The 288,358-nt window shown below is 40.3% G+C and overlaps 1 protein-coding gene across 1 annotated transcript; it reads right to left on the reverse strand.

Moving 5' to 3' along the window:
• Positions 1-99,017: 99,017 nt before the first annotated feature.
• On the reverse strand, positions 99,018-230,760 carry LOC308143993 (cadherin-18). Its single transcript, XM_080514966.1, has 12 exons — positions 230,546-230,760; positions 202,512-203,068; positions 182,069-182,363; positions 172,053-172,172; positions 152,752-152,919; positions 151,146-151,333; positions 147,925-148,178; positions 134,288-134,424; positions 126,619-126,740; positions 123,980-124,097; positions 109,200-109,451; positions 99,018-99,712 (listed from the first exon to the last, which is right to left on the reverse strand). The coding sequence occupies exons 2-12, from the start codon at positions 202,740-202,742 to the stop codon at positions 99,207-99,209; spliced, it is 2,391 nt and encodes a 796-aa protein (XP_080371092.1). The 5' UTR covers positions 202,743-203,068; positions 230,546-230,760; the 3' UTR covers positions 99,018-99,206.
• Between the last annotated feature and the right edge of the window lie 57,598 nt (positions 230,761-288,358).

The following is a 288,358-nucleotide window of genomic DNA, read 5'->3' on the forward strand; positions in this document are numbered from 1 at the left end:
TAGCGCTTCGCTCAAAGAACACATGGCCCGCACGCAAGGCCTTTTTTTAAAAGCCATAATTTCATAAGGTCAGTCGGCAGCAGGATTTCACACGTTGTTAATTTGTATTCATTGTGAAGCTGTGAGACACAGAGCAGCGCAGGAATTTCTTGCTGAAATATTCATCAGAATTCCGCAGGGCTTGTACCGCGAAGACACTGGCATAACAGGGAAGGCAAAAAACACCCAAGCTAAATTCATTCAGGGTAAACATTTTGCCCCTCCAAAACAAGTCACAATAACGCGACTTAAGAGCTACTTTCTCTCGGTGCTGATTTCCCACAAGCAGGGGAACGATGGAAAGAGACAGTCAGAAATCTTTTTCAATTTGAAATCAGTCTTTTTTTTTTATGACAGCCTGGCATGATGAAATGCATGCTAATGCTCACTCCGAATGCAAATGCATACTGATAGACTCGAACCACTTAAAAAAAAAATCAGGATTGAGTGCTTTATTTTCATCTCAGCCAAGGTGCATTAACTGACAGAAAAAACAGATGTGACTCCATGTTTGCATTGGATTGGATGTAACGAGAGAAGTAACACTCACCCCAGGTCTGAAAAAGCCACTGACATGTGGTCCATATGTTTTTATTTACAATGTTTGAGGACGGGACAGGTTCAGGGGAGAGTCAATTCCACCACTGTGATCCTTTCTTTTATAAAAAATGAAACATGATAGGAATGTTTGGCGTATAAAATGATTAATTATTTTATGAAAACACAAATTCTGAAGCTAAATTAATTATAAATGTTTAACAGAGATGAATGATAATAAGCAAATGTGCAAAACCATGAAATTGTTTTACTGCCACTTTCTGCCTGTTTAAATGATACAAAGCAGTTCTTCAAGTAACAGAATGCTGGTCAGACTTTTACTGCATCTATTTTAATATACCGGTAGTTAGCATGTTCTACAGGATGTATACTAATTACTAAAGCGACACAGGTGGGGGAAAAAAACAAATGTAAATAATGGATCAGAGCACAAACAGATTTGTCCATTGTAGGCACTAAAGTATATTTTATTATGTAAAGTGCTCACTTTAAAGCCATTTCAAACCACATGAAGTACATTTTACTCTCAGACACCCATGATGAACACACTGTGTGGGAGGAGTTTCTTCTTTCCACATCATCTGTATCAGATGTCTGACAGGGATGTATATGCTGAAGCTTTAAGGTAGGCGTGTCCAATCCTGATCCTGGTTGAGCATGTTTTAGGTGTTTCCCAAATCCAACACACCCAATTATAATGGGGACTCCTTTTTGGATTGACGTGTGCTGAATACATCTAAAACGTACAGGATGGTGGCTCTCCAGGACCAGAATTGCTCAGCACTGCTTTAGATTAATAACTAGGGATCCTGGAATGACGGCGCTGCTACAGATTTCGTTTACACAACAAAACTCTGTGAAGTGAAAACAGAATACTTTCATTGTGTTTTAAGGCTCTGTTCACATGACAACGATACTTGGAGCCACTGACTGAACACGCACCTTCTGACTCAAAGCACAACGTCTTTGAAACGCTGCTACTGCGCTTCTGCAACACATCCTAGTAAACATATTCTGCACATATGACAAGAACAACAATGGTGGTTTCCAGAGTGGCATGACCCCACAGTCCATACTCTCCTGGCACTTGGTAGTTTTATGACAGTCACCGTAATAACAACTTGGTCGTCTGTCCGTATGATGGTCTATGTACTATCTATTGTTAATATTTATCGTTGTATTGTTCCCTGTGTGCATGTGTGTGGTTTTATTACAAAAACAGTTGACGGAACCAACTCTTGGTGCTGCTATCTACATTGTTTTCAGTGTTTCATGCTGTTTCTGTGTAAATAGATATCGTTTTCACAACATAATTGTGAAATGCTTCTCAAACAAAAATGCAAAAATTTAAAATTTTTCACTTAAAACACTAAACAGATCCTGAAATATGGCACTTTGCAATGTCTGCACTCAGGCAGACAATCAATGAGGATTCTGGGCTTCACTTTACCTCTTGCAGGCAATCTATTTTACATGGGGTAGGTCAAGCCTATCGTTAGCTTCATTCAATCTTTGGGTTTAGTGAGGTGTATCCTGAGCGTCAATGGTGTCTGAAAGTAAAGTATTTGAGCTGTTTCTCACTCTAAGTAGGTCTCCATGAACATGCTGACAGAGCTCATCTGTGCAGGGCAGCTGGTGCTCTGTTTATCACTGTGTCTTTGGAGTTGTGCCGCCTCTGGGTGTTCTGGTCCTCGCTGAGCTGGGACCTTCCATTGCTTGAAGACAGGCAGTCTCCAAGTGGCCTCACTGTTTTCGGCTCGCACCGAAAAAAATAAAATAAAAATGGATGAATGCATCTATGAATACAGATGGGTTTAGTCTGTATGTTTTGCCTCTGACAGTGTAAACTAATGTAGCCGTGCCCACTTATTCATGCTGCAATTGAAAGGGTCCCAATTCTGATGTGCATCGTCACCTGCGGCACAGATCTGATGCAGGAGAAAAGAATAAAGATGCATGGGGATGCATTTGTTTTCCATTCTGATGTTCGCGTTTGCTGCAAAAATTGGATCCTGAGGCATGCAAATCTGCCGGTGTCTCCATGACAGTGCATAAATCTTGGATAATTAACCTGAGAGGAATGTCATGATTTTTGCACCCTTGGCAGCTTTGGCTGCTGTAGCGTTAGCGCAGACGCCCAGAAGACAAACAATGGAAGGAGACCAAAAAAAAAGCTGAAATAATTGGTATTTTGGGAGATGCCTCAGTTCACAACTCAAACACACAGACACAAAGCACAAACTAACAAGTGTGTTCAAAACAAATAGGCTAATATTGCCTGTTGGAAATTAGATTTATGTATACAGCTATCCTTTCCTCACTCTCTTATGCCTTAGTGTAACATCATTATGAGCTCCTGGATATGTCATTTTGTTTAGGATTCTTATTTATAATGTGTTTATGATAAGGTGATGGCATTCCTTCAGCCTGCTGGAAAACTCTACCCGAGTAACTGAGGGCATCCAAAAGTTCTGGAATGAATAAAACTCTTCTTAATCATTTAGATTTTTCTTTTAGTGACTTTATCTTCTGCGGTTTTATTAGCTCCTTCACTGACTTTATTTCTTCTATGTTTCATTTCTTTTTTATCCATATACTTTGGAAACCTATTAGACCCTTATGCGGTTAAAAAAAACATCACTCAAAACTTTGTAGCTTATAATCATATCACATGTTTCTGCTCTCCGGTGCTTCTCTTCTGAACTAAAACTCAATCAAAGGTGTAAATCTAAGATGGCTTCCTTTGATTAACCTCCGGATGAAGTGTCGAGGAAAAGGAAAATGTGCTATTTTTGATTACATTACTTTCCATCAGATACTGATTGATACTTTAAAATGAGCTCCAGCTTACCTGAAGTATCTGAATATTACAAATATGATCATATTGAACTGGATACACCAGGAGGTTCATGTCAGAACATTCTTCGCATGTATTCATCATGGACATCACTGTGAAATTAAGAAAATATATTCTGAATTGCAAATTTAGATCCAATTTATGTGTCAACATTTCGAGTGAAAACAGAGTTTTGTGTTTCCATTTCAGAAACGTTTCATATTTACACGGCAATGATGTCCGTTTCCATGGGAAAAGAATAAACACTGAAAAGGATGGAGTTAGCATACCAGGCCACAGGTTGGCCCTGAATTTGACTTGGAGTCATGAGTCAAGAATTTGGACTTGGAGTGATGACACTCTTGAGGCCGCCATTGTTGTTATTGTCCATTTCCACATAGGCAGAGTCGGAGTATTTTTTGAAAAGTTCCACCTTGGCAGCTGTTCTCAAAAAAGTTTCCTTTTCAGTGGCTCTTAGTCGTTTAAATGGACACCCACAATACAAAGTTTTACAATTTTACTTGAAAAGGTTTTGTTCATTCAGTTATAAAATTAGGACAATTTCTCTGGAGTTTATATATATAAAATTAAACCACTGAAATCAATAGCAGCTTGTAGATGCAGTTAATGAGGGTGTCAGATCAGACAGGTGAGGGGGAGGAGGTGGACATCTGGAAGGTGGGAATATGCGACTTGGACTGGAACTGCAACAAGAAGGATTTTGATGTAAAAATAGCCAATTATCAAGCAAACACGGAGTGGCATGGTGGGGCAGTGCTGCCTCCTCACAGCAATATGGTTCAATCCTGCTGGTTGTTTCTGCATGTTCTCCCTGCGCCTGCATGGCATGTGTGTGTTTATCTCTCGACAAAGTGTATATGTCAGAGGAATAGATGGTTTCATGGGATGAAAGGTGCATTTTGGTGTTCTTTAAATTAAAACGATAAGTAAGGCCAAGAATGATTCAGGCGGGCCAAACAACACCACAGCGAAAGCTCTATTTCTGTGTAAGTGTTTAGTTTAGCAACATCTACTGAACAAAGTGACACGAGGAGTGATGAACATCTCGCTGCAAGGGATTCCCACGCAGTATAATGACGTGTTTATAATGAATGCTTCAATGTAATCAATGACCAGCCCCATTGTGGGTGGGCGGTGCAGCCCTCAAGGCCCCACGGCGCTGAAAAATGATCCCAGACATGACAGTAAATCTCCATATGGAATCTCATTTGTTTACTGTTCTAATAATGGGGAAACCTGTGTTGTGGCTGTGTTGAGATAAGCTCTCCCTAAACTAATGCATAATTCGTGGAGGTGAATTTTGCCCGCTCTTCAGCTCAGTAGATTGCTCAGCAGGTTTCTGGCAGCGCGTGAAGGAGTGTGAAACAGCACTGCTGGCTAACATTAGCTCAGGCTGGCAAGCTCTCCCACATTCATGCTGTTAAAGCTCTCGTCTGCACTTCCTGGCAGAGCAGCTTTTATAGAGACGGCAAGTTGCTGTTTTGCAAGATATTAATACAAAGAAGGGCCTTATTTTCCATTTAAAAAGTTCAGGAACACTTTAGTATGGTGGTAGTCATTAGAACCTCACATGATAAGCAGACTGGAGCTAAACAATTTTCATGATGTCATGTCAAACAGGATTTTCTGATTTGCTGCAGGTAAATGTGCAAATAAAGTCCAAACAGTACAGACACAAAGAGGAACGGAAAATCAAATGATGACTGAAATTTTACATAGTGCGCCTTTAAAGCAATCAGTTTTCCAACAATAGCTTAAAGTTTTGTGTTCGTCAAGTCTTTGATAGCGTCGAGGCTTTGTCCGTCCAGGCAGAACGTCTGTATGATAGCGACAAACGATACGAATGATAGATACTGTCGATGACGTGACAAAGCTGCCATACGGCAGATTATTAAAGTGGTGTCAGTGCACAAGATATTGATCTATTGAGCAAAAAATAAGCTTCTTCTTTGCTTTATACTATAGACAGCAATAAAAATGAAGGCTGGCGGGTCTGTACACAATGAAAAGGGCAGAAGAGATGATAGATAGAGCTGGAATATTGTGAAATAAAAGAAATTTAGATGACGTTTGACAAAATATCTATGAACCAACTTTGGCACTGTTGATTGATAAAGGAACCGATTGTAGAGACTTTATATAAACCTCTGTGTCAGACATGGACACTCCTGGTTTTACACTCCGGCATGTTTTGAATACGTCTTGCTTCATTGCATTCACACCTGAATGCAGTGAATGTCTGTTGATCAGGCTTTCTGTGGAGGTACACCATGACCCGGTCTATGTCACGCTCTTGACTCATTGTGCAACTTAGATTGCGTTAACTTCAGTATGATGTTGAAACACAATGACGCTGCAATGTCACAATGTTTTTCTTTAGAATCCTGCAAACTTAACTGTAAGAAACTGCAGTGTCGCAGCTCATCTTGTTGGGTTTCTACGTCAATGTTCTACGCCAATGGGTGGTGAGTTGCATTGCGATGTCGGTGACAAGGTTCAGATCAAGAAAACAATGAGTTTCACAGTCAGGACACGAAGACAGAGGTACAGGCCGGGGAATCCAAAAGATGTGTCAGAGAGCAGGCAAATTGAAGAAACCAAAATGCGGAAACAAACACTGGAACAAGATTTGGATGATGTGGCTGACAACCGAGATGAGACTTAAAGCTGAAAACAATTGAGGATTGAGAGGAGCCATCCATCCATCAATCTGAAATGTCTGAAATGTCTGTTCCACTTATTCTACTTCTAATTCAAATTTTCTAGCCTATATTTTATGCGTGTACGATATATTATTGCCCTTACCTCATAACAAGAACAAGGTCATGGGTTCAAATACTCCTTGGGCTTTTCTTTGTGGCATATTCTTCACATGTGTGGGTTTCCACCTATAGTAGAAATAAAATGCATGGGAAGATTTCTGTCAAGAACATACCTGTTAAAACCTCAAGGTGACAAATACACGGGAATCAGACTAAAAGTAAGTAAAAAGTTGAACTTGGAATCTTGCAGCAAGAGAGACAAATCACATCACAATCCGATTGAAAGGCTGTTCAGGAGTTGTCAAAATTTGTCTTCCACAAATAAACTTTTTACAGAGAGAAATAAACAAGAGCTGAGCAGGTGCAAGTCTGCACTTCAGATAGCGAAGGGCAGGCAGTCGCAGGACAGAGGGTACTGGGAAAACAGCAGGTGAAAATCATACAAACTTCATGTTTGATAAGATACAAAACAATTTTTTTTAATAACTGGTGAGTCTGAAATGGTCCATAAGCGTGATTATATGTAGTTGTCTCTCTGTGATGGACTGACAACCTGCATCATGCCCTCGCATATATAATAAGCTGGGATCGGTTTGTGAAGAACCACAATACAGCATAAGAAAGAAACTATGTTTCAAATAGTTATTCGTGAATAATGATGAATCTTTAAGTCGATTTATGTTTTCAAAACTCAAAGCCTTTCGAGAAACAATAGGTTTAATATCCATACCGGAACATGATAGTCAACATCTGCTTGACTATTTAAGGCAATACAAAAAAAAAGTTCTATTTCACACTGAAAGTATTGTGATAGAGAGAAAAACAAGTCAATTAGTTTCCCATAATTATATCACAATGCTGGAAATCATCGCAGATGGCTGGCCTGATGGTCACTGCAGCTATTCGGTCTGCAGAGACCGAAGAAGGTCTGTTTGAGTGAACCGTTGCTTTTTCATAGCGTCAATTAAAAAAGCATCACAATATTATTGAAACGGTTGCAAAACTGGCGGTTCTAATCAGTAGTCTGTGTAGTTGTCATTATAAACAGACATCAGATGTACATCCCGAGCCGGTTCTCTGTCCCTGTATCTTTACGTGTGTTGTTCTCGTTTAATTAGCCAGACAGATGGGATGATGCGTTTCAGCTGATTTTCTTTTTTCCCTTAATCATTGACGTACTTGAGGAAGTTTTTTTTAGTTTTTTTTTTTATCCTTGAGAAGCAGTCCTCAACAACACCTCCGTTTTCACCTCTTCCTTTAGCACGTCTGTGTCTTGCAGAGTTACCACATTCTAAAGCTCAATCTGAAACGTACAACCGGGGCACATCTCAGGTTAAGTGTCATTCCCGATTTTCCCGGGATCCACCGGATCTACAGGCACTCTCACTTTCTGCTGCTCACTGCTGTCACATGCACTTTCTACAGCACCTGTGAGTCAACGTCAGCCCCAACACCTGGGGAGGAGAAAACTCCATCTTTCAACACAGACAAAAGTCTGTCTCTGCTTTTTTATTCATTGTGCATGGAGGATTTTTTTTTTCTATGTTGTGTTTGAAAATGTGCAACTCCTGTTCTCCCAGGTGCAAATCTGGCTCGAGAAACCCCCCCCCCTCTTGAGTCATTTTGGTGAGATGTCTCACATGTTGTGTGTTTTCAAATCACACCAGTGCTGGCCTGTTCGTGCTTGTACCTTGCCAGCGTTTGATGATGGACTTATTAACGCGGGACCAGTGTTATGCAGGGAGCTCATTTGATTAATGAATTACTCCCCAACCTCTTGTGTTTTGTAAAACACTAGCAATAGTGTAGTCCACTGCAGTTCCTCAAGTGTTTCCATTTATAAAAGCCACAGAGGGATGAATCATTGTGGGATTTTTTTTTTTTTCTTTAAGTGAATTGTTTTGGCTCTGGTTGGCATGTTCTTTCCCTAGTTTGCTGTGTTCTTGACTTGTCCTTGTGTTTCATGTTTCATTTCTAGTTATAATTGATGCCTCGTTTCATATTTGTGCTCCTCTCATTGAGTGACTTGTTCCGTCCTTGGTTTCCTTGTCTGTTTTCTCCTCACCCCGAATTGCCCTTGATTGTTGTCAGCTGTGCCACATTGTCTTTGATTCTTGTATGTTCTCTCTGTTTCTTAAAGATGATCCCCCATCACTGTCAGGGACAAACTGAAGAAAATCAAACCGTGTCCAAATCATCAACCACCCCATTTCAGTCCAAACAGAACTCAACACAACATAAACTCTGATCACACCCTCAACCAACACTTCATACGTCCTCATTCAGGCTGTATGAAGTGTCAAAGTACGTTTGGCCATCATCATGTGAGAGTGGTAATGTATGTATTTTTGGGGATCATAGGAGAATGTGTGTTTTATCTTATAAGGATGTTTGTCTTTTCTGTCACAAGCCGTGTTTACATGGTCACTTTTTGGACCTCATATATACAACGTTTCAAGTGAAAATGCATCATTTTTATATTTCTGTTATTGTATAAATGGGCCCCCAAAATACAACCAAATGTTTGCGTTTTCAACGGTGATATGTCTTTGGGTTTGGGCCTTGTCACAACAAATGATGATTCCTGAAAACTCTGGCCACAAGTGAAGATTTAGAAAAAACGTTACATTTAAAGAGGGGTAGGCGGAGATTTATGTCACAATTCATGATGTTTTTTCCATGATTCTGATTAGCTATCATGGCTTCATGTGTCTTGCTTTACAATCACATTATCCTGTTTACCTGAACACTGAGTAAAGTGATCAACCCAATGTCCCGGTTTATATGCACCAAAAAATATCCTCAGATTCAGTCAGTAGATCAATTACGTAATGCTTTATGCTGTTACATTAGTCTTTTGTGACATGCACACGTGAGCCAATATCCAGTCATACAGTTGGATATTCTCGCTCCAGACTATATTAGCTTTTCATGAACCTGGTTAAACCTTTATCCTTCAACTGACCGTGTTTAATAAATTCCCGATTATTACAAAATCACTACAATAATTTTATGTCATGTAAATAATTCATTATTAAATGTTTGTACTACAAATTAAAATAGATGCTGCTTACTCCAAGTCTATGAATTTGGTGGATGAATTTCATCTGATTTGTCTTTTGATCCGTATTTAGAGGAAATTTTAACATGTACCTGATCAAAATGTGTTTTTCTTTCATTTTTGATTTTCAAATGGTTGACTAAGTTTAAAAAGTCTCCCAACAACGTTGTGCTCAGCAAAACTGCTGGGGTAATATTGAACACTTCCAGGTATTTCAATGAATGCCCTAAAAGGATTAAACAAGTTGTGAACATCAAAAGTCTTTTGATGTGTTTGAGAGTGTTGGCTCTTCATCTTAATTCTGCTTCCATCAAAACCCCGCCATCCATCAAGCCTATCAATCACATATGATTTTCTTTATCCTCAGGAGACATCTATCATCATGAATATACCGTTGTAACCTTGGCTGGGTTTGCAGGCGTCGCTGTTTTGTAGTGGATTAATACCTCCAACAACGATTAGAGCTTATGCCAAATAAGCCTACAGTAGCTGAAGTCTCCAAATATTCCTGCTGCCAACTCCTGGATTCGGTTGCTCACTTCCTTGATGTGACCAAATACCCGCTGAGCTGCAGAGTTGGCCCCGGCTTTCAATGTCAACAAGTTCTTTACCGGGATAAGCAAGAGAATTTTCCACAGCGGGCGAGCTAAAGCAACTGGGAAGGAAAGAAAAATGACTTCAAGAGAGGATAATTTCTGATTCATCTTTGCAAACTCACTAAGCTCCACTACACAAGGATCTTTTTTTCCTGTTTATTTTCTTTTGGGGGAAAAAAAGATAAGCAGACACGAGTGTGTGTGTGTGGGGGGGGGGGGGGGGGGTACGATCATATCACAGAAAATCCTCTGGTAATTATGTGGAAAAAGAAAATCCACTGAAATCCAACAATCTAATAAGAAACCACGATGGTATTTCAATTCCCCGATTGGAGCAATTATGACAAGCTGAATAGAATAAAAGCTGTTAACTGATTTCACAAGAGCATCGATGCTTTGTTTTATCTGTACACATCCCAAAGACGTGTTGAGAATCATCCAGTCTTTGTGTGAATAATCAAATCTCTGCATGTTCAGAAAAGTCAAGGCACAGGTGAAGCATGTTTGAGAAGCTTTGCTGTGACGGGTCTCACCAAAGCCAGAGTCCATGTCAATGTCCAGACCGAAGCTAATAAGGACGGTCGACTCGTCCTGCTCGTTAACTGCAGCCTTGGTTGGTGAAGACAGGCAGAGAGAGAGAGAGAGAGAGAGAGAGAGAGAGAGAGAGAGAGAGAGAGAGAGAGAGAGAGAGAGAGAGAGAGAGAGAGAGAGACAGAGAGAGAAAAAGGCGAGATAACGATAGACAAGAAGCCTTGCTCGCTGACCTGTCAGTGTCTCATATGTCTGTAGAGGAGAAGACGAGAAAGAATGTTTGAACATCATCTGCTACATTTACATGTACTACATTTACTTTCCATAAAGACATTTTAGCAGGTGTTTCAGTGTCTCAATGATAAATTATGGCACACAGACACATTGTCGCCTCCATCTTGGGAGTATTTTTTTTATCATTAGAGTGACAATTAACTCTCAACACACTTTTTTTTTTATATATAGGTGATAATTTTTGTGTAATTTTCATAGATGAGATAAATGGCACTTAGTCAGTTGGAGCCTGCGTCTTAGTTTTGATGCGTGTCCATGATGAAGCACTCACAGTTAGTTGATCTCTATATCCTGTTTATTGGAGTCCACACGAAATCCACGAGTTGTTCTACGAAACTATAACAATTTGAACAATCTAATTTCTTCAGAACATATTCTGAAATGCTTAATTCCTGTCACACATTTGGTGTGGCTCACCCTCTGACTCCTACGCAAACAGCAAAATCACTCCATTACTTACTCCACCCGCAAAGGACACACCACCAGAAATATACTTTAAGGACCCAAATCTGAAATTTCTTCCAAAATATATCAGTTCACGTGAATATTTCTATGAGATATGATTTCATGTCATTTTGATGAACCAATTTCACTTACATCAAATCTTCACAAAAGACCTGAAAGGCACAAAATGCATTCTCCAATAATATTAATAATGAACAAAGAACATTACAATAAAAAAAATCATTTTTTAACATGTGTATCTGGCGTTCCCATTCGCACACACCCACACTCGCAATAATCAGTGCAACATGGCGGAACATCTCAGACGTTTCCTGGTTACAAACAGCTTTATTCAGTCTCTGAGTGTTTCCCTGGCACGGTTCTCCAGCTTCAGTGGTTTTACTCTCAGGCTCTGGTTCCACCTGCCCGTCCCGTCGTCCATCTCATTGCCGTCCGGGGCATTTTAAAGACTTTGAGTAGCTCGTTAACACCATCCAGTACCTGTAACTGCTTCTCAGGAAGCCACCATTCATTATGTGCACATGGTGTTTGACCAGCTCTGCCCCCTGCAGCTCACATCCAGTGTGTTCCTCTTGTTTCTCAGGCCTCTGTACTGTTGTGATGCAGGAATGGGTATGGCACGGGTATGGGTACTCCTGCTACTGAATATTTGAAGACAATCCCACGATTTTCTAAAATGAGAGCAGTTGTTCATGCTTTCGCCTCATGGCAAGAAGGTTTGACTACCGGCTGGGCTTTATTGTGTGGAGTTTGCATGTTTTCCCTGTTTCTGTCCACAGTCCAAGAAGTGATGTGCTCTTGCATATGGGTTCTAGTTTTCCGTTACCATGAACAGGATACAGGAGTATTGAAGAGGGATGGGATATAATGTTTTGCTTATTGTAATTTTCGGATGTTCCTATCTGATGAGAACCCCATCCCCAACCATCCATGTTGATGTTGTACTGAGCCTACGACCTACGACCTACAACATCTATTCTTTTTCTCCTCTTCTTGTCATGTTTTCAACTCAATTAGCTGACAGAGAGACTTCACTCTTTTCATTTCAGCCAATCAGGCTTTACCGGGACTCACTGAGCCGATCATCTTGTTGCTGTCAAAACTCTCAAATCAGTCCTTTTCTCCGCTGCTGTCAGCTGTCATCTCAGAGTGTGATTGATGAAGCCAACACCCGCTCCTCTCGCCACTCCAAATCCTCTGATGTTGTATTTCATCTTATTGTTTTGTCCTCTCTTCTGAGGTGTAAAAGGAGGAAAAACCCGCCAGTGTCGAAACACACCCCTTTGTTTTTCTGCACAAAGTCCGAATGTCCAAAAGTGTCGAGTTTTAATGCCTCATTTAGCAAACCAATTTCCAGAGTCCTGACTATGCAGCGACTCAGCTTTCTTTACTTTTTTTCTTTTCTTCAACTTGGACGGGCATGGAAAACAACGCGAGCAGACCGAACAGCAGCATGTTGCCACAGCATGGTTCCATCTAGGAAAGGAACTGTTGAAAGCACTGTTGCCCTCATTCTGTTATGAGCAGTGAAGGATACGCGCGGCTGGCATTTCCACGTGAATTCAAATCCGACGAGCGCGGGTCTCTTTCTCATGTCGGCTCCCACCCGCCGCCCCTTTGATGGTTATCATTTGCATCTTTTTTTTTTTTTTTGTTTTTTAAACTTTGATTTTTGTCGTGAGCTGTAATTGCCGGCGCCGGGAAACATCTGTGCGCTGGATGAAACCCTGTGAATGCAGATCGGGCAACGGCACGTAAAATGTCACCGTCGACTCTCCGATGGATCCGAACGTGCCGGCGCCGGGGCAGCGCGCCGTCGCTGTCATACATGGCACATCGGACAAATGACGCCATTTATGAAATGGCGGCAGTGATAGAAAGATCCAGAGACATTTAAAGGGTACTCTATCAGAGAGTTACTGACCTGGGGCCATTGTAATGTTCTTGTCTTTTCCTACTTCCTGCGTGGAGATGACAATAAGATCATGTTAATGAATTCCTCCTATGTGCCGCTGTAATGTGGTGTCATCTGTTCACTGATATTGCCTTTCTGACAACGGCAGCTATCAGGCCGTGGACAAATCTCTCCGACGTACGACGAGGAACTAATGATGTTCCTCCTTCGTAGCAGCTGTCATATTCAATTCTCTTGCTCAACACATGACTGATTTTTATCTTTTCCTGCAGGTTCAATTGAGTATTTAAAGGTCAAATTGTATTTTCAGTAGAATAGAAATAGCAGAAATCATTGTTAAATGTCAAAGTCGAGCTATCAGACCTTCTAATCAACCGATATTGAGCTTGATGGTGCAACACATTTTTAGGGGGCATAATGAAATAGTTTTGTCCAAACTCTGGTGTCAATCTGTCCTGGTTATAAGCTCAACTAACGAACAAATGTACATGTTGTAACTCATTGGGGAAAATGAGTACATGAGTACAGTATGATAAGTACAAGAAAAGAACTAATGTATTAGCTGATTTTCTCAGCATTGTGTGTGTCTTTTTAATGACTGATTCACTTATTATAAGGAGGAAGATGCTCTGTAAACGCACTGTAAGTGGTTTTTGACAAAAGAAAAGATTCATGATAGTGCTAATTGCAGTCATGCTGGCACATGATGGCAAAAATATGTGTTGTGTTCTTTATTATTAATCTGTATCACATTACATTTACCTCAGAAAATCAGAATACATTATTTGTGAATGCATCCACACATCCTTTACAAAATGGTAATTATAGAAACAATTACAAAATGAACAAAATGAATATTAATTAAAAAAAACTTGCAAACATAATAACATTAAGAGCCTATTATTCTGAGATTCTGCATAAAGTCTGTTAAATCTCATGCTTGTTCTTTCAGCTTGTCAACGTTTTGTGGGTAAATAACACCATGAGTGACTGCACATGCACAGTGAAGCATTGAAATCAGTGTTTTACACACTTGAGATCCGTTTTACATGACAACGGTCTGCAGGATAATGGCTCTGCTTCCATGTTCATTTTCTTGCATTTGCCATAGAGTGATTTGATGAAGCGCTTAGCCCCCACAAACACAAAATTGTAAAATGTGATACCATGGAGTTCACACTTGATGCCAAGTCTGTTCTGCAGCTTGAGTCCCTTCATTCAGTTGGGACTGGTTTTTGTTTGTGAAACATGCTTGATCTTAGCAACACCTTATTTAAAATCTGTCAAAAAACATGCAAAGTGGGCTTTGCATCGAAAACAACTCTGCAGCAGTGACTCACAGGCTCTTGGTGGGCTCAATTTATTTTGAGTGTGTAAACAACTACTAGTTCCAAAATGGTTTTCTTCCCCCCCCAAGAACAGTTAACAATTGAAAACAAAAAAAAGGAAAAGAAAAATGTCACTTAAAACCATGGTTTTACAGAGGTCACTGTAATGTTGCAATCAAAGTAATTTTGGGGTGTCTGTTTATATGACAATTGTGCTTGGACCGACTAAAAACGCTGCTTTTTGAAAACAACACCCGAGGTGGAATATTTTGAAAACTCCATCTCCGTGGACATGGGGTAAATGCAAGTCTTTAAATCTGCGCTGACCCCATCTCAGTGGAAACAGGACAAAACTCAACTTGTCTGTGCAATTATGCATGTGCACCATGTAGCCATAGTAAATAGGTCTTCTGCACATGCATGAGTGTATGAACAATAACGACAGTGTTTGACTCCATTGTGTAATGACTTCATCCATATTCCCCTTGGACTTGAACGTTTTATAGTTGAGAGTAACAGAAATCAGGAATGTTTATAGCGTATTGTTCTCCACAAGAATGTGTGTGTGGTGTCATTATAAAAACAAACAACAGCACCAACTCGTTTTCTGAAAAGAAAACATACAATTTTGGCATTTTCACTTGAAAAATTGTCTTGTAAACCTGCCTAAATGCTCATATCATACTTTGTTATCCACATTAGTCTACTTTAAATAAACTTGCTAGCTTCTGATGTAACCCTTAATATACCAGTATGTGTTTTGTACATAAATCCATTAAAATACCACTCAAATTACACAAATCTGTGTATATATTATCTATTATACATTTTTAGATCTTCCAGCACAATACCTTTAAGAGGCAGAAATCATTTATTTATGTTTGCTTCGTAGTTATTTAATTAGCATTGTATGATAACACTAAAAAGAGAGTTATTAATAATAGAGGAGCAAAGAGCCCAAACAACAACAACAAAAATCTGTCTCTGTCCAAATACTTACAGGAGGCACCATATGATGTGATTATGGTGGTGCGCTTGGCTGCTGGAGGGCCGCTCTGCCTTGCATATGTGTTTATATTGCATCTTTTATGACGAGATAACCCAGCAAACGCTCTCATTGCACGTTCCTCCCAGCGCAAAGAACATCAAAATCTCCCCCGTTAACCCCCCCCCCTTTCAGCTAAACCGCATCACACATCTCAAATAGCGAATTTAAATGCCACACCGCCACGATTCCTGAAGTTGGAAAAAGTCTGCTAGGTATGTTTTCATTTAATTTAAGGGAGTATAAAAAAACACCCCAAAAAATGGAAAAGAGGCGAAGTGAAAGAGAGCGGCGCGTGAGAGTGATGGTTTTATAAATGCAGATGGCGGCGGTTGAGACGGTAAGGGAAAAGCGTCGCTGTTCGCCTGCGGAAAACCCCGAGAAGAAAAAGCATGAGCATCCATCAGGCTGCCGCTGAATGGAGCCGCCTCTGGGGAGCCGGGGCAAACAGGCCTCTCTTTTCTCTCTCTGTGCTGCAGCACTTGCTACATAATAAGGAACAGCCCTTCCAGCTCTCCGACTGTGCATGCAGAGTAAACAATTACATCTCTTTTTCATGCTTTGGAATGAGCCGGCGAGCTACTGTTGGTATTCGGCCTCCACCAGGTATTGCCTCGTTACAAAGCGAAGAGAGGGAGGGCAGTGGAACGTCACTCTGACCTTGCCGGCAGAGATCTCCAGAGATCTTTCATGTTTCACGACAAAGGGAATCACTATATCCATTTCACAGAGTCATAGGCTAATTGTAGATTTGAATCTTGAGCCTGACCAAATGACACTGGGAGCTTGGCGGAGCAATTAAGGACTGCGAAGTGAGCTGGAGTGGGAAGTGTTTGAGCAGCTGTTTTGGAACTGTGTTTGTTTATGCGATGAATAAGTCATGAATGTGGAATTATCTGGCTGGCTATGGCTGTAAAAAACAATGTGGCGGTGGTGATGGAGGGAGTCAGGGGCCTTGACTTCCCGAAAATAAAACAAGCCAGCGCTCGACGAACACAGAGTTTTGATATGGTGAGAAGCTTCGGCTCGTTCACATGAGTGACGGTCGGGAGCGATATGAAAGGCTGAAGCAAGTGGTTTAACTATAAGCCCCGCTGCTTTACTCGTCACTCGGCGGGGTGCTTCAGTGTTCAGAGAGACCGTCCCGCAAGCTAAAGGTCGCAGGTTCAACCTCCACAGGAGCCAAGAGGGCCTATTACCAGTCAGTCATCAACCGAGTGCTTGAGCTGAACCCATACCTGCTCTTTGTAATTGTAATTCAGCCCGGATAGGAACACCATCTAAGTGCTTAAAAGGAAAATCCACCCTGGATACCCTTACACTGTTAGAAGAGGCTTAGTGAAAGTTCAATAAGGAAGATGACTCCATTGACAAATTTTCCCTCTCCTTCTTTAAATTGGAACAAGAAGACAGAACTCCTTCAGCTTGCATCATAAAGACAAACCCTATTTCTCACACACCCACTGTGGAGTTACAACTATAGACACGCTTGGTCAATACGTTGCTCTCATTGCAGTTGTAGCCGATCTCAGAATACATGACGAGAGTTTCCATCCAGGTACTCCGGGTTCTTCCTATACTAAATAGACATGCATTTGAGGTTGATTGGTGACACTAATTAACCAGTAGGTATGAATGTGAGTGATTATGTGTCGGGTTGCCGGGCATTGGAACTGATCCCAGCCAACTGAGGCTTTGTCTACACAACAACGTCTTCAAATGAAAATGGAAAACGTTTGTTGCATTTTCGGTGTCCATTTACACAACATCAATGTTCGGAGTTATGGAAATGCAACTTTTTGAAAACATTTTGACTTTTACCTAGTCAAAAAACACAGGGGTAAAAACACAGTTTTTATGAATGTCATGACTCCAAGTTGACCAGGACTTGGTCGTTTAAGATTTGACCGTGACCTGTAATCCAACTTCAAACTTCCATATTCCATTTCCCCCCATTTATATACGTAATATTGATCTCTCTTTTATATCATCAGGTAGAAATTCTACATTTGGTTCAATATGATTGCGCTCAATGCTCAACATAACTTTCACATCGGCTTTGTTGAGGTTTATTACCTCAAATCCAGCTTTTTCTTGATTTTCATGCATTTGAATTTTGGATCATATGAGCAGTGGCAGATATATGGCAGATTTCTCTATGGGCAAAGTCGGCAGCTGCCCAGGCCGCAAACTCAACAGGTCTGCACCCAGCACTGGCTCAGATATGGTTTTGTGACTCCGCCCCCTGTCTGCATACAGCTGTCAGCTCCTGCAGATGAAACCAGACCAACATCGCAGCTCGGACACAAACTTTCTCTTTTATTGGTGAAACAGTTCACAGAAATGTATTTCTGAAAACAAATAAGCTGAAAAGTTAAAACGCTGCTGACCACGTTGAATGATGCGTTCAGGTGCGTCGTAAGTGTAAGTGACATGTTAATGAGCTGCGGGATCATACAGTAGTGACGTTACTTACTAATCATGACTCAATGTGACCGATATCGTCATTAGTGAGCAGGAACGTGTATGTGCAGCGCACGGCAGTGTTAAAGTTTTTTGGTTTTTTTTGTCCAAGCACCATCATGTGCAAAACAAGACAATTCTTTTGGTCCAGGGTGTTAAACCAGCCTGGTCCACCACTGCATATGAGCTGCATTCAGAATCTGCTGTGTCTGTGTGACCTGGACTGGCTCCGCCCACACAATGCCCATATTGGGAAGAGGAGGAAGCACTTCCTTTCGAGGTGCCATGTGCCAGAGCAGAGCTGCCTAATTGTGGGAGGAGTCAAAGGGAGAGGCTACCTTGATTGTGATTGGCTAAACCTCCCGATGACACTATATAGGGTTTAATTTCTGATTGGCTGGTTGGAGCAACACACTTTTTAAAAACTGAAACAAGCCAGGGGGAGAGAGGACACACTTTCTTCACTTCTGGGGCGTCGTTCCAGGTATGGGGAGACATATTACTGTTGGAAAACCATTAGAAAGTGAATTTTGCATTATGTGAACTCTTTAAAATATATATGAAGAAAAGGCTCCTCCTTCAGAAGTAGATGAAGATGTGTCACAGACAAATGCTGTTTCTGGTCTCTATTTGTTAAATTCATCGTCGCATTGCCACTTGCCATGCTTACCAATGTTGAAAACACATAAACATATCAAATATATCAGGAGTTGGATACTTTTGAAGTGATTTTTTATTGAACATGAAATGAATCAAACGGGACTCAAATGTCAACTGATAAGGCAAAACACTGGTATCTTTTGTACAGTTGCCACCATGATTTTATCTGAAAGTAATTGGCAAATTGTCGAATAGTGTCTCGCTGTCTGCTTCTTTTTTTTTTATTTGATGGTCTTAGTCTGGCTCAAAAACATAAAAGACCAGCATGTGTGCATTTTCATCGTGAGGTATAGGCGGCATTGTCTCTGAACTCCCATGGGTTTCCCATTATCGTCCCCGAGATGATGATTTCAAACTCGGCCTCTTTGCCAGCTCCCACCGGGCGGCTGAAAAGAAAGAGGAGAAATCACGGTGTGAAAACGAGATGGAGCGGTTGAAATGTGAGGCCTTTCAACAATTTCTCCCACCTTTGGTTTTTGCCTTGTCTCGGACTTACCGGTAGTCATACAAAATATTCTTCCCTCCAATGTGTCACAGGTGGAATTTGATTTCTGGAGGTGCAACGGTGAAAAGACAGAGAAAATTATGTGCTACCCTTGCTCTCTGTGTTCAAGGAAAAGAAGTGACTGATTTCTGCCTTTGAAAGTCGTCTTGCTATACTCACATCAACAAGGCTGGTTTAGTTCTGTCAAAATAACAAGGCCTCAGGCCGTAGGCTGCATGCTTTCCCCGCTCGAGAGAGAGCGAGAGAGAGAGAGCGGGAGAGAGAGGAAAAAAGAAAGCTGCTTTTACTCAGACCTCGACATCAGAAATGTTGTTACGAGAGCAACGGCCATGCTGAGAGACAAGGTGTGTTTCTCTGTTGGCACCTACAGAAACAAGGTAACCTGTCATCAGGAAAATGATCTTACAGACATTATTCCAGATCAAGCCAAATGTCTGGGCTTGCCTCCCAGTGGAGTGGGGGAAAAAATAAAAAAAATAAAAAAACCTGGGAAAACTGAGCAGTCGGGGTCATTTTTCATTCAAGTGTGACCTGCTGTGAATGTAAACAGGTAGTGAGGCGGACACAGTGGCCGACGGGGTGATATTAGGCATGTGGCGCACGCCTGTTTCCACCGTCTGTCAGTCAGAGTAATTATGAAAACACTGCTGTGGTGTGGATGTGTTGAGTGTTTCTCCACAGTCACCTCTGTCACTGCCGCTCAACACATGGGCGGAAGCGAAGAAAAATGGGGTTAAACGAAAAAAAGAATGACTGTTTAAACACAAATAAATATATAGAATTGAATCCGTTTTAATGTAATGATTATATTTAAGTTTTTATAAGCAGAATTCGTATTAATACTGCTATTAGGAGGTGCAACCTGTGTATCCAAGAATGATAACATTTTCTTTTTAAAGATATGCAAAGTAATATTGTTTATACGTCAGTACACATCTTCACTCCTGTTTTTATTGCTATTTTAACTAAATATGTTATTATAGTTATTGTATAAGTGGTTCACTAATAGAATAAGTTTGACTTTTTATGAACAAACTCTTTCTCGATATATTATCCAGGGGCAGCTTGTCTTGTTATCATTTCATAAATTAATAAACACCTGCTATATATATATATATATATATATATATATATATATATATATATATATATATATATATATATATATATATATATATATATATATACTTGTACTTGTCGCACTGCAGCTGCATCTTTTCACCACATAATGGAACTTTATATTTTCTCTTTTTTTGGGGGTTTTTTTTCAACATCAATCCAACAGTAATATCTAAGAAATGTAAAAAGAAGGAGTAGATGTATAATGAAAGTGATGGGGCCGAGGAGAGAGCCCTGGGGAACACCAGAGGAGCGGGAAGATGACTGGGATCCAGAACATTGTACTCATCTTTAGAGGTATGACCTGAACCAGTAGGAGGGTGTGTTTGATCCTTCCCATCCTATAACAAACAAAATATTGTCTATTGGGGGTCAAATTCATTATTTGACCTTAATTTTCCATTATTTCTATAAATTGACCACTTATTTACCTTTGGTTGTTCACTTTTAAGAAACAGAGAATAGTTTTCAGCTCCACATTAACTCTCCTCGTTATTTCTTATCAGGTGAATTGCTGGTGAGGATTTCAGTTTTATCCTCAGCGAAAGAAAACTTATTCTCGCACAATACATTTCAAAGTCGATGGCATGTTGAGCCTCTTTAGTCACGACAACAAAAAAGCCATCAAAGACATGAGTGCCAGTTCCAGTCCATTCATGTGTGAAAATCTTACAGTATAGGTTTGAATCAGTTAAATTAATACGGATAATTGGTAAGTAATTGAGTCTCCGGATGTGATGTGACCTTTACGGTTGAGAGATGTTTAATTTTTTTTCTCTAACAGGCCTTTTCTATTGAAACTGAGATAATTGTATAATTTAACAAAAAGACAACATTTACCTGAAGCGTCTCAGTGTCAAGCACTGCTATATGGCTACTATTATGGTAATTACTCCCACTATTGTCTTGCCAAGTACCCTCAAATGTGGAAGTAATTACTTTGGCTTCTTTTTATATTCCTGCTTGGTTGGATGAACAAAGTATTTGAGAGTCTGTCTCCTTTCAGGCTATCATTTTTGTCTTTGTCTCTGACCCACAATCTCTAACTGATTAGAGTTTCCATAACTTAATTAAGCCTTAAAGAGGTTTTGTGACACTACGACCCATCTCACCTTGAAGCAGCCATTCATTGGATAAATGTATGGTGTTATCACTTTCTTATCTCAAACAGATGCTTGAATCGAGAGTTAGAGGATCACTGTGTAACTATGAAGGTCTGTAAAGTCAAGATGTAATATTATTTAAAAAGAAAATAAAAGTCTGAAAATGTCTGCAGAAATCACATTTAACCCTTTCATTGCGGGAGTTATGTTGATTTTCTCAGGAATCATGTTTTCACCTTGTTTTTGTAAGATAATTTTAACTTCCAAGATAACTTTAATTTATTTAACTTTTTAGCATTTTCAGTGTAGCCAACCGCTCAGTGAGGAAAGTCACTATTGGTTGTCCTAAATGTTAGTAATTTACTTGATCGCCTACAAGCATTTGCTTGTAATTTAATATTATGATGGACGCAGGAATAATATCAAAGAAGATAGAAAGTGAGTTGAAAATGACATGAATGGGTTCAAAATTGGGTTAAACAACCTTTGGATAAGAGTAGAGTGATATGCAAAATATGCAACAAAGAGTTTATGCATCACCAGTATGAGGCACCATTTACAATGACATTTTCAAGTGAAAACGAAATATTTCGTTGTATGTCCATATAAGTAGACATCATTTTCAAAATGTTGCCAGGTAAACATGAAATCTTTCTGAAAAGAAAAGACAAACAGGCCTTGTCAGAGCCGATATGTAACGACCCATATCGTTGTAAAATCTATTGTAATAAAACTCAAAATGTAATAACTGGCCAATTCTTATTACATTTCATGCTCAGCATTTTGTTACGTTATCGATCAGTTATTATGTTTCAGGTTTTATTACATGATATTTTATACCAATTCGGGTTGTTGTTACATTTTGCGTCATTTTTTACATATGGTGCTGTAACAGGCCTTATTCAAATCTTTAGTATGAAGTCAATACTGAACATGTAGCATATAAGGTAAAGTTGATGTTACATAAGCAAACTATTTGTTGATTTATCAATGTTGTAAAATCAGTTTGAATGAAACTCGATTTTTTTGTTTATTAATTACACAGTAAATAATTCAATAATTTTTCTCAACCATTTTTCCCACCACAAAAAAAAAAAAAACGTCATTAGCTATCAAACCAAGGAAATGTAGAGCAGTGAAATGGGGAGAGTTAGAATTCACTGAGCGAGCAACACCACATGCACATATTTTACTAAAAGTAATTGACCAGCACTTAAAATAAAGTCAATCCTGAAATAGAAAAATGAATGCTGTGAAAAAAAAAGATTCATGCAACAGCACCAGAACAGTGCATTTATGAGTTCCTGTCCTCTCTGCTGCGCTTAAAACCATCATTATATAGTAATTAATGACAAAGATAAAGCCGTTCTGCCAATTCAACTCATTTTGACTTTTCACTTTCATTGACTTGAAATGGCCTTGAGGGTGGTCCTGACAGAGATGGTGGTTGGAGCTTCCTATTTAATAAATATTTTCAATTTCATTTTAGGCTTAATGTGCTGAAGGGACCGAGTCAGTATTTAAATTTATCTCCGTCCAGCGGATCAAAGAAACATTTTGGAAGCCTGAAGATGAGACCCATTTGGGCAATCAGTCATTTGAAACGCAGACTTATTATTCTGTTATTATTATTCTAACACAAGGATTGGTGAATTTTACAGGGGGTGGGGTGTGAGGGGTTTACATTATTATACTATAAAGAGAGAGCGAGTACCTGAGAATGAAGTTGATATGAACATGGCCGCTTGAGAATCGAGATGAGATACACAGGTTGTGATTTGTGACCCCGAAGCAGCAAATACCTGCAGGCAGGTCCGGAGCAGGGATCAATGGAGAGATGTTTATTGAAGTTGATAACAGAAAAGGGATTTCAGACTTTGCGTGAGCTGTGATGCACCTTTGGTAAGCGAAGATAGATAGGGAGAGTTCCCCCCCCCCCGGGGGTCTGGACGCCGGTGCTGGAGGAGGGCCGGCGGGTGGAGGACGGGAAGTTTGCAGGCGAGGCGTCGGGACAGGCCCGCAGGATAAAGAGGCGGCGGAGGTTGTGTGATCGTAGGTCTGAAAAGCTGCAGTGACAGACACACACAGTGTCTGAAGAATGGTCTCAGCAGCCTGAACGGATCAAGTCACACGGGGCCCAACAATCACTAATCAAATACAGCGAGTCCATCGCTCTTGAAAGTGAAAGAAAGAGATAGAAGAGTAGACTCAGCACCGTAGAAAAGAGCCTTTTTTCCCCCCCAACCCTTTATATTGGTCACTGATATATTTTTGAGTCGTACAAAAGCAGAGATGCGGGAGTATTAGATCACCAATTTTCTTTGGAGAAAAACATCATTGTCCCTTTATTGTGTCATTTATAATATATCTGATCCACAGGGCGTATCTTGATCAGATCCACTGTCCTATGACCCTGGACTGAAGAAAAAAAATGATGTTATAAAGCACGGATGGATGGGTGATTTTGTAGATCTATGGATAACAAATAACTGCTCTGATTAACACTCATCTTCTAGTTTGGACCATTTTGGTTTCAGAAAAGTTTTGGCAGAAAGGTGAACCGTGATGCCGCCAGCATGACCACGACTCTGCGCTGTCTTTGTTATGAAACCACATGTACATGTGCAACAGGAACAATATGCAACAAACATCAACAACAACAGACAAGTTCTTTTTAGGCTGTTTCTGTTTCTTTTCATCTCGTGTGTTTGGCTACATGAACTGTTCTTACCAATGATGTGTAAACAAACAAGAATCAGGAAAAATAGGTACAGAAGGCTTTGCCATAAATAAGGAAAGTATTAGGAAAAATACATCCAGAATTAATAATTTAAAATCTTCAGCAAGCCTTGATAAGCTTTCATGAAATAAGGATTGAGCGACTTTGACGATAGGTAAGAATCTTTTCCTTCTATTGTTATTGGATTATAGTTTTAAAATACCTTTTCGTAAACAGTCCTGCTGGTAAAAGTTGCACTAACGTTGCATTCTGTTTGAACAACCTTGAATCATAAGGCATCCTCCTTTATTTCACCAATGAAACGCAGCCACGTCCAAAACAAGCGAGCACTTGGATCTGCGAATCCATGTTCAACCTGGAAAAACAAAACTCTTCCAGCGGTCATTGCGGGAACGATTTCGATTCCTCCACTTGAAAAACACGCAGGAAGCTGATCTTGAATGCATGTCAATTTTATTCTAAATCCGTGTCTCTATTTTTCAATTTACGGTGGCAAAACACCACACCGGACTCTTTATCCGCCGGACAAGTGAAACATGTTCCATGTGCCGGTTAAGGTGAGGGAGCCAGGGGGAAATTCACCAGCAAAACAAAGCAATTTCAGCAAGATCACATATCTGAAGCCAATTCTCTGGTGCAGAATCTCTTCCAGATGAATAGTTTGTGTTTGGGAAGTGTGTGTGGGCTGATGTAGTGTCTCTAAAGGAAGGAAACAAGGCTTTTCCTTGGTTAACTCGCCAGCTGAACCCTCCTTCCAGCCTCTCATTGATTGCTCATGCGAGGGGCGTTTCCCCTCGTGTTTATCTGTTTCGCCGAGTTGTTTGAACACTTTATTCTCAGGCATCATCACAGCTTTCACAGGAGAAGAAAGTAAAACCACGATAACCTGCCTTGTAGTTCACTTGTTATACTATATAATCTCTTAGATTAATGCACAACTGTCTCCCCCTGTTCTCATCATCACAATTACTCTGCCATGGATAATATATGTGTCCTTTGCCCTTTTACTTTAGAGGAAGATAATATCATGCTTGATGCTTTGACTTTATTGGATCATGAATTTTGAGCTCTAATTGTGCATGCCATTTTTTAATTAGCGAGTTATTACGGGAGTGGGGGTGGGGTGGGGGCTTGGTTCGCATTGCGGATGTGCGTGGCGCTCGGAGCTGCAGTCACAGAGTTAATGCGTTTAGCAGGGAGCAGGAGACCTCTTACCCCCGACTGGAATACCTATTTCGGAGAAGGGCTGGCAATGACGACACACCCCCGTGCACAGCCACTCCGGCAGGTCCGCTAATACACTGGCTGTTAGCGATAGGGCTTTTGTTGAGCTGATGAGAGACCGTTGGACCGCCGTGGCTCAGTAAACAACTGACTCACATAAGCAGGATGAGGGAAGAGTTGGTGAAGTCTGAAGTCAGTCGGCTGTCAATTCTATTCTCTGCAAGGGGGTAAAGTGGAAAAAAAAAAGAACACAAACAACTCTGGACAGTGATTTTTCTCACTACTTTCATTACTATTTATCCCCAAAACCTAATTGCACAAGTAGCTCATCCTCAGGAACATTTAATAACGAGCAGCTTATGTGTAGGAGTTTGAATATCTTCTCTCGGGGACAGAATTGGTGGGAACTGGCGGGAATACACAAGGTTAGGTTTAGGCAACAAAAAGCGTAGATTATTATAATAATTTTTTTTTTTGATAGATTAACATATTGGTGCTAATTACATTTACTGACATGCATGGCTGGTTGCCTGAGGAATCACAACTGGTAAAGGCCGTTTGTTGTCCCAGACAAATTCGTTCCACCCATTAGGAAGCCGCAGAGAAATGAATTTAAGCACAAAAACACACTCTCTCAACACATACAGTTCACATAGATTAGTTGACTTCGCTGAGAAACTTTTAATAGTTTCTACTTTGTAGTGAGAAAACTTCAGGCGACAATGAAACAGTGTCCTCACGCTTATGATGGAAAATATAAAATGTTCAGTTCAGGAATTTCAACCGTTAGAGTTGACATATTACACATACTTCTGTTTCAATAATGACAAATGCTTATAATATTAAAATCTATGTTGTATCACTTCAGAAAGCCAAGTCATTACCCATCCAGTCAGATTTGAGCGATTAAAAGTAGAATTGGTTCTCCGAGTTATGAAAGAATTAGCAGTAGTTTCAACTTGGAAGCGGGGGTGGTAAACGAGTGCAGAGGAGAGAAAAAAAAAACAAACAATAAAACTTTACCTACAATAATTGGAAAGCACATTCAGTCAGGGCAGATGTTGCTGAGACGAGAGGATGAAGGCGGGAAAATGTGTTTCGTCAGTTCAGCTCAGTGCAGCAGAAACACTGGATATTTAGACGTTGTTGTCCTCAGTGATGAAGGTTAGAAAAACTAGCCTTTGTGCTTCATACTGACGGAGGTTCAAGTGGTTTTCCAATATGTAAACCTTGAATTGATTAATTAATTTGATCTCATTTACATGACAATGTTCCAAGCATCGTTTTGGGGTTTTCATTTCTGAAAAGCATCAAGTTGTGTTTCCCTCAGTTTACACAGAGACAGAGTTGGAGAATTTTAGGAAAAGTTGTGTTTTTCCTTGTGTCTATTACTGTATTGTAAATATGCTGTACAATACTAAAGATAACACTGTGAGATGTTGGAGATTTTCTCATCTGAAGTCAGTGGTTGAACAGATCTAATAAGCATAGAAAACCAATCTATGCTCTTTCATCAAACACATTTTTTTTTGTTTTGAACATGCAAAGAAATGCAAATCACTGAATACTGGACGGTGCCCAAGTTCAACCAACAAATGCACAAAATTACCGGACTGTATTATCGAGAATTTTGACATGGCGCAAGTGAAGACAACCAAGAGACACTCAGGAGACAAGAACATGGTGACAAGGCAGCGCAGGATATCAGAGACGTGTGTGCTGGAACAGAAAGGTGCATACACACCCATACTTTCTAAACACACAGGATACTGAACACAAACAAAAAAAGAAAACCATGAACCACATGGATACATATTAAATGTATTAATCTCCAAAATGTTCCAATTTTGATGTCTTGTTGTTGAGCCCTTTCAAACACTAACTGAACTGATTGTGTGTGTTGTTTTTAGTGTTCTGCTTGTGTGGTGCAGAAATATGTTTCTCAGGGTGAATTCGTTCTCACACGAGGCTGGGATGACTCCCGATGTTGAAGCACAGTTGAAACTAGTCGATACACTCAGCAATGCTGTGAGACGACGACCTGTACTTTCCAGTCCCCTCCTTTGGCTGCAAATGCTTTTTCAAAGCTGAGAAACTGCTTGCTTGCCACGAAATCCATCTGCGATGTCCAGAACCGTGTCACTTTCATTGCTTAACGCGACAAGAGCACCGGCTGAATCTTGTCACGAAGACGTTTCAGTTTGATAGTGGATTGGACCAATGACTGTGATAGGTCAAGCAACGGCCCAATAATCATACGTCCTCACATGTCGTGAAAATATAATAAATGTTTTCAGTGAATTACAAAGTTTTGGCCCTGTGATGCCTACTTCCTGGTGTGTTCTGTGCCATACTGAACACGGGGACAGAAGCTCTTGGAGGTTTGCGTAGCGTCGACACAGAGACTGTCATAGGTGGCTCACTGCGATGGATGACTTTTACATATCCTTTGCCTTAGGAGTCTAATTCAGGCCCGAGGAGGACAGAACATATGAGCAGAAGAGAGCTGCAAGATCAAAGTCCATATTTTATTGGAAGTATGTCATAAAAAAAAAAGAAAAGAAAAATAAATATTTTGTCAAAGTCCAGTTTTACTGGAAGTATTTCATCCAAACAGCAACATCCCAATTAGCTAAAATCCTTCTACAAACATGAAAAAAACATGAAGGAAAAATAAACCGCTGGAACCATCATCACAGAAGGGTTTATTTTTAAAAAGAGACAAAATAGCATTTGTTTTGGTGATTTAAGCAGGACGCAAAAGACATGTCCCAGTACAAAAGGACATTTGTTCCAGTGTTAACAACTCCTTACTGTAGAAGCTGCTAAAACATGACGTGACATCATCAAGTAAAGGATTTTCTTTTTTTTGCATGTTATTGTAATTGATCGTGTGGTTGGAGAGCTCATTGTGGTTTGCATACACACTACATTTGTGTCGCCCAACAACATCTGTTAAAAGTTGCGAGATTGGGCCAAATATAAAAGTCCCTAAGTAGATTCAGGAACCAGATTTAGCGAGAAAGTCGCCAAGTTGGCAGCGGGAGTTGATCACCCTATGCTAAACAAACTACGGTTAAAATCCGTGTGAAGCAGAAATAAATCCATTCTGAGTTTGAAGCACTTTAGAAAATGGAGTCATTAACCACCCAGCTAGATTTGAGTGATTCAAAGCAACATTAGCTCTCAAAATTATAAAAGAATGAGCAGTTTTGGGTTTTTTCACCACCCACTCTGAAATGAGTTGAGGGATTGGTCAGCTAATAATGAAAATGTGCTCAAATACAACTTTACCTCCAGCAAATGGCACTTTCAGTGGTGGCAGATGTTGCTGAGACAGTGAAGCCAGTTCAGCCTCATGCAGCAGCAGGAGTCCGGCGAACGTTTTCAAGTGAATGTTGATAGCTTGCGTTGCATCGTGGGCACCCGTTTACGTGACAACAGTGCTCGGAACCACTGAAAACACAACTTTATGAAAATGGTTTCCAAGGTGGAACTTTTCAAAAACACTGACACCGTCTCTGTGGAAATGGGGAAAACACGACTTTTCAGAAACGTTGAAGCTGCCACCGGCTTTGCGGCTAACAACAATGGCGGACTACAGAGTGTCATGACTCACACAAAACTACCGAGTCTCAGGAGAATAGTGACTAACGTGAAACTTTTTGGAAATAAAAACAATGCTTTTTCACTTTAAATGTTGCCGTATAAATGGGGAAATTATTCATGAAATCCTGCTCTAACTGAATAAAATTAGCAAAACCACCATCAAGCACTAATAAATCAATAGGAGTCTCATCATCAAAATAGTCGTTTTATCTGATGGTCATATACTAATTGATTAAGAAGATGAAATTTGTTTGCAGAACCGAATTCTGGTAAAAGTGTTCTTGTTTCTTCAGTAGGTGTAACATCCGACACTTGCCAGAGCCACTGAAAACTGGCCGGCGCTCATGATGTGAAAGTGTTGGAGTGGGTGTATTTTGCAGAGATCCTGATGGTGCCTGTCATCACAAGTGTTTTCTGTCTCGGACGACATGCCAGAATAAGCAATTCCAGCAATCAACAGTAACAGGATGCGCTCAGGTTCAGTGCGATTGGCAGACACATTGGGACACAAGAGTGTTGGAGAATAATCAAGAGCACCGAATGCACTCTCAAGAACATGGGAAGAAGCTCACATGTTGATGCAGTCACATGCACAATCACCAGGAGAAATCAGAGTAGATCAGACATTCATTAGTGAATGAACTTAAATGCTTCAGAAATAGTTTCTTGGTTAGGAAGAGCAGCGGAGGCATGAGCCTTATCATTTTGTGTATCAACGGGCCAAAACAAATCCAGAAAGTAAAAGTATGAATATAAACTCATTCCAGAAAGGAGTACTTCTGAGACGGCTTCAGGGCTTGTGAAAGGAGCCTGCAGTGGTTGTGGTTGTTTTGTGTGTGATTCAGGTCTCTGGTTGGCTGGAGAAGTAGCCGCATCGGCCAACTGGAGGCAGCTGGCTGCTGCCTTCAAACCTTTTCTCGCTGGCATCCTTGTTTCTCCTCAAGTTTCATCTTTGGTTTCTCGAGTCTTGTAAGTTGGATGTTTTTTCCAGCTTGTTTGTCGGTTCAGCTGTGGCTGAGTTGGTCCCGAGGTTGCGAGTTTGTCGCAGTGGAGGTCAAGCAAAATTGCATTGTTGTCACACAATGTTGAAACAGTGAAATAATGCTATATACTGTAACTCTTTCACTTCTCTCTTCTGTTTATGGAAGGTCGTCTCTTTATGGATAAAACTAACTTGCTCATTTTATATTTGGGAGCAAATAATCCATTTTACTCATTTGCAATTAACGACATGTCAATTTGATCTCAGTATTATGCTATGGCATGCAATTACAATTGATTTTGGGAGATAAATCAATGAATCAGTAGAATTAAATATGCATGCATGAGAAAAAAAAAAGGTTGATTTAAAGTGAAAACGCATCATTTTTGTATTTTTGGAAAAATTGTGCATTTTCACGGCAGGGTTTTGAAAACAATGTTATCCCAGGCCAGCCAGCTCTTCTGCTGTGTGTCGTCCCTGGTACAGAGTTGCTCTGCAGCGTGCTCTCAAGGCACATTCATACTCCAGTTCGACACTCCGGGGTCGTGCCGAACAAAATGACGTCAATGTTCTGAGGCCAGCTCACCTCTGGCCAAAGTATGTTGGTGCCGCTCTGCCGAAACTTTGGCACTGCCGTGTGCTGCGCATGCACTTTCCAGCTCGCTAATGACCGCACCAGTCATTTTGTAATCATGTTAAGCATGTCGCCTCGCTACTGAATGAGCCCCGCAGCTCATTAATATGTGGGAGGGTGGAGCTTTGTGAGGCACCTGAATGCATCAGTCAAAGCTGTCAGCTCCTGCACTGGAAAAATAATTGAATAAACAGGCCCTATATAGTCAGTAAAATAAAGTTGCAGAAGGACTGATGGTAAGGTGTAATGAGATACAGTTTTTCTTGCTGCATGAAAATCAATGCCACCCCTCCCGACTCTACATACTAGCCACATGCGACGATGCACTGGCACCAAACATAAATTGTGAAATGCATTACCATCTCATTTGGATGTAATTCTTGAAAATGCGGGTCTGCCATGCTGATATATTCACTGATACGGCTAAATTGTGCTTATTATTTCCTCTGGGTCAGAACATAATGCTTGCATTGTTTATATGGTTTCCTGTATGCCTGAGTCAGTACCAATTTGTGTAGCCAGTATACATTTACTGTACATTGGAGAATGAGGCTTCCAGGCATGTTTAGTGTGGCGATATACAGTCATATCTATAGAAAACTGTACCTCGTCTTGAGCTCCAGCCCAGGCTGTCACACAGTCGGTGCATCCCTCAATCTGCAGCGTGGTCCATCCACGATAGTTCACACGGTAATTCCTTGCAGGGTTGTGAGTGACGGACGGACAAATACTGGCTTTATCATCTGGCAAGCAACACCACAGACGACGAGTTACAAGCTAATCCTCGTTTTTATGCAGACATTTGATGGCACAAACTGGGCCATTTGCCCCTTTGAGAAACAGAAGTAAGCAAGACATTTGAGTCTTGTTGTTTTGCGTGTTTAATTTTTTTGTTTTCTTTCCTGTTAACTGACAAAGTTCCCATGAATGTCAACAACCTGGTTTGTGCAGAGAGAATAACCCCCGAATCACCCCACGACACCATGGAAATGTCAGTGTAAATGCTGCAGTGGCGTCGGAAACCTATAGAAGCCTGTCAGGCTGGATTCTCTGAGATTTTCTGTCAGAAAAATCAAGAGACAGCCTGTCATGTCGGGAAAAATGGCAGAAAACTGCTACTGCATTTCTTTTCTTTTTCATCCCAAGAGAAAAAATAAAAACTGAACCCCAGAGACCTTTTGTGGAACCAAGAAGATTTGCTTGAAAGACGGAGACGGGAAAAAGAAAAAATTGAACTTTTTTTTTAAATTAATTTATTGTGGTTTTTTGTGATGGCCTCATAAACATTGATAAGAAGAATTTCAATTTATTGGCTCATCTTAATTTCAAAATAAATTGTCACACGCATGCCAGTTGGATTCTGAAAACTTAGAAAGTAGTTTAAAGTGGTAAATTAATACATTTTGAGAATTAAAATGTGCTTGTGTGTGTGTGTGTATGTGTGTGTGTGTGTGTGTGTGTGTTCTATAAATAATTGGTGTTAGCCATCCTGTTACATTCATATGAGAATAATATTTCAAATTGTTCACATTTCTATACATAAACTAAACTTGTTGCAAATGGGAGCTGATTTACGAAGATCCTGCATAAAGCTTGCAAAATTACATTCTTATACAACCAAATCACACTTTAATTTTCTGTATATGTTGATGATTTAAGAGGATTTACACCACGAACAACAAAGGAAGGGACAATTGCATTTATTGCAATAGCTTAGAAACAATGAAAGAAATGTGGAAAAAAAACACCAAAGGCATTCAGCATGCATATATTTACAAGTCCATGTGTGTTTTGTGGGTGAGAATAACACGTTCTGTGACAGAACATACAAACAGGACCGTTTTAATGAGAGTGTTGGATGCTTTCAATCTTGTTTACAGGAGGCAGATCAGCTGGAATGTTGGTTTGCTTGCATTCACCATGATGCGATTGGATTTTGAGCCTCCGTGAGTACAATAACATGTGGATTTGGACATGTTGGTGAAGGAGTTTGTCAACTATATTGCTACAGCGAATAAATCTTTCAATGTCAATATTGGAGAAGAAAAAAACAAAAACAAAGCAAAAACCGTGATGATCACAAAGTCCGTTTTCAAAATGGTATTTTCTCTTGGTCTCTGACATCCAAAACCACTGTCACATAAATCAAGAGAGTGGCGGGAGTCAGACTTCTGCACGAATTGGTGCAGAATTCTGGTCTGAATGATACCAAAATACTCTGACTGCCACTATTGACTCTCGATGCAGACTGACCCAGTGTACCTTTTATCCACCAAACCTATATTTCACTTTAGAAAATAGAAATATATTAACCTGAGATATCCAGTCTGTGCTTCAGATGCAGTATAGAAGAAGCCTCGTTCCTGCACTTTATTATGCCCAAAAGTTAATGCATTCGGGTGTGATTTTTCATCATGGCAAAACGTCTTGGGCAACAGCTCCCATCAGATCCTGGAATCTGATTATAAGGAGACTTTACACATTGTAATTGCTGCAGTCCAATGCTACAGATACATTGACGGGAAAATAAAGTGAAAACCTTGTAACTGGTGTCACGGCACCTCCAGAAGAGGAAGTGTCCAGGATAGGAACATTATTGAGTTGTGTATCACTGCAGGGGCTTTTGTTCCTGGGAAATAAGAGAAAGAACTTTAGAATTTTTAAAAAGAATGTAATTTGTCTATGTACAGAATGTTTCTAACTGTTTTTACTGTTTTAGGTTCTGTTGAAGTTTATCAAATAAAGTTTTGTTTATCTTCTGTCTGACAGTGTAAGTCATGTATGTATGTATGTATTTACTCTAAAGAGAAATGATTAGTGCTAATGATTGGTGTGCTTGACTGTAGGATGTAAATTAGACGTAATACAGTACATAATAATGACATTTCCAGAACATGACAGCAAGCAGGCAGGTATGTGACATGCTGGTTAATTCATTTAATATACATCAGGGATCTTCAGTGAAACAAACACTAAAATAATTGTTTGTATTAGCAGGACATTTCTAAGCAGTTGCTTTTATTGTCACGGCGCTCCAAGGAGTTACATGGTCACATAAAGGCTGTATAGGAGGCTAGAAGTAATAGTAATATGTTACTATATATAGCATGTATGTGACAGAAAAGGTACTCTTTTACAATAATGTTCTAAAGTTTAGATCGTCAAATAAAATGTTTTGTCCAAATCCCCCACCTACTGAACCAGAGAGGCAGCAGGGATTGCCTTCAGGCTTCAGCCTTAAGTCCTTCGTATATATATTTGTCTTGCCTGTTGTTTAATGTTGGCCTCAGCTTGTATGGCGGTGGGTAACGGAAGAATTGCGTTTGAAGTTTTTTAAATTTTTTGTATGGTCATGTAAGTCGGAAAAACAACCCAAAAAAAAGGCAAAATTTGAGATTTTATATGAATTTATCAGAGGAAATTACTGTTCCCTTAATAACAGCAGTCTGCTGCAGACTGAGCTGTTCAGCACCTTCTTTTCAAATGCGGCAACAACTGACACTTTATTTAACAAATTAAATCACTATCCAGCATAATGAAGTGTGGAGAAACTCCTCCCAGTATTCTTGCACAATCTGAGAGACAAATCAGACATTTAATTTTCATGAAGTCAAGCAAGCTAAATGGACAGTCTTTTATTTTCTTTGTCCATCAGATGAAATCTTCAGTTACTTAATCAGCTTCCAGTCATGCCAAATATTTTCAAATCTTGAGCAGAAGAGACCTGTGGGGTGGGGCCAATCCCAGCAGGTGAAGACAGGACGCACCATCTGTAGATCATCAGTCCATGATAAGTCACACACACTGGATCATTTTAAAATCATTCACTTCATTTCAAATGCATGATTTTGCACCAGGGGATGAAACTCAGGAAAACCATGCCATGCTCAAGAACACCAACTCCACACAGCTTCAGAGCCCAGTATGGACTTGAACCAGAGGTTTTCTCGCTGTGAGATGAGAAATACCAGATATTCAGCATTCATCCTAGCATTACTACTTGGAAGAAGACAAATGTGTGCAGCCAATCCAGAGAGGGGTTCGTCCCTCCAATCCTTCCCTAGTGAATTACATTGTGGCTGTGCTGGAAGTGATGCAGCAGCCTCTTCTCATATAACATCATTATATGGGTTTATTGCCAACACTACTCATTTAATATATCAGCATTAAAAGTTGATACCGATTCATCACTGGAAATACCTTTAATTGTCATGAACTGTGCGACCCTGTTTACTTCAGCTCATTATGGCTTTGTCATTACAATTTAAAGGCTGTCAGGTGCGCAGCCCGAGGACAGATTCCTCTGCTGGGTAAATTAATCTCGACGACTTCCACATCAAAATGTCTCGATTCAGCCAGCGAGCTGCGTCTCTCCGAAGGAAAGACGATCCCCGTGCTTGTTCACACACACTCTTGCATGAATAAACCAGAGCTACCAAAGCACAACACGTTAATTATTAAGACGTGCCTAATTGGTTCATTCTCACAGCAGACGCCCGTATCAGCCTCAATCACCTTACATACAGCACATGAGCGTGTGATCATGAAAGTATTTAATGAATGGCCGCTTGTAAATCAGCAGCTCCAGTTTGCACCCATGATCGTGAGATATTCCAATCTGCCTGACTTCCCAACATTTAAATAGTTTGAATTAAACACCTGCCTCTCTGAGAATTAGCATCTGTGCATCTGTCTGTGGGTTCAACACTGGGCTGAGCTCGCCGGGCTGCAGAGCCTCATGCATACTAATTCTATATGACTGTAAACTGCAACATGGAGGGGAACCAGAGCAGTCTGGAAGTGTTTTTTTTTTTTTTTTTTTTTTTTAATCTCTCATTCATGCAGATTGTGCCTCATTAAACCAGTAATGCATTTATGCTGGGCAATATTTCCCAGCTATTAAATTTCATAATATGCAGTACAACCTGATGATAAATCCAGTTCTCAAGTCGTATTTCTTTGGGGTGGTTTCTCAGCCCAATTTGACCTGGAGTGGCTCAGACCAGTAAATTAGTCATATAAGATCCTTTGCATATCCATTTTTGGACAACTCATATTGGTAATAAATCACCATAAACAATATGCATTTCATAAATAGGATTATTTTATACATGCATTCATATAAACAGTTTAACAGAATTAGGTGCAGTTTTAACAATATTCCATTTTTAACAATTCCACTTTAATACGAAAGGCATTGAAATGCCCTATTTTGTGGTGTTTTGCATAACGAAGCAGGCTTTTTTCCCCAAATCCGCTTGCACCATATGGCTTTGCTGTTTCATCAATAAGTTAGTTTGCTTTCAAATCAGCATCACACAGCTGACAAACAAACCAATCTTCCTTTCATAATCCCCTTGAAGAAATTAATTTTTTTCTGCATTTATCTGTTTCAGGGATGCGGTGGGAAGCCACATTCGTGCGCCTGTCGTCTGTGGGAATCGAACCTGCAAACCTGTGATTAACATTTTCAGGAAAATTAGGTGTAGTTTGAACATTAAGCCCTTTATACAATGGATCTTATTGGAAGGTGCACTGAAGGGCCCTCTTTTTCTCGTATTTTGTATAATTAAGCATGTTTTTACAAACTCAGCACACCATATGGCTTCGACGCTAATGCTTATTTCATCTATAAACATTCAAATCTGCATCACTCATCCAACGACTTGGGTCCCGGTACTTTAGTATATCTGCTTCATGACAATCCCCACTAAATAAATGAGAAACAGTAACAGACTTCATTTATGAGAAAATCCCCGTCTATATCTAATACTGGAGACTGTCGCAGGCTGGTTTTGAACAGCAGACATCAATGACTTGTCCTCTCAAAGGCACTCTGGATAAAGGATGTTAATATAGTAAGTGAAAATAATAGTATGCCTTTAAAGCTGCACCACTGTGTGAGTTCTTCTTCATCCTTCACCTGGAGAATGATTTATGTGTTTGATGAGTCTGGCGCTACGAGAGTTTTTATTTCTTCTTGTTCACACACACAAGCTTAGGTTTTTTTCTTCTTTTTTTTTTTCCTATTCCTCCTACGTAAGCACCAGAAGCATTTCCTTATAGTGAAACCACCTGCTTTCAATTTAAACACAAGCACATCTTGGACAACAAGGATTTATTCGAAAATCAGATAAAATATATAAATAACATGTTTGCGACACTTTTAAAATAGTGGAATTGACAAGCCTTCCATCATCTGTTCCATGTCAGCCAATTTTAGTCCATCCAAGCCAACTATGGGTGACGGCAGATGACTTTCTGGAGAAAACCTCTGAGCCTGGTTCTGCTGACTTTCTTCCTTTTGAAAGTTTTCTTCCTCTGTTTGCTCATATGGAATTGTTGGGTTTTCTTGTGTGAAATGTCCTCCGGATGGCTGATGCATTTGGAGCTATAGAATTAAAATTGAATTGATTAAATGCCATGCCCGCTTCCATTTTTTTTCTTTTTGTGTTGGTCTCCTCCACTTCCTGTGTTCTCCCAACTTGCTGCTTATTCTGTCATTGGCCTGAGGACGTCCTGGAAGCTGCAGTGACTCCTGACCCGCGATGAAGCTCCAAATTAAGTTTCCTGAAGCTTCCCTGTATGATAACGATGAACTCTATTGTGTTTAACTCTGCCATGAGTTTATTCCTCATCTTGAAAGGGATCCAAGTCACCTGCCAACTGTTTAACGTTTGATGTTAAAATGCTTTATTTAAAACTCTTCCTTTCCCTTCCCGAGCCTCAGTGAAGACTCTCTGAACTTAACTACCTAAAAAAACCCACAGATCACTGTGGTTCTTCATGCTTTTATGTATTTATACACATCACTTTTTTAACCAGCTGCCTGAATTCAAACATCCCGTAATTGCTCACTGCACCCTTTTGTGGTAGAAAGTGGTATTGCAAGCCACAATACTTGCATTTTGAGCTGCACTCAAGGCTAATAATGTCAACCTCCTCCTCCCAATGTCCACCACAGAAGACAAGGACACTGAGAAGACACATGCAGGTGTAGTTTCAACATTTCAGTTTGGTTTATAGGCATCGAGCTGCAGATTATAGGTTCCGTGTAAAGTCAATTAGTTTCAATGGCTTGAAAATAAATACAATAATACAATTTGGGATGATTATTGTGCATCATTGCACTCAAATTTTATGAAGTTTGCTCGGACTGCAGCAACACAACACGGTGTATCGATATGGAGATAATTAGTAATCATGCCAGTATTTTGTTTCTGGCTCATCCGTCTGTCTGACACAAGGAATTCAGTGAGAGATGATATGACAAATGAGCAGCTTTGATCGCAAACGTTTTCTCGTGAAAACACAGCAGCAAGTCTGAGCTGTAAATTGACCCCACTTCTCCCCCCCCCCCCTCCCTCATTCCAAGTCCAATCTGCCGAATCCAAAGGAGCAGCGAGTTCAACGGGCCGCTGATTTTTTTTGGGAACTCCAGAGACTTACAGTTAGCCTCTCTGCCTTTTGACTCGATCCCTGCCACAGCTTCATTACCCATTGACTACAAAGGATTTCCTCCCTCCTGCGACTCACATGGTATGATCACCAGCTCCCTGGCAGCTAGTGTGTGTGTGTGTGTGTGTGTGTGTGCGTGTGTGTGTGTGTGTGTGTGTGCGTGTGTGTGTGTGTCACGGCTTTATTGTCTTCATTGCTCATTAAAACTCCCCTCTGAGGGATGCAGTGGCAATAAACACAGCAGCAGTAGCACGCAGGAATCCGCCTTTCCTCTCCCCGCCGCCTCGACGGCAGGATCGATGGCCTCCGTGGCCAGGGTGACGACCACAGGGTCAGTCATCACATCAGGCGGCTGATAACACGGGAGGATGCAATTGTGGCCGCCTGAATGGCTTTTTAATTCAGGCATTTATTGGAAGGAGCACAGTGGAATGTTATCCTCGAGAAAGTAGCACTCTGTCTGGTTTGGACTGACCTTGGAGCATGAAGAGAGGAGAGGGTGAAGTGGGGAGGAGGGCGCAAGAATGGATCTCAGCCCCCATTTATACAACGGTTTCAAGTGAAAATGTTTGCTGTTTGCAGAAAAACTGTGTTTGGAGCCACTGAAAACGCAAATTTTGGAACGCTTTGTGTAAACGGTGCAAAAATCCTCTTTTCTGAAATGCTGCGACTGCACTTTCGCATCACAGCCACAGGAAATAGTTGTTCTGCACATGCTCAGTAGATGGACAGTAACAACAATGATATATGAATATTGATAGAATATCTGTGTACTCCTATTATTAAATGGTAAATGGTAAATGGTCTGGATTTATATAGCGCCTTCTAACCACACTGAGTGCAGTCCCAAAGCGCTTTACATATCAGCTCACTCACCCATTCACGCTCACATTCACACACCAATGGGACAGAGCTGCCATGCAAGGCGCTAATGAACCACTGGGAGCAATTTAGGGTTCAGTGTCTTGCCCAAGGACACTTCGACACATAGACCGGTGTAGACTGGGATCGAACCTCCGACCTCTCACTCCGAAAGACGACCACTCTACCACCTGAGCCACGGTCGCCGGTATTAACGTTTATAGTGCATTGTTTTCTTTGCGCATGTGTGAGTGGTATCATTAAAAAAACAAAAACAAACAAACAACAGCACAAACTCGTGGCCCAACATACCAATTACATCATTTTCAAAACATTGCTGTGTAAACGTGAAACTTTTCTGAAACAAAAACCCAAAAACAAAGCATCGTCACAACATTGTTGTGTAAGCAAGGCCTTGTTTTGAGTTTTGACTTGAATCGTATCGAGTAAAGCGGGTCTGAAGCTTTATTCATAATATGAATTGACCTCCATTACATAACTAAATTAAAAATAATGGTTTTACTGACATCTTAATGATTTTTTCATGGTTTCTTATTGAAAAAAAAAAAAAAAACATTTTTAATTTGAGCTTGTAAAATGGCATCCCCTGACCCAAACATTTATCCTAATGCTTCTGCCTTCTCCCAGTTCTAATTCATTTTGTTTTAGATATACTCAATTCAATATAAATTAATTAATTCACATTACATATCACTTAGTGTTATCATTGTTGTTGTTGCTATTATTTAATTCATATAGGTAACATCTAGAGGTAACTGTTATTGCTTCCATTCCTCTAGTTAACATGCTTTCCTCTATTAGGAAACTAAAACACACACAGACACATCCAGACATGATTTTCCTCATTAGTCTCAATATTTGTACTGTTAGTATATTTTTTTTTTCCTTTATCAATGACTCCTTGTAAAAACCTCTTCCTCCATTTCCCACAACACAGTGTAATGGGCTAAATACACAAAAGGAATGATCATGAATGGTTAAGCACTTGTAAAAGTAAACAAAACGGTGCAGAAATGAATCAATTACCACAGCTTCTCCTATTTGAATACTGACCTACTCGGGGCAGCTTTAACAGCCCCTCGAAATATCCTCCCTCAGAGACCAATCACACCAGAATGGGATCTAATAGAACCAAATCGACCAAGTGGGAACACTTTCTAATACACTCCAGTCCCATTCAGCTACAGTTATCAACATGAGGCTGCTCTGTTTTGTCAGCATGCTAATGTGGAACAGACAGAGGTGGCAAAAGTATCAAATGATCAAGTTGGGAATTTAAAGTTTTAAAAAAATACTTTAAAATGAATGCTTTATATGCATGTTTTGACATTTTAAAAAAACCCAGGGTAAAAAATAAGAAACTATATACCAATTTAATGGAGCAAAAGTTTTAAAAAATCAAGTTAAGAATGAAAAATGTAGTAAACCATGGTACCATAGTACTTATATTTTGTTACTTCCCACCAACCAGCTATACTTACTTAGATTAGTTTTATGAACCTGACAAGATTAGCTGACTTGCACTCACAAAATCAACTGACAGTTGGACAGTCTTTCAGCATCAGAAATGCCTTAATAATTTAGTATAAATTCTCTGGGCATAGATTCAATAAGATGCTGAAAACTCTGAATTTCTTTGTTCTATTTCAAAAAGCAAGCATCTTGTGCTTGTCGACTGAACATCCATGATGTGAATCTGCTTTTACAGTAAAATATGGTGACTACAGAGGCATTTTGAGTTCAGTGAACTTATAGTCATGAAAAAATAGAAGGATATATGAGATGATTTCAGCTCAGAAGTCTCCATCGGAAGAAGGTACACTGTAGAGATGAATTTGGTCAGCAACAATAATCAGGTAGACGGTAGTGGTATTTAAAGGGGTCATATTGTGCTAAATGTACTTTCTAATGGATTTCCAACAGTAATAATTGTTCCCAAACCTAGAATGATGCCCCAGAAGTAAAGAAAGTGTGTCCTCTCTCTCCTTGGCTTGTTTCAGTTTTTTAACAAGAAGGCCGTTGCTCGGCTAATCCCCCGCGGGAGGGCTTTATATTTTCTCACAAAGCCAGCTCTAAGGCAGCACACTTGGTACACTAGAGGGTGTTCCATGGGTCCTAGTAGAAAATTATGTAGAATCTGAAAGGTCTTCTTCATAAGCTATGTCAAAATACGTCTCCAGAGCCCAAAAGGTGTTTTTTATGCACTTAGTGACCCTGTGACCTGATATGCAAACTAGGTCCTGGTCACCATGGTGCCCCTTCTCCCCAGGTGGAGTGTCCATGTGTGAAGTTTGGTGACTGTGGGCCCAGGAACTGCTGAGAAATGAGGAGAAATGTTTATATGAAAATACATGTATTGTGCAACCATGACGAGCAAACTTCAGACCCTACCAATCTTCAAGGTCAAGGTCAGGTCAGTTGGTGTACTGGAGGTTATCCCTGGAGTGTGTATCATGTGTGTATAAAATTTCAGAGCCCTAGCTCAAAAACCTAGGCCTCCAGAGCCCAAAATGTGTTTTTAAGCACTTCGTGACCCTGTGACCTACTTAATTTGCAAATTAGGTCAAGGTCACCATAGTATCCCTTCCCCCTCTGAGATGTATCCACATGTGAAGTTTGGTCACTGTGGGCCCAGGGGTTGCCGAGATATAGGTAGAAACGTTCGAACGGACGGACGTACGGACGTACGGAGACTGTTTCAAGATCCCCCTTCGGGGCCTATCAGCCACGGCGGGGGATAAAAAGTGTGTTGCTCCCTATATGGTGTCATCAGGGGTTTGGCCAATCACAATCAAGGTAAGCCACAATTAGGCAACTCTGCCTTGGCACATGGCACCATGTGAGGAAGTACTTCCTCCTCTTCCCAAGATGGGCATGTGTGGGCGGAGCCAGTCCAGACTCACACAGACACAGCAGATTCTGAATGCAGCGCCTATGATCCAATATTCAAATGGAGGAAAATCTATTTGGGCAGTCAACTTTGAATATATTTTTTGACCAACAAGATCATGGGAAAGTGTCAAAAAGCTGGATTATATGACTCAGTCAAATGATGCTAATTGACACTGACGGCCTAAAATGTGGGACGAAAATCTCCTCCACACCATGACAGCTGAACCATTGCTACAAGCCTGGATGGATCCAAGCTTTCATATAGTTTACACCAAATGCTGATGGTAGCAGCAGGGATGGAGACTCATCAGACCTCCAAGGTTATTCCAATCATCAATTGTCTAGTTTTGGTGAGTCTGTGTGAACTCCAAGTCGTTATTTACTCTTGTTTCTGCAGCTATTCTCTAACCTCCGGCATCAATGAGACATTGTTGAATGTTTGGTTGTGTTTCCTCTGGCTGTTTTCCTTCTACAGTCGATGCAAATGTGTCTGTCTCTCTGTGTTTGCAACCTGTCGTCACCAAAAGCCAGCTGAGATCAGTTCCGCCATCCTGAAACTCTGACTTAGGTGAAGAGGTATAGAATATGGATGGAGGTATTGAAATTACTTTTAAATGTAATTCAACATGTTCACGTCTCTGTGTTGCCATTGGACACGGAATAGATTTGATTTTCAGCCTGAGGCGACGTGAATGTCGATAGCAAACTCCACAAACACCAACACAAGCCTTCAGAGAGACACTGAAAGAAGTCTTGTATTTTTTTTAGAAGTCTCTCCACTCTCGAGACCGTTATCAAACTGTTGTGTTTCACAATAGACCAAACAGTTGGGTCCATGAACAAGCACTGATGTATTGATGCAACACTGATTTCAGTCCCAGTGTAAGAGTCCTAGATAAGACTATCTGAGCTTTAAAGTGTTTTTGGGGAAAAGGGGGACACATTTTTCCTCCCACAGTAATTTGGTTGATGCATTGATACCACTGGCAGACAGAATGAAAGAGACAAAGCTTTACGATGTGAATGAAGCAAAGATCTGATTCGAAGTGTTTTCTCTTTCTTCTCTTCGGGCAAGTAGGTTTTTGCAACATTCTGTACCTTGTGCAGGTCGAGGTGATGAGAAAAAAAACTCCCCCTTAACAGGAAGAAACCTGCAGAACCAGACTCAGATGGGGAGATTTTCTATTATTCCAGTTGGGGTTCTAGGATAGAAATAGAAATAAGAAGAGGACGGACCGACAGAATGTGGGAAGGGATTCAAACCCTGGTTCGGGATAGGAGCTCCTCACTTAGAAAGGAAAAACCTGGAAAGTATGTCATTTTGCTACCTTCATCACTGATTGAATGGCAAGCTGCTGAAAAACCTTAAACTAACTTCACCATATGTGACCCAGAAGTTAAGGACATTCCACAACAATGAGGGCCATTTTTTCCCCCTCCAATTTAGAACTTCAAGGTGTTATCGCCTGAAATCCCTGCTAAAGCTAATTATTCTCTAAATAAGACGGGAGGTTCATCTTTTTTAACGATACAATTCTTTGAAGAGTGCAGTCTCAAAGTGAGCCAATGACAAAATAATTAGCAGTAAAGACTGGCAGAAAGAACAAACACTCACGGAACTTTCAGGTTGGTTTTTTTTGGTTTATTTTAAAGTGTTTTTAAAGCATTTTCAAACTTCCCTCTAATATCAGAAGACGCTATATTATTTTGACCGCATTGTTGGAGTATTTTGAGTCTTCAACTTGCAATTACGTCGACTTCAGTATGCGATAAAGCCAGAGATGTGTTTGGGAGGTGCATCCACTCAATCAGTGACAATTTGGACTTTGTGCACAACGTATAACAAATGGAACAAATACTCGAGATGCAGCTGAGTTGAAAGCAAACTGGGAATGTTTTTGACGAATAGTGTGGAGTCCACTCAATTGAGATAAGACTGAATACAACTTTTCAAAAACAACAATGTTTTAAGCTTTACTTGGAAAAATAAAAACGCTGGACTTTTCTTCTGTTGCTCAGGGCTTAAAACCACTCATTTCTTTTGATAGGAATACATTATAAAAATGATTCTGGTGGACACACATTCATCTGTTTCTCACCTGACTCTTGGTGACCAATCACAGGAAGCCACACAGTCACATGACTGCAGAGGAAAAGCACATTGACACCAAGTCTTCTGAGGACCGAGTGGGATTAAAATTCCTGCAGAAGACACTCACATTTTATTATGTTCTCTTACATTCAGCCTTACAAATATAGTCTCGACTTTGTTTGGCCCGATATTTCCTTTGTCCCAAGTTTGAGGGACTCAAATGAGACTCAAGGTTCATTTGAAGCTGATGCAATGCAGGTAAACAAAACTGTGACCAGATGCAGAGACATGAGGCCCAGTTTGCACAACGATGTTTTCAAGAGAAAACATGATGCACATTACAGCACATTACAACACTTTCCAACAAAACCTTAAACATGAAACCCAGCAGGAATAACATCATATTATAACCTTTAGAAAATGAACCTTTTCTATACATGTGAAGTACTTCCTAATGCATTCAGTGTGAGAGGCAAAGGAACAATTACCTACTTTTCCAAGAGTTTTAACATCTTCGCAGCAGCCGGAGAAATATCTGGCTGTACATTGAAGGAGTGTCCTAATTATCCAAGGTGATTAAGCACTGTGAAAGGCTTTCCAAACTCAGTCATTATGGCACATTCAAATTCAATCTCGCAGCAGGCAAAGGCTATTACAGCCAGCATAGATTTTGATTACTGATTATATGCTTGGATGACTTCAAACCCTTCATTTTACGTCACACAACTGGAAGGAAAGCACCGTTCAATGCCATACTTTTCTTTCTTGGGGTTCTTTTTTCTCCCTCTGCTGGAAATCTAGTTGACCTAAAATGTTAATAATCGACTGCATGGCATTATGGTTTTGTTTTTTTCCCCCACCACTTTTACTTTTTTGTTTATTTACCGGAACAGCGTGCATCAGTATGCTGCCCAGTAGAGCTTTGCTAATGTGCGAGCCAACCTATCATTGCACATGTAGCCCTGAGGAATACAAAGAAACCCAGGTGAGACAAGACATCACGTGCCAGCTCAACTGTTTGACTGTGAGATGGAGAAGGAGTGACAGGGAACACACAGGAGGGATGCAGCGCGGTGTCGTGCAAGGACTCGTGAGGATAGACCCTCCCCATTCACAAATGGTGAATACTTTAAATATTGGTATAAAAACCTGGAGGGATTGGGAAAAAAACTTTACGAGGCACCCACTGAAAAGAAGGGACTTTTTCAATTCTGGGGGAATATTAAAGGGACTATTTGCTTTGATTATTTACAGTCACAGCAATATGAATCACCATTATCACAGATATTGTCATTATGCAGTCTGTTGGAAAGGTTGAAAATTAACCTTCTAATAGTTTAGATGTACATAATGTCTATTCTTCGATGTAATTCATATGTTCAGATGTCATCAACACATGTTACACATATATTTAAAAAAAATCCCGTGCAATGTAACGTTTAACATACACAGCCCAAACACATACAGCTACATTATGTAATATCAAAAAGCAGTTTTCAACATTGAAATCAGTATATTTTCTATAAATCGTAACTAATAAATGTATCCATGTCCAGCAGCTGAATTCAATCCACAAATAACCTTCTGTGTTTTCTTCATCATGTTAACAGTTTCTTTGCATCTTTTTTTCTAGTTATTAGTTTAAATGGTTTTCTTTTTGCCACATTTTGTTCATCAAATACAATTGTAATGGAGGTTTGTTTCTCTGGTAGTGTAGCAGCTTTCTGTTGCCATACAGTGACATCTAGTGGCCATGAATGGTTGTTACTCTGTATGATTCATAGTCCTTATAACATAGTATATAGATTTTTTTGATTGGTCGTAGATTATTTGGTTGATATTGGAGTTGTGTTTGTAGTATGTTAAAATGACTCAAATACTTTTATGGCTGAGATTTTTCTGTTCAGTCTAATGTGAGATATATATACGTTTATATTACCCCATGTTTAGTTTAGAGTTCTGGAATTATTGTCAAATGGTGACTAGCATTGACTTATCAAATATGAAGTATGATTTGATAAAGAGGTTAAAGGACAAGTATTACTTCATGGCCCAGCTGTCAAAAAATTACACATCTCTGTCGGAATGATTTGATCAAAAAGCCTCATGAGGCGAGGCAGATTTCCACCTCTGAATATTTTTTTTTCCTCAGTCGTGTCTGATGAACCCTGCATGTAGAACATTATTCCAATTTTAAAAGATCAGACTCCCACAATTGGAAAGTGTATCAATTACACTCCGATCTAATCAAGAAAAGGAAGTTGGAGGCTACCTTTCATTTGGCTTGATAACCTTCTTGGAGGGACACACACTTATCGGCCACATCTACCACACACTATCTCTGCAACTCAGACGGCCGCGCTTTGTCTTTGATGTGCTCCGAGAAATAGGTTCGTAATAAAGGAATTTCATGCTAATTTGAATTTACTCTTGTCCTCGCGCCAAGGTTATTTAGGGATGACTGGAACGGAGGGAAGAAAGAAGGACAATGTCAACGTGCAACACAGTCGGAACAGGCTCCAGCTGTGACGCTGCAGCATTAACGTGACCGACTATTATGGCTGCTTTGTCCCATAGGGGCCACATTTGAAGGGACGGAGCACATTGAGGACTCTATAGGAGAAAGTAGTGGGCGGTAATTATTATAATCTTATGTAATCTACACTGCAGTGCAACGCAGTGGTTCTCTTTATCCCGGGCTTTAGCGGGCCCGTATCGTGTTGTCGAAATCACATGGAAACAGGGAAACGGAGTGCACCGTGCTAATCCCATTTTTGCATTTAATTACCCTCCACTTCAGAATGCTCAGTGGCACCCCGGCTGCAGGACTGATTGCAAAAAAAACCCCAGAAAGTCGAACAGCACTCCGCTACACCCCCTGCCCCCACACCCCACACCCCACCCCAAGGGAGTAGGGCTTGGCTGAGCAATTGTTCATCCCGCTCACATACACGTCACATTAGCATATCTGCCTGCCTGCACAGACATTAAATGCAGGTGAAGCACAACCAGGGTATTATCACTTTGTTTATAACACAACGGCGGTGTGTGTGCAACCCCCCCCCCCCCCCCTCCCCCCCACTCCATTTCTCACAGACAACATCAGGCAAGCATGCTATGCCTATTTTTTAATTGCCTGCTCTGATTTTTGAATTCTGACCCATAATCTCTGTTTTCAGCAGCCTTGTAAGCCATTTTTCCCTTCCTTTGTGCTGCCCTCTTTATATAGACGTGTTGTTTCACTCTGGCTCGTCAAAGCCCTCGCAGAGCACCATCTGCACAATGAACGCAGATGTTTATGTGCCGGGGTATCATGTTAATTTCACTGCTGAGTCAATGAAGTTGAATGAATGATGAATGAATGTGAAAGACTGTATCTCACAGTCTTTCATCATGACTACAAAAGCTTCACCATATTGTTCCAATTGCAGGTCTTTCTCACCCAGGAAAAGGAAGTAATACACCTCCAAGAGGACTCATTTTTGAAACATTTATTTCTTTTATTCCTCGGGAGAAATTTGCATGACAGTGCTGATACCACCATAGCTGTGAAATTATACCTGAAAAAGGGGGGATAGAGACACTACGTTGACGCAAAAAGGCGAATGTCTTATTTGACAGTTTTAAAATTACCTCCACGGCCAACAAAAGAGACCTACAACAGGGACTGAATAACACATCAAAAGTGCGGAGAAGTGAGCACTGCATTATGGATAACAATTTAGTATCGTACAACCATCCAATTACAACACAGACTGAGTGAGAAATGGAACTTCACTTGAAGCAATTATTAATTCAGGGCAAACTTTAAGGAGGAAAATTAAAAAAACAAAAAAAAAAGGGTTTTCTTCCCTTGCAATGCATGTGCTCGCACCATCCATCCAGTTTTTTTTATCCACCACAGGGAGCTGGCTTCAATCCCGGAGGATACGCCCTGAACATGTCACACGTCCAAACCAGGGTGAACAGAGTCAGATCCTATCAGAATTTATGAATACACGCAAAGGGATTCACAGATACATTTTGGGATTTCAATGTAAATACACATCCTTTTAAGCAATATTTCAGCGTGGTGTAACTCTAAACTTACTGCTCACAAATTCATTCAGATAATTCATATTTTACACATATAGTGCATCTAAAAAGGATTCACTGCACCTTTTTCTACATGGTGTGAATTCCATTGGTCATATTTGGAGGAAACTAGCCAATGCTTATTGCCAGGCCAATACCATTCTGACAGTGAAGCACGGCGGAGGCAGCATCATGCTGCCGGAATGTTTTTCAGAGAGAGGATCGGGGAGAGATTAATCAAGCTAGAGGGAAAAATTAATGCAGCAATATTTACCTTAACATTTGTTAACCTTTGAATTTTGTGCGGTGTCCCATTCTTTGTCCACCAAGCTATAACAGTATCCACACTAATACTATCCATAATTGTAAACTTCAGTTGAGTATCTTTCTCAATCTATTTCTAAATGCACACAGTCATCATGCAAGCTTGTAACTAACCTATCAAACAAAACAGTTGCATTTATTGCACTAACTTCACAAAAATATGAAGGGAAGAAGCTGTATTTTCATTGAATAAAATTATCATGTGATACTCTGTTATATTGTTCTTTCATCCTCACCGTCACCATCATCCCCCCCCCCCTTTTTTTAACTTTGATCACAAATTGCCCCCTGGTTGGCTGTGTGATTAGTCTATTTACCATTCACAGTGGTGGCAGTCAGTATATATACCAACAACTGAAGCTGGGAACATCTAATTAGCGGTGACACCTCTGAACACGGCGGCTGTGTGATAGCATGCTGATTACCACGCCATCGACACGGCGCCGTCAGGCTGCTCTTCATGCGCTGCGCTCCCTCACTTTGACACTCACTTGATAATGCAACGATTCATTCATTCATTCATTCATTCATTCATCCATTCATTCATCCATTCATTCATTCATAGTGCCCACTAACACAAGTTAACATACCCTGACTTCCTTCTTCCAACTCAGTCAGGTTTCACTTAGCTTTTTTTTTAAAATCTTTTCTTTCTGTTGTGAAGCTACAGGCTTGTAATAGGATCTGAGGAGAACATCTGGATGTGCAGTAGGAGCTCTTAACTCGTACCAAACAGGGCGTGCCTTGGCAAATCATCTTAATGGATAATGCCGGAATCAAGAAGGGTATAGCAGCCTCTTGTAACACCTTCACTTAAAGTAAAGTTAAATTGAACGAGTTGTAGTATTTGATATGAACTCGGAGGGGAAATGCTCACCTTGATTCCTTTTTTTTCTTTTTTTTAAGGCTCAGAAAATGTGTTTCGAGGTGCATTATGTGTGTGGATGTGATATATCTTTATTCCCAGCTAGAAAGAAGGTGTCTCAAAAGAAAGCTAAATATAATGTGTCACTTTCGGTTGCTTAGATTTTTAGTACTGAAAAGGCATTTTAGAAGAGATCCAAGCAGAGCGTCTTATACGGGCCCGTCTATTCTTCCCCTCTTCCTACTCCTTCTATTCCACCATCATCCCACATCGTCGGGATAAAGTACACAGAATTAGAGAAGATTAAAATAAATACACTGTCTGCCTCATCCAGCCCAAAAGGACCATTTTGTCTCTGGAGTTGTTTACTTTAGCGTTGGAAAAATTGCACTAAAATTACGTGTGATGCTCAGTTTTGCTTGAACACATGCAGAGTCATTTCTCTGCTCTTTGAGAGAGAACGGAAATGCACACACACAGCAAACAGATGTGGGAACGTAGCAATATTTAGCTGTCAAATCTTGCGTGACAACATGTGAAGCCCGCCGCGGTTTAGGACGACTCAGCACGGCGGCCAGACACACAAATGGAGGACACGCATACATAATGCACAGAAGTACAGTGAATGGCAGTAGTTACAGAGCGATAGAAAGAACGACATCACGACATCTGATTCTCTCTCACAATCTCAAAACACAGACCAGACTCAAATATATCTCAATCTTTATAGTCTGTTTTAGTGTATTTTGACCAATTTCCAACATTTCTGTCTATTTTTAGTCTCAGTGCATCCAATAACTACTTATCCCCGGGTGTGTCTGCGATTCTTCCTAACTTGGATAATTGGCAAATTGTCTTCTGAGACTTAAGAAAAGAACAAGTCCAGTTGACCTGATTCCATCGCTATATGATGCAATCCCCAGTTAGCACAGCACAACAGTTTAGCCTAATGAATGAAAAGTCGCCTTCAAATGCAAAATTGCTCTCCAACTACTTCAAGTTTGTCTGGATTAAATTTGGAGTATTTCAGATGGTGAGGGTGAGACATTTTAGGGTATCTTTATGAATTATAATCATTGTCCATCTCAGCAAAACCTGCAGCTCAATCGAGCTGCCAACGACTCTCTAGCTATCAAGGCAAGGTTATCTATCAATATAGATGTAAGGCTTCATTTACATGACAACTTTTCAAGAGACAATATATGGTTTCAGCATTTTCGTGTCAGAAAAGTTTTGTAGTTCCACCGAAACATTTTGAAAATATCGGTTTACACAGAAAAGGCCACAAAAATGCTAAAAAAATATATAGTTCTCCCTCTAGGATGACGCAGGGTTGCTGTTGTTATCTCCACCAAGATTAAACCACCAGTGTTTAGTTGTCTGTTTGTCCGTCTGTCTGTTAACAAGATATCCCAAAAACTAATGGGCGGATCTTAATGAAAATTGGAATACTAGTGCATTCGGATCAAAGCAAGAACCTATTCAAGTTTGGTGGTGATCTGTATCAAATCTTGGATCTTAGATGTGGAATATGTGTCATTTCTATATGTCCATGTCTACCCTTGGCAGAGGTCAGAAATCTCTGATTGCTGTTGTTTGTTTTTTGTAATGAAACCACACACACATGCATAGAGAAGAAAAAGCTATGAATATTAATAATGTTTTGGATTACTATTACGATGACTCTCAACTTTGAAACTAACAGTCCCAGGAGAATACGGACTGGAAGTCGTGACATTCTGAATTCTGCCATTGTTGTTATTGTTTATCTACTTGTGCATGGGGTCAGCATGGAATAAACAGATTGAGAAACACCAGCTCATGAGGGGCTCTACACACACTATGTTTGAATGGATCATTTAACCAGCATTATCATTTCGGTGTTTCCAAGACTATATTATAAATGTGCTATTTAAGATCATTGTTATGCTCCATAGTGGTATAATGTGGCAGCCCTATATGTGGCAAACGTTCATATTACAAAGGTTAACAACGTAAGTTACAAACGGGCGGTTAATGAGGAACTACAATTACTTTCATAACAATTTTTCAATGTCCCTTTGTCTGATTAGTGCCATTACCACACATGTGGAGCAGGAATGAACTAACACAGACCCCAAAGTTTAGTTGATGATTTGTTTTAAGAAACCATAAGATGAACATACCGGGATTTTTTCTTTGTCATAGACGCATGGTTTTAAGCAGCGAGCTGTGCAGCCGTCATTTGGATGGTCAATTTTCGGAAAAGACGGCAGAACAATTAGATGACAGGCCACTCAAAGCAGTCTAAAATATGTCTATAATGGCCATGACTACTTGTCACCGTCTAGTTTTTCCTAAAATTAATCTTTTTTTGCCAAAATGTAGAGAATTATCGGCTCGAGTAAACAACTCGCAACTGACTTCTGGTTTATATTATGCTCAGTAACTAGCAATGCGATTGGTCAATTGATACCATGTAGTCTAGACATTTCGAAAGGCAGCCTTTCAAATGGGATGATTTTTCTTTCAAAAACGCTGAGGAATTATATCTACAGAATCCACAACAGGTGGGACTAATTCGATGGACCTACGATCTATCTAATTTTTCATTTCCAAAATGTTGAAACATGTTTCAATAACTGCACAACATTCATGCTTTTCATTGAAGAATAAAATATTCCTTGCTGTGAAAATGCTGATTTTTTTTACATAAGTATTGACAGTCATGCTGGCTCCATCACCAATTTATGTGTGACTGTGACATACCAAGGTCTTGGGACTGAGCTATAGGAGTCCGTCAGATAGGAAATAAGCATCTAATATTCAATTAAAAACTAATAAGAGGATAATAGAAACTATTTCGGAGTTCAGAGGCGTCAGGTGCTGAGTTTAGGCTGCAGATAGAAGCAACGTGTCACCTACAGGGGGCATAAACATGTACATGTAGTGAAGGTTGGAGTGAGGTGAGTCTGGTACAGGTACAGGTACAGGTACAGGTACAGGTTCAGGTACAGGTTCAGGTACAGGCACAAGTGAAAACCATCATCAATAAAAAGAACCTATTACCTTAAAAGAATAAAGAGACCCTTTTAACAAATCAAGAAAGTATATTGGATGCATCAGCAAAAATGTCAAGGAGAAAAGGAAATATATTACTTTTAGTTGTCTAGAATTTACTCACACTCTGCCACCCGGGTATGTTGTGTTGGCTATGTAATGTATCTGCATTACAATGGAAAATCATCATTCATCAAATTACTTTTCATAGACATGGTACAAAACATGAATAAGCATAACTAGAATTTGAGTTGTTTTGATGTAATTTTAACAAAGTTTGATCATTGGTGAAGTGTAATTTTTCAGATGTCTCCTAACATTAATGCAAATGTGCTTTTTTTTCTCATGTGATAGAGCAGATTATCACTGGAAATGACTGAGTGACCTTGCATGGAGTGTTTTGACACTTTTATGTGCCTCACATACAAGTGTGTAATAATCTATATTGAAGACCATTTAAAAACTATTTCTTGTCAATTCAAAATAGCCAAGCGTGGTCTTTATTGGGAAATCGCTGCAATAGAGAAGCTGAAGTCGTGTCACCAGTTTGTACACGCCTCATAACTCAGCCCCTCCATCCACCTCATTTAAAGGTACACTAAAAATGATCAATATGACGAGACAGAACTAGTAGGACCACGCGACGTAGTAACATTAACAATGTAATTATGCTTCAGATGGATAATGGCTTATTTACTAAACCCAGTCATTGGTGGGGTCACATTCATTCCAGATAAAGCAATTTGCTTTGATAGACCCTCAGAAGCTGCTTGTGCATGCAAATGGCACCATTCATTAATATGTGACTGCTCTCTGCATGGCATGGAGAGGCTATTACTACCAGACACTGGGTGCCATTATCAGACAGAAGAAAGTGAGATGGATAGAGCTTTCTCTCCGCACCATCCACGGTGGATGTTGTTAATTTGGGCCCTTGCCAGTGGGAGTGGTGTGTTTCTCTAACAACCCCACGTTCTAAGTTGGTAATTGGCTGGGACATCAACTGCAGACTAGTTCTTCTTGCTTGACTGTTTGGGGGTGTGCAGCCGGCATCGGAGGAGCTGATAGCGAGTGCAAGCACACACACAGTCGGTGTCGTTGACATAAAGGCGAGATGGCCTCCCCAGACTCGATGACTCATTAATCATGGAGCGTGCTGAAAGAGGGTTGACAGGCAGCTAAGAGTGTACACATGCAGAATCAACAACGTAATGACACAGAGTCCACAAGGGAAGCCTCGCTCCTATGTGCTCTGTGTGGTAATACACCCGAGGATGCAAATAAGATCATGTTAGCTTGATAGCATGGATGTCAGTCGAGTGGAGTTGACATCAGTATCAAGACGCACCCTCACTAATTATGTGATTATGCTCACATTGCTTAAATCATTCTTGAGTAAGAGGTTTTGAACTAAAACAAACAATAATTTATTATTTTTTTCTTTGAAAGCCGCATTTGTTAATCATGTGTTCATGAGTGACTGTTGGTATTCTCCGGAGGCCATTCATGACGGACCCATGATCCATTCTGCTGTCTCAGCATGCAGATGTGAGGCAGTGTGTAGGTGTGAGACAAATCAGTAACACCGCCGCATATTCAGCCGTCTCCCACTAATAAGCTTGTGCCAAGGTTAGAATACTGTGAAGAAGCAGGCGTGTGAGTGCCAAAGGGAGCGTCAACCCATGTGAAGGTTAATAAACAAAATGATAAATAGCACAGTGATATAAATGAAGCCAAGTCACAGCCATTTTATTGGCCACATGGTGGTGAAGTGGTATGTACTCAGGCCTCACAGCAGGTAGCCCCCGGTTTGATGGCTTTCCATCAACGCTGGCATGACTTTTCTTTCGTCCAAAGTAAACTTAAAATTGTTGCAGATGTCTGTTACGCTGATCATTTTCTTTTCAGTAAATTAGAAAATGGAAGAAGTGAGAAACTGAACCTTCAGTATTTTAGTCTGGTGTTGTGAATCAGCTTCTGCCCAATATTTAGGAGCTACGCTCAACAATTTTCAAGTCAATTGTCAAGACTTTTGCGCCACATTCATGGACCCATTGCAAGATAGTTTCAAATACCAAATTATGCATAATTTCTTCTGGCTAATGTGGCAAATACCGATAGAGTACCAATTTTGCAACTGTCTAGTGAATCTTTGCATGATGCAGGCAAACTTCAGATAGATTTAGAGCTGAATTTCACTGGGAATTGGTGCAACATTCATGCTTAGCAAAAATACAGTTCGATTCCAGATGGAAATATATTATTTTTTGTGTATGAGCAAGTTTTTGTGGCCCAGTGAGGAAGGAGCTTCAGGCCTGGGTATACCCAGATGGAGGGAATACAACAATACATTTTGTATTCAAGACCTTCCGTTTAGAAGAAACAAGATGCAGAAAAAGTGATTTAATAAGAAAACTAGTAACAGAATCCAAGTGAAAAGAATAGTTCTTTTTCAATAAACCTCAACAGTTGGCAAAGAGAAAACAAACAGATTGGTTTCATACTTCATCACCAGTTGTCCAGTCTCCCAAGGTACATAGAAAGTAGTTTGTTCCAACAATCATGGAAAACCTTCCACATTTCTCATTTGTTTGTGACAAAGCAGGGCTCCTTTTTTCCTCTTTGTAACACAAGAAAAAACATGTTTTGGGTGACTGTCAATATGGGGCCAGTCAGATTCCCCCTGGTGGTATAGCATATTGGAAGAAAATCTAAACATTGAAGTCCTAAAACTTTTGCAAAATACAATATAATTTGGCTCCACCAAACAGAATTGAGCGTCCCATTGACAGGTTCACTGCCACTGACAGTCCTTACCAACAATATCATACAACACTGGAAGTATGCCGTTTACACGAGAAACATTTTATTTTTGGAACAATAGTGCATGAGACTGTCCTCAGAGGAGAATTGTGGCTATGATAATGAGGATGCACAATGGTATGGTAGTTGGCACACATGACTCACAGCAAAGAAGCTCAAATCTCATGAATCCGTACTGCCCGTAGGAGTCAGTTCAATTGAATTTTATTTCCATAGCACCAAATACAACACATTCATCTCAAGACACTGTTACAGGGGAAAACACCCAACAATTACATATGAGCAAGTTAATAGTGGAAAGGAAAACTTCCCTTTTAACAGGAAGAAAAAAATGTTTCTAGAATCAGACTGAGAGGTGGACACGTTCTGCTGTTCTAGTTGGGATTAGGAGATAGAAAGAAAGCAAGACAGACAGTGGGGAGAGATTCAAACTGTGGTTCAGATATGGATCGAGATTCTCTGTTTAACGTGAAACTTGTTGATGGGCTGTGATTGGCCCAGGGTTTACTGAGGCCTTGGCAGCAGCAAGAGAGTCCAGCTCCTTTCCATTTGATTTACAATTAAACTGGCATAGAAGATCCATTGCTACAAAGGATGATCAAGTGAAACAAAAAGAAATGTTTGACATTCTTTAAGGAATTGGAGAATTCAATCCAATGACAGTCACACACGTTCATGCCACTGTGATTTAGACTAACCTCATTGGGAGGATGCTGCACCAATTAGAGAAGCTTTTGCAGCAGGATTTGCAGCCTCCCCATGGGCCCCCAAAGACCTGGCCTGCATGTGGACTCTCTCCTTATTGCTATGAGGTGAGAGTGCTAAACACTACACCGTCCAATGCTTTGAAAGCTCATCTTTAGGTTGACACAAGTCATGTGTGGTGTGGGGGTGGCTCATGTGGTTAAAGCACATTGTCCTGTATTCATTGGATCACTGGTTCAATCCACAAGTGCAAGCGTCCTTGAGGGGAAAAAAATCCATTTGGCCTTCGGAACACTTGCTTAACAACTTTATTGCCATCGCTTTGTTAACAGGTGAATATGTTTGAACCTGCAGCCGTACATGGAAATACACAACATAACCGTCATAACCTGTTGGCCACCTCCACCTCCTGGGAACTTGGGAGGATCACCTTCAGACCTAATGAATGATGGGTGTTTCTTAGTGGGGTTATTATGGAGTTCCCGATGCATTCTCACTGATGTGCAGGATTGGGCACTTTTGGCAGTGTATCTATTTTTATTTCCCAGTGGTGTAACAGTAACCCTGACATGGTGAACATCAACCAGGCCACCAGGAAGTGTCACAATGCTCCTGATGGCCAGAGGTTTCTGACAACCAGACAACAACATTTCCTTTGACTGCAAAACCAGTTTATTGTCTCTTATGTTATCCCAGTTGTGGAGTAGTTACAACTTTTACCACATTGGTAACCTGGATGGATTCCAGGCTTTCTTTGGTGCAGAGTTTTCTTGCCTTTTCTGCTTTTCAGTGGATAACTGAGGCCACGTTTACGTGCGCCTGGATATCTGAAAAAAGGGTTAGAGTGATATTTCTCTGCGTTTATGTGCATTTCCACATAAACGCAGCGACGACTCACCACAAAAGAAGGTTCAGATCTCCGTCCACAGTGGAGATCTGGACAAAATCCATGTCTCTGTTTGCATCTAAGGGGGGAAGGCAGATATATACGTCACAATTCGTGACATCCTGTTTTTTGTTTTTTTCCAGGATTCTAATGGGCTATTATGGCTTTATGCTTCTCACTACACTGCCCCCTACAGGTTTGGCATGATCATAGCAGCTCTGAACGAGCTGTATATGTGGGTCAGTGTAAATTAAGATTTGTTTTTTCAATGAAGAGAGAGAAATATAAAAAATGTTTTGTTTGTTTGTTTTTTCAAAAACCTGGGTATATGTAAATGTGGCCTTAGGCTTCCACCCCTCAATCTCAAAACATGCTTGAGAAGGTAATTGGTCACTCCAAATTGGCAGTAAGAGTGAGGAAGTGTCTGAGTGGGTGTTCACATTATTCTATTAGCCCTCTGACGGACTGGTTATCGGTTCAGAGAGTGACTTGCAAACCATTTTATCCCACGGGGAAAGACTTCAGCTCCTTGTAACTCCAACTTGGATAAAGTGGGAATAGAAGAAGGATGGATGTTGAATGTCCCCAAATGCTTTGGCATCATAGCTCTGAAGTGGACAGACAGGACTTCCTGCCCAACCTACTACCTAATATAATCTGAATACTCACAGACGGCTGTGACAATTTATAGACTGCATGTTTGAAGATCGAAAAAGTCTTGAAATAAAAACCATTATTCAGTTATACTTATTTATATCTGATATTAGCTTGAAGCTTTCAACTCAACATCTGGAGTTGTGGTTGTTGTCACACTGAGATGTTTCCAAGTAAGACAACTTACACAAATGTGACAGGATTCACAAGTTGCTTGCGGTAATCTGTCATCCTGCCACTGGTTATGTTAGCAAGGGGTGTGTCACAACAAATCTCACTTCAGCTAAACATGATGGAGTGTCTCAGTGCTTTGCTGTAATTTACCTTCTCTGGTGCTCACAGCAATTAAGAACACATACATCAAAGCTATCTCTGACCTTGAGTGATTTCCTTATGTGTTCTTGAGCTGGTGTTTGATTATGGATGTCAGCATCCGTTCTTTTGCATAAAATCCTCAGATTGAATTTACAAAACAGAAACAACTTTTTTAGCCAGAGAAGAAACACACGTATGTATCAGTAGATTAATATGCAAAGACTCTGAAGAATGTTGGCACTTTGCTATCTCTGCCACTCTAGTTAAATGGTAAATGGTATTAAAGAGGACACATTTTTAATTTTCCAACATTGTTCACCCATAAACACCAGTGCTGCATGATACCAAGAAAACATGAAATCATTTTCTCAAGTATTGTAATATATCAAGTGGAATACACTAAACTACATGGTGTTAAAAATAATAATAAAAATAAATTGTCAATCGCTATTTTTTTGTCAATTGACTGCAATGAATCACTTTTTTTTTTCAATTCACTGTGCAAAGAAACCTAATTTATTAAAGTTCAGTCTGCCTTTTGCAATATGTATATTGTTTATATTGCAATAATAGACATTTAAATTCATACTATTTTAGTTATGTATAAAGTATGAACATAATGTCATGTACAAACATGGGCTTTTTATTGGTGGAAGTTTTGCCACTTTGAGTTGTTTTCAAACTCTGATCCGGCCTCAAGGTGACAACATTTAATTGGTTGTCGATTTGCATTACAGTGTGGAATTCGACAATTAAAAACATATCACATTTTGCATGTGCACAGCCTCATTTTGAAAATCATATTAATTTACAAGGAAACAGAAGAAACACACAAAACAATGGCGTTAGCATGCCAGGCCAGAAGGTTTTGTGGTTTTTGTAATGAAACCACACTTCTTCCTTACTTATTCCTTACGCATCCATTAAGTGATCAAACACCACGTTGTTTTACTTTCTCAACAGGAACTCAAAACTTCAGCTTGAAGTTTTCATGGATGAGTCAATTCATCATCATTGATCAGAAACATACCGGATGACATACCTGACCCATCTATAGCTCTTGTCCTCTTTCACTTGAGGTTCATACATGGCAGAAAAAAGAAGTTAAACTGTCGCTGCCCTTCGACACTCTTGTATGAAAGTACTTTCTCATGCTGCACTGCATGCAGGAATATAATGTACTGAAAGTCAACGTCCTCTGAGGACCGTGCAGGTGGGGAGCCAGACAGCTTTAGCTTCGCAGGCAGGCTGATAGAGGACACAGAGGGCTGAAAGTGTGTGGAACAGCAGAGACGGTTATATCCAGACAAGAAAACCAAACCAAGAATGGATTGGAGTCGAAGAGCAGAGGCGCTAAAGAATAAAAGGCATTAGAACCAGAGGGAGCATATGAAAGTGGCCTTGAGGGGAAAACAAAATAATGGGGGGAAATGTTGAGTAATTTCAAGTGAGGCCGGCGAAGCAGTGGCTATATATAGCCCTCGGAGGAAGAGGAAAGGGACAGACATGAGAAGAAAACCAGAGCAGGGAGAGTTCAGGGAGGGAGGGGGAAAAAAATCTACCTGTTTTGGGTGAGATCAGAGCGCCAGACCTTGTCACAGGCAGCCAGTGTGCAGATGTTACAATGTACAAAAGGTCCCAGTCGCCCATGATCTCGAACAGCTTGACTACGGCTGCCAGGGCTCTCCATGGAGTGGTCAGGTGGGCGAGAGACAGATATAATAAGATGGGCTATTGTGTTTGGATGGGACTGCGGCGAGCCAGGGCACTAAAGGTCTAATGAGGCATCGTGTTCCTACAATCACACATAAATACAATACAATGTGGCCACCTGATCGCTGTAGTTGCACATCCTGTAGAAATTGAACAGCCTGTCGGAAATAATGGAGTGTGAAAACCTCTGCCCTCAGATATAAATAACGACGGCAAAAGAAATAATGAGAGTAAAAGACCCAGACAGATTTAAATACTCCTACATGTTTGTGTTTGTCTCAGCGGGTGCTGTATGCAAGTGCAAAATGTAATGAGGATAAACAGAGTGGATTCAGATCCTGTGAGGTGGGTAACCACACACAATGCTACACAACAACACAACTCTCATTCACCCGCCCATTCTGTATTGTTTTATCTAATGCTGGGTCAAGGAGTACGAGATCCCAGCTGACTGTGCATGAAGGGCAAATATAACACATAATTATACCTCCGGCAATTTCAAAGTCATCAATTAACCTCAAACGCATGTTATTTGACTGATAATGTGGCTCCTTAAAGGTATAGTAGAGGATTTTCTTCTTCCGGGTGGATCATCAAAATAACTGGTCCTCCCAATTGTCAATCATTCTGGTGATATATGACGTAAGCCCGTCGTACGTGCTCGTCCCTGCGCGCAGCTCACTCCACACAGTCCTCATCATGCCGGTGGCCGACCCGACGCATTATTCTCGGACATTTTTACACAGTTTCACCCCCTCTGGTGCAAATCTTCTTGTAAAGTGAGCTTATGTGAGCGATGCCGACTTGTGACTTGTAAACGGAGCGTGCACGAGGAGAACTGGGCTCGTGCATGTCTCTCGCACGCGTTTTAGTAGGCGTTCCGTCTCGGGAGCAGGTACAGCGTTGCGCATGCGCATTTTTTTTCAAACGGTGGAGAGGGCGGTTCTTTCCTAAAATTCCTGAAAATCCTCCTGTATACCTTTAAGTAAAGACTCTAGAATCATCCAGATAGACAATATCATTAGAGTTGTCATCACTGTTGTATTGCATGAGTCTGTTTGACTCTAGGTCTCTTTGTTTTTGTTATCCCAGACCATGAGTTGTACAAAGTGCTATTGAAAATTTAGTAATTTTGAAATTAAACATCAAAAACCCTTTTTCTTTTTTAATTGTAACAAAGCCAGTTCTATCTTTGTCATCATGTAAATCACCCAATCAAAAAAAAAAATACATAAAAAATGCAACTTGGGGAATAAGTGTAAGTTCAGGCCTTGATGGTTCACTTTGTACAGTGTATAAATCAAATTCCCTCAGATAAATAGAAATAAACAATAATTTGGCTGTTTTCTCTGTGCTCCTGGTCCGTGATAAGAGTGTCGGTTAGATTGTGACGAACAGGTCCTTAAAACGATCAGTGTGAAACTCATTGTTTACTATCTTGATCACAGCTGGTGCGATAAGACAATGTGTTCACTGGGGTACCCTGTGAAATTCCTACCGCTGTTGGTACAAAGGCACTTCAATGAGTGGGTCCTGTTTGTGTGCGTATTTATAGCATCGTCCTTTTCCATCTTTATAATGCACTGTTACCAAACTGTGCGGCTGAAAGACGCAGACATTCAGCTATGCAGTGACGACTCTGACAAGCTCAAATAAGATAATGCATGCTCCTCCTTTTCATCTCATCATAGCAGCACCATTAGGACTCTGCATGTCACAAATTGTGACCATCGGCTTTTTCTGTTTAAGTGCTTGGCTAGAAGTCACCAGTGGTATTTTCAATCTTGCTGCAATGAGGTCCCTTGGGTGTTTGGAACATATTAGTGCTTCAGAGGGTAGCTGTGAGCTGCTTCACCACTACATTGTTAGAACTCACAAGAAACAAGGTATTTCTTTCCCCAGTCATTATTCAATTCATTTGCTATAGGGATATGGGAATATTTCCAAAGTGTACTGGGCTCTGATAATGAAAGAAAGAAAAAAAATGGATTTTGATGGTCAGTGTTGTACGGTCAGACACAAGATTAAGTGTCATAGCTGCACCTCAAGGGATGTAAAAATTATTTTAGTACTGGATGTGTTTGAATTCTGCCATTCACTGGAACATCCATTCATACTGAAGATAAAGAACTACACATGTATGTGATGTTTACGTGGGAGTGACTTCCATTCAGTGACTAGCAAGGTCAATATCACACTCACAAGTAAAAGCTTCTGCCTACATGGAGCCTCATGGAAGGTAAAAGTGTCTGGATATTCTATTATAGCTACGTCTTTGTTAGTCTTGCATAGTGATGCATGAAGTCAGATTATAAAGAATAGAGAAGTGTTGGAGGCAGCACAGCTCTGTTGAGAGTTTAATCTGTTTAGCGAAACATAAATGTAATGAGACAAAGAGCTAATTTTCACCCCCAGCTCTGTTCAAGTGACATTACACCAGAGTCCAATATCTTTTGTGTCATCACACACGCTGTTAACCACCTATAAGGCCGAAAGGACAAGATTGTGGCCAGCCAGGGCAACGAGTGACCTTCCAACCTTCTTTCACAGACTTTTGTAATTACAATTTTTCAAGGTTTAATAGTTTTTAAGAGGTCCTTATCTTGTTGAAAAACCAAAATGAATAGTGCAAAGGTTTAACTGAGACAACCCTGCTTTGAATATTCTGCAAACTGAAATGTAGCCTAGGTAAAAGATCTTTGTCAAACTGTCCTGGTTTGACCGACACATTTTTGGACATCACAACTTCTGTTGTATTGATTATAGTTGTTTTAGAGTAAAAATTCTCAAGAATTTAACCAATTTCTATTTAGGCTTGTCTCCCTTGTTCTCATAAGGCAGCGAGATATTTTTATTTAATTTCATACAAAACTGGCAATGTCTGCAGGTCAAAATCCTAAGAAAAATGAACATTTGTCACAGATATACTAAAAAGTTTTGATATTTGGTTGATATTCAAAATAAATATCAACCAACAGAGCAAGTAACAATTACATCAAACCACCAAACAACCAAGACCAACTGACAAACCACCGAAAATAAATAACCAATTAACTGAAACCAACCAGACCAATGCACTAACCAACCAAAACCAACTGACTAAGCAGCCAAAAAAAAAAAAATCTAAAACAAAATCAACAAACTGAAACCAACTAACTGACCAATAAAAGAGAATGTCCAGTCAACTAAAAGTATTCAACACCAATCAGAATTTAACAAAACCATGAACCTAAAAAAAACTAAAAAAATTAATTCATCAACCAACATCCATGTTACTTACACTGCCTTAGCCCCGACTTGAAACGATTTTGGACATGGGGGGTAAAGCATTCTGAATCAGGTTGTTAAATCCCGTAGCTCAATCACATTTCCATATTGCGTTGCTCAAGGAGCCACATTGCCAAATAATCAGTGAAATCATCTTCTGACTGTAAGCAGAGGACAGACATTTTCAGCGGTGCCAGACACACAAATCGAAAATGAGCAGGAGAAATGCAGTCATGTGTCTCTGAAATGTTTGTATATAAGAAGACATAAGAGCCGCTCACAGCAGTGTACCAAACAGCACCTTTGAAAAGCTTCTGCATTAGTATTGTTTGCAATTTTCTCGGTTTGTGTACCTCTGATGTCTTCACAAAGACATACGTTACAGTATAGCTGTCTGAACCGCACACCAGCTGTAAAATATGGATGTTACTCACACGACACAGATGGCAAGGCAAAAGCCACTACCAGTCTGACTTAATGAGTGTTGACATTAATAAATGAGTCAATTCTTCATATTTTCTGCCAAATGGAAGTGTGTCAGTATTCCAGAGCAAGTGATGTTACCATGATTTTTTTTGCATCTAATGAATATGATTTTTCACAACTAGTCAGAAAAAGGCAAAAAAAAGCAATGGTGAAGCTCATTCAGCTGTAATTATCACAAGTGTGCATTGTGCACAGCAGTTTATGACTCTTCAACATAGGGGTTTTTATATAAAGGAATATCTTTTCCTTAATAAAAGTCAAACAATGTGAAATCTATCAAAGTATCCCCTCTATTCACCTTACAAAAAAAAAAAAAAAACAGGAACATTGTTTCTTTGACTTCCCTCAGCTTGAAAAGGTTCCGTTGTATTGTGAGGTTGAAGTGTGATATCCATGGTGATAAAGTGGGTTTGCCAGCATGAAACACATTATCTGTCTCTCCTGCATAAATACCCATTGTGAGCACAAGATTGCAGCTTGCTTTAAGTGTGGGTGCTTTCATTTGCCTTTTGAGTATCAGCTGCCAGAGTGTTGACTCATAAACACCTCTCAAGGTAGTTCAATAAGTCTTAAAATGATTTTATCCAGGAATAAAGAACCTCTTGTGATGGACGTGTGAACCTGTTGAGGTTGCGCCCTGGATCTCAGCCGAAGTTAGCACACCGAGGCATTGGCTACCGACACCCTGGATGGGGGTAAGAAACAAACTCTAATGATTAGATTTATTTCGATTTTCAAATCGAGTTGTAATGACAATTCTTCAATGTTCCATTGTCCAGTTATTGTCATTACTGCACAGGTGGAGTTTGGAGTGAACCAAGACAAAAAAAATGTTTTTTTTTCAATCAGGCATCTTGTAGTTGGGTTGATGGCTTATTTTTTGAAAAGTAAATGATGAACATACAAGGTTTTTCTATTGAAACATGTTCTATTAATGCTCTGTTTGCTGGCCTGCATTGGTTCACTATGTCCTCCACCTGTGCAGTAATGACAATGACTGAACACTGGAACATTGAAAAATAGTCATTACAATCAATTGAGAACTCTTTGCACTCCCCTTACTTGTGCCCTTCTCTCCCTGTGACCAATGCACTCTAACATATACTACTTGTGTCCAACTACTGCTACCATGTCTCATAATGATGGAACAACAAATATTCAAATAAACTGAATAACCTGCCAACAAGAATAAATGGGTCCTACATGTGTGGGATAAGTCAGTGGTCCTGCCCCTTTTCCTATCATAACTCCATATTTCATTATCCAGAAATGATGAAATATTACTGTGTGACCTTGATTGTCCTGGGAAATTTAGAAATGTTTGAAATGGTGGTAATTTTGTCTGTGATTGGACAGTCATACTATGGGAACCACCAAAATGACTAGTATTTGATGTCATAACTGGTGTATAAAACATTTACATCAGAGCTTCTCAATCCCATCAGCTGCAAACAGATCAATTGTTAAAGAAAACTGTTTGAAATCATAACAATATTCCAAGTAGAATATTGTCATCATTGAAAGGATGTCAAAAGCCCCAGCAGGTAGTTCAACATTAAAAAGAATAATAATAAATAATAAATATATAGTGCAAATAAAACCTAAGAGATAGTCAATTGTTTGAATGTGTATATTTGTGTTTTCCATTTCCGAGATAGAAGCAATATTTTATTTTTTTTTAAAAAGTGGATGTTTTGAAGTTTTTTTCTTTCTCAAGACCAGGAGGAAGAGTAGATTATGTTCAAGGCATTGTCCAAAAGAATAAAGGGATTACCCCAACATTTAAAAAGGTCTTCAACTCTTAAAAGAGTCTTAAACATCTCCTCCCATATCTATTAATATTGTGCTTCCATGGCAGCCTTTTGTTTCCAGCCTCAACAGTCCACAACATTTAAAAATGTTGCAGATAAGCATTGTAGGTGGAGGTACTTGTCTCCACCTGAACAATTGTTGTATTGTCGGTGTATAAGGGCTTGGTGAATCTGGGGCAATATGCTTCTGGGGTTTCCAAAGGCAAAATGGATGGGTCAAGACCCAGACTAACACAATCCTAACCATTTAATGAAAAAGGAACACAGAGGATTGTCCAAGCAACCTTTTGGAGACTGACCCCTGTGTATTGCCAAGCTTAGTTTAAATATGCTACATGGAGGCCTACATGCCAGGTAGACCAGCAGGAAGAAACTTGATATAGAGCAGCAATTACCTCAGAGAAGACACTTGAGGTGAACTGGCTATCTGATCACAATTGTCCCGGTCCTATATGAGATGTACCAGGCATCGTTAACTGAGTCGAAGCCAAAAGATCAGCTCAGGACAGATTTGAAGAATCATGTCTCTTATTCCGTCTGGGTGGACTCAGTGCTCCACTGGGAAGAGCTAGAGGAAGTCGGGGAAGAGAAACTCACAACCTGCTCAAAACAGGCTCAAAATATTCTCTTAAAAAGCTCCACAGAGGCTTCCAAACAAGCTCCTAACAGGTTTGGTGGAAGTAAAGACCTGGAGATATGCCATAATATTCTGACCCATGAAGGTCTTCAAATCTTCCTGCCTGAGTTGTCCGCTTACTCTCGTCTAATCTAAATCTAGTCTTTTAATATTGTGTTTATGAAACTTGTCCTTTTCTAACACAGAGACAAAACAAACATTTACACTGATTCGACTGCTCTCCCCTTGGGGAATGTCTCCTATTTTGAGGTAGAGATTTATTTCAGCTGTAAAAGAATGAATAAAACCCTCCTTGGAACACGTTTAGGTGGGCTTATGAGTCTCAGCTCCCCTTTTTTCTTTTTTCTTGATGGAGCCATAAGGGATTCAACTGAGTGCTCCATCAACACAGCTTGACCAGATTCTCAGACTTGAAGCAGAATTTTTTTTTGCATGCATTTGAACCCTTTCTGACTCAGTTTGTCTTTCTTTGATGTATGAATAGAGTTGAATGCACTGCCTCGGTGCATGTACTTGACAGTGCTCAGTAAGAGATTAGTTTCTCAGACATTTGGAATTGTGAGGGATTCTGAGTGGGAGGTCTCCATTCTGCAGCACAGGCACCATATCACAGAGCAGCAGCAATTACCTCGATTCCGAATAAAGTTAGGTAGACTTTTATGAGGTAGTCTCACTGACTCCTTCCATAGTTTATTGTTAATTTTTCTAATTAAGGTGCCGTTTACATGACGTTTTCAAGTGAAAACACAAAACCTATGTCACATTTTGGGTGTCCGTTTACATGACAACGATGGTCGAAGCCACTGAAAACACAATTTTCCGAAAATGCTACAAACGCTGCTACTGCACATGCAAACCACAGTAATAGTAGATGGACAGACAACATTTGACTCCAGAGTGTCACAACTCCCAGTCCACATTCTCCTGGGACTTGGTAGTTTTATAGTTGATCGTCACTGTAATAACAATCCAACTTGGTCATCTGTCAGTATAAGTAAAATATAAGACTTCTACTACCTCATTTACAAGGTAAATCTTCAACCCAAACAACTGGGGCCTGTATTATACTCCATGCAGTATTACAAAACATACTTTTACAGTTGTTGGAAGGCTTTTTCAAAAATATAACCTTTCTTTGCTACCTAATTTATAGTAGTATCACTGACTGTTGACCTTTCTTTTTCTGGTGTACCGTGATTACGTTTATTCAGTTTGATGCAATGCTTTGGTGACCTCTCTGTCTCATTTCGCACAGAAGGTGCATGAATTATTCAAAACGATGACATGCTTGACTGGAGACAAGTCCAGGGAGCTCCTTGGCCTTTACCAGTGTCAGCTGGCCCCAGTCCTTCTCACGCCTAACTTGGAAAAAGGTATGGAAGATGGATGGTGGATGACATAGTAGACAACAGGAGACACTGAACCGAAAACACAGTGCAACTCTTCCTGGGCATGCATGGATTTTCTTCAGGTAATCCCCCTTCCTCCCCAATGGCACACTACACGGTGGATGGTTCAGTGACTGGCCTCAAACTGGTACATTCCCTGGTTCAAAGATCATCTTTAGAATGTGGATGAAACTTAGCTTTAAAAATAAATCAGGAGACCAATGCAGTTTCTGGGCTTAAATTGTTTGTATTAGTAAGAACAAAAGATAAATATGAAGTCTTGATTTACTACTCTGCACCATTCTGTTATATTTTTTCTTCCTTCATGTGATTTTCTTTTCTTTTGCTTAGCTCTCTGGTTGTCCCTGTAATCTTTATTTAATAAAAAAAAAAAGAAGAAAGCTAACTCTCCTCCAGGTTGTAGACTTTCATTCAGAAAGTAATGGTTGGATCTTAGGGGGAACAGTTCAACCACCATCTCAAAAACCCTCTTGATCTTTGGCCGCCCATGACCAATTAATGATTTTGACCCCATTACAGATGACTGCACATCCCTTTTTTCTCTGTACACTGGGTTCAGAGTTCAGCATCCAGCCCTCAGACTGACAGCTGATTCAGTATTTCTTTAACCTTTCATCTTTTACACATTGTCCTTGCAATTTTGTCGATGATGCTGTGTCTGATGTTAATGTAGTCCGACGTTGGAAAGACCACTCTTCTCTTTTAACGTATAGCACGTCTGTTGATGGTCCGAAGGCCGAGCCATGCAGAGGATTCCCCCTGGGATGTTTCATGAGGTCTCTGATCAATCATCAGTATCTTCCCTGGTATCCCAAGTGCATCGTGTTCATTGGAAAGACATTTCTATGCCTGTGCTATGATCATGTACACCAACGAGTAAACGATGCATTGCTTCTGTTGATAGTTTGAAAACGACTGAGGTGTTTCTAGAGCCCGTTTGCCGGTCAGATCGCATCCCTTCTGTGTGCTCAGTACGGAGCGACCTCTTCACTGAGGAGAGCAAAGAACAACAATCTGGAGGATTCTTATGTGTGGAAACACAATATTCCATATAGAGCTGACTTTATTACAGACTACAGTCTAAATCAGAGTGTGTCCAGTGCTAAATGCTGTCATTATAGTGCCGCAGCGCGGAGTTGGCAGTGTTTACAAGACGACAGGCTAACATTGCTAACTAGTTAGCTTCCAGCCGGTCCAGCGATTCTTAAGCCGCGTCTTGCTTAGGAAATTAAGGCATCTGTTAAACAAACCCAGCGACTAAAAACTACCCAAAACATGCTTTGTAAAGATATGCAGCATGTCCATGTCGGGAAATATTTAGCTGCTGCAGGAACAGAAATAACCATAAAGCTATTTGCTATCAGCAGACACAACAAAATCAATATGAAATAGCAGATGAATACAAAAAGGCCAATCGAGTAGCAGGGTTAGGGTTAGATTTTAATGAATGCTCACTACCATCACCTTAGGCCCATACATTTGATGATTATAATGTAGTCTAGTCTATTCTAAAACTGAGAACAGTAAAGCGGGAATGTAAAAACTAAAGTACAGCTACTTTATCTCTTATTATACTTTCTGTTGCACCAATAGTCTGTTATATTGTATTTCCATTTGTAAAACTTTGTTTTTCTGACTCTGCTAATTACTTGTCTTTCACTGTCTGTCACAGAAACATGGTGAGAACGACATGGGAAGAGACCACACATGCACTGAGGAGCTCAGGAGGAATTTTAATGTACAAATAAACAAATAAACAAAGCCTACACTGGCCAACTTCTCCTCCACGATGTCATACCACAGTGATGTAATCTTGCTGACTTGTGACTGTGCTTTAAATTGGAAACAATTAAACAGACTGGTATCGCAAATCAAGTAGCCCTAAACCGGAAGTGTGATTACGCGCATGGCAAACTTCCGGAAAAAGGTCAATAGCATACCTTGTTTCCTGCATGTGAGGTAGGCTGGGGCAACGTTTACATGACAATGTTTTCAAGTGACAAAGGAAGTTTACACGTCAACGGTGAGGTGGCATTTCCAAATCTCTCCACTCTGGAATCCACTGTCAAAACAACCTCGTTTTCACGCCATGTGGATGTATGGTCACATCCAGAGGTGAAATACATGTGGGAATAAGATGCATACCACCTTTTTTTTTCAGCATTGCGCACACTCCTGATGCACCACTCACCAGGATGAAGTCAAATTACCAAATTGTTTTTTTCCTCTCGGGTGATGAAGCCATGACCCGCCCTAATCTGCCTCTAATTGGCTATTACCCGCTGCATCCACTGATTTGATTGGTTAATGTCTATGTTTACCCAGCAGCATGAGAGCAAAGTAGGAAGGGACATAATGAGGCAAGTAATGCTAACCAATAAATTACACTCAAATTATGTGATAATGAAGTATGGATTGATTTTCACTAAATATAGTTGTCTTACATGCTGCTGTTTCTAAAATATTGAGTTTCTGGGCTGTTTAAAAAAGTATTTTTTGCATTCCTTTTTATTTTTTTATTTCATTTTTTTTTTAGTAAACATTGCCATCACTGAGGGAATTCAGCGGGAGTGATAATAATAATAAAAGTGTTGGTAGCGGGGTTTCATTTATTTGTTTTTTTCTCCCTGAGCATCATATTAAATAAAGTTCCCTGGGAGATTTGTCTAGTCAGCTGGGAGACGACTGTGTTACGAGCCAGCGACTATGCAGGCTCCATATATTAGCTTTGGTGTAACTGGGACACAATTCAACGCGACTACCATTTCAATATGTCATCCACACATGTGGGTCGGAGGCATTATTCCCCAGGGCCTCGGGACGGAATGGCCAATAGTGTTTCTCACACAGCGAGAGAGAGAGAGAGAGAGAGAGAGAGAGAGAGAGAGAGAGAGAGAGAGAGAGAGAGAGAGAGAGAGAGAGAGGAGAGAGAGAGAGAGAGAGAGAGAGATTTCGCCTGCTTCTCCGCTGGGAAATCTCTCCAACTTATGATGACTATCAGACCATGTTTGTCCACGTTTTTGTAAAATTTTTACTGTAATATTACCTCCAAAACACACTTGATGTTATGGCGTTGTTCCTGTGACAGACGCCGAAAGCAAAAAAAAAAAAAAAAGAAGAAGAAGAAAAGGCCTTCAGAACAAATCCTCAAATCAGTTTTGCAAGCACTTTCTCTGAGAACAATAGCAATCATCATCCTGTTTCTACCTGTTTGATGTTCCTTCTTAATCTCTGTGTGTATGTTTTTGCTTTTCATCTCCAGGTTCCTGCTCGGTTTGCAGGCAGGCATTCAGCTCAAAGCAGGCGCTTGTGGATACTCTTTTTAGCATCAGGTAAACATGTGTTTGCGCACCACAGGAAACGGGGAGATCGGCGGCTGAAGTGAGTCCCTCGAGGCTCCTCTTGCCTCTTCTCTTTTTTATCTCCAAGATCAAGAATAATGTGGGATAATCTCCAGACCCATGTAGACGTACATGATCATGAAACAGCATGGAGTGAAGAGGAACAGACCCTCGCTTTACCTCCGACGTTTCGTTTCTCTCGGAGGGCTTCCCTCACATCGCTGGGAACGTCTTTGATGCTCGTCTGACTGCTTCACAAATAATGTCACCACAGTGCAAACATTGCTTGAAGGGGGGTCTTTTCACCTGCGGGAATACCCCTCATGCTTTTTCATGTCAACTGTTACTATGTAGCCCATTTTATATTAATCCTGTGCTTTTGGCCACCCCAGTATTATTGCAATGTTTCTTTAGCCGGAATTTCATACCACTAAAAATGACGGTTACAACTTTGACCAAAAAAAGACTTTTATGCTGACTTTCCATTCAATTAATCTACAATAATTAATCTTAAAATAATTCTACAGTTTAAAATCAAATCAAAAGCTATATTTCTCAAAACAGCATTGATAAATGCTATATTTTATAAATACAATATGAACTAGGAGCTGAAGAATTTTGTTTATTTCATAGTTTTAGCAGTTTCTTGTGTCGAAAACAATGTTTGTTTACACAGAAATGGCAAACACTTCAAAACGATGGAGTTAGAATGCTTGGCTGGGGTTTTTTTTGTGATAAAACCACACACACGTGCGCAGAGATCAATACACTACAAATATGAACACTGACAAGTACACGGACAAACATAGATGACGAAGTTGGATGGTCATTCCAGGTGAATTTCAACCATAAAACTAACAAGAATATGTACTGGAAGTCATGACACTCTGGAGGAAAACATTGTTATTGTCTATCTACTCACACATGTGCAGAAGAATTATTCACTACAGCCATGGTGTGTATGTGCAGTTGCGGCATTTCAGGGAAATGTTGCATTTTCCTCCATTTACACAAACAATAGATCATTTTCTATATATAAATCTAATAAATATATGTAAGAAGCCTTACGAAGCTCAGTGTGACAGAGTGATAGTTGTGTTTTTTTCTTCAGAAAAGTATGTTCCTTTAAAGCTACTTTAAAGTGTTAATACCATTCACTCACTGTAACTCGTCCTCAAGGAACGAGACCGTTTGAAGAATGTAAGCACAAGAAAGTTCAGATGTTTATTTTCAAATATAAGAAATTAAAATAAAAAATAGTACAAATACTTTGGTACCTGCCACATCTGATTACATCCAGTCCAATGTGTTTGTAGTTGGATGCACATAATGTGGCTTGTCTGAGGATTCTGTGTTCCGTTTAATTAGAGAACAATGGGCTTCCTTTCCAGCAGACATTTCTGACATGTTGCAGAGAAAAAAAAAAATAATATCTGGATATTATAAATGACATCAGTGCAGGCTGCATGCTATTTCATCACTCTGGTTTGAGTTCCCCACTGTTGTCTTTCTCTGATCTCTGACATGAACACTAAGGCATTTCAAATACAATTCAGAGTGCCTGCTTCTAGTGATATTAGTCCAATTAAATTAACAGAATTGTCCCCTCTTATCTTCACCATTGCCATGTTTTTTTCCAATCACTTGATGTAAAAGCAAAAAAAAAAAGAAAAGAAAAAAACACACTAGCATGGGGGTGGATGGACTTGAGGTCGTTTTTCTGCAGCGCTTGCATATCCTTTTGCCGAGTGCATGGTTTTTCCACCTCTAACTGTTCATTAACATGTATTTCAGGCCAGTTTGTGATTTTAAGTTGAGAATGTGAGTGCGTGCGACACGGATCTGTCAGTGGTGTATCTGCCTTTGTTCAAAGTCAGTGAGGATAGACTCTAACCCGAAGCTCCCCAATGTTGCGAAGATGGATGGTTGTATGGATAAATACCCTGATTGACCAAGGTATGACAATAAATGGCACATGTTTAGTTCAGCCTGGGACTTCTGATCAGATCAGAACGTTGCCACACTGCGTTGTCAGTGCACCATCCACCATCCATCTTCTATGCACACTGGGCTCACAGCATGTTCATGACAGGGCTGACAGAGAAAACACAGCTGTTCCTGCTGTGGAGCGACAGTGGAGACCACTGCAATATAGTAGAATCCACTTTACTTCTCAGGGCCTGACCTACTGGAGTTGTATGATTGAGCACAGGCATGGTCTTTGTATGGAAGCCGATCGACTACCAGGATGCATCAAGTCCAACAGATGTGCAATCTAACATATATTAAAAGCAACGGATGTTGGGTGTGTTTTGAAGACTTCACAAAAATGGGAGGAATTTTGCCCAATAGATGAATATGCTGTACTACCCTTGAACTTATGTTTATTCAGTTATATTTTTTCGAATTGTGATAAAAGGCATTTCACCAGTTGGATCCCTGCAACTTTTATTTGCACACATTCTTGTGCGATATTTGTGTTGCAGATGAAATTTTGTCTTTGTGACTGACCTGCTCTTTTTTCATACATTTACCGAGGGAGATTCAGATATATATATACTGAATTGCTCCAACATATTTAGTGTCTAAAAGATTTAGAATTGACCACCAATAGCCTACATTATTTAGTATCATTACAACAAGGACTCTGGGTCAATTGAGGATTTCACTCTGGATTTGTCACATTCATTTGGATCCATTGATGGAATTGACGTCACCTGAAACTCAGTTTACAGCACATAGTACTCTTGTAATTCAGGTCTGAGAGTGACACTTAAGATTCAGTCCTACACTTCACTGAAAGTGCAAGTAAGATGCTTGATAACTTTAAGAGCAGCTTTCAGCGAACATTTTTTTTTTATTCATAAGTCAACTCTGAGCAGGGTTCTTAGGAGTAATTCTGAGAAGCTTGATAAATACGGGACCATAGCTGTTAATGACCAGCCAGCCACCCAAACAACCAAAACATTTGGTGGACACCTTTTGAATGTACTGGTTCTGACTTCATTTCCCAGTTTGGGCTATTTAGATCAGTGAAACAAACGATCAGTTTGTCTTATACAGGAGATGAACTGAAAACGCATTGCAGTTTAGTTGATTAATATATTTGAATTATCCTACCAAAGACTGAAGTGATGAACAAACACAGTTGGGAAAGATTATATGTATATTTTCCCTACATCACTTTGTGCATACATAGTTTTTTGGGGGTACTCCAGATTCCTCCCACAGTCCAAAACACCTGCCTTGGAATTTTTTTCTTTTCTATGTTTGCCAACTGATGTACTGTTTACATGTTCAAGTTGTTTTCTTCCTGCACCTACAGTGAGATGAGGTTGAGCTTGTGTGATTTGTGAACTGGGAATTACAACATAACTTGCAGGAAAGCAAAAGTAAGCTCTCGAGCCGTTTACTAGAAAGTCACAATTCGAGACTAGTTTAACTGTGCTAAAAGCTCTCTCATGTGTGTAAACACCATCACACATAATTATCTTGAGAAAATGTTGATTGTGAGTTGGAATGAAAAGCTCGTCTTATTTTTATTTTTTTCAGTGCACTTTAGTCTCCAGGAATCAGTTTTTACAACACTTGTTCTTCCAGCTCAGGCTTTTCATACTGCTCCCTGAGAAAATGTGCCATTGTGCACTGTATTACTTGACGGTTTAGTAGCTGTTATCCCTTTTAATTGTTATCAGAAGTGAAATACTGCAGTGGCCTCCTTTCACAGGCGTCAGATTGAAAAATCTCTACGATTTTGTCTCTTATGAAGGCAAATCAAAGTGGTTTATATATTCTGTCCCTCATTCAGCTGAATGTCAGAAACACTCATTGCTGTCTCCCCAAAGACCTCATTATCCTCTTAATTTCCAATTATTTCAAAGACAAATGAGTACACCTGGCATCCCAAGCAATCCTGTCAATGATGAACACAGGAGACTGCGCCATCCTCGCCTCTCTCACTGGAGTTAAATGGGCTGATGATCAAAACCTTTTTCCCCCCCACTTCCTTTTTACAACTAGGCTGAGATTCATGTAAGGCTTCCTTTGCATAACAGCAATTTCCTTTCTTTTGCATTCATGGGTGGGGTAATAAGATAGCTGTGTCCTGCTGAGCTGTTTTCGGTGCAGTTGATTCGGTTGAAAGAGGATCTCCTCTGTGTTTCCTGACATGATATGGGGGCGTCCCGTGGCTCAGCTGTTTGGGGCTATTATAGAGCTTTTATCGGGGACTACCCACGATCAACCTTCTCTTTAAACTTCTCACTCAAGACCATCATTTGTAGGTATTTTTATCAATGTCAAATCAAAGGCAGGGCATATTTTAAACCGGTGTGCAGTACCTAACTTCTGGAACCTAACTTCTGGAAGACCAGTTGGGTTTTTTTGTTTTTCTTTTAATATAGCAGCATTACGACACCACACACAAAAACTGGCCAAACTATTTCTCAAAAGGTCAGAAGGCATGAAGTCCAAGAACTGATCAGAGGTCAAAGACAGCGAGCACATGAACAGTACAGTGAGCACTGGGTATAAACAGCAGCAAACTTGGATGTCTGAATACAAGCGAGAGGATCTGGCAACATGAATAAAGGGGAAGGATTTTAAATACACTGGGAACAGAGGGACCACATGAAGGAACCAAGACACCAGGGTCCAGTTTTTCATAACTCAGTTATCGTTTAAGCAGCCATTAACTTTAACAGCACTGTTGTCTTGTGGTTCAAAATTTGCTTAACTGTAACCGTTTGTTGTCTTGGCATTAAAGTTAAGGCACCTCCGGACCTCCGCTAACTGTTTAACAGTTTCGTTAACTCTCACCATGGCGTTCACCGGCAGCGCTGCGTTCATGATGCCCAGGCCCGCCCCTCCCTACACGCAGAACACGCGCTGTGCGTAGGGCCCCGCGATCCATGGGGGGCCCCATTTTGCGCAAGTGAATTGAATTTCCCTCGGGATCAATAAAGTATCATCATACTCTGCAAATGCGCAAAAGGATGCGCGTGCATTTTGCCGAGAGGCGCGTAGAGCACCGCCACCAAGTCAACCCGAGGCAGGAGAGAGAGAGAGAAAAAAAAAGAGACGAAAGCGCGAAGCATCACCATCTGACCAATCAGCGGTCAGACGGGCCGGCAGGCAGTTGTTTACAGGTAGAGAGTAGAGAGAGAGAGATGGCTTCCAAACGTCAATACAATAATAATAGTAATAATAATAATAATATTTATTATTATGTTATTGGAAGGGGGCCCCAAAATAAAATCCTGCTTAGGGCCCCCACTTGGCCAGGGGCGGCCCTGATGATGCCAGTTTAACAAAGGAAGGATAGGGTGGACCGCAGACTTCACTTTGATATAAGTCAGTACTGCGACGAAGAGTTACGCCACTACGGAGCCCCGGAGTGGCCTGAGAAGAAAAGAAAAAACTATTGGGAATGAGATAATATGTAACCTTAAATTAATAACTCGAGACAACGAGTTACTATCTCATCCCCTCGTATTATATCTTTTTCACCAATGTTGCCTCCATCACCATCATATTTGCCGGTACGGACCACATCAGATAGTGGTGCTTTCTAACTGAACCATGTGAAATAGAGTCATGTTAAACTCACCTTGGTCCAAAAAGAGAGGATCCATTTCTCAGCAGCTCCGAATCATGTATTCCCTCTTTACCATAAATAAATGAGCTTGGGTCTTATTTTTCAACATTTCAGCCTTACATTGTGAATTTCTGATCCTTTCACTTTATCATGAATACTATTACAATGTAAAGCGTGGAAATACGACAATGGAAAACTGATTCAGAATTCTAGATCCGACGCAGCTGACTGTGACAGCGCAGGTGAACAGCAGCACAAAATGTGATTCTGTGCCAAAAACTGATTCCCGTCTATGCGAGCAGGGTTTTTTTCCATAAAGTGAAAATATATTAAACTATATCACCTACGTATAATAATAAAATAAGTGATATAAAATTTAGAATTTATTTATTTTACACGCATCCCATTGGTAACAGTAAATTATCCAAGTTGCAGTTTTTTGTTTGTTTTGGGTTAAGAATTTAAGTGGTGGTTTGGGCTTAACCAGTGGTTAAAATAAAGTTTTGAACAACCGGGCTATGGAGGGAAAGCAATCAGGAAATTTACACACACAGTGACAGGACTCAACAGAGGAGGGAGAAAGAAACAACATGCACACATGCACACCAAGACAACTGTAAACAATATACACACACGGGAAACACAGAGGCGTAGGGAAAAAAAGGAAAACAGCAAAACATGGGGGAAGAAAAGAAGAGGGAGCTGGATGGATGTCCATCAATCTCAACAAAATGATATGTAATGTTCTGCAGGATTCGCCATAGAGGGCGCTCCCTGAGGTCACAACAAATGTCAAGGTTGTCAACTCAGTGTTTGTTACACCCGACACTTTATTACATCTTTGAAAAACGTTTTAAGCGTAACCCACAGATGCACGAATCATGAAAGCCTTGATCAAGATTTTTTTCCCTGAAGTGTTTTTATTCTTGCCATGGCGTGAAAAAACAAAGCTAATGAAACATTCTCTCCAGTAGACCAAAGGCGCCTGAGCATTCAACATAAAACATCATGAACTTACTGTAAAAATGAATAACTTGTGTCTTATTGTAAATATACCAACACTCTTAGACATTTCAACTCTGTACATGTGTATTGACCTACAATGTGTAGGCCTGAAAAAGAAAACAGTAAAGAAAAAGTAAATAATTATCTCATACGAGTTAAAATAGACCTAACCCTAACCCTCATAGGCTCAGAATTCATCCCTGAGCAATCTAAATTTTGATTGGTCCCCACACCCCCGGCTGCAACAACGGCTTCGGCCATAGAAGGGAAAGATGGCGCCAGCAGTGTGCACGGCGAAGCGTCTCCCAGTAGCCCTATGCCTGTTTTTTCTCATCCTGCAGTTTATTCTGAATGAAAATGTCTCAGCTCTGATAGTGTACGATCGACAGTCGCTTCTGAACTTTCGCAATCATTATGAATCGCTCTCGAAACTAACAATTGGTGAGGATCAGTCTTCAATTCCTCCCTTCCTTGCGGATGTGCCGGCTTACCTGCGGCGCGCACCAGTCCCTCCCGGAAGAAAAAGGAGACGCCGGGGTAGACGTGGTGGTGCTGTCGTGACAGTGCGGGCTAATCTGCGGTCCCTCCGTAGACAGCATTCGGGATCAAATCGTGTTCCTTCGAGCCCCACATCTACTACAGCAGCGCGGTGGATTCTCCCCATCGGCCCTGATACTGCCTCGCTGGCCCAGCTGAGTGCGCCTGTTGAAGTCTACTTCCCTCACGCACCTCGCAATGCTGGGCGCGGTGTGGTCTTTGGGAATCTTCGTTCATTACCCTGGGTACAATCGCCACAGATGTCCCAGGATACTACACTACATTTGGCGCTGATAAATGCACGATCGGTGGGAAACAAGACTTTTGTGCTAAATGACTTTTTCACGGCCAAATATCTGGATTTTATGCTGATGACAGAGACATGGATTCCACTCAGTGAGTCTTTAGCATTTTCAGAGCTTGTTCCTCCAGCTTGCTCTTTCTACAGCACTCCACGGAAATCAGGCAAGGGTGGAGGACTAGCGACTGTTTTTAAAACTAACTTTAAGTGCCGTATGGTTCCGACAAAAACTTATGAGAGCTTTGAATTACAACTTCTTGAAATCATACTGGATCCGCCTGTGCTCTGTGCGCTTGTATATCGTCCCCCCAAATTCAACAAGGACTTTATTCGTGATTTCTCGGAGTTTGTGGCTGAAATAGCTGTGAAATACACCAACTTTCTAGTGGTTGGTGATTTTAATATACACGTGTGCTGTCCCTCGAAACCTTTGGTCCATGACTTTTTAAACATTCTGGATTCGTTTGGCCTTTCACAGCTGGTAAATCTCCCTACCCATGAAAAGGGTCATATTTTGGACCTTGTACTGTATTGTGGCTTGAACGTGAATCTTAAAGAGATCTGTGATGCAGGCATATCAGATCATTTCCCTGTGCTTTTTACTCTCTCGTTGTCCTGCTCCACAAAGAAACCGCTTCTCCCAGCGCGTAAATTACGTGCTTTAAACGCATCCACACCGTCTATGTTTTCCACTGCTTTTGATGTGGCCAATATAAGCGACAAAATCCTCTCAGCCGAAAATATGGATATTACTGGACTGGTTATCATGTTTGACACTTTGTGCACAGACATTCTTGATTCTGTTGCTCCATTTCGGCCCACAAGTAGGCGTGGGAAACCTGCGGAGCCTTGGCTGAATGACGCCACTCGTGCGCTTAGACGTGACTGTCGTAAAGCTGAGAGACAATACAAAAAAGACAATCTTCATGTCTCCCTTGGCATTCTGAGAGATTGCCTTTCTAAATATCAGAGTGCTGTGAAGACTGCAAAAACTCAGCATCTGTCTAACATTGTGTCTAACAATAGTCACAAACCCCAGGTTCTTTTTAAAGTTTTGAATGGGATTATTAATCCTTTGGAACCCACTGCTGTTGTCCCATGTGCATCTTTGTGTGAAGATTTCTGTAAGTATTTCACTGACAAAATTTTAAATTTGCGGTCAACTTTGTCTACTCCAGCCACAGCTCCTAGTGTTACACCTGTGTGCTCAGCAATCTTCTGTGATTTTGATTGTGTTCTTCTGTCTGATCTGTCTAAAATTGTTGACAGTATAAAATCCTCAGCTTGTCCCCTAGATTGCATTCCAGCTGGACTTTTAAAAGCTACTTTTGATTCTATTGGGACTTGTATTGTACATTTGATAAATGTCTCTCTGATGTCAGGCTGTGTGCCCACTGCTTTTAAACAAGCTGTAGTACAACCACTTTTAAAAAATCGCAACTTAGATCCTTCTGTTTTATCTAATTATAGGCCTATCTCAAAGCTGCCATTTTTATCAAAAATCTTAGAAAAAGTGGTGTATGCTCAATTACAGTTGCACCTTCAATTGTTTAATATTGGTGAAAAATTCCAGTCTGGCTTCAAATCGTTGCACAGCACTGAAACAGCTCTTTTAAAAGTTTTTAACGACCTTCTTTTAATAACCGACTCCGGCAGCTCAGCTGTTCTTGTGCTGTTAGATTTAACTGCAGCCTTCGACACTGTCGACCACAAGATTTTGATTTCCCGTCTTGAGTCTTGTGTGGGATTACGAGGTACAGTGCTCAACTGGTTTAAATCATATCTGACAGATCGGTCTTTCATTGTAAACATTGATTCTTTTAGTTCAAAAAGGGCCCCCTTGTCTTGCGGTGTGCCTCAAGGCTCAATTCTAGGACCCATTCTTTTTGCGCTGTACTTGCTGCCTTTGGGTTCCATATTTAAAAAATATGGCATTCAATTTCATTGCTTTGCAGATGACATACAAATGTATCTTCCCCTCAATGTGAACTCACCAAACATTTTGCATCAATGTCTTCAGGAAGTGAAGGACTGGATGTCCCTTAATTTTCTAAATTTGAACGAGGATAAAACAGAGATTGTTGTTTTTGGTGACCTCAATCTCTGTAAACATGCTCTTGGCCCACTTGAGTCTCGTTCTCAGTCCTGTGGCAAAGCTCTTGGTGTTTTTATTGATAGCTCTTTTAAGCTGGAAAAGCAGCTGAGCGCAGTGGTTAGAGCTGGCTTTTTTCATCTCAGGCTTCTTGGGAAGGTGAAGCGATACTTGCCCCCTAACCAATTCAAAACGGTCGTCCTTGCCCTTGTAACCAGTCGCCTGGACTACTGTAACTCACTTTATTTTGGCCTGAGCCAGTCCTCGATTCAGCGCCTTCAGATAGTACAAAATGCAGCTGCACGACTGCTCTCAGGAGCATCACGATATGACCACATCACTCCTGTGCTGGCATCTCTTCATTGGCTACCTGTTGAATTTAGAATAAATTTTAAAATCCTCTTGTTTGTTTTTAAATGGATTAGCTCCTCCTTATTTGTCAGAGTTGATTTCCCTGCACACTCCTGTCCGAGCTCTGAGGTCCGCTGAACACCATCTTCTAGACCATCCCAGGCCTAAACGTAAGAGCAGAGGGGACCGAGCCTTCGCTGTAGCCGGCCCTAAATTGTGGAATTCTCTCCCCTTACATATTAGAACTGCTACATCTTTGGAGAGTTTCAAGCGCTCGCTAAAGACTCACTTTTTTGCACTGGCCTTCGGCACGAGCTGAGCTGAGCATTTTTTATTTTTTCTTCTCATGTTGATTTTATTTTTCTATTTGTATTAAATGTGTATTGTTTTATTGTATGGATATGTACAGCACTTTGGGGCAGTGGCTGCTGTTTGTAAATGTGCTTTATAAATAAATTTAACCTTGACCTTGACCTTCGGGACTCGCAATTGACGACCCGAAAATGCATCCTCAAAACTTTGCATTGTCTGGTTCACCCCCCATAGTCGGAGATGTTTTTATATCTCAGCATCTTAGCTTGATGGAGCATCTATATTTTGAAGAAGTGGTCCAAGAATGGATCCCTGAGGAATGCCACATTTGATTTTTACACAGAGATTCATAATTGCTTCGTGACAAACAGACAAAGATATAAAGCAATTTAGCACAATGCCAGAAAGTCTCACAGTGTTTTACATCATGAAATCTCAAACTACAACTTTTTTCTTAAATGTGGTAGATTGTGACAGTACCAACTTTCACTCTTCCTTCTTTTAACACCTGTATGGTTAATGTGCAACCTTTTATTTTTTCACACGAGGCAGTTTTCTCAGAAATGAGTTATCAACTCTTGGAAAGGAACATTTCTAGGCCAAGCTGCAGCCTTCTCCAAACTATGAAGTACACTGACATTACCAACTTTGTGTAATCTTTTTTTTTTTTTGAATGATTCATGTTTTTATATTAAATATTAAAAATATGTATCATTAAAGATTTTCTTTGATGGCTGAAGCGTTTAAAAATATTTTAAAGAGCAATGTCAGAGCTGCCATGTGGCGTTGGTATCACAGTGGTTGAAACAACATTTGTAAATGAAGGCTTTGTATCCTGATTTCACCTCAGCTCTCTCATACTGCTTCTGTCTGTTCATCTTTTTGACATGTCTCATTGTGGTCAGAATCACCGGACGTGAGTACACAAACAGGGTAAATTACAGCTTGAACAGTACAAAGCATTTACATGTCTTGCTGTAATCTCATGAACTTGTTTAAGACATGACTGCAGCATCAACGTGCTCTGAATCACGGTTGGCGATTACCACAGAACACCATGTTATCTAGAATACAAATAACAATTGTTTCATGTCCACATGTAACTGCAGCAGTGATAATCTTGGTCCAGCAGTTGGTATTCCAGAACTTTCTCAGAATTTGTTCCTCAACTCTGACCGATGTACTTGTAGACCACGATTCGTCTTATTTGTTTCTATATTATGGTGAAAGTTTCTCTACTTTCTCCAGTCCCGCACTGGAGTTTTCTCACACACTCCCAGTTTCTCACACACTCCCAACTCTTTCTGATGCACATTTTATTATGATGAATTTGTATACTTCTGTCTGACTTTAGTTATTGGGTCCAATCCCATAGTAATGTTTTTTTAGTACTATAGTAGCATTCTGTTGTCACTATTAAGACAGTGCCTTCTTAAAGGCTGAATTGTTTTGTGAAAGATCCACCTGTTGCCTGCACTGTACACTCCCAAGGTTCCATAAAAGTAGCACAAGGTTACAAATGTTCTGAAATCCAACTTTAAAATTACCCAACATTCTTTATGAGACAAAAGCAAGATTTCCCAAACAACTACATTTTCAAAAAGTTTAACACTCATTTAACACACGAACAAACGATCGCACCATTGGGCAATTTAAATGGTTATGGATTGTAATACTAACTTGGAATTCTGTTTTAAAGCTCATCAGACAAAGAAACGCAACAGAACATTTATACCTACAAAGCCAACCATTTCACCACTGTCCTGTGCAGCACATGTCGCTTGTTTGACACTTCATCATTAGATCGGTTGTGTTTTCAAACTGTGGGAACAGTGGGGAGCACCAGAGCACCACAGGTGAATTGTTAATGCTTATTACAGATCGCAGTAATCACCTGTTTGTTTATAGGGGCTGATGACAGTAGGGAAGACATCACCTCACTGTTATTAGTGAGGTGTTGTACAAATTGCTTGCAGCTGCCTTCACTCGCGTACTCACAGCTTTGATATTGAATGTGCTGTTCCGGAGCACGGTGAACTCCTGGAGTAAATCAACCCTAATATTTCTACTTTAACTACAAGTTCCATTACACCGTAGGTGATCTGTGAGCTTTTTTAGCACCTCCATTTACATAGTAATGAGAAAAACGTATCATTAGTAGACTTCAGTGCCACCATACATGGAGCAGAAATTAAAACTGTGCAAGTTTTATGGCAGGACAAACACAACAGGGACCCAAAGTCTGAGTCCAAAACAACAACTGCATCCAGAAAGTAAGCAAACAAAGCACGTTGTGCTCCAGCTAATACAAAGATGTTCAAAAGAATCAACTGGGAAACCGCAACCGGAAAAGGAGCGTAAGAGTTTCTCAAACTTCCTCACCGACAACTGAAATGTCACCACAGAGGACCCGACGAGTCTGTTTTTCTGTAGATGAATCGACGTTTTCCTCATAAGCCTCCGGTTTCAACCTCAGCTTATGTTTGGGAGGCAATCACATCAGGGACTAATTAGTGCATGAAGCCTTAATGTTGGGGAGAAGACTCAGGTGCAAGTCTGTTTGTCTATTCAGTAGGTGCGTGGCATTATCTCCACACTCCGGAGAGGATTGTTGTTGCGTTCAGCAGCAGGGCCACAGTCCCTGGTGGAGTAGAACGACTCATTCTCTATGAAGACAATGTCTGTAAACCTTCAACGAAAGTCATAAAAAGTGTGCTAAGAGGCTTAAGAGAACAAAAGCTGTGCTATACTTGTATGTCTTTTTTTCATCTTTGGGAACTTTCAGAAGGGAACGTATTAATGTCCAGGTAGCAGAGTAGTAAACACCTCATGGCTTCAGTGACCTGGGTCTCTTTCTGAGTTACGGTCTGTCAGGATCTGTACACCAACTACTGACAGTAGGGACCATTGTGGTGGTTTGTCAGGCCTAAAGGCTTTTACACATTTTTTCCCAAACTTTTATTTTCATCAATCTAATGTCTATACACTGTACTGCATTTGTCAACTTAGGAGCTGGCCTGCTGAAGGTATAAAAATGGTCCAAATGGTGAAATTTAACATTGGGGTGCCTGTGGCTGAGTGGTCGTCTCTGAATCTAAAGGTTGCAGGTTCGATTCACCCCCCACCCCCCTGTCTGTATGTCAAAATGTCCTTGAACAAGACCAAACCCATTGGATGTTGTATCCATTGGTGTGGGGCAGTGGTGGCCGAGAGGCTGGAGAAGTGCAGTTGGGGTAAAGAGTTTGCAGATTTGAATCCCACATAGGTCACGTCACTTCTATGGGTCCCTGAGCAAGAACCGTCACCCCTCCATCAACTCTTGAGTGTACCCGAATACGGCTGCCCACTGCCTGCTGAAAATAAGGTGGGGAAATGGATAAAAAGGACTTTTCCCAAGGGGACAACAGCTTTTTGTCAGTCAGTTTGGTACATTTTTCAGATCAGAATTGAAATTCTCAAAACTATCTGTTCAATCTTCACATTATTGTCACAAAAAGCAGTTTCTCATTTCTTTGAACAAGTTTCAAATGCTTCAGTTCATCCATGCAAATGATGATGTACTCTGCTGTTTCCTACATTATCAATTGCTTATGTCATGTTGATCAAAATATACACTGCAATAGATCTCTGTTGAATAGCCTCACCCCCGCACAATATTTATGCATCAGTCAACATAGCATCAGTCTTTACATGCAAGCTGGTTGAACACGTTGTCATAATAAGTCAAGAATATTTCTATACATTTCCATTAGACTTCTTTTCCAATTGTGTCCTGACTTGGTAAATTGCTCCCAGGTGAATCTTGACTTTCTCTAACAAATCAATCAACTGGCAAGTGTATATATATATATATATATATATATATATATATATATATATACAGTACAGACCAAAAGTTTGGACACACCTTCTCATTCAAAGAGTTTTCTTTATTTTCATGACTATGAAAATTGTAGATTCACACTGAAGGCATCACAACTATGAATTAACACATGTGGAATTAAATACTTAACAAAAAAGTGTGAAACAACTGAAAATATGTCTTATATTCTAGGTTCTTCAAAGTTGCCACCTTTTGCTTTGATTACCGCTTCGCACACTCTTGGCATTCTCTTGATGAGCTTCAAGAGGTCGTCACCTGAAATGGTCTTCCAACAGTCTTGAATGAGTTTCCAGAGATTCTTAGCACTTGTTGGCCCTTTTGCCTTCACTCTGCGGTCCAGCTCAGCCCAAACATCTGGATTGGGTTCAGGTCTGGTGACTGTGGAGGCCAGGTCATCTGGCGCAGCACCCCATCACTCTCCTTCTTGGTCAAATAGCCCTGACACAGCCTGGAGGTGTTTGAGGTCATTGTCCTGTTGAAAAATAAATGATGGTCCAACTAAACGCAAACCGGATGGAATAGCATGTCGCTGCAAGATGCTGTGGCGCCATGCTGGTTCAGTCGGCCTTCAATTTTGAATAAATCCCCAACAGTGTGACCAGCAAAGCCCCCCCACACCATAACACCTCCTCCTCCATGCTTCACGGTGGGAACCAGGCATGTAGACTCCATCCGTTCACCTTTTCTGCGTCGAACAAAGACACAATGGTTGGAACCAAAGATCTCCAATCTGGACTCGTCAGACCAAAGCACAGATTTCCACTGGTCTAATGTCCATTCCTTGTGTTCTTTAGCCCAAACAAGTCTCTTCTGCTTGTTGCCTGTCCTTAGCAGTGGTTTCCTAGCAGCTATTCTTCCATGAAGGCCTGATTCACACAGTCTCCTCTTCACAGTTGTTCTAGAGATGTGTCTGCTGCTAGAACTCTGTGCGGCTTTGACCTGCTCTCTAATCTGAGCTGCTGTTAACCTGCCATTTCTGAGGCTGGTGACTCGGATGAACTTATCCTCCGCAGCAGAGGTGACTCTTGGTCTTCTTTCCTGGGCCGGTCCTCATGTGAGCCACTTTCTTTGTAGCGCTTGATGGTTTTTGCGACTGCACTTGGGGACACTTTCACAGTTTTCCCAATTTTTCGGACTGACTGACCTTCATTTCTTAAAGTAATGATGGCCACTCGTTTTTCTTTAGTTAGCTGCTTTTTTCTTGCCATAATACAAATTCTAGCAGTCTATTCAGTGGGACTATCAGCTGTGTGTCCACCTGACTTCTGCACAACACAACTTATGGTCCCAACCCCATTTATAAGGCAAGAAATCCCACTTATTAAACCTGACAGGGCTCACCTGTGAAATGAAAACCATTTCAGGTGAATACCTCTTGAAGCTCATCAAGAGAATGCCAAGAGTGTGCGAAGCGGTAATCAGAGCAAAAGGTGGCTACTTTGAAGAAACTAGAATATAAGGCGTATTTTCAGTTGTTTTACACTTTTTTGTTAAGTACATATTTCCACATGTGTTAATTCATAGTTTTGATGCCTTCAGTGTGAATCTACAATGTCAATAGTCATGAAAATAAAGGACACTCATTGAATGAGAAGGTGTGTCCAAACTTTTGGTCTGTACTGTATATATATATATAGGCGGAGCACAACACAATGTTGCACTTTCTGACGATGGAAGGAGAAAGAAATGGATGGGGTCGACAGCCAGAGAGAAGAGGAAGAGGAGTGAGGCTGCGTGGCGGATGAGGAGTTGGGAGGCAAAACAGAGGATGAGGCAGAAGAGTCCGAGGATATATGTGTGTTCCTGATGAAATAAGAGCCACACTTGTGTAGACCGTGTTCTCAATCATGGGCTTAAAATGGCCTTACAATGACCTTTACACATTTGCCATGGCTGTAGAAAAGATGCAATATGTGCTGTATGTGATGTAACTGTACCTTGCCCAAAATGAAAATGCATGTAATTCATCAAACTCATTTAGCATCTTCTGGATATAGCGTATGATGGAACTGGAAGCAAGTGAAACATGGAATGAGGCTGGCTTCAATCTAACAAAACGTAGAAGGCGCGGTTGAGATTTTGTCGGCCACAGAGCAACAGTTGATGTGCCAGGCTAACGGGGCAGGAACATAGCCATGGGTGCTACCATCTCTGAGAAAGGCATAATAAGGCATACTCCCATTATTGGGCCGTATAATACAGAGCGTCTTGTGACCTTTTTAGACATTCTCTACAGGGATCTCATCCCTGAAGTAGAGAGGGGTCAGATTGGAGATGACCTACCGAAGTACATACTAGTTTTGGGATAGTGTCAGTTTCCATTGCTCCAACATCATCAGGCAATGGTTTGCGGCCTTCAACAGGATGCTGACAGAGTTCCTCCTACCCCACTCCCCATTCCTTAATCTCATTGAGGATTTTTTCTCAGCGTGGAGATGGAAGGCACATGATTGCCAGCCACATACACAGATGACCCTCCTGGCGGCCATGGATGCAGTGTGTGATGACATCACAGCAGATTGCCTGCAGACGCTGTATAATACACTCAAATATTCTTTCCACGCTGCATCGCAAGAGAAAATATTCATTGTGATGTGGATGAGAATTTGTGGCCCAACAGAGAGGAACATCGGGTGGTGTAGGAGAACTGCACTGTAACTCCTACAGCACATAGTTTTCCCTCGGGGGATTGTCCTCGGTTTACATTTCTACTTTTGTGTCTTTTTACTTTTTCCTTTGTATGATGCAGTGCTGTCTTTTCCTTTCTGTATCACGATGACGTGGTCTGTCAACAAATTACAATGCAAACAATAAAAGCTTGAATGTGAATTTTGTCCAGTCTCTTGAAATCAAACTCGCATACACTATGTAACCTATAAACTATAAAACCTCCAATATGCAGTAATTGTCATTAAAACTTTAGCCATAGTTTACATCAGAACATCTCCCCAAAGTACAGTTATATTGACAGCATGACAAAGCAATTTGACTGTCTTATTCATACACAATGACTTGTCATTCTGATAGCACTGATGTTCATTGACACGGATATTTACTTTTGAGAGATGAACTGAGGATTTTGAGCAAGAGAGTGACGTTTGCAAGTAACCCATGGTGTTTTGCTATTTCTACAAATTGCTTTGAGAAATGCACTTATGTACCACCTACTGAGAAAAACTGTATTAAAGTATGTTTAGTTTATGGAATGTTGTGTACTGACATACACCCAGATGTAATAATATAAGCGTGTTTGCTTTCAGAATGTCGGATCCAGATCATGGCAAATGCTGGGAAGAGATCATGCCAATAGATTTACTGAATTTTCTTCTGAGTATATTTTTTCTTAAAATGTGTGAAATGAAGATGAAAAAAAAAATAATTCAATTATGGCTTTTCCTTCTCAGAGGTGATGGTCACATTCCATCAATAATCTTTGGTGTCCATAAACATTTATGCTGAAGAAAGTCCTCTTCTCTTTTCCCTCTCAGGTGTTGATCATCTTTTGAACGAGCTGGTCTGGATTTATTCTAAACTTTAATTGTTTGTTGCTGACTTTCGCCTCCAGCAGTATGAACAGTTTCAATGCAAAAATACTAGCCAGATGATATTTCCACCGTTTTTTTTTTGTGGGTTTTTTTGGTGTGTAAAAAAAATCTGTGAGAAATATCTAGATTGGCAGCACTCCAGGAAAGAGCGAGGGTATCGTAACTGAACAGGGTTTCAGACATGAACCTCCAGAGAGGCACACAGTGTTCTCTAGCCAAGATTCACACTGTTATCAACCTGCGAAAAACTGGGAAAGTCATAAATGCTTCATGCACACAGGCTGACTCACAACAGAACAAAACAGGAACTTAACTGAGTTTAACTTGAAGGCACTGAGAATAAACATGCAACACTTTTTCTTGGCAGTGCAAATAGATTTGAGTCAAAGATCTGAGAGGAAGCAAACACCCTTTTTATCGTCTACTCTTTATGAGGCACATATGACAATATTTGGAAAATGTGATCTCTCGAGAGATGCTGAGGGGTATTTCAAGGCTTCTTTTTCACTTTCTGTAACTTTTCAAAGGCATTCAATGCCAATGTATGTCATTATTATATAATAACACAAAAAACAATTGAACAGACTCTCACATTTAAAATGAGGTGAATTTCTCACCAGGTTATATAAAGGATTATGCAATTTCCACAGTAACTATTTGCATAAAAGATGCTTTGAAAATGAATCCCTATATAAGCATTGTGTGTATGATTAAAAACTGAACATACTGATTTGTCTAGACTTTGCAGAAACATTTGGTAATTTTCATCATATTTTAATGTAAATGCACCCTTTCTGTGCAGATTCTGTTCATGTCGGTCAGGAGATGAGGACTCAGAATGTCACATGCCACCATTGGAGACGGGAAAAATACTTTCTAATGCCAAACTCAAAACCAAAATTTCAAGTCTTCTAAGATTGAAGGAGCAGGGAGTGTAATCTCACAGACATGAAAGCTGAGGCACCAACACACAGGAGAACATTCCACACAAGAGAGACACAAGAGGAACACAGACACACTGACAACCAGAGCAAACAAGACAAGTCCATTATATAGCCCAGCCACCAGGTGATGGTAATCACATACTCAGGCACAGCTGAAACACATCAGGGCGGTAAACAGCAATCAAACATGAGGGGAGCCACGGAGCCTGAAACAAGAGACAGCAAGCGCCACCTCATTTAGTGCATAACACAGGTAGTTTATGTCATGTGAATTCTGATATATTTAGGTTGAAGGAAATGAAAAAAAAAAATTCTCAAACTGTAGTCTTTTGCTCAAACACGTTACTGATATCGTGTTCATCGTATTACAATGATAGATAGATAGATAGATAGATAGATAGATAGATAGATTTTGTAGAATATATTTGTATTATGTGTATCTTTTGACATAAATAATATAAAACATGATTTTCTTTTTCATCTTTCATCTAACTCACATTTTCATTTTCTTCTGAATAGTTAATTATAAATTCATTACTGCACTGAAATGACCTGAGATTTACTGTTTTGGTGCTTTTCTATAGGTTACATTTTAAAACAATTAATTGCATTAAGTGACGCATATTCATATGAAGAGGTTTCATTTTCTAATAATATAACAGAAGTACTTGATGAGTCCCATTCAGCATGTAGCTTTGCATTAGTCACAGACTGGTGAAGAAAATGTGTCCACGCTCCTCCCCGGCACAACTTCTTTTTAAGGCGATCTAGGTCAGCTGTCTCAGTGATCGTGCTTTTCTCAACTGTGTGGGTTTTTTTCCCCTCCGACTCCTCAGATCTTCATAGTTCATTCCATCATGTCACCACAAATGAAGTTTCACTGCAGAGGTGATGCAGGGAGACGAATTGCTAATCAACACATTTACATGTTTATTTACCCGAAAACAGTGAATGTGCATTACAGCCACGGGATTATTTGAGTGCATATGCTGTTTTGTTTTTTTTAAGCTTGATATCAAAGGCGTACCGTCTCCAACATTTTAGTCGCTCAAATGCCAGATGAAGACGCCACATTGATAAGTCAGTTTGCATCTATTGAAATCTCTACTTTGACCAAAAAAAAAAAAAAAAGAAAAAAGAAAAAACAGCAAACAAACCTCTGCTGCCCAAACTTCAGGGTGAAACAACTTTAATGAATCATTAGCTTGAATTTGAAAGGATTTTTGGTCTCTTTGATCTTTTTATTTCCAATTCACCTTCACATACTCCAGAGTCATGAACATTTATAATATGCAAAGCCTTCCTCCATTAAACCATACTATGTGAAAGCTTCAAACCTTCTTAGAAGCGTCTGACCTCAAACGCTATGAAAAGCAGTGCCAGCTGGCTTCACTGGCCCTGAGGTCTTACTTACACAACCTACTGGGAAAAAAAAGAGAAGTGAGGGTGAAAAAAGCCAACAGATATACACCTTACCTCTCAAACTCTCAGATATACAAACATAAATCCACATCCATCCTTGACCTGATATGCAAAATGTAATTAAAGCCGCATAAACAAACTGCTGCGGGATGCACGGCTGCTCATCTCAAAGATATAAGGGTGTTAAGGGTGAAGGAGGCAGTAAAGCATCGGGAGTACCATCACTGCTCCAGTATTTTTTTTCGATAATCCATTCTGCTGCGTTTGACAAAAGATAAAAACCAAGGGACCTATTTCCCCCAACAAATATCCTCATAGGGGCCAATGAGATATTACCCCCAGCCTTATCTTCCAAACATATGGGCAGAGCTTTGATAGATCGTGTCTCCATAAGAAAGAAATCTTTATTCATGTGGTGACGGTTTAATCCATGTTAACCTCCCTCACTGTCCTACACTTATCTCACCACTCTTTTTTTTTTTTTTTTTTTTTACTTCCCATACAAGCAAAATTTGGCCCTCTTCTGGAAACTTTTTAATTAATTAACAGTTGGTTTCTTTTCTCTACTGAATCCCGCTCTGTAAAGTGTCATGTCTGCTTAATTTCCTATCAAGTAACTAATTGCTAAGAGATTGGTTTTTCTGGTCATGGATGAAAAATCCCCCCATTTGAAAAAGGTTTTCTTTTTTTCCTCCTCCACAAGATTTGTCTTCGTCACAAACTGCATGCCTATGGACGTGATATGAGAACATGCAGTGCACAATAGAACGAAGTCACATCAGTGTAGGATATTATGTTGATTTCACATCATTAGTTGGGGAAGGAGGCGCGGCGGTGGCGGTGCGGCGTACAGGACGGCGTGATCCATTAGGGGTCAGATCCAAAGCTATCAAATCGAATGGGATCCTTAATTACACATATAGGAAAATTGGCTAATTGTACAGCTAAATAATTTAGAGGAGGTGAATAATTTCCTGCCCCAGGGCTGTTTATTGACTTGGACATCATCAACTGTGCAAAAGTCTGTTTGTGTATATTGCAAGCCTGATTATAAAAAGGCTGGATGTTTGCTGTATGGGTTCCCACCTTGGGGTCTGGTTTACTAAGATCTTGTCTGCGAACTTGCATGTTTATGCAGTTTTGTTGAGCTTTTCATGCAATCAATTGAGAGAAAAATCATGACTGATATGACATGCAATGATTGGGGTTTGACCATAAGCCAATCACTCATTGAGTTGTGTTGACCAATGAGTGCTTAGAAAAGGCGATAAGCCTTCACATGCACAAATTGAAATGTGACATCATGAGTGTGAGGAAGTCATCAAGTCTAAACAAACATTACACCAAATTGTCTTTGTTTTCTCTTTTTTTTTCCTTCAGTCAAGTGGGGTTTTGCAACAAACCGTTATATTATAATACGTTATATTTTTGACTGGATTCTCCCATCTGTGGATATTTCTGACGAAGACTGGAGAATCCAGGTCAAACATGTCAAAGGTACGTTGCAAAAGCCAACTTGGCTGCACAGAAGAAAACTACTGAAGGCATACTGAGCTCAATTGAGCTTTTACACCAAATTAATCTGAATCTGACCAAATAAAGACACAATAGAGAGTTCTCACAAAGTGAAATCTGTGGGAAAAGAGAAACAACTGAAAACCTTCCGAAAATATGGCAAAGATGGGATACAACACATAGAACACAGGTGCTGTTGATAGATTGGGTCATCACTCAAATGGTTTGTTGCAAGTTTGTTCTGCCATCTGTCCATAACGTTCTACTTTATGTGGCCCAAATGATTTCACATTGGGATAGAACAGGTGGGAGGTTGAGGAGCTGAGAATTTTCACACCTTAATAAACCTCAAAAACTTTCACATTCACTTTTGAGACCGGATCAAACATCCTGGAAAACGTCGTACGAGTACAACAGCTGCTCATTTGGGGACTCATCTGTTCCCCGAAGAAAACACTGACCACAGAGGAAGAAGCACGGCTCATCGATTGGTCAGGACTAAAAGTGGATGTCCCGCCTCTTTAGCCCATTGGTTGCTAAGCTAGTTAGCTCGTACCTAATGGGTAGCCACAAACAACCACAATATTGTCTTCAGACCAGATATCAATGAGCGTCTTCCTTACTACTTCTTCCTCTCTCCTTTCTTTCGACTCTCTACTCCACGTCTGCTGCGAGATTTTTTTCAACTTTTTCTTTCTGTATCTGCTTCTTCTTGTTCGCGTGGTTAACTTTGTTTGTTTACTACGCAGAATGCATTGTGCACTACATCTCGTCCTCTCACCCCACCCGCTAGAAAGATCGTTTGTAAATGAACCGAGACCAAGCATTTCAAAGGGATCAGAGATCTCTGAGTTTGGTTCAGAGTTCGTAGGTGTGTTCACGTTGCTCAAATGAAATGCTTTTTCCCTGAAGAGACTCTGGTCTGGATCAAACAGGGGAATGTGAACGCGCCCTAAGTTTAGCATGTGTGATCCTGCGCTACTCTATTTAGATTCTGAAAAGCATTTATTTGATATTTTCAGTCCAGTCTGCTTGTGGAGCAACTGTAATCATTGTGCAGCTGAGATAAATGTCCCCCACCCCCTCTGGTAAAAATAATGAGGCACAAGAAGGTGGTACTAAGACCAAAGGTGGGTATCTGTATCTTTTCCATCCCTCCGAGCAAACTAACTGCAACCTGCAAATGATGAGCTCACCAAATTTAGACTCCATACCTTTACTTTATAAACTCCACAGTGACATGCAAGCATCGTCTGTGACACAGGCTGCTGAGAGGTTTGTTAGTTTTGTGCGCTAAAAAAAAAGAAATAAAAACTCCAGGCCTCCCAGTGGTAAAGAGGTGGTGAAGAGGGTCACGGTCTGACTTCTGACAGGCCACTGCAAAGGACTCCTGAGCCAGACTTTTGACCGCTAAATGTCAAAACTGTTAAACTACCAAGTCCCAGGAGAATATGGACTAGAAGTCATAACACCCTGGAGGCAAACATTGTTGTTATTGTCCAGCTGCCCCTGCATGTGCAAAAGAACTATTTACTACAGCTGTGGTGCAGTAGTGTTTCTAAGAATTCTGCTTGTGAGACACAAATCATATCCATTTCAAGTTTTTCCCTCCATGAATGTGGAATATTGGATGTTTGTTTTAAATCAGACAAATATTGGGAAAAGTTCACGCGTTCATTATTCACACGTTCATTATTGTCTAATGCCCAGCATGCAATGTGATTTACTACCTCTATAGACGTTTGCCTCAGCTGTCTTTCCATGACTTTTGTTTGCACACTTATGTTTCATATTTTCTATTTTGTCCACTCAAACTTTACCTCTTTGAAATCTCCTGCATTTTCATTTCTTTCTCCTTTCTCCAGATTCAGATTTATTTGCCGCTACGCCAAGAAGTAGTTAACAACTCATCGCTCCATGCAATCACTCCATGAACACAGAAGCAAAGCCTCTTCTAGCCGATTGTTCTTGTGTAAACAGGGTTTAAAACATGCAAAACCCTTGTTGGAATAGTCCTGTTTTGCATCATGTCATGTTTTGTTCTCAGTGAACTGCTTGCAAAATGCATGCAAACTCAAATCATTTGTTTGCAATTTAGCACCTTTTATGCAAAATCTTTCTTAGCCAGTCCCTTAGTTAGTCAACAATTTTTTTTTTTTACACAAATTTAGGCTCAGATGGTTTGCCAAAATCAAGTTAAAAAAAAAAAAAAGAAGAAGAAGTCAAAAACAAGCTGAAAATAGCACCTTGAGATAGAAAAAAAAATTCTGCTTCTTTTGAAAAAATTTCAGCTAACATCTTTTAAACTTTGTACTTACAGGCAGTTTTACAGTTTCGGGTCATTCGGCTGCCACATGGCGGTAACCACACATCTTTCATCGCAGCTCTGGCTTTATCCACACAGAGAAAAAGAAATCCCAGTTCTGACTTGTTTACAAAGACAGCCCTCTTGGGCAGGTGCTGGTATATTTTGTTGCCTGAGGAAAGTAATGTTGACACTTTAGGAGCCCAGAAGTCATCAGAAAGTTGCAGTTTGGCAGTTTTCCCTCGGCAGCGACACCAGGAGGGGAAAGATTTTGTGAAGAATTAGGGGGAGAGAAGTGCCAAATAAATAACAAAATTCAGACAACTTCTGATGAATAATTTCAATTTAAATCAAACACGTGCGTGCGCCTCAGCCCTCAAACAGGAAGTGAAAGAAGCAGCCAGCAAAAGCCGGCCGAAGGACCTTCTATGCCAACTTGTGTGACCTTTGCCGTGGGCCAGCCTCGGGCTCACTCACACATGTTGAAAGGACTTTCCAAGCCCGTCTCCATTTTTCAGTCCGATTGTTTGAAAAATGAAATGAAAAAAAAAAAAAAAAAAACCCCACAGTGATTCTGTGAGAAGGAAAATAATGAGAGAAAACTGGCGATTGTTAACGAGAGTCGTGATGTCGTGACTGAAGTATTTATCAGCCTCGTCTTTCTCGTGATCGTCAACATTTCAGAGGCAAAAGGCGCCGAACGAGAGCGTGGCGTTCAGGACAAGCGGGATAACTGGTGATGAATATGTCGTCATCGCACTCTGAAGATCTGAAGAGTTTTGCGACGAAATGAGTGATAAAAAAAAAATGTATGATAAGACGAAGCCCTACATTATAAAAAAAAAAAAACCTCCATTATTGTGCATTTTGGATTCGACCCGGCAGCTGAAATAATGACACCACTTTGAAGTTTTTGAACTCTTTGGTGTTTTAAGTGATACCTGTGAGGTGCGTCTTTGTTCTTTAATGGATGTAAAGCATGCAAAGTTCCTCCTATTTCCAGTCCAAAGGCACATGAAGATGTTTCACAATTCAGGTGGGATTTCTTCAGTGTGGCACAGTGGAGTAGTGGTTTGCACTGTCGCACCACGGACAAGTAGGATCAATCCAACAACCACTAAGTTAGATGAAGCCGGGTCGAAGATGGACGTTGGGATGAATAGATTTTTTTTGCAAATGTGCTGCAGTGGTTTGCACTTTAGCCTATATATGTCCATTAAAGTTCCTTTTCGATTGAAGATTGCATGTTCTCCCCTTGGTTCTTATTCCCATAGCCTAAACACAAGCTTGTTAGATTAATTGGTGCATAAAAATGTGTGTAATTTTTCGTCAACTTCTCATTTTGAACCTGGCCCCAATTTCTTTTTTTTTTTTTTTTAACTGAGGCTCATCGGCTCATTTTCTGTGAAGAACATATTTCAGAACACTAATTATAATGACCACACACTGTGCACCCCCCATACATTTATAATACATATAGGACATTAAGAAAAGAGTGAAAATTGCAGGTTTTGTGTAGTTTTACTGTGTCCAACCCCGACGAATAAAAGAGGAACCCTGCGACAGCTTAGCAGGAAAAAAATAAAATAAAAACACACCATTTACTTCAAGTGCACATTAAGACCTGATGTCTGTCCTTGTATTTCCTCACCAAAATATGACCTCAAGAGTACATTTGCTGTGTTTTAAAGGACAAAGCACCCAACCAAACATCGACACAAAATAATTCACCTGACCCGTACGTCTGTCCAACAGCCAGTGTACTTTCTCCTATCAACCCTGAAAATAAACTAAATACATGCATACAAGAGTTTGTCGAAGTGGCAACCAGAAACATAGATGTGCCGAAACTACATCCAGAACTGAATGCTCCAGCGTAAAGACCTCCCTGCTCAACCGAGCCTTCAGATACTGATGAAAATCCCATTTATACTAATGAGCTGTGGAAACATTTGGACCTGGTCTGATCACAACCATAACTAAACTCGGAGACAACAGTGGCGATTTGAAGCAACGTTTGCTTAATTAACCAACATCTCCACTGTGAAATAGAAAGTCTCAAGGAATTGGATGTGACTGTCAGTAGTGACAGTGATGGATGAGTGTAAATGGCGGGGGCCGAGTCGAGGGGCAAAAACAGAGCAGAGCGACCCTGGAAGAGCTGCAGCGTGAAGTCACCCTGCAGGACCCAGTCTCTGGCTTTTTATCCTCTGCTGAAGCACTGAGCCCAGGTGCTCCCAATCTGTTGATTGGCAATGAACCCATGCACGCACGCACACACACACACACACACACACAGTCTTCAACCTCAGTCCTGGGCCGTCACAGGTGGAACAGTGGTTAGCACTCATGCCTCACAGCGAGAACACAGACTTTTGATTTTCCGCACTTAATTCCAGTTCTGGGCTCTTGGTTTTATGTTTCCCCGTGCACACTCTGACTTCTTTCCTCAGTCCAAACACATCAAGTTACCACCTCTAAATTGAGTGTGGATGAAAGTGGGATGAAACAGGTATAGAACATTGGCTCAGATCATGGAGTGGGTGGTCAGCACTCCTGCCTTGTTCTACATGACAACGTTTTCAAGTGAAAATGGAAAAATTGTTATTTTTGTTTGCACTGAAAATGCTACATTTCGAAAACCGCTCCCAAGGTAGAACTTTTGGAAAATGCTATGAATCCGTGGGAAATGGGGGGGGAAATGCAACTTTTCCAAAATGTTACTACTGCACACGAGCACCACGTTTCTTCTGGACATACGAGAATAGCTGGACAATAACAAAATCGTCGGCAAGAGTCCGAGTCTATATTCTCTTGGGGCTTGCAAGTTTTAATTGTAAGTGGACATTGTTTTCAAAGTGTTGCTGTGTAAACACGAAGCTTTTGTGAAACAAACACACACAAATAATGCATTTTCACATGAAAGCTATGTAAACTGAGTCTTAGTGAGTCACTTTCAGAACACAACCTTCTTGCATGAGCGTATAGGATCTTAGTATATCGGGGCATTTACCTCAACATTAATAATATCATGGGAGAAAAATACACCAACCGTACTACTTAAGTTCAATAATAGATTTGTTTAATTAAAAATAAGGCAGCTTACAACCTTAAGTTAATGCCAGGGTTTTCTTTGTTTTGATGTTGCTGGAGCACCACTCTCAGTGCTGCACTTTTGTGGTTTCATTTAATTTTTATTTATTATTTTCCTTGTGGGGTCATAATAAACATCAACAACACACTTTAGAACTTTAGGTTTAGTGCACCAAGAGTGTGTGCAGGAACTTCCCTAAGCAGCTTTGCAAAAAAAAACAAAAAAACAAGAAGCGTCACGGCTGAACAAATTAATGAGCCAACCCAGAAAGAGAGGAGCTCCTATTGAGGGGCTCACAGACACCCAGTAAATTGGGAAGTTGGCCATGAAGGGACCCCAGAGAAACATGCAGCAAGGTTGCAGTGTTTTATTTTAAGGCAAATCTGTGCCTCTGCAGCGTTGTGGAGAAGCAACATGTTTTATACTGATGCAACAAATAGTTCAAGCATTAGTGACAACATTCCAACTCGTAAATGTAATTGTTTTTGATTGTATTGACGGCTTTACCATAAGGTGAAGCATAAAGTGGATGGACATGAGTGAAGCTGCTGATGTCTCCAATGGGGACTTGGGTGCCATGCCACTCTGGAGCTGTTTGCCGTCACATGCAGTGACTTTGTTGCTATATTTAGCGAGTTTTAAGACCACTCAAGAAACTCTTTTTCAATCAAGCTCATATTTCTGGTGTGAATTGAGGCTTTTTTGAGATCAGCTTTAAATTAAAATCCCCCCCATCCCTAAACCTTCACTGGTGGCCCGGCAGTCAGAGCAGGAAATGTTCCCCCTGCAAGCTGTTTTGAACACCTTTCTCTAAATTTACCTGTTATAATGCAAATGCTTAATTATGCAAATCATGTAATTTTGTTTTGGGTTTTTTGCTGATGGGTTGGTGACACTGCTGAGACGAGCCGGCTCATGACAACAAATGTCGCTAGGATACTTCAATGCACTTCGACATTTACACATTTGTCTCTTTTAATGACTTTAAAAAATATATTTGGAGAAACTATCAGCCATATTGATATGATTTACAATAGATAGAAACACTGATGCAGATAATTTTTTGTGCCTTGAGCTTTGTTCTTCTAATCAAAAAGGCTCTTTTTCAGTTAATGGCACAATTCTCATGAATTAATCAAGATTTATCACAATTTCCTTTCACATTTTGAATTCTGTCAATTTTTAATTGCAGAGCAGAAATGCACTCAGCATGGAGACATTATTCATCAGAGTTCAGTCTGTCCTTTGTGACACTGCTATGGGGCCATCCAATGCTTTTTACTGTGATCATTCCACCAAGCTTATGAAACTAGATTGGATACAAGTTAGAAATGTATTTAAAAGAAGTCTGATCTGCTTTATTTAAAGGAAATATTGGCTTGAAGGTGATCGCACGGTGGAGCAGTGGTTAAACTCTCTTGCCTCACTTCGATTAGGTCGAGGCTCAAATCTGAACGTGTGTTTGTCTCTGATTGTTTGTCCTGTGATGGACTGGAGACCTGTCCAGGGTGGATCCTGCGTCGCGACCCACAGGATTAAGCGGTATGGAAGGCAGACGGATGGAGCTTCATGCATTCAGGCGTCTTTCTGAGGAGACGGGGGGTAAAAAAAAACCGGCCCGACATCAAAAAGTTAACAAAAGGGAAGAAAGAAGTGAGCGAGGTGTGTGCGGCTGCCTCGGCTCCATCCTCTGCCTGGTGATTCATAACAGCTTTGGAGATGCCTCCCACCTCCCACCGCCACCATCACCACACGCTGTGCTCCACACTCACACTGGAAGGAGGCAGAGAAATGTACAGACCGTTCACGAATCCACTCATATGGATTTCAGGACTTTATTGAGCATTAAAAAATATACACCAAGGAAAATACCCATTCTCCTTCCCCCCACCCAAATATTTATGTTCCTCCATCTCAAAAACAGACTTTTAATACTTCCAGACGATCATCCAGAGTGAGAAAATGAAAAAGAAAAAAAAAAAAGAAAAGGAGAGGGGGGGATAAAAAATAAGCAGTTTATTTTTTAGTTCAACATTAGAAGTTGAAAACCACCAAAACAGTTTGAAAGACTTTCTGTTTGTTCGCGTCGTTGTCCGCTGGAAAATCTGAGGAAACAAACAGATTTGGTTTGGAATCACAGACTAGGTCGTCACGTCTGACTCTGCTTCCCCGTAGAGTTCTGCCAGTTTCTGGAACTCGGGTCCCCAGTCGTCCAGGTAGTTGTAATCCTGCTCCGACTGCGTGCCGGGAGAGTCTAGCGGGCTGATGGAGCCCGTGGGCGAGCCCTGCCCCTCGTACGCGTAGGTCTGCAGGGAGTCGTACGGCGGCACGCTGGTGTCCATGTCGGCCTCCACCAGTCTCTGCTTGATGAACTCGTGCACGTCCCCCTCGTCCGGCCCCGCCGTCGGACTCCGGCGGCCGCGCGGCGGCCCGCAATGTTTCCTCGCCTCGGGGCGAATGTCCCGCCGGAACCTGAGCTCCTCGGCGGCGGCCGGGTTTCTCAGGGCGATGATGTCGAAGGCCTCGGTGTCCTCCTCGCCTCCGCCCTCGTCGTCGTACGTGACCACGTTCTCTCTGATGTCCTCCTCCGAGATGATGAGCGGCTCCTTCTTGCTCCGCCTCAACGTGATGAACAGAACGACGATGGCTGAAAGACAGAGTCACATGTTTATAGTGCGGCTGCTCATGACAAATTACGGACAATATAGATTAAAATAAACAACTGAAGCAGAGAAAGAAGCAAAAAATAAATAAATAAAAAGACTGATAAAGCTAATGTAATACATTATTGTACAAGCAATCACTGATTTGGGAATTTAAAGTAAGGGAAAATGATTGAACCAATTAGATAATGTAATGTAATGCAATTAATGTAATTATTGATTAAAAAAACAAATATCTATGGTAAATAAATCAACGGACAAATAAATTATATGTAAATAAAACCCATACAAACAGATGAATATTTAAATAAATACTTAATAAATCATTTAAAGAAAACTGGTTAATCTGTATTTCACAGATAATGTTTCTGACAATACATTCATTCCCCTTTTTTTTACAGGACCATATTGACAGCAATAACATTTCATTTCAATGCTCAATGAATGTGGAAATATCTGAACTCAACTAACTTCTCAATTATATTGCAGTGTACCTGTGACTGTGGCAATAGTTGATTATGATTATTATTGAGTTTTTTTTCTCAGAATCTAACGTGCAGAAAGTTCTCAGGCCTCAGTCTAAACACCTATGCATGCGTTTCTTAATCCAAAGCCCCTGACAAACAGCTAAACAACAAAAAAAACCAACACAAGGCCATTTTATAGGCATATTTCACTCAATTTTCCACGAGGACACTAAAACCGTCCGAGCGTTACCCGATTGCAAGTCGATAATGCACATTAGCCGTCATTAGCATCGAGGGGCTCGACGATTGCGCGAGAGCAAAGCCATCGAGATGATGAGAGTGTAAACAGTATAATTGCATTTGGGAGCCCATTTAACCACACATTCCACCAAAAAACGCAAAGCATAAAGCATATGGAGGCACGTCTCGCGCAATAATCTACAGTTTTAGGTGAGCGAGGAGGAAAGCACCAGCTGTGCCGCGTCAAAGGAAATGTGGGCCGGTGCTGCGAGACGTCTCCACTGATAAGTAGCTCGGAGTAGCTCGCACTCCTAATGAAGTCGTGGAGTCAAGTTATATTTGATGACATGCTACAGCTCCAAAACTTGTTCCAACAACTAATGAGAGTTCTGCTTCTTTGGGTTAATGATGACCTCTCACCGAGACGTTAGTCCTAACATCCATTTAATAAAACGGCTGCAGAGAGGGAGGATGATAGGATGAGGATCTTATATTTTTCTTTTCAGCGATGAAATATGTTGAAGGAGTTTATTATGTGGCTATTAGTTGATACTGGTAATGTGCGATGCACCATGATTCCCGCATGGGCAATACAGCATGACCAGCGCACCCAGGTCTGCTGTTCTCATATGTTTCACGAACATTTCTCACTCTTTAATTCAATTCAATTGAATTTTGTTCGCATCAAATACAGCACAGTCATCTCAACACACTATTACAGAGAAAACCCAACAATTAGATGACAGTAGAGAGAAACAAAAAAATCTCCTTTGACTGGAAGAAACCTGCAGAACCAGACACAGAGGTGGAGATATTCTGCAGAACCACACTCAGAGGTGGAGATATTCTGCTGCTCCAGTTGGGTTTCGCTGTTCTAGCTTTTATAGCCAATTCGTCGTTAGAATCAGCAGTTTGGGATATTTCAGTTGTTATAGCCACTTTAGCAATTGCAGCTGTTTAGACAATTAGAGCTGTCTAAGTCATTTTAGCCCGTGTTAGTGGTCTGTGGCATTTTTAAACATTTGCGCCATCAAAGTGGTGTTAGCCATTTTAGCTGTGATAGCCATTACATCTGTTATGGCTATTTTCGCTCTTTTAGCAGTTTTAGCCACTTTAGCTGCTTTAGCACTTTTACCATTATCCTTTGTTCTGAGATTTGTTAGCGTGTGATACACATTTTATAAGACAATCTACCAAACCAGAAATAAACTTGTAAAAGCAACAGGGAACCACAGAAGGGGGGGGGGGGGGGTCCGATGAGCCATATGTGGCTCCAGAACTGTGTGTCGCCGGTGGGAGGACAGCCAACACTTCTGACTCGAGATCCGTTTTATTTTTGGAAAAAGTGTCACGGCCCTGGCTCTCCAGGCCCGTGTGCCTGGCTGGGAAGGTGGGGTTTGTGTGTGCCTCCAGTTGCTCTTCCCTCTCCTCCTGTGTGCAGGCCATGCCCATGGTCGGGACCCTCCCCGTGCCTCTCTCAGGCTGGCTGATTAAAGCCAAGTGGATTCAGCTGTGAAGGCTGCTGCCTGCCTGCGTTCAGACTCTGCTACCACCGAAGCCTTTCTTTCTCTCCAATTCATGTACATATTGTAAATAAAACCACCTTCACTGCAAGCACCCTGCTTACCTGTCTCTTAACTTGAGCCAGTCGTGACAAAAGGGAGTTTTCCCCTTTCAACCATCGCCAGCGCATGCTCATGTGGGATTGTTGTGTTTCTCCTTGGCAGAGGGGCTCAGCTTTGTGCCACAGCAAATGTTATGAAAAGCTCTTGGTCACCACAGCAATGATGTGTAACAAAACCAAACTGCACCCAGACTTGTAGACTTGATGCCCCAATAAGCTCATCTCCTAATACAATGAACCATCTGTGGCTAATCCTCACCTACTGACCTCCAGACTGGAGTTACACCAATCCTACACTTGAAAATAACCACGGCTGGCCTTTTCGCAACCATTTTCTCTGTCGAGTCTTGAGTTTTGTCCCCGTATGGACGAAAAGTCTCTATAATAAGTGCATGAAAAGCTTCCTGTCCCCACAGCATTAATAAACGTGACACAATGCAGCCTCGAGCGCTTCACTCACACCTGAGCCATCACATATAACCCAAACCCATCACTTCAGGTGACTTTACATTCATCATTCATCTCATGCAGACTGCAGTTACGCTTAAGCCAAAATGTGTGTTCCTTTTTCCAAACAAGTCCCGACAATTGTAGTGTTTTTATTTTTATATTTCATAATATTTTTGTTCCCAAAAGGTAGACAGCTCCTCCAACATCACTCTACACAACAATATTAAGAACACTATCAATGTAATTCTCGAAACATACAAATACAGATAAGAGAAGATGAAACATGTGAAGACCAGGTGAAAAACAGAGAAACTTTTACTGTGAGAAAGAAAACAAAGAAACTAAAAGTACGGCTTCAAGAGCTTGAGGGACAAAAATGGACAGAAGGTTCTGGGATAAAACCTGCTGAACCAGGATAATTAACGCAGTGTCTTGATACAAGCTCCAGAGTGACTATGGTTATTATTATTATTATTATTATTATTATTATTATTATTTTCTTCCTCTTCATGGCATTTTTTTTTTTTTTTAACTGCCTTTTGTCTGGAAAATATGGTCATTTGTCTGTTGACTAGACAAAAATATAATTACCATTAGTGGACAAGTCAAGAAACAGGAAAACTCTCAGACATCTGTCAACATTCAGCACAATGTATAGGTGTCATTCTAGAAATGTATTCTACGTATTTGGATCAAACTTTGCATCATGCAGTCCTCTGGAGGTTAACATGTCACACCCTAGCACAGTGTATTTCGGCTCAGCTTAACCCAGTAACTCAATGAAACCTTCAACTAATTCAGGTGGAAGCAGGTAAGTGATCGGCGGCGTTGTCTTCTCAGACTGGGCGGAATAAGAGCCTAAACCATTGTTTGGCTAACTAGACGAGGGTTAAACCACTTCAGTGGGCAGAAACTGAAAATGCTTCAGCACTGTTGGGATTAGAGCGCAATAAAACCCTGCACCACCTACAGAACATAAAGTTCTCATTTTATGGTGTAATTATGGTCAGCTTGACCCACCAGGGGGCCTGCAGGGCCTGCATGGAGTTCAACTGGGTTCAGCACGCTATGCTGGTCAAATAAATACATGCAAGCGAAGATCATTACACAGCTCGTTATATTTCCCCACTGAGAAGGATAACATTTTGTCCAAATCCTGTAAAATTCTTGGGTTTTTGGATTCCGATCACACCTCAGACCTGTGACTCAAACTGACCTTCTGGAGTGAAATGTCATCACCCCAGCAGCTCCGGAGATGAAGTTAGCCACAGGTATGAGCAGACAGACCTCATCAGTGTGTTGTAGCCAGCAGGGATGCTCCGAGCCAAAACTAATAAACAGAATTATTATAGTCCGATTTCATTTTTACTGCTATTCCTTTATGTGCTCTTCTTTATGTTTTAACTGCAGGGCCCCGGATCTTAGCGTTTCAATCTGGCAGGATAATGGATCCGTAAAACTGAAATACTTGTGAGGCCATGAGCACCAATTGAACCGAACGGTTGAATTCAGCAAACTTTTTCATTATAATTCTGTTTCTTTTAATATTCCTACTGAACCCTTAGATGACAACTTATGACCAAAGTAATTACACATAGATTTATCTTTTCATTTATTTATTTATATGATTCAGGGTTAATGCTTGTGTTGTATGTGATTAATTTATCCCTCCAAAATAAAAATAAAAATCCCTTTTACTGCACAAGTAGGGTTAGAAAAGGTGAAAAATGCAATTTGTCTGAGATTGCGCTTATCATTCCCAACCAATTAAACAATGTATTGATGTGTAAGTGTGCGAGGTGAGTTTGGTCAATCACTGAGCAGACCTACAAGGAATTTATTTAGTTTTTCCTTCTAATTTCGAATTATTAATCCGCTTCCTCTTCAGAGTGGGTCTACTTTCCACTTGCAGTTCGCCACTTCCAATAACGAAACACCAAACACCTTTATTACTTCCCGGCATTTCATCCACCAGACTGCACTTTCCACCTCTACTCGTAGTAGATCCCCGTCTTCGATACACACCATATAATGTAATACACTCTCTGCATTAATAGTCCATTCAGGTCCTTTCATACGCCCAGCCAATAGCCGCAGAGCTCTAACTGCTGTTCAGTACACCACTTATGGCACCAGGGAGCATTACGCCAGTCAACTGTTATTTGTTTGCTGGAGCAGAAGTTTAATTTATGCAGCATCCATATCCTTGTTATGGAAGAGTATACTTAGAAGCTGGAGGGCTGTAATGTATTGTGAAATGATGTGTCTAATCCAAATAAGAGTGCGTTCCTTGTAACTCCTTCTGCTTCGAGACGATCAAACCCGGTGAGGATTAAGTGAGCGCACGAAAAAATGTTTTAAAGTGGTGAATGCAAGGTCTTGATCTTTTTACAGTACGACTCAACCTTTTTTTTTTCTTTTTCTTTTATGATTATTATGCAAGCCATGCTATTCATCTGCAGCAATTTAAAGTGTAAACATCCATCCATTTATCTTCAATCTTCTGGGGCAATAGGGCAAACATACGGATACACTTGCAAAGGGGAGAAAGTAACTAAGAACACAACAATTGCAATTCTTCATTAAAGCACCCGCAAAATGTTGCACTGTTTTAGTGAGAATAGACGCTGTAACAATACGTCGGACCTGATCAGACACGCAAAACAAACAATTTAGTGCAAGGGTGTCAAACATAAGGTCCGCGGGCCATAAACACTCCACAGGAAGCTCCAATCCAGCTGCCAAAATCCCCAAAAAAATGGTTAAAATTCAAATCAAAACACTGTTTTTTGTTGTTGTTATTTTTAACAAGTCTCTCAGGAGTAGCGGATACGACACAATAACTATAAAAGTACAAAGTTGCAGAAGAGTATGCACTGGGAATCATGCCCCTCTGTGGCGTAGAAGAACTATTCCAAGTTGCATTTCTCTTCCATTCCGAAACAAAATTAGAATGTTTTCAAAAGGTTTTGCTTGACATCAAAAATGCATAGAAGGTTTTTAGTTGTCACTTGAAACCATTGTGTCAATGGGGCCTAAGTCAGACTAATGATGGCAGTTCACCTTAAAAGTCAGTGTAACCTTTTGAAGAGACGCCTGACAAGCAGCTTACCATAATGTCAAATAGTATTTCTAAAAGTGTTCATACAATTTTCCATTAGTATTTGTTCAGTTTTGATAAACCATCCGGACTTGAAACGAAAAATATAATTACTACAGTTTATCATTGGTTTTTAGTTTAATCCATTCCCTCACTTAAAACAATTAGCAGCGGAATATCATATCATTTGTATTTGAAGCTAAATGAGCATTAGCATATGAAAACAAGAATGTAACTTTCATACAGTTTGAAGTTATCCAAGTCAAATGTAAAATGGAATTATTGACTGAGTGAGCAGAGAGATAGCGCGCGTCCCATTCCAGTTTCCCCGCAGGCTTAATTAAGATGGCTTATTAGAGGACGCGGAGATAAAGCACGGCCTTTAATCGGACCAACTGAACACAATCAGGCACAAACAAATTACACTGGCAGGCAACTCGGAGGCAAGAACTGAAAGTGCGAGCCGTGTCTAAGCAGGTGATACAGCTATTCTCAAACAGAGAGCTTCACTTCAGATTTAAAACGCCTCAGATTTTTCTTTGCATTCTTCAATTCTGATTTCCCAATAATACTTGAAAGGGTAGTTTTCTAATCAGTCAAGATAATTCTGCTAAATAGGTAGCCTTGAGAGGCCAAATTGATTTATAAACAAGAAACATTTTTACGTTTCCCAGTATCACATGGGTCAGCTGAGCTTTACTACTTAGTGGTGACCCTCACGAGCTAAGTTTGTACAACTGCATTGCAAAATTGCTTCATTCTGCTTCATTGAATCCATTAAATCCCTGAGCTTTTCTGATGACTGTGAATACATTTAAACATTTTTCGGTTTCAATCTTACTGTGACTTCTTATTTGGCCACGGTTTGCTCGCTGTGTCAATGAACTAATTAAACTATTTTCATATCTTGCATGAGTTAGATTTGCGAGTAAATTGGTGTACAATAATATTTGATTATGCTATGAAAATTCAAGCAGATTATTTCTTTCTTTGGTGCCATTTTCATGGACCACAGGTGATTTTCACATGAAATAATACCAGACAGGCAGAAAAAGAAAAAGCAATTAGTGCATGAAGACGGTCTGGTCGTTGGCATGTGATTTGATTCTCAGCAGGTTTATACAAACAAATTTAAATTGCTATCTTGGACTAATTATAATACTGAGAGTTTACCAAAGTTGGAGGAATTCATGAAAACTATTAGTAATACTCAGCTTTGGGCAAGTAAGTCGGATGGTCAGTCCACCATAAAGAGGTATCAAGGAGTGATGCTTAACTTTGCAGCACAGCGAGGACACAGGAGTGCATGATACCAGGTGCAATATAAACTTCCCATGCATCTCCGACGATTATGTCACCAGGACACCCACGTTCAGCTATTTTTTTCCATTATACGGAGGACCATGAAAATCGGTGCAGGGATGGCGCATTATGATAAATGGCGCGGTCAAGCCGAATGATGGAATGTTAATTGGACCGGATGCTGGTTTATTTTTTGACTGGGATTAAATCTAATACCTTTTGGGGTCAGTTTTTGTGTACCTGACATCGGGGTGAGGGCAGAACTGGCAGCAAAAAAAAAAAAGAAGAAAAATCCAACACAACCAGATTCCAATTTTCTCATTCTCTGTCCATCCGAACTGGGATATTCATTTTAGTGATTCAGCGTGCGTCTCTCATTCAAGCATTTGCGCCGAGCGGTGGTGACGACGGCCTTTTGTTTGGCTCAGCCAGACGCTCTGGCAAGGAAGACGAAGCGTATGAATATGCATAACCTTCACGCCCTAATGTCCACAGACAATCAGGAGTGCCACGGGAGGAGGGAAGAGGAGGAACGGTGAAGCCGTGTTGTTTTCTACTGTTTTGCCCAATTGTGTCCGACTGCGATTTGGTTGGCAGGGAAGGAAGAAACTGCGTGAAACACTTCTGAGAGCTGACGGGAGATTGTTTACATCGGTAAATCTAACAAGCTCCATTTGATCTTTTGCTTTGAATCCGTGCCATATTCCACACAGACGCGATCGCTGACTATCCACTTTAAAGACTCGGAGCAACTGGCTCACAATTGCAAGTTTATATATACAGTATATATATATATATATATATATCTATAAATAAAATCATTCACAGTCGTCGCAAAGAGCGGTTGCCATAGCAACAAGGCATGCATTTCCATTGACTGTAGACATGTTTGCCGTGTCGCCAAGTTGGAGCTGGCACCATTGAGCAAGCCCTATACATTTTGATTTTTCCTCCCTTACTTTTGTATTCGTACCGCACGACACATCCTTCACACATGAGATCAACAGGAGTCGTGTCCGTGTTGGCTGTCACCACATTTCTCCATGCTCGCGCTATGCTCTTGTAGTCACAACATGCAATGTCAAATATGAACTGGGGAGCGGGGCGATGGAGGGAAAAAAAAAGAATAGCTTTCACCCTTTTGCAGATTATCGAGGGGAGTTTGACAATCCAGTATGTCTGTGTTTTTGTATTCAGAGAAGAGTCATGAGCGCGTACTCCGAGATGCCTTGTGCTGGGGTCTTTCGGGTGTTCAAGAAGGATGCTTTCACTGGATAATCGGTCTCTGTGTTTACAGTAAGAGCCATGGCTGTATACTTGACATTGCATCAGGCTAGTTGAAAGTGAATACCACGATTCCACTGCAGAGGAAAGTCAGAGGGGCAGCATGTCGATGCAATGCTTCAAGGCCTCAAGATAGTGTCACTGTGCTATGCTTTACTGAAAAGGACTCCACCAAGCACAGCAGCACCTCCAAGTCTGAGTCTTGTATTTTTATATGGGTTAAAACGGCATACCCTCACCAACTAGGGAGAGAATGTTTACTCAGTGGTCGTACATTTAGACAAGCTGAGCAGTAAGACAAAACTCTGTACCAGGCACGTCAGACTGGGACAAGGCCTTGAGATTGACTCAGTTGGCTTGGGACGGACTCTGAGCTCCCCTCAGTGGAGCTGGGAGACTGGACGGAGTTGCTGTCGACAGGGATTGTCTACAATTCTTGTTGTCCTTGTTTGTTTCCCATACTGCCACGAGCCCATGTGCCACGAGCAAGGGAAGGACATGGTTGCAAAAATCCCCAAACATCTCCATTTGTCAACAAATGCAAGTTTAGATTTTCTCATTTCAAACTCAAAAAGTTTCCCCTCTCAAAGCTCCGCAGGGTCATCTCAATATTCTTTCCGTGGAATGCTCTCTCTTCATGAATTAAATTGACCCCTCATCCATACTCTCTTTGTCCCCTCTATCTCCTTTCTACTCATCTTTCCCCCAGCCTCCTCTCTCTGCGTCCTCCTTCTGCTCTGTCCTTTGTATCCTCTCCTTTTCCCCTCCACACCTTCCCGTCTCCACCTCTCTCTGCCCTCATTCCCAATTCCAACGGCGCCCTTACATGTCTATTCATCTCTCTCTCTCCTCCTCTGCCCTTGTCATACCCTTTCAGACCCTTCCACTCCTCTCTGGTCCATCTCCTCCGTCCGCGGCCCGGGGATATCTGCCCCCAGGCAGCTCTCCACCCCCCCCCCCCCCCCCCCTGTGCTGCCTCCCCCGTTGCGACGGTCCCAACGTACCCAACAGGATGATGATGCACAGCAGGATGGCGATGAGCGCGCCCGTGCTGAGGCCCGCCGAGGAGAGAAACGCCTCGCTTTGGCACATGCGGATTCTGCCGTGGCGCTGGCACGGGCACACCCGCAGGGTCAAGGTGCTGGTGCCGCTCAGCGACGGCTCCCCGCCGTCCCACACCACAATGGGCAGCTCGTACAGCTCCTGCGTCAGGTGGTTGAATCGACGCCGTCTGGCAATGATGCTGGCGGAGCTGTCTGTAAGGTACAAAAAAAAAAAAAAGCAGCACATTTTAACAGAAGAATACATCCCCTTGGCTTAAAAAAGACAGATTGGCAGGATTTTTTTCTCTCCCACACTTCTTAGTTCTTTCAGTTAACCTGCAAATATTTATTTACTGGTAAGAAAGACTTATTAGCTAAGTGGAGAAAGTAAAAAAAAACAACAACAAAAAATCTTCACATGTGCCATTGTGAATCGGATTTTGAAGGATCTTGAGCTGGTAGATTTTTTTTGCGGTGCAGCTTCCATTGTGTGCCAAGGCTAATTAATTGCGAAGGTGTTCGTTTACTTTTTAATGTGCTGCAAAAGAGCATTTCACCCTGGCCTCCGGAGAAACTCTCTTGCTAATGGAGAATGCCATGTATACAAACAGAAATGAAAAAAGGCAGTTTGTCGAGGAAAAAATAACCAGACGTGATGGAGGGAAGCTTTCTGATGAGACTGAGTGTGGAAATAAACATCATACCCTTGAAAATGATATTCAAGCTTGTTATCAGTTGGCTTTTATTGGTCGATTCAGGTTTTATCATGAATGAATGAGAGCAATATTGGTTACCATGCCTAGATCACCAATCAGCCATAATAGTATGGCCATAAACTATGCAAATTCCAAAACAGTTGTGATCCGTCAAGGCCTGGACTCTCCTCGATATTTGCAAAAATCCCAAAACCTCTGAGTTTCATTGGGTCTCCAGGATCGTTTTCTTTTTTTTCATTGTTGCTCTTATTCCTGTCTATATTTGATATTGTACATTCTAATCAATTGTTTTCCAATCTATTCTGTGAAATCCACTTGACAGTGACATGCATTATGCTGCTGACAGAGGGTAGATTAGCCATCTGGAACTCAACCATCTCCAGAAAATACAATGCAAAAAGAAACAGGAGACTCAGTGACCAAAATCTATGCATGTGTATGAATAGCTCAATAATATGATGCATGTATTTTTGGAGCTTGACTTTCATTGTCAGTGTGAGATGTTTTCCATTGCAGCTTTTGCACCTTGTATTTCAGTATTTCCTTGCATTGGTATTGAAGATTACTGAATGAAATATCTCAATGTTGAATTATTTGAATAGCTTTATTATAACACGCTTGAAAATATAACTTTCCATGGTTAGAAAGTTATCATCTAGCTGCCAAATCCACCCATATAACAATGTTCTGGAGTTCACTGGGGCTCTTTCATTCAGACCAGAACAGCTCCTATCTGCGGTGTGCTTTTTACAACAGTACACATTGTACATTGAATTAGAAGTGTGCACTAAGAGGCTTACACCGAGACGTAGACTTACACGCCACTACCTCACACGGCTTCCCATTAAGAATCTTAACATTAGAAGCCTCCCGATTCACGAGGAAGTCTGTACGAGTGCAAGAAAAACCTCTTTATCAGAAAAAGGAGCAAAGATATATGAAGCATAATGTACTGTGGTTTGCACAAACACATTGCAAGCTTAAATGGTTTTCTGCATTGATGCTTGAGGTGCTGCTTGTACAGTTTGTTTGGCTTCATTTTAGTTTTCATTTATCCGTCTTTTATACTGCTTTATTAAACGCGGGGTGCTGTGGCAGAAGTCATTTGATTATGAGCAACGGGGGTTATACGAGAGTTGTCAAACATATAAGGCATTGAAAACAACAGATTTATGTGCTCAGTTTTTTTTTTTCAATGAACCAATTATGTGTCCTTATAGAAAGAGTAACCTCAAATTCAGACTCAAACCTGAAGACAGTGCTTACCACTCGATCATAAAATAACTGTTTAATCAGTGGGGGAAAAAAAAAACATGTTTAAGTTTACATTTACTCCATTTGGTTTGGTGTTAGACCACGAGGGTTCCCATGCAAACATCAAGGTGTGAAGACAACCTCAGAGTAGTGAGTGAAACACGTAGGCGTATGCGGAGTACATAAGAGAAATATCATAGCGAATGAACCCAACTCTTCTTGGAAAGCAGCAGATACTTGATTCTTTAACTGGGACTCGTGTTACTCATCCTGCTACCTATGTGAATAACTTGCTCCTCACATGACTGACTGAGTAGAAACTTGCCGATGACACATTGCACGCCAGATATATACTCACGCAGTATTTTTAAGTTCTAAAAAACACCGAATCGTGCACGAGGGCAACCTTTTCCCTTCCACCCAGTGAAAACACCTCCGCCGGTGCTGTACTATCGTGCTGCTGCTCTGAGACCTCTCCTCCCACTCCAATCTCTGCTCCATCTATGAATAATTATAATGATCGACAGTTGGAATGACAACACGTACTTCAAGCTTTATTAAGTCAGACTTTCGCGCTATCACCGTATCAGCAAGCAGATGGGTGGAGGGGAGGTGTGTGTGTGTGTGTGTGTGTGTGTGTGTGTGTGTGTGTGTGTGTGTGTGTGTGTGTGTGTGTGTGTGTGTGTGCGCGTGTGTGTGTGTGTGTGTGTAGTGTGTGTGAGAGATGCAAATAACAAGGAAGAGAGATGGGGAGTGGGAAGATGAGAGGAGGAGAGGGGAGAGGTAGAGGGGGAGGGATAGACGGGGGAGAAGTGTGTTCCTTGTGTGTATGTGTGCGAGAGGGTGGTGAGGACGGGCAGAGCGGCTGAGGCGAGGGGAGACAAATGAGCTCTGCGTACGCGGCGTTCCCCATCACAGCCACTTACACTTTGAAGACGCGGCAGCACGGGCACTTGTACACGCCGCGGCGAGGAGCTTCACGTCAATTATGTCATGCTAATTTCTGCATTAACTGTCCTCTCATCGGCAGGTGGATGAGGGAGGCTGCGGGCCGCTTGATTAACGCCGCCGTCTGAGCGGCCATCTGCAGCTCCGACGCGGCTCGAATTAGCCCGGCCGAGGTTTAACCGCGTTGTGACGTCTAACATGGTCACATCTGCAGTACGAAGCAGGTAACCTCCCACAACAATGAAGGGAAAGTTGCGTCGTACAGATCATTTGACTTTTAGCACACGAGGGACTAGCTGTGCCAATATGACGTATCTCATAATATCGAGTCATTTAAACAGGAAGTATCAAACACATTATATAGTTGATCGGCCACATTCAGCCCAATTTCACATCTTGTGCCGTAATAACCTTTAAATTTGAATTTCAAAGTTTTTCTTTACTGTGGCGCAGATGATGAAAATGTCTATATTTTCATGAAAGGCAAACAATTACGAGTGAAAATGACTACAATCTCAACATGTAGCCAATTTCAATGATACTTTCTGGTGCAAAATGCAGTCAAACTGTCCAAAAGCTTCTCCTACTTCTGCTGTATTATGCATGTTTTAACAAACAGAATGGTTCTGAGGCTAACGCTGGTTTGCTGGCTTTCATGGACTGATCACTGATATGTCAGCTTAGGTTTGAGTGTGGTGTTGTGCTGTGTTGTGTTGTGTTGTGTTGTGTTGTGTTGTGTTGTGTTGTGTTGTGTTGTGTTGTGTCCTTAAGTCTTGATGTGAAATGTGTTTTTGAAGAAAAAAGTCAATGTTCTTTTTGAAATGTGTACAATTTGCTTGATGGTTTGATCAGATTGGAGCCTCTTGCAGGCCAGCTTTGGCGCCTCCGGCCTTATGTTTGACACATGATTTAAATGAAATTCAATGCAGCTTCGGACAATATTCCTGTATTTCCAATGTAACCTGATAAACATTGAGCGTATAAATTGTGTCTCCTCTAAGGAATACCCAGCATGTATGTGTTTAAGGTTTAAGTAAGATTATGAAGCACTAACTAGCAAATGACCTAATTATTTTTCCTACTTTTCTGAAAGCATTACCATGAGAGCCTCATTTACATAACTTTTGTATCATTTATGTATTGCATTGCCTCTACTTCAAAATATAGAGTTAGGTTCGTTTTCACGGAGGCTGCATGGTGGGGTAGTGGTTGCAATTCACTCCACTCAGCCTGAGGCCTCATTTACTTGGGGCTTGGTAGTTTTATGGTTGAAAGTCACTGTAATAAAACTTTGTTCTCTGGCGATACGAATGTTTGTGAACTCCCAATGTTGATGTTTATAGCAAATTATCCTCTATGTGCACAATGTCTGTGTGGGTTCATTACAAAAACAAGCAACAGTGCCAACTTCTGGCCTTGTACCACAACTAAATTTTTTTCAGCGCGTAAACATGAATGTTTTTGAAAAAGAAAATGCAAAAAATGATGGGATTTCAATTGAAAATGTCATACTTAAGATTCCTGAGTTTAGATCCAGATTTGGGGCCTTTCTTTGTGGAGTTCAGACTCAAGGTGTGTAAAATTGTGCTGTGGGTGTGATTGTGTATGACATTGTTGTGTGACTTGTTCAGGATATACTCCATTTCCCTGCCTCAGCTTGGATTGGTTGCAGCTTTCTGCAATTCTACATTTAATAAAGCTGTATAGAGTATAGGTCACAGTCACAGGTAGGGATGGGTACCAAATTCTGTACTTTTATAAGTACCGACCAAAGTACGTCGTTTTACGCAAAATCAAACGGTACCATGTTTTGGTACCTAAACGCATCCTTGTGACTGTGAGGATTGGAAAAGTAAAATACTCCGAGCCGGACTTGAACCTTGAACACAGCATTGCACACACACATGTGTAATGACACCAGTAGCTGCAGCAGTGAACAGAGCTCAGTTAAGCACGAGATTTTTCTCAAGGCTGAGAAGTGCACAATTGTCGACAGTCTCAGATCTCCCATCACAATGCTTCCAGAGGGAAAAGGAAAGGAGTAGGAGTTACAGGAGCTGGGTATTAGTTTGTGCATTATTCAGTTAAAACACTGTAGTTGTAGTTAAGGATTTTCATGTTGAAGACACTTGTGAAACAACTGCAATGTTACAATGCAAGCAGTTGGGTGTTGTTTTGGTATATTTGTTAAAGTTTATATTTTGAGAAATAAACTTGTTAAAATAAAAAGTTTAGAGATTCTATTATTGAACAAATGAACATTTATTACCACATAAACACACACAAAAGTACTGAAAATTGATACTGATGAGTAGTGGTGCTGTATCGGTTCAAATTTGAAAGGTTCCCATCCCCAGTATACATGATCTTCTCCTGAGCATTCATGGTTGTTCACCAGGTACTGCATCTTTCTCATTCAATCCTCAGATGAGAGAGATGCAGAGTGTTTGTGCGTGTGTGTGTGTGTGTGTGTGTGTGTGTGTGTGAGTGTGTGTGTGTGTGTGTGTGTGTGTGTGTGTGTGTGTGTGTGTGGGGGTGCGCTTTCTGTCTCTCTGTATTTGCCCTACGATAGACTGAGAGCCTTCCCAGGGTGCACCTTGCCTTTCAACCATTGTCAGCCGGTTTCGGCTTGAGCCCTTCGTGACCTTAAGTTGAACAAAGCAGGTGTAGAAGAAAAAAGGCTCCCCGGTTAGGGTTGCTTTGACTCTCGCTAATGCACATATGATGATGAAAAATTCAACATCAGCTATAACTTTATCATTGAAGTGATAAAATATGTCATTGGCGCCTTACTGATCAGTGGTGGGACATACAATACTACAAGCAAACATTCCTTCCGCAAAGTTCATGTGTTGGAAGCAGAAATCTGGCAAATAATTGAACAATATTGGATCTTTACCAGAGTAGGTTTTCATTAATTTCATTAGCCTTTATTTATTCAGGAGAAACACATTGTGATTAATAATCTCTTTTACAAGTGTGTCCTGGCAGCAGTACATAAAAAAAAAAATTAACAGTGTGAAAATAATACTAAAATGTTCTTAAAACAAATAAATAGTAGAGAAGACAATGCAACAGGATCATGAGCACTCAAAGGCCCCAGGGGCCCAATGTCCACAGCTTTAAGCATAGATATCAAACAGAAGGTCAGTGGGCTAAATCCAGCCGGTTCCAATCAGGCCAACCACATGTCTTTAACAACAAAGAAAAATTTGAACGCTCAACCTTAATGGTTATTATAAAACTTTTACCAGGCCAGCCCACCCAAGATGAAATTGGACCATGAAGTAAAATATGTAAGCAGCTACTGGTGCCAGACATCACAATATACCTCTAAACATCAAGAGAAGTCCGTGTCTCGAAGGACCAGGATTTCTTTTGGCAGTAAAATATGGATTAAAACAACATGAGCCATGTGGTCATAGTGTAGGTTGATTGACTTTCATATCTGATGCGTACAGCTTTTAGCATACAGTTGTTAGTCAAAGCGTTTGACTCTGCAGAGCAATGGAGTGTGGTATAAGAGCAAACCAGAAATAAACCAACAATAGACACATGCGACGCAGCCGCATCTCTGCAGACTTCACACTTGCCTACACATGCACTTAGCTGGATTCCTTGTGAACTTTGGTGGGTGTGTGTAGGTGCCACTGATGGAATTCAGCAAGGATCCGCTCTTCAGTTGCCACTTTGTATGTAACATATGGAGCTGTGTTAGCAGTACTATAAGAATACTGTGTATTATAACAATACAGGGTCTCAGGAGAATCCGGCAGACAGTCAGGGAGAATGCATGTAGATTTAAGGTCTATCTTTCTTAAACCTTTGTTCTTCAGACTTCCAAATGGAACGGTTTCTTTGCGATTGAGGTGAAAATCAGTATTTTTAGCAAGCCTCTCATCTGTTTTCTGATATCATGGAAGGCTTCCTACCAACTGAACTCTGATCTCTGAGTAACACCCTCAGCTCAAGTATTCACCATCTGAAGTATTAATCTGTAAACATGCAGCTCAGATATCAAAGACGATCTCAAACAGTTCTTGACAAACGGCTTTTATTGAAGCATGTCAGTGATGTCAAAGGCACATGTTTGATAAGGGAATCAAACTGGATGAACTGCGTGAAGCGGCATTTGATTAACGGATGCAAACATGTCTGCTGAAGCGTGGAATAAATAAACATATGCACATGCTGTATATGTTTGTTGGCATATGATTATATGATAAACACTCCAGGCGGCAATAATCATTCGGTGACAGGGTTGCGCAACACCTTGCTGCCTGTTCCTATATGCCTTTCTTTTTTCCCCCCAACAGTTTTTGCATCACATGAGTGATTAGAACTGGAAATACATTTGTGAACTCTCACATTCGTCAAAAAATATCCTGAGCAAATCAGTTCTCCAATGTTTTGCTCAAAATTTTGGGAAAATTAATGTATCACGGCTTAATCAAGCTTAAATCTTTATCAGGCACAAGGTCATTTAGCATTTATTCTAAATTTAATTAATGGTAAAAGTTAAAAAGGATCCTTTTTTTTTTGGTGTGAAAGTGTTAATGTTTTCCAATGGATATCATTGTAAGCAAATGACAGAAATGACAAAAGACTATGCAACTATGAAAGACTGATTCACACAAGTGATAAACGAACATCAGCCTTCCGTTGTAAACCAAAACATCCATGTACATCATAGTGTTTTTTCATGAAGCTATTTTTTTGTACTTACCTATTTAAGACTTGTTATAAAAGCCATTATCGTGTTACCTTTGCTATTTTTGCTACTGAGAACTGTTACAGGGGGAGCTCAGCTTCACAAAATCAAATAATCTGAGCAGATGATTTTCCCCAAAGTAAAAAACAAAATGGGAAACCACCGAGACTGAAATTCCAAAGCCAGGCAAGCAGGTGATTCGGGGAACGTCTTCATCACCGAGCCGCCGAACACGCGTTGACGCCATTGAAGCGTCGGAGGAGCTACAGTCACTGCGGGTCGGGCTCCCACAGCATATTAGGCACCATTAAAGCTGATAAACAAGGGCCGTGCTTCTGCGAGGCAGCTCGGGGAAAGCACTTTGTGGCGAACTCGTTCTCTTAAAAGCTCTTTAAATATAAGCAACGTCACGATGCCCGCGTTACAATGACTGATAATTGAATGCCTCTTTGATCTTGCTATCTGTCACATTGTGATGGCATTTTCTTCTAAAAGGCAATTAAGTGCAGCCCATGATCTCTACATAACCCCCACACTTAAATAGATCAATTGATTTCTGAGGGCGTCGTCTTACAGTGCATACAGAGGACCTTAGAATATTACAGTTAATCAGCAGCGATGAAAGAAGCACCTTCAAGCCATTGATATCTTGGATGTTTAATTATCTTTAATGTCGTTCATACCTAACTGGCAACTGTGTGTTGAGATTCACAAAAACAAATCTGCTGAGACAGCTGTTTTTTTGTGCGTGTGTGTGTTAGGTGAAAGGCAGAGAGGCCGGTCGTGTACAGTTGAAAAAAAAACCCACACCCGGATTTAGAAGACAATCAAAATATTTTTCCACTGATAAAAACATTGTTGCTATTGTCCGTATACTGAGCATGTGCAGAACTATTTACTATAGCCGTGGTGCGCTGCGCATTAGTAACATTCTGGAAAAATTGAGTTTCCACCCATTTCCACGTGGATGGAGGTTCAGCATTTTCGAAATTAAGTTCCACCTTTGCAGCCATTCTCTGAACGTTGCATTTGTTGTCTGGAGATAAGTTCTGTGTGTCTCGTGTATTGATATTGTATATTTTAGAGGACAGTGCATGGGTACCATAAGAGAAAGATGATATTTATGTTTCAAGAAATATGTCAAAGAAAGGAACCAGTTATTTACACTCAAAAGAGAAACTCGCCAAAAAGTCAAAAGTTTCTGGAGGATCTGCTGTGAGCAAATTGCAACTGAGAAGGAAAGGAGGTCATGAGAGCGTTAGTTGTGTGAGTGACTGAGAGGGATTTCCATCACTTGCGCAACAACAGAGTGGTATTAGGCCCTGGCACGGAGCAGCTACCAGCGGCTGGCGTGCTTCAGCAGCAGAAAAAGAAACTGCTTTGAGTGTGATGAGCTTACTTCAATTATCAGACACAGGAGTCAACAGTACAGCGCATTGTGCTGCTTTCTCTATTTCTCTTAGCCACAGATCAGCTTTTTAATACACAGTGGAAGTCTGAGGATATATGATTGTGCCACGTGCACTTCAGGTGCAGCAGCTCATCCTATTGAGAAAAGAATTAGGGGCAAGATTAAAGGAAACGGAAATTGCTCGATGGGGTCAAAAGAGATGAGACACAGGGAGAATAAACTAATCCTGCAAAGAACATGCTGGATATTATTGCTCTTTTGTGTGTGTGTGTTTCATTTATTTATTTTTTTGTTTCCTGTTTGTTGCTGCTCTTAACCACATATTAAGACTGTTTGGTGCTTTTTCCCTGAAAAAGATACTTAGAGAACCAATGTATGCGACATTTCAAGTAAAAACACATTAGCTGGCTGTGGATTGGCTATATTAAAATGGCTTGGCAATACTTTTCAATCTAACCAAAATAAATAACATTTTATCAGCCAATTGCATTCAACTTGACACTTTGTTCCCTCTTTAAGTTCCAGTGAAGCAAGTTGAATTGAAGAAGTGCAACATTTCAAAGGTGTATGCACAAAGAAGTGACAGAAAGAAGAATTAAAATTTTTTTAAACATTTACATGTCATGCAGTAAAATTCCACAGCACAATAGGGCCGTACAATATCTCCAAATTTATCATGTTCACAAAATCAGCTTGATCTTGATTAATTATGCAAAAGACTGGCAAGACTGTGATAACCTTTGATTCAAAATGACAGAATTAAAGGAAAATGTGTGATTGAGCACAATAAATCTCTAAAAATAGTAGAGAAACAGAGAAAGAGCACTGTTCATTATTTACTATGCAGTGGTGTGCCAGTCCCTGCAGAGGTAGGAACACTCTCGATTTTTTGCCTTCTTTCAAAGCAGCCCAGAAATGCATTTTCTTTGTGTAAACAGTAGTAAGTAAGACAATTCTTTCAAGTTAAAACCCATCCATAATATTTGCTCTTCTCAGATAAATTCGGTATAGTTTACCCTTTAGCAATATTTGCCTTGTCATGGCTCAACCTATTCTGCTTCTGATTGGCTCATACGGTAAAACAGACACTAACCAATCGAATAAGTGAATGCAGGAAGTACTGGCCAATTGGAGGCAGAGTAGGATGTGTGGCTTCAGTACCGAGTGTATGCAATACTGAATGAAAAGTAAGTTTGTATATGCTTTGTGCTCGCATACAAATCAGACATCCCTTCATAGATCATCAGATACTAGTGGCAAAGCTTTTTTTTTTTTTTTTTTTTTAAATGCAAAACTGCAAAGTTTGGTGTTTTTGTGCAGTTTTGAAAGAAAAGACTGCTTCCAGGGAAGCTCTTATGAAGGCATTAAACTGCTCCAGTGAAGCCGTGGTCAACATAACAAGCTGGAGGCTTTGCTGAGAAGCTGCTCTCTCTTTTATCTGGTTAACTAACCATATAGCGTGTTTCAGAAACCAGTGCAAGGCCTTAAACTGGTTCTGTGAAGAACTAGTCCCTGTCATGGAGTTTTCGTCGTATTGTTGCTCCACTCTCCAGTTAGAGGCTCAGGGGCATTAAACCAGACTGATATCGTTGTCCCTCAGTAACAGGGTCACTGACTTTTCTCTCAGACCCAACAACTGCAGATAATAAAGCAAATGTACCAAAGTGACCGTCACAACTAATTAGTGTATGTGTCAAGGTTAATTCTTGCAGATACCTGGCCAGACAAATAGACCAGGAAGAAACCACTGCCTCAGAATAGGTTTTGCTGGTGACATGTTTTTTCTCTTAACATTAAATCTGTTTATCACATCAGCTTGTCGATTTTCTTAACAACTGTTTGAATCAAAACACAAACTATGAGTAATGACAATCTGTTTTTGTTTTGTTTTTTCACATCACAAATGTTTCCCCTGAGGGATTTCAGCACAACCATCGCTTAAATAAAACCTGTTTTCTTAGGTTCGCCCTGACAAATGATAGAATAAATAATTTTCTATTTCCATGTCACAATGTATAATCGTCCCATTCCACCAGGGATTATATCACAGACCTCGTGTGAGAAAAACAAGAGCCTGTGGGATGGGACGCTGAGGAAGCAGAAGCCCAAACTGAAAAGCATCGTTAAACAAACCGTACGATCCTAAATAATACTGTCAATCCTTCAAGAAAGAGGGGCTTCCTTACTTCCTTCCTACCTCCCTTCCTTTCAAGATGCTTTGGCAAAATTTTTTCTCAAGATGCTTCTGCTATCGTGACATTTTCAATTTGTAAGCATTTCTATGAGAAAACTATTGCATGAGAGCTTAAATTCCTCTGAACCGCTAAGCTTTCTGTCCCCAGTGGGGATACTTACACCCTCCCCCTGAAGACACATGCCCTCCCAGGACCGGCTCCTGATTGACCGCCAGGCAAGACAGGAAAGGCTTTCACACCATTCAAAACCAAGATCACATGGTTTGCTAACTGTTTTCCTGGCCAGTTGGAAAGAAACCAAAGGGGGGGGGGGGATATCCCCAGCATGATTAGTCATGATTTGAATTATTATTTGATTAAAAATACACATTTTATAAATTATATAAGAACAAATGATAGCTGCAGGAGAGAATCTACAGAAACTTTTTTCAAGTCGTCACAGCTTCATAATATAATATATCTCTCTATAGCGGAATGCCACTTGTTACATAATGTTTTTACATGTGGTAATGCTGGCGCTTTACTCGTATTGCATATTTCTATTCCTGGAACCTATTGAACTGGACGGCTTTGTTGTTGTGGCGCCTGAGCAAGTACAAGGGAATTAAACCATCTGTCTATCATCCGTCCATCCATCTCTTGATGACATTTGTTGATTTTTTACCTATTTCTATGAATTTATATGTACGGTTTTAATGCTGTTTTATTGCTTTTATTATCAAGTTTTCATAAGGAGCTCAAGAGCAGTTAACCTTTCATAGTATTTGCTCGTGTGGCTTTTTAAAAGTAGTCCTTATAAGAACCACTTTATGCCATTTAAATACATTAATATCCAATTCTGAAGTGTGGAAATGATCAATATCAGAAATACTGGATGATATATGGCCAAAGCATCTTCTAAATGGGATAATTTCTCCCTGGGAATGATTCTGCTGTCATATATTGTAATTTGGATACATTTAAACCTAAATATTTTCAAGATAATATACTCGACATAAAGGAAACCTGGAGTTCAACCAAAGTTGACAACTCAGTGTGAAACACATTGTGTGGCGTGAGTGCAAGTTTAGTGTTAATCTGGTTAGTTTCATGACAGCTGGCGGCTCTGCTTTACTTCAACCTCATTTACACAAATTTCCAAGCGGAAATGCATCAACATGTGTCACGCTGTCATGTTAACGGACACACAAAACGCAATTTAAGTTGTCTGCTTTCACTTGAAACTTGTAAACAAGACTTTAGATTTTACAATGCATTTTTTTTATGTGTTTTTCCCGATCGAGGTTTAATCACTGTGAGTAGGAGGCAGATCACATCCACCCCCCCCCCCCCCCCCCCACACACACACACACACACACAACAAAATAGAAATGTACCACATGAGATTTTTGACAGGGGTTGAATAAGTCACACACGTCCTTGCAGCCGTCACAGAAGACAGAAGGTGCATCCATTGGAAGCAAAGCAAAGACAGACTCAATCCCCAAGTCGGCTCGTCAGAGTTTTCTTTCATGGCCACGTTGTCATTCCTTCAGCACAGCATATGGCGAATCAGCATGAGACGATTGCATTCAAAGGTGAAGAAATACCTTGGTGTATTTTCCGGTAATACCCCATGATAATAATGTGACAAGGACATAAATTTAGCAAGTGTTTTTCACAATGTATACAACAGATTCACACCTATGCAGCTTTGCCAGCTTATCAGGTGAGATGGGAAACTTCACAGGAACACTGGCAGCCACGGATTCATCCTGACTTTGTACGTTCTTTCTTGCACAGGCAATGATCATGGTTTCATCTTTATAAAGCGGTTGTACATCACCGCACACATATGTACTCTAGATTCATTTGAAAATGGCTCTTTTTGACCTGTAATGTTTCATCTTGATTTTAGAGGCGTCTCTTCTTGTTTGATGCATGGCATCCTTCATGAGTGGGGCCGTGCGGGAGGAGAAGGACGTCTCTGAGTGCCACTTACATGAATGTGATACAACTTGCCTCTTTGCCTCCATGTAGTTGAAGCAGGAAAAGGGGAGGCTTGATGTGGGAAGCAACTGGACCAAGGGCTAACCAGACTTACCTTCTATTACCACATTGATTTTTCTGATCTCTCTGGTGCTATGTTCCTGTCTTGCTTCTTTTTGTTGCTGCTCTCTGGCTCAAAGATCTATCTGAAGTGACTGTGAACTCCTCTTCTCAGTGGGCAAACTGTGAGATCTTCTGGCAGGGAGCTTTTTTTCGAAAAAGCCTTGTGAGTTCGGCCCAACCCAGAGCTGGGGATTCACCTGGGGGACAAAGTGGTTGCCATGGCAACCCGCTGTTGGCGCCAGGCCGGCTTCAAAATAATGCACGCGGGAGGCGGGAATAGGGAGCGAGCGATGTAATCTGTTTGACACGTTGCGTAAACACGCCAAAGCCTCTGTGAATCGTAAGTTTGATGCGGATCACACGCAGTGTGGATCCCAGAGTCTTCAGATGTTTACCGTCCACGGCTGATAGACAGTCGACACCAATCAGGCGTAGCACTGTGACCACTGACGGGTAAAGTAAACAACACTGATTTATATCTTTACCTGTTAGATGGGGGATTATTTCAGGCAGCAGGTGAACATTTTGCACTCAAATATTGTTAAAAGCAGACGAAAATCTACAAAGCAGAACAGTGATCGCTGTCTATCAAAACTACAAGGAGAGACAAACAGTGAACCGCTGACAGGTCCATGCTCATCGCTGGATGTAGAGAGTATATATGCTGGCCAGGACGGTTCTATCCACAAGTATCTGACAAAACCATGCGTTTTACTGAGTTCCAGACCACTTAGCTCCACAACTGAAAGCACGACAAATGTACACAAGAAGTGCAACACAGAACAATAAAAGAAAGAAACCTGAAGGTCTGATGAATCATAATCTCCTTTTAAAACACCTGCAAGTATACAAGGTATCATTATGGGAAGAAGGCAAGTCGAGGGAATCGGGGCACAATGTTCTGGAAATATTTTGTTCTGTCAATGATGTCAAATGTTTTTGACTTGCACCATCTACCTAAGCATTGTTGCACAGCAAAAGGAACATCATTTCATGGAAACTGTATTCCCTGATGACAGTGAACTCGTAGCCCTTGCCACAAACAAAACTGTCGGAAATTCCTGGATCTCGATCCAATTGAACATTTGTGGGATTGGACAAACAAGTCCCATTCGTATAGACTTACATCTGATCACTTAAAGAATCTGCTTCTATAGCACACCCCCACAAGGTTCATCATTCCCATGTCTTAACGGGTTCAGAAATACAATGAAATGAGACTCTAGAATATATTACGTAAGTGGTTAAGATTATATGGCTGATTCCATTGCATCTCCATGGAATGAAGAAATCACTAAAGCTTATTGGATCCTGGAATGTGGGGAATGGGAATACCTCTGCAGGCAAAGTGCAAAAAAAAAAAAAAAAAAAAACTCATAAGAAATGCAAACAAACATATTGATTCCTCTAATTACCTTCATTGTCCTTTAGGGTGAAGTTGGGATTAACTGGTAGCTGGCTTGGCAAAGCGAAAGAAAAGCGCTGTCCATTGGCAAAGTCATCCTTATCCACTGCGGTGACGGTCTGGATCACCTGTGGTTCACAAAACGAGGGATGAATTACTTTCTGAAGGCGATGTCTGATTAGCGGTGCAACATTGACGACGGCTCACTGGAATCCCACGCAGGACAAGAAGCTGATTAAGTTTCCGTTGCGTGTCTCAGGGTTTGTTGATCGGGAAAAGGTCACAGTGTTTCAGAGCGACAACCACTGGTTAGTGAACAATTGGCTCTCTCCCTGTGTTTGGTGCCTGAAGGAGAGTGTCTTTTTCGTGACGAGTTCTTGGCTTCTGCCAGGAGGGGGTTTGGAAATGGCATCTAACAAATACAGAATGCTCTCAGGGCAACCTCACTGCCACTGTTTGTCAGATTGCAACCTTTAATTGGGAAACGACACAGCGAGGGAGAAGGCCTTGAGAGAAAACATGTCCAGATCGTCGGTGTCACCAAGAAAAGTTCTTATCTTCAGAGTGAGACTGGGAGCACTGCCATGCTCCTGGGCATCATTGCGTCATTGCATATGCTCTAAGTGCTTTGGTTCCTCACTAAAATTGTACATGCAATTGCTGAGACAACAAGGATTGTCTTTTTTCTCTCTCAGGCTTCCAAAGTCAATTTATAACCTTGTCTCACCAAGCAACTGCCACTTGCTGCTTTTTTAAAGGATGTTTAGAGACCAGAAGAAGGAACACAATTTGCTGAGAGCTTGGAAATGTCTTTTCTGAGGAAACATTACTTTGTAGTTGCAGTCTGAATAAGTGTTCAGGCCTGAATTGATTCAACGATCTGCGAGCTTGTCAACAGAAAGTTGTTGATTCCAATGCTGCAAAATTTATTAAGCGAAAAAAACAAAAAAAAAATCAATCTCCTACGAACATGAAATGATTTAGTTTTAAATCATAAACCAGTAGAGCATTGTGGCCATGGAGCAGAAACGAGTTCACTCTCACTATTACAACATTGGAATTTCTGTTTCATGAAAAACTCTAAATCAAGTCGTTAACTGTTTATCGACTGATATACTGAGCAATCTCAAAGACCTTTTAAATGATTTAAGAATAATTAGCATTGAAAGTGGTGCTTGCCAAATTCAGTCATTACCTCCTGAACAGGCTGCAGGCTGGTGTGGTGGTTAGCACTTCCTGTTCACAGATATGGGACTTGTTAGCTCTTTCCTACTGCCTTAATCCAGGATTGAGTTGAGATCAGCTTCACCCCATCAAAAATATTAGCTTCAAAGCTAAAATAGAACCAGGTTCAATCCCATTGTTATATTAACAGAATCTCACTTAAGTCAAATCTAAATTCTAAACTAAACAGTTTAGTCTGCAATGTCTGATGAAATAACTCAATGTTTTGGCTCCATTGGGAAATATTCAGAACTGACAGGAATTCAACAAATGTTCTGAGAACATTGGACCATAGTCCAACATATAAACACTGTGTGGCGTAATATCTTATCCGTTTGAGGCAATAGGCAACTTATTTTTAAGTTTATTAGCGTTGTGAATTGTATCAAATTACTAACAAGCAAATGTCTTGGTATTACATCAATTTATCAAGCATATTTAAAATGTGACCCCTTTATGACAATGCTGTCACATTTGTATAGCAAAGCATAACCAGTCACAAACATTGACTTTATCCATCCGTGGGAGGAAACCGGAGTATCTGTAAGAAACCCATGACCTTCTTTTTGTGACTCAATAGCACTAACCACATGAGAATACCAATAACAATAAGAATAATGGTTCATTACCAAGCTAAACTTCTCACTTTTGAGTAAAAAAGCAAAAAGAAGCAATACTAAAATGTTTTATTGTGTTTATTTTGCCTTTGGTAATGATTTTAGAATGCGAGGTCAGAACTGGAAGAACCTTCTTATTGTAATTCGGGTACATGCATTCTCAGCCAATTACAAAATGTTCCTTTCCTCTGGAATAAAAAGTGAAATGCAAACACATTTTAATACATGAGAGAGCTGCTCGGCTCCCTCCCATACATTGTCTTATGAATGGTTGGTGTGCCACCGTCTCATTCACAGCATTATAATTCTTCCCACTTAATCCCCACGGGCCGAGAACCTGGAGGCTACAATGTAACCTTAATTCAAATTTAATACAAACTTTAAGTCAAACTTTTCCTCCGCCAGCTCTAAACTATTAAAAGATGTATTTAGTTGTGTCTTCCCGGGCCTTACTCCATCACCGCTTTTCCCGAACCACCCCTTTCAGCCATTTCCATGCCGCTGATTGCTCTATATCTCAAAAACCTTCCTAATTCGAATGAATCAAAGACTACTGAGAGCAAATTGGGATGAGCTTCGATTTCGAGCTGTCATGGCTTGCTGCTGAGATACTGGTTTGGAATGGGGAGGGATGATTAAGCAGCTCTCCGCGGTGCCTCCACAGCCTCTCAGTGAGCAGGCCGGACTGCTGAGGGAAACAATCGCTCATTGCGGTGGAGAAAATGAACGCGACTAATGGACACTCTCATTCCGAGGCTTGTTCGAGGTGAGGGGAGCTTCGAGTAGGTGAAGACGGTTGGGTGCTCACCTGTCCCGGCCTGGAGCTCTCGCACACGATGACGTCCTCGTCGGTGGATATTTCTGGAGGGTTGTCGTTGACGTCCAGGACCTGGACGGTAACGGGAACGTGGTTGAGCAGGCTGGGGTTGTCTGCGGCGGAGAAAGAGAGCGGGAGAGACTAAGTGACAAGAAGATGAAAGCCAAATGTGAGCCTCAATAGCAAAGTAAAACATTCAACACTGCAATTTCAAACTGGGACACACTGTGCTCTTTTGTGAGACTGTTAGACTGGGCTTTGTCTTGGGCTGTACCATGATAAAAGCACTGAGGGATTCCAGGAGGCAATTTTGTTCATTAAAGCTCATCTAAACATCTGTGTGTGGCTTTTTGTATCCTCATTCGTAGTTGTCATGCATTATTTGCCCCTTGCACTGTGTGGAGAACCCACTGACAATGGAAACAACACCTTAATCAAGAGAAATACACAACAACAACAACCTTTGGTTTCATGGAGAGGGTTTTCAGATACCCCAATTTTCTTGGAATGCACAGAAGACATGTCCATCAGCGCGACTTAGGTTTTCAAGCGATGTTTTGGACATCCATTTACACAACAATGGTGCTGGGAGCCATTGAAAATGCAACGGTTGCCAAGGTGGAACTTTTTCACAACTTGGTCTCCGGTCCATACGAAGGTCTGTATACTCGCCACTGTTTTAATGTTTATACTGCATGTGTGTAGAGTTTCATTACAAAAACAAACAACAGCAGTAGCTTGTGGCCCAACATGAAAGGTACATTGTTTTCAGCATTTCCATGTGAATGGAAATGCTGGTTTCTAAAGGTTGCCATGTAAACTTTTCTGAAATGAAAACTGAAATACGTTGCCTTTTCACTTGAAGGTTGTCTTGTGAACAGGGCTATTTTTGTGAACTAGGTTGTATGTTTTGCCACCTTAACATAATATTGAATTAGATTCATGGCAGAGTTTTCTTGATTTGCTTAAAATACAGCAAAATTAATGTTTGTACAATCTATAATCTCAAAATGCTCCTACCTTTTTCAGGAGCATGCTAGTAATTAAATTGTTCCAATAGAATAAAGGTTACATTTACTCATGCTCTTTGAGTTTGTTATCCATCAAAACAATTGCAGAGTTGCAGAGCTGCAGTCTGTTTCTGTTTCATAAAGGTAAATAATTAGCCTACCACTAAATCCCGAACCGGAGGACCGGGGGATCAGTCAGGAGCACCAGCAGACTTTGCACATGGAACGTAAGAACCACATACGAGCCTGGAAAGACCCACGCAATGGATATGCCAAGGTACGTTTCACTACTGGGAATAACAGGAACTCCCTTAAACTGGGTCAGACTGGCATGAGCTCGCCTGATCAGCTCAAGATCATTTGGGAAGGACGTTTAATTTGCTCCTCTTAGGAGTGATGGGGTTAAATAAGTAAGTAAATAAGAGCTGTCATCTCTGTGTCCTGCTTCGTCAATGAACTTTCAGTAACATCGTTAGCAAAAAACTGCTGGTAATAATTTTCCAGAATTCAGTGAAAGAACGCCAAATTAATTCGGACTTAACTCAGTGCTGCTGACAGTGACACGGAAGATATAAAAACAACTTTCGACATAACATTAATCTGGAGCTGTGGCACTTTAGCAGCCTTATAAGAACGTTTCCTTCTATGACACATTAGAATGTGTTGAATAGACATTGTAGGCAGGAAAACAAAACACGGTTTATGGGATTCAGGAACAGTGACAATACTAATTCAAGAGAAAGAAGAAGTGGGAGGATTAAAGCTTTGCTTTCTCTTACTGCTTTTCAGACATAACTATGTGTGCATGTGTGGCGTGTGTGAGTTTATATCCATGAACCTTGTTCTCTAATTGAGTTTATATGTAAATATCTAACATCAGCTGAACTTAATATGAGAACCAGACCCACAGTATATTATTCCTCTTTGCAAAGAAGTGTCTTTATATTGTAACTGTAAGGAAGTTTTCAGTGACACACAACACTGCCCATTATAAATGACCTTATTAAACACCCTTGAACAAGGTCGTTAACCCGGGGCAACTCCGCACACTGGAGCAACATCAATAACCATCAAACTCCAAGGTGAATCTTTTGGGAAAACGTGCCAGTTCTTCAGGCCCCTTTTATAAGACTTTTTCAAATGAAAACACAAAAACGATGCGTTTGCACTTTGTCGTGTAAACCGGGCCTTCGTCATCTCTTCGTCATCAGCCAGGTACTTCAATACACTATTGAAAAAGGCTGAACATTTAGTTGAACATTTCCCTGGCTCCACAACTGGGGAAAACTGAGGTAATCCCAGAGTATTGATGGTCCTTTATAAACATTTAGGAGGATTCACAATACACATGGCAATTCTCTCTCTCTACGATACATGGTTCAGAGGTTCAGAGGTGACATTTTGACGGTGCCTCTGAACCAGGAATTTAACCCCGTATCCTTTCAGTGACCACATTCGCAGATGGAGAGTTGTCCGATTGCTGAGTTTCTCCGTTTTTATACAGTCTACATATATGTGTGGGAAAGCAGCTTTCTTGGCAAAGCTCCCAGCAGACAGAAAGTAGTCACAAAGGTGCACTCCACTTTCCATCAAATTAATGCTTATAGATTTTTCACTTAATCTTGTGCGTAAAGAATTCTGTACATGATGTTAATCCTCAGCACACAGCAGAGGTTTGACATTGCACCGAGGGCCAGATTTACTAAGATCACGTTAAATTACATTCCCATGCAAATAGATTCTGCATGTTTTTGCAGTTGATTTACTAACAGTAACACCATGAATGTATTGCAATGATGGTTTAACGTGTATCAGGCCTGTTTACATGAAACATATTTGCTGGAGATGGTATTGCTTCCATGTTCATTTGCTCTGGTTGACCGCAGAGTGATTGATGAAGCTCTGAGTCCCCCCAGGGCACAACCTAGTGAGAGAGTCTATAAAATTAAAGTTAATGAATAAAGTTATTAAATACATCATTAAAGTAAACAAGGCCATTTCCACAATGTTTCAAGTTAAAATGCATCATTTTTGTGTTTTCATTTCAGAAAACCTCTGCATTTTGCACATCAAGGTTTTGAAAACGATGGCAGAGAGGTTGAAAACGATGTAGTTTTCATGCAAAGCCACTAGTTGGTGCTGTTTGTTCTTTTTGTAATGAAACCACATACACATGCATGAAGAGAACATTACACTATTAGCATTAACAAGGGGAGTAAAGACATTTGTATGAAGGGACAACACAGTTGGATTGCTACTACTCACGCATGTGCTGAACAGCTATTTAATAAGGCCGTGGTGCAAATGTGCAGTAGCAGCATATCTGAAAAGCTGTGCTTTCCCAGAGATGGAGTGTCTTTGAAAAGTTACACCTTCCGAGGTGTTTTCATAAAGTTAGTGTAAATCATGTAATTGGAACCCCAAAATGCTGCTTTTCTGTTTGTACTTGGAAATGTTGCCACCTAAATCTGAATTTGGCCACAAAAGACCAAAGAAAAAAAACATCGTCTTATCGATCTTATAATCAAGTCCACAAACAAAATGACTCGCAGGGTAATAACAGCAGCAAAACCAACTCACGCCAATTTCTCATACATGGTAAAAATCAGTCCAATTCATGAACAAGAAGTAGTAAATCATGTTGTGTTTTGTATATCAATGATATTTGCAAATCAATCAGCATATACTATTGATGCACAGTGTGACGCACAAGCCCGATGCTTCATATTCATGAAAGCAAATGTGGTAAATGGATAGTGTGTATTGTTTTGCCTGTCGGATGTGATCATCCCCGTGTTCCGGTAATATATCAGCTTCCACTTGTTGGTGAAGCATCACGTTTCTTATATGCGCAAAGCTTTAGTAGTGTCTCAGTCTCTTCAAGCTTTGAGACGTGACGTGCCACGACGAATCAAAACATTGGAATTCAATCAAACACCTATTTTCTGTTGGATTGAACCGCTGCAAATGGTCTTGCAGCAAGAATTAGACTGCAGCCTAAAATCTCTGCAGGATGGTTCTTCTGCAAACTGTGTGTCGGGTGCTTTGTCTCTCCCTCCGACACTGTGTGTCCTTGCCTATTCAAAGGGGTAAAAATTTATCATTCTGCCTTTTGACAGTGTCTTGGCATGTATCTGTATCCTTGAATACTAAGGAGAGGTGGAAAGATAAAGAAACATTAGCATGCAGCCTCCCTGTCCGTCGGCAGGAGATTTGTAGAATTGTGATTACAAATTGCACGTTACCTGATAGCAATTCCCGAAGTTAGCGGGCTCCTTTATTGATTTAATTAATTTCCAGTACAGGAAAGGACAATGAAACAATTGGGCCTAATTTCATTTTGTGGCTAATTAAAAGGGGAAAAAAATATTACACTGTAGCCTATTTGAATATCTTCTAATCAATATGCTAATGGTACAGTTCACCCTTGTTTTTTTTTAGGCTTTAATTGCTAATATCACAATGAGACAGAACGACACTGTTTGATTACAGTGAAGGAGTGATGGCCAGAGTGAAGTTAGATACAAGATACAAGACGTACCAATAACGAGGACTGCTGCGACCCAGCTTTTTCATTTTTGGTTTACCAATATTGCATCTGTCGATACTGATCCGATACCTCTGTGCTGTTTGGCAGCACATTTTCATCTTTACTATTTATGACTTACTTTGTAGCCCACAATGTTAGAAATGACTCGATCAAGTGATATTACTCTGGCAACATATACTTAGCCAGAATAATACTCCAACAGTTTCACACTGAGTTGTGAGAAAAACTGGCCCATTTATTATTAATCAATGTGTTATCTTTAACAGCAGCACTGAATAAAATACGTAAAACATCAATTAAAAGACCCTCTAACAACAACAAGGCCCCTTAAACACTTCTCTTTTGTAGTGAGAGACAGTAACCTGGCGTGCACATTAACCAAACAATAAGATGTTTAAATTTACTTTCAAACAACTTGGTAGTTTTAAGAGGCTGTTCAGGGGCCGCATAAAGACAAATCTCATCTTGAATGGGCCGAACCATTAAAATAGGGCCACAATAACTTTTAACCTTAGAAATAAGAAAAAATACTTTCTCAATTTGTCTGTCACGAGATGGATATAGTTTTTTTTTGTTGTGGAGCAGAGTGTGTGTGATGAAAATGTCTACACAATCTCAACACAAAGCCCATTTTAATGAAAACTTCTGGTAAAATAAATATCCTATAGCTGTTGCATCTTGGGTGTTTTAATAAAATCACTCTGGTAGCATAGTTTTGAAGCTCATTTTGGTAGCATCAAGGTAGCATCAAGGTAGCTAGATTCAATGACCCGGGTCTTAGTGTTTATTGTTAATAAAACAAAACAAAACAATTATGTTTTCTTTGAAAAGCTTTTCCATCTGCTTGGTGGTTTGGTGGCCAGATTGAAGCTTGGCTGGTTTTGGTCCATGTGCCTTATGTTTGACACCCCGGGTCGGAATGGACCAGCAGTGTGTGCGTTGTCTGTATCTCTGTGTTTGACCTGTGATGATGTATTTTAACTCATTTTCACCAGGAATCACTTCAGCCTACTGTAAAGCAAAGTTGGGCAAAGCAGTGTAATAGATTGCTGGATTGACTGGGACAATCACCCGATAATAACATATTTGCATTTTACCTACCAAAATAATTACAATTATAATTCAAAAATATATATAATTGCAAGGTTTAAAGTGCCTAAAACCCACCACTGAATTCGATTAGTAGAGTGAGAGCAGTGCAGATTAATGTACTCATTCCTTTTTTATGGAACTTTTAGTTACTATTGATTTTGTCTCCAACTTTGCCTCCAATGAATTGGAATCCGGCTGCCATCAGACAATGTACTCCCCTCGGGGTGTCTTGTTATGTAGTGGGAGATCACCAAAACTAAAATAAAGAGCTATAGTTCACAATCCCCCAACCCCCTACAATACTCACTGCTATTTAAATCATTCTTTTGTAATACAGGAGTCACCCATAATCAAATGCAATTTCGATTTATAAGGACTCCTATTAGCTCAAAGCAAAGGAAAGTGAATTTAAAAAAAAAAGAGTTTCTGCACTACTTCTTTAAGGAAAAAAGATTTAATCTGTTGAGAACAGCTTCATGTTGTGAGGTAGAGTACCATTCTGAAGGACTTTACTTACCTGCAGCAGTCCAAAAACATATGTTTGAGACTTATCCATGACTTTAAATAGTGTGAATATGAATCTGTCCCATCGTGTGTAACCCACCTTCACCCGTCGTCATCGGACATTACCTCTGGCCACTTCACAACCTTAAGTCCCGTAAAATGCTACAGAAGGATGGGTGGTTCAATACAAGCTGTGAATGCCTCTGGCTGTTTATTTAGCCATAAAAAAGCACCTTAGTCAATATTCATGCAAAATGGTTGTAACTGCTGAACTACACATAAAAGTCAAATTTCATTATAGGATTCCCACATTTCTTTTTCACCAATGTGAGGGAAAAAAACAACCCATTTGATTAATTTAATGATTTTGAGAGCGATGTTCCTTTTATCATGAAAAACTCAATAAATCACAGCTGGTTCCACAATTGTATGTTGATGAACTTCTACCACACCCTTTACAGGGCACTCAGTGAAATGATATTAAAGTTGATGTTGTTAAAGATTATTTCAAGACTTAACTAATTTTAATTCCGTAACATTTTGAAGTCAGTCCAAGTAAACACCAATACATGCCATTTCCACAGAATATTCATCAGGATATTTGTGAAGGAAGCTCACCTGTATTATGCATCATATTACTATTCTGCACAAAATGTGTATTTTTAAGGAAATAATATGTTTTTATAAGCATGAAGCAGCTAATTCATGAAATCTAGTCACAATGTCAATAAGACCCTGTTTACATGACAACATTTCGAGTGAAAACCCATGGTTATTGTGTTTGTATTATTTTACTTTTAACGTTTTGCAATTGCACGACAAAGTTTTGACACATATGTCCACGGAAACACCAGAAAGGCTGAAAATGAAAAAACCCCGAAACAAACTGACTCACTACTGCCACTTGGCACAAATTTGGATTACCAATTATTTCCATACTATAGTAATTCATGAATAACTGTTGATTCATTGACAAATGATTGTCAATATTAATATGTATTGTTTGGCTCTTTATTCAAAATTCCAGTATTTTACTTTCCGGTGAAATTGTTTCAGTTGGGGTTGCCACATGGAGTCACTGTCAACTTGCTCATTTTTATACTGGATGATCTTCATGCGGGATTCGAACTCAAGCCCAGAACAATCAAGTTCTGAACTGAAGCAAAAACCCCACCCGAGGGAATCCTCCTTTCACTTCCTGTAAAACTCTTTCACAGGTCAGGTGACTCATCCTGCACTCAGTTGTCTTTCCTCATTCTGCTTTGTTATATAGCTTTGTTGAGCCCCGAGCTGCTCACTGTGAACCATGTCCTGATTCCCTATGCTGGTAACTGATTGGCTTCTATAAATGTCAATCAAATTCGGAACATACTCTTCTGTAAAGTGCTCATACAGGAAATGCATGTATATAAACATTCATATTTCACACAAGCACCACTTCATTAGGTCTCTAAGTGATCGTAAGCACTGGATTTGTGGGAATAACCAAACCATGGGTACCTACCAACCTCCGAGGCCATCACAGTAATGTTGTGCCAGGGCATGTCTTCTCTGTCCAGAGGCTGTGTCGTACGTATGACTCCGCTGCTCTCCTCGATTTTGAAGTACCGTACTCCGTCTTCTGTGCTATCCATGAAATATCTGTTTGGAGAGAGAAATCTGATTTTATCCAGACTGTCAATGCATCATCTTGTCATTCAGCAAACAGCCGTTCAATATTAGCGTGACGCATTAATATGTGTGCAAAGTGTGGGACGGGCTGCAGACCATAAATAAAAGGGTGAGCAGAAACAGCTGTTGGAAGATATACATTAAAGACATTATATGGGTGCTGGATGAAGGATGACGCGCATAAAATATATCAAGCATCCATCTGCATGATCAACTGAGAACAATACCACAAGTGACACCTCGTGTCAACAGATGTATTCAAACAAGAGTGTCAACAAATGGGAAACAATCAAACGTGAACAATCCGCTGCAGATGGTATTCTTTTGTATTCGTTTGCCATGTCGTGTTTGACTGGAGTGCTGGTGGAAGAAGGCAATAGTTGTCAAACATATCAGAGTTTCAAGAAATAATTCTCAATTTGGCAAAAAAACGACCAGAAATTGAATTATTGAAAAGGATCTGTCACAAAACAAACAGTCCAGATTCAGGCTTAAGGGGCACAAGACAGAAAATATCTTACAAAAAAAAATTGTAAATAAAAGCCATGGGGAGCCAGCTGAGGGAATACTTCTCACCACAACAACAAGCATCTCTGTTGTAACCATTTCACTATTTATCGCCATCTTATCTCCATATTTGTGAATACAAAAGTGCTCATTCAATTATTTTCATACTGTCAAACTCAATCCTGTGTCTTTGGTTTAATGTCAAGAGTACATAATACGATTACTATTCCTGGCACTTTGGTTTGTATTTGTCCTCTTTCTTACCTATTTCCTGTACCTTGTGAAATTATTAGAATTTTATTTCAATGTATTTTACGTTCCAATGTTATGGACTTATATGGGGGAAACAATAAAAAATAAAATAGGAAAAAAAAGAGTGTGTCCATTTTATACATGTGCAAACCTTCAGCCTAAAAAGGTGAGACATACAACTGCATCTGTCGGTCGGTAGGGCGGTACGTAGCGCCTCGCAGTCCTTTCAAGTTCTGCATCGAGGTTGGATGCGCCACAAAATAACTCACCTGCATAGCACCAGGGGGCATAGAAGGAGTGGCCGTGAAACCACAAGAAACTCGCTGGTCAGCTTTATTTTCTGGTTATAATGAGCAAGCTAGCTTCCTAGCTATAATATCGGAGTTGGGTGAAAGTAATGTTAAAATAGTTTGCCCCGCCTCCAGGTGGTGTGTGCGGTTCAGTCTTGAAACCTGCGTCTACGCAGAGGCTGTGCAGAGGTGGTTCACGGTAACGCATAGCAGCTAGTAAAGTGTAGTATTTGACTGTAGAGAATAAATTTGTCTCTCAATTCGACAATGAAAATGGTTAAAATGGAGTTAAACTGATGAAAGAGGCATTTAAACATTCAAATATCATACTTCCAGAGTCAGAGGACAAATAAATGAAACGATCTGAGCATAAATCTTTGAAACGCTTCAAGCTCAGAATTTAAAAATAACTCAGCAGACCCGGGGGGGGGGGGGGGGGGGAATACCTGGATCAAACCCTGGCAAACGACGCTCTGGACATCCGTCACACGTGGGTGAGAACGTTTGAAGACCAGAAAACACAACTAACCCATGTTAATGAGACACATTCGACCCAAGCCACGCAGAAGCGGCAGCGCTTTGAAGAGGCTGGCGTGCGGGAGGAGCAGCGCCAGCCAACGGGGACGCGCTCATGCCTCTGTGCTTCTCAAAGCCCGGCCGCGCCTCTGAGGCAGAGTAATCCCCGCTACTTCTAAATGGACTGCAGGTCTAGAGACAGAATGTCCTTAAAATACATATTTCTAAGGGCAATTATCTTCAATATTTAATAATGACAAAAGGCGATGTTCTGCCGGCCGTGTTTACACTCCTGTAATGGCTTTCCGGCGACGTGGCGTTATCAAACGGGAAGGGGAAGCAGTCTGAGGAATACAAAGCACCAACAGGCTCAGCTGCTTCTGTCATGAGCACAAAATGAGCATTGACTGTGTGTTTCCTAATTTATCTCTTAATGACCTATTTACACCTTTAATCCCACGTCCATTCTCCTGTGTAATACACCCAAAGTCGACTATTTCCAATCGACACCAGAAATTGGAACGGCACCAGAATATTAATGCCAGGACTGCATTTATTAGCAATAATAAACTATTTATTTAATTTTCGCTCACTCACTCACTCTCTTTTTGTTTTGTTTTTTTGTCATAACTGCCAGAGTACCCACCACCCCCTCTCGGCCACCACCCCCCCACCCCGCAATAGAAATGCTGTCATGATTTATTGAATGTTCAGGCTCAGATGAGCATGAAGGCTTTTCAGCTTAAAAAAAAAAAAAAAAAATGGAGTCTTTGTCAGCAGAAGAAAAGCATATTATTTTCTTGCTTGTAGGGAGAAATCCGCTGAAAAACACTTCAAACCTGTTAATTATTGCTCCTGGTGATGAATCGAGTGCATTTTGCTGTTTTGCTGGTTGCGCTCTCATTTATGCAGATAATCAGTCACAAGCAAAAGCCGTTACAGCATGTAATAATTATTTTTACAGGACACTTTGAAAGGGGGAAAATCTTTTCTTCAGCGAAAATCCAGAGTTTAAATTATCATCTGGGGAGCAGGAATATTTTTTTTGCTTGAATGTAAATTGCTCATTTTAAAAGGGATAATCGGCTTGAACCCTCTTCAGGGCAATGCTTGGAACACTTGGATATGACAAACGTCCACTCCTGAGTGTTGTTGAACAATATATCAAGACTTGTATTTAATTCTGACAACAAGCGGTGGGGATGTCTCATTGACGGAATCGTTTTAAATTAGTCAAACCTAACGAAGGCCTGTCTGTTACATGCGAGTGGTGCTCAGAGTCAGTGAAAATGCAAGTTTTAGAAAATGGCTCCCAAAGTAGAACTTTTTGAAAACACTCTGAAATGCTGTTACTGGGCATGCGCAGCACCACTATTTTAAATCGTTCTTCTGCACAAGTGTGAGACGATGGACAACAAAAGCTGCCTTCAGAGTGGCATGACTCCCAGTCCATACTCTCCTGGGCCTTATTTCTCATTTCATTATACGAGTCCGTACAAGCGCTCCCACTCAAAATATGGAGTTTATCAACTTGTACTTACACTTAGGAATGTGTGTAATTGAAAGCACAACTATGCTTAGAGACATAATCTAGCAGGAGAACAGTGAAACTACAAATAGAAAGCAAAAAGAGAGTCACAGCGGGTGCTCAACTATGTCAAACTCCACACACGTCCCCTGTTTCCTTTAATTAAAAATGCTCAATTCATAATTTCATCCCATGAGAAACAGGGGTTTTGTATCTGGTGTGAAAGGCTATAAAAGAAAGGTGTCTGAAATGTACGCAAGTGCTGTGCTCGTCTTGCTCTGTCAGAAGATTTGACGAACCATGCGCTGTGCAAGGAGCGTGTTTGTGCTGACGTGTTTGTGGGTGGCTTCTCCTGAGTGACGTAGGAATCCATGTCGCATGAAAAGTCCATCATAGTTTAGTCGTAGATTTCTTCTCTATCACACAGGAAGGTGGGGTTCGCTTCCCAGTTGGTTTTTGATCGGTTATTAATGGGTTTACGCAGCGACGTGAAGCCCATACAGTTATCCCCTCACACAGCCAGCTCCTGTCCACAATGGGATTTTGGGCACCGAGTTTAACATCAAATCACTTTGTTTTTTTTAAATTTCTGCTGCCAACCTCTCCTGCGACCCAACCAGAATTAACCTTTTACCTCGGAGCATTTTTCTTCTTGTTGGTTATCCCAATATTCAACGTTCCAAACAATATTTTCTGGTTTGCTTCAACCTCACGGAAAAGTTCTTTCGATTTCAGTTTCAGAAAAATCCTTCTTTGCCCTGTTTGCCATGATCCATGATACCAAGTACACATGTTTAAACAGGCTTTCTTTGTACTTATATACATGCTAAAGTTAATTCATAAGACAGAATTTACAACCTTTTCTACACACATATGATAAATGAAGTCCTTGGAACTTAGTAGTATTATAGTTGAGAGTCCTCAGTATTAGCAATCGTTGATAAAGTTTGCAGCGTACAGCGTATTGTTCTCTGCGTGTATGTGTGTGTGGTTTCATTACAAAAATATCTAATAACTAGTGGCCTGGCATGCTTAACTACATTATTTTTTAATGTTTCTGCAGAAATGGCCATCGTTTGTAAAACTTTGCCACGTCAATGCAAAACCTTTCTGAAACAAAAGCAATGCATTTTCATGTGAAGCGGTGTTGTGCAAGCAGGGCTACAAATTAACTTTGATAACTAATTTTTTAAAATTTGTTTGGACGTTTGATATCAGCTACAATTTGCCAGGAGAGCTGGGATCATGCGTGAGAGTGTTTAGCTTCGCTTTACTCAGATTTCAAAACACATTTTGTCCAGTTTGTTGGTAAAGTAGCATTACCGTACATAGTGTGGGGATGGAGGTAGATTTTATCCCTCATTGCAATAGAAATGATTGCTGAATAGGTGGATGCAATGACAAAACAATCCTCCATTTAACATCATGCGTGTATAATAAATCTGTCAGAAAGTGTGAAACTGACAGAGTTACAGGTTACTAATATGTTACTAATATAGACTGTACAATAGTATTTCCACGTGCTATACACTGGGCTTACTAAACCTGTTAATCCTAGGCATACATCTAATTATTCCTTATCACTGTGAAACCTTTAAAAGCCATCTAAAACGACTTCCTCTTTGAGTAATTTTTTTTTCTTCATGTGAATCACAATCCTTGATTGTCTGCTTTGTACGGTCTAATCAGTTGGGAAGTGTTACTGTGATTTAATCCTTACATCTTTTGCTATTCATAGTTTGAAATAATGTTTCTAAATAGAATATATTTCTACTTGGACTTCTATGAAATGTCCTTCAATCCTTTACACAGCTAAATGGTTTTATCCAACAATATCAATATGGAATGCACTGCTCTAATTATGTATGATTATATACAATGTACATTAAAAAAAAAAAAAAAAAACATGGCTTCCTGGTTTTTCATATGTATTTTCAGGCTGAAAACATCATTCAGTCACATTAACTGACTGATAGATGTAAGCTGTAAGAAATTAAATTAGACAATATAAAAAAGCTGAATGCAACAGGATGAGATACTAACTTTACCAAGAAGTAAGAAGTGAGAACCCTCACAATTTACAGAACTGTTCTCGAAACCTGAAAGTCTGTGGCTGACAAGTTCTAGAGCAGTGCCATGTTCTAGAACTCTGACAGATTGAAGAACTGAGACATCCTAGAACTCTGATAAATCATCGAACTCTGTAACATTTGAGAACTGTGTCATTGCAACACATGCAAAGTCTTTGAAATTCTATAATTGAGACGTTCCAGATCTATAGACACGTTGTCAAACTTGTTGAAATATCAAAGTCTGACAAATTGTTGACCTCCAACAAACCCTTGAACGTTGACGAAGTCCACATCTCTAACACACTCTGGACCTCTGACAAATGATTGAAGTCCAAATTCTAGAAGTCTGAAACAGTCCAGAACTCTAAAAAGTTCTTCAACTCTGACAAATTCTAAAATTGAAAAAAAAAAAAAGTCAATAACCCTGAGCATCTTGAACTCACTATTTCAGAACGGTTTACATACACTACACCTCTGACAACAATGAAGTACTCTGACATGTGACTCAACCCATCAACTATAAATATATTCAGCAGTCTGATGAAGACTCATCAAATGTGTTCTTGAACACTGGAATGAAAGTAAAAGATGCTTGAACAAAGCCGGAAACAGGAAGTCCCCTGCTATGTACATTTCAAGTGTAAGGGGTAAAGCCACAGCACGATGAACAACAAAATTAACATAATGTTGACAGCAGTACAATCAAATAATTGAAGATGTTAATTCTGTGAGGGCTTTGACAGTAATTCTTGAAGACCGTTTTTATCTATGATAACAATGTTTTTTCATACATGAAAGTCCAAAGACACACCGTCCACGAATACCGACTGATGCAATGCCACGATGTAACCCGGCTGGGAACTTTCCCTGACTGTAATTATGATAATGTGTAAGAGCAACCGGAGGTAATGACTCACGAAGACCCCGTTTGGTTATTTAGATGTCAATTTCACGCCATTTCTCACCATTTAAAATGTCACTTCAATGGTATGTTGATTTCGCAGCACGCACGGACAGACTTCTGATGATCAAAGAGAGCCAAACAGCCATCCCCGCTGCATTTTACATTTACATTCTGACGCCAACACGAGCAACAGCGGCACAATTGTTTCGCTTTCAGGGTTCAAGAGGATGTCATTGGAAGGCCCCCCCGCTGCCTTTCTCCTGCACACGGTAGAGCACAGGGAGGGCTGAACCGTAGGAACAGACCAGGTATCCCACAAGAAGACAAAAGAAATCTTTGATATGTAGATTACCGTCTTGTTTACGACAAAACCTTCACAATGCGTTAAGATGCTGACATGAATCAGAATAATCAACCCCCCCCCCCCCCACTGACGTCTTTTTCACATTTCAAGTTTGACATCATTAATGAAGGAGTGGAGAACTTCTTCTCAAAGTTAAAGCGTGGTGTACGTGTCTGTAGATGTTCAGTGCTGGAATTCATTTGGCTCACTCCGAGCACGCTCCGTGTACTCATCCCTCCACGTGTGAGAAAGCATCGCATGCTGGGACAGTTTTAACAAGGAACATTGTTCATACTAACTTTATGGAGTGTGGTTTATCGAGCACACAGCCACATCGATGTCTCTTTGTTTCAAACTGCTGTGTTTTCTTTATTTTTTTTATTTAAATGTGCCTCTCACCAGAATATTTAAATCGGTCCAATTTCTTTATTTGGGGTTTTTAGATTTTCATGAACAATTTTAGCCGGAGGGGACACACAGTGGAGAGAAAAGCAGTAACATGTGTTAGTTGTACTACTTATAATTTCTCTAATGAGGTCCAAATCACACTTCATCTCATTCATTCTGAACATGTTGAGATTGGACTTTGTTCCACATGTGAAAAAGTGGCACCCTGACACAGTCAGTTTTACCAATTTTTTAAAAATGTATTATCAGTTCTGTTTTGGTGTGTAAATGGTATGATTTATATTGTAACTGGCCAAATTGAAATCATGTTTTTTGTGTGTCTGTATTTCATGCAAGATTTTTTAGGCATCACCAGCTAGTGTAACACGAGGTGGATCGTGGGAACAGTTTTCACATTTAGGCCTCATTTTCAAGCGAAAACTGAAAACTTGCAAGTTTTTGAAAATGGCTTCCAAGTTGCAACTTTTTGAGAAAGCATTGTCTGCTACTTTTGAAAAATGCTCCCACTCTGTTTACATGTAAACGAGAAAAATGCCCTTTTTCTGAAATGCTGCTGCTGCGCATGAACATCACAGCTGTAGTAAATCATCCATTCAAAACAATAAACATGTGCTTTTCACTCTTGAATTTAACAGCTTTGTCAATAGAGTGGAAATGTATTCCATTATGATCTGGATCATATGAGGAGACACATTTTATTTCCTACATACAGATACTGGGTAAATCAAAACCATGAAGAAAGACGTGCTTCAATCTCTACAGCGTGTCTCTGTTTGCATACATTGGTTGATTTAATACATGAAAACTTGAAAAAACGAATGGTCATTTTAAAACCTAACCAGCGAAACACACATTTTTCCTGAAACAAATATGCAAACATTATGTCTGTTCACATAAACGGGATCTTAATGCCAAGTTTTCCAACATTTACACACACTTTTTTAAAATCTGTGCCTCCAGCGAGAAGATCCTAATTCTTTCACTTTAGGTATCATTAACAACTTTACCTTAAGGGGAGACAGAGAACAAGACACTGGGGAACGTTGTAACAAGGGTTGGTTAAAATACTTCCAATTACTTCAATAGGGAATGACTTAGAATTCAAGTGATTCTCTCTGAACAATCCTTTTTCCATGTCAGATCATTTTGAGCTTTTAGCTGAAGTGAGATTGCTCGTGTCGAGAGTGGACTTATGATAACATTTGCAAACATGTTCTATGCCCTTAAATACAACAAAGCCACATCTATGTCTTGTTCTATGAAGTTACAGGATGTGTGGCTGATTGTTTTGAATACACAGACAGACCCAGTCTAAGAAGTCGTCCAAGCATCACTTATGAAATTGAATTCAACGTGTTTTAAGCCTTGTTTAAATGAAAACGTTTTCAAGTGATAATGGAGAACTTCCGTTGTGTTTTTCGTGTCGGTTTGCGTGACGCCCGGAGTCACTGAAAACCCAACTTTTTGAAAACGGCGGGGGAAAAACACAACATGCCTGAGAGACAGACAATAACAACAATGTTTGTTTCCAGAGTGTCATGACTCCCAGTCCGTAATCTCCTGAGATTTGGTGGTTGTACAGTTGACAGTCACCGTGATAATAATCCAAATTAGTCATTTATCCATACAAATGTCTGGAAAATCCCATTGTTAATGTTTATAGCACAGTGTTCATTGTGTTCAAAACATTGCTGTACAAATGGAAAAACCTATCTGAAAGGAAAACTCAAAAATGATGTGTTTTGACTTGAAATGCTGTCCGAGGTCCGACACTAATCAATAAATCAATATTATGGAGCAGTAACTTGTGTTTACTCATGAAGACAGACTTTTACAACTGTCTCCAGTCTATAATACAGACATTTCTCAAATCCAGACAAGACATAAGAGATACAACTTGAACGTTCTTTAAAATACTGATTTTTGTTGGTGAAATCCACTAACAAGGCAGCATTGATATGTGACTCCACCAATCTGTTATGCCTGGTCAAAATGTCAAAGGTTCTAAGAGTATAATGAAGACTTTAATTGAAATTGGAGGATCTTGTTTTGAATCTAGACATCCTGAACAAAACATGCATCAATTATGGGCTGCTTTCAAACATTGCGTTACACATATTTCGAAATACACTGGAAGAGTATGTTAGCAGCAGGTATAGAATGCCTCGAACTCACAGTTACACCAGTGTCTCCAGTGATCCGATTGTATCCACAAATGCTGCTTCAGGCACGATATTAAACTCCAAGTCAACAGTTTGTAAGCACTCGGAAAACACAGGAACTGTGGCCAATAAAAAACACATTTACAGCGGGAATACAGTTCTAATAATCCACGCACGGTTACCTTGCCAGTGTCAACAGATAGGAGTGATGCATGCAGCTGGAACGCTTAGGGCGGGGACACGGCGTCGCCACGATAAAGGAATCAATAATTTAAGCTGAGGTAAGATTTAGGGGAAACTTAACTGCTGAGTTGGAAGCTTCAATGTGAAACTGCAGAGAGATTGGGTTAAGATGAGATTTCTGCGAGTTTATCTTATGAACTTGCTTTATTTATTCTTTTCGTTGTATTTTCTATTTGGTCTCGAGTGTATGCAGTACCTCCGAGAAAGAGCAGTACACAGGGCTTAAATTTCACACGCATGCAGGTTCACATTAGTAGATAGCGTTGGAATCCACACAAATGAGACGATACAATGAGGACACGAAGGAGCGAGTGAGAGATCTCACTGATGTCTGAATGCCAGGACTCAATGCTTCAATTTAATCCTAATATATGTCTGAATTCATCATTCGGACGCTGAATTCTTGATAAAAGATTCTTCTATGCTTCGGAAATATACCCTTACATCCAATTATACAGTAAGAAAAGCCTGGCAAAGTGGAATAAAACTTATTCTTTCTCGTTAGAAAATTCCAAATGTATATTGTATTCAAAGCCATTTGAAGCCTTTAAACACAATCTTCAACACTTTGCATGTAGCATTCTCCCCACTCTGTATTCAGTATATTCAGTAACTTCCTGAAGTCTTGAAACCTTGTTGTTACTCTCCGTCTGTGTATGAGCAGATCTGCTCACGACAGCCATGGTGCGCATGTGCATTATAGCAACGATTATATAGGCAAGCATTTTTCCACCAGTTTACATGGAAACTGAGGTTTTTTTTGCAGAGTTTTGGAGCCATTTTCAAAAAGTTGCTTGGCTCTGAGCACTGTTGTCCTGTAAACAGACACCCAAAACGCAACAAAGGTTTTGCGTTTTCAATCGTATCCGATAAAATAGGATAGGTAGTTGTGGAAAAAGGAATTTCCCATTGGGAATTTAATGAAATGTGATCAGTTTCGTTGGACTTGTGTATATAACTGTTGAATGTGATTGTGCAGAGCTCCACTGGAGCGACGATATGTTATTTTTGTTCGAACAAAGATAACATGCTACCTTGTTTTCACTATCTCAACATCATTCTGTCAAATTGTGCTGGTTTAGCAAGACAACATCTGTTCGTTCTCCAAAACGCTGTTTTAAAGTTTAAAGCGACTCAAGTTCTGCTGTCTGACAGCTCTGGAGCTCCAACTAGTGGCTGTCAGGCAGATCACAGTTAAGCGGCACCAAGTTCATGGATATAACACCAACCGACGAATTAAAGGTGCAGACCATTTTTCTGGATTGTTTAGTTCTTCTTTTTCAGACATTATAGCACTATTAAAACGTGATAGGATAACACAGTACCTGACAAAAGCTCACCAATTTATTTAAATGGAATAAGTGAGAGATTAATACATAAAACATAAATCAATTGAATGAGCATCTCAAGTTTGCTTTTGAGAATATAAATATTTTCCGCATCTCTCAGGTAACAATATTGTCCAGAGCATCACTGTATAAGCCCCCAATATCGTGAATAAATATAAAGTTTAAAAAAGACATTTTATTGGTTTGCATATGATTGCAGTCCTCGGAATTTGCATTGTTAGCGACGGTTCATGCAGAAAACTAGAAAGATTTTCAAAAAGTCCCCCCATTTTATTTCCTGCTATAACCTCAGAAAAGTGTACCACATACATAGGACTATGGCGTAAGAAATGTCTTGCCTCAGAAGTGTGGGAGGTGTCTGACTGATCCATGTTTTTCCTTTCGGGGCTTATCGTAGCTGTTTTCTCCTCATTGCTCAGTTCAGCAACAGAAACTCGGACAAACTTCTATGGTTGATTCGACTCGGCTGACGCTCTTACCAGCTGTCACACATTTCCCGCAACGACTGAAAAGACTTCTGGGCAGCTTTGGGGTCCGATTCATTCACGTTACCACAGTCGGAGCCCAATCTTGTGCTTGTTAGCCAGTTAGCTTGCGCACACTGATATCCACTCCCGGCTGATTCGGAACAAGCATTTTGTGCGTTGAAGCGAAACTGAAGCGAAACAACTTCTTGAATCTGAAGTCAAACCTTTTGTCTTTCAACTATAACTCAGTAGCTTAAAGTTTGTTTTTCATGTGTGAGTAATATTTCATCTAATGACGAGCATTGTGTGTACAGCAACTCCATCATTTGTGTCGAGAAGATAGAGAATTCCCGTTGTTACAAGCGGTGCAGTTGCTTGACTGTAATGTCATGAAACTCGGTACCTGTTCAGAACGAAAAACCCAGAGATTAGTCCACTGCCTCGGGCCAATATCAATCTTTTTTTTTTTTTCCAGCGGTACACAAGCGCGTTTAGACTGCATACTAATGTGCTAAGCAGTTGTATCGCCTCGGGTTATTTCACAAGCTTGCAGACAAAGTAACCAGCTATTTGATGATGCCAAAAAATCTGAGTGATTCACGATGCATCCTGCTGCCTTTTCTGAGGGGATGTGGAAGAGTGTGGCGCATGTGAAGTTTCAGAACAAACAAGAGGCGACTAAACATATTACCCAGCATCTGCTGAACAGTATGCTCTTCACGCTGGTGGGACGCGAGACCAAATCAAATTCACTCAAATACAAGTTAAAAAGTAGAGGTCCTGATGTCTTGCTTTTGTGTTGGTGGAGGGTCATATCCACACACTTTTATGCACATTTGCATGCACACATGTATTTAATGGCATTGTAATGCGGTTCAGATCAGGACCCAATTGGATCACAGCATTAGTTCACAAATAATCATTATTTAATTGACAAATAAATCCTACCGCCCCAAGAGCAGAACGTCTCCGTCTCTGAGTGGGGTTCTACAGAAAGTCTCCACCTCTCAGTGTTTCTGTAGGTCTTTTTTCCTGTTATAAAGGACTTTTTTGTTTCCACCATCTCCTCTGCTTGCTGTGGGTTTGTTGGGTGTTTCTCTATAAAAGTGCCTTGAGATGACTGTGTTGTATTTGGTGCCACACAAATACAGTTAAATTGAATTAAAATAAACATATATAATAACCTGGCTGAACTTTATACAAAGAATTGGGAATTTTGAAATGAAATAAAACCCCCGTCAAGAACAAGCTACATAATGCAGAGTGCAGATAGTGGTGTTATCCAAATCCCACCGAACCTAAGTTCTTACAAAAATACTGTATGAAGAGGCCACACCTGAAAAGACAAAAGAACATTCAGAACTAATTCCAGCAGATAAACTAATACTGACCTAATACTACTTAATAGCAAACTTAGTCAGCCTTATAAAACTACAATAAATACTGGAAGTCTCAGTAGAAAGATATATGTGCTGATATGAAGCCTTAGGAAACTGTAGGGAAATCTAAGGGAGCAAGAGGACTCTTCAAATCAATAGGAACCAATTCTAAACTGTAGGAAGCCATAGACAAATATGAGAAACCAAAATTATCAATCCGGAGGAAGCCAGAGGAAACTATAGAGGCATAGGAATCCATAAATATCACAATAAGTCCCAACAAACTACAGGGAGTAATTGTAAACTACATGAAGCCATATGCAACTATTGTAATTCAGAAAAAAAACCTAAAAAAAAAACTACAGGAAAGCCATGGGAAACTGTAAATCCACAAGAAGCCATTGGACATTTCTGGAAGCCTTATTAAACCACAGGTTAGCCTCACACTGCCCCTGTCCTCAATCTTTTCAGCACAAAAACTCATTTCTAAGAATCAATAAAACATTAGTTTTACAGTTTATGGAAAGAAGATGTTCAATCAAACCACATTTGAATGACGACAAGTTCTGAATCCATTTTAAAATAACAACACTATCTCAGTTAAAAAACAAACAACAACAAAAAACAACAACATAGAGTTCTCTATAGAGTTTCCTTAAATTAGGAACTCTAATCCTGATATAATGTCATGGTGGGGATGTTTTCAATGATCAGTGAGAAACACACAAAACTGCTTTTGTGAATCGTTCTGGCAAAGATTGACATGTTTCTAAGAAAGTGCATTTTCGGGAACAAATTAGTAAACAATGTGGCAGAGATGCCACTGGCTGACAGTAAAATGAATGCAAAGCCTCTAAATAAACATAATATTCGCAATCTCTTCTTCCTCCTTTCTTTGCTTTTGCATCGCGCATCTCATTTCATAACCCAACTGTATGGAATAATGCACAACTAATAGGTGTCTGCAGGCCTTCTCTTCCTTTCTGTGAATGTCATTTTTGGGGGATTGCATATTTATAGGTGTTAATGCAAAAAAGACAAGCCTCTTACCTAACGGGACTGTTCCTGCTGTCAGGGTCTCGAGCTGTAACTGAGCCCACCTCAGTGCCACCTGGTGAATTCTCATAAACATCCAAGATATAATAATCCATAGAAAAGACAGGGGCCTCGTCCACATCCCCCACTGTGATCTTAAGGGTGGCAGTGTCTTTGAAAGAGCCGAGATAGGAGAAGCGGGGATCCACATGTGTGTTCACTCCCTCGATGTGGAGAGTGTAGGTCTTCTTCCTCTCGTAGTTCAAAGGCTGGGGGGAAAAGAGGAGACACCACAGGGCCGTGAGATTATTACCATACTCCCTGAACCACACGGTTACCCCGACTGAAAGCGGAGCTTAAGGAAGTGCACAGCGAGTACTGCAAGTCCACACCGCAAACATAACTGTTATTACTGCGCAGTATTTTCAATGTCGGCTCGAGAAATGATTAAAGGATTGACGATTTTGAAAGTATATTACCTCCCTCTGCACGGACTGACAGTAGATCGATTGAGTTAATTATAATTTGAGGGGGTGAATTTTGAGGAACATTTTTCTTCATGTCTCATAATCATCAGGTCTAAACTGCAGTACATTATAATTATATAGTATATTTAAAACTGAGTAAAACAAAGGTTCGGAAGCCAGAGAAATAGAACACGATCATGTTTGCTTTCATGAATATGGAAAATTGCCATTTGTTCCAGGTCGCGAAAATACTGAGAGAGTAAAATATCAACTGCAATTAACATCGTTTATGATTGCATTGTCATAAAATGCTTGAAAAAGAGGTGCCAATGGACTCAGCTGGCCCTACACGGCTTTTGTTCGCTCACTTATATATGCTATATATTTTATGTTTTATATAATAACCAATAACCAATTCTCGTTCCAAAGCCTTTGACTTTGTGACAAATCTTCTCCAGAATTTCATCATTCCTCATTTTTATTTGAATAATTAGTGTTAAATCTGATATCGTCATCCACCAAGACGTGCAACTCGATAGTGTCACATGTTGTTAAATCACTCCATGGCGATCACAAAAAGTCTATTGTGGATACAATCTTGTTTTCAGCAGCTTCATCTCAACTAAACAAGACTGAATACTCATTTGAATATTTCCCATAGGAATATCATGATGGCCTATTTACAAGACACTGTTTTGAGTGAAAACAGAAGCTTTTCATTGCGTTTTGGGTGTCTGCGTGCACAACAACGCTGCACGGAGCCACTGAAAACACAAGCTATTTTAAATTTCCCCGAGTCTGTCTCCATGAATATCTGACTGATATTCACCCAGTTTGGTCGTGAAGTTGGTTTTCAATCGGAGGCGTGGCTCCTTCTGACCTTAAACTCCATCTCGCTACTATATGAGTGGGAATCGGACCGCAACACAACTCTGCAACATAGGTGGTTATGCTAAATGAGGTTTTTTTCATCTCAGGTTTGAAGGGGATTGATCGGGAGAAACATGTAGACTTTTAATTGTCACAACCAGTTTTATTTTCCTGATTTCTGTGATAAAAGTGTTTTCTAATATGTGTAATGAACTTATTGCTTAAGGTGCTGCAGGGATGCAGAGGAGACATTGAGGACGTGAGCAGCTGTGATGAACTGTACAGCACAATGCTTATGTTGAAAAATATGCAAATACCTATTGGCTTCTTGTGGCTACATGATCAATACACACATAATTAATACATGCACTACACAGAGAGGGAGAGGTTTCTCCCTCAGGCTGTCTGCCTGCTGAACATGGAACAATAGACATATATTTATATATACCGTGTGTCTGGAACCGGTGGGGAACACATTCACTGCATGTTATGATGTGTATGAAGGTCTTAACATGACTTTATTGTCATCAGTCCAAGTTCATATTAAATTATTTTGTTTATGGAATTATAGTTTCAGGAATACTTATCTCGAATACACACACCGTGTATTTGATGTATTGGTACCCCAAGCAAGAAACCAACGCATCAGTGAATCTGAGGAATTGTTCTTGACTGAGTTTCAACAATCAGCGAAAGTCTCTGATTGTCACAGTCTTGTTGCCTTAGTAACCTGGACTTGGTTGGTATGATGATTGATATTGGTCAAGTTGAGGGAATCAGAGGCAGACTGGGGTGAGAACAGGTGTTAACTGTAAAGGCCGTGACCGGGAGGGAAAAACAGAGTTGAGTGAGTGCAGTCAGTTAGTGCAGTTATTTAAACATGGTCAGATTTACTATGAAGCTGGTTAAGCCTGTTTAGATTTTCACATGAAAAATCTGAGCTGTACCTTTTGTGTTTGTCGGGTGAAACGGAAATGGACTTTGGTCAGATATTTCACCCGGTGTGCAATCTCGAAGTGTCCCATCTCCGCATTTATTCACAAACTCCCACACCATGGGTGACAGCTGCATGGTGCTCACACATCGTTTGAGGAGGTTCAGTGAGGACATGAGGGACTGAACTGCCGCCATTGTGATTAGAAGATGATCCTCTCTACCAACTGAGCCACCTCCACTTCAGAGACCTGATTCACTAAGATCCATCGTGACGCTGAATTATATTCTCAAACTGATAAATCAAGCTGTTGTTTTCGACACATTTTGCAAAGGATCAACTAAAAGTCTGTTTACACGGTGTTTCAAGTGGAAACGCATTGTTTCAGGAAAGTTTTGCATGGTACATGGAAAGATTTTGAAAATGATGCAAAAAGTTGCAGAAAAACTGAAAATGGTGTAGTTAACATGTTGGGCCGTGAATTGGTACTGCGGGTTGTTCTTGTAATAGAACCACACAATGAGCATTAACAATGGCGAGGACACAGACGTTCGTATGAACAGACAACAGAGTTGGGATGCGGATCTGGGTGAAAACCACCAAGTCCCAGGGGAAGATGGACTGGGAGTCATGACACTCTGGAAAACGCCATTATCGTTATTGTCCATCTACTTGTGCAAAAGAACTATTTACACCGTGGTGCAGGAGCGGCGTTTTAGAAGTTTAAAGGTTTAGTTTTCCTTGATTTCCACAGAGACAGCTCCAAGCATCATTGACACATGAATGGACCCAAAATGCTGCGATAGTTTTCTCTTTTCACTTGAACACGTCACACAAACGTGACCTCAGTTTTGTTTTGAAAGCCCCCTACGTCTATACGCAGAGAGGAAATAACCGATCGGGCGTCAAGATTTTCTTGCCCGATGTCTTCCATAAATCAAATCGCAAGGTAAAAACGCGCTCACCTTCTTCAGGCTGATGATGCCCTCCCTCGTGTCTCTGTCCGTGGATATGGAGAACATGTTGGCCCCCTCCGAGTTAATGATGCTGTACTTGATGTCCGCGTTGACGCCGAGGTCCTCGTCATTGGCTTTGATCTTCCCCACCGGCTTTCCGACTTGAGCTGATTCGGGGACGTAGAGCTGGTAATTTTCTGAGGATGAACATCGGTGCGCACGCAGAGGGGAAAAAGAGGCTGTTTTAAACACAGTGCCAACCTCCTGCTTTGCCCTTCTCATTGTCTGGGAAAAAAAAAAAAAAAAGGCTTAGCGAGGCATTTTGATTCTGCCACCATTTTGTTCCTGAGGGAATGTCATTAAAAATACTCTGCAGTGCTTCAATTGACATTAAATGCTAAACTGGGGTTGATAGTGCTGCAATGAAGCAGATCAAACTCTGAGGCTGGTGATTATTCACAAAATTCTTGATGGTTTTGAAATAGTTTTTTTTTTTGTCTTTCTTTCTCTCTTGCTGCTGCACAAATGAAAAACTAAGACCCCCGGGGAGGTTACACTTGATGAGGCACTTTCAAAGACAAAGAGTCATAACTTTATCGTTACTTAAACTTATCATTAAAATGGGAAAAAAAAAAACTAAAGTGGGAAATGGAGTGACTTGATGAGTGCACAGCTAATTAAGCTAATTATGGAGATTATATATCACAACACAAAGACAACACATCGTGGCGAGGACAGCTTGCACACAGGGGGTGATAAACATATGGTTCAAGGGCCAAAACAGGTCAGAAACTTCCACAAAAAAAATAAAAAAAAATGGCCAGAAACTTCTTCTGCATCTCTTCAAAAAAGTACACAGTGCAGTTTGGGTGAGCTTCCTTTCCTGCTCTGCATCTCGTATTATCTTCTTTTCTTTTTGTGTGATAAAAGTGATTCCGGAAAATAATATAAAAGTGTTGGATTGCATGCATCATGTGCCCAAATGTTTATTTGATAATATTGAGTTCTTCACCTCTCGCTGGCTATTCACAGACAGCAGAAAACTAAACAGCAACATACTGCAGTGAAAGCTATATTCTGCAAGAACTGGAGGAGAATTTGCAAAAGAAATAAGGCCAGGCATTCATTTAAATAAGTCGTAAGAAAAACATTGTGGTGAACACATTGTCAATATGTTTTCCCAAATAAATTGAATTGGTTTTGTTAAAAAGAACCCAGAAAATGTGAAGATTTAAGAATGTATTCATACTTCTTTGCCTAAAAACAGACAGAAAGGGGCTGGGACCTGGTTATTTATAGGTTATTATTTTGTAATGTTACTGGCTAGGTTTAAATTTAATCAAAGTGGATAGCATGAAGCATAGACTGATTGACAAAAGCATCAAATATCTATAATTCAATGCTTTGATAATCAATATATGATATGTAAAAATCATTCTAGCTTCAAGTTACATACATGTAATTAACTCCAACACAAATGAATAGTATCTAATAAAGTTATATTTTAACCCTTTTTTTCTCAGCTCAATCTTTTGCAGAATAACAAAAAGTTGTGATGTGACTCTCTGCATTGTTATGAGGCCGCCTGTCATCTGGAGGTGAAGTCCGTACGTACTTTGTGGAAACTTGGGCGGGTTGTCGTTGACGTCTGTCAGAGTGATGTTGATGGTGGTGGAACCGGAGAGACCTCCAACCTGGCCCGCCATGTCTTTGGCTTGGATGACGACAGTGTAGTGTTCCCTGGCTTCCCGGTCCATGTTTGATAAGGCCGTCCTGATGATTCCTGCAGGGATGAGAGGAAACAAAGCCAGTACGTCAACACATGGTATCGTAGTGGTTTGTGTCCTTTTAACAGCACAATACAAAATGATAAATTCACAAGCAACAGAAAACAGTACGATAGTAACAATTTATGGTATTTTAAGTTGTTACTTAAATACCATATATATATATATCATGATGCATAGTAGTACCCCCAAGTTCACCAAGCTCCTATAAACTATGCAACATTGAACATTATTTTCGTACCCTAAATACTAGGTACTATCAGACATACCATGGTATACAGTATTTTACAGTCCAAATATGTCACATGGTACAAGGTAAACATCATGGTACTACCAAATATCTTGAAAACATCCATGGCATAGACAACAATAACTTTGGAGCAAAGAAATATATCGTGACCGGCAGAATTTTACTGATTTGACACATAATGTCAGTACAATTCTGACATATGTGAATATATATGAATATGCCATTCGTACAACATTGTAGATTGTGTTCTGCAGACCCAAATCCCATGGTACCGTCAAACATACCCTAGTATACAGTGTTACTGTCTAAATCACATGGTAATGTCAAATATACAGTGGTAGACAGTGTTTTACTGCTTAAAATACTATAATGAAAAATACTATACAACAATGTCCATTATGATACTGACCAGTTTAGCGTTGTACTTTAAACTTGTTATGCTATTCAGTAAAGTACTGACCACAAAACCCACAGTCTGATCAAATGTTCCATGGTATGCAGAATGTTACAGTGCACTGCTGTCAGATATGTCATGATGAACCGTATAGTCCTGTCAATATCAGCAAGTAGGTACTGAGAGAATTCCCATGGTGCTATCACATGACTGATTGAAATTGAATTGAAGGACTAAATATATACTATCACATATTCCATGGCGTCCAGTGATTTACAGCTTAAAACACCATTATAACGTTGAATATCACCCTATTATTCTGACCAATTTACCTTAGAATTGTTGAGTGAATCCATGACATGCAATATTTTATGGTCAAAACACCACAATAATGCCAAATATATCATGATAGACAGCATGATACTTCCAAAAACACAATTTTACTCTGATCACACCATTATAGATGGCTCTAACCATTTTGCAATGGTAGTATCAATTACACCACTGTCCAGATACCATGGCACTACTAATTATACAATAGTTTACAGTATTTTACGAATCACTGAAAACTACTGCGATACCAAATGCACCAAAACATAGATTTTGACCATGGTATTACCTAATGTAGCTATGTACAGTAGAGCACTGGCCATGGCAATGAAATATACTTTAATATACAGTGTTTCACTGCCCACATACATCATTGCACCTTCTAATATAGCACAATATCGCCACATAGCATCTTCTGAGGTATTGTTCTATGTATACATAATTGGTAAAATGGTATATGGTATATGGATGTCACTCTTTTCTACCGCTCACATGGTGCTTTACATTGTTAATCACATTCACCCACTCACACATCAATGGAGGCGGCTGACATGCAAGGCGCTCAAATTCCGCTTCATACAGGGTTCATGAATGTGCATGTTTTGCACAAGGACACTTTGACATGTGAACATGGAGAGAGGGCAAATCAAACAAGCACTCTACCAAGTGAGCCACAGCCTCCCCTTTTTATACTATTATTAACCACTTTATGAAACACAATATCATTTCTTATGGGTCTGTAACATTATATACAACATAAGTTATCAAGATCTTGCACAGAATACTGCGTTTGTCAGTCTGCTATCGTTCCGATATTTGTTCCTCATTGAAACCTCCTTCAGTTATGGACAACTGTCACTGCATTGGTCCTCCTTCTAGAGATTAACAATGGGGCTCTTTCACCTGTGATTCTCCTGTTCTGTCATTGTCAAGGTTAGCCTCTCCTCACTTGTCATTGTACTGAAAATGACTATGCAACCTTGGATCGGGGCCGAAGACAACTTTCTCGAGCAACCATTCTGTCACGTTTATTACTCAAATAACAGCAAATACAAGTATGAAATTTCACAATGCAAACTCAGTGATATATGACCACATCTTTGCACCACAGGGAAACTGTACTCAGGTAAGCTGCTACAAGGCACCATCGAAACAGACCCAACCATCATTTTGCCCCCTGAGCTGGAGCTGAAGGAGCAGATTTATTGACTGTAATAGGTTCATATTTTGCACATATATTATCTGTGTGTGGTCATAAGATGTCTGTTGGCCCATATTAGTTTTGGTGCGTGTCAGAGCCGGAGGGTTAATTCCCTATTTTAGCTCCTGAAACCACATCTCCACACGGATCCTGATTTAATATGTCCTACCTGTAACATCAGTGTTCGTTGTAAATTGTGCTTTTCCCCAGAGTCAAGACCCTCCGGCAGCCATTGAACTTGTGTTCTCCTGAACTTGTGAACCCTGCAATAATACAAAATGGGCTTGTCCTGGAGCACTGAGACCTGCGAGCAGATGCTGCTCTTGAGGTGAAATGGACTTTTACCACTGGTGACTCCTGTCGTGAGTGGAAATCACAACAAGCAACATTTAACGAGATGACTTTGGCGAATGAATGAGAACAGATCCTTTTCTGTCGTGGTTTTAACGCTCGCTGCAGAAAGTGCTTATCACATGTTTTTGCATGATACATAATTAAATCCTATTATATTTATTGTTCGGCTATTTTCGCCTGCCTTTCTGGGAAGACGCCGTGAACACCCAACCTTACGGTGCATCAGCTCACTCCTACTACATATATTGTACAAAATGAATCCTATTAGCTGCATTCACAAAATTGGCTGATGCATATGTGTATGTTTGCTTTGTTTGGTTCGCAAGAGATTACGGCCACTGTTATTAATGTTGCGTGATGTGGTGATGTAAGTGTTTCTGTACAATGACATCATAAAATTGTGTGCTACGCTGGAGGGTAGAAAGGAGCACCCTTGCACTGCATGTATAGTGGAAGTATGAACTCACACAGAAAACCGACATACAAATTACATAATTACAATATTATATTTAATTACATATGATTGCTGGCGAAGTACATTTGTGTATGGGAATCGGGTATAAAACATCTTAATTTTGTATTGATGTCAACGCTGCATACTCGGTGGGGAATTTAAGAGCCTCCGGTTCCTAGGTCTGCACATCTCACTACAAACATCTCTCATCACATGAGGAGACTCCAGAAACTGGGACTAAAACAAACATGTCACCCTCCTCCAATGGTGATTAATTTCTATTGGTCAGCCTCCAGACGTGATACTGCACTGTGGTCCTTCAGGTGCTCAGAGGAGGACAGAAAAGACCCCTCCCGTCCTCTCCTCTCAGAGAGACGACTACTGAATGGCCCTTAGCAGACCCTGGACATCAAATGTTCTTCCTGCTGTCCGATGGGAACTGATACAGACCGTGACACCAATGAATGTTCTAAAATACAGCCTCTACTCCCAAGAAGTCAAGCTACCTCCTCTCTTATCACACAGACTGAAGGGGTAGGGGTTGGCTGTTTGCATGCTCCGGTGCATTTATGGGCATTTGTTGTGGATTGTTGAGCTTGACCCCAGGTATACGTTAGTTTATCCCACTTTGACCACCGTGATCACCATTGACGGATGGATGGGTTAATGGATGGATGCCCTGGAATATCACTGCCTACCTGTCCACTTTATCAGCAGCTACCTACATTTCAGGATGTTGTTATTAAGTGGCTCAGCCACTTCCTTAGAAACAGAGAGCAGTACATGTCTATAAACAGTTACATTCTCACAGAACAAATATTAAATATGGGGTGCCACAAAGATATATTTTTAGGCTTCTTCTCTATCATTTTTATCAATTTATAGCTTTTGCTGTATCATCTGATCTAATCTTCCAAATCTTTATTGCAGACGACACCAATTTTGTCATATCAGGCTCTGACTTTACTTTTCCTATATGAAATACCAATAACCCTCTTTTATATGCAGCAAAATGGTTTCAGATGAACAGACTCACATTGAATCTAAATAAATCTAATTATATAATATTCCAAAACAAGCCCAGTATTTCCTACGATTGACAACATATTACAAATCAATGATACCAACATAATACTAACAATGATACCATGAAACCACATCAGGTATGTCTGCAACAAAGTGACAAAGTTCTATGGTATTATTAGAAGTATCTCATTTAGTAAATACGTCATGTCTCATGTCACTATTCAATAGTTTAATATATCCATACTTCACATATTGGAGATATAATGAGAAGAAACTATTGATGAAACCAGACATTATTGCTCCTCAGATTTTCTGAATTCTTCTATAAGACTTATGAGATGCTTGAGAACAATAAAATCTTTTCTGAGTTTGTTTGGTGTTAGATCATCCTAAACAAGATCTGTTTTGACCCCAGAGAGAGACAAAAGCTTTGAAACGTCAATATTTTGATTTGCTCTCAATTTCTACTCCTATTCTCGGGCTGCGTATATGAAGAGGTAAGATTTTCCTGCTGCTCACGATAATCATTGGATTCCAGTTGATTTCCGCCGTGTTTTGGTGGCCTGTTTGAATGGCAATGGTGCTTGGAGCCACTGAGAAAGCATCCGTTTCCATTGGAAATGTTTCAAAATGTGTTTTGTGTAAAATTGAAACTTTTCTAAAATGAAAACGCAAAATTCCTATACCCTTGAAACATTGTGCATACACAGTGTGAATCTTGGGCTTCAGGTATAATCTTCTGTCGTGTCTATACAGCATAGTGCAAATATAGCAGATCATACAGTGAATTCAATAAGCTGCTGTTATCTTCAGTTTTACAATTTTCAGCCACATTAAACATCTATTTTTCACAAAAATCTATCCTTCCTAAACATGTATATCTGATTTTACCTGGCTGGTAAAACAAAGGTTTTCTTTTTCAGAAGCTGACTGAGAGCTAAAACACTGCAGAATGAACAACAACAACAAAAGGATCTGCTGAACTGAGTATACACTATGGGACCAAAACATGGCTACAAATGAGATCCAACATAGCCTCTGTTGGATGTGTTAAATAAATAGTTAAACCCAAATGATCAAAATATACCAGCTTTATATTTACAGCTTATTTTTTATGATTCTATGATCTTATATTTTATGATTTATGTCATTTTTTATGACATACTGTAGAGGACCAAAAGGCATTTAAAGAAACCATCCAGGTAAAGTACAGATACCTATTCTCATTTGTTCAGGTCAGATGCATCTTAATTCAAATTGAATCCGGCCAACTGGACTAAAATACAGTAACAACAAGAATGTATTTCTTTTTTACATTATTTCCCATTTAACAGAACTTAATTTTCATCAAATGTGTTTCAATTGTTGAGCATTAATGCAGTTGACTGATCGAGTCAATTATTCCTAAAAACTCGGTAGAATCCGCCTGCTTCTATTTCACAAAACCTAATTTTGGAGTTAATTAATGCGGTTTAATGATTTCCTCAAAAAAAAAAAAAAAAAAATCACAAAAGAGAGAGCCACAGCTCGTGTTATGGAGTGGGTCATTTTTTTTTTCCACTCCATCTTTTGTTCGGGACTTTATAGACAGAAACTAATCCACTCGCCTCGGGCTGAATAATCATTAAAAGTGGGTCAAGGAGCAGGGCAGCCAACGGTATTAAGATCCAGGGGATCTTAGGTTACACATCATCTGTCACACAGAGCAGCGGCTCGTGTCCAGGAGGCTGCTCGTGCACACAGATTTATCAGCAGTGAATCAACAAAAAAAAAGATGAAATCTACCCAGAATGGTATGGCAGAGAACAGTAGTTTCAGCTGGGAGTCACAAGAAATAGCTGTAACTTTCAATGTAGCTTTCTTATTCAATAGTGATTGATTGCATTCATTATGTGACCCAATGTCAGATCTCATGATTCTTTAAAAAAACAAACAAAAAACCCCCCCAGAAAATATAAGAATGTTTTTTTGCAAATCTATAGCTGTATTCACTGTGGTTTAAATGAACTGTAACCCATTGATTTCTCCTGCTCACATTCCTCTCATGGCTTGCACTTGTGGACTCCCTTCATGAAACAAGGACGTGATCTCTTAACTGGTGAATAAAATAAAAAAGATTTCCAATATGAAATGTCACCTGCCAGCACTTGAAAATCAAACTTTAAAGGGAAGCAAGAATTTCTCTTTTTTTTCTTATGGAGCGGTTTCAACCGTGTTGTTGTGGCTGAGTCTGTTTTAGGTCTGATAGTGTCTTCTGCTGCTATCATGTCTCTTTCTTGTCTATTAGTTCTGCTCGCAAAAGAACAACCGTTAAGTGGGGCAGCGAGCGGAGTGGGCTTTATTTCAAGGGATATCAAAGCAAATAAATTTACTTTGGCTCCCAGGTAAGTTCTTCACTGGCAGCGAATAAAAAGACTCTGTGTTCTGCAGAGGCCCATTTTATTGAATTGTTCAATATAAGGAACACTCCTTGATTAAAAAGTAATAATACCGGTTCTATCTTTTAGCGGCTGTTTCAGATGAATAATTAAATCCAAATTAAACCCAAAGCCAACTGGCTTCACACTTGGCAGTGAGTCGTACTCGGGTACATTTTGTCTTTGAAATGCGAAGAAATCGATGACACACTGAGCTTTGTTTGAACTCGGGCTGAAGTGACAGTACATAATAACTTCATGCTGCTCGTATTATGAAGTCATACCAGAGCTGTGGGGGGGGACATCTTTATTTTTTTTGGGGTGGTGGTGGTGGTGGTGGGGGGGGGGGGGGGGGGGGGGGGGGGGGGGGGTACCTGGCATAAAGGGAACTATACTACACATGACATCAAACAAGCACAAATAAAAATGCGATCGCACGAGGCAGTTGGTGGAGCTATATCAAACATACTTGGGTCACAAAATCAGAATATGAGCCACAGCACAGATAATATCGATTAAATAAAACCCATAAATAAAAGTTGCCTCTCACCCTAATAACAACAGCATTTCTGTTAAAGATTAAGTGAAAAGCATTTGCAATTGTTAACAAAGTTAACATTTTCAAACATCCTAAATGGACAGCATGTGTTATTTTGTAACTCTCAGCACCCTCTTTTATACAGCACAGTGAATCAGATCTACATATGTATTACGTTAGTCTCGTGTCGCCTTCTTTAAAGAATGAAGAGGGAAAAAAACCCCAATACAAATAATTTCCACTCACTTTTCAGCAAGAAAATGTTTGTAGTCTGTTGCAACTATTCTGTTAAACCAAAGTGACCATATTGTGAAACTTGACTTGAGATGCTAAAATGATACCGAGAGCTCAAGATGCTTTGTAATTCACAGTACAGTCCATGTACACCACTTCTTGTATGGATAGAGGATTCAGTGATAAAACAAAAACACATCTTTCTATAACTGAAGACAAATTCAGATGGTCAGGCCCTGTTTAAACATTGTTTTTTAAGTGAAAACACAACATTTCATTGCATTTTCATTGACTCTGGAAACAATAGTTTTTGAAAAAGGTCTGACTCTGTGTTTGTGCAAAACATAACTTTTATGAAATGTGACTACTGAACATGCACACTATGACTGTAGTAACTAGTTGTTTTGCAAATACATGATGAACAATCAGTCAAGAAACACTGAAAACCAAATAGTTTAATCATTTCATCAACCCCATACAGTCCCACGATTGCTGACCCTCGTTGTGGTCATTTGCAATAACTTGAAGAAGATTGGATACATTTCTCTGCGGGATTACAAGGGTTTTATTAGATATTGTTAATTTAACATCATAACAGTCACAATGTCAACAATATTCATCTCACTGCAATCGCATGTGTCCTTTCAACATTCATTTATCCAGTCAAATAAAGCCCTACTCCACAAGATTGGGTTGATTGTGAATCATTTTACAGTATTATTTTAATCATGCTTGGTGACAATGTGCTCAAAGCCAGAAGCAGGACCTCAAGGAGAAACCACATCTCCTACTCTTTAAGTGCTTTTCCACAAAGTAAATGTTCCCATAGGAGTGAAAACACTCTGTTAGCTGCTGCGTCAGCCACAATGAAAGAATTTGTAATTGCCAAATTCCTAGTCGTAGCACAAAAGGTCAAGTCTCGACCTTGAGAGTGGGATACCTGGGTTTGAATCCCAATGACTTAAAATGGCAGCACCTGTTGGAAAGCGAGCTGCGGAACGGATGCACAGACGCATGTGGTTTTTATACAGCATAAAAGACAATTTCCCAAAATATATAATGACTCATGAACATTACGGCTGCTTTACTTCAAAGAGACTTTTCGGAGTCAGGGGAAGAAAGTGCATGAGAAGGAAGTTCAGTTAAATATTTCCAAGAATCACAGCAGAAGACTTTATTATTTTTGTCACTGTGTTCTTCACAAATGCCAGGTCTCAGCATGGATCTGCTGCTTCTTAGCTTCAGGACTAAACAAAGTGCTCGCGGCCATTTTGCGGCGACGGTGCGAGAGCGGCAAACTCCATTGGAAGTCTGTTGTTATTAACTGGAGTCTTAGCATTACTTAACCTGGGGTCCTTGAGACAGCCAGGCTTTGGCAAGTGGCCACACTTTCCATTAAAACCACACCAAGACAGACGATCTGACCTTTCAAGTCTCTTATTACCCCTTTACTCATGAAGGCGCAACGCTCCTGAGCAATATTTCACAGCAGCAGGTTCGCAACAATGAACACACTCCGAAAGTATTGTTTTCTTTTTGGACTGTGGGAATTCAGCATTTGTCCGGAACAGATCCCTCGGATGTCTGGCAAATAAATGAGGAATGAATGGTGACGCTCACCCGGCTGCAAATAAAATTCCTGGACAACACAGAGGAAAAGGCCACGGGGTATTCTTTGGAAAGTGCAAGCAGCTGGAAGGTATGTCAGTACTCGGACACAAAGATCACACCCCTGAACTCTCTTTCCTGACCGTTTCTGAGCCGTGACACCTCGGATCGTCTTCGCTGAATCTCCGCGGAGCTCGTCAGTTAATTTAGAAAATAATTGAGAAAGAGCCGACATCCGTGAACCTGGGCCCATTTGACACAGTGAGGTGGTTAGCCTTTTCCTCAACCTCCCCAGTCTATTAGAGTTGATACCATCACACTATCCTCCTCTTTGTCTGGCTGGAAACTTCTAAAGGAGGACAATCTCCTGGGTGAACAAAAAGGATTAAAGGAGATTACTAAAGCGCTCTTCAATCTGCAGCTTCAGGAATCTTGGTTTCTGGCCCCTCCAGTACGATGTTATCCTCGTGTGTGCACTGTTACAGCTACTTCTGTGGAAAAAGGTCGATAACATCGGGGAAAGCAGCTAAAAAGTGATCAAAATCATCACGGCACTCAACCTTTTCTTTTTAACCTCTCCAGCTAATTTCCCTGTCTGTCAGATCATATATATCGGTTGTCAAACACATTTTTGGTTCAAGAGTCACATACATCCCAATCTCATTTTGAGTGGGCCAGATTGGTAAAATAGTGCCATAATAACCTTTACATTTAAACTTTTTTAGTTGTGGCACAGAGAATACTTTATGAAATGTCTATATTTTTGCAAAACGAAACGATCACTACAATCTCAACTTTAATGAAACCTTCTGGTACCAAATACAGTGAAATGCCCCCCCCCCCCCCAAAAAAAAAAAATGGATCATCTGGCTGTTATGTTATCCATGTTTTGACAAACCAATATTGAAGATGACTTTATAACTGCACAGATTTCCACAATGCACAGCGATGTGTGTGACAGATTTGCGTAGCTTGATTTAAAAAAAAAAAAAAAAAAAAAATAGATGAATATATATATATATATATATATATATATATATATATATATATATATATATATATATATATATATATATATATATATATATATATATATATATATATATATTCATATATTTTCAGGTCAATTGGGAAATACCATATAATCGTTACTGTGAGTGGGTCTTAACCGCAACACTCTGAAAATGTACTGGCAGACTGCAATGACACGTTAACTTGAACAAAGAAACATCAGTTAGAAACACAGATCACAGATTACATTATTCCAGTCCACCAAAGTTACGTTCACTCCTACGTAGCAGATCTTTCATGGATTGGACACTGCCACCGATTTCAGTTCCTGGTATCCTCGTTGTGTTGGTCCAAACACTGAAAACCCCAGTAAACACACGAGGGCCGACATACTTTTATTAAACATGTTCATAGTATGTCTTTTATCATTTCTACACTTTGCAAAGTCAACCAGCATTGTGCGAAACCTCAGATGAGCCGGTTATGGCCATATGTTTGCCAACTATGCTCTGTAGCCGAGGTTCCCAGGCCCCCCACAGGTTGCCTCTAACAAAGGTTGCTGACCCCCTCTTTCATGCCCAAACTGTCAAAACATCACAGAGAAGCCAACATACAAAAGCAGGAGCTCGTAATAAAAGCATTGGGCAGTTTATCGTCTTTTCTTGACCCCACAAAGTGTCTTATTTTGGTTTCCTTTGACGTGTAGAAAAATTACTTTGACGACCATCGAGGGACCCTGTGATCTCCAGTGCCCACCCTTCGGGCCGGGTGTCCGATACCTCTGGTGGGTAACCAGTCGTGCTCCGACACATGAGTGGATTCACACTTGATCTATCGTGAGGTAACACCTCATCCATTAACGGAGAAAGACGTCTTGATCTGAGTCGGCCCTTTCAATAAACTCAGAAATCCCAGATCAGCAGAGAAATTAGCCTATTTAGTGCACAAAGGGGACTGAGGGTGTGTGTGTGTGTGTGTGTGTGTGTGTGTGTGTGTGTGTGTGTGTGTGTGTGTGTGTGTGTGTGTGTGTGTGTGCAGATAGACTTGAGGTGTGGTTGGGGAGCACTAGAGTATGAGCCTCTGGAGGAAAAGCCTTGATGTCTCGGTGGGTGACAGATGCACAGCGGTGATGGGAAAGACAGGAGTTATGACCCAACTATCAAAGGGATGAATGCAGCCGCCATCTCAGATGTACTGTTGCCGAGATCCAGAAAAGCTCCCGTTAAATTTGCCGGCTTGCAGTTTCGAAATACGAAAACCGCTTTAACGGAGTAAACCCATTGCAGCGAGTGTTCGTGAAGCGATTAGCACATCGCGCTAGTTCAAGGTACTAAGACTGACCTGACATATTGTGACACAGCTTTCTCAGGGGAAAAAAAAAAAAAAAGAAGAGTGAAATATACACACATTTCTACTCTTTTTTAAAAATATATATTTTCTGCAGAGCAATTTAAAATTCATTGAGTGGATCATCCGTCTAATTCTCTCCTGCCCTTGTGCTTCTGGTCTTGTTTTTGACAAAAAAAATATTTAAAAAAAATCTCCAGACAGGTCACAACACACGCAGCAGGTAGAGCTTTCAAGGTCTTTGTGAAAGAACAGCTTGCTAGGATTTATGGCAGTTACACAAAACTCTCCGGTGAGCCGCTTCTGAGTGAGCCACCAAGAAGCATTAAAGAACTGTGCGTGTGTGTGTGCGAGTAACTTGAGAGCCATTAGCGGGTTAGCTTAATTTAGCGGGAATGGCTGGATATAGGGGAGAAAATAAAAATAAAACATCTGATGTCCCACTACAGGCGTTCCTAAAATTCACTAATTTGAGTGTCTCTTTAAGGGCACATACAGGCGGCAATTTTGAGTGAAAATGTGAAGCTTTCCTGGTGTTTTAGCTGTCCAGAGACATAACACCGGTGCTCTGAGCCGCTGGAAATGCAACCTTTTTGGGTTCCGTTGTAGCTTTCTCAGGAAACAGGTTCCCGACTGTTAGAACAATTTGCTGCCCAAACGGACTCAAATATTCCTTAAGATATGGATATGCTGTTGGTTTCACAGGCAAGCAGAAATGCTAAAACTAGGGAAGAAAACTGCCTAGAGAAAATCAGATACCGAAGAAGAAAAAGGCTGTCGCTAAGCTAACAGCAACATGCAGGCCGACACATGGTGGTACTGATTACTATATGCAGGTACTCGTGAATATAGTTGAATCAACTGGAGCAAAGTTGTGCAAACGGCCTTGCTTAAGGACATAACACAGTGGAAAGGCCATAGATCGAGCTCACAAAATTAACATTACAAGCAAATGGTATATCTGCACATGTGCTTCAGAGTGTCATGACTCTCAGGACTCGGTTCGTTGTATAGTAGATAGCCACCATAATAGCAATCCAAATCGATCGTCTGTCCATACGAATGTCTGTGTAAAACCACCTTTATTAATAGCATATTGGTGCGCATGTGTGTTGGTTTCATTACAAACACAACCGAGAGCAACAACTCAAGGCCTGCCATGCTTGAGACATTGTTTTCAGCATTTGTCATTTCCGTGTAAATAGGCATGGCTTTAAAAAATGTTGCCATGTAAGCAAAACTTTTCTAAAACGAAAATGTGAAAACCTTGTGTTTTGACTTGAAACGTGTAAACAGGACCTAAAACGACCGTTGTTGTGATCGGACTGAAGACTGATTATGCTGTAGAACAACTTCTACAGTAGTATTTTTTTTTTTCTTTTCTTATTTTACATTTTTTAAAAATCACATACTGCAGCTTTAAATTCCAAACATCTTTTGGATAAATAGAGTAAACATTTTTTCCAACATGTTTTTCTTAGTTTCCAGTCTATTCTCATCCCAATTCTTAAAGACACAGGTCAATAGTGTTTTTTGGGTTTGTTTTTTTTTTTTTTTACATCCCACATCAGTCATAGCTGAGACGGATGTTCTAATAGCCCAGAACAAAATGACAGCTTTCATACTGCTTAACTGAATAATTAACTCAGAGGACGACATTAAGGGACTTGCTTGTCTCTAATGGAACAAAAAGGATGGGTTTAAAACTGGAGCTGACGCGTCTGCAATAGTTTTATACGGCACAGAAAAACAGAGATAAGAATTTGGGATTAGATTTACTCTGCTGAAGGAATAAGCGAACATGACACAGACGTTGTAAAGACATAAATATAACTGATACAACTGATAATGATGGAAGGCCTGGAGGGAAAAATGTGGGGAGATATGAAAAAAAAAAAAAAAGCAGACGTGGTAGCTTTCTGAACTGCATTGTGACAAGTTTTTAATATGTTCCAAGGAGAGGCAATTCTGTTTCATTTGGTATGTTTTCCCAGATCCATGCAATAAATACAGCTCTATGTATAACACTAAGAGCTGGATAGGTTTTGGTTGAAGAGATTAAGATAACTTATTTAACAATTCATGTATTTTTGATCTGACATGAAGATGATTGAGTGCTGGGAAAGGGGGGATCATTGTCTCGTAGATTTTAAATTATGCCACACAAGTCATAATTAAAATCAAAGCCAATGTTGTACAATAGTCAGATTCGATCACTGCATGGATGCGCTTCAAAATCTATATGATTATAGTGAGTTTGACATATTTTGAAGTGTACATTGACGACAGAATGTCAAAACAAGTTCAAATAATATCGGGTCCTGTTTACACGACAACTTTTCTCGGTGAAACCAAAAAATGTACACTGAATGTTTTGGCATCTCTTTAAATGACAGAGCTCAGAGTCACTGAAAACACAACTTTTTGAATACAGTCCAACTCAGTCTCCCTGGAAATGGGAAAATGCTAATTTCTTCAAACGCTGCCACTGCGCATGCACACCACGGCCATAATATAATAAATGGCAAATGGGTTTCACTTATATAGCATTTTTCCACCACCGCAGCAGCAGTCTCTACAGCGCTTTACATTTTCAACCACATTTGCCCGCACACACATTCACACACCGGCTGTGCTCCATTGGGGGTTCAGTGTCTTGCTCAAGGACACTTCAACATGTAGAGAGATAGGGAATCAAACTTGCAAATTTCTGATTGAGAAATGACCCGCTATACTAATAGATCCATGGCCGCCCAAATAGTAACAAATACTGCTTCTGCACATGCTCAGTAGATGAGCATTAACAACAATGTGTTCCTCCAGAGTGATGACTGCTGGGACTTGGTAGTTTTATTTTGAAAGTCAACATAATTACAATCCAATTTGGTCGTCCGTCCACTAGAATGCCCACGTACTCGCCCTTGTGTATGTTTATAGTGTATTGTTAAATGGGGCCTAGTAGTCTTTGATAAGTGTCCTACTTAAGGTGAATATGATTGTGGTTATAAATGGGATAATGTGTGTGTTTTTTTTTTGTTTTTTTAAGGGAAGTAGTAAAGAGAAGAGAGATTGGCATTAAGATAGATCAACAGTAGACTCGAGAACAACTTAATTACTGTTTACCACGACATAGAGTCTTTAGGATAGACATCACAGCTTGAAGGGAGAAATAATCTAATTTAATTTGTCCAAAATAAAGAGTCATTAAAAAAAAAAATGAATTGGATATCATAGACATTATGCATAACCGAAAATAAAATTATACTTTGGCACTACATTTAATTATCATCTGACTGACAAATTATGGAAATATATTCATTCAAAGATTTAAAACTGGATGGATTTGGAACACGTTCATGTTGATTGATTTTTAACTTGAAATATGTAAAGCATGTATTTTTAGATAATTGATCTTATTCGTCTGCAATGACTTATCCTACACATGCAAGAATATACATAAAATTAAAATACCATTTTGAAAGTAGTGTGTTGAATAGAAACTTTTATTTACTGGCTTCATTGTTGCACAGGTAAAGTGCCTACCAGAACGATTATATCATGTTCACAATTTTTAGTTGTTTATTAGCTGTAGATAGTTCTTATAATCTATAGTTGTTGCCTAGCAACAGAACAGTAATTAGAAGTCTTTCAAAGAGTCACTCACTTTCAACGAGGTATAATTTAGCAAACTTTAGAAATGCCTGTCGTGCAAGGAAGATTGTTTTTACATGATGTTCCTTTAAATTTAGCAGCACAATATTTTCTACATTCATTCCTATTTCAATATATTGTTTTGGTCTTACAACCATGTTAACATTCTAATATTCAGATTCAATTATATATTTTCTTTTCTGCAGGGCAACAGGTGTGATTACATTTTAAGCAACCGAGACCTATTTTATTTAGTTTTTAACGTACTTTTCATATATTTTATAATTGTAATTTTATTGTTTTTGTATATTTCTTCATTTTTTGTTTCTCTTTGATGATTTATTTAACATTACTTGCATTCATTAAAAAAACAACAACAACAAAAACAAAACATAGAATTGATCTCCATAACTTAAACTTAGATTAAATACTCCTATATTAGCCACACACGTGGGGACATTCTGAGATGTTGAAATAGGGTTAGGAAAGAACTTTCTTTACCACAAGGTAAAGAAAGAACAAATCATGAGAAATATACTATACACTGCATGCAGTAATACATGCACAAGAAGTATTTATGCTTTACATGAAAAAGCTAATCATTACAAAATACACGTAAACACGTAAACACGCACACACACACACACACACACACACACACACACACACACACACACACACACACACACACACACACACACACACACACACACACACACATCTATATTTTAAACAATCACCATGCCGTAATTTATTATATAAATTAGCAACATAATCATTTTAAACTACTGGGAGATGTAAAGTGAGACAAAACATGCAACCACATCAGCAGGTGTGCTTTACTTTGATTAGGGACATTACTGTACAGTAATTTAATTAAACGCCTCAAGACATTAAAAGACCTAATGAGACAAATAAGATACACCACATTTCGTGATTGCTTTGTCGATGCAACCCGTTACATCTGCTGCATTTATGTGGAACATCCCAAAGGGAACCAGGCCGGCAGGAGAGGCAGGTAAGAGTGCTCTCTTTGTGTCTTGCGGAGGATTTGGGTCAAGTCTGAGACAATCCTTTGGGTATTCCCTCAACGCCATATGTGCTGGCCAAATGCTATCATTACCCTCCTGTCCTTAAGTGATCTTTCCCTCTACCTCACGGGTCTTGTAAAATCTGTCACTGCTGCATAGAGCCACCTCACCAAGGTCAGATGGGAGGAGGTGTGTGTGTGTGTGTGTGTGCTCTTTTAATCCTGCTACTAATATGTCGATTTCCCATGACGGTGCCTCTGCAGCAGGGGCGTAGTGGGAGTCAGGTGCATGTGGACACGAGGAGGTGTAAGCACACTAATACACTGTGAGGCAGATGCAGGAGCGGTTTCATCTCCCCGGTGCTGTGCTGGATTCGTGGCAGCGTGCCAGCGCCACTGCTTTAAGACGTGGGCTTAGCATATTAAAGATCACATGCAAGTGCAACTCCCTCCATGTGCGCACGCTCCCTCATTGCACTGACCGCTGTCCTTGCCCTAATTTGTTGGGAGGAAGGGAAGGGGTTAAAACAACAACGACTTGTGCAAATGAATACAGTGGGGTGGGGGTGCGGGTGGGGGTGCTGTGTGGAGAGTGTAACTGAATAGTGCTTCGATCAAACCGCGGCTCCTCTGCAAGCCCAATGCTCAACAACAGTGCAGACAAAAAGCAGAGTCAGCGCCGGCAAAACAAAGCATTTGATGTGACGCTGCAAATGGTTCAGAAAAACACTGACGGATACTGTATTGATCTCAACATAGGATGGTTTCTTTTCCTGTAAATAGGTCTAAAAAGGTAGGCTTGCCCTTCCTTTTAAAAATGTGCCATTTGAACAATCTGGCCACGCTGTATGACACAAGTCTGATAAACTTAGGCCACGACACGACGTTCTCGGCGTGCAGACTGCATAAGAAAACACAAACTAAATGGCAGCCGACGACATCGTGAGGCGACGCGATTGCACAAGAATGCGTGATTGCGCAGCAACACATGTCCTAAACATAAACATAAACGGAGCCCTCGCCGTTGTGGCCTTTCTGTGTTTGGAGTGAAACCCCAACAAGACGAGAAGGAGGAGAATATGGACGCGTGGTCGTGGCTCAGAAACACAGGACACGTATCCGTAACACACAGGTCGCAGCAGCAGTCATGATCGCTCCAACCATCAGACAACTGCCTGAGTTTTATCGCGGGTTGTCATCAGTCGTCCTTGAACCGGTCTCACAGTGTGACGTAGGGCGACTGATTTAGAGTCGAGATCAAAGATACTGCCATGACAGCTATCTTTCGTCTGCAATAGAATGTGTCTCGCAGCCTTTAGGCCCCATTTACACAACGTTAGAAGTGAAAACGCAGCGTTTTGGGTTTTGAGAGCAGTTAAAAAGTGAAAGTAAAATTAATCTACTTTTAGGAGACCAAGTCTTTATATTGTAAAAGACCCTAGTCTGGTACAAAAGGTTCAGACTGTAAACAAAACAAAATAACAAACAGTCCAGGTTTACTTTAAGAGTCCAGTTGAAAGTGTTTTTGTCTGGTTCAAAGTGTCTGGCTCTGGTTTATTGAAATGAACTTTTCCACTGTTTCTTATATTTGAGATTATATAGAAGGGTTAAAATGGACCTCTGCTGTAGAAACATACTCGCCTAAATACAATATGTGATATTGCATGAGAAATACCACTTTTCATTCAGAATTTGCCAACGCTTCTGCCTCACCACACCACTGTGAAATTGCTCCATCAATCCCCATCGCATTCCCTCGAGGTGAAGTCAAAATATTCAGCAATTCATTTGTGTTGCTCATTCAGCAAAGAATTCATGTTTTACATGGGCGGTATAGTCTCAAAGGGACCAATAGTTGTTGCAGGCGGCAATGAATCAATTCATACAAGTGGATTGTTGTTCATGTTAACTGACAGCGGCGGCAGCAGAGGAGACGAGCCTGAAAAACGTATGCACGCACACACACACACACACACACACACACACACACACACACACACACACACACACACACACACACACACACACACACACACACACACACACACACACACACGCTCCTTTGTGAGACAAAAAGGGCCGCAAATAAACAGATGTGCACCGACAACAACACACTTCTCGCGCCATATAAAAGTTATATGTCGTGCACTTTAGAAAGTTTATTAACATTTTATAGGTAGTGGCCCTCTCTCAGACAAAAGATGGAATCTGAAAGTAGCGAGCATCTCTCTGCTGTGACGATCCATTCCTCTTACAAAAGGTAGAAAACAATGACTTTCTGAAGGCTTCTCCACAAACGTCTCCTTTGACCCCCGAGGAGTTAGTTATAGCTCACAAAGAGTGGATCGCGTGCTCGCACAGTATAGCAGTCGGATGAGTGGTCCATAACTCAACTGTGACTGCTGTAGCTTTTATGATGTCAGACGTGCTGTAATAAGAAAACATGATGTTCCAGGCAAGAAAGACAGATTTCCACAGCATCCATCAAGGCACAAGGGAGTCATCAGAGACATTTAGAATTAGTTCCCGCGCTTTTGCAAGTGCACGAGTCCTCAGGTTGCCAAGTAAGAGACCATATATGGTCATTTTGCAGGTTGTTTTCCATCCATACATACATCTGTCCACCCACCCAAAGCAGGAACATTCAAGTTAAGAGTCCAGAGTGCTAACCACTCCACCAGGGTTCAAAAATAATGTTGGAATACTGAAGTTCAACAGCCTATAGCGTTAAATATGTGTGGTTTCTATAATCTCACTTGTAACTTTTAAATGGTAAATGGATTTCACGTTTCAACAGTGTGAGCAGTCCCAAAGCACTTTTCCTCCCTAATCACATTCACCCATTCACACACCAATGTAGGTTGCGGCCATGCAAGGCGCCGTCAATCCAATCGGAGCAAATTGCGGTTCAGTGTCTTGCTCAAGTGCACTTTGAGGTGTGGACAGGTGGAGATGGGAATAGAACCTGCAAACGTCTGACTGGGAGACATCTGCTCTCGCAACCGAGCCATGACACTCCATTTAAAAAAAAAATATTATGACATGTCTGCTCTACCAATGAAAATGTGAATGTTCAAATGCAACTTCTGCAAAAAGCCAGTGCAGTTGTGACACATTTATCCTACTTAGATGAGTAGATGTGAAAATACGAAGGCGTTTGATCAGTGTTTTTATACTGCCAACAGTGACAGAGGTCGGGAGGTCTTTCAATGTTGTACAAATGTGTGAAATGACATTGAAAAAGGATAAAGACTTTTCTTCCCATGCACGCAGTAATACAACACCTGTTTTGGGGTCGACGGAGAAATATGGCTGTCCTTGTAGAATACTGTAGACTATCCTGGCACTGTTTCCGTAGGTGGGGTCGTCAGCGTCAGACGCTGTCACTTGCACCACAGATGTGCCTGAAAATATAAAGACAGAGAAAACACATTAGTCCAGACAGCCCGCACGCCTTTAAAAGCTTGTCAAATGCTCATGCAAGTGTGCTGCGTATGGAATCTAATCGAAACATTTCTTAGCAACCGTGTCTGCTGCCTTCAGATCCGGGGAGGCCTAATGTGCAACAAATACTCAATATATGATAGACAGCAAAGAGAGGAGTACTTAAAATGCAGGACACAGACATGCAGCTTCACAAAGAGTCACCTCATTTAATTTAAAGCAGGTTGCACAGAAATACAGCCTCCATGAGCTCTTGGCCACCGAACAGAAAATATCTCTAATGAATCAAAATGAAAGACAAAAAAAGAAGAAGCCTGTTACTCACATATAATGCTGTGAGAATGAACGATAACTGCAATTAAACTGTGACTGTTACAAAAGCACAGTCACACATATTGCATCCATTTGGACACTATGCATAAAATTACATGGCAAGTCACAAAGTCTTTGCATTATGTTTGTGTTACTAAATTGATTTGATGTATTTCACTCACTGAATGCAAGTATGTATCACATATATAAATGGTATTTGATAAAGTGGTATTGTTAATTTAGTTCAAGATGCACACAAAAAAATGAAGTCGTAACATATAGTTCAGTAATTCTCTAATAAATCTCTGTGAAGGTTAAAACTGGCTCTTGACAGAAGGAGATGATAGTAACTGTCATCTATAGTGAAGGTGATCACATCATGAGGGATCAAGTTACAAAAATCATGGTTGAGTGCCAAGATGTCCTGTTTCGTTCCAAAATGAAAGATGTAAATGGTATTCCAATCCAGTAAGGTCATATTTAGAGATGCACGTTATTAGTCCCTTTAGTATTTGACACCTGGGATATTAGGTCTCATTTACACAACGTTTCAAGTCAAAATGCAGCTTTTTTGCATTTTCATGACAAAAAAATTTAAGCATTTCCACAGCAACGTTTTGAAAATTGTAATTAGCATATGGAATCTGTACTTCATTACAAACGTTCGTATAAACAGTAGCAGCTTTTCAGAAAAGTTGGGTTTTTCCTTGTTTCGACAAAGACGGAACACTTTCATAAAGTTCTGTCTTGGGAGCCATTTTCAAAAAGTTACACCCACAACACAACTCAAGCCTGAATCGATCAGTGTTTTCTTCAATCACCAGGCAACTGTGACGCATCCATTTGAATTGTTTTACAGTTATTTATAACAAGACTAAAGGGTCTTAGTGCAAAATAATATATGAAGGTTCCATGTTTCTAAGTTCAGTTTTTAATGTTTTCCTGGTACTTTCCTCTTTTTAAATGAGTCAACAAGTCTTTTACTATCCCTACTTCATAGACTATTTGTTTTCATCAATTACAGGGATGATGATCCGAGTCAATACTAATAATGAAGCTCGTGTATTGTGTATATGGAGTGTTACAAGAGAAACATAAGGGACGGGTACCATCAACACCAAAAAAACAAAACAAAAACAAAAACAAAGACGGATGACTTAAAAATGTGAGTGATGCTCAAAATGCAATGTAAAAGCCTTTGTTGTTTAATTTAACACTTCAAGTGTTGCTCAAACTGCATTACAGGCTTCATTAACCCATTATAATTGCATGATAAGTGCATTGTAATTGCACTACATGCTTGTATGATGCATTAGTGTATGTAAGGGCCAATACATTAGCAGACACAGAGATAACAGCCTTGTGCATCTTCTGGACACCCACTTTATTGTTTTCTTTGGGGAATTAAACCAAATTAAACAGGGAAAACTCACTCCGCTGTGTCCCTCGGGGTATGCTTTTTTTTTTTGTTCTTCCTCTTCTTCTTCTTCACGGAAACATGAAGGAGGGGAGCTAAATGCCAACCATAATGAGCCATATACTTCTCGGTGTGCTTGTGCTCTCTGAATCTCTGTCAGCCTTGCGAGGAAAATTGTAGAGGGAATTATTTGGTTTTCATCACGTCTGAGATTGCTATGGAAGCTGAACTGGCTGAGTCATCCGTCCAATGAAATCTATTTCTATTTCACTGAATGAACCTGTACAGTCCATAGATGCTCGTCTCCTGACATGATAATAGATGATGAGTCTTTACGGTACCTGCGCGTAAATCCGCCATTTATAGTGTATTTTCCGATGAATAATAACATGCTCATTATGCACGCATTACTATTCTCACAATGCACTTCAGTTCAAGTGTTTCAGTACCGTATATGATCAATGCATTTTGTCCCATTGAAGCGATAAGTGCGGGATTAAAAAGGTCTGATTGTACTTCTAAAAAAGGGAGCAATTAGGAGTCCGCATATATGCATTTGCTAAAGATTACTATCAAATGCCATTTTCACACGTAAAAATTGCTTTTTCAGAGCTTTGTGTAGAATAAACACACTTGTGAAGCCAGCAGGAGACGTCTGAACTATGAAGGAGGCGTAAGCTTTCCTGAACTGTTCACAGCTGTAACCACTGAGCTGGAACAGAAATAACTTGTAATTCGTTGTAGATTTGAATTAAATTCTATTTGCTGCTTATGGAAACTAAATTCAGAAATAATTTTCGAAAAATAATTAGAGGAGCTTGCATTCTCTCCCAGTGTGAATTTGGTTTTTCCAGCCATTCCTCAGGTTCATCAGTTATTCTCAATTCCCCATATACGTGTGTTATTGTCGGCCTCTGTGTGTGTGTTTGCCCTGTGATGGACCGGCAAGCACAGCCGGGATCAGCTCCAGCGCTGAAGAGATCCTGAGCTGGCTAAAGTGGTTTAAGGGGAATGACAGATGGATGGCTTTTTATTTGGGTGGGTCTGAGACAAAGAGATGGTGAACGAGTTGGAAAATCCGGCCATTAATCAGTCCGTCCACTTGGCAGCGTGTGGAATCGATGGCGGCCGCCCGTTGCCCTCGTTCACCCACATACACACCCCACAACAATGAGATGAGTTGATTTCTTGTGATCCATGACTGCCCGACTGAACAGCCACATAGACGTCTTTAACCTGTTGATCTAGTGCTTTTAACGTTTTTTGTGCATTTTCATTTCAGAAAAGTTTACATGGTAAAGTTTTGGAAGCAATGTCCGTTTACACAGCAATGTATATAAACAACGACAATGGTGAGTAAACAGACATTCGAATGGCCAGATGACTCTACACTATAAAAGTACCAAGTGTTAGGAGAACATGGACACTCGTTGTAAAAATACAACTATACCCGTAGCGTTCATCCACAGCGTTTTCAGCAAAGTTGTATTTTTCCCGTGGTTTCGAGCACGGAGATCATAGAGACGGCCACCCAAGTAAAAGTTTCCTGTTTTGACCCCGAAACGATGAATCCAGAGTTCTTGAGGATTTGTGGTGTAGGATCAGATAGTACATTCATGTATCAATAATATACTGTACATTACTGGCATGAGGTAATTGGCAGATCTGCACATGGGGAAACTTTCCTTTGTTTGGAAGGTGTTTGACCCGGAAGTCTCTTACTCCTGAAATTCATGAAGAATGAGCTTACTGGACACTTTACCACACATTAGCTTGGTCTCTATGTGGTATTTTAACCTGGAGTTTTGTCTGAGGTTTAAATATTGCAGCAAAGTGTTTAATGAACCTCGATTTGGTGCGTTCAATCCCTTAGCCTGACATCGCGATACACAACTCCATATTTAGTATTTCCAAGTACTAACAAGTCTATCCAGGAACAACTGGTGGCACAGCTGGTGTTTCAGGTCTTGTTAAATATCAAAGTTCGACAGGAAAAGGGCATGGTTTGCATTTTCTGTTTCGGAAAAGTTCAGACAATGATGTCGCCACACACATCTCGTCCCCAAACACACCGAAAGGAGATATGATGAACTGTAGATTCCCAGATGTAGCATGAATAATGAATAAGTTGAACTGTTAGGGCTGCACTGTGGTGTCGGTTTCAGCACTCTCTCATGGCGAGAATGTTCCCAGTTTGAGTCCAAAGTGGACTTGGGAGGCTTTTCCTGCCACAATACATCAACACGTAATTGATGCTGTCTGATCACTGTCAGACAGCAGACATACGCTTCCAAATTATAAATGAGCCTGAGAGTAGTTTGTTGAGGTTGCAAACCACATTCTCAACCTGTTCATTTAGGACCAAACGCAGCGCTAACAAGGCGGAGGGATTCCTTGAGTTCGGCTGCAGCCATTTCAAGACCACCTACTCGTCTTGGAGTTCCTGCTTCAGTGTTTCCTTTCACACTGGCAACACAGAGGTAAAAAAAATTTAAAAAATCAACCACATCGACGCTAATTACCTCTAGCAGTGATCGTGAATATACGCTCTGGTCTGTCGCCACATATCCAGACTGTATTTTGCCGGTACTTCAACCCCCTAAATCCTCAAGTTTGGCTCACTCAAATATAGAGACAGATGGAAATATGTTCGGCCCTTCATCTGCACCATTAACTTTTTCTGTGCTAATAACGGGTATGACATGTCAACAGCTTGTGCGACTGACCTTAGCATCGGCGTCAGTGGAATTAATTTCATCTTAACTGATCCTCTAAACAAGCTGCCACCTCCACCTCCAATCAGGAAGTCTCCGCTAAACACTCTTTTTCCCAGAAGTGAAATGTCTGCCCGTCCATTTAGAGGCTCCTCGGCTGGGGTACATACAGTTGGAAATTGATACGGCAGTCAAAAAAAGATGATCGCACCTTCGAACGGGAGGTATTAAAACTACCTGGCATGTGCCCAGCTAATCAATTTAGACAGGAAAAAGAACATCACAACCAATTACCTGCTCTGCTCCTCGACAGCCCCCTCCTACACTTGGGAGCCCCAGTATTGACAAACGCATGGGGATTAAGGCTCTGGAGTGTGAGGACAGCTGATTGTTACAGCCGATTTGACGCTGCAGACGCCGAACCTAGGAGGAATTACTTTAATGGACATGAGCAAAAGAGTAGGCGGCAAAAAATAAATAAATAAAAGGCTAATTATTTTCCCCTTCACAGTCCTCGAATTCTTCCCTTGGGTCATCAATTGTGATTGATTCTTTTTTTTCTTTTTCTTCCACTTCGTGCATCCGATGATGAAGTTTGGTGGGAAACTTTGAAACAAGTACTCGTTAGAGCTGAAAAGAGGACGCCGATATCTAGATGAGTGCTGCACATATGTCGTTACTGTGGAGATTAACACAGTCACATAAATGAGTGCACCTGGTCTAACATTGAATGGCACCTTTTTCCCACCTTGAACTACAATGATCATTGAGTACTGTTTAACAAAAAGTGCACCGAGAACATAATTTGGATCATCGGGCCTTATTTTCAGTATCAGTATCCGATACTACATGGTGTACTTTTACTTTTTTTAGAAAAAAAAAAAAACAAACCCTGATAAGACCCAGCGAAAAGCCAAAAAGCCTTATTATGCATGAATTAAAAAAATGTTAAGTGATGTAGTCACTGTTGTTTTCAAAATTACAATGCATTCATTTATTCAAGGAGTTTTTTATGAATATATTTATGTTAATATGGAAGGTGCAATTTTCTCTACATTAATCTCCACAAATAAAACATTTCATTATAATTTAGTATAATTTAATTGGTGCAGTGGTGACCTAAAGGTTATTCTCAGGTTTTATAGGCATATTAGAATAGGAAAACACTGTTTTTTTTAAATTAGACTATGTTTGAATCTAAACCATAAACAATGTTATTTAATCAAACAGAGCATCAAAAAACTCTTTTACACACCAATTCAGCACAATATCGGTTTAAATTAAGATTGCTAAATGGATATTTATCAGTTTCTATCGTATTTTATTGTTATGTAAGTTCTTTACCTTGAACTCCACCTAAATCTGAAAGTAATTAAAATAAATCAACTTGAAGTGCAGCTACAAAATGAAATGTAGCTATTTTATGTAATAATTAAGAGTGTTAGTTGTTTCCAATAATGAAAAATGTTTCCTAACTTATTGCTACAATTGGAAAGCATGTTTTTATACATCAAACATCATCACAATCTGACAATATTAATGGAAATTAGTATTGATCTAGAAAAACAGCACCAAATATATATTATGGAGCCATTTTACACATAAAACATCATATTATAATTTAAATGTGGCATTTTCTGAAGAAAAAAAAAATACATTAATAAAACTACACCTAAATCTTGGAAATATTCAACAAAAAGAGTATTAAAAGCATATAGTGAGCCCCCATGTGCATCAATTCCACACACTAAGCTGTTGCACTGTTTACAATATTAATGCATGCTCACTTATTAATTCAAGGATTTATTATAAATGTATTTGCATAAATGTGGAACTAACAACTTTTTGCACCTTAAGCTACACATAAGTCTCACAATATTCATAATAGATGACTATTATTCAGGCACTCAGAACATAATATATGAAGCCCTCTTATACATTCATTCAAGATGACTCTTTTCTAATATTCATAATTGGTACAATATTTATTACATGGCCTAATATGAATATATTTATACGACAATCACACCTTTTTTCTACATTGAGAACTACCTTGATCTGAAAATATTCATCAGAAATGAGTGTTGTTGAGCAATAATACCACCAGCTAATGGTGTTCCCAACAATAATAAAGGACTATTTGTGAGGTTTCATGTGGCGAACTTTGTCTTACAAAATAAATTGGATGCTTTTCTCCCTTGATCCACACCAAAATCCCAAAATATTTTGCAAAAAGAGCGGCAAGAACAGAAAACGCACTCCTATTAGGAGGGGGATTAAGACGTGCACTTGACACACCCGGGTTAGAAACAAATACCCTGACAAGCGGAGTTGAGAGTGTGTGTGTGTGAGTGTCAGTGTGCTCATGAATATTCACGAATGCAAGCGGGGAGATATTGACTGTTTATAAAGAGGGCGCCTACAGGTCTAGTGAGGTTTGCATATTTAAACGGTTTTTCACATTTCCATCTTCTCCCTGCACAGAGCTGATGAAGCTATTCATTTTCAGCTCGAGATATGTGTGTGCGTACGTGTGTGTGTGTGTGTGTGTGTGTGTGCTCTCTCTTGTAAAGAAGCATTTCTACATTGAGACTATTCTCGACCCTTTCATGCAGTGCAGTGGGTCAAACACACGGCTCCAGGGCCAAAACCGGCCCACCAGGCCCGGACAACACAAAGCATAAGGAAATATTAACTGCAGTTTTCAACAAGATGTAAAATAGCTGTAGCAGCATAAGCATCAAAGCAAAACATTCATTCATCTTCTAAAGTACTTTAGCCTACTGATGATGCAGGATGATGGAGACACATAATGGATAAATCAAGATAAACCCTGACTCATTTACCCTCAAACTCATGCTTTTCGGACGGTGGGAGGAACATGGATAAATACAAACTCGCAGAGATTCCCAGCCGAGACTCGAAACCACGACAACCTTGATGTGAACCGCTGAGACGCACTGTGACAGTGAAGACTTCAGAACTCGTAAGAGCCTGCTGAAGCACCATATGAGGTTTTCCCTGTTTACACAGTAATGTTTAAGTTAAGTGAAGACGAAAAACTTGCGTCCTGTACTGGGTGTCCGTTTACGAGACAGAGGTGCTCGGAGAAAACAATCTTGAAAACTGGTGACTGGTGAAATTCAACTTTTCAAAAACCCTTCGACTCTCGATGGAAATGGGGAAAACAACAACAACAATGATAAAAACATCATTTTCAGTTCTTTTTTTTTTTTTGCGTTTATTTGCGTTTTATTTTCAAAATGTTTCAGTATAAATGCAAAACTTCATGAAATTAAGGTTATATGTATTTTTCTTCTGGAAATGCAGCTGGTGAAAATAATGCATATGTAGTTCTTTATAATAAAACCAATAGAGATATTTTAAGTTGTCATTCATTTCCAGTTATTACACAACCTACCTAATCTGTCCCATTCATGATCAAAATGTGACCTCTGAACTTTAAAAAGTGCGATAGTATTTCCTCTTTTTCAGCTACTTGTTCACTATCATATACTTTATGTTATGGTAAATCACACTGACAGCATGTAACAACTACCACATGGCCAAATATTTTAATAACTTGCAAATACTGTAATGAAATAGCAAAAAAAACAACAACGCATTTTTTTAAAACATAATTAAGAATGAATGAATACTTTGGGTATGCAGGTTTCCCCAAAACTTGAAATAGCTATTATTTCCAGTCTGATTTATGTAACATTACATTATTGGCTGTAGTGATTTTCAAATACTTTTTTAATGCTACTCCAATAATGTAATAGCGTCTTAATTTATAGGGAGAATGTTACTACAATATTGGCTTTGGAATTGTATTACACTGCGCTTAATTGAAGACTTTAATGGTTTTATTACACTGGAAATGGTGAAAATTACTATGTTGCTGGACTTTATTACATTACTGGTAAAACTAAACTAATTATACTTTATTAATCCCCTTGAGGAAATTACTTTTTTTCCACATAGCTTTCCACTAGCTTCCATGGCAGTATCACTGATATCTCAGCTCAGGTCTCAGGGTGGTGTCGTGCCTGCTACTGTTAAAGGGGTCAAATTAAACAGATTTTCAACACTTTCACATGGTCTCGTTGGTCCAAAAACATTGTATTCAAAGTTTAATGCCCCAAATCTAACTTTTTCCTCGATTAGCATCCATTTGAATACTGGATCATAGGAGCTGCATTCATAATCTGCTGTGTCCGTGTGAGCTGGACGAGCTGGACTGGCTCCGCCCACACGTGCCCATCTCGGGAAGAGGAGGAAGTACTTCCTCTCGTGGTGCCATGTGCCAGAGCAGAGCTGCCTAAGTGTGGGAGGAGTCAGGGGGGGGGGGGGGGGGGTCAACCTTGATTGGGATTGGCTAATCCCCTGATGACACTATAGAGGGTTTGATTTCTGATTCGCTTGTTGGAGCACACATTTGTTTTTTAAATGAAACAAACCAGGAAAAAGGCTATAGTTGATGCATATTACTGTTGGAAAACCACCAGAAAGTGAATTTTGCATAAAATGACCCCTTGAACAAATCTGTTCAAGGAGTCAAAACATTTTTACAATTTGCTTGACGGTTTCACTGGATTGGACACTGTTGTGGACCAGTTTTGTCTCACAGGCCTTATGTTTGACACCCGAGGCAGTGTTTGTAACGCCCACTTGTGTTTCAAGTGCTGTGAAATACCGCAGCATCATGGTTTGGAGCTATAATGCACTGGACTTATAGAGGAGTGGCTTTTGTTGAGGCAAGAAAAAGGACAGGAGAATAAAAGGAGAAAAGCGGAGATGTTTGCCACACGACGCCCGGGCGTGCGAGGAGCGGCCGTCTCAGCGGAGGTGGATCGAGGCTTTGCTTTCGCCCCTCATGCGGATGACTCGGCAGTCTGGATGGCGGGGATTGCTGCGGAGGCACTATTGAGTGCTTTATAAAGACCTGCCCACCCGGGAGGGAGACCATCACAGCTACCAGAAAACAAAGATGAAAAAGAGGACTCTGCTGGCTTTACAGGAGATCAAACATCGTGGAGAATGTTATCACAGTGAGGACAAACCAGGATGCTGCAGAATAATGGCATGTTTGATCACGGCTCTTCATACTAATACTGTCCGTTAGATCCATGGCGCAGTGGAGTTCGGCCGTCTTGAAACGTAAACAGGATGTCACAGGTCTAATCCCCACCCCCCCCCCCCCCCCCCACCCCCACCCCCACCCCCCCACCCGTCATTGCTCCAAGGATAAAAGGGATTATACCCATGTAAAGTATCTAAAATGCAACAAATATAACACTCAAGTTCACACACTTTTTTCATCTCTTGAGCCATTCAAATGAAGGCTCAGTGCTGTTCACAGTCGCGGGCGAGCATTTGAAGGCTGGCTTTATTTCGCGGCACTACTCACCCACTTCAGACATCTCAGGCACCGTAGCTACAAAGGGTCCATCTGGAAATTTGGGTGCATTGTCATTGATGTCTTGTACTTTGATGATGAATTCCGACTTTGGTTCCAGGGCCTCCTCTGTGTAGCGGTCCAAGGCTTGTGCATGCAGGACGTAATGCGTTTTCCTCTCCCGGTCCAGGCTCTTGGTGGCATGAATATCTCCCGTCACTTCATCGATGATAAATATAGTCCCAGCTCCTTCCCCGCTCAGAATGTACCTGACAGATCCGTCGCCTTTGTCTGAGTTTGAGTGAAGCTGCAAAGCAAAGGAGACAGAAGGATGTGTGTGAGTACAGATACACACAGCAAGGCCGCAATCGCTTCTTAGGGTTAACTCTTTAAGGGATAGTCAATGAAACACTTTGGAGGAAATTCAAGGATTTGCAATGTCAGTGCAAACACCTTCATGCCATTTAAGAAAAATAGAAGGTGTAGCATTGATAACAATACTCAATTATATCATTCCAAACATCACTGGAGTCAGGATATTTACGATTTGCAACAACGACCGCCATAAGTCCTGCTTGTCACCCGACCCCACCACATTCAGGAGCAAAACTAACAATGAACACAACACATTACTGTAGAATAAACTGCAAAAAATATATTATTGTCACTGTGAAGTTCATAACTGACTGTGCTATAAATGGATTTGATTGATTTCTTGGTAATCAGAACTTCCAGTAAACAGTCAGAATCAGAATCAGAATCAGAATCAGAATCCTTTTTATTGCCATTGCTTGTAAACAGGTTCACAAACTAGGAATTTTTCTTGGTGAGATGTGCAACATTAAACATAAAAACATACACTTGGTTTTAGATAAAAGAGAAGCTAAAAACTTTAAGCTATAAGGCTTTAGGAATATAAAAATAAATAAGCTAAAAATAAGAGGTAAAATATGGTACACGGCAACAATGGACATAGAACAGCAGGAACAACAGGATGGAATTACTTACGGTGCATAAGGTGATGGAGTGATAAAAAGTGATACAGTGATAAGTGGTGCAGTGGATCTTAGCCTTCACATGAAGATACACATAATTTACCAGTAGGAAATCTAACAACAGCCATGATATATCACAGTAAAATAAACGGCAAGAAATTAAAAATGTTATGGTGAAGTTCATAATTGTGCTAAAAGTGTTTTTGATTGATTTCTTGGTAAATACAACTCTTGGGAAACAGTCAACAGTCATCAAGTAAAGATAGTTCCCAGGAAGCAAAACCAATAATCACTGCAATTAATTGATGGAAAATAAGAGAAATGTAGACGTATTGTTTATCACAAGACATCCACACTATCAGGAAATTGTCAAAATGCATAAACAGCATCTGTTCATGGTCAAATCATCAACGGAAACCTTTCAGTATTGTAAAATAAGCAGCAAAACAAAATTTGACTTGTTTTATCACTGTGATGCTCATAATTGGACCGTCATAGATTTTAATTAATTACTTGGTTAGCACAAGTCATCAGGACCACCAGGAAATAATCAACAGTGTTTAAAATAAAGATCAACAACACAGCTCTTGAGTAGTCAAACTAACAACGGTGCCAATGCTTATTATCAATGTGACCTTCATAATTGTAGTAAAAAAAGGTTTTGACTGATAAATTAGCTGAAATAACAAGTACTACTAGGAACCACTTTTAAAAAGAAGTCAATAAATATGGCTATTTCGTCTTAAGACCAACAATAGAAAATGTCCTACATTGTAGAATATGCAATAAAAAATATGTCACTGTGACCCTCATAATTAGACCGTAAATGGTTTCCATTCATTGGTTGGTTGTAACAATTCATAAGGAAATAATCAACAGGCTTCACAACAAAGATAAACAACATGGTTTTCCAGTAGTCGAGCAAAACAAGAAATTTCTTATCAATGTGATCTTCATAATTGTGGTTGAAATTACTTTTCCCTGATAGGTTGGTTGGAATAACAAACGCCACAAGGAAACACTTAAATAAAAGGCAAAGCATATATGTTTCTTGTAGTAAAACCAACAATGGAAATATTCCAATTCTGTAGAATGAGCCACCAAAGACCATTTTGTCACTGTGACACTCATAATAATTTATTTTTTTTCATTACATGGTTGAATTAAGCTTTCGGAAGGAAATAGTGAACAGGCTTCAAAATATGGATAAAGTAGTCAAACTAACAATGGTCATAGGACATGTATTTTGAGTAAGTTACAAGGGAAAATATGAGATTTTTATTCTTGTTACTTTCAGAATTGTGCTGGAATTGGATTTACTTGATTATGCCATAACACCAGAAGCTTAACACGTAAGAACGAACTGAAGATGTTCGATGAGCAACATCAAAGCTGTTACACTCAACAGTGCTGAGACCTGGATCAGAAAAGAAAACATGACAGGCAGGGGCCCGGTGTTTAACCGGTTCTATTCAGGCCAACCGAATATGCAGAAGGAAGTGGAGGTGGATCAGGCGCATGCTCGGTAAACCCCTGTGACAAGACGAGCATCATGGAATCCACAGGCCAGTTTTCACGTATTTTGTGGAAGCCCAATGCTCCTCTTAGGAGTGATGGGGTTCACTAACGAACAGGGAATAGTCAACAGCCTCAGAATAAAAAATATATTAAAAAAAACAAGAATAAATAAATGCATATCTCTAGTAGTAAAACTATCAATGGCCATGAAAAGAAATACATTTCTATCAATGTTATGCTCATAATTGTACTGTTTTGGGTTTAATTGATTACTTGGTTGAATAAAACTACTCGGGCAACCAGAAAACAGCCAGTGTCTTTCAGAATGGAGACACTTTGAACAGCAGTAAAAATAGCCATGGCACATTGTTATAGAGTAAGCCACAAAACATTATTATCATTTTTTTTTTTACTTTGATTGGAAAGTTATTGGAGAGGGTCTCCAAGTGCATCCCAGAAACCTTAAAACAAAACAAAAAACTTTCCAATTGGAAAACCAGAAATGGTCACAGTGCATTACGGTAGAGTATGGTGGAAATTAACATCACTGTGAGCTTCATAATTGATGTTTTGAAGTAACAATTGGCTTTAATTGATCACTTGCTTGAAATCCGTCAAGTGTCTTTGAAATAAAGAGAACAAAACAATGTCCACAATACACTATGCAAACTCCACGGCATGTCCTTCATGATGACCTTCATAAATGTGCTAATATTAGCTTTGATACAATGTAAAATATTCATAAATATTAAATTTTTGAGTTTTGACCAGGAAAAAGAATGGAGATAACAGGACAGTTCAATTTTCCACAGTACCTGTCAGCCAAGCATTGATTATTCAACACATATTGAAACTACTGATCAACATTAAAGGTCTTGTAACAGCTTCATATTGGTGTCAGTAACAAAATAACATTGTATTCGAATTGTATTGCCCCAAACTCAGTTTTGGTCCTGAATTCCAGCCAGTCTACAAGTCCCTCTTGTGAACTTTCTACTGAGAACAAGCTGTTTCTGTGTCTGTCCATGCCTACTCCACGCTCCTCTCAGGAAGAAGACGACGCAGCTTTCCATCATGGTACCGTGCGCTGTTGTTTACAGTGGACTGATCGCTATGGCTCACAGAAAGACTGTCATTCAACAAGGACAGGCTCCAGACGAAATTCAGACTCCTGAAACATCCTGCTGCGGCTGCAGAATGACTGGTGTGTTATTACAGTTACCAGCAATTCCCTCCTGCTAACTGTCCATATTATGCTGAATTTATTAAGTATATCAGAATATCCTTGTAGCTTTTTATCTGCACAGCGAGTATTCACTACCAGATGGAGTGGTTATTTCCATGCATGAAGTCATAAAGGGAAAATCGATGAATTGTTTGCATGAGCACACATTTGCTAAGAAGTAGAGCAGGCATGTGAGGCGGAGGACGGACTCATACATAGGCTATGGGGAAATATATTACTGTTACAAAACCATTATAAACCAAGTTTTGCATAATATGGAACCTTTAACAATAGTCTCGATGTACCCTTGTCCATATGAAGGCATGGGTATGCCAATTAGTTACAGTGGATGGCCGTTATCCTGCACAAAGGCAATTAAAAACATTTGTACTCCACATATCTTTAAAAAAAAACCATTTGAAAGACTAAATGGCAGTCTCAGAAAACTCCCACCGCCCAAAAAAAGACATTACATTATTCAATATTCCTCGCTCAGGCTTGACTGTATCCGAGCATCGCTGAAGAAATGCATCTTCAGAGATTAAAGTTTTGGAGGAGGGGAACCCTTACAAGGCTGTGAGAGATGGAAGAGAGCTGCCTCTTCTCCTCACCAGCAGACGGAGGAATGAAGGAGAACCGAGCAACTTGTTCAGCCATAATTGATACCAAGAGGATTAACACTTTTGTGCCAATAGCTTAGCTGTGTTGCGAAGTTAAACTTTATAAATGTATTTTACAATACCACTGAATTTCAAAAGCGAGGCACCATAGTAATGTCATCATTTAAGCTATCTCATTTTCAGCCATGAATAAAACATGTCAAGGAATGCAGAAGATTATATATATATATATATATATATATATATATATATATATATATATATATATATATATATATATATATATATATATATATATACACACATACACATACATACTGCTTATACAAATAAATCGAGAGTGAAATGTCACAGCTGCACTGAATATTTTGTTAATATTGTGCAAAGGCAAAACTGTAACTAACTGGTGGCACTGGTGGGTTTTTTTCCTCCACGTTTGCAGATAAAGATGTGAGTTATGAGTGCAGTTTCTAATCTGAAAGTCCCATCTCAATGAGATTTATATGAATGTTTAGAGAGCCGCAGATACACATATATACATGTTTCATACAGTGTGTGAAGATAGTAAGTATTTACTCCCATACATGTCTATGTCACGACCTACCCATCCATCCATCCATCCATCCATCCATCACAATCCAAAGTGCTTCGGAATACAATGCATTAAACAGTAGGGACAATAAATGATCTTTGATATTTCTCCCACTATGGTTGTACCAATCAAACATTAAATAATGACCAATATCACAATTTTGCCCATTGTGAATGTAATAAAGCCAATAGTGTGGTAACTGATTAACAGTAAGAGTGCACGTGTGTGAATGGGTGACTGTAATGAATCTGAGCTGCTCTCAGCGAAAAGGCGCTATCTCAGTGAAGTCCATTTACCATTACAAAACAATGTAATAAAGATAACATTACAACCAGTGTTGCACAGTATGTCCTTGATCAATCTATACGATATAGAACATTTCAAGAAATCTTTCTTTTGTTGAGGAAAAACACATGCATAATTGTAAATATAATAGCTGCTGAATAACAGCTTCCAGACAAGACATATTCAAAAGGATTCAGACCAGAAATCAACATTCATGACTTCCTCTGTAAACACTTTTAATAGATGCAGGCGCTGAATTGAGGGCACAGCACCAGTGTTTCATGGAGGTGAAGACAAGGCGGTCGGCTTTCAGTCGCCTAAATATAGACACGCTTTCTGCTTATACTGTTCAATTTACGGAGAGCATTAATGCCTGCAACCCAGTACTGACAGTGGCTCATTAATATATCTGTCTCACCCCCCCGTCATTGTGTTATGTAAATAATTACTGTGTTGGCACTGTTAATCCTCCACCTCACCTCCAACCGACATCCCAGCTGGAAACATGACAAGGCTAGAAGACCTGTGTGCTTGCATTAGAAGAGCGTTTGACCAAATGTGCAGTGCAGAAAATCAAAGGTGTGCTATAGCAATAAAAATTTAAACACGTCTTTCTTTGTTGTGGTGCAGTGTATGGAACTGTATGGAAATGTTGATATATGCACAAAGACAAACAATTATGATTTGAAAATACTACAATATCAACATAAAGCCAATTTTAATGAAACTCTTCAAGTGCAACATGCAGTGAAATGTCCAAAAAGGCTTCTCTCGAGCAATTGAAAAATAAATTAAAAAAAGAATACCAATGTCTGCTTGGCCAGATTGGAGCCTCTTGCAGAACAGTTGTGGCCCACGGGCCTTATGTTTGACAACCCTGCTTTAAGGCATCCATGATTGATTTCATTTATTTGTTTTTGATTTAATATGCTTGACTCACAGCTATCCAGTTTCCTTTTCTCTGTCTCTCACACATTGTTAAATAATCTGTTACAATTTGCTCTTTTGCTAGAGAGGATTCCATTTCTGGGGCTCCCGCCACGATCAGAGTTGCCCACCCATGATTTGCTGCGGAGAGTTGATCAACCATTCAACTGCTGCTGCAAGAAAGAAGCTTCAAGGGGATTATGGAGAGGACAAATGCGGCTTTTTGATATTTGCCAATCCAGTTTACTCACACACCAGTGGTGACGGCTGCCATGCGAGGTACTCGCACACCAACGGGATAAACCTGAGGTTCAGCGTCTTGCCTAAGAGCACTCCCACACACAAAATGCCCCTGACACGCATGAAAGGCAAAGACTCGACTGCCAGTCACCTAATTCAGGACAAAGTATTTAACATGTTGAGCAGAGAAGGTCCTCAGGCTACTACTAATCAAAACCTGGTCCAGCAAACACATTACTAATTAGAAAGCCACTGTTGATTGCAGCCTCGGCTCCTGATGAGGGCCGACTGTCCTTCCTGTGGTAAATATCAAGCCTGTAATTACACAAAGAGTCAAAGATCCTGTTGAATCAGGTAGTTAATCAGTTGCGAGATTGTATTAATATGAAAGACAACCTCGAAGCCCCCCCCCCGAAAGAAATTGAGAAGTTAGACTGTTTAAACATTAATCACAGGGTTCACAAGGCCAATTACTTTGCTGACATGGTTTGTTCCATTTCTCTCCTCCAATTTAGTGCCAGACAATTTAGGGGGAAAAAAAAAAAAAAAAAAAAAGCTGTTCAGTGCTTGACGCAGTTGCATGATCAATCCCTACCAATAAATTCCACTTTTTAATAGCAGGGAGTAAGAGTTATCACTTAACAATGATCAATTTCCATATCTACAAGTCTAAATCCAGCAGCACTCAACTTGAGTTCATGAAAGTAATTTTTGCCTGCAGTCAGACTGCTAATTTGCCCATTGACTTCTTTTGTGGGAGTCAATAAATCATGCTCGGCAAAGTGTGAGCCAATGATGCATATGGTGACTATTACCTTTCGAAATCTATGGGTGATAAAAGTGTCAACAGGTTGCGGACCATTACACAAACATCGCCGGGTGAAAGTACAGCAGTCAAGCCAGATGGGGGGGAAACTATAAAAGGGTCCGGAACAATCGGATCACAAAGAGCATTTGGGCTATATTCACTTGTCTTTAACCTTATTATACAAAGCTGCTTGGAGCGAATTATGAATGGATATATTATCCATCGTTATTATGGCTAAGATTTAATCATCTTTACCAAGAACTTGGCACAGAAAGCTTTTAAAAACACTCTGGCTTCTTCTCCATTCGATTCTGACCTGTTGGTGTGGCTTAGTTACTAAAATGGTTGTCTCTCAATCAAAGGGTTGCAGGTTCAATTCTCCATTTCACGAAACTCATACCGGCTCCCATTGGTTGGAACAGTGATGAGGTGTTACCCAGGGAGCCACAGTGGTGGGATTCAAACCTGCTAACTCCTAATTCTGTTGGCCGACCTCGAGGCCACCACTGCCTGTCAAAAAACACAGGCCAGGCTTCTAAATTCTACCTATCAAAACAAATCAAACACTTGGTCATTACATTGTTTTTACTGTTCCTGCTCTACAGCAGTCAAGTTTTAATTATTTGTTTGCAGGTAATCTCTGATATTAGATTAAAATTGTAATATTTCAACATAATACAGATTGGTACATGTAAATTCAACAAGCTTGAACAAAACACATATATCCATCTTTAAAATATGATGTTTCATTTAGTTTCGATGCTTAATTGCGATTGACTCTTTGCAAGTCGATGTGTCTGAGTTAAGCTATTTTATAAAATGTTATGGTTTCGGCCACATTTACATGACAGGGTTCGGTTAGGGTTTGTGTTTCTGTTTGAAAAAATGGTTGTGTTCGTATGGCACCGTGTTCCAAAAGCTCCACCTTGAAGGCCATTTCAGTGGCTCCGATCACAGGTGTGTCAACGGACAACCAGCACACAGTTCGACTGTTCATACTTGGAAAAATAGGCTTGCAAAAAACCGACTCAGTGGTTTATTGTGAGGAAGTTCACTGCTATGTATTGTTTTACCTCGAGGTTTGGGGATGACATGGATTTGATGCATTAATACAATCTAAATACGGGAGTGTAGTCATGTAGCGATCCTAGAGAGCAGATTGAATCCCTATAAGAAATGACTGATGGAAAAGTCAAAGAAGGATCAAGACCAGGTGGAAGGAATTACTTGTAAGGGGGGTATTTTCTCTAGTTTGTCACTCCGAGTTTGGAACTAGCCACCTTTCAGCCATCGTGAGTCGAGACGGGCATCGGTTTCCTTCTCAGCTCGGAGTGAATGCATATATAAGATAGCTGGATGGATGGGTTGATCGTGGGCTTTAGATGTGAATAATATATATGTTTGGATTGAAATTCCAAGAAGTGAGTTACTGTAGAGAGGCCATTTTTCACTCCGATGATCTGGGAGCTTTTCGAAAGGAAACATGTCAAAAGTTCAGCTGGGAAAACGTGTTCACGCTGGGGGATTGGCCATTCCCACCTCACATTTATAGGTGGACTTAACTTCAATGACTTCAGCTGCTCTTCTTCCTTTTCATGTTTAACAAACCATGTAAGTCAGTGGTCTGTATATGCCTACATGCTTTCAATGTAATTCTACTCCAAAACGGTCAAATTAATGTGCCATCAAGCTCTGCAGAAATCATGTTGATTGAAGGAAAACCATGCATGACTTCTGGGAAAAGGATATAATGGATGACTAAACCATTGCTTTGCTAATGTGAGTTACCTTCAGCCGCAGAGTGAGCTTCTCTATAGTGGTAATCTAACACCTTCAAACATCTTTAATCAACTACTGGCATCTTGATAAAAAGTCGTGAAGTAATCCTCCTTGATTAATTCAACTCTAATTAAACAGACACATGAATATTGACATTTCCATAGTATTACTTGTGCAAATTATAACTTGAGAAAAGGCGTGATAACCAGTTTAATTCTAATGAGTACCTTGCCTGAGCGTTGCCGTATTGACTGCTGGGGTTCCTGTTAGCCAGCCCCAAATCCCAACACTGCCTGGCTCATATTTCACAGATTTTCCTCTCTGATAATATAAAAACAGGCTGGAGGCCATTTGATACCATGTCAAAAACAGAGCTCCATTTCTCGACGGAGGGTGCCGCGGCTGCCTTCGTTTCGTCGGTGGAATATTTTATTTATACTTCATAAATTTTGATCAGAGGGAAAATTTCATGACGACCCGCCTTAACGCAATTACTGTCAATTTTGTTAAACCACAGAGCGGGCATGATAGGAGCTCGACATACATCGGGACTACGTGTGGCAATTGAGAAGTGGGGGGGGGGGGGGGGGGGGGGGGGTGACCGCGATGTCCAAGCCGTGCCATAAATAATGAATGGTAATGCACAGGAATCGTTCACCCATGCTGATCAGAGTAGCCCGAGGAGCTATGAGGAAGGTGAAATATGACCTCTGCGGTCCTGTTGTTTTGTCATCTACCCACAAAGACTTTGAGGAATCCTTTTCATCCACAGGGCATCAAAACAAGGGATTGTGTTTATCTCTCTGTCTCTATGGGCGACTTTATTAAAGACGAGTGGAATAGATGACTGGCATGCGGCTGGCAGCTGGCAGCTGGCAATGCATTTCTGAGGAGTTTAAAGAGATCAACAGAGTCTGGGGCTGTAAAGCTGCGTGGCGAAAAACGCTGCAATCTCAAAAGACAAGCACATTTATAATTTCATCATATACCCAACGGAGAAAGTGGATCTTCGCTTTCCTTTTGTCAACAAAGCTATGTGTTTCCACTGTCTGGGCTCTGAGCTCGCTGTTGAGAATAGCCTTAAATTGTTTGTGTTCACAAGCTAATTGGTACTCACAGCCAAACAGTTTACCTTTGGTTCTGTCGAGCCACATGTCAGGTGTCTAAGTCGATTACACGGCAGGGAAGGAGAGGGTTGGAGGAAGAAAGCAATTTGCCACTCCAAGGTTTATGTCTACCATATTAAACTGTATTTTTTTTTTTTTTTTTTTTAAGTCGGCATTGTATTGCCGGATAATGTAATGAAGGGTAATAGGTGAGACGTGTAATCAACCAGAAGCTGCACGTCAACATTGCAGATGCAGTAATTCTTATGACGTCTGTCAGAATCAATGGCAGATGAGAAATCAGATTACAGTGCTCCGTGTTTCGCCTGTGACTTTCATCGATGAACGTCACCTGGAATAGCAAGCCAACGCTATCGTCTGTCCATACAATGTGTGTGTACTCCCCATTGTTAATGTTCTCTGAACGCACATGAACAACATTGCCAACTCATGGCCTGGCATGGTATCGACATCGTTTTAAGCATTTTCACTTAAAACGTTGCGTAAACCAGGCGTCAAGTTATTACCATGTGTAATAAAGAAAGGCATACAACCCTCACAAGATGATCAAACTCTTTCTGGATTTCTATTATCAAGCTGACCCTTTTATTTCTATCAGGTTCTTATTTATTGGCAGCTGCTCCACTGTGAGTCTGGGAGGATGATTAAATTCCTTACTTTTACAAAGATACTTAATACTTTAACTTCCTTCTAACTTCTGGTCCCAGAATATGTTGTGGTTTCTTTTCTTTTTTTCTTATCTTGCTAAAGTCAGATTTATCTGTTTGATAACCATGACTTCCAACTGCATGGTGTTCATCGTGTTCTTGCTGGAAAGCAGTGCTCCAGCCAGTCATTCCATAGCCAACACCAGCAATCATCCAAAGCAAAAAGATCATTTGAAAACTCCCATTTGCATGTGATATCACTGTTTCTATTCCTTTCTCAATCGTCAGCAAAACACAAGCAAATCGTCCATTTGCATGAGCTTGCATGTCACGCAGAATCATGCTAATTCTTTGTTTACATCCGCCAATTACGCCAATGTTTTGCCATGTTTTGTCTTTCTGCTGAACGACTCCAGGTCAGAGGAGCCGCCCGGATCCGTGATTATCAGGCAAAGAGCTTCCGAGTGGCAGCAGTTCAAACAGACGTAACTCATGTCACATTCAGGTGGAGTCGAAGGGGGAAATTACTTAAAGCCTCCCTGTAAACTTTAATGGAGCATGGGAAACATCAACTTTCTGAAGAAGAGGTACATGACATGTAACACAAGCTTTGCAATTACATAACACCCGGCGAGGATTCGCTCTGCTGAGTGCCATCCCCGATACGTTATTATTTGCGACGAAGCTTGACCTTCATCTATGTTTCCCCTCTGCTTTCTTCACTCCTCTCTTCCTGGCTTTGTCCTTTTTCACTGTGCAGATCCTGATAATGTATGTGCCTGGTTGGATTGCATTATTGCCGAACGCCCTTTGCAATGGCCCGGTGGCATTCATTGTGCAGATCCATTTAATGTATGTGCCGTGTGTGCTTGTTTCCTCTCTTTACAAGGATGTTGCTTTTCTACTGATACGTCCCCTCATTATAAGCCGAGTGGAACTCGAAGTAAAGAGGCTGAATGGGAAAATATATCTCTTTGTTGCAGGCAGTGGTAAATAAGTAACTGACTATCTGGATATCACAATTAAAAAAAAACAAAAAAAAAACATGCTTTTTCATATGAAGGTATAACAATGTTGGCAACATTTCGGCTCATTATTTTGGTTTTAATTAAAATGTGACATGGTGGGTAAGCAGTGAACACTGTTTCTTCACAGTGAGAAAACCAAAGTTGGATTCTGAGGCTTTTCTATGTGATGTTTGCACGGTGAAGATACGGTCAAGTTCCAAAACACTCATTTAAATAGCTGAAAATATCAAACGCATAGTCTGCTTGAAGGTAATTTCTAGATTTACAGACTCCAGTCAGTGTTGATAAATGCCCATATGTGTCATTTTTAAACAATAAAGCCTATCAAACAAAATTAAACTGAACAAAAATAAAAATTCTCAATGGATTTCATAAAAGACTGGATACACATCTGTGATTACTATTTATTCTGACTCACTAGCAACATTGGCACTTACACTAGTTTTATGTGCACTGTGCTTATTCAGGCACATTTTTAAATAGATTTTTTTTTTTAAATAACTGTCTCAATAAAGTGACCTGACTGAAAGGACAGTTAAACAAAACTCGTTAATCAACAGTTTTATCAGCCTTAAAACCTATTGGTTTGGAAGAAATATGAAGAAATGTGGAGTTTACTGAAGACTGTCACAATAAAAGGTTAATAAGCTCAAGAGAAATAGACAAGAATGAAATGAATGCATGGATTGTAATGTTAGATTTGAAGTGGAAAATACATCGACACACACAAATCAATGTCAAGCAACAGTACTTGACACTCTGAGTGGGGATGGATTTCTTTACCTATGATACATAAAACTAAGACTCATAGATGTGAAAATGTTAAAACTAAAACCTTGTCAGTAGATCCTCAAAAAACACACTGTCGCAAATGACCCTTGGATCATTTCTCCCTAAGGATGTTTTATGTTGATAGTAGAAACATTTTGCCAGAATCAAGAAGTTGTAATGTTGACGCATTTTCCGGACTATAAATCACAATTGTTGTTGTTGTCTGGTGATGTGACTTATATCTGGAAGCAACTCATATATGCTTCATCACGGATGGAGTGCAACTTCAATGATTTTTTTCACCCCCTTCATTACACATTTTTAACAGAAGTGACTTTTTGTTTCAGAAATAGGATACATCTAATGTATGAGTAATATTCAACAATCCCAGCATAGTTTATCATCCTATTGCTGGCACAAAACACACTGGGCAAAAGTAGTTTACTTCTTTCAAAAAGTGAAAAGAAACTGAATCAATAGGACCGTCTTTGGCCTTGAGGTAGGTGAAATTCATTCAAACTGATTTAGACCACTCGGTACGGGAAGGACAAAGTAATGGGGAATGCCTGTGCCAACAATAGATGGCCGCCCGCACTGCCATTTACACAAAATAAGGACTGAACGGCATTGGGTAAATATGCAACGTGCAATGGCTTTGTTGAATACAGAAATAACTAAATGATTTGCAATAAATACAAACTGTTTTGAGGTTGCTTTTTTTATTTTTCTAAGTGTATTTTCTTATCCATCAGTGTCCCCTGTCTATGGATGTGTTCAGGTTGTATTTGTTTTTCATCGTGTATCCTGTCCAAGGATTTACCCTGTCCAGGAAGGGAGGAAACAGGTGAGACGAAGACACAGAAGGAGACCTGACAGGTTGACCTTGTCTAAGCTGAACCCTGTTCAGGGTGTAAAGTGTCCAAGGCGTACGATGTGGGGTTCGGGTACACACCCCATCCAGGATGTGTACTGCCTTTGCCAGTTGTGAGCTGGCATTGGCTCCTGCAACCCTGAACAGGATAAGTCGAAGCAGAGGACATATGCAGCTCCACCAGTATGATTCTCAAAAAGTGAAACACATTGCTGCTTTTGTTAGTTTTGCTTTAACTTTTATTGCTTCTTGTCTTCTGCCCTGTGGCCACAAGAGATAAGACCTTCAGAACGGTGAATCCATTCAGATTTTTAATGAGTTAATTCCAACTGTTTTTGGAATTATTCAACATCAATCTGACTTCTCAATGTTTTATATCGTTTCATATTGAATTGGCACAGTTCATATTGCATGTTGATTGTGCAGTAGGAAACAACCTGAGATATACAGCATCGTTCAGTCCCCACTTAAACATCATTGATTACAGCCATTTCCAGGAAGCAAAGGGTGTCAAAGAAACCAAACGGTGGTATAATTTCAGAAAGTTTTGCCAAATAGTAACTTCCAGACTTTGAAGAATCCCTAAAACTTTATGCTGTGCACCATTTGACCCCATCTCGGCCAGAATTTGGATTTGAAGAGAAGATGCAGGGATGTATTGTGTTGTTGTATAAGCTAACTTCAGGTCACATCTCTCTCTGGCCTTTGGGGCTTTTCTCCGTCGCATTTGCAGCGGCTCTACAAATAGCTTTGCATGCATCACCGCTGGCTTCACACCTTTTCTCTGCTTGTGTGCGCGTGCGCGTGTGTGTGCGTGTGTGTGTGTGCTTTGTTGCGATTCCACACCTCCTATAGTCAGAGGAACTCCAGACAAACAGTAGTGACATTTACTGGCTGCAGTTTCAGAAAGATTTCATTAAAACGTCTTTGACGCCGAGGCGTAAACGGGAGCTGAAGGTGAGCGTTTGGGGTTGGAATCACGAGGCTTTGCTCCTCCCCCGAGCTCATGATCAGTGTCCTGGCTTCATATTTGCAATTAGCGAAGGTGGGTGGGTTGCTTTTTGATTAAATCCCGGCTCTTCTACTTCAGTGGAGAGGACTTAATCACTTTTTATGTGGGTGTGCTTGATTGTCTGATTATCACCACATTTCGGCCATGCTCCCTCCCAATCAACTCCACCCCCTCCCTCCGCTTTCCCCCCCTTGCGATTGATTCGCAACAGTCACAGTAAACCATGATGATGGAGCGCCTGCCTAATGACCATACATCAGGCGAAAGCGATGAGGGGCGTGCTGGAGACGTGCAAATCGCACAGCACCGCCCTCATCGTCGTCCTCGATTTGAACATCTGCGGGGGGAAACCAGAACGGGCCCTTGTCTTCCCAGCAGGTTGGTTGACTTCTTGATGTACAGTAATGAGATTATTAGAGCCCCCCGGAAGCAACTCTGACACTTATTTAATGGCTCGGAATCTAACTGCGGCGAAAATGCGATATTTGGACGTGGCAGAAATGAGACTGTCAGCGAATCAGCTTTTGGAAGACTCAAGAGTTTGCGCTTCACGCCTGGGTAGGGAACAGGGTTTTAATACCCGAGTGTCTAAATGGTGCTAATATTTCCGAATGTTTCAGCCAAAGAACAGGGGAATGCACTTTGGAGATTATGCATGCCTGCACAGATGGCGCTGAGGTTATTTTCTGCAGCTGTTAAAATCAGTGACAGTTAAATGGAAAAATTCACTCAGCTTGGCCAACGTGGCCCTATCGTCCCAAAAAATATAGAGAGAACACTTTTGAAATAGTTTGGATTAAATTATTTGATGTATATTTTCATCCTGCAAGTCAATCTCTATAGGTTTATACATTTAATATAGACACATACTCAATATAATTGTTATAGTGAGGAATTAAACATTATAGTTGATATTAACTTTATATATATAAAAAAAAAAAAAAAAACAACAAACAAACGTATACCTGATATAATTCAGCAGTTTTGGACCCAATCAGATCATTTATGTTGACAAATCAAAAAACAAGAAACAAGCTCATTATTCGATTTGTTATCAGATTACTGAAGTGATCATGTAAAGATGACACCAGTCGTCTTGAATGACACATTTAATTAAAGCATGTGGATTTTCCCCACTACTCTGATTACTTTCTGCACGCATACCCAGTAATCTAGTTCATTACACTCTTTTAGTTCTGGTAAAGTATAATACGTGCAACAAGAAATCCACTTCAAATTACATGAGATAAAGAATAAAGATCCTCAACACAGGTAACAATAAGACAGGAATATACTTCTACAAAACACGTGTTACCTGTCATCTCCAAATAATGGACTGAAAATGGACTTTTTGTTCAGTGCATATAAAGACTTTATCATCCACACAACCTGTTAGCAAGTGTTAATGGTGAATAGGGTTAAATAAAGACATGAAGGTAACCATTTTGATAATTTGGTCAATGTACTAAAGCCAATCATGTAATAATTCTGGCCTTTTTCAAAGTAATATAACCAACAGTGCAGTAATTTGCAGGGCACGGGAGCCAATCCCAGATAACCATGGGCAACCATTTTCACATTTGTATAATAACATATTATACATTATAATTGAAAATTCTTGCAGAGTTAATGCTAGTTAAATAGTTGTAGGGACATGCAGTGGTGTGTTGGTTAGCGCTATTGCCTTACAGGGTGAAGAACCCCTGGTTGAACCCAGGCTACGTTTGGGGCTCGTTTAGATGGGATTGCAAATCCTAGAAAACGGAAAAACACAAACCAGTTACAAGACTGCGATGGGTTTACCTAACCGCACAGGCAGTCCTTGCACTTGTACATAACTAAATTAAGAAGTCGACTCATCTGATGTCTGTTCACACCGAAAATAGCCCGCTCCAACCTGTTTCTCTCAGAGGCAGCCGTTCACACTCGTGTTCTCATCTATCAGCGATTGACCTGCCATGTGTGTCTTTACATTAGTCTAAGCACTAATGAAAATAGTCCCCAGTAATGAAATTTCAATGAGTGTTCCTTTTTCCAACAATGCAGATTAATAATGTAATGCTTGCTGTAAATGCTTTTTTTTTTTTCCTCCTGTTATTTCATTTAACACCTCAACGGTTCGACACCGAAAACATTCCCATTTGCATAGTCATTCCGTGCCGTTCACAAACGTGGCTGAAAAAGCCATTTTCGTGTCGCAACTTTTATCCTCTTCCCACACTTGAGTTGTTACTGTACATACAACAAGACAGTTGCCTGATTCTGTCACTGCATAATCCATTTTTAGATACATGAATAATACATTTAGGCACCTTTCGGAGAGCGTGCCACTTTGCTCGGCGAACACAAACACGGGGAGAATTCCTCCTCGTGTGGACTGAAGCGCCCATTCTGTCAAATAGCACGTCTTCCTTGCCGCGTACACGCCGATCGTTCAAGTCAAGGTTTTCTGACCGAGAATCTACTTTTTTTTTTTAAATAAATAAATAGCAAAGTACTGTACCACACCCCGCAGGCAGTTCACCGCAGTTCAAACTCTTCCAGGGTTTGGGGATTTGCAACGCCTCTCCCCACCCCCCCAAAAAAAAAAAAAAAAAAATTACCATCCAATCTGTAACCTGTCGGAGTACTTCAAAGCGCCACGCTGAGCTGACTGACACGGAGACATTCACACCTCCCATCGGGAGGATGGGTTGTCTCCTGTCGAGTATCTGGACAAGGCCTGTCCCCCTACCGAGCATTTGCGTCTCACTCATGCACGAAGCTGTCATTTCCCAAATGCATCAGCCCCCAAGAAAGGTGTCACTGGGGATTATGGGATACCTCCGGGGGATTAAAATGTTCTTGACAGACTGGCCGCTTCACTTATTTTCAGAAGTCACTCTCTGTTGTCCTTTATGGGTGAGAAGTGGTAAAAAATGTTCCAAATGCTGAAAAACAAGCCGCGAGTTGCCGTGCTCCATTCTTTGCTGTTTCACTATCAGACGTCACGGCATGTTATGCTATGTTAAAGTGTGGTATGATGAATAAGTTTATTTCAATGTAATTTATATAGTGGAAAATACAACTCAGTCTTCTGAAGATTATGATATGCTACGTCATGGCACGCAATTTGATGTTGGTATGTATATCTGTCATACAATGTCTGGGTACTACGATGCATCACTGAGGTATGTTTTAATATTGTATGATAAAATATGCTTTGCTTATACTATAGTACACAATGTGATATGACAATATGCTATGACTTGTTGTGGTGTGTTTTACTATGTTACGCAATGCTGTGGCACGCAATGCTTGCTTACACTGCAAAACAAATTGGAAGCCCAAATATGAGGCGTAAACACTCAATTTGTGAAGAAAATGACTTACAATTACTGACATTTTGTTCATGCAGCAAGTCATTTTTTCTTCGATCTTGAAAAACGATCTAGGTTTTATTATTTTGTTAAATTATGCCTTTATAAATCCACTTAATGTTCCCTTACGCTATGTTAAGTTGTAATAACAGTCTTATGTTAAATTATTCAATGCTCTGTTATGTTACATTACTAAACCTTGTTATGTGGCATTACTTAATCTTATGTTATGTTAAGTTACATGACTTGATGTTATGCTATGCATTTAAACTATGCTACTATGGTGTCTTGTGATATCTTGAATATTTCAGAATTCACAGTTTCTCTTGGTACCGAAAATGCAATTTTCTTTTTGTGCATATTGCTGCATCATTAATCTTTTCATGTAATGTCTCTTTCCACATTTTCCGATGCAGACAGTGGAGGCCCTCAATCACAGCTCACTAATGTCCAGAGTTTTTAATCAAGCAGGGGGAGGATGGGAAAAAAAACCAACAACAACAAAACAAAACAAAGCAATACAGCTCAGTACGTGCTGAGTGCATTAATCCTCCTCCTCCTCCCCTTCCTACTCCTCCTCCTCCTCCTCCTCCTGTCTCCTTCTAATTAAGGGTCATTCTGTCTCCTGGCCACATTAGGACATTGCACATTGGTCCCAGCCCACATAATTAAATGTTTTTTTGTTGTTGTTGTTGTTTTTTTTCTGTTTACCATCTGGAGACCTCATCTCTTTAAACATGCATGTCAAATTGATTCCTTAATAATGTTTATGTTTCTTCTCAGTGCTTTATTATCATCCAGGATTAGCTGTTTATGTTTATTTTGCTTTCATCAGCAACGCCTGCTAATGACAATACACACACACACACAAACACACACACACACACAGGACAACAGCACTCGTAAGGTAGCAACAGCACCAGCCAGTGAACGCCAACAGTCGAGAGCTTGGGAGCAGATTGGATGTAAAAGTAATCGCAGCTTTGAATATGCTGCAGACATCATGCTCACAACACAATCCCTCATCAATTCCAGGGATTGTTTTGTGGAACTGTGGGATTTTATGCTTCATTCATGCATCAAATGGTATTACCAGAAAAACATGTTTCACCAATAAATAACCTTTTCTCCGCCGGCCTCTGGAGGGAAATGGTCATTAAAGCCACAGGTGGATTCAACAATACTACTTTTTTTCCACACTGGAATTGAACTTTATAGAGGTTTTTTTTTTCTTTTTCCTTTTAAGCCGAAGTCGGAGGCTGATGGCATTTGACAAAGACATTAATGTTAACTGTTGCAAAATCACAAGAGCTGGGCTGCCAGTCTTTTAATGTAGGATAATCGCAGCAGAGCCTGCTGAGAATTAAGATATTTGGGAGGAAATTTGTCGTAATTACGCAAATAAAAAGCCTATTTCCCCAACTGCAGAAAATCTCCACCCCTGTGTCTGGTACTGCAGGAAGTCTGTGTTCATACAGCTGCTGAGGAACATCTGCCTGGGTACCACCTTGGATGGGTCGAACGACTTGGGCTGACGCTGCTCGGCATGCAGATTAACCACATTCACACGAACCACCCAACCCATTAGGATTAACATGTTAAAACAGCTTCAGAGGAGGAAAGTGATCCTCGAGCTGTTTATTCCTTTCTCTTTTCTCTCCTTGTTGTCCGAGCATGTCATCCCTCTTTGGCCCCCTTCTTCTCTTCCTCCCTCTTGAAACGCCGCCGTTGTCGAAATGCAGACGTATGTGCAGTCGGAGAGGCGTTCTGCTTCCCTCATTCTCTTTCTCTCAGAGTGCAGCTGAGGATTAGTCTGTGCCTGAGTGTCTGGAATAATGATCACTGCAGCGGAGAAACACATTTTCACATTTCAGGAGATAAGGGCAGGCAATCTGCAAGCAGAGGACTTAACCAGCTCCCTAACAGAAAAGTCGCCGGCGCCCGGGCTGCACCGGAGCCTGCACCGGCACCGAGAACACCCACAACCCATCTCCTCTCACCGCCGGGGAGCATCAGTCACTCCCAAATGACACTGGAATAGCATTCATATAAAAAATAAAAAATAAATTCCCGCAAACCATGGGTTTGCACTGGCTTACACCGTTCTTATTTTTGCAAGTGTCCAATTTCGCTCTACGGTGGTTCATTTCCCACCAAGAGATCAAATCTGGGTTGAATTCCCACGGAGAGACCAAATCTAATATTTCAGTTCAAAGATAGCTTGATGTGGAAGGGCGAGTCTCACTTCCACACTTAATCCAGTCTCGCATAGAGTGGCAGAGATGCTGAGAGGCACTTCTTAATTACAGCGAATGATTTTTTTTTTTTTGAGACATTATAATGAGGGGAACGGTCAAAATGCTAGGTAGAGGGAGGAAAGAAAAAATAAAAGCGCACACACACACACACACACACACACACACACACACACACACCTTCACAAATGAGATTTGAATTTCCACATCAGAAGAAGAAGGAAAAAAAAAAGCATGTATAATGCAAACGTAGCAATCTACCACAGAGGAACATCTCGCTCTTTTTTTTTTAACCCATTTCTCAATAAACAAGAGGAAAACGCCAGGTAAGCTGTTCAAAAGCAACTTCCCGGGGATCAAAAACATTTTTTTTCCCCCAAGTAAATAAACTCCTACCTTTCCCACATACTGCGCGTCTGGTCCCATGTGTTCTTCTAAAACAAAGAATTGGTTCCAGATCCAGCCGCGCTTGGGCCGGTGGTGCACCTCCGTCTCCCCGTTGGCGAGCCTGGTCTGGTTCTTGGAGGGCACTTTGGCGGGGGCGTGGTGGGCGCCCCCGTAGCACCTCTGGATGAAGCAGAGGCACACCAGGACGGGACAGAGACGAGAGGCGGCGGATATCCTCATGGCGGCGCCTGGTTTTGTAAAGTTATCCTCGTGTTCCCGGGTGGAGAGTTCCTCCCACCGCCGCCGCCGCTGCGCCCGCCAACAACAGCCACCGCTGCAGATCCGGGAGAGGAGTCCAACAGGGATTGGGGGCGGGGGTCTAAATCCAAAGCACGGGAATACTGGTCCTGGAGGATCCTCGAAGGTTCATGGCCCCAAAGCTGGAGGTTTATCAACGGAAGGAGCGATGTGGATTTACATTCTGGAGATTCTCCTGCAAACGGGCACAAACCAGGGTGTCGGTCTACCAAGAGAGGACGTCAACCCTGGAAACCATCGTGGAGTTCCTAGAAGAGAGAGAGAGAGAGAGCAACAAAGAGATTAAGGTCCCGTTTGATGCATTTTACCTGAAAAGGCAATGCCTTTGCATTTGTAATTCAGAAAGGTTTTGAATTTAAACAGCAATGTTTTTTTTACACATTTATGGTAGAAACACTGAAAACAATGCAGTTGGCGTGCCACGGCACATGTTGACGCTGTTGGTCACATTTGTAAAGAAAAGACACAGGAGTGCAGTGAATCACATGCTGTAAAAGATAACGACGTTGAATATATAGATATTTGGACAGACGACCAAGTTGAATTGTTATGACGCTCAATGATTCACTTTGAACTATAAAACTACCAAGTCCCAGGTGAATACGGACTGTGGGGGGGGGGGGGGGGGGGGGGGGGGGGGGGGGGACATTAAGGCCGCCATTGTTGTTATTGTATAACATTTCTGTTTTCACTTGGTAAACGTCTTGTAAGCTTTGCCTAAAATGATGGATACTAGATGCTACATGTCAACAAATATCTCAAAAACTCAGAATATCAATTCAGATTTTTGACAGATTTTTTTTTAACTCACACACAACATAAAAACAATATTTAGTAGTGAGAATGTGGCTTCTGGTGGAAACAAAATAAGGAAAACCTGTTTTGTATTTTTTCATAATTCTTTTCTTTTGATATTAAAAAGAGCAAAACAGTGCTAACATATTTCACGTCATGTGGTTTAAAGTTACAAAATAATAGTTTGAAAAAAACAAACAGATTCTATTGTACCGTCTGCTCTTTTTGTGAATACGTTTTTATAGACAGATAGACAACTCGACAAGATTTGATCATCAAATGGGACTTTTCAAGTGAAAATAGGTCTTGTAGGTAATTCTAAGTCAGAGATGATGAACTTAGTGAGGTTTATGGCAACTTATTTATGGAATTGAGCAAACGACACGTCTCAAAATCAACTGTAAAAAACCAATAGTAATAAATTGAGTAATTTTTACTTTGAAACACGTTCGGCAATAAAGAAGTTAGAGGATTTATAACTGATATGAGACTCAAATGTGGTTAAATTGACATTTCTCTGCCAATTAGCAGCAAAAGCAATAATTTATTGAGCTTTTGAAAAAAAGCTGGAGGGCCAACACAGAATATCAATGGGTGCTGTTCATTTCCCCGTCTCATTTCAGTGATGATGTACATCCTCTTCATTTTGCAAGCCGGACGTTTTACATCTTTCCTTTTAAACTTTTACTACTTTTTTGTACATTCTATCGACTTCCAACAGTTTCAGTGGCTGGTCTGCTGGATGGGTGCAGCCTTCACTCCACAGCCGGGTCAATGAGACACTCCGGCTCAGATTGTCTCTTTGACGCATGAATGGAGGAACACATCAACTTGCTGCCTGATATCTCCCACCCATTAATAAACAGGAGCCATGGTAATAAGATAACAAGTAGGGACGCATAACTAAAAGTACATTTCCCATCTCTCATGCACAATACCCATATGCGTATCAACATATTTGGCCAATCAGACTGAGTCTACTGACCTTAATGCCCTAAGTGAAGACCAAGTAGGTAACCCCAGGCACAACATTGCTCGGTCTAGAAAACGTTATATCATATTTCGATGTATCAATGTAACATTAAAAAATACAATATGTGAACAATTCAGAGTTCTGAAGCACAGAAACCTGGGAAAAATGGCTAAAAACAACAAAGTGAAGAAGTGCTTTGCATGGGAAATGCAAGCGGGAACTGGAGACGAGCCAATGAAGGACGAGAGAAAGAGCACTGTTAATTCATTGGGCAGAATCACTGACAGTAGCGCTGCACCATATCAGGTGAACATGTAACGACACATTATTGTGAGTATATGTGATAACAATACGATTTGCGATGAACTCAAACACTTATGTCGATATTATTGTATTTATGCAATTAGATTTCTTCTTCTAAATAACAGTGCTCTTTCTCTTACCCATGATTGGGTCCACATTCTATTTATTTGTTTTTGATTTTGTATGCATGCAAACATTAATTCACAGGATTTTTCCTTTTTTTTTTTGTTGTAAAGAAATGTGTTTCATTTTCCTTCCACTTTAAAGTTATGCAGCACATCATGTTGGTCGATCGTATACAATCTCTGTAAAATACATTTAAATGTGCGGTTGTAATGTGACAAATTGTGTCAAGGTTTTAGAGTCATCAATACTTTTGCAACCTTTTGTAAAGGCAATCTTGCAAAATATCGTCAATGTGAAATTTGAGGTGGTATGTGCAATTGTATTGACATATAATCCAACATGAAGGTCAGGTGCCTGTGTATGAAACGTGTATAATGTTTCTTATGTTCTGCATGATCAGTTGTGGCTCATAAAGGATGAGTCCTGGCCGTGAAACGGCGAGAAACCCGCCTTTCGTATCCCACTAATATTTGCCATTATTCGCGTGATATAAATAAGCTCAGAGTGGATGAGCCAGATCGCTATTAGAAAGGTCGGCCATGCCTGTGAGGTCGGAGTGGAGCCCGGTGGATGATAACGCCCCGTGAGGTCAGAGCCCCCCCCTCCCCCGTGACTCCATGCATGACTGTGCTTTATTTCCAAAAAAATGTTAAAAAGGGGTTTGATTTGGCTGTTTTAACAGAAGCGAGGCACACCGCGGGGCTCGGAGCGTTGTGTCACACGCTGTGAATAATAAGCGCGGCGGGGAGAAATACATTTAGCGCGATAAGGACGGGGCATCAAGCCACTCAGACGTACAGCAGAAGGTGCTTTTCAAAAGGCAGTGGAATGGAAAAGACAGAAGAAATGTGTTTGGTTTTTTTTCCTACATTGAGAATTATGTATAGTATTGAAGTTGTGGGGGACAAAAATAAAATATCTGCAGGCAGTGTGTTTGTGAGCAGCAGCACAATGTGCTGAACCTGCTCTGTGTCTACAAAGGAGGTATCACTCAGAATTGTAATATTTATTGTGTGGGAGGAAAGGAAATTACACTATTTGACCTTGTTGATTGACAATGTCCTTCAGTTTAACACCACAACCAAAGAATAATCTTTCAGTTCTTAAAGGATGCAAAATTAATGATTGTGCAAAACTGTTTTGTTTTTATGAATTACAAGGGGGAAAAAAAGGGAAAAAAAAAGAATGCTAATTCAACTTCAAATTCAACTGAACACCTGCTCTGGCAACAGATTTTTACTCCATTCACACACAAAGGGCTCCAAAATAAATTCAAACATTGACGTGATGTTGAAATTATTTGAGATCATTAAATTAATGTATTTGTTAAGAGGCATTACATAATTTAATAAGCAAAACATATAAAACAAAAAAAGGTAACAATGAATATTTACTGCAAATATACTTGGGTTCCTAATAATGTGTCGATACTTGGTATTTACATGTATGTGTTGGTGCTATTTCATTTATCTGTCAGTCTATAGAATAGAATAGAATAGAATAGAATAGAATAGAATAGACTAGAATAGAATAAAACTTTATGTAATATAGCACCTTTTACAGACATGGGTTACCAGGTGCTTTCCAAAACTAAAAAACTAAAACTTATATAAAACATTGGTATTATCAGTAAAAATACACAAGCAATCTTATCTGGCTAACTTGTGAATATGCTGTAAGAATGCAATTATACATATAGAACAACACAAGAAGTCAAAATGATTAATATCATACGATATTACTAAACAATACTATAAACTGAATGGTCTCTTTCAAACATAATGGAACTCATCTACTTTAATATTGGATACAGGTTTTGGTGTGTTGTGTCCATCAGGTGGCGCCTGATCAGGGTGAAACTCAGAAACACCTATGCATTTTGAGTCAATAGACTTATGTCACAGCCATACATTAAGCTCTCACTCTCATATGCTGTGAAACAATCGATAAAAATTCAGCCTTCTTCGAGAGAGAATTCCATTTTTTTCTTCTTTTTTTGTGGCGCTCAAAGTTTCCCATCCCAGACTTACAGCACAGAGTTGGTCCACTGTTGAAGCGCTGCAGCTTCGCGTGGATTATGAGGCGGACAAATGCCTGTATTTGATATTTAACAGGATATATAAGAGCTGAGAGACTTCAAAGCCTCGCTGTCTCTATCTGCCACAATGGATGCGACAACATGAGAGAGCAAACGAGCCGTTAATACAACTTACGGCTGCCACGTACTTTGAAGCGGAATCACTGGAGTTATTTTTTTCATAAATATAAATATTTTCACCATATATACGGATTAAGACGTGCTTAGGCGCCCTTGACTAATCCCCGTGTTTCAGATATCTCCAACATGCAAATGATCCCGCTCACACACATTTGTCGCTCACGCTTGCTTTAAGTGCAGTGGTTGCGGCGGGAAACGCACACTGAAGCAAAAGTCTGCTCCACGTCGGCTCAGATTAAAGGGGAGCGGGATAAACACTGAGACGCACACTAAACACGTGTAATCTGGGAGGAGATGCTCATCTGCATAGGTAGAGCTACGCCCCAAATCCAGCTTTCGCAGGGGGAGGAGAGGAGCGGGATCTGAAGCCCTGCAAAGCATACTGATGGAGGAGTCCTACTCCAATAAGCTCTTTTATAGATTTTAAAGGTTTTACTCGACTCGCAATGAAACACTCAAATCTGTGGAGTTTGATTTGCTACACCGAAGAGAATAAAAAGTTACACGGGCGACTTTTTTTCTTTTTGTCAGTCTAATTGAGGGATCAGCTTAATCCGTTTACATGACCACTGAATGAAGTGATTGGAATAACCTATTCAATTCTGCAGGTATTTTTTTTTTAATGCAATGAAACAAACGTGTTCTTCTACTTATTCACATCAATCTCAGAGACGAGTGACAGATGTATTGAAGGAGAACATGGAGATGGTGAAGAGGTACAGTGGAAGCCCTCCCTCGTTGTAAACCAGTACTTGTCTTTCAGACGTTATCATGAGTCCCTTCAGTTGACAACGTTGTTCAATACATGGAGTCGGGGGTAGCGCAATATAGGAGATCAGGAACTGGATTCTCTGTCCTGATGTCGTGGCGAGGTGTGGTTTTGCTTGTTTCCACAGAGACATTCACACGGCTCTTCTTGAGATCGAGCTATTCTAGAGATCCACCATTTCTTTCAAGTCACACTGCCTCCATCAATGGTTAGTATGGGAATATTTTACAGGTCCGGCACATTCAAGAGAGAAACAGGCTGTTTGTGGCCCCAGAAGTAAAATATGTTTGACTCTCCCAATCTGAACCAGCCTTTATATGGAGGCACAGGAACCATGTTAGTGACTCCTGAACAGAACAGCCAAAATACTAATAATTTCAGACAGTGCAGGCACACGAATGAGACACAGTCACAATATCTTTTTTTTTTTCTCTTTCCCCAGTGGCTTCACTCACTTCTGCCTCCTGGAGCTTCCTTCAATCAGTTCCCTAATTGTCTGATTATCGTGCTGATTCTAGGCACAAAAAAAATAATAAAAAATGCAGTGTGAGCCGTGAAATCAACAGAATCTGGCTCTGTCAATGAAAATAATTTCCCCATTTTTATGATGATGATATTGTTTGGGAGCTGCCTTCTCCTGCCCGTGGCCTGTTTGTTGTCTATGAGCGGCGTTTAACAGGATGGGTCATGCACAGCGGCAGTCACACAGTTTCTGGCAGGAGGCGAACGAGAGGGGCCGCATTTCCATACACATGCAGTTCTGACATGGATTTGCTCGAGTTGTACCTTGAGTGCATTATCCTGGCTAAACACAGTGCAATTATCAAAAGCCTAATTGTACAAAGCTGGAAGTATTTAATTTCATACATCAAACAAGCTAATAACAATGGAAGTAAAAGTGCATTTCTAATAAAACATCCCGTACAGACGTGTAAAGTGATGAAGGCTCTGTGCAACATGGATTTTAAAAGCTTGGGTCCAACAACGGTTTTGACTTTATGTGTGAGAGTAGTTTGCTGTGTGTTGTCAATCTCAACAGAATTTAATGCGACATCAACAACAACGCACTTTAATAGACAATTTAATGAGAAAGAGAAGCTTTAACAAGACCAGCTTCAAATTATTCCATTTACATCGAATAAATAAAAAAATAAATGGAATTTAAAGAGAGAAAAAAAACTCACTTTTCGACTATATTCTAATACTTTGAGATGCAGCTCTGAGCCCTTGTGCCACTAATACACACGACAAAAAATGATGCATTTGTAAATCTGTTTTATTGCCCCCACTCAGCAATGACATTGGATTTCCACCGCTTGCTTTTCTAACTTAATATGAGGTTCATTCATATCATTCCTATATTTACTATTCATCTAACCAACCGGTGGCCACAGCTCTATAGGCACCAGGGCAAAAACAACAATGTCTCCATCTCCTGTTTTATTCATGGCAACTGGGAAACTCAATTGCGGGGACACAACCCGCCAAATAAACAACTTAAACTTAATAAAACCTGAGCCGGAGCAGCGCCGACGGTCCTCGCGCCGTAATCGCCGCCGCTGATGACGCCGGAGCCCCAAACGGTTGAAAAGTTGGGAGGAATAAAGGCGGATGACAGGCATGAAGGGGCGGAGATGCACCTGGATGCAGACGGAAGGAGCAGCCGGCCGCCGCCGCTAATGGCGAATGTTCTGGCCTCCCGCGGAGAGCTCACCCACTGCATTCGATTTCACAGCATCAGCTCTCTGGCGATGTCAGACAGCAGACAGCAGAAGACCAGGTCATAACACAGATCACTGAGCCGCCGTCCTGTCCTCCAGAACAGAGAGGCGGGAGACGTTTGACTCTTTGACCTCCGCCAAAGGAGAAACAAACAAATGTGTGTGTGTGTGTTTTTTTTTAACGTCGTCCGTCGTCTCAGGCGATATTGAGTAAACAAGCCAGAACAGCGAAACAGCGGAGGTAGAAAAATTAAGGACAGAGCGACGCCTGGTTTGTGTGGATTCACACTGCTGAGAAACGTTCCCGAGGCCTGGACACAAATTCATTTTCTGTTCCTGCTGAATCAGACGACGACGCGCGGTGTGAAATTATTTTATACGTGCCGAAGAGCAGGCTGCTTTAAAGACATTTTACCAAGAAGCAGATGTCGTGTGCTCGAGTTTCAAGTCTCGGATATGTGAAAAGAAACAGACTGGAAGAGTAATGAGGGTTTAAGACAGGCTGCGCACACCTGTAACATTATTTTTGTTTGGGTTTTTTTAAAGAATGAATAAAAAAAAAGAAGCAATTTTTTAAAGACGTGACCGTATCGTAAAGGAAAAGGTGAAGGACCATGTATGTCTTTTCTTTCTTTGTAAAGCACTGTGAATTGCCTTGTGTCTGAATGGTGCTCTATGAATGGAACTGCCTTGCCTTGAATATACACTGGTAGCTTTAGACATTGGGCTTTCGGGTTGAATTTATGGGAACTGTAGAAGAAAAAATATATATCATTCTACACTGACTGATGATTATATCATGAAAAAAGGCATTTAACATAAAATGGTGTTTTCCTCATCTCAAACCATTTATTGAAACAAAGGCCAACAACAGTGACGTCTTGATGACAACGCCTCCCGCAGTTCACAAGTGGATTTATCGCATCCTGAGGCATCGGACTCTTCTTGAAGTGCGGCCCTCAGGTCATTGAGGTTCAGAGGTAAAGAGTTTCAAGCCTCTACACGGTGACTCAGCTGATCCTAGAAGTTTCCTGCGGGCTTCAGGTCTGGATAAAGTGCAGGTCGCTCTATTTGAGGTACCGGAGTCTCTAGCAGCCGTTCACTGATGACGGCACCTGCAGCATTGCCGTCCATAAAGATGAACTTATGCCTGTCGTGTTCGTATTTTTCTTTTAATAGTATGTGAAGCACTTTGTGCTACAACCTTTTTATCAAAAGTGCTCACAGATCACAAAAGTGATGGACAACTTAAATAAATTCTTTCTAGTTTTTAAACAAATTAAATTTGAAAAAAAATAAGGGATTTTATAAAAAGATAAGTTCCAAATAGAATATTATGTAATAACGACACATTTATGTGATCAAATAAGCTACTGATGAGCCATAAGTCAAGTAGGTGCGACAGCAACAGCTTACATACAAGAACCTATCCACCTGAATGAAGTCTTTTTAAGCAGCGTTTACGTGGCATTTTCACGTTAAAAAAAAGAACAACAACAACAAAAAACACTGAAAACTTTGAATGCATTTAGGTGGTCCATTTACACAACAGTGATCACAGTCACTGAAAATGAAACTTTTTGAAAATGGCTCCCAAAGTCTAACATTCTGAATGCGCTCATGGCCTGGTTTAACATTTCTGAAATCAAAATGCACATTTCTGAAGCGCAAATCAGTAAAATTGCACCCTGATTATGAGATTAAAGCAATTTAAATCATTTTGAACAATTTGCATCTTGGTTTTGTTTCTTTTCAATTCAAACAATAAACAGGAAGCCCAGCTGTTTGGAATTTGCTCCATTTAACATGATCATGTTAATCCTCTCAATCTTAATGGGCTGCAGCCAATCATTAGCCTATTTTGGAGATAAACGCTGAATAACATGGGGATTTTTCCACTCGCTGACAAATGATGACAATCACTTTGATCAGAAGTGAAGAACACACCGACGATTAAACTGTACCTGCTCTAAAAATACTCTCCGTGCCGCCTGGTGTCTACCGGGTGATTTGACCCGGCTTATTGTTGGTGAAAGAAAGCAGATTAGTCTGATCAGCTTCACAAGCGGGGCAATCCTCTAAATGTGTGGTTCACCCTGGAGGTTCACAAAAATTGGAGGAGACAAGTCGGTTTCGAGAGCGACGGGGGGGGGGGGGGGGGGGGGGTGGGTTGTTAGCCGGGCAGTCGTATTTCCACAATGCCATCTTGGGAGAAATCACGGCTGGATGGACTGTTTCGGTGGGTAGTTCTTTTACAGTCAATTCCTTTTCCGCCCTGGCCTAACTTAAGCTTGTGTGAGGTACATCATCTGATTTGGCAAATCAGAGCCATCCATTCTTGAAACCTTCCGTCCGCCGAGCTGCATGAGAATGTTTCCACGGATGAAAGCTGCATTGCTTTCCGCAAAGGCACCTTGAGAGATGCTGGCGAGCTGGAAAAGCTACAACTACTAACACGAATGCACTAAAAACACTAAGATATGCAAAAATAAACCCATGACCCAATCCACCCATTCATGTTCTATACTGCTTTATCCAACTTGGGGTTAGCACAACCCACCTGATTTAAATAACATGCAAATAGAGGGTGTTTTCACTTTGATTGTTGTGAAGAACAAGAAATTAAGGCATTCAAATGATAATTTAATGCTTTAGACCCTGATTGGTGAGGTTCATCAAAGACACCACCACTTTGCAGCGTGTCTCAGTGACCACTACAGCCATGCTGGAGGGAGGTTCTGTCTCCTTGTTCTGCTCGGTTCTAAGACAAGCGTGATGAACCCAGTTGGTTGGTTCTTCCCACAAACTTCACAACGTATATTCATTTGACACTTTTCCAGAGGCAGATGGTGGACACTTACTTCACCAAGTTAAAACTGGTGCACATATTCCACCTCCTGCAACAATATGACTTTGATCAAATTACGTAACCCCAAGGATGGTCGGCAGCAAACAACCTCAAGCTCATCTAATAATCATGAGTCGGCTCTATAGAAATCCCCCCCCCCCCACCCCCCCACCCTCCTCACTCCTGTCAAATCAGAGATCTGAAGATCTGAGAATCGGCTCTGTCTTGCCTAAAACGATGAGAGTAATTTGACTATCTGGAGGCAGACAAGGAGAGATCTGCTCAGATGACGGCGTAACCTGGGAAAGAGAACGAAAGAAAATACTTTCCTGTCAAACACACTTGTGCTGCGGAGTTTGAGGACAGTCAGAGTCCTTTGTGTAAACTACCCCGCAAACAGACAACTGCGGTGAAGCTACAATTAGACATCTGAAGTTTGAAATTTCGCACGTTGTAAACATGCCTCCGAGCACCCCCCCCCCCCCCCCCACCTCTCCAAACGCTGAAAAACAACAGACAGAATACTTCACCTTTGTATTTCAATCCCCCCCCCCCCAACACTTGTGGGTAATTAAAAGCAATAAGCAGCAGGTTTTTAAACACAGATTAGGCCTGGAGGTAATTAGGCTCATTGCAGTAATGACTCCCACTGAGTCATGTGGGGAGGATTGTGTCAGTCACCCCCCCCCCCCCCCACACACACACACACACACACACACCATTCCTCCCAAAGTCAACAGCGACTTGTCCTTCCAGTACGCTACCCTCCAAACACCATCTGTCCTCAGACTCTCAGCTTTGATTACCTCCGACCCAGAACGCACCACTCCTCACACGGCTTGACAAGGCAAAAGGTTGGCGGAATGAGAGCGGGACGCCTCCGACGGTTTCATCTCCCCATGTTTACATGCCAAGTTAAACTGCTTTAATTACGCCTGTAAAGTAAGAGCTCTTCCTCTCACTTTCCCTTTTTTTTTTTGCTCCTCCTCCTCCTCCCCCTCCTCCCGTCTTGGTGTGTCAAATTAGAAAGCATGCCTGCACTCGTCAACCCCACTATATGTTGTTTGGCTGCTTAATGAGAGCTGGGTGGAAGATGGGAAAATGCCCCATCTGTTGTGTGTTTAATGGCTGGATTCTTGAGCTCTCATCATACAGCAGGAGTGCCAGGATGGAGCAGACAGCACCCATCTGCTGGCTACTGCAGGGAGGGGGGGAAAAAAAGAAAAAAAAAAAAAAAAAACCCACAGTTTTTCAACTCATATCATCATCATCATCATCCCTCTCTCCACTCCGAGTGCAGAGCTGCCGCGCGGTATTCACGCGAAGGTCCGTTAAAATCGTACACAGAAGCCAGGCGAAAAGCCCGGATGTTCGGCGATGAGGTAAATTACATTTACTGTCATCAATCAAGCTGTTAATGATTTTGTAAATTGGTCTATAATTGGTAAGAAAAAGCCATGTTTATCTGAAAAAATGTCAGCCTCAATACAAAGATGTGTAATTTATGGGAAGAAGAAACAAGTCGGCGTGTTTGAGAAAGACATTTTGTTTCTGCTGAGGAATTTGGCAGGAATCAATGAAGAATGTTTTTTTTTGTTTGTTTTCTGTCTATTGAATCGTCATTTCAATATGCCACAGCTTAATTAGATGTATTTATGTACAGTTTTATCTTCTACAAACTCTACAAATACAGCTCGAGTTTCTAGCACCTCGGGTCAGTTCACATACAGATTGTCAGGTAGAAAAATGCAAATGTGATACTGAGGAAGCTGATATATATTAAACATACCGCATTGCATATGTAAATGTACACTTTATGCCACCTATATACCACTCCTGGCAATGTAGTATTAAATTATCTAGCAATAGAGAGGTAACTATCAGCAGTGTAGCAGTAGCAATGCAGTAGTTACACATCTGGTAATGAGGTATAGTAGTGGGAGTAATGCAGAATTGGCATAATGGGTAATACAACACAGTAGGTGAAAATTAGTAGCAACACAGCTACAAATATAATAGTGGTAGTGTAGTAGTTAATTACCCAGCAGTGCAATGCAGTTTTGTGATGAAGTAGAAATGTGGGTACATGACGAGTAAATAGTCTCGACGTGGAAATGTGATAGCAATAAGCCGAGTAATGGAGTACAGCAGTACTAATGGTAATATAAACATACCTAGTAAAGTAATAGCAATATGTTGTTAAAGCAGTGGTATCATGTCTTAGTAATTTTACGGCAACATGCAGATTGAAATGAGAAGTGGATTACTTGATATGAAGTAGTAACAAAGCAATAATAAAGTAGTAATAACATGCCATAACATTCAGTTGACACATGCTCAACAATGTTTTATAGCAGTAGTATTAAGTACTGGTTTTAAGTGGTGGTAGTAGGAGCCATAACACCTTTATATTTGGCATGGTAATTATGTAATGGTAATAATGATATATAACGGTATGTAATGGTATGTAATGATATCTAATGGTATGTAATGGTAGTAGCAATGTAATAATTATAGTATAATTATTAATATTAATGTAGTAATAACATGATTTGTGATTTACTAATATAATGTCTGATAACGTAGTATCGTAGTAGCAATCTAGTAGTAAAACACATTAAGATTTAGTAGTAACAACCCTAATTATGTATATTACTATTATTAGTAGTCGTAGTCGTCATAGTAGTAGCAGTAGTAGTAAAGTGGTGATAACTGACATTGGAATTTAGTATTACCAAGTCATCCATCATGTCGTGTCGTAGTAGTAACGTACAAATACACAAAGATGTATTTGTAATATGCCTACGAAAACAGTAATAGTTTCAGAGTTCTTGCATTAACATGCTTAATAATGTAGTTCCTTTTACAAGCCTTGTGATGTAATAGAGTAGAAGCCATTAAGGCAGAAGTAGCATCAGTAATGTATTAGTTACCTGTTAGGTTACGTTCGGGTTGAATCATGGGTCCTTTCAACACTCTGTAACGAGCCCTATTCTTGAAAATACATCCAGCATACATGTTTAAAAGAATTGATGCTTGTTTTTTTGTTTTTTTTAAATCCCCAAATCATTCTATTCAAGAAGCTGTGTGAGGGAATCATTTGTATCCCGGACTGATAATTGACAGATTCATGAGCTACAGAAAATCTTTCTCATCCCATGGACTAATCAGCGGCTCCTTGAATGAGCTGCTGCGCCGCTGCGATTCAACTCGCCCAGCGCCAAACGGAACACGAGACACGACTCGGGATGGAAATATATTCATATCACCTACAGCGCTTCTTGGCGTTGCAGGAATTCAGGTTGAGGCTGGTGCGGCTTGGCAACGTTCGCAGCTTCACACATGCTAAAACACACAGGGCGGGTGGGTTTTACAACACAAGAGGAGCCCGGGCTATTCACATTAGCATTTCAGACTCATATAAAGCTGGCTTTCTCGCTGCCAGGTAGATTCCCTCACCAGTGGATGAAGTGTGAGAGATGGTTTGTTTTTTTTGGTATTGTTTTTTTGAGGGGAGGGGTGACTTTGTATATGCTCGCCACGCTGCTTTTAGAAAGTGCTCCACGGAGACTGGTGGTTATAGAGGAGAGGTGGGTGGCGAGAACAGACAAATACGCCACCTCATCGTCCAAATAAAGGAAAAGCTGGTGATGCAGACGGGAGAAAACAGACGGAGGAAAGAGGTGGTGTACAGTGCACACTGTGTGGGCCAAATGGTTGTCACTCTTTTTGTCTTATTCCATATTTTACCGTGTTGTTAAACATTACTGCAACACCATAGAAAACAAAAAACAAAATATGATCATTTTCCTCTTCTAAATTACCAACAGGGCTTCCTTGACTCTGACTCATCTTTTTTTTGTTTGTTTGTTGTTCCTCCAAGGATTCTTCTTTGGCTCTGTTACTTTGAGAGAGGATACATTTGAAAGATATGTTTCATTTCCCTGTGCGTGTGTGTGTGCGTGTGCGTGTGTGTGTGTGTGTGTGTGTGTCTGTACAGAATATGGAGCAGTTTTTCATTTGTGGAAGGAACTTATCGATCTCAGGCAGTGAAAATGGAGCTTTTCGCCTGCTTACAGATCCAGGTGGTGTCTTCTTAACTATTTTAATCCTATCTTGTCACCGCCAAAGAGATGGAGTATGCACATTTCACATAACAATAGGTCCCGGACCGGTCGTCACATCGAAACGGTTCGAAAACATCTGCTTGTGGGAAAAACCACAATTTGAGTCAACACAGTTCCCAATAATTAAATACATCATACAGCCCTGGAGGGGGGGGGGCTACCCTATCCCGAGGAGGCTACAATCTGACCTGGGGAGTGTTGGGAGAAGTGGTGGTGGTGGGGGGATTCTGCTCTGGTTAGGGGTGGTCCTGTGTGGGTTGGGTGCGGGTGCAGCTGAGCCATGCCTGCGGGTGGTCGTAGGGACGGGGGGGGGGGGGGGGGTCCTCCCTACCTCTCAACCCCCTGGCCTTAAATCACCTTACCTCACTCATTGCACAGCCCACAATTTTAACTCCACCGAGTCACGCAGGATCTTGAGGGGGTAACGCCGGCCTTCGGGGTTCTACCGCTTGGCTGCGGTAGAAAACCCGGGCCCCCGCTACCCATCAATCTTAAAACCGCACCTTAGACACACACACACACACACACACACACACACACACACACACACACACACACACACACACACACACACACACACACACACACACACACACACACACACACACTGCATTCACCTGTTCAAAACAAAGACACAGCCCTACATGCATCCAACACTCCACAGGGGTCGGGGGGTGGTGGGTGGGGCTCCCCCCCCCAGAACCTCCCGCTGTGGTCTCACCTTGGTCTGGAGTCTTCTAACAGTTTGAACAAAAAAAAAAAAAGAAGAAAAAAGACACTTGCAGACTGATCTAGAGAAGCGCTGTGGGTTGACCCACAAGAGTATCACACACATTCAATCATGGTGGAGAAAAATGACAATTATTGTGGTACAAATTGGAACCGGGTCCAGGAACAATGTAACATTGACATTGAGCTCAAAGTGGTTTTAATCTCTCTTTAAACTGTATATAACAAGATAACTGATTATATCAAAGTACAATAAATCCGCCAACATCCTTCTATCAGAACTCCACTTTTCCACTGAGTGAAACAATGTAAAACCTTGGAACATTGGAAATCTTTTTCCTTCTTCACTGTTGATAACTTCTTGTACATCGTATGGATGAGGAATGCCTGATGCTCTTTATGATGGTAGAGAACATTCTATTAAATTATAATCAAGTACTGTTTCCACTAATGCATGTTTTGTTTTTTTAAACATAAATACATCAAACTTGTGAATTAGTTAATTTAATCAAACAATCAATTACAGATTGAGCCAACTTGCATTTCAAGGGCAGTTAAATTTCTTATTTTATTTTACTATGAAACATCTTTTTAATGCTCATAATTGCCAATGAATACTAATATTTTTGAATGTCTTGAAATCACAATGTTTTCTTACATAGAAACTTGACATTTATCAAGGTCACGTTTGTGTATGAAAACTTTCAAAGAGCAAAATATGAGACATTTCAGCTCTGAAGTAACATTAATTGTAAATAATCAGCTTCTGAAAAACACTTACCAATCGAGAGAGTAATGTCCTACAACAGAGTGGATGTTTTGGCTCCAAAACTCCTTCGAATTAAATGAAAATATTTTTCAATCTCTACATTAATTCAACATGAAATTACAATGGATTAGGAGGATGGATGGATGGATGGAAAAGGCAGTCAGGAGTAACTCAGTCATAGTTAATCACACGTGTGTGATTATTCTATTTATTTGCTTTATTATATTTTGTCTTTATGTTGAGATTGTAGTCATTTCCAGTAGTAATTGTTTGGTTTTGTGAAAATGACTCTATTTTACATTTCCTGCCCCCTTGAGATGAAATCGGACTGTATGTGGCCCCTGAACCAAACTGTGCTCCTGCACCGCATCATTTCCATACATGTACATTCTTGCACGTGAGAAAATACAAGGAAGCTGCTTAATCAAGCTAAAGTTTCATACCATGTAATGACATTTAATTTCTATCACTGCAGACTAAAACATACACTACGACTTGCTTGCACCTCACCGCATTGAATCACACACCGTAAACCGACAAATCTGTGAAGCTACCTGCCCCGAAAAATAACAACTGGATTGAGCTCTTGATGATGAGCAGATTCGGAGTTGTAATTCGCTTTAATGGAAACTCTGACGACAGCCTGAAGACATAAATGGCACTTGGTGCCATGCAGTAACACGGTAGCTTTGTTTCAGCATGCACATGGATCTAAATAAATGCTGAGCTTTAAATTTAATTTCCTGGCACCGGGTCGTTGGCTCGCCGGGCGCACACAAGTTTCATTCCCAACCCACCGAGGAGCCATTTGACACTTTGGCACGGGGTTTGACAGGTTTGGCAAAGAGCGGGCGGGCTCACGATCGCGGAGCTCGGGGTGAGGAAGCAGCTTGATGTTGTTAAAACGTGAACGGTGCAATCAGGATTCTGGAGACGGCTCCAAGACAAATCTGCACGCCGGTGATGTGATGGAGTGCGATCACACAGCTGTATGAACACAGTCGGGGCGAAACACCACGGACCACGCACACACTTAATGGGGCTAATTACCTTTTTTTTTTTTTGCACGTTTGTATGTACAGTATGCATTGTGTACATAAAAGCAGTGCAAGGTACAATATGTCCATTATTAGTGATAGACCCAGTGCATCTAGTTTGCAGATATCACAATACATAGCAGGACAGTGGTGTTAAAGAGCCTTAAGTCAATCTTTTGCACAAACCCACTGAGAACTATTTGCAATTTTATGATTTTTATTGCTTTGTAACAAACATATTTATGTGTAAATGGCACCTCAATGGCACACTGAAGCTAAATGGTGCATTCTAATGCACTGTGTACTACTAAATACTACATTGTGATAAATTGTAGGACGAGTTGATATTGAACAACCCAAACACCAACTACAGTAATACTCTATGGAAAAAGCAGACTTATTTAAAAGGACATAACTGAACCAATATAAAGATGTATACAACATATATACATGCATATAATATAATGTTGTTGTACTAAAACCACACACACACACACCTTTTCAAAGAGAAAGATATGCTATCAACATTAAAAATGGTAGTACAAGGACATTTGTATGGACAGACGATCAACTTGGATTGTTGTTACGAGTGACTCTCAATTACAAAACTACCAAGCAGCTTTTCCAAAAAGTTCAATTTTCCTCCCGTCGACAAAGAGGTGGAGTTGAAGCATTTTCAAAAAGTTCAATGTTGGAAGCGAGCCATTTTCGAAAAGTAGGTTTTTTTCAGTGTCTGCTCGTACCATTACCACGGATGCAAAACAGGACAAGTGTTTCCTGATTTGACTTGAAACGGGGCCTTCTGCTCCAATGCAACTTGTGTTTTTTTTTCCCCTTTTTTGATCAAATAACTCACATTTTGGGAAAATCTGACAATTTTCCAAATTTGGGATTGAAGGGCATAGCAGAGATAATTCAAGCTCACATTGGTTAAAAATATTTAAGGGTTAAAAATACACCTTTGTGTTAAAAAAAAAAAAAAACACATGTGGACGCACGTTGATGTGGAAGGAAGCTGAAGTCATTAAAAAACCATGGCTGTAGAGCGAGAGACCATAAAGAAAACATAACCACTGTGCGACTTCTCAGAGGCATATTTGAACATAATTTCAATTTCTGATCATCTGCGTCAACTTTAACCTCTGTCTCAAGGCCAGTCGGAAATCAAACCTTTTTCCAGAGTGATTCCAGTAAAATGTAAAATTCCATTTTCCATCCGGACTCTAGTGGACAGCCGTCCTGCTCAGATCCCTGAATCAGTATGGACATTCTGTCCATCCTCTGCTTCTTCCTCTCCCTCCCGTGAAGCGCTGGCACGGTCCAATTAACATCTCCCACACATCCCCGGCGATGCACGTGAAGGGTGAGCAGGTCTGACAGGCGCCGAGCACACTAATGTTTTATCAGTGCCACACATCAGGGTTTCTCTTTGCACTGTGACACCGACAACTAACTGACGTGACTCGCCTTTCCCCTCTGTCAGGAGACGACACGGCTTTCAGTTAACAGTCCGTATTCCACTGGAGGTAAGATGGTGAAGGCTGCAAAGTCAAGGCCTTCCAATAAGAAGAGGGATTTCTCTGAGACTGAGAATTTTTATATGCAGGAGGAAGAAAAAAAAAAAAAAAAAAATCATATGAAATTTTGATTTAGACTCAAGCGGGCAGTGTATTCAGGAGGAACTGGAAAATAGGAAAGGTAAATTGGAAATTGCCATCACAGAAAGTGGGAAGTTTTTTCGTGTTCCGAAAAGCTAATCATGTAATATTTTGTACTCCTGAAGAATATAAAATATGTCAAACTCGGAAATTCAATCAAAGAAAGTGGGAAGTCTTGTGGAGTTCAAGTTTTTTTTTTTTTTTTTACATTTTTACCTTTGCGGCAAAGGTTTTGAAGGGTTTACGTTAAATTAAGCTAACCCCCTAAGGATTTACATTTGATATACCCAAGTGGTGTGTTTAAGAGGAACTGGTAAGTGGGAAAAGTATCATTTTCTGTGGAAATATACCAGTCGAAGTGGTGAAAATATATCTGAATGGTGTCAAATTGGGAACTTCCAACAGAGATCGTGGGACGTTTTGTTGACTTCTGAGCTTTATATTATTGATTCACCTTTACAACTTCTGAGAAGGAAGTTGTAATTCCTTCAGAAGGAATTACAACAAAGAAAGTGGGGAAAATACATCTGAAATGTCCTATTGGGAACTTCCCACAGAGAAAGCAGGACATTTTCTTGTGTTCCAAGAAACATTACTGATATTTGTTCCCCATTTCCAAGTAAAAATTGAAAAAAAATACAAATGAATGCCGTCAACCTTGAAATTACTGTGGAACTTACTGTGAACAAAGTGGGAAGATTTATAGATTCTAAGCGAAAGTACATTTAACACTTCCACTTTTTTTTTTTTATTTCATGTAGTAATGTAATCTTTTCTCACATTTAAAACATGCTAAAGCAAGCAAACCATCTAATTGCTTACAAGAAATGACATACATATCCATATGGTGTGTTCATGTGTAGCTGGAAAAGTGGGACAATTCCGGAGGCCGATATGACAATGATTACTACAACACAGATACGCATTTATACCAGAGACATAGACGTTCTGTCGACATTAACCTAGCTTGTGGATTGTGCTATTAATGGACAACATATGTGATGAAACAAATACTTCAGTCTTGTTTTGAAATGTCTTATTGCACTGTATTTTAGCCTATATTGGTTAACTTCTAACACCTTACAAAAGAAAAAAAAAAAGAAAAGAAGTGACATTTTTTGCGGACGTTCAATGCTAATACCATCCGACAACAGACACGCATGCTGCTGAACTCTCCTTGAGTATTTTGCTGAATGTGTACCATTTTCGACCGTTTAATGTGCTGAGTACAAAACTGGAAGAGAAACGCCTCAAGCGTAGGATGGAAAACCTAGAGGGGGATGGGGATGATAAAGAACAAACATGGGAGAATCTTGAACATGACCAAAGCAAACCCCACCACCCCAACAGGCTAGGTTTTTTTTTTTTTTTTTAGAGCAGAGAACAAAATAAAGTACTTGGAGGCAGCCCCTAGGAATCGCAGACAGCAAGAGACATTGATTGCATAACCATAGTTCATGTTAAGAGCTATTTAAAAAAAAAAAAGTGTGTGCGTGTGTGTGTGTGTGTGTGTGTGGGGGGGGGGGGGGGTGGGGGGTGGGGGGGGTCCTCTGAGCAAACATTCACCAATGTGAGAGTGAAATCCAAAGCTCTCTAATAGTACATTAACTATTCATGTGGCATCTTGGCAATCGAATGGCTGCTATCCTGGTTTGCGGAGTCATTCTTCAAACACTGACATGCATCTGACTGCTGCTCCACCCCCCCCCCCCCCCCCCCCATTCACATCACACTTTTCAGCCTTAAGAATATCCCCCCAAAACCCCATTTCAGACTAATATTTTCAGTACTTTCATCATCTACCAATTTTGTCTAGCCATGTGAGAGTGGTGCTTTGGGGTTTTGGGGTCTTGTTTGACTATTTGTAACATTTTAAGCTCAGCGGCATCTCTCAAGGTGCCTTTGAGCAAAGCGACAATTGGGATGCTTCAGTTCAGCTTTTATCGGTTTGAAAACACTTTTTTTTTTTTATGCGGCTGTGTTCAAAAATGGATGGTTCTGATTTTGAAAAAAAAATAAAATAAATGTTTTTCACAAAGCTCAAGTTGGACAGGAGTGGCAAGAAGACTGATAAGCTGATGCATTCTGGATAGAAAAACAGTCCAACACCCTTGAACAGGCCACATTTTAACTGGCAGGATATTGTGACAATCAGCTACGTAGAACTATACAAGATGCCTAATTTAACAGCATCATCAATCAGTGAAGCTTCATTCTCATAAAAATATATATGGAAACATACAGATCACCATCTAACACATGTACATGTGTGTAAATAAATACATAAAGAGACACAAAGCCAATCAAATATGTATTTATAGACAATAATGCAAGGCCAACTTTGTGATTCAAACAAAGTTAATGAGACATGTAAAATTAATGACACTGACATAGAGAAAAATAAAGTGAAAAATAGATCATATAAGCTACAAAATATAGTAAACCAAGAAAGACATTTAATGTGTATCAATCTATCTATCTATCTATCTATCAACTTAGAGAAAGCATTACATAAAAATGCTTGTTTTAAATTAACATATAAAAACATCAATGCACAGCCTATCTCAGGTATTTTTGAGGAGCATCTGCTTCTGATCGGTTAAAAAAAGATAATCCTCCTCAGCGAGCGTAATCACAGACTGCATTCCGATCTTAACCAATTACCAGCCTAGTTTTAACGTTGGCAGTGTGTTCCAGAGGTCAGAATCGCAACGCGGCGATGCCATGGCCTAGATTCATGCCCACAATCTCACTTCCTTTTTATAGAGCTGAGAGCTCTTTAAGGAAATGCTTTGCCGCCTATCCGTCTCTGACAGTGAGAGGAGATGAATCACTTGAACGTCGCTCTCATCCACACTGGAGGAGCCCATAGCGTGCTCCAGACCGCCTCGTGTTCCACTGCAAACCACTGAACCCCAATTAAAGACCGAGTCCAGACGTGGTGAGCTTCACAGAGAAAACCTGGCATTTCCAAAAGGTATCGACGAGTGTGCTTTTGTTTGGTTGATTGGCTTTGGTTTGCTTTTTGGGGCCAAACCGCCCTGGGGTGTAATCATTCCTCCACTGATTACCATGTAAAAACCCCTGACCACCATCTCGGGAGGCTGATGAGGGAAAAAACACCGCCTTCTATCACCTGATAGGTCTTTATTGCTCCTTTCACATTCCACTTTAAGTCTGACACATGTGCTAATGGTGATGCAAAGCAATATTCTTACATTCTACACCAGCTTGTTTTGTGAACAGCAAACGGAACAAGACCAACTGTGGTATCGATTGCGAGTTTATGAGGTTCTTTGTCAAATTTAAGTCATGACACTGTTCTACATTGGGTGGGTGTTAGAGGACATTAAGGAACAATGTCTCCCTGGCAAATAAATGGCGTATACTCTAAATCTGTAGCCTACAACAGTTATTAAACACACCGTCTTGTGGCGCAAACCTGTATTGCAAGAAGAAGCAGGTTAAGACAGGGTTGGATGACATGTTACCTTTGGTAGGTAAACCAGCACATCACAAAACTGTCAATGAGATAACATCGGGGAACCTCATTTGGCTAATTGTTTTGGCGGTACCCATCCATTCATCGTATATATCACTTTATAAGAGTGCAGAGCACATAAGCCAATCTCAGCTGTCTGACCAGTCCATCGTGGTGAAATCACAGGGACCAAGGCTGTCAAACACACTAATATTGTCAACAATGGGGATTTTAGAGTCGCGAAACAACTTAGTTAGTCCAAACATTTCATATTGCACCTGTAAAGAAACACTTTGCTAACCAAAAGTCATTTTTGTTTGCAAAAGGAAAAAAAAAAAAAAAACATAACTGAGGCGAGTCTACTTCAGTGATAATTGCAGTGGAGCAACAAAGGAATGGTGATCAATGTCATTGAATGCTGGAGTCTGGACGGCAAGTCTTGGCAGTCCTCGCCCATTTAAAGCATTCTGTCAGAAGATATCGGAAAGCTGAATAATGCAAAAGGGTGAATAATGTGTAATTCAGTGCCACAGTGGTGCCTGCATGTTATTGTGTGAAGTTGCTCCATTGGGAAGGAACAAGGCTTTATAAGCTATGAGACAGCCATTCATCCATTGATGGAACCTCTGCTGAGGATGGGGGAAAGGCAGGGTAAACCCTGGACAGGTCACCAGTTCAACACGGGACAAGAGCGGTTACATTCCCACACATTTAGAGTGACTAATTAACTCTTCTTTCTTCTACAAATAGGGCGGGATTGTTCCTTTTGAGGAATGTATGGCTCGACGTTCACAAGGTGAAGCCTCCTCGTTCAACTGTACTACCGGTTTCCTCCAATTCCAAACGAATTACTACGGCTCCTGCCAAGAATTTAAAGTGCATTGTTTAGTGGTGCACATTCACGGCTCAATGTGAGGACTCGTTTTGGGGGTTTTTGTTGTTGTTTTTTTTTTTTGCTTGTTTGATTTTTGAGTGCGCCCATATATCGGTGGCGCTACGTCTACACAATCTGAACGATGAAACGCCACGCATCATTTGTCTCTGTGAGCCACACAATAACATCCACACCGCTGCATTAGAAGCAGGGGATTATTCTACATTGTCGCATCCTGTATTTAGAAAGCCATGGCAGCTCTGACAGGTCTCATCAACACTTCTTACTTGAACAAAGCCCAACATATTGTATGCTCCGGCGGGCAGATAGAGCCCCTTTTTGTTTGGTATCTGGAAGGAGATCCTTAATGATTAGAGGAGAGCATAATTCATCTTTTAAATGGCGTTTTTATTGTGCTGTTTGGACCAGTAATCCACTACCCTTACTTCTGTCAAAGCCACGAGCGACAGAAAGTAAAATATTATGGGCCGGACTGTAACCACCTGGGATGAGTCTATTCTGTATGGATCATGAATTCATGCTGCTTGCTTTTGGCTTGACGTAGAACGTTTCCTAGGGAGATCTTTGTGGATATTAATCTCAACGACTCTGCGAGCAGAGTGGCCTTAACGCAACAACATAAGAACACTTGTGTTTGGCTGATTATTTACTTTTTGTAACAACGCCTTCTACTTTTGGGAAGCATGTTTATATAACAACATATATTACGGATAATGCATCTGTGGCATGTTTGGGATTACACACGTGTCCCCAGAGATCAATATGCTATAAACGTTAACAATGGGAGCACACGGACATTCGTCAGGACAGATGATGAAGTTGGATTGTTATTATGGGTGACTCAATTATAAAACTACCAAGTCCCAGGAGAATATGGACTGGGAGTCATGACACTCTGGAGGCAGACTTTGTTGACATTGTCCATCTTCTCACACGTGTGCAGAAGAACTATTCAATAGGGCTGTGGTGCTCATGCACAGTAGCAGTGTTCCAGAAAAAGCTTTGTTTCTCCCCATTTCCAGGGAGATGGAGGATTTTTGGAAAAGAGTTTCACCTTGGGAACTGTTTTCAAAAAGTTGCGTTGTCGGTGGCTCAGAGTGCATGTTTTTATAGAGACAAAACAAACCCTTTCCATCTTCACTTGAAAACGCCTACTGAGGAGGGACCGAGCAACGACGACCAACACAAATTACCTGACATTTATGTCTATGTTTTCGAACTCCATCGATCAATTTGTAGTTTGTAGTGTGATTGTAGTGTAGTGTGATTGAAAACTGCATACACTTTGATGCAATTACTGCTCTGGTGTTGCAACATGCTGTGAGCATCACGCACCGCTTGTAAACCGGCGTCTGCCCCGCTGCTAGCGTGCAGCAGCGAGTGACTTCGACTTGCACAATTGTTCACACTTGAGTTGACGCGACACTTCTCCAGGCTAATGTTTGTAGAACTGGTGTCAAACAGGGATTCCAGTGATTAACATAGTTTGGCCTTCACAGCCATCAGAGAGTCTACATCACACTTGATGTGATATTCAAGCACTGCGGTTGGCACATGTTTAACACCGAAATTTTGACTTAGGTGACACTAATAGTGGTGCAGTCAGTTCTGGGTCGCCTCCAGACAAGCCTCAGTTCATTTCAAATTACTTCAGGTAAGTAGTAACTGAGATTTGAGACGGAGAGTCGACAAGTCAGCGATACCAAGCGGATATCCAAATGTACTGTTACATAAGCCTGATCTGGTAGTGTTTTTTTGTTTTTGTTTTTGTTGTTTTTTTAAAGGGAGGAGGGGGTAGAACAGAAGAGAAGTGGTTAACACTGTGATTTAACAGTTAAGAGGATGCTAGTTCAAGTCCCTGCTTCGTGGTCATTTAAAGTGTACATGTTCTCCTTGTTCAAGCTCGGGTTTACCCGACCTGCTTCTGCAACCAACAGACATTTATGTTAGGATAATATTTGACCCAACTTGCCCATAGCGGTCTGTATTATCACATTGTTGTGTTTGACATGTCCAAAATGAACCCTGCCTTCACCTGCAATCAGTAACCAAGGTTGGATAAAGTGGTATAGGACATAAATGGATGGACAAAATCGGCTTACTTTGTACCCTGCATGGCTGGTTTTCAACTTTCATCCAAGCCCATGTTCTTCTTAGCTTTCCTCCAGGTAAGTGGCAACCTGTGTATTCTTGGGGTTTTTAATATTTAAGCCTGTGATAAAAGAGCCTAATTTGATCATTTCTAAGTATAAGCAGGAACAGTAGAGGTTATTCCTGGTATCTCACAGTGAGACGATATTGGTAATTTTCCAGACCTTTGGGATTTCTATGTGGAGTTCGTGTGATTTCTTTATATCATGCTCCAATGACCCAAAGACAAACATATTAGATTAATTGGTGACTCTAAAATTGCCCAGTCCCCACTTTCCTCCAAGGTAACTGAGACCAGGAGTGAGAAACAAGAGGCCCGTTGACCAAAACTGTCCCGCAAGAGGCTCCAATCCGATCTGCCAAACCACCAAGTAAATCGTAAAAATGTCAAAGCAAGACATTGAGTCTTTTTAAACAAATTCCTTAAGAGCAGCAGGCACAACACACCGCTGAGATATATGTGATGCTGCCATGGAATCTAGCAACCTCACTGCTATCAAACTCGCTAAAGTTTGTTAAAATAGCAATCGGTCAAGACTTTTGGACATTTCACGGTACTGGTTCTCTATTTTCATGCTCCGACAAGCATGTTAGGTTAATTGGTAACTCTCAACCTGCCCAGTTTCCAGTTTCACCCCACCTTAACTTAGACAGTGTCAAAGACAGATGACTGGATAGTCATAACCCGCATGTTATGTTTATGTCACTCCAAGATTAAAAAGACAAAACGAGAGAAACAGTTTTTCCAACACATTATGACAAACCATGATACCAGTTTCCTGCCTTTAACAAAAAGTCTGTAGGAATGGCTTCCCAAGGTTTTTCCAAAATTGTAATAACATTTTTCAATAACATACAAGCGTATCGATGTTTCAAACATCGTTTTACGTTTTAATGGCAATAATAATAAAATATTAAATACTTTGTTATTTTTTATATACTTAGAAACTAAAATCATGGCTTCAAATGTTTCACTTTGTGTACTAAATCTCAAATCTATGATAGTTTGACTAACATCTTCACATTTATTGAGCTGCTGTTTTAAATGTATTGTTTTATTGTGTGCGTTGAAATTCATTATAAAGCTTAAACTCTCATGCAATTAATTGTAAAAGGTGAAGAAATTATTCGACTATAATCTGCTTGGATTTACTACCAAAGAAGATTAATTTAGAATTCGACACTTTGCAATGCATCATTGTGAAGTCAATACATTTGCATGTTGATTTGTTTTTGTTTCACGGGCTAAAGCAACTTCAAGGCCTCTCTATTGCTTTTACAAGAATAATTGAAGGGAGCATGTAATCAAAAAAGAGATTAGTTATGTCATCTTTTTCACTCCCCCCTCCCTGCTCTGCCTTTTTTTGGTGTGTGTGTTCTTAATCACGGTGAAGTGAGAGTGCTGTGTTTTTCTAATGTCCTCATGCTTTCCAGGCGGCTCCACTTGCCCAATTAAACAGAGCAGTTGCCCAGTACATGGGAAACTCAAGCACCTCCAACTCCTCAGGCTCCTTCACAACTCAGTCAGCTGCCTCATTCGACGATAAGGCTTTAACAACGTCCATGGGAGAGATGACAGTCGGGGCCTCTGCTTTCAAAGCAAACACATTCTGTGCTTTGGATTCCAATTGAACAGCCGCTCTGTTTAGGTCAGTAAAAGGTGTTCTTGTAACATCTCCAGACGGAAGTGGGCGAATAAGTGGTTAAATAGATTAAATAGAGAGAAAGGGGTGAGATTGACATAATGGGAGGATGCTGGACAGGCTTCAATGTGTGTCATGCAAAACCCACGGTCTGTCGCGAGGGGCTTTAATATATTACTGAAGGTCAGTGATGACATAATTACCACATTTCTTCATCAGGTCAGTCAGATGCTAAAAGTAAATAAATAAAAAAAAGTCACATAAAAGGCTTGTGGATGTAAAAAAAAATAAATGGTCATTTTACCTTTTCATGAGTTAAATAAAGAAAGCACATAATTACCAGGGGATATAACACCAATATTTGTTGTCTGAGTCCAGTCCACATCGCTTCATGAGGTCATGGCTGTAATCCACTGGGAAAAAATGCTACTACAAATGCCCCCAGGCTGCAATTCAAAGCTTCTCCTTGAAAAGAAAAAAAGAAAGAAAAAAGAAAAAAGAAAACCAACAACCCTGCTCTCAGACACACATGTAAACAGGACTTGTTATCTACATCAGTGTCGATGCTCGAGCTGCAAACAACCCTATAATAAGCTTTTCACACATCTATACCAAAGGACATAACACTTGGCAGGGGGGGGGGGGGGGGGGGGGGGGCATGCAGATGCATGGTAAGATAACTTGAGACACCTCTAAAAGATGCAATGCACAGGATTGGCAGCCGTGCGGTTCTCTCCCCATTGCTCAGCAGAAGCCAATCAATGCAACATTAATAGGGACAGCTAAGCAACTGGCACTCCACTCGCGCATCTCCACTGTCAGAGCATTTCGTGTGTGTGTGTGTGTGTGTGTGTGTGTGTGTGTGGGGGGGGGGGGGGGGGGGGGGGTCCAGATGACTGAGGCATTCACTCAACAAACGGGCCATTTATTGCATCCCCATCTCCTCCTCTCTATTCCGACAGAGGTGTGATTTGGGTCCAGTGCGGAGACAGAAGAATCTCTTATAGAAAAGCCTGCAGTCAATGAGTGGACTCCTGTTTCCTGCAGTGCGCGTAAATTCCAGCCTGGCTACCACTAGTGCGGCACACGCATCAGAGGAATCGGATAGCCTCCAACTCCCACTCTGTTACAGCAGTCTGTCTATCATTCACAACTCCAGCGAGGCTCCGTGCGCAACGACCGACCGCGAGGAAAAGACGGGCGCAAAATGCACCCATTCTAGGGAAAAGAGGGGGTAAAATATAAATAAATAAATATTTAAACACGACTGGCTCGCACTCTCTCTCGCTCTTTTCCTAACCACATTGCGTGCCCGATTTGGTTTTATCCAAGGCGCACGGTCCAACTCCTATTTATCAAACGCACAGTGAGTGCGCAGAGGCACACGCCCGCCGCGCGCAGCCACACCGACGCACAAACTTAACACATTTCTTCAACAAAAGAAACCAAAGAAAAACGAGAAAACTTATGAGTCCGTCTTACCTGCGTGCGATCACAAGCTCCAACACACATGACAGCTGATTAACGGCGGAGGGGACGCGCGGATCGGAGTTTGTGCCACATTTTTCTGTTGTTTTTTTTCTTTGTTTTTATTTCTTTTCTTCTCCCCTCCTACTCTCTACAATCCCGTCTCTGTCAGTTTCTTCCACCAGAGCGTGTCATCCTCTCCGGGGCAAAGCTCCTCCACTGCGCGGAGAGCCGACACTCTCCCTCGCTCTCTGCGTGTGTGTGTGTGTGTGTGTGTACGTGTGTGTATGGATGTGTGTGTGTGTGTGCGCGCGCAGGAGACTGGACGAGCGGGCAGAGCCTGTGCGTGTGTGCGCATCTCTCCAGCCGCGCCATCCTCCAATCGTGCCCGGTAACTGCGGCGGCTCAGGACGCAGACGGAGCCGGATTGGTGGGATTTCAGATCAATCTGCAGGCTCTCCAGCTCGGACCGGCCTCTCTCTCTCTCTCTCTCTCTCTCTCTCTCTCTCTCTCTCTCTCTCGCTCTCCTCTCTCTCTCTCTCTATCTCCAACCCCTCTCTACCTCTCCATTATCTCCCTCTCCTCCTCTCGCTCCTGTCTTTCTCTGTTAACACGTGATTATATAAGATAGTGATCAGGAAGCGATACGTTATCCCATTCTCATTTTCCTACACACACATACACCCTCTCTCTCAAACACACACACACACACGGTAGCAGACACAGTTCCCAGCAGAATATAGAGAAACAAACAATGAGGTGGGGAAAAAAAAAAAAAAACAACAAAAACTGCACAGCAAGAAGAAGAAAGATGTGCTTTTGAAACAGAAACACATGGAGTTTGACAATTTAATGGCTTGAAAAAAAAAGTAGATTCTTTTTTCTGTATTTTCTTTATTTCCTGCAGGAAAATGTCTAAAATTCATCTCTCCTTGAACAAAAATGACTCATCGCAAAAACAAACCAAAAAACCCGCCTTTTTTGGGAATTTTGATTCGGAGATAATCTTCACAGCGTGAGAGAATGTTGTGGTAATATTTTCAGATTTTAAATGCAAAAAAAAAAACATTTTGCAGCACAGTAGATCAGTGGTTTGAACTGTAAACTCACCGAGATACTTCATGTTTGAGCCCAGACTCTGTGAACCGTTCTGTGCCAGGTTTGCATGCTTTTCCTGTGAACGCACTGATCTTTCTTCCCAATTACTCCAGTTTTGTAACACAATTCAGTCTAAAAACGTGTGTCCAACGCTGATCGGTGACTCCAAATTGCATGAAGGTGTGGATGTAAACACTGTGCAGAAAATGGATGAGTGTTTAAATAATGTATAAGAAATTGAACATAGTGACTCATTCTGCCAAAATGTTGCATTTAGTTAGATACAATTAATTTTGATACAAATATTGGTGCTACATTCAGAAAATGTCTATTTAACCCGCTTACATTGAGACGGAATCCGAGCATTTCAAAAAGTTGCATTGTCAATGGCTTCAACCGCCTTTATTGTGTGAATGAACACCCGACATGACACAAGTTTTCCATTTTCACTTGAAAATGTTTACAAAGTTACCCTGCTCCGATTATGTAATTCAAGTTATGTATATATAGGATAGAATATGAATAACTAAAGCAGCTAAGCAGTTGTATGAAAAAATAAAGATCAGATACAGTTGTACAAATGTCCAAAATATGAGTCGACCAAACTCTCGAACCTCACATTTGACGTATTGCACATGAAACAAGTAACTACGACTTCTTGGGGGGGGGGGGGGGAGTATATATATCCTGTTGGACACCTCGTAGTCTACTTCTACTGTGATGTCTCGTGGGGCTCAGTGAAAACCCAGATCCTTGACAAGGTGCAGAAAAAAGGAACAGTGTGGATAACAGGGGATTTTTTTATGTGCCACAGTTTCAGTCTTCGAGATCTTCGAGATCAAGGATGGCAATGATGTTCTTTTTTTTCTCCCCGCGCCCCCAAAAATAAATTCAAACCGGTAGCGCTTCTGAGGACTGCAAAATTCCTGCTGCCATACCTGTTTCCTCCAGTCTGTTTCCACTGGTTAACTTTCTTAAGACATCCCGGACCTGTCTGTTGACTGAGCTGACACGGAGGCGAGCTGGGCGTAGCTTTCAGATCTTCGGGAAAAAACAAAACCTTTTGCTTGTATTGGAGAAAAAGAAGCAAGTGTCACAACTCCTTTGACAGCAATAAAAAAAACAACTCCAACAAACAATTTAGGAAACTTCTGAAGAGATTGTGGATCACCCCTGGTATAAAGTTTAGCAAACATTTCAACCTTTACTGTCTTCGGGACTGATTTACAAACATCCTGCTTAAAACCTGCAAAAGAGCAACTTCCTGCCAGTAGATCTATGTGCTTTAGGTATTTTGTGGATGATTTGTTATGAATAACACCGTCAATAACATCATTCACAAAGTATCAAAATTAGTCCAAACATTTCAGTGTTAACTTGCATGCATGTGTTGGTGGAGTAAATTCCGAATCATATTGGAGCATTACAGTAAGTGTATTACCCCGAATTATGTCTGTACCTTTAAATTCTAGTGAGCTGTGTCTGTTCCCCACTCCATGTCGCTTCCCAGTAGAAATCGCCAGGAGAAAAAAAAAATGGCGCCTGCTCATAATTTTAGATGGCAGAGCTCATCTACCTGTGGGAGTCAAAGTGAATACCCACTACCTCAGGGAGTGGACATTTCCTGATGATGTCATGAAGGGGAAATCTCCGAATCACCTATATGAGCAGACATTTGCTAAAAAGTAGAGCAAGCGAGGACGATGACGAACTTCCTTCACTTCTGGGGCCTCATACACAGGCTATGGGGGGCAGATATTACTGTTAGAAAACCATTATGAATTTTGTACAATTGGACCTTTAAAGTCAGAAAAACTAGCTATAATGCTGATGAACTGCCTCTCACCAAAATATCAGCGGCTCCTCTGCTAAAATCAGAGCTAAATTTAACCACTTTTCGAAAACGCTCTCACTCCATCTCCATATCTTTATTTTTGCCAGACACCCGGAATAACAATTCAATTTCATTCTGTTCATACAAATGTCCATATACCCCCACTGTTAATGTTTGTAGCATATTGTTCTCTGTGCACACATCGTTTCAAAATGTAAGAAAGTCCTGTTGAAGAGTCAAACCCGAGTCCTCTTGCTGTGAGGTGGCGGTGCTAACCAATATGCTAACCACGACTCACTCAATATAATGCAAACCTGAGAATTAATAACTAATTGATTTAACTGTCCCTCATTAATGCCATTTCATTTCATGCAATCAGCTCAGCCACATGTTGCTGTGTACAGTGTATATTGCATAATATCATAAAATGATCTGCACTCTAAAGGAATTGTTTAAGAGAACGCAACAAATGAGGGGGACAAAAAACCAACAACAACACAGTAATTACAGTCCCAAAAAATATATATGATCATTTGTTTTCAATCGTATCAATTTATGGGCTATGCTATATAAATAAAGTCTTAATGATAAAAGGTAAAAGGAACGTCACTTTCTCTCACCGAGTCGTCCCTGGATGTGTTTGCACTTTATTTACCTCGTGACCACTTCAGAAACTTCAGCATAAGACCACTCATCACATGACCCACATGATCATTTGCTGGAATCATAACATGCTTGAAAGATTGTGTAACACACACACACACACACACACACACACACACACACACACACACACACACACACACACACACACACACACACACACACACACACACACACACTTATCGAAACTGCTTTTGAAAACATGACCTCATATCACTGAAAGAGTGATTATATATCAGTGAGAAAAGACATCCATGAGACATTATAGCATGTTGTATTATAGCACCCACTATATTGGATTGGCTGCGTTCTGAACTCTGAACCTACCCCCATTTCCATGGAAACAGAGTCGAAGCGGTTTCAAAAAGTTGCACTTTCAGTGACTCCGAGCACCGTTGTCGCGTAAATAGACGTCCAAAAGGGAAAGAACATTTTGTGTTTTCACTTGAAAACACTGTCGTGTAAACAGGGTCTCAATTCCTTTTAAAATGCAATGATGACCATCGGCTTTGATTGACGTCACTAAGAAAGGATGACAATTGACAGCGGGGGGTTAATCCAATTACAAAGCCCCCCTGAGTACCACCGTGAAGGCTATAGTCCTTGGTATTTGAATGGACAGAACAATTTAATTAACACACACTGGTGATTGTCGGGCTAGGTCTTGACCTTGAGTGTGGGGAACCCGGTTTGAGTCCCAGTTGTGGCAGGAAGGGACTGTGAGGCCGTATATTTTGTTTGCGCTGAAGGAAAATCGTTCTCTCACTGATTAAAATATAAATATAGAGAGGAGAACAGTGATTTTCTAATCAGTTGAAGAGCCTCACTCTTCCAAAGTCCTACACATGTGAGGCTGGAGCATGTTTGTCTGTAGTTTAGACTTATTTCAGATGGTTTTCCAAAAGGGAGGGAAAAGTATTCCTCTCAGACACAGAGAGTCTAACAATAAAGCATTTCTTTAAAAAAAAAAAAAACCCAAAAAACAAAACATGTAGTGTCTTTTAGCTTCTCTGGTTAAGAATTTTGACTGGCTCGGAGCCGAGTGTTACTTTCATCGCCCAGAATCTTAATAGCGCCATCAGCAAAGCACGGCTACCAATTACTCCGGGAAGTTCAGAGGAGCTGGGAGAGGGAGGTCAACTTCTAAAGAAGGATTTAGGAAAAAAAAAAATAAAGTCTGCACATTCACAAAGTTTCATTTGCTTATCTGGCCTTGCCCAAGAAAAAGAAAAAAAGAGAGGTTTTCATTTGTTAGGAGCACGATTCTGGTTACTTTTTTTTATTTGCTTTCTTTCTCTCTATAGAGAGTTTTACAACAAGGAAACAGGCATGTGCTGGAGGAGGACTTCATCAGACTTGTTTTGGGGCTCTTTAGAATGGAAATGCAACAGGAACACAACTGCATGTCGGAGGTTTTACAGCCTTTTTAAAAAAAAGATTCTCCATCAATGCTTTCATCTATCCGTCCTTTCAAAGATTCAAGCATCAATCCATCCATAGAATTTTTAAATTGCAAAAACAATCCAACTGTAACAAAGCAGGCATGTGCTCATCTTCATTTCATCTTCTCTGCAGAACCCTGAACGACCAAGCCGGCAATCAATTTTGTAAAATGTCTTTGCGAGGCGAGAGTGCTGAGCACATTGCGCAGCCCTATTTAACTTTTGATTTTCCACTCACTTCATGAGCAATGTTTATCTCGTGAAAAATAAAGCAACATTGCCAAAAGAGTTGCCGCGCAAACAAGAGCCGACTCCGGCCTTGCTGCCACTGAATGCGAGTCCAGTTCGTAGAGTCTGCTTCCAAACAACACGGTGCATCAATCACCGGACGTACTCCGACGGGCGTTAAGTAATACAGCCTCGCATCCGTCAAAAGGATGACGTGTGATTCTGCGTCGTGTTTTACTTTGATTGCTTCGCAGCGCTCTGTGAAATTCAAAGCTGTGGCTGCAGCTGCATCTGTAATCCCACGTTCCTTCTCAAGTGTCTGCTGCACCTCTGGTGTCACAGACAGCCTCCCAAGGGGTTGTTTCCACCACCACCTCCATCGCCGCCGCCCCCACATGCTTTTAGATGATGTTCGGCCATAATCTGACCAGGGATTGAATGTACAGCTCATATGTCCACTTGTAGCACGAGATAAAACAGCAACGCAACACCCAAACCTTAAACCGACACGTCCAGCAGCTGTGTGACGCCTCACTGAATCACACGTGGCCGTTTTTGGTGTGTCGCCTCTTCAATAAATTAGTTAACCCCTCTCAGATCTTATATATTGCTCTGAAATCCGTAAAGGTGTGAGGACAATAGCAGGAGACGGACCGAGAATACAAATCAGCTGCAGCATTTCATTATTATTCCACATCTGATTCCGTCTGGTGCTCCGCGTGTCCAACACTCCGCTACGTGTGTCAGTTATCCAGTTGTTGATAATTAATATTGATTCACAGTCTTGGATCGATGTACGCTGTATATTAAAACTGCAGGTAGCCATCACCGAGGTTTGCTTCTCTTTTACAGTAATTCACACATAAGGACCAACCGCAGGATGTTGACACCAACCCAACACTTAAAATTTAACAAATAAAACATGACGATTGAGGCGTGAGACCATAAGCATACGTGATGTGAAACAAATGTGCATTGATGTAAAAGTTAAGAATCATCTACTTGTGGCTATTACAGGATCTCTATGATGAATAATTGAATGCAAAAGCATACCTGCCCCTCAGCTTTTAGTATTGGATTTGTATTTATTTATTTATTTATATATATTTTTTTGTGGAGGAAGGATTGTTAGAAAATGTATAATGAGTGATATTATCCAACAGTTCTCCCAGACAACATTAAATATGTGAGAGTTTATCAATAATACCCAGTTTTCAATGCTACTAATAAGCTCACCACTTTTTGTTTAAGTATTGTACATAGTTGAAAAGGGATTTGTGGCTATTTGTAGGCAGCCGGATCTTGAGGAGCCGTTCCTTTCAAAGAGCCGCTCTGAAGACTAACTTGTTATATTCATTTCTTTTCTATTTTGTAGTCAACCATGGATCTTTTTTTTTTTTTTAAATCAAGGAAACAATTACCAATATTACTAATAAGATACGATATAGATCAGAATTATTCAAACATACACATCCAACCAATGGATACTTGCGTGGTGGGAATTATTCTGAATATGAATTATAGTTTCTTGTTTTTTTTCACTGTAAACGTTCCATAAGGTCTTGCCGTATCCCCCTGCTTTGACAGTGACGTCACTATTTAGAATTTTCCCTCATCAAAAAAAACAAACACAAAAAAAACTGTTGTCCCAATATAAAATATACGCAGGCTACATATAATCTGCATGCAAAACAACTTTACTGGAACATTTTCCACACAGGAACACTGTGAAGGTGTGTTTCCGATGGGAAAAGCTCAGGGACGAGTTTGTGGTTTACTTTGTCTTTGAAAAGTTGGCGGGAGCCATCTCAGCCCTCAACAGAGACGCTGCTCTTATTGTGGCTTGAGGCGTTTCCTCAGCTCGCGCTTCACGACTTTTATTGACACGTTGTGATACTTTCTGTGTTGAACCTCAATAGTTTCTGCTCAACTCTGAGAAACGTCATAACTTGGTCACCCAGTACTATATGCCTGTTAATACATGGTGTTTTACCTGGATAACACAAGCAAAGAGAAAACACCATTGATTGCTTCGTAAGCCAATCAATAACAAATCAATCCAACTATAGAAAAGGTTGGGGACATTACACAACCACAGACACACACTATAGTAAATGGTAAATGGATTACACTAATGTAGTGCTTTTCCATGGCTTGAGCAGTTTATATTGTTAATCACATTCGCCCATTCACACACACACGCACACACACACACACACACACACACACACACACACACACCAAACATTAGGACTATGGGTCTATAAGCAACCAGTTATCTGGTGTTATAAGAGTTATGTTATCGCACGACATCCAGTCAGTACAGACAAGGTTGGATGAAGAGTTAAGACTTTGGCGATTACATTTTTTAAAATTTTACAACAAACCATCATCAGCAGAGTTTCTCACCCTGAGACCTCCAAGAAAATCTTATTTTGACATCATATTGAGATTAGGCACCTTGTATGGGATTAGGTGCCTTGCATTGCGACGGCCTCCATTGGAGTCTGAATGTGTGTGTGAATGGGTGAATGTGACCAATGCTCGAGCAGTTGAAGAACGATATACAAGTGAATTTTGTTTACCATTTGTGCGACACTTTATTCTGCCCCAGCTGATTATGGATGAACGCAGGGTGCGTCCTGGGCAGGTGGTGGCCAGTCCATCACAGAAAGTGTGTTTTATTCTAAAATGTATCAGGGAGTCCAGAATTCGAGGATCAGACACGGTTCATTCTGGACAGGATCAGCAACTCTCTTTTTATCCACATATGCCTCAGTCCTGCTCCCTTTTAGAGGGTTTCCAAACACAATCATCTTCCACATCCAGCTCGTCTTAGCTTTACTACTGTTTTCCACTTTAAAAGCCCAATTACACCCTTTTCAAAGTGCCCCCCCCCCCAACGTGCCATTTGGCAATTTTTTGACTTTCACTCTTTTTCATTCCCTTTTTTGTTTCCATCAGTCAGTCCCTCTCTTTCGACCACTCCCCCCACCCCCCCACCCCTCTTTTTCTTCCGCACACACACACACACACACACACACACACACACACACACACACACACACACACACACACACACACACACATACACACACACACACACACACACATCAGTCAGGTACCCTTGGGCCAGCTGTTGAGTCTGCCTATGAATTCAGCCATGCTTTTGCTCTCTCTGGATCCAAAGGGAAACTTAATGAATAATGAACAGAGCAGTGAAATGGGCAAGTAGGGGTGGGGGGATGAGCTCAGGAGTGGGAAAAAAAAAAAAAAAAAAAAAAAAAAAGAGAGCGAGAGGGGGAGAGAAAGGCCCTTCAGGACCAGGGCACGATGAAGAGACTGAGGGAGGGCAACTTGTTAGTGTTCACCCATCAATTAGGCCACGGAGGAGGCATGAAGAGAATGCAGGCTGATGCATCACGGACACGGGGATAAGTTGGAGGAACGCAGGAGGGGCGGAGGTCTATAAACTAAAGAGTGCTTGTTCGCCGAGAAGACGGATTAGGCGTCGGGAGATGAGGAGGCGAGTGGCGAGATGAGAGTCAGAAGGAAGTGGACATGGAGAGACAGGGGTCTCAGAGGCTCCTCAGCGCGATGCCTCCAGCTTCATCTATCATCCAAGCCGAGTTCTCGCTGCCAGCATAACTGTGTCTCTGGTCCGCATCCAGAGCTGGCACGTCGCTTCAAAAACACTCCTAAAGAGGATGTGCTCAGTATATTAAACAAAGTAATGACTCTCCTTGAAACTGGAGACAGGTGTTTTCATTCGGAGCACCAAAAAAAAAGAAGAGAAAAACAGAGATGAATCTCACTTTAGGGGATTCAAGTTCTTGTTTCTTTTTTGTACATTTCTGCCAGATGTTAGGAATGATTTTGAAACGTTGTAACTGGTTTAAATCATGATATTGGCATTTGTTTTTTAGCTTGTAATCTAGCTTACCTGTGTCTCTGGATGGATAAATCATTTCAAGGAATTTCCTGAGGTTCCTTTCACGACTTTATAGGGGAGCGGAAAAAAGGAAACCACTCAACTCATCAATAATATGGAGAAAATCACAGTGAATTTAAGCCAACGTCTCTCTGGACTGCAACAAATCCAAAAACTGAAATTAGAAATCAGTTTTCTAAAACATCGCAAAATATTCAAGAGGGTTGCAAACAGTGTTGTGCCTGAATGAGTTCAAAAACAAATAGAAGACAGCAGCGCTGCTTCAGACTCTGCCTCCACGATTCATACTTCATCTTCGTATGATTGCTTAAAAGAATTTTGTGAAAAGGTCAGCGATGATCCAGGTGGGAGAAATCTTACCTTTGTGTGTAAACTTTGCCTGCCGGATTTCAAGAAGCAACTCCGTACGTCAACATCAACAGCCAACCTGAGACGGCACATTGAACTAAAGCACCCGGCGAGCCTTCCAAGGTATGTGGAGAAACTAAAACATCAACAGACACGGCGACGGCCAGACAATAATGGGCTGAATATTGCTCTTTTATAACCCAAGTTCTACAACTTTTCTTTGGGCAAACAAGTAAGGAAAAAAAATCGATTCTCTAAAAACTGAAAAGTGACATAGATAAATAATGTTTAAATGTTTTGCACTTTGAATGTTGCACTTTGAGGCACATCTTAAGTTTCTTACCTGCTTCCTACCTCACATTGTGTTTGTGTTAGTACAAGAATTATGTCGACACATCTTCTGGACTTTGTTGTTCACAATATACTGCAGTCCTTGAGGGTTTTACTATTTTAACTTGTAATTTGTTTGTAGAACCTGCTTCGTATATTTTCCTTTGCACCTTAAGGACTACTGTCCATTGTTTTTGTTTTAATAATTCCTCATTAAAAAGACCATTCATGCAGCATGTTTTGGAGAATATAGTGTCGGGGTGAGAAGCTGCAGCTGGCTACTAGTGTGACTGAATGGGGGGCAACAAAAGGGAAATGCCAGTATTGTGAGGGTAATAGCTCACAGCAACATATTGGGGAAAGAAAAAAAAAAAAAGAACTATGAACTGAATTAATTAATTTTCAAATTTTCAAACTGAACTTTGAACTCGCTCATGTAGAAACTTAACTTTCCTTAACACTGGTTGCAATTTCCTTGCATGAGATGCAGGGGCTCTCAGAATTCTGCATGACTGCGTTTTTACAAGATGGTCTACTGTCTCGGAACCTTCTGAATTGAAGCTGAAAAATTAGCTTTAAACATGTCAGAAAAGTAACTTCTGATGGTCTGAAAAGGCACAAAAAGTCATCTGATGTTGTCATCACATCATTTGTTTTGTGTATAATTGCACTTGCAAAGGCTAATTTGAGCTCAACACTAAGAAGAAAAGATGCACCGATACCAGCATCGGGGAAGGAGTCCGATACTGTATGGCATACACGTAAAAATAAAAAATTAATTAAAATAAATGATAATGATATAATAATAATTTGTAAAAATTAAAAGGTTGCATAGAGCAAGTAGTGCAAATAAATAGATAAATAGTGCAAGAACGGACTACAACTACATCGTCGGGTAAATAAAGAGGAACCGATAATCAGTAATGGGATTACTTTTTCAAGGTAACCGTGGCAACACTGCTCATGATACAAGATCAGTCCCTCGGTCTTCAGTCCACGGTCTTCAGTCCACGGTACGCACATGGCAGAGTGTAGATAGATGTGACAAACTTCTCTGTGCCGACTGTAGATGCAACGGAATCAAAAGAATAGAAATGGTGGATCTCTGAAGAAAGATTGTTCAAATATGTGCGTGGATACGACAAAAAAACGATGACATTACCTCTCATGGGCATCGGGACACAAAATTGCTGCCTCACAACATTTGTTCTTTGACATCAAACTACCGTAAATGGCACTGCCCTCTACTGGATGTATTGCTTTAACAACCACACCAACATAATGGATGCATGACATTTGAAATGCGTGTGAAGGGAAGATGAATGTGCCTCACTGAGTGTTGTGGGAGAGACAAAAAAATGAGTTAAAAACCCCCTTAAGATGATTACAACCACAAATCTCCATCCTGACTGTCAGCCGTGGAGGGATCAGCCAGCAGCTGCGTCACACATGTACAGAATATCTGTCATCACGGCGGAGAGAGATGAACGTCTCCCACGTGGACTGCAGCTGGGAGGCACGGCTGCACGAGGACTGGGGCATCTGAGAGTGCAAGTGGAGAGCGGCTCGAGGCCGCTCCTCAGGACAAGTGAGGCCGGTATGTATCTGGAATGGTGTTTTCACACTGGTATTAATTGGGTCTACTGAGTTGAGGTTTAGAGTTCAGTCAGCATTTTATGGAGAGTTCTGCATACAGGCAAAAAAAATAAAATAATTCAGTCACGTCATTATATCAGGTCGTCATGGAAACATGAGGGTCCTCCCTGTTAGCGTTGCGTTTGATCGAGAGAGAAAAGTGTAAGAAAACAGCCAATCCAAACTACCATGACGTGCATATTATTTGGTCTGCACAAATAATAAAATAAAAAAAAAAAAAAAACATCAGACAAAGTCTCTGAATTAGACTCCATTTACACAACATTTGAAGTGAAAATGCATAGTTTTGGGGTTTGTGTTGCAGAAAACAATATATTGAAAATTATGTTTATTTCCTACAGAAAGGACGCTGGCAGGACTGCTGAAAATGGTGTAGTTAGTATCCCAGGCCATGAGTGGGCGCTGTCCGTTGCTTTTATAATGAGACCACACACACACACACACACACACACACACACACACACACACACACACACACACACACACACACACACACACACACACACACACACACACACACACGCACACACACACACACACACGCATGCATGCAGACAACAATACACTATAAACATTAACAATGGGAGGACACAGGCTATGGAAATACGATGAAGTTTGGATTGCTATTACAGGTCACTCTCGACTATAAAACTGCCAAGTCTCTTGAGAATACGGAGTGGGAGCCATGCCAAAACGCAATGAAAGTTTAATGTTTTCACTAAAAATGTTGTTGTAGACAGGGTTTTAGTTGACTTTAAATAAAAAAAATTGCATCAGGGACTGAAAAACATAGCTTGTGACACTTGTGCATTGTTTGTACCTTCTTATATGAGCCCGTCTTCTAGTCGATATCTTGTGATACAATGTTTTTTTTCTGAAGAAAGACCCTTGAATTTGTGTGGTCAAATCCTGTAATGCCTTGTATAACTGATTCAATACATTTGTGCATTGGAAAAATGTGTAACACGCAGAGAATGTCCCCCATTAATTTTTACCACACTCTTGCAGCATGCATACAATGAACATAAAGTACCATTTCATTATTTGCATAACATTTGCAATTTCATACCTTCGACTTGTCCTGAGAAAAACAGCTTCATATTATTCGGCAATTCCTGTTGACAATACAGGAGGTGGACTGGTGTTTATACCGTTTCCACCTTTGGCAACAAGAGCAGTATGACACTTGTCTGTGGTTTGGTTGAGGTTCTCGCGTGAAAGATTCCGCGGTAACAAGTAACAATATTTTCCTCCCAAAGTCAGCGCATCTGTTTCTGAGCCGGAAAACCCGACTTCAGTAAAACTCGTCACAAAGTTATGCAAAACTACACCTCTTACAGTTTTGCCAGTAAAGCCTAATGTAAGTACGATGACAATAAAAGGAGATGCAAGCTGTTTGAAATGTTGACGTTTTCTGCCTGCTTTGGAAATAATGTCGTCTGATTTGCATTTATGACGCAGATATAGACAAATCGTCAGCGAACGCCACGCAAACAATAGTCCATGTTTTTAAAAAGAACACACCCAATATAACCTTTACTAAGTGGATTCTTGAGATAATTATTACAAAAAAGTCAACGAAAAAGAACTAATTAGAGTGTAGAATCTGCACGTCTATAAATAATAATCATACGTGTCGAGTTTTTGATTCACTGGAAATGCTTTCCATGAAGAATTTAGGAGTAGCTTAAGGCTGGAACGGGGTTTAAAAGTAATATGAATGACAACAGCTATTTAAAATTCATACTTAAATAATGTGTGCAGATTCAGAGATGAAGTGAGATAAAATATAGCTCAGGGTAAAAACAAAAGACATGAAGGAATCCCCCAAACACGTCAAAGGTACGGTTCTACCTTTGTAGTATTGAATGGGAAATGGTGTCCATCACAGGACTGCTTAATCAAAATCTTTAAATATATAGAAAGATACATACCATCATAAGAAGACTGTCCCTCTGTTGACGTACGGTGGAGGGAGCATCATGGTCCAGGGCTGCTTTGCATCCTTCACATCCTGAAAGAGAGGAAAAAAAACAACAACAATTCCAGTATTTTAATACATACTTTGATCAAATTGTGGTGTATGTGTCTGCCAGATAAAGTTTAGTAGAAGTTGGTTGAGGCCTCAGTACAGCCCCGGTCCAGAATGGCTTTCTAAGAGAAAATCCACCTTTTGAAAAAAAAAAAAAAGAGCTCAGACCTGGATGCAGTGGAGCTGCTGTGGATTGACCTGAAGCTCACACTGGGAATCCTGACAGTTTGGCTCAGACGAAGCAGTTTTGTTTGAAGGAATAGTTTGAAACTCCACCTGAAAGTGACCAGATATGAAATCCAGGGGTTTACTTATATGTTTCAAACTTCCCTGTGAGTCAGATCGGATGTTACTTCATCACCTTTCATTGTCCTGCTTCTGGATTTACTTCAAAAACGTCAATAACATATCATCACCGTTGCTGAAAATGGATCTCAAAAAGGCTTTGTTTTAGTATGAGATAGTGTCACCTGTTGTCTGTACTGAAGAGTGGCCCTTTTTTATTAGTTCAATAAAATCCACTTTACTTTCACTGGAGGACAAGTGCCACCATGAACCCAACTTATTTCTTATGACACTGACATTAAACATGTCCAACGGCTCATTTATGCTTCCCATCAGGTAAGCATATGGAACCACACAAAGCTATTGACCATACTCCGAGATTATTTTGTCCATATTATATGGGCCATAAAGTTGCAGATATTAAATATGAATGTTGAAGTTATGTTCCAGTTACAGTCTAAATACTTTTCATACACAGTAACTAGTAAATAATTGAAAACTTTCGAAGGGATGAAATGTGGTGTTTACCAACAAGACACAATAAAGCCAGAAACTGGTCCTGATTCCCCAAAATCCTGCATAAATCATAATAATCTACACACACAGATTGTGCTTTCTGTAGGACGTCACTCATGGTGTTAGACTTTCAGTGAATGCTGTTTTAACAAGACTCAAAACTTTACGATAGGAACCAAACCACTTCCGATGTGCTTGACGGCTTGTCTGAGTAAATAATGTGTACAGTTTTGTACTTAATGTGGTAAACACAGAGGTCTTTAAATTATACATTTAGTGGGACACATTAAGAAGTCCAGCATTCAACAAAGTAATGCAACGTGGTGTAAGAAAAGAGCACGTGTCGAGGCGAGCTGCCACACCTTCCATCATTCAATCGTCTGTGCTTTGCAGTGATTGGCCGGTGGGGGAAAAGGGGGCGGGGACTGAGTCCAGTAAAACAGCAAGGACAGTGATATGATGTTTTATCTTTGGGCAATTCTTTGTACCGCAACTTTAATTTTAAAGAAGCGTAAAACTCCGTAATCCCCGTGGCTGCTCAGAAACATTTCCCTCCAATATGTTCGACGCATTCACATCAAGGATCAAAATGCTTTCAGATTCTGCACTGAAAGCAGCATTTTGCTCGCTTCCTGGGATGGTTTCATAAGTGCTCCTGGATAAAAGTACTCCAAGCGTGTGTTCTCCTCAGAGGGAGGAGTAATACATGGCTTTCTAATGGCGCCGCGTAACCTTGGTGCTCGTCAGCCACATATAAATTAGATGTGTTGTGGGAGGCAAACAAATTCCCGGTCCGAGCCGGCTGATATGCGTCTCCCGGCTCCAGCACAGCCTGCTGCCTCTGCCATTTGTCTGTGTCCACAGCAGTTCCCGTGCACACACCCACCCAAAGCAGCAGCTTGAAATGAGATTCACTCAAGTGCATAATCCCTCAGTTCTGCTTAGCTGTGATTAATTGACCAAATATCTTTTATATTTGGAGAGTCCACACAACCAGCTTTTGGAAAGAGGGTGAATGGGGCGGGGTGGTGGGTGGTGGGTGGGGGTGGGGGTGGGGGGGAAAATGAGAAAAGATGTGGACTATCCGGTGCACCACAACAATGTCCTCATGAGTTAATCGCTTGTCCGAGGGACAAGGTGTAATCTCGGAGTATCACTGGAAGGCTCTCCAGCAATTAGCCCCCCCCGGCAAATGATTTACTGACATGTCATTAAAAAGCCGTCAGGGAAATAGACATCATGCAGAGAAATGGCCCTCCGGATCGATAGCCGAGTAACCTCCGAAGCACAGTGCAGCTCGTCGTTAGGCTGAAGCATCCGCGGACTTTCACACTCCTGTGTGTAGGGGAGTCCTCTCGGCACCTCATTAATAAACCATCAGTGAAATCATGCACCTCTTATTAGACTCATATACTTTTAAAGGCTCCCGTTTTGCAACACTTTGCATTTTTGAATCCATCATTACCGACTGATCCACTGTCGCGATGTCGCCGATGGAGAGTGCCACTCCGTCGCTCTTCCACACCTACGGATAATTTACAGACTCCGATTAGCCCCAAAATGTATGTTTTTGAACTGGGCGAGGAATCCAAAGTACCATATGGACTCCACAATGAAATGTCCCTTAAGCCAGACTCACGATGCAACAGTGCAACTAGCTCTTTATAGCACCATGCAGCCTTTCAAATCCGCCTCCAAGTCCATTATTCACCTCTATAGAATGAAATAAATGCAGAAAAAAAGTAGTATATCAAGATAAGTGCCATATGTACAATGCTATGTTCAGTTTTACGTCTGTGCATGCTCAGGTTCTATATATCGTGTTAAATACAAATGAGTCACTGTGATCAGAGGCAACATTTACGTTTTACACAATACTTGAGAAAAAATTATTCAGAAAAATTAAATATATATGCATTATGAATGATTGACTTTTCCTTGTGTTTGCTTCTTTTTTGTTGAATGTACAATCTGAATTAATATCAATCAATATATATTCTATGTGCACAAGCAGCTACTGAATGATATATTGTATATATGTGGATCTAAATAAATTATACAATGAGAAAGCTCAGTTTTCCCACAGGGGTGGCATCAATTTTAGATTTGCTAAATAAATAAAGTGAAATATTGAAATGTATTGAATGTTTTATATTTCACAATACTAGAATTCATGAACATTTTCTTGGTAAATGATTGAATTTAAAAGGAAATGAAACATATTGAAGGGATTGCTACATGTGTGCAATTAAATATGTATATATGATGAATCTCCTGCTTTAAAAATAGTCTTTCCTTCCACAAACATATATGTATATTGCCTAGGGGCAATTTATGTCACCACATGTAATAAAAAAGTATACTTAAAATAAGATACAATGGATGTATTAGGGCTATGCTTCGTGACTTTTTGTGTGTGTACATAAGCAGTTTCATTGTGATGATGTTGATTTGAATCAAAAATGTGCAAATAAAATGTTAAAAGTTCTTAAGTTCTTATTCAGTGGTAAAAACAAAATCCAAAACACGAGTAGTTTTGCTCAGTTTCACACTTTCAGATGTTAGCATAAATAAATTCCACTCAATGGGACTATATATTTCACTTATACTCCTGTAAATTCAAAAGTCATGAAAGGGTTAAAATGGTCAATCTTTAGGGGAATTGCAGGGGTTAAAAGTCGTGATACTGTATACCCAAATATTTGACATAATTACGTTTCTTTTCAACCGCAGGCTGTAATAACCATGGTTAAAATACAATAAAAAGAAATGTTTAAAACGATGTTTTGAGAGAGCGAAAATAACTGAATAAATACTAAATTTTCAATAAGATCCAAGTTTTTTCTTTGGTATATTATTACACGTGATCCATATTCGGGTTATCAGGAGTTGCGGACAACTGCGTACACACACACACACACACACACACACACACACACACACACACACACCCCTACAGGTCATTTCAAACAACCATTGATCTTGCCAACTCGCACTATTAAATAAGTGTAGCCTTGCACCGTGTATTGTGAGGCTTAGGAATAAATAGTCTATTCATCACTTCTGCTCACCATATGATAGTATCGCTAAGATACAGCAAATGTATCTTTCTTTACCATTCAGATATAACATCATGCCTCAAATGTTTAAGACGACACACCGATTTCATGAAATCAAATCCAATTGTAAAGTGTGATACGAGATTACATTATTTATCGTTTTTGAAAGATAGCTTAAATGATTTCACGGTACGGTCCCGCAACACCTTCCATTCGATCGAGGTACAATTACATCTAGGATAAACAAAAAGCTTTGTAATGAATGAAGACGGATCATTCGGCATTGATTACAAGTAATTGTCATTATGACTCGTGACAAAACAGCGAAGCGGTGAATGATACATACTAATCCACAACTTGATAGTCGTAGCCTCATTTTTAGATGGCAAACTCATTCAAGCTAATTGTTTTCTTAATTGTTGTGAGTGCTGAGGGCTCAGTATTGCTCAAATGAAACATGTGCAACAAGTTGGTTCCTCAAAGAAATCCCATTGATGAGTACTGGAGGTAAGTTTTCTTTGTTATTATTGAGAAATGGACTAAGTTTCTGGGGAAGGGAAGAAATTGTGTACATTTATACTGCGACTGTGACACTGAGTCCGAATGAAAGACGACTGTCTCGGTCAATGGACTTCACTAATTGTGTGCCGTCTCAAATGTTTGTGAAAATCTCTGTTTACGCAACAACAGTCACTGAAAAGGCAACTTTTTGAAACTCCTCCCGACGGTGGAAATGGGGAAACGCAATCTTTCGATGGACAATAACAAAGTTTGCCACCAAGGTGTCATGGCGTCCAGTCTATATCCTTCTGGGACTTGGTAGTTTATAGTTGACAGTCACTCTAATACCAACCCAACTTCATCATCTGTCCATAAGAATGTCCGCGTACTGACCGTACATGTGTATGTAATTTCATTACGAAAACAACTGACACCAACTCATGGCATGTCCGCCTTTTCCATGGACATAGACATCATTTTTAAAATCCTGCCATGTGAATGCAAAACTTTGTTGGAACAAAAATTAAATAACTATGTGTTTTCACTTCAAAGTGTGTGTAAACAGGGCCAAAGAGAGGACTCAATACACCATCAGATGGTATATTGTGCAAAATCCACTTTCTATTGGTTTTCCAACAGCAATATGTGTCCCCATAACTGGAACGACGCCCCAGAAGTGAAGAAAGTCTGTCCTCTCTCCTCCTGACATGCTTCATTTTTTAAAAAGTGCGTTGCTCAAACCAGCCAATCAGAAATCAAACCCTATATAGTGTCATTGGGGGTTTAGCCAATCACAACCAAGTATGCTCCTCTCTTTGACTCCTCAGACAATTAGGCCACTCTGCTCTGGCACATGGCACCACAAGAGAAAGTACTTCCTCCTCTTCCCAAGATGGGCATGTGTGGGCGGAGCCAGTCCAGCTCACACAGACACAGCAGATTGTGAATGCAGCTCCTATGATCCAATATTCAAATGGATGAAAATCAAAGAAAAGCTGGATTTGGGGCAATATAATTTCAATCCGATATTTCTGGACCATGTGAAAGTGTTGGAAAGCTGGATAATATGACCCCTTTAAGAATAGATTTACCAATTTAAGGGAGACTGAATATGAAGAAATACCAGGTGATGATTCCTTTAACTTTTTGTTCTTATGTCTCTTTAACAAAATGCATTATCAAGAATCTCTCGGATATTCCGTTGCTAAACCCATTAATAAAAAAAACGGTTTGCAGCCAGCTTAACATTTTTAAATGGAAAAAGTATCCACAAAAGAAAATGTGCTGTTTTGTTACATTCTATGAGACCAGTGTACGCATTTAGATCAAATATATTATCTAGCAGCACCTCTTACAATCAAAGCATTCCATTACACCTTATTTTATCATTTAAACTAGATTTCACCCAAATCCAATTAAAATTTCAATAAATGATAATATTAGCTGTAGCCCCTCATTCATTTAATCATATATGAATTATACAGCACGTTGGGAAAAGCCCTGATCGATTCGTCTGTCTTCTTGACCTGAAGTTGGCGTCAGTCAATATTGGACATGACCAGCGAGTACATCTACATTCAACATTCAAGGAAAACCTGCTGATAGAAGCTGATTATTCTTTTGTAAGGACACAGCAGTGAATTAATTTGAATTAAGCTGGATTTAAATACTGTAGTAAGTAACGATTTGTCTCCAACTAAATGCATGAATGGAAAAAGCAACACAGCAGATGAATAGGTTTTTGTCTTTAAATGGGGGGGAAAAAAGACGAGGCTTTTTGTATTCCCAGTTGTGTTCTGGTTAATTACGAATTGTCAGGATCAAGAGGGAAGAATCAATCTGTTTTACACATTGGGACATTTCCATGCAGCTTATTTACATCCAGCCCAGATGCACAACGGGGAACGAGAAATTCCCGGCAAATCATATCTGACATGAAATATTAGCTGCAAAATGGAAATGAGGCAAGTGGAACAAGTTGGACATGAACAGAATTTAAAAAAAAAAAAAGGTTTAAAAACAAAACAAACCATCTATGGCAAGAAAACAAGTTGTCAAATTTCAAGCTAAAGTTGCTCAACTCAAGTGAACAAAGGCAGAAATCCCATTTATACACAAATATATGTCAACTATATAACAAGGGATACTTTTGAAGGACTGATTAAAAGACAAATGTACTCTGAATAACGTTTGTCTTTATAAGATAAGAAGATTGCAAGATAAATATGACTGGAGTGAGTGTAGCATTCTAATGTAAATGCTTCAACTTGGTGTTTTTGTGATAAAAATTAATTAAATGCAAACTCACCTATTTTCAAAAGATAATAAAAATGTTATATCTCTGAAAACCAAGAGGGCTTTGCGACCCCGTATGAATGTGTGTGGGGCCGTGACCTGCACATTCTCCTTCTCAGAGGAGGAACTGTCCTGCCGAACAACAATGTTTTTTGTGCAGCTGGCTGACGTCACAGCCGAACTTTCTATTTGTTCTTACAGGAGTATACAGGGGCCTTCAGCCACCTTGATCTCAATAATGACTGATCACGGGAGCCGCTGTAAGCGTACAACACCTATTTAGACGTTTACACTGTGATTGAACCAAATAGCGACTGGCTGAGAATGAAAACAAGAGACACATGGAAGGAAATGGGTCAAATATTGAAAGATCCATTGCAAAGTATATAGAAAGAAATATTTCAAACAAAAGTGTGCATTACCATCCTGAACCCCACACAGTCAAATCAGCATTAGCATCGGCCTTAAAAGATTCTGGTTAATTGTTCTCATTGTCGATACCACTGACGATATTAATCCACCAGTTTAATTTCAAAGGAAGGAGAAACTTGTTTTCGTCAACAAACAGTTTAATTTTCCAAAGCCAGAGAAGAAGCAACAAATCCCCACTAATGAGAAGCTCAAACTCCAATAGTTTCAGTAATGAAAAATAGTGACGAGTCCGCAATTCTGAGGGATTGCACCCAATAATATCCCATTACAGCGAGAGCTCATAATGATCCGACTGTGCGTGAGTGAAAGAGGCGGTGCGCATCTGCTAAAGTGTCGACTGTGCAAGGATATCAAAGATAATACGAAAAGAATCGGATGTCAGGTTCAGGCTCATTGTTTCCCATCCACGCATTTTAAGGCTTAAGCGAGGGATGAAAGGTCTCTCTGTGGGAAACTCTCATTCTACCCCCGGAAACATAATAGCAACCTTGAAACGCACATTTACCCTGTATAACCAAAAGAAAATAAATAAAAAAAATGTTGGTATTCCTGGAACACTGCCTTTGTCCTCCTTTCACCTTCTCACTTCTTCAAGTCCACCCAAATCTCCAGTCAGCAGAAAGAGTGAAAATTCAACATGTTGAGGAGAAAATCTTCTCATTAGTTTCGAGCTGCATCGCGCGTTTGCCTCGGCCCTTTCGCCTCCTCCGGCCTGGTTAGTGGATCATGAGACACCTCCCGAGCTCTCAACACTCCACAGTCCCATTTGCTTTTGAGGTTCTTTGTTTGAAAGTTTGACTTTGCTTTGTTGAATTTATTTTGTTACCTTCGATAAAATGTAGATTCTTCTTCATCTGCCTGACTTAATTATGTGATGTTACCCGAGCGAAGCCTCTATCTCACTGGGCCGCGTCAAATGTGAACGAAACGTTCAGTCTATATTCTAGAAACATCTTTACACATTAGATAATTGTGTGTCGAGGGTTCCCGCGAGCACGTCACATGAAATCATAACATCCGTCTGAGTCTGAGAACCAAATGGATTCATATCTTCTGTTGACACATCCAGCTCAAATCCATTGTGCTTCCATTGCAAATCGGTTACAGGCAGATGTTCAGTGTGCAACAGGCAGCCACTTGTGGTCGCCCACAGTCATAGTATGTTTTGTCAATACGTCCTTGAGGAAGACAAAGAACTCATGTTTGTTCCAAATGGAGGTTGAGTAAGACACTCAACCTCAACCAAGCCTTGCAGTCATACAATGTAGTTTTACCACAAAGTCGCAATGGATTAAAAGTACCATTTTAAGTTAAGACTTGCTAATTTTGGTGTTTTCTAATTAGTTTGTGTCTTCAACTTGTCCAATGTTATGGGGGTTTGGAAGGAGGAAGGAAGGGTGAATGTAATTTGAATGCAGAGCAGAACTAATACTCATTTCAGACCTTGTTTACTGGACATTCTCAAGTGAAAACAAAACATTGATGCCTAGTAAAATATTCTTGTGCACACACACACACAACGAGATGGACAATAACAACGATGGCGGCCTCCAGCGTGTCATGACTCCCAGTCCATAATGTCCTGGGACTTGATGGTTTTCTAGTTGTGAGTCATCTGGAAAAGCGATCCGAGTTAGTGATCTGTCCCTCCATGGAAACGGACGTCATTTTCGGAACCATTGCCGCATAAATGCAAAAACAATGCGTTTTCACTTGAAATGTTGTTGTGCAAACATGACAAGAAACAAGGGTCGCACAAAGCATTGGGGAAGGAAAGAGAAGAGAAATTATCAAACTTATTAGAAATGTAACAGACAAATTGATAGGATGCAATAGGTTGTAATGCAAAAACATAGGTGGAAAAGCTTTGAAACCAACGTGTGCTACTTTATGTCCTCTGGGTTATAACATCATTCCCCAGCAATATATGTTGTGTGAAACAAATTAGAGGGTCTGGCATGGAAACCAAACGACTGTTTTGGCACGAGGCACAGCGAGTGTAGGGTGAGGGAGTGAATTCAGATTCAATTGCACGAGTCTCAGTCTTGACAGTTGGCGGCACCATTTTACTTTTATTATACATTTATTTGATGTGTTTTGTCCAGCCTGAAGAACAAGAAGCATTGATCACCGTCCCTCAGCAAACCACTCGTGGGTTGTATTCGCCTCACTGAGTTACTGTACTTGAATTGGATAAAGTGGGTCTTACTAATGAAGACGGACACTGAAACACAAAGCATGTTCTGTGAAACACTTCGTCACATTAAAGACTTCACAGTTTATAGAAGTAAAAGAAGTTAACCAATACTGTGGACCAAGGGGTACATTTAATACATTGGAGACAGAAAAGTTCTCATTCATGTTGACTTTAGCTGCTGTCTACTGTGAGGATGCCATGTTTCCATGACAACTGAGCATGATGACATATTACCATGGTCACGCACCAGAAAAAATAAGCTCTGCAGAAGAGTTTGGAGAACTTAAGGATAAAGAATGAAGTCTGACAGTTTTTTTTAGCGGCACTGGTCTTTATGTTTGACCGCTCAGTGGTGTAGTGGTCTTACTGGTTTGATCTGGACGTGGGGGGGGCTTTTTGACAAGAGTTTGCACATTCTTCCTGTGCATACATTGGTTTTCAGTTACTTCATTCAATCATTACTTCATTCGTACAAGGTTTTTCCTGCCTCTTCAAAGAAAACATTATTACATGGAGATACTGTCAAACAAACTGGGTAGCACCCCTTTAAGTCAAAATCAAGTGTATACGACGCCGTGAACGAGTTGTTTTCACAGAACACTGACGTTATAGTAAATATAGCAAATACTTTAAACAAAAGAGCTCCCTACTATAGCGCAAGACTTGACAGAACAAGCCAAAGTAACAGTTTAAACTGAAAAAGCGCCTTTGACAAGGAGCAACATTTCTTCCAAGACATAGAACCAAGTCCAGTTGATCTGATTCCACTGTTTTTAGACAGACGAGGACAACTTGTGTTTCAAATCTATAGTACTGTTTTGGTGAGCCTGTGTGAACTGAAGCCTCAGTTTCTTGTTCTTCCCTGACAGCAGTGACACCCAGTGTGGTTTTCTACTGCTCTGCACTCGTAGTTACCAACGTTTTTTCTTCAGGGACCTAGATTTTTACCATTATAAACTTCAGTGACCTCACTTCCATGACATAAATACAGAATCATCTGTAGTTCCGACATTATAAAAGAAATATACCTCTTAAAACCAAGTTGACTTTGTGACCCAGGTGAATGCCGTGAGGGATCAGGCCCCACTTTAGGCTCCTACAGACTGTGCAATTTTAACAATTGTATAAGTTCACAGCTGGCCACACTGTACGAAACAAATCTGATAAACCTTGGACAAGACTACATCATTGCGCAAGAATAACACGTCCTATACAATGAATAGAGCCCTTGCCATTGTGGTATTTGTGTGTTTGGAGGGAAATCCCCAAAAAAGAGGAGGAGAATATTGAAGTGGTCGTGGTTCGGAAATGGAGGCCTACTTGGGATGTTCATTTTGCAAAGGGAGTTCAAAGTAAGTACTTGTTAGTATATACTACCATTTGATGTTAGTATTTACTGTTATAGACTTCCACTGTCCAACAAAAAACAACACATGCAGACCTAGTAAGCAGATGGCAGCAGTAATCATGATCACACCAAATACCTGACACCGTCTGATATTCATTGCGAGCTGTCTTTGGTCGTGAGACCATGACATCGACCGCCCTTGACTCGGGCTCACAGCGCGACGCAGGACTACCAATGTAGAGTGAAGACCAAAGGTTTCAACAGCACGATTTCCCCACAATTGTTGTCTTTCGTGTGCTACGGCCCAAATTCACACACTGAAGGGGATTGTATTTGGAATCACTGCGGTAGACCATCAGTTCACCCTGTTGGAAAGTCTCAGACGCTCTTCTGCATGGTTTTGACCAGAGCTTATTTGAGTTCCTGCTGTCTTTCTATCATCTTTAACTCGTCTGTTTTCTTTCCTTCGACCTCTGACATCAGCATGGCGTTGTGACCATAAGAACCGCCACTGTTCACTGGGTGTTTTCTCTTTGTTTGGACCATCCTCTGTACACTTGTGAAACACTCTGATCATTTTTTTTCTTCTCTAATCTCATGCTTCGACTTCACAATGTCTAAATCCCTAAATAAATGTAGTTGAACTGGTGTACTTAATGAAGTGGCTGGCGGAGTTAATCAAAATTTCATTAGCTGCTTTTTTTCAAACATTTAAAAAAAAAAAAATCCGATCTCCTCCGTCACCAGTGCAGCGTGTGATCAGTCTGGAATATTCTTTCATCTTGAAAAACATTCGCTCTCCTCAATTTGAAAGGTCACATTGTTATTTCTGTAACATGGTACCCCACACACCCTCGCCCATTGATTTCTGGGGGGGGGGGGGGGGGGGGGGAAACCCTACCTTTTCTCTCTCTATCTAGCTGAAATGTTGCCCTGAATGAATTATTTAACATTTCACATGGTGGGCTCTACACCATTAGCTATGCAGTGTTGTGTGAAGCATGTTTGTGCGACACTGCAGGTGGGGGCCTCGCCTTCCTGACATGAGAGTGACAAATGATATATTTGCAGGCAGATGATAAAATTATAACAGAGTGCCACAAACTATACATGGTTTGCAGGTTAATGTTGGAAAATGCTCCAACAGTGTGTGCTCCTGCCTCTGGCAGCGCCCAGAGGATTTCTGTCCTCCCATGCATAGAGATCTCATTTATAGACTGGGAATAACCAATCAGGACACACTAAAGGAGTTCCATGTCTCACTGAGACACTCGGCATGAGGGAAAGTGGCACCAACTAATGCTGAAATGCATCAAATCCCATATTTTACTTGGCAATTAAATACTATATTTGACAAAATCACCTAATTGATGACTGAGATTTTCGCTGGACTGAGCGATACATTACTGGATTGACTATCATATATATTTGCACATTACTGATAGTTAAATCAGTGCATACTATCAGTGATTCAGTTGTTGTATGTTGAAGTACTTGTTTTGTTTTTTTGTTTGCTGCTCGGTCCTCAGGATTGACCAAAATGTGTATCATTATGTCAAAACAGTAATTTCCTCAATTCTATTCCTCATGAGTTTTATTATTGCAAATACATGATAAATGGTGTGTGGGCGGGGGGCAAGAATTACAAAAACAACCAACCACAAAAACTTGTCAACTGTGTCATTGTCAGTGTTTCCATGAAAACAGACGCCGTTTTGAAAACATTTCTGAAACAAAAACGCTAAAACAATGTGTTAGTACTTGAAATGTAAACAGGGCCTTCGTCTGACTCGGATGAGCATTAGGCAGAAAAAAAAAAAAAAAAGCTTTATTACGAACCCCTTCTCAACTTTTCATTTCATACAAAGCCTTCTCAAAATACCCAAGAAGAGCATTTCCACGTATTATTCAAAACTCGTAAACTCCACCAGGGTCTGGGGGGAAACTTTTGAGTAATTGTGAGTTACACTTTACAAAAATGCATTTCTTTAACATCCTAATCTCCATGCAGAGAACACACTTGATGAATGGCCTTCAGTGTGTCACAACAACACAAGGTGAAACCTGTTTCGAAAAGATAGAAATGAATACTAACTAACCCTTAAACCCAATGGATTTCTGTTTTTTTGTTTTTTTTTGCTTTTCAGGTTTGCTTCAGTCAGTTAGCATTAACATTAGTTTATAACTACCAAATCCAAGTAACTTTTCTGAAAACGCAAAACCATAGTGGTGAGTTGCTTGGTTTTTGAATTGCAAATGGGAAAGAGGGAGGACGCGACAAAGATGTTTTTGTTTTCTGCAGTATTGTATATGGAAAACAAATGATGGGCTTTTACACAAAAATATCATTTTTGTAAACAAACACGCCATAAGGAAATCTCAGCGTCTCGTTCTTATATTGGTAAACACGGTGAAAAAGCTGTTTTGTATTTCCATTAAACGCACTTATTCAACAGCTTTTCTCAAGACTCCACATCTTTCAGTGGAGTGTTTCTATGCCCACAAACATGCGTGACTCAATTGAGGCTGACGATTAGTGACAGCCGATTACAGCCAGGGCAGGACAGCGGTCCGTCACAGGACAAATACAAATAAACGTACGCACACCGAGGGGCAATTAAGAGACACAAGTTAACCTTAGAGATACTGTCTGTCAATGGACTGTGGGAGGAAGCCAGACTTCTATGAATGGAGAACATTCAAACCATTCAACTGATACATCTTTGCCAAATCTCTCCATGTCAAGTTTATGCTTTGCCACTGCCACATCTATTACAACCAGTAGGGGGTCACAATTTGGACAGCTGAATAATATTAAATGAAACCTAGTCAGTCAGAACACGCTGTAATTAGAGTCAAGAAGAAGAAGAAGAAACTATATTAAGCCATTTTAACTAAACATAATTCATTTTTGTCATGACTATGCATTTATTATTCCAGAATGTTATATTTTAGTATGGCTTATATCTGCCCTTCCTTGCATCTTGTTACAGAAAGCTTTTGCATGTACGTGGCCACCAAAAACAGTGGAGTTCGCATGACAGGTCATGAGTTGGCGCAATTGGTGCAAGCTCATGACATCATCAACGATGTGGATAGACAGACATTCGTATGGACAGACGACTAAGTTGGATTGCTGTTTCTGGTGACTGTCAACTATAAAAGTACCAGGTCCCAGGAGAATGTGGACTGGGAGTCGTGACACTCTGGAGGCCATCATTGGTCTTATGGTCCATCTTGTGGCACGTGTGCAGAACAACGATTTACTTTGACATCGTTATCGTGTTTTCACTTGGAAAATGTCAAGGTCTAAAATGAGTATGAGTTCTACTGTGCATTCAAAATAAATTCCCTATTTATTTAAAAAAACAAAATCTACATGGACCGTGGTTTTTCAGTCTGTTACAAGTATTCATAAAGTTATCAATTTTGTAAATGTCTGATTTTACAGCCGTTTCATGATTATACAAAGCACGATAGATTGTAGAATAGCAGGCATTCAACCTGTTTTCTAATGTTTTTTTTGGGCAGTGTTATTGAGGTCATTCACCTTCCAGACAACACAAGGACCTGACTGGAGGGACTGAAGGACTGTTGACACAGCGCAGGAGAGATGACAGTGCTGGGAAGTTGGTGTTTATACAAAAAGTACTCAGACAATCACTTTCCTCCAAAGTCACAGCTACCTGCAAACAGTGCAAAACCCCCGGAAATGATTCACTCCTTTCCAGCAAATGAATCCTTGAACACAAAGTGTTGGCGTTTGGTCATTGCTGACGGGTCCAAGTCAAAAAGAAACGGCTCTTTAAATCCAGACGCGATGCATATTAGCATTTTCGTTCATTGTTTGTCATTTGTCAACTGCCTGCGACTCACTTTGCCCTTTGAATCATTGATGTGATCAATACTGTGTCCGAATCCTGTAGCTGTGGATGAAATCCAAGCCGGGAACTTTAATATCAGGGCAGGCACAGTGACCACAAGGCACTGAATCATCCATAATAATAGCCGGATGAGAGACTGTATGGCGAATAATGACGGATAGGAAGGACGCAGCAGCAGAAGTTAAAGCTGGATTCATTTCATTGTTTTGGGGTGGAAAACCTCCTGGGACAGCCAGTTATAGTGCATATCTAGAACTACACGACTCCTCATTGTTCAGAGGAGTTGCCTTCCCTGGTTCTCCAGTGTATCATGTCTGAGACAGGTAGAAAAATCCCAAAAAATAAAAAGCACTGAAGATTGATACCCGGCCTCAGAAGCACATCATGGACTCACGTATTAGTGTATGGAGGTGAAGGATGATGGGAAGGTTTTGCCTTAAATGTGAAAAACCTAGGGCCTGTTTACACAGCAACATCTTCAAGTGAATATTTCAATCTTCCATATCGACGTATGGATGGATGGATGGATATTTCAGCATGATGGCTCTAATTCTCCATTAATCAAGCACAAATTTCAAACAAACTGAAGGATCAATCTACTTTACTGTGCAATAATGACACTTGATGCAGGATCTCATTAAATCAAACCAGAAATATTCCAGTTCAAGTACAACATTGCGAGAATAACTTATATTTGTTAACTTCATAATCCTAATATTGACTTCATCAGTTTCAGAGAAGACGTGTTAAAAAAAAAAAATGTGTGAAACACTGACAAAAGAAAAGCTTTGATATTATATCAAAAAGTATGTCAAAACATTACTTAAACCTTTATAGGGTACTAATCAAAATATATTGTGTAAATATGTGCTAAAGTACAAGGTAATTGTTATATGTAGTAAAAGGCCACTTGGATATATACACGTTTTGCTATTTCAACCTCTTCAATCCCTCCCATGTGGATCATTTTCTCATTGGATTTCGTGAAAAGGAACCACTCCTACGACTCACCATTGTATTATACATTTAATACAATGGTCAAATAGTTCCTTGCAATCAATTTTAAGTTACTAAAATCAATCAGCTGCTCCCCCCGGGAGGACTGGTTTACACAATTGTGCAATCATACCATGTTTCTTTTTATAATCAATTTACTTAAACATTTTAAGAAATGAACTTACAAAATATGGCCATTCTTCCAATAACTGGTTAACTTTACTATAGAAGCTATGCACATAAATGGGAACGTTTGCTATATAAATGATTTCATCATAATAAGGCTTAATGGGATAATGGTAAATTAAAAGCGTGTTTATTTCCTATTTGTTGGGAACATGCATTTGTGGGATGAGCAGCAGAGCTGAGAATATGGGTTACACACAAGGCAAACAGCTTTTCTTGATGCACTACAAATAATCAAACATAAATAGTATTTTTATAAGTCTGGTGAAAATTTCTCTGTATTTATCACACACCTCCACACAACAAAATAGCCGGTGAAATATATATATATATATATATGCAAACGTTGCCGCACCACCATTGATATTTACTTCATTTCCTTCAGGTTGTGAACCCAGAATTGCTCGGTAAAAAGGTTTCCTCGAGTTAAATTAGCACCTTGAAGCTCTTAGTCGCTGCCGTGCACCGCAAATAAAACCAAGGTAATATTTTGTGGCAGGTGAGATTGCAATCGTTTGCTCCTGAAAACGCAGGGAAACACAGGGGATTGTAATGTTCAAGGGCCAATTAGAATAATGTGTTTTTACGGCAGAAAGCCCAGAGAGCCGCCCCGAACTCCCTTTTCACAGCACAGGACCCGAGCAAACACTAATAGACCCCTCGGATCATTTTCAATATCTCTTACACCCTTTCAGGTGGTTAAACACGGCGAGTTTGGGATGCAGCTGCATTTCTGTGGTGGCTTGTAAGAGCTTCTGTCTCATTATGCCGAGTCAAGAGCGTTGGGATAAAACGCGAGGCGACAGGCGTGTTTTTCCACAGTGACGCCGCCTAAACGTCGGAGAGGGATCCGCCGCAGACGAGCTGGAAGCTGCCCGCAGCCTGAACCGAAACCCCGCTGTGTGGAAGTCAGATGTCACTCACATGGAGGGGAGGAACAGGGGAGGGGGCGGGAGAACGACACCTGCGTCTCTGAAATTGTTTCGCACTCTTGAGACGTAAAAAAGAAACGACTGCAGACAGAAAATTGTTGGGAGGATATTGTCAGGAAGGATGTCCACGAACACGTGTTGTTGTTTTTTTTACTCTTGGAAGAAACTACTGAGCACAAGGCAAACATGCCTGCACAGGGGGACCACGCAAACTCCACATAGAAAGACCCTCAAAGCATGAAGACCAAAATTGAGCTGTTTTCGCTTCAAGGCAAGGATACGAGGAAAATCACGTGACGTAACAGGCTAATGCTAGCAGTGCGGATGTGGTTCGAGGCATTGCTAGGTCTACGCGTATTGTTTGCAAAGCAAATTTGACTGAACCCCTCCGATTACAAAGCCCCCAATGGCAGAAGACACTTGAATAGATACAAATACCAAATAAAGAGGGACATTTTAACCTTGGGGACTTTTTTTTTTTTTAAGGCTAAAGCGTCAACTTTTACTGATTCTACAAAACTTTTAAAATTTTATCTTCCTTTTTTTTGCTTTTTCTTATCTTCTTTTTTACTTATTAGCCATGGGATAAGACGCACTGTGAAAATGAATGTGCTGCTTAAATGAAAAATAAATGTAATCAGATCTTTTTTTTAAAGCCTTTACTTGAGCGGAAGCTTCTGGGGGAGAATCCCTCTTGTGGTGGAAGTGATTTTCCAATCCCAATTCCAAATAAAGCACACGGTTCAGTATTTTGTAGATTTTGCATACCGGCGATTAAAGGAGGAAATATGAAATGTTGATGGAGGATATGAAATGTTGATGGAGGATACAATCTTTGTACTGTATTTTGCATCAGGAGGCATCATTAAAAATATGAAAATGTTGATATTTTCCTTTGTAAAAAAAAAGTAAAAACAGCAAACTTGTTTTGTGTTGGTGTCAACAGTGCACAGAGCCACTGACAATTTTTTTTTTTTTTACCGTGACCATAGTAAATAGCTCTTCTGCACATTTGTGAGGAGATGGACAATACCAGCATTGGCGGCCTCCTGAATGTCATGACTTCCAATCCAATTATATTTTATTAGCAATCCATCTTTGTCGTCCGTCCATAGGAATGTCCATGTACTCACAATGGTTTATCTTTATAGTGTATTATTTTCTGTGTAAATGTTTGTTTGGGTTATTATGAAGACAACCAAGCGTGCCAACACCTGACCTGGCATACCAACTGCTATTCAGAAATGAAAACACAACAATGACGCAGTTTCACTTGAAACTGTAAATGGTAAATGAGGACTTAATTAAGTAGTGTTTTTCCTAACTCACGTGTATATCTGTATCACGATGAAGGCAAACATATGTGCCTGGTGTTATGTATCAGTTATTATGCAGTTCACTGCTTCTGTTTACTCAACATCAAACTTGGCCGCAAACTATAACGCTTACATGTATCACGTTGATTCATTTTGTGTAACTCAAGCCTGGTTTAGTCAAACAAACAGCTTCTTTACAGACCTTCGAACTTGTATTTTGTCTATTTGTTCTATCACAGTGTTTGAGCCGGGTACAAACACGTGTGGTTTTTTTCTTTAAAAAGCCTACATTATGTTGCAATAAATGTTTAACCAAGGCCAAACAGAAGCAATAATCAGGTTTTAAAATCAGATGAAAAATTAAAAATGGGTGATAAAGCTGCTTTATGTTTGCGGAGGAGGTGAATGTTTGACTCGCTGTTGCTGTGGGTCACGAAAGAAACCAGACAACACACCTATTTGCAGCCTAATGAACATTTTTATGGGAGTATTTGTTCAAGCAATTGGATTATATCTGCCACCGGAGCTGCTCCATGAAAGCTTTCACTAATTCAGTCTCCTTCGTTTGGAATACATTGCTTATATTTGATCATATTAAAGCTGTGTCCTCCCAGTTAAGACCGACATTCAAACAGTAAAAAAATGGACCTCCTGTTTAAAACTAATCTGGTATGTTTGGTTTGTTCTGTACCTTTTTGTTTTGTCGCTGCGAGGATGGAGCACAATGTACCTCTGACCTTGAAGAGGTATAAAAGTAAATAGGGTGGAGAGTTGCAGTTAAAACCCAGGACATACTCTTTACATATTTACATGTGCAAATATTTTACCCCATGAAAGCAAGGGCACCGCTTTTCTGCTTTTCTTACACTTTTCGAGTTGAGAAAGTTTTGTTTGTCGTGACTAAAATGTAGAAAAAGGCTTCTGCTAACTTCAACTTTGGAAATCCAGGCTGGTTACTCATTAATTTGGTTCAAAAAATGATGAAGAGGTATTTTCTTGCAGATCCCCACCCAAAAAAAGTCTAAAAATAAGCTCCAAAACTAATGAGTTTTGTGAATAATACAGGGTAAGACGGTAAAGTGTAAAAGAGGATCGGACGTCATTAGAAAAATGGATTTTCAGGAATAACATTCACAAACTGTTAACAAGCAAATGTTGTGATTGAGGTCCTGTTTACATGGCAACGTGAAGTGAAAACTTAAAAATGTATTTGAAAAAGCAAAACTTGCGTATAGGCATCACGGCTGCAGTAGGCAAGGCAAGGCAAGGCAAGGCATATATTTATAGACCGTCATTCAGAACCAAGGACATTCACTGAGTTCCTTGCAGAAATAACAAATACATTAAAACAATCAATAAAGAAATTTAATCTCAATCAATTAAAACAACAAAATACATTAAAACCATTAAGGGATTTTGTTGGCTCAATTTTGCTTTGCGCCTTTCCATATTTGTATTTGGTGTCTCCAGTCACCCACAACTATTATGTTCAGTCGTAAATGGAAACGGGAGTAAATACAACTTTTCTGAAACACTGCGACTACACATGTGCACCATAGTTTCATAGTTGAGAGTCACCAGGACAAGCAACTCTGTTGTCTGTCCACACAAATGTGCGTGTACTCCCACTGTTCACAACATGTTGTTCTCTTCATGTCACGCATGTGTGGTTTCAGTACAAAAACAAACAACGGCTCCAACAAGTGGCCTTACATGTTAACTACATCAATTTCAGGGTTTCAGCAATTAAACATCGTTTTTAAAATGAAAACACAAAAAAGATGTGTTTTCACCTAAAACGTTATTCTGTAAAAGAGGCCTTGGTCTGTATCAGGTGCACCTGCTCCTAACATGTACAGTTAAGGTTAGCTAGGATTAGGCTGTGTAAAATGCAGAAAAATAATGTCTCTGAGGAGATCAATAACATAAAAACAACATAAGTGTGCCATGGAGCAGGTAAACAGCACAGAGGATTGCTTGAATCTCACGACAGCCTTTATAAGATGACAATTCTATTTTTTTGCAACAAAGACTTGAAATTGACTTGTCACGTCGTGCTGCAGAGCAAATGTTGTTTTGGGAGATGGTTTCCTGTGCAACAAAATTAAGCATACAAGCCAAACCTGTCTTTGTTGCCATGTGGGTTGGTGCAATACACCGGGAGCCTCTGCAGAGAGCAGCAGGTTGCAGACGCCTGGCCCGGATGGACGGCCGAGCCGCTTTGCATGAGAGCATCAGAGATCAGAGACGGGCCTGTGTCGGCACGCGACGACAAAGGAAAGAGCATTTTTAATGCACTCTAGGTATCACGCTGTCAAATAAAGACCTCTTGTTTAATTCAAAAAGTGTGATTCATATATATATATATATATTTCACCGGCTATTTTGTTGTGTGGAGGTGTGTGATAAATACAGAGACATTTTCACCAGACTTATAAAAATACTATTTATGTTTGATTATTTGTAGTGAATCAAGAAAAGCTGTTTGCCTTGTGTGTAACCCATATTCTCAGCTCTGCTGCTCATCCCACAAATGCATGTTCCCAACAAATAGGAAATAAACACGCTTTTAATTGACCATTATCCCATTAAGCCTTATTATGACAATGAAATCATTTATATAGCAAACATTCCCATTTATGTGCATAGCTTCTATAGTAAAGTTAACCAGTTATTGGAAGAATGGCCATATTTTGTAAGTTCATTTCTTAAAATGTTTAAGTAAATTGATTATAAAAAGAAACATGGTATGATTGCACAATTGTGTAAACCAGTCCTCCCGGGGGGAGCAGCTGATTGATTTTAGTAACTTAAAATTGTTTGTAAGGAACTATTTGACCATTTTATCAAATGTATAATACAACGGTGAGTCGTAGGAGTGGTTCCTTTTCACGAAATCCAATGAGAAAATGATCCACATGGGAGGGATTGAAGAGGTTGAAATAGCAAAATGTGTATATATCCAAGTGACCTTTTACTACATATATCAATTACCTTGTACTTTAGCACATATTTACACAATATATTTTGATTAGTACCCTATAAAGGTTTAAGAAAGTAATGTTGTGACATACCTCTTGTTTAATTCAAAAAGTATGATTCATATATATATATATATATATTTATTTTTTTGGGGGGGGGGATTGTTTACTCCACTGCAGAACAATTACTTATCTCTTTCAGCCGTTGCTGTTTTGCAACGTTCCCTTTGAGAATAAGCCGGTGCATTCTTGGAGGAACGAGATGCTCTCCCACTGAGGAGTGAGGCTTGATTTGTATGCGCGTTCTGCCTCAGCTCCTTCTCTCCCGCGCTGCGTGCTCCTCACAAGTACCACTCATTATGTTCAATAACACCAAAGGAGACGCTACATTCGTGGAACATGTGTCTGCTATACGAGGGAAATCAGCTGTTTATCCAGCACATTAACAACTGCGAGGCTCCGGCGGAATACGAGATAATGGTGAAATAAACTAAAGGGGTTATTAAAAACAGAAATATTGATCTTATATTAGAGTGCTGTGGGATTGTATTCCAGGGTGTTACCAGGGTGTCGGTACTAAATATTCCTTCCGTCATACAGAACTTGTGAACAGGGTGGAGGAACATCCAAACATCGTCTCCAGCACTTTACCCGACAACTGAACAATTGAAGGCCCTGTTTACGTGACATTTCCTCATTTCTATGTGCACCATGTCTGTAGTAAATAGTTATACTGCAGTTGTGCAAGAAAATGGACAATAACAACAATGGCGGCCTCCAGAGTGTCATGAGTTTCAGTCTATATTATCATTGGTTCTTTTACCGGTGACAGGCACCTGTAATAGCAGTACGATTTCATCATCTGTTCTTATGAATGTCCGTGGAGTCGCCATTGTTGTGTGTGTGGTTTCATCACGAATGAAAAAAACAACAGTACCACCTCATTTCAACGTTTCAGCCGTTTCTGTGTAAACGGACATTAATTCAAAATGCCATGTAAATGTGAAACTTCTCAAGAAAAATGCAAAAATGGTGCATTTTCACATAGAACGTTGTATAAATGAGGCCGAAGTCACCGAAACAGGAAGTACTGGGTTAAATCCTTTCAAACCAAATACTGTTGTATTAGAACTATATAATTTACTTCCAGCAACATCTTGTTATTGGGATACATCAGTCAAATGTAGTGATTTCAAACTGTTTATTTTTCTTGAATGTAGCACCAGTTTTTAGTTTTTTTTTATTTGTTGCTTGTAAAGCACTGTGGTTTGTTCTATAAAACATGCTGATTGAGATAAATATTTACATTTGAAAACTGAAAAAATGTAATGAAAGAATACATTTTGTTGAAATGTTATACATAAATTCAATTAAAAGTGAAAAAAAATATATTTAAAAAAATGTTGTTCCTGTGTGTATTATATACCTTTATAAATGAAATAAAACAGTTTAACTCCACGTTTATAGCTGCCTTTAAGCGTAAACGCAAAAACTCCAGTGTCTTGTACCCCTGCAAAAACGAATAAATATCTAATCCAATTTAATGTAATCTACACACACATTGAGATACACACACCATTGCCATGCCCCTTAACGATTGTACGATGCAATTTGCAATCAATTGGGGTTTTTTCTTTAGTAATGTATAAGCAAACAAGCAGCCAAACCAAACTAGACATTAAGCTCCGTTTGGATACTTTTAATTGCACATATTGCCAGAACTTTGATCAAACTGGCCCACTGGGAAAAGAATATATGTTAAAGTGACAGGACATAATGTTTTTTTATATATATTTATTTATTATTCTTTTTTTTTCTTTTTAACTCTGATGAAACCCAACAGCTTCCTTCTTCCACTTCTCATGGAAAAAAAACCATTATCTAATTTGGGGATGCTGGAAATAGCCCAATGATTATTTTAAACCTAGAAGTTCCAGCGGCTATTTACTCAGGGCCAGGAGCTTGAAAAAGAAAAAAAAAAAAAAGAAGAAGAAGAAGAAGAAGAAATTAAAATGGGTTTGTAGTGGTGGTGGCAGCGGGGCGCTGGGAGGGAAGTTACGGCGTGTCACTTCTCACCCTCGCATGTGGTTGATATCCTCTGCGCTAATCTTTGCGAGACAGATCTGGGATTAGGGAATCAGGAGCGTATCACCTGGTAATCCAGCTTGTGCGTCTCGCTGGAAGAGGTCGAGCGTGTCAGCGCCCGCCGCTAAATATGGCCTCCAGCCGGCCAGCCGCGACATCGCGGGACGTCTCTGCCGGGGTAAGCTTCTCACCTCACAGACCAAAAGCTTGGCCCGTTAGTCTACCAGTGCATTCATGAAAGCAGCTCAGTCCCACACTAGGAACCTTTAGACATGGAGAGGGTAGATTCATTAAATATGTTATGGTTTAAAGTTACTCTACCAGAATACACATGGGAAAAATGTAAAATTTTCGCCCAGTCTGAGTTGTTGAAGTACATCTCTAATATCTATAATGTCCATACCTTCCTGAAAGAAAAGTCGCCCAAAGATTCCTGATCTAAGATCCTGTTTGGACACTCGATCTCGCAAGGTCTCGATTTGCATGGGGAAAAACCATTAACCATCAGTTTCACAATATTTAAGACTATTCTTGTGGCTTGAAGACTCTTTCTTTGAGAAAGTCTGGCTTTTCTTTTGGGCTAAATCGTTCAATTGTTGATATTTTCGCTGGAGCTGCCACAACGCCATCAGTGATCGAAATCGATCTTGACGTGATCGATTTAGGAAACTGCAGGTTGGAAATGAATAGTAGTACTCTTGTTTTCGTGCATTGGTTTATTCACGATGCAGAAGTGATACATTTTATGGGAAATATATCTTAAACATGTTTTTTTCTTTTTCTGGTAGAGTAACTTTAAAGTTTCACTGATGAGAAATGACATTATGTTATTATACTAAAGTTGAACTAACATTTTTACATTGGTTTCCAAAACAGGCAAGAGGTGCCAGTCCAGCCCAGGGTTTCATTAAATTAGCTTCATGTTGAAATTGTACTAATTTTCTGAAGTATTTTTTTGGTTTTGTCAAAATATAGACCTTTTCACCACATACACTCTGCCAACACTAAGAAAAATGTTACAGTTTAAATGAAAAGGTTACTATGGCGACTTGACACAAACAGTAACAAATGCACCAGAAACCAGAAATACCCCCATTCTTCACTTAAATAGAAATCTAGATTATTGTGTAAAATGAATATTCTTGTGAAGTAGAAATGAACTGCTCTTACTATGAAAATAAGTTAATCAGCATGGATACATCAGCTTCATTATCAGCAATGACATAGTACAACTTATAGTATAACTTTGAGTCAGAACTTTCCAAATGATATGTAATTAGTATAAGTAATAATATGGCTCATCTTCAAATGAAATAGCATTATGTTTATAAATGAGAATTGTGTGTACTAAACAGAAAGCCGCCTCCTCCGAGCCTGGTTCTGAAAAGGGTTGCGGTGAATTCAATTTGCCATTTTTGTAGGATTTTGGAAGAAATGCATTGCATGTGAGAATGGTGATTACGGTTTTGGCGCTAAAACTAAAGAACAATTTGGGAGTTGACATTTGCTGGTCTGACACAGTTGGTGTTGGATTGGACTGTAAGGAGCCTCTGAAATAAAATGAGTCTGACACCCTACTCAAACAGGTTACAAAAAGAAAGTTTCAAGTCGGTAAGGAGGAGGAAGTACATATATTTCTCTTCAAGTGTATGGGGGGGGGGACAAATACTTAAATAGAGTGTGGATACCTTAAAAATCCATTTAAGTTCAGTAAATAAGAAGCTGCGTTTGCTCGTTGGCTTGACCATACCTGTGGTGTTCCACAAGGATTGCTATTGGGACCCATATTGTATATTTCTAATGGTAAGGAAATATGCCCTGTATCAAACATTTTTAAGTTGGTGTTTTTGCAGATGAGACAACTATTGTAAAGTAGAACACCCCTCAAAAAACTACTCATCTCTAATGATGAAATGTGAAAAATATATGTTTATGCATAGGACCACAAACGAAAACCACAAAAAGAAGGCTGAAGATATCAAAAGTCAGGTTTAGTTTTGACTTTTACTTGTGCTGTGTTTGAAGTAAAGACGTTGAATCAAAGTCTTTTTGACCTGAGTGTCATTGGCTAAAATCTAAATGTGAATACTATGGTAACTGCTGACTTCAGAGAGCATTCACATTGAACAATTGCAGAATCTTGAACGTGAACTCCCATGCCAGCTTTCTTCACACACACACACACACACACCGATCAATACAGCCCACCCGTAAGAGCCCTGCAGCAATGTAATGCAACAGACATTGGATATCACACTGGTCTGAGGGGCCAGAGGCCTTTTCATTATCCTTTTCAAGAAAATAAGTCAACGGTGCATCAAAAGTGAAAATATCCTTGTAATTATGACTCAATCAGAAAAACTCAGTCACAAACAGAAAAATATATGTGGCGTTACTGACTTTTTGCTAAAGTTTCTTTCCAAGAGACTGTTCACCGTAAAGCCATAAAGCCTTGTTGGAGCATCCTATAACATATCAGTAACTTTATTTATCCTGGACAGTGAAGCATCCATACATTTCAGATGCTACACATAGAATGAAATACTTAAAACTATATTTTTCAATAACATTTGTCATATAACAAAAGAAAGCTACCTGGCCAGAATAAATCATTGTCCACTCAATTTGAATTCCACAGTCAGAAAGTATACTCAAATTAAGGATTTTTTAAAATAATTGTCAACCTCTCCATCACCTTCGCCCCAAACAAAGCCATGAGAGGGAGCTTCTGAGCAGAGTCGTTTTAAATCCGGAGTGTTAATATTGCATTTTCAAAGCGAGTGCAACATCTTAATCTCTTACCTCATTAAGCTGTATAATGTGCAATAAAAATTCTCATTCCAGGCACATAAGTGGAGGGCTCAGACTTTACAGCCCAGTGTTATTGGAAATAGAAATACCACACAGCATGTCTAATAAGAGGTGTTTTTACCCAGGACCCATGTGATTGGCAGGATAATCCCTTATGATCACTTCAGGGGCACAAACACAAACTGATCATTTCAAGGATTACTTGTTTGTTTTAATTGAAGTTATTGGTATGGACCAGAACAACAGCTTTGTCCACTTTAAATCAATATCACTTAGTGCTGTCAAAAATAGCACGTTAATTTACTGAATTGATTTCAAATGCTTAATTTGTCAAAAAAAATAATGACATAATTAACATAGTTTTGTTTACTCGTATGTGCAGCATCTCTGGATGCAGCACTGTGACTACAGAGCAGCATAATACCGAGTGGAATAATATTAAGGCAGAAAGTTTCACTTTAAAAGTTCCCTGATGGCTGATTGAGAACGTGAAAGTCATTAGTTTTACTTTGAAAAGCCGCATTTTACAACCACGGAAGTAATTCTGCAGCAGAACAGCAGGTTGCCATGTACAGTATATAACTGCCACTTAGTTCCCAACTTTGTTTGTAGAAATATTAATATTAGCAAAGTGGTGGACCAAGACTTATGTTAGATGTTTATTAATTTATTTATGTTTATATTATTTTGTTGATCTTGGAGAGAAACAGCATTCATGCAAAGCGAAAAGGATGTCATAACAATTGTCTTTGAATTTAAATATAGTCTCTGTGTGTTGAGTCAACATTAATTCTGTGGTTTTCCCGGAATAAATATCCTTTACAAGATGCAGTCTTCAGGAGAAAAACAATGCAATTAATTACAGAACATTGTGCAATTAATTAGTAATATTTTTTAATCGATTGACAGCACTAGTATCACTACTCAATTTAAATAATGGTTGGTTGTTTTGAGTAAATAAAATATATAAATTCACAGACAGACATAAAAATTCAGCACAAAAATCAATAATGAATACATCTGTATAATAAGCTGATGAATATAGTTTGTCGATTTGAGTAATGAGTAATTTACAAAAACTACCATACAGCGTACATGTGATTTGTTTTAAGAGATACTTTACCACAATTAGCTCATGTTAATATCTGAACAATGTTGAATGAATAGCTATGCAAAAAAAAAAAAAAACACAAAAAAAAATGTTGTGACCACACTGAACCAGACTCCTGCTTCCCGACACGAAACCAATCCATCCTGAGATATGGAATCACTTGTCAAATATAATGCATCGGGACACAAACGAGCCATCTCATCGATCTCGTCCCAAGGGGGCTTTAAATTGTTCCGCTGCCACTCCAGCGCTCTCGCAATGACAGCGGAGAGAGAGCGGCTCAACCTCCGCTCGCCGTCCTTACCGGTGTAACGTCCTTAATACGGCCTGGCTACAGTCATTAACCAGCTCCAATGCGAAGCTCATGAAAAAACAACAGTTTGAGATACAGACTGCCTTTTGTCCAGACGTCTTGCCCGCCAACTCTATCCCCTGGGGCTTTGCCTGCTCCAGAAGCTTCTGTAGAAATACCTCCGCTTCTGCTCCGTCGGTCTCGGTGATCTTCAGGAGGAATGGCCCTGAAGAGATAAGGGCCACGGACAATGAGCACGTCCACCTGGAGAGGCGAGACGCTCCATCACAGGGCCCTGGGTTACCAGGGTGTCGGACGCTCTCCGCCCCACTACACTGAAGAGGTGCCACTTCCTCGATGGTCCCTGGCAGGCACAGGAGACCTCCTGGCACCGACTGACTGACTGCGCTGGCTGCGGAGACTGATTTTTGTACTGGAGGCAAATTAAAGCTGTGCTAAGCAAGAGCGTTGTGTAACAAGGACAAAGCGTCAGCAAGTGCGGCACCTGAAACCCAACCTGGTGGGGCAGCAGCGTTGGCACTTTCAAAGTATCTGGTCAGACTACAGTTGCCCGCCTCCTCCTGTGTACTTAACATATCAGAGTGTACATTTTAAATACTGCATGCAGTGTATCTATAACACTAACAGGTGGATACTGCCAGGAAGTGACCCAAACCTCATTGTTGAGATACCCAAGTTAGCCTTTTTCTGATACCTTTTCTGGTAGGAATATGTTTTGAGTTATTTAATATTATTGGAATAATTTTTGCTACAACACGTCATCAATGGGGTGAAACTCCACTGCCTCTCGACGATCTAAATCCAGCTCAAGTTCATGTTAGGAGGTGAACAAAGTCCAACCCTATTCCCAGCCTCACATATCGTCATGACCTAAAGAATCAGATCCTGGGTGAATGAAATGGCATTTTTCTTTTTTTTTTTGCAGGGCGGCTGGCTTCACTCTTCCATACGGGACAGCCTCAGAACGTCCAGCGGCTATTCCTCCATGTTGCGAGGAGCCAGTTGAGGAGGTCCTGGTTACGTTCCATCTGAGGTTTTGCCAGGAATGTCGGCCTGGGAAGACACCCCGAGGTCGGCCCAGGACTTGCTGAAGAGATTCTATCTCTGGGCTTGTTTGATCTTTTTCCTGCCAAAACGACTCCAGATGGACTGTCGTCAATGAATACGATGGCTGGATGGATGGATGGTGACCAAAACTGTAGTTTTACTTACTTTAGCTTTACTCACCCGCCCCAGCAGCACTACAGATTAAAGGCAATTAAAAGTGATGCTCAAGTTACTTCTCCAAGTTAGTTTTTTTTTCTTTTTTGACACAAAGTAGTTGCTTGTGCAGGATTTCTAATATCAGTATAAACCACTGATGGTGTCCTGAACTCTGTTGTTTTGCTTCTTTGCTTTGGAAAAAAAATCATCTCTACCTCCTTGCCAGTGCATCTGATTGATGCATTATATGATGCAACATTACAGAAATATCAATGAAAAGTGGCATCATAGTCCCTCTGCACATAAAACAAATATATTGAAGTATGCTCTGCATAAACACATGCACAATAAGTCAGATGTCTTTGTTGTTGGAGAGCAAATCAGAATGTGCAGGACGGAAACAACAATAAAGCACAATTAATCCCATTTACAGACATTACCAAGCTATAAATGGTGAAATGTGTTGGATTTATTCGAGTATTTCAATGAGAGGTCGAGAACCCAATGTAAGCACCAGTTAGATTAAATGTTTTCAACAGACTAAACCACACACATTAACAGAATTGTTCATGTTAGGATGAGAGAGGACATATTTTGCCAACTTTAAATGTCAACTTAAAAAAATAAATAAATAAAAGAACTGATGAAAGTCACTATGATCACAATGCTGTGAATTGTGGGTGGGGGCACAGATTTACTCAATTCAGTTTAGTTCCCATAACAACAACTCATTTCTGTGTTGAAGTACTGTAATGAAAATGGGCTTTTCTAAACTTTTTTTTTAATCCACTCAAGTAATTTTATATTATTAATTTGTTTATTAGAATACACTGTTTAGAGTGCAGGTATGTGATTAAATTGACTTTAAATTGAATGTATAAACTGTATTAAAACAATAATAAATAGAAAAAAAAAGTTTGAACTGCATTGCTTGAGTGGCTCAAATTTGGAGAAACAAATGATTTGCACTCACTGTTAATTTCATAGGTATAAGTGGAATGACACAGTATGGCACATACTAATTTTGTGCACTCGGCGGCAATAACAAGTCAGTTTCAGCAGTTTATCGTGAGCTCCAATGTGTCATTCCGACCAGTGTCAGAATCTTTTAAAGCAACTCAGTGTACCACCTTGTGCTGCAATATAGTAATACAAGACTACCAATAAAGCTATCAGGTTAATTTGATTTTCTAATCAATAATCTGATTATTTAAAGTTGGTTTTGATTCAAACATTTCCATTACTTTTTGTCAACTTGTGGCCTGCAAGTTGACAAACCTTCTCTTGCCTCTCTCCCGGTCGGGCCGTGTCTCGCTCCTGAAGATGAATGTTCTGCCCCGACTGTTATGCTCGATTCAAATGAGTCCAATTCTTTTCACACATAAGATGATAAGAACTTTAAATGGTTGGATGAGTTCATTCATCTGGGCTGGAAGGAAACCGAGTTTAAAAAAATCTCCACATTATGCCTTCCATCCTCAAAGGGAGACCTTGACTTCCCAGACATAAGAAAATACCAGCTCAGCGCTCACATGCCTGCTGCAGCTGACTGGGTTCAAAACCCGGTCTCTCTCCGGCTTGATGTAGAGGGCTCCATGTCCAAGCACCCTTTGAAAAATGTGTTATTTCTTAAAAAGTTGAAACATCTGAAATTGTCCTGCAGTAATCCACTTTCAATTCTCACTGTACAGGCATGGAAAATAGTTTAAAAACTGGAAGGGCGATCTCAACTGACTTCCCTATTTCCACCTCTGTATGATAACCCACTCTTCCCACCGGGAACGACAGGCTCTGGATTTCGGATTTGGAAATCTAAAGGGATCTCTGTTCTTTCAAACTTAACAGCTTCTGTTTCTGATTTGGAAAAGCAAATATTCTTACCCAGCTTTAAAACCTCTATTAAATCATCTTAGAACTTACTTAAAGAGTATCCAAACACTAATAGTTCCTATTTGCGAGAGCGGTGGGAGAAAGAATTGGGAATAGAAATCAGTAATGGGGATTGGGATAGTGCATGGAGCAATGCCAACTGCCGAAGTGTCTATAATCGGGTAAAAGCTCTACAACTTAAAATTTTACATCATGTTCAGATTTATCCCTCCCTCCATCATACATTTAATTCTGACCTTTCTCCATTATACCCCAAGTGTAAGATTGAAGTGGGCACTCTTACACATTGTTATTGGGCCTGTACAAAAATAAAATATGTTTGGTATGTTGTGAAACGTGAACTCGGGAAAATATTTTCACTGTCTGCTACTACAGATGTAATCCATTGACCATGTTACTTGGAATAACTGATGTCACTATCACTTCAAAACATGAAAGGAGACTTTATAGAATGCCTACATGTTGTGTGAGAAAATGTGTCCTTCTGAACTGGATTTTGGATAAAGCACCATGCAAAAATCAGACAATACTAGAATATGTGTCTCTGGACTACTTAACTTGCAAATTGCATGGTAAAGATGTGTTTCACAAAATTTGGGACCCTTTTATGTCGTAAATTGGTATGGTCATTTCCACCTTTTTTTTTTATAGAGGTGCTATGTGAACGTCTCAGACAGCTCCGACAGTATGCTTAACTGCATTTTCCATCTCTGTGTTCGACTATCCCACCTGTCTAAACTGAGCCAGAATGTTTTGTTCTGTTTGTTTTGTTCTGTTCTGTCTTGTGTTTTTGAAAACAAAAATCCCAATATATTTGAAAACAAACCCTCTCGTTCTTTTGGATTTCTTACAGTGCAACGTGTTTCCGACTCATCCTCCACAAACTCACTGCTAGAAAGTAAAGTTTGATAAAGCTCTGGCTCAGGAGAGGCGTACAGACTGATATATATTGAGCCAGTGTGAGCTATTCTTTGATATGGACTCTTTGTTGAATTAACTGGATTGACGTTGAACTGTTCCATAGGAAATATGATGCAGTTGCATACAAACATGCTCTTTTAATATTAACATTCAAAAAGTTACTCGCTGAGAATTAAAATCAAAGACAGGGAAAAAAATGGGGGGGGGGGGTTGACATTTAGATTGTTTTCTAAACTTGTCTTCCAATCATCTCAAAATGCATTTCATTAGAAATAAACTATATTAAAAACAACCTTTGAAAAGCGTTTCATGTCTTTCAGCAGAGTTGGACACAAAAGTTGAATTAATTTGGGATAATCTGCATATTCAGTTTGAGGAAACCAAAACATGCATCTTTGGCAAAAACAATATAAGAAAATGATTAGTATGAGGAAATAATCAGGTTTTGATTTGTTTACAAGTCAACATTTAAAAAAGGCAAGTGTGAACCATAAAAGCTAAATTCAAAAATATTATTTCCATACGATTTCTTTCTTTTTTTGTGGGGGGGAGAATCATCCACCTGTTGCCATACCCCCTTATTATTGGACCAAACTGTAAATATGTAATTGTATAATAATTATTTGGAATCCCACTTCATAACATTTGAGCGATTTTGCTGGATGCATACTACGGCACAAAATAATTTTGAATGATACATGAAAATATGGGGGTTTCTTAATTGATTAGTGCACTTAACACCTTTTTGGTGGACTTAAACTGTATCTTATTGTTTCTATTGGAGAGGGGGTCGGTTCCCCCCTGCCTGTATCACAGCAGATGGCTCAAGAAGCACAACAGGAAGAAGGTAATCTGGATTTATGACCCTGGACATATGCCGAGTGCAGGGGGGGCATCTGGTGTGACGAGCATGGTGGCTATTTTAATGAAAGCAGGAACTTTGTGCTAAGAGCTCATTACTGGGGGGAGTGTGGGGGGGGCTTTAAAGAAAGCCTTATAATTACTGCACCTTTCACAGAAGTTACTCTGACTCAGTGATGCCTCTCAAAAGTCTTGCAGCGTTTGTTTGGTGAAAGATAAAAAAAAAAACCCGCTGGTAACAACAATCATGGGAGGCTCTGAAATGCTCTTTGTGGCTGGTGTTGCATGTCTTCCGTCAGCGAGCCTTACAGAGGTATTACTCGAGCTGCCACTGCTTCACAAGTAAACAACTGCCAGGTGCTATTAAAGCAGAGGAGGTGCGACACGGAGACAAATCAGGTGGTGCAGTGGTGTCTGTTCAGTCTCAGCTAACAAAGGTGCTGGTTTTTGTTCATAAGAGAACAAAAAAAGGCATTTTATTTGCATTAGTCTTCAAAAAACTGCTAAATAGGAAGATTTTATTGCATTAAATTGTTACAAAATATCTGTTAAGACGATAACTTGCACTAATGCTATCAGTTGAAGGTAATATTCCTCGATTCGATTTGTTTTTGGTAGGAAAACATTCATGTACTGACAACTGCAAAAAACAAACGACCCACATACAGGGAGCTGTTGTAAAACCCCCTATTGCATGAATAATGTAAACTAATGCTAATTGCAAATACTGATAATACGGTTCCTGAGGCCATATTTACTCCCAAGGTGAAACAATTGGTTATGCTAATGCTAGCAGTCAGCTTAAAAGTCTGGATTTGATTGGAGTTTTGTTTTATTTATTGTAGAAAAAAATTCATTAAGAGATGGCCAATGACGAGTAGCACAATTACAAAGCTGAAATAAATGCTAAATGAATAAAGGTTGCTATTGCTATTTATTGACAAATATTGTTTCGATATTGCTGTTGGGAAGCCAAACTAGTCCTTTCTTTTTCCCGTCAATATGAGTTGAGAGAGACAGTAAAACTGTCCAAACAAGAGCTATGGCTAATGCTATCAGTATGCTTGTGAGAAGGATTGTCAGCCAAATTACAGATTAGAGACACGGAGTGGTGAACTTAAGTCTCAGCTAACAGATGTGCATTTTTGTAAGTAAACTGACAAACCCTTTTTGTTAACCTCAGGAAAGCCATTCTGATCTATATCCTTCAAAAAAAAAAATTTAAAAACGAAAAAGAGAAACTGATCAGGTACCTAATACAACCGTGTAATATTTATGTGGCTGTGTGAGTTTGTTTATTGAAATGTCCATTCTTGAAAGCTTTTCTCTGTTCATGTTCACACTGTGGTAGATAACCTGAAGACAACCACGGGACTTCTTTCTCCGCAGGAGGACATGAAGTGATTTATTTTATCTACATCACCTCAAGGTTGTTTTTGAAAAAGAAAAAAAAAAAAAAAAATTAAGATGAAACTTCAATTTGCCAAAACAGGTGGAAACGATGAGGAGGAGGAAATATTAATCTCCTCCACAGTAGAAATTGAATCCGAACCGTGGAGGACTCCCAAGCTCTTTTTTTGTCAATTTGAATTGCGCTTACAGCTCAAGCTTTATGACTAATTGTTCGCTAAACGACATGAACGCAAACAGATCCGGTTGTTTTTCTGCCCTCTCATCAAGGGACGCGGCAAACACAAACAACATCGTTCATTTGATGTGCGATTGTTTGATTCCGAACGGGGGGGAAGAGCCTCAATCAGAACAAAGCCAAATCCTCATTACTGATCTGAGCTGTCAGCTCCGACAAAGTCATTTCACACATCAACTTATTAAACACAGTTAAATCCACACTGCCACAGTAACTGGAAGGTTTTGTCATGTCTTTTTTTTTTTTTTTTTTGTAAATGGTCTGACAGCAAAATAAATATTAAATTAGCTGCACGTTATCACACACAGGTACAGGGTAAACTAATCCCTCCAGAAATACATAACCAGCTGGTGAAGCGAGAAATGATACATGAATGTGAAAAGGATGGAGATAAGACAACTGGCGCAATCCCCCCCCCCCCCCCCCCCCCCGCCCCCCCGAGCTCGAATGAGCAAAACCTTGACTCTTTCATTCAGAGCTGCTGTGAATCTGCTGTGAACCTTTTTAGGAATATTATTTATGTGTGAGCATGAGTTTCTACAGTATTTGTGATTGTAGTGTGTTAATAATTTTTCAAGTTTTTTTTTTTTTTTGGCATTTTGACTTCACGTCTCCAATATCAGTGTTATTTATATTTTCTTACATATTGCTCAGTTTGAGTTTAATTTTATTAGTTTCAGTGGGGTTTTTTTTGTAACATGTATTATTGTTCAGGGACAACATTGAGCCAATTTTAACTGCAGGTTTTAACTGCAGGAGCTGACATCCCTTTGCGATGCGTTCAGGGGCATCACGTAACTCCAACCTCCGACATGTTAACAAGCTTCTCACACAGTATCGCGACGCACACGCGTCACATGACACATTGTAATCACAGAATCAATCACAAAAATAAAAAATAAAAACATTTTCTGTACAATTTTAGTTTAGTAATAGTTTCCTCAATAAAGTTTAGTTTTTATTTGTATTTTCGTGAACAAAACTGTTTCTAGTCACATTTTCATTTAAAAGTATAACGTTGTTAATGTGTATAGTGTATTGTTCTCTGCAAATGTGTGTGTGGTTTCATTACGAAAGCAACGAGCAGCACCCACGAGTGGCCCAAAATGAAAACTGCAGTTTTCAACAATTCTGTCATCTCTGTGTAAAAGGACATCGTTTTCAAAACGTTGCAGTGCAAACGTCAAACTCTTCTGAAATGAAAATGCAAAAACGATGCGTTCCCACTTGAGATGCCGTCTTGTAAGCGGGGCCTAATGAAAGCATTAGTAAAAAGCTTTAGAGAAGGCTTGTGATTTCACCAGAAAAACACAGCTTCACTACATTTATTTCTTTTTTTCTTCAATGTGACAAATGTAATAAGAAACAAGCTTGCCTGTAAAACTGTAACTGCAACAAACGCTTCTGGTCACACCAGTGCGAGCAGTGAGCTTAATATTCTGAAGACAACTTGACAAAAACTGCTTGGTTACAACGAGAGGAAGGTGTGTTGGGAAACATAAATAAAGTGTCAACATGCAGACAGCAGCCGAGGCTCAAAGAAATGGAAGCAACTTATTTCACGGGGCTAAAGCTAATAAATAATGTGGATGTTACTTACATTTCATATTGAATACATACAGATTGACAAAGCCTAATGAGGTGCTCCTCTTCCATTAAAGAGAAGACAAGTGAAATAGTAACTATTGAGACAAAGACAGCAGCTTTGCAGCTCTCTTGTATGATAGAAGTAATACAATTATCAGAATGTCGGTAATTATATTACTGCCGTGACTGTAATGGTGTTACAGATGCATGTGATTTAATTAGCTTCTCGTCACCATGAATAAAAGGTTCCACCTTAAAATCCTACACCGAGGCATCATACCTTCAGGATTTACAGAGATCACTGGTAGCATTTGTCCTCTGCAGCACAGGATCCCATCGTGGTGTAAATGAAGACGGCAGACTCCAGTCCGAGCGACGACGCCCTCACCCTGAAAAGTGATCCAAAGATGGCAGGTCGTCAATCGACACCAATAAACACCCCTGGCTCTGTGGAGACTTCCCCAGCCGCATACGCTTTATGTGAAGCTGCTGCGGCGGGACAACAACAACAACAAGCTTGGAAATGAAAGTGTTTTTTTTCCCCACACAGAAGAACTCAGTCGTAAAGGTTTTGGAGAGAGCCTTCCATCTTCACACAACTCCTGAGAGCAGCTGAGAGGCGTCAGATCGGCTGTGCTAAAATGTTAGCCAAGTGTTTAAAAGGTTTTGGACATGTTTCTCTAAACCTGGCTTGTGAAGATTGCTTTAACCACTTAATGCAGGTGGGGGGGGGGGGTCTCAACTGCAGATCCCATTAAGTCACCTGCACACTAACTTTCATTGCAGGTGATAAATGCTAAGTTAACCATGACTGAATGCAAATAGAGAAAAATTAAGAGTTACGTTCAACTTCAACCGTCTCATTTACTTTTACGGCAGTGCTGGTTTGCTGTGGATATAGGAAAGCAAACAACTATAAAGTTATGATGAAAGCTATAAAAACCATGGGAAATTGCGAGCAAAGGCTGAAATAGAACCATACCAATAGTCACAAAATGCGAAAAAGCTTGCTAAAATAGCAAAAAAAATGATTGGTCAATGCGGGAAAAAAAGTAATTTCCCTAAGGAGATGAATACAGTATGACTTGTTTAGTTTAGATCGCTGAATTGAACTCAAGCCACTTGAAAAGGCCAAAAAGAAAAAAAAAACAGACAAAATGTTAAAAATAGTGAAAAAGTATTGCTCGAACAGCTAAAATGGCTACAAAAAGAAAGATAGAAAGGCTCACTATAATAATTAAAAATGAATAAACCGTAAAGCACTATAAAAAGGTAAAAAGGCCAAACATGTGAAATTGTCAAAATGGGAAAATAGGGAAAACTGAGGTTGAAAACAGTAAAAGTCAAAACAGCTGAGATAGCTATAATTGGTAAAAGTTCTTTGAAGACTGCAAAAGCTATGAAGAAGTGTTAAAGAGATACATCCTATTTACAATTTACCATGAAAGAGCTGAACAAATTATTAGTTAAAGAAATAAATAAAAATTACCAATTGAAATTATTTTTAAAACTAAAAAAAATACGGAAAATATGACTGATAATATATGACTGATATAATAGTAACTTGTTACGACCTGTTCCTGCTCGGAGAAGGTGTAATTAGTAACAATCACCTGGTGCATTTGGGTAAAGTGAGGGTTTTATTGGCAGTTCTTTTGAGGTTCACAATATTATATTAATACAACATATTTAAACAGAGATCAGCATTCAATGAAACAAAAACACAGCTTCTCCTCAAGAAGGCCATTAACTAAAGTGTCAAATTTGTGTTATTTACTAAACACAAAACAAACCCAAAATGCCTAATTAACTCAAAACAAACAGCTGGTACCTTCACCAAACTGCTGGGCGATGGGTCCTGTTGACCAAACTTTACCTAAGATTCAAATATTCAAAGATTGAAGTGGAGTTGAGTTCAAAACAATCACAAACTAGCAGACACCTCCCGCCTCAGCCGCCACGAAGAGTCTGCTGTTAAATGGCATCAGCTGGTGGGCGGAGCTGAGCCAATCAGCCGTCATCCTCCAATCAGAGTGCTCTACATCCTGTCAAACAGCGCACTTTAACACAAATACACACACAGAGCCAGTGGAGAGTCCATGCAGCATGTGGGCAGTGACACTGGTAATACAAAGGCTATAATTGGGGGGAAAAGTAAAAGACGCTAAAATGGTTCACAATAGTATCTAAACATAAAATATCTAGTAATATAATATCTTGTAACCCTCCAAAAAATTGTTAAATTAAACATCAAATAGCATATTGTCCGCATAGCAAATCTACTTTATCCTCATTTTGAAGGTGACATATGTTCTGTGACTTCAGGCAAATAATGCTAATTGGGCCGTGGGTTTCCCTGTCAGATTAGTCGCTTCCTTTCTATACTGATGGAACCTCGTCTCGCATCCAGAACTCTGTGTATCCTCCATACGACTGCATTCTGTTCTAAATGTTCTCCCTGTCTTGAAACATCATCACTGATCCCTCACTGCTCCAACCATCTTTGAGGCGCCATTAGCGCCGATGCTAGCTGTGTAACCGGCAATCAAACGGGAGCAAAGATGATTGAACTTAATTGGCGAAAAGAAAATGGAGCATTAGACAGCGGCGACTCAAGGCGCTGGAGCTTGGATGAAAGCCACGAGCCGTAATTGATGGTGGGCACAGAAAGTGCCGCGAGTTCACTTTCAGCATGGAGGTAATGACAACTCTGCACATACGTGTTGAGTTCGGCATACACTGGAGTGGCTGACACATGTGACCCGGCGCTGCTCACAAAGAGCTAAATTAGAGCTTGATGTGACTCAATCTAATCTGTATAAAATGCTGGATTCCATCTCGGTGACTCGCTACTCGAATTAGACATGGATTTGAGGTCATTTTTGATGGATTTTAAGCAACGTTGATTCAAAGTATGGATGATACCACGGTGATATCGATGGTCTTGGAATTATTATTTTTTTTTTGTCAATATCAAGTTAGTTTTTTCCCCCTTGAATTGGTTTACAACTAGAAGGTCTAACACATAGTGCTCTTAAATGACACCCTGTTTATAAATCCAAAACAAATTGATGTGTTTTCATTGCCATGAGTACATGTTCAGAATGTTCCAAACTCAGTTTTCCTGGAACAAATGTTTCAGATAAATGCATCTATTTGATCAGACTGTGGATGTTAGTATTGGCTGTACCCTGAAGGATTCAATTATTTTTTTTTTCAAGTTTGCTGTAGCATTCTGGAGTTTGGGAAAACCTGACGGTTTGGGAATATTAAAAACAGGTGCAAATGTGAGAAATATGCTAAAGCTGATTCACAAAGAGGATACACTGAGGTCACTGCAAAATATGCAATGTGATCACATCGCATGAAAATAAAAAAAAGGGTTCCGAATGTATCTGTTTTGAACATTTTAGAAAAGGATCTATGATGTCTCTCTCATTGTGGTGAGAGACATTTCCTCAGCTGGCCCCTCCAAAACTTTTAACAAGATATGTTACTTCAATTTTGGTTTACCAAATTTAAGAATTCTTTCATCAACACATCCAAGTCCACATTTCTGTGCTTGAAGGACAATTCAATCAGTCTACAGCAAGCTCAAGCAAGCTTTCACAGAAATTACACAATTGATGGCAGATTGTTCTTGAATGAATGCAATCATGCAATGTAAACTCCATTTTGAATCAGATGCTTTAATCCATAATGATCACCCACAAAGGACGGTAATTATACATGCTATCTATTCATGTGACAATAGAGTAGGGAACAATAGGGAACAGGGAAATTAGCAGGATCTTAGTAAATCAGGTTCCTCAGTTGGATGAAATGCGGTATAAAATATGGATCCAACTTAATCTGATCCACTGAAAATTCGCAAAATAATGCTTCATACATGTTAAAGTGTAGGACTATGGGGCTATAATGAGTGTTAAAAACACCCATAAAACTAGTTTGTGGTATATTGTGAAGGCTAAAGGTTAAAAAAAGGTCCAAGATATCAACAGACATGTCAGAAACCGATTTCTCCAACAACAATGACTCGCTGCTTATAAATGACACAAAACAGAAATGTGGTTATTTTCCCGACGCTTCGCCTCTTCTTCGCCCTCTAATGTAATATTCCTCTACATATGCATCTGCAGACGCTGAATGGAATATCTCATATCTGTCCTGTTGCCTTTGGGAGATGGTACACTTCCATCTGACTGCTGGTGAGATGGCTCACACCTCCAACAGCGGATCATCAGCCATGTATGAACTTCAGTGTAATTTAATGAAAATCCTTTTTTATCCTCACTGTGCAGCAACCGAAGTGCATTATGGGAAACCTCAGTCACATCTTTAGGTGAAATGTGGGCTTCTTATTGAGATACGAAAAAGAGCCTGATCCACCGAAGGGTTGCACACGTGGAAGCGTATTGACACAATGCACTTTAGCATTTGCTTTCACAGAATATCAGAAAGTCTACCATATCAGGCAAAATACTAGAAGGCCAGTGAGTTAATGTAATAATCTGAAAATGTGAAATTGTTTACTTATGATTGCTTTTTGCAAAGATAGTACTGTCATTTTCTCAACTGGTCTTCCACGGCTTTTATTTGTAGACTTTATGATGAGTTATTTCCGTGTGTGTGTGTTTTTCATAACTTCTCCTCCAACATGTCCATTCCACATTTTTACCCTTTTGGGGGCTCATCACTCGGTCCAATCACTCCATGTTAAATAAAAATCAATGAACATGGGACCAATTCAGTTTCATCCCACATACACAGGGGCACAGAGAGCAGTATGCTAACCAGAGGTCTCCAACCCTGGTCCTTGAGGGCCCCCGTCCTGCATGACTTCGCTTTCCCCCAGTTGCAACACACCTGATTGCAATGAGGAGCTCGTTATTGTGATTTTTCACAGCCTTGGTGATGACGTCATCATTAGATTCAAGTATGTTGAATCAGGTAGAGAACTAAGACATGCAGGACAGGGGCTCTCCAGGACATTCTGGTGGACAGATGACCAAGTTGGATTGTTATTAGGGTGACTGTCAACTACAAAGTTACCATCTCCCACAGGAATATGACCTGGGAGTCACGACACTCTGGAGGGAAACATTGTTCTTATCGTTAATCTACTGAACATGTGGAGAAAAAATATTTACTTCAGCCCTGGTGCGCATGCCCAGTCGCAGAATTTCAGAAATGTTGTGTTGTCCCCCTCATTTCCACAGAAACGGAGTAGTTGTGTTTTCAGTTCTCTGACGATCAATGTCATGTAAAAGGATCCCCTAAAAGCAATAAAAGTTTGTTTTATTTGATTTGTTTTTCACTTGACTACACGGTGTAAAGGGGGCCATTATAAATCACCTGCACTCCAGACACAAACTCAAAGCGCCATCTATTGGCGTGCAATTTCGTCACTTTTACTAAATCAGGCCTAAAATGTTCCCTTTGTGTTCCTTGAAGGAAGAACATTGTGTTCATTAACATGAAAAGAACAGTTTAGTGTGAGTCTTCCATTTTAAAATAGGAAAGAAAATAAACATATCTGACAGCATTTTTAAAAGTCCTCCTGTAATTAGGTTGCTCTGTTGCGGTGACACTGCTATTTATATCGCGTGCGCCAAATTGCTAATCAGATGTAATTGGTTGTGGTTAGCAGGCACTGCTAAGCTCCTAAATGTACAGTAAATATGACTTCATTCCATATTGTTGGCGTAAAAGCAAATCTTCCCAAGGTTGTAATGTTACATTGCTAATTACCTCCAAACGAAATAAAGATTTAGAGTAATTACATTTTTACTGCTCTGTTCTCTTATTTAGCATCAGCCACGCACGCTGACAGTCATAAGGGGACTTACAGCTGGGATTACCAAAGTAAATCAGAAAGCCTCTTAGCCCCAGGACTTCTGTGACAGTGCTAGCACTCGGAAAATTTCCGCTCACTTATGTGTGTGTGTGTGTGTGCAGACGTGTCTGTGCTTCACAGATGCATGCTATGAACTCAGTGGGACGGCTCTAAATGAGTGCAGTCATTCTCTGGGATTGTGCCATTAATTCATCTCCTACTGATAGATGTAATCTCGTGCGAGAACACAGAAGCCACAAGCTGCCATGTTTACAGTTTGAATCAAGACGTCTCCTCGCATGCTTCGCCGCGCAGCCACGTTGGCTCCAGTTTCACCTGCTAACAGTTTGATTCAGACCCTCCTGATATGTTCGGGTTTCTCCATTTCTTTATGATTGAAAAGATTAAAAGAAAAAAAAAAATTTATCATCAAGAAGAGAGCTGGTATTTTTCCATCTGAGGAGCCAAAACCAAGCTTAAAAACAGTGTGGATGTGCTTGAATTTGTTGGTGTTTGTACCTAAAGTATGTGTACATATATCACTTGGCCATATAATGGACTTCTGTATGATATGCTTACATGTGCAGATATGTTTAAAGGTAGGTACATTTATATATTGTGCGCAGTGGTTAGCATTCTCGCCTCACACTGAGTTATACCTGGGATCAAATACTGGCCGGACCTGTCGAGTTTGCATGTTCTCCCTGTGTGCATGGTTTTCCTCCAGGTCCTCCAGTTTCCTCCTGCAGCCCCAAAGCGTGCATGTGAGGGTGATCGGTGACCCGGAGTTGCCCCGAGGTGTGAATGTGAGTGTGTGTCGTCGTCAGTCTCTGTGACGTTTCCCCGACTGATGGACTGGTGACCTGTCCAGTGTGTATCCTGACCTCGCTGATGGTCACCTGGGATTGGCTGAACAAAATATAGACGATTTTGTTTTTTTAGTTCTCCCATTGTTCATGAGCTGCTCATTTTAGAGTGTCCTTCGGCCAAAGGCACACGTGTGCAATAGTCCTGCTGTCTAATCAACCTCTTGATATGGCACACCTGTGAGGCGGACGGATTAACCAAAGAAGTTAACATGGATTTAGACAAATATTTGAACAACACTTGAGAGGAATAGGCCTTTCGGATGTATAGAACAAGTCTTACATATTTGAGTTTGGCTCTTGCAAAAATGGGAGCAATAAAAAAAAAAAAGTGTTGTTTCTGTTAAGTATTTTGAGCAGTTACATATTTCTTTGTCTTTTTTATTATTCAATGTTTGTTCTTTTTTCATATTCATATATGTGCCTTGTTCTCTGATCAGTGTTGACATACTTAAAATAAAAGAAAATCAATAAATCAATAAACATGACACAACATATTGTGTAATTTCTGAATTACATTTGCGATTAAATACAACAAAAAAATACATACAGACACAAACTAGCATGCTAACTTCAATCTTTTGTAGATTGTTTTCCACAGCATGCACTCTCTGTATATATACATAAATAAAAATGTAATTCCAGCAGATTGTTGATGTTCGAGAGAGGAAAGTGTGGTTTAACGGTTTGGTAGCTTGGTTGTGGAGCGTCTCTTCTCCGTGCAGTCGATGATCACTTGGTAAAGGTAAGAGAATTAAACCAGCACCAGACCTCTGGACCCTGATGGGTAAATGAGGGGCGGTCATGTGACCCTGACTGTGGCAGATGATCCCCATCATCATCCTCCTGTTAGGGTAATTGGAGTCAGCGAGCAGCTCTGCATCGATTCCATTTCTGTTTTTTTTCTTTTTCGGAAACCTGGAAAGAAAACAAGCCCCTCGTCTCTAGTTGTTCCTCCACTGCCTGAATCATCTCACTGTCCACTGTCTGTGTCTCATTCTGCAGCCAGTGAGGGTTTAACCCCCCCCACCCCCCCACTGTACTCTGTCTGAAGCATTTGCATGAGCTGCAGTGGGCTTTTTTTTCCTTTATTTCTTTTCTTGTCTTTGCTGCCACTGATGAGAATGTGACAGCCTGGGGTCTCAGGAACTGAGCCCAGGTCTTATTGACATGGAGCACACGGCTTCGCTGTGACTGCCACCGGGGCGGCTGAGCCCCCCCGACGACCCCACCGCCGGGACACAGATGCCGATGTTTAAGAACACAGCAGGGGGGGGCGAGCGGGGGAGAGATAAACCAGTGCCAGAGTGAAAGAGAGGACACACTGAGCGAGAACACTTCTTAATTCCCCTTATCAAAGACCCCCAATTCAAACAAAAGAAACTTCACTGACTGGGAATATTTAAGCTAGTAGACGAGTGTTGAAAATGTCGTACTTAAATGCAGTTACTCTCGTCTTCTATTTTTAAAATATTGAGGTAAATTAGTAGTTCGTGCTAAAAAGTAATTGTTAATGTAAAAAAGTATTGTGCACTTTTAGTAAGTGACGAAGAATCCCATTGTTTTTGCATTTCCATTTGAAAAAAGTTTCACGTTTCACAGAAAGTACAAATGAAAAATGTTTCATGTAGGGCTACTAGTTGGTGCTGTGTGTTTGAAATACCAACTGCACACTAAAGCACATACAGACGTATGTGTTCAAACTGTCTTTGTTCTTGTTGTTTTTCCTGCTCAGTGTCTGCTGCATGTACAAAAGATATCTCCACATATGCAGACGACTGCGTAGTAAATGTTAGTAAATGTTCACTTTGTTCGAGAAGCGTTGTTAAATCAGTGAGCAGCACAGACACTCTAGATTAGTTTCTGGTTATTGTAGATCGACAGTAGTCATCCATGTGTAGAACTAGTTAGTACCACCATAGCGCATGGCCATTCATTTAAACAAAACTTTGCCATTTTCGTTCAGAAAAGTTGCTTAACATGCAAACATGAGAAAATACAACAGTACTTCTTTGCACCATGGCCACAATAAATAGTTCTTCTGCACATTTGCAAGCAGATGGACAATAAACCAGTGTCATGACTGTCTAAATTCTACTGTGACAATCCCACTTGGTTGTCTGTCCGATGTCCGTGTATTGTTGTTGTTAATTTTGACCACATATTGTTCTCTGTGGGCATGTGT

This window comes from Blennius ocellaris, assembly GCF_963422515.1.
Source record: "Blennius ocellaris genome assembly, chromosome: 19".
Taxonomy (NCBI): domain Eukaryota; kingdom Metazoa; phylum Chordata; class Actinopteri; order Blenniiformes; family Blenniidae; genus Blennius; species Blennius ocellaris.

Coding starts and splice junctions, on each gene's coding strand:
- LOC308143993 (XM_080514966.1), bottom strand. CDS start 202,742: ATGAGGATATCCGCCGCCTCTCGTCTCTGTCCCGTCCTGGTGTGCCTC. Junction 172,173..182,068: donor GCCTGAGATGTCTGAAGTGG/GTGAGTAGTGCC, acceptor TTATATTTTCAG/GCACATCTGTGGTGCAAGTG. Junction 134,425..147,924: donor AGCAGGAACAGTCCCGTTAG/GTAAGAGGCTTG, acceptor CTCTCCAAACAG/ATATTTCATGGATAGCACAG.